The 288,358-nt window shown below is 38.0% G+C and overlaps 1 protein-coding gene across 1 annotated transcript; it reads right to left on the minus strand.

Moving 5' to 3' along the window:
• Nucleotides 1-10,031: 10,031 nt before the first annotated feature.
• UNC5D (unc-5 netrin receptor D) lies at nt 10,032-177,010 on the minus strand. Its single transcript, XM_075042190.1, has 17 exons — nt 176,914-177,010; nt 94,234-94,452; nt 87,306-87,449; nt 82,751-82,854; nt 57,113-57,293; nt 56,117-56,284; nt 54,662-54,826; nt 47,082-47,114; nt 40,763-40,948; nt 38,347-38,724; nt 35,727-35,811; nt 22,865-23,033; nt 20,903-21,130; nt 18,296-18,445; nt 14,541-14,705; nt 12,487-12,665; nt 10,032-10,236 (listed from the first exon to the last, which is right to left on the minus strand). The coding sequence occupies exons 1-17, from the start codon at nt 177,008-177,010 to the stop codon at nt 10,032-10,034; spliced, it is 2,856 nt and encodes a 951-aa protein (XP_074898291.1).
• Between the last annotated feature and the right edge of the window lie 111,348 nt (nt 177,011-288,358).

A 288,358-nucleotide genomic window follows, 5' to 3' on the forward strand; every position in this document is an offset into this window, starting at 1 on the left:
TGTATACCTGGAAGCAATGTGGATTAAAAATGGTGAAACCTTCATTCCAGTTGTTAGGGTTTTGATATTTGTGTACATCAGAAGACCCGTAGTGAGGAGGTTTTTATTGAAGTGTACTACTGATGCCAGTTTGGCTAGAAAGAGGTGGAACTGTAATATACTGTAAGTACTAGAAGAGGATGATAGGAGGGGCGCTGGGGCTTCTTACAAAGTGATAATTGGGTTCTCAAATAACCAAACTCGTGAAGGAAGGAAAGCAATTTACTTTGTCCACCAAGAACAAACGAGCCATATCTTATTATAGCAATTTTATAATCAGAGTAAAAAAGAAAATTCATTTTATTAATACAAAATGCCCTTGTATTTTTGGGTACTGCCTCCATTTCTGACATACCTGAGTGCAGCAGGGCATTAGATGTGGACTGGGGAGCTATGCATGCATGAGGGAATGTGGCATGTAAATAATGAGAATGCCACCCTGCTTCCGTGTTCAATGGAGGCCATCATTCTGTTTTGAAATAATCTGGCAGCAGCCTCTACTTGCAGTGTAATTTCTAAGTGGCTGTTCATTAAATCACAATGCAATGAACTTCTTACAATAACATACGTTATTTCTCTGCAAACATCATTAATCATGAATAATTTTACAATGAATGTCAAAGGCAGTTAATGTGATAGTCCTATTTATTATAAAGGGTGGCCATTACATTATATGGTGTATGATGTCTTGGATGATAACAACTTAAATGCATGTAATAAAATCTTTGAAGGATATCTTGATTTACAACAGCTTGTCCTAGCATCCCCTGGTATGTATGTATTAATAATACATTTTATAACATCTCACTTAAGGTAAGGTGAGTGCCATATCCAGATTCTCATTGTGTCAGGCTAGCATATTTGTAGTTGATGCTTAATTGTATGTGTTAATGTGATACAGTGGTAACTGGTGTGTAGATCAAATCCATCCAGAAAAGGGCTATGTACTATGTCTAGCAGAAAGCTGAAGGTTTTGACTCACCTTTTAGTCTTTGTTTATGTAAAGATACCATCTGGCTAGGATGGCTATGGTAAGGATTTTAAGGGCGTATGTATCACTATTCCTGAGACAGTGAAGTAAGGCTGACAGTAGCTAAATTATTAAAACCAAAAACCAAACCCAAAACACACAGGGTTGCATTGGCTTAATCCAAGGGCCCATCATCCCCAGTGTCATCTCCCCACACTGGTGATAGGCAAATGTCTGTGCATATGAAGACGACAAGCACAGATGACGCTTGTATTTACTTGCCACCTTCCTTGTCAGGTTGCAATGTATTGGTGATAGCTACTTAGTAATCAGAGGCTTTCTGACTGCAGGACCGAGTGCTCTATTTGCTGACAGGATATTTCTATTCTTAAGTAGGATCTAAGGTTGTGAGCTTATCTGTATGGGGAGGATTAATCAAGACAATGAGTTCTTACCTGGTGCATCTCAGTAAAGGGTATTACAAATCAAAAGATTACATTTACATGGTAAATGGAACAGGACTCAAAGCTTTGTTTCCAGTGATACAGGATTCAAGGTGCAACCACTTAATGAATGTAGCAATGGAACTATCTGCATTTTAGAAGGAATTGTCAGTGTCTATAGATACGCAGAGAGGTTTTGCATCTTCCATCTTGCAAAAAACAGAATAACATATGTTGCTTTTGGAGTGCAAAGGACAAAGATGTCCTAGTCCTGGAGTAGGGCTTGTACATCCATTCAGACAAAGAAATAAGGCATTTTAGTGAAATACCCGAAATCACATTTTAGGTAGAATGTAATTGGCGTTCTTTGGGTTGTAGTTCAGACTAGTATGAAAGCAGGATGATATTCTTGATATTGATTACAATGTTGTCAGTAAAGGGTAGACTTCAGTTCTGGTCCTATTCCCGTAGATTTTGCAGGTTTTCTGGAAAAAGGTGTCCAGTACACAGTTTTCCAGCATAAACTCCCATACAAGGATCACTATAAAACTAGTGAAGCATCCCAAAGCATTCATATCAGAACATCTTGTTTTATCACAGAAATTAATATGCCACTTGTACAGTAATCTGTCAGTAAAAGACTCTTTATTCATAAATAACTGATATGCAGTAATTTACGTCTGTACATTTATCTTCAAAAGGCTATAGCCATACAGTTTTTGCAAACCCTACATAAAACATCCAAACTGTCCATTATTACTTTTTCAGTACAATATAACACAGCTGTTTGGCATTACCAAATATATATATGTATATATATTTATATATGTACATGTGCTGAAAAAAGAAGCCAGTGCAGCCTTTTCCAAGGAGTCTTTCCCAAGTATTTTACTGTACAACATTCAGAATTTACATTGATAGAACAAGGCACAGAAAGTGTGGTATGAAGCCAAGGCCATGCTTTTTATTTAATGTTCTCTCTCTTCCTTACTCCTTCAGCTTCATACTAAAGAAAGCATTCAAATCTCTGCTCTTTTCTCAGTTCAGAACACACTGAAACTGTCGGGAGAAGCAGGGGGAGGGAAGAATGCTCAGTCAAATGAGCAAGAGCCAACATTTTCAGAACCTATTCATTGCGAAAATAAAGGAGCAGAAGAGAAAATAGGTATCTCTAGAGGAATACTTGTGGTTTTTTCTCTTTTTAAAAAATTATTATTTATTTTGTATTTGATTAGGTTGAAGTTCCCCCTCCCCTTTTCACCAAAAGGCTGGTCAAAACTTTTGAAAGTTGAAAATGCAATGGAAATTTTTCAGTTAGCTCTAGTCATGCATAACATTGTTTTAAGTCTCACCAGACTGACCAGCATCACATTTTACTTGATCCAAATTAACAAAAGGTATACACTTAACGTTTTTGTACCCATGTATAAATTGAGATCAGCAGAGTCACAGTGAGCATGAATTTGATTAAGAGGTGGGAGGAGGCAGCTACATCTGGGAAGTCACAAATTACATGATGTCAGTTTGCTGTTCCCACATATATACCATAAGTATGTATATGCCACATCCCCAATGAGGCAGATATATACGTGTGTGTGTACTGCCTACTGATGCATCAGGGAACTTTGTGAGGTTCAATAATGATATCTGGGTTTTAGATTGAAAGTGGAAAGAATGCAAAAGTCTACAGCTTCATATAAAAATATTCCTCCCTCCCCCTCCAACTTCAGTGCACAAATGGGGCAAAACTGAAGGAATTGCTTGAAAAGGTATCACCACCATAAGGTTAATATTCCAAATTTCAATATGGGAAATACCAGGTCTTACATTTTTTTCAACTGCAAAAACAAAGCTTCAGTCAGTTCTAAGTGAGGATTTGTTAGGAAACATTCTTGTTCTCTGTAGCAAATACACTTGCTGTTTGATTCATGTCTTCCCCCTTCTGCTGTATCAGAAAAAAACTTTAACCAGGTTTGGTGCAGTACACCCTTAACTTCATTTTGTGCTACACATTTCCTTTTGGGATTAGACAACAAGATTTATATACAGAGACCAGATAACACAGGGGTTTGACATTTTCTTAAATCTGCAGAAGTACATTCTCAACCAAGGTTATCACACCAGGGGCAGACAAACTAAGTAGCTGCTGACAAAACCACGGTTCTACAGTAGGTGAGTGTCTAATCTCATTAGATTACAGTACACTACATTACAGATCAGGGATGGGTCATCTAATCTCCCTATCCCTTAGCTAAATTTTCACAAGTGACTTCAGCTCTAGTTACCCTGTGACAGCAAGGCAAGGAGGCTACCCATTGAATCCTGGCTCACCTGGATTCCCTTGTAAAGCACAAACCAGTTATTCAATACAATTGAACAGCTTATTTAAAAGCAGCTTTTGCAATAGCTTGAAAATTACAATATACCCCTACCCACCCAAGCCCCAGACAAGAAACACTAGTAGAATCTGTACTATTCACCTCTAATACAAAAAATATAGTGGCAAATTCCTAGACATTTATTTTATTTTTGGACAGAACAGTGAACATGGATACTGACAGATTTTTCTTTTACTTGCGGCAATGAGTAGAACATCAGTTTTCTGCATTGCAGACGCTGTTACTATCAAATGATTCTCTAAGCATTCTTTAATCTTAGAGTGATTTATTTATTTTTGTCCATGTTGGAAAGGAGATTTTTTGCTACCACTTATGCTAGTATTGGCAATGAGAGAAAAGAGCTAGACTGTGAGTTACTAGAAAATGATTCCTGATCTTTTGCCAGCATACTGAGTTTTATTTGTTGCTACAGGTATTGTGTGTTATATACCTAGTATTTTTAGTTACTGTACTTGCTCAGGAATCCTTTAAGTTTTAAGTAATTTTAACTAGACAGTTTTAATTAGACAATGATTATATATCCAAGAAAGGATATATGTGCCATTTTACATGCTGCTGCGGAAAACCCGCCAGCCTCTTCTGAAGCAGGAATAGTGTCAAGGGAGTAGTTTTACTGAAGCATATACCACAAATGAACAACCCATAGAAAACATTCTTCAGCAGGTTTACCATGAAAAACGTTCTCGGGGAATACTGTTAACCATCTCTACTGCTGTGTAAAAAGTGGGAGAACTTCCCAAGTATAATTCAAATTAGTAAAAGACTAGAAAGACAAATCTTCAGATCATTCACAGTTGTTAAGGACTTAGAAATAATTTCCTGTTTTCTACTCAGTTAACTACAATCCAAGAAATAATGCAGCCCTTTGCTTAAATCTACATAGGCAGAAACAGACTGGGGGGGGTGGAATTCAAATCATGAACGGAGGTCCACAACAGTTCCTCACTTGTTTTAGCTGCACTGTATAAATAAGTTTTATTCTTTGTAGTGGGAAATATTATCTGGAATTGATCAGTTGCTGAATGTTTTAAAACTCTCATATAGCACTATCTCTCAAGTGGAAAAAAAAAAAGGAATGGACCTTTAATATGATGTTAATACCATGGAGTCCTACGACAAGATCCCTGTTTTAGTGATCTATGCTGAATAAGCTTCTCCCTTAACCTGCTGAAAGCAAGATGTGCACAGGCCCATGGAGGAGGAGACCAGCTGTTGCTAGAGATAAAAATAAAATACAGGGAACTATTTTTGTTATTAAGAGAATTGTGTTGATATCTTTTCATCTATTACAAAAAGCCCAATAAAATTTTTGTGGGAGTACATCTTGGTTTTATGGGACTTGCAGGGGTAAATTAAGTTTGAATTTAAATCTACAGAGCAGCGTTCCTTTCCTTGTGGCTTAAAGGATTTTAATGTAAACTAGTAAGACTGCAAAAGCAGTGTTGTAAAAACTGTAAATTAGCTTTATGATGCTGCAGTCTGGTGGAGCTGTGAAGTGCACCACTTTGGTGACAAAATTGTAAGTCATTTTTAAAATGCAACTATTAGTCTTATATGACTCACAGCTCAGAAATATCTGGGAAAAGTGCTCAGGAGGGTGAAAATATACTAGAGCAGATTCTTTGGTGATGTAAAATCAAAATGGCTATTTCACCATCTCAGACTCAGGGCAGCTAGATGGAATCTTAAGTGTGTAACATTACATTTCTCTTTTACTTTCTAGTTTGTGAAGAGCTTTTAAAAATTATTTTGCAAAAGTTATAATTTATAAAATAGAGGAATAAATTCTTAATTTCTGGCCTCTAATCCTGCTTCAGATGTTCCTTTACATCTGTGTTCTGGATCAAATCATATATATATAGATATATGTATACAGATTTCCAAAAAATTTTCTTAACATAGATGTTAAAAATGTGCTTATAGAATTTTAAGATTGCTGATAATGTTCAACATATCTATTTATATAGCATTTGCATACAAATTCTAAATTATCATTCTGAGAGAATACTGTATTGCAAAGCATACTTACAGCAGGCTTGCGGTGAGCTGGCAAAGTCAGCTGCTTTCTACTGCAGAAAATAGGAAGCAAACATTTAACATCTTTTACTTGTATTGTTTAGCTGTTTGTTAATGGTAACAAAACCCATGTGGCTGCCCCATTTATATGGTAGCAGAAGCATTTACCTAAAAACCATTTTAATTTCTCCATCTCTAAAACCGGGACTCTGCATAAAAAAGGGAGGAGAACTGGCATAAGCCTCTATAAGTAAAAGTGCTAAGTGCTATTAATATCATGCCATGATGCTAACAGAAAACAACAGAAAGAGAGCATCTGAAAACAGGCATGTGTGTATCAGACATACCAGGTAATCAACAGATGCAGTGGGGGGAAAGGGAATAGAAAAAAACCTTTCTTTTTTTTTTTAATAGAAAAAAAGCCTGTTTTTCCACTCAAAAGCCTAACGTAAGTTCTTATTGTCCAGTTACTGCCTACCAATATCTATCATTATTATAGAGAACAAATAATTTACTTTTTAGGATTTTTTTTTTTTATGATTTTGACATCTTCTCTGTCACCTCGGTCTTTTTTTTTTTTCAGCTATGCATTTTTTCCTCACAGGTTTTATTTGCTGGATGTTCAGGATGTACTAGCCTGAGTAATTTGCATAGTAAAGTCAGTTACTGTATTCTTGGGCATCCTGCGGTCTCTTGCAGGCGTTTCTTGTGGCTGTATGCTATAGCAAGATCTTAATCCTCTGTGATTGATACTGAATGTGGGAACAGCAAGAAACTGAGGAAATGGAGGAATTACATGATTTAGCCTGTGTTCCTGTTGAAAAGCAGGTTATTGGTCGCTCCATCTCCAAAAAGATACAGAACTAGAGGTGATACAGAGAATAACAGCAAGGATGTTCAAAGTAGTAGAGTAAACCAAGGTTTTTCAGCCTAGACAAGAGAGTGAGTGGAAATTAAATGTGAGAGAAGCCTGTAAAAGAATGCATAATATATGGATAAGGTGATTTGGCAACAGTTACTCAGTATTCCTTACTGCACAGAACTAGGGGAACCCAATGCAATTGTTAGGCAGCACGTGTTACACAAAAGGAAAGCTTGGAAAGGAAGGGCTGTGTAAAAAAAAAAAATGCAAAAGAAGATTGTGGCAGTTGTTTCTCCTGGATATTGTTCATGAAGGCCAAGTGTTTCAGTGGGTTCAAAAGGGATGAGTCAGTATGTTGAAGGACAGTATCGGTGATTCTTAGACACAGTGGTCCAAATGCAATCCCCCTGCTGAGGAAGTCCTTTAGTACAGGGCATGTTTCTTACACTGTTTCCCTAAACTTTCCATCCTGGTCACTATTAGAGATAGCACACAAGACTAAATGGATTTTCACCTGACACAGTATGGCAGTTCTTACAAGACTCAGGTGTGCAGCTGGATAAGCTCACATGAGAAATGTAGGCTAGTGGTTTGGTTACTGTTTCAAACCCCATTACAGTGTGAGAAAGGTAAATAAGTAGTATTGTGGCATTTCTAGTCCACTTAATACAAGAGCATCAAAACAATAATAGGTTACAAAAAGTCAGAGTTCTTGATTCAGATTCACTAAAGAAAGATGAGTAACAAAGAAGCTGCTTTAGCAAAAGTGAAGAAAAAACAGGAAACAAAACTTAAAGGGAAACAACAATACTCTATTGAGCACTGTAAAATTAAAATCTTACCTTGGGCCCAAAACTGAACGGTTTCTTTTCTGGCATTGTAAGAAACTTTGACATTTATTCCTTTTCAGTACGTTAACTAACTCAGACACTAGACTTCATTGGATTTTCCTGTACAACCCAGATCCCTTCACTCTGAAGGCCCTTTTAGATGTACTTTGGAGGAAGTCACTCTAGACAGCTTCTGGTTTCTCTCTCTCTCTCAGCTTTACCAAGCTTTCAGTAGGCAGAGTTGGGTGTTGCTGTACGTAGAGGTTTTTTTCAAAGCTACGCAAGTCTTGAAAGTAAACACTGTGCATTTCCTGAGAAAAAGCTTTAAGGTCTGAGGTCCATACAGCAGCTCTTTTGACCTCATATGCTGTGTGTAGCTCACATATATTTGGAATACAAGAAGAGAAAACACAGCTCTTCGGAGTCACATGAATATGTTACAGCACCTGCAGGGTAGTACTTAGGTCTCTGTTGTGGTAGCTAACCTAAGCTAGTTTGAAAATTAAAACTGCATCTGAGGAGAAGCTGAGAACAAATTAACTGCTGGAGAGTGACTGTAGCTGGTTTCCCAGACAACGACAGCTCACTAAAACTCCACTGCTTTTCTGTGGATGCCATTCCCTGTTTTTTTTTTCTTTAATTCATGCTATTTTGTCCAATGAAGAACAGGTTTCCGAGGAGGAGGACTGGAAGTCGCTAGAAATATAATTCAAATACAGATAGAACCATGTGCTGCTGAAAACAGTGGCAGCTTGCTGCCAAATCAGCTGGTATTTTTGTCTCAGTCTTAAATATGCTTGCAGCCATTATGATTTTCCATTGCAAACAGGAACTCTCATGGCAGGCTGCATGAAATACTAAAGTGCAGAAAATGTTTGGGGAAGTCTAAGACTATTCCAGCCCGCTGAGCTGGGAAAGCAATGAAATTTGCAATTTTAGATGAGTGAGAACAAGCAAAGTCTTACATCAAGAGTTGTTCATCATACTTTTCAGAACTGGAATCCTGGGTAAAGAAATAGTTTCAGATTATTATAGATTTGCACACTAAGTACCTACCCTGTGGCCTATCATGCTGCTCTCAGCCAAATACAGAGGTAAAAAACCCCCAGAATCCTTGTTTTCAATTTCTTGCATTTCCATAAAGCTCCTAAAGTCTTGTTTATGTTCCTGCTTTATACTGATTGTATTCCTATCACCAAAACTGATAGCCTAGGGCCAGAGCTAATGAGCACCTTGGCTAATTTTAAAGAATATATGAGTAAAAATAATGGTTAAATTTGGCTCAGTACCAGTTCCACTAGGACACACTCACAGTGACAGCTCTCTTTTTGGTTCAGTTGAAGTAATAAATTATTTTTGTACAAAATGGATAAAAAATGAGGAGAATTATCTAGTTAGATTCTGGTTTTGGTGGTAAATGCAATATGTTTGTAACTAAACCAAACGTAACACAGCCAGCTTTATATCCTGTGAAATTTCCAGATTGTACAATGAAATCAAGCCAATTTTTGGCAGTATCATGTAGGGTTTCTGGTTTCAGTCTGAAACTAAACCAAAATTAAGCTTTGCTGATTTGACTTCACGTTTACTTTTTAGTTTAGCCCCAGAACATGAAGCAATAAAAAAAATGTGTAAACTTGCTAAAATAGGGCTGGCAATTTCCTGCATTTTACTTGGTGGCTAAATCCACTCCCAAAGAAACATTTTTTGACTAAGTTTGCAGACCAAGAACTTTAGAAAATTTCTCTCTCACACCTGCACACTAATTTCCCAGAGAAGGGTTTTGTTCTGTTATTCTGTTAACAGAATAGGCAGGAAAGCTCTGCAGCAAATGTACATTCATTAAGTGATTGAATTTTTAAAAGAAATTGTTTGGAATGCACATGCTATCAATTAAATAGTTATGAGATCTTCTAATTCCTCAAACATCTGAACAGGATAAGGCCAGATTTTCTTTTTTTCTGTAGCAGATACAAAGTGACAACATGATATCAAATGACATTTTAAACCCACTCTTTAAGTGTGGTAAGTTAGAGATGCAGGACAAAAGGGAGTCAAGGCCCCAAGAAGACAAACCTTTAAACTAGGATTAACCTCTGGTGGCTCTAAATACTCAATATCATATTTGCTGATTTTCACTAGGCATTATATTAGCATTACGTCATAATATTTACCTTTTATGGTTCTGTGTCTCACTCTTTCCTGCCCCAGGAATGATAGACATGTAGTTTGGTTTCTGACATTAAAAGATGAATTTTAAATGAGAGAGGACAGGGAGAAGCTTGTGTTTTCCTTATTACTGAGATGATTTTTAGTAGGGCTTCTTCTGCTCCTCCAACTGAAAACTGCATTGTGGAAATGAGTGTCTGTTTCCATACACACTGTGCAGAAACCCTTATTTCCTCCCTGCCAAAGAGAATCTCTAGTGTAATAGTCAAAGCTGGCCGTCAGTTCTTGAATGGAAAAAAGTGACTAAAGTCCATTTTGTCTGCTGTAGTTGAAGTCAGGCTCCTCAATCTCAGTTTCTGTTACGTCTGAGATTTTGGAGTGTGTCCTTCCTATTTCTTCCAGGGCACAGGCTAGGGAGTCAAGATCGCCATCATGTTGATGTCGGGCTTCCCAGAGGTCCAGAATGACAGCAGATGGACTGCTTTGTGTAGCAAAATAGGAGAGATTCCTAAAAGGAGGGGAGAAAAAGGTAAAACAAAAAGAATGAAGAACAGCATATACTGTAGCTACCATGAATGTGAAAGTGCCCTCTGTTGTGCCTAGTGCTATAGATGCATTTAAAAAACAAAAAACCTTCAGCAAGACCTAGATGAGTGGAGGGAACCCTGAAGAGGGGACACAATGGTGCATTTATTCTTCAAATGTCACTTGCTCAGTTTAGCAGAAGGAGAATGAACAAGGGACTTGCATATTCTGAGGTACATAAATGCTGGCCAGCAGCACCATCCTGTATAATTTAGAAAACAAGTCAGTTCTGGAAAGCATCATTAGTAAACTTAGCAAGTATGTGTCAGGTAGAGGAATTATATAACTTAAATTGATGCTTGTGATTATGTGAAGATATGACATCTTTTAATTTGTAAATTTATATCTTATTTATATGTAGTGTTTAGGACTTTGCAGGGATGAGATTTGCAAATAATTTGGTAAAACAAAGCGAGTATCTTAAGCACATTACCCTATAACTCCTTCTATTTATGGGCTTTGGACATAATAATCTGAATAAATATATTAACTTCACATTCACAAGCATAAATGTTATTTATACATTTGTATTACATATAGGTAGATATATATAAATACAAGAAGAAGCAGAATAACCTGTAGCACAGAAAAGGAAATTTGGACTTGAATGCTATTGTTTGTTTTTTTTAACCAACTCCAACATAATTAAATATTTGCTACTGACCATTTTTGGACTGTTACTCATCAGTGAAAAACAGACAGATACCATTTTTTTTCCCTTAAGCTTTGCTGATTACCTTTCCTCAGGACATTCATCTCTATTGGTGATCAAAGGTTAACATACAGTGACCAGTTTGTGTATGTGTAGTACAATTCCAGCTTTGAAGAAGTTCTTTGTAGCAACAATATGAATAGTTTTAGTGCATTGCAAGAACAGATTACTGTCTAAACCGAGGAACTAAAGCCAGGCTGTTACTCTTGTCAGGTAATACCTTGACTGCTACTAGTAATAACTAGACATAACTACTAGTATGGCAGTGGCCTGTATTTTGAAATAGATGGGGGAAATATTATGATGACCGTAATGGATTATGCTGTACAACAGCAGATATGTGGAAATCTATGAAGTCAAGTATTTGTGCTCTGCCATCTGGTTTTATAACTATATTTTGGGTTGTTTAAACTGCTCAACAACTTCCTTTTTCTATCTATGAATTTGATTTTATAAAAATAATAGATATTGCAAAGACCCTACCAGGTGTCTCCAACACAGAATCAAAAGTTTAAGGGTTATCACAAATTTGGTCTTACACAAGTCAATGTAATCTCCTTAGTACACTGTCTCAGTTTCCTGAGAAGGAGAAATCTCCAGCTTCCTCTACGTGCAAGGAACAGAAACCAGGGGAGATTAAAGTGCCTGACAATAGGTAGTAAACACTGCTAAGTAAAGCAGAATTTTCTGACTCTCTCACAGCTGCAAGACTGTAAGTTACTTTTTTTCTTTGGTTCAGATGTGGTTTATTGAGATTACCATGCAAAGCAACAAGTCAATGAAAAGTTATTTTGCTTGATTTAAGTATCCCTCTACCCTCTTGGGAACATATTTATGGCATTCGTGACAATCGGAAAATATTTCTGTGAGTGAACTGCCTCCACCAATTTAATTTAGCCAAGTGGAAAAAGCAAAATAAGTAGTAAATCAGTTTTTACAGCTTCTTTCAGTTTTAATAATCATAATATTATTACTCCTAACAGTAGAGCATGACTTTCTTTTTTAAATATGTCTTTTCCTTGGGAAAAAAAAATCTGCAAAATGTTTAATTAATTTTGGAATAGAAAATGTGTAGACAGAAGCCAAGGCAACAGGCCATATGATTTTTTTGAGAGAACACGCAACCTCCGAAGTCCTTCTAGTCTCGTACTTTACCAAGACTCCACTCCTGTGGGTGTACAAAGAAAAGGTCCAGCCCAGAACAAAGAAACTGACCTTAGAAGCAAACATACATCAGATAGGACAGGGCACACTGATTTATTCAGAGGAGAATGCAGTTCCTGTTTTCAGCAACTAGTCATATATAAAAGAATGTATGAACTACAGCTTATCCTTGAGAGTTAAGTATGTAAATTACTATGCACACATCTTTAATACCAGCAGACAAAGAAAACCATAACAGCATCAAATTATTGCCATTGCATATGTAAATGTTCACCTTTCAAAATTGCCTTCCATTACCTGTTAATGCTGTTTTTTTGTGCTAACATCTGCCAGTCTTTGCCTTTGGCGTTGGGTGTGTCAAATGTTGCACAGATTCGTTGTCTAATGGAGTAGGGGATTTTGAATGCTTTTGGACCCATCTGTGCAGGGAAGTTGCTGTCATCATGTGCAAAGAAAGTGATGGTTTCTCTTTCATTCTATACAGAATATGAAAGCAAAGCAGTTAGTTAGGGCATCAGGCTTTCTGTCTACGGTGGGTCTGTAGGTGGCTCTCGTTAGCACAGTAACAGAGTAACACCAAGAGTCCTATGGTACACTCCTGTTGAGAAAAGGGGAAGTGAGACAGGATTTCTGCACAGAATCTTCAGAATGAGAACAGCTGTAAGTGCAGACAGTTCTGTACTCTTTTTGCTGCCTTGTTATGCAGGGATCTATCTACCTGCAGTGAGCCTGTCTATGTACACCTATTGGTGTATCAAGTCTGCTTTTGGAGAAAGTAAAAACCAAACCTGAGCCTACTGAGATTCCAGCTACAGTTTGTAGAACTGACAACAGAAAATTGAATAGCTAAAAGGTATTTGTGAAGGAACTTCTAGACCATCACAAGCAGTTATGTATAAAAACATTTTAAACAGTGTCATTTTCCTTCTACAAGTTTCCTCTCTTTTTTTTATTTTTGTGTTACAGATGAAGTCCAATAGAGCAGTGATTGGTAGATGGAATGCCACAAAAGCATATGGGTTTCTAAATTTTTAATTGCTTAAGCCTAAAATATGGACACATTAATGTCACATTTGTGATTTTTTTAAAAAAACACCTAAATTCTATAACTACCTCAGTTCTTCCATATTAAAAATGTCTTTGGAATCCAGGTCCTTTTGTAGATCTGGCCCATTCTTTTCCTATGAAATTATACCACTCTTGTGTAATAGAGTCACATTTCCATGCGTTATTCGTTTCAGTGCAATGCAGCATAAATATTAAATAACAATGATGCTATAGTCTCTTCATATAACATTTATGACACATCCCAAAAGTCATCCATGCAAAGTAATAGCGGTGCTGTAGATATATCTCATGGTCTGACTGTTTAAATTAAATACGCAGAACAATAGTAGAGTTTCATACCCTGCACATGTGAGATAAGCTACTGCTACTTTGTTAGTTCAAGGAATTGCAGTATTCAAGTATTCAGTTGTTATTTATATTTTTTTTTTTAACAGTCAAATTATCCTCACTCTTCAATCACTTTTTGAGATAGGCATGAGAAAACCTTCCATGCTAGCAAATCTATTTGAAGACAAAATTGTAACATGCTTTGGGGACTTGTGGACAGATAGGTCCCTTAAAAAAAAAAAAAAAAAAAAAAAAGAGAGGGAGGGGAAAAAAACCTGCAGCAGCAACACTCTATTGAGAGATATATAGAATGACAGAAGTTTTTTATGAAATAACAATAAAGAACCAATAAAATGCTTGGCCGTATTCTGAGGATGTTTTTATACAGAATGATGTTTGTGGTTTTCTTATTTTGTTGCTGCATTCTCTGCATAGTGCATTTAGCAATGATCATATATCTTTAATCCAGAGGTATTAATCTGAATTGATAACAAAGATGTTCAATAATCTAAAAAAAGCAGCTGAAGTTTTCATTGCTGTAGGACACATCACCAGCTTGCTTGACTAGATGTTTGATATCTTTCACCTGTGAGCAAAGCTACCATCCTTGCAAGACATTCTGTGTATACAAAAATGCTCTAGTAAGTGAGTAGTCAGTGGCCTAACAGCATACAGGCAATCCATCCATTTTCAACTCTCAGCGCTCTGCAAACTATCAAAACATTTTGCAAGAAAACTATTACCACCAACTCAAATATAAATTATTTTTAGTGTTTTAGAATCTCTGTGCTTTGATTTCTGCTGGAAATGGAATTGGTAAGGCTTTATATACTTGTTACAGTTTTGAACAGGGCATAAGAAACTAAACAGAGACAGAAAGGACAAAAATGGGGAGGGATCATCTCACATACTACACAGCAACTTAACAAAACAAAAAAAGAGAGAGAACACTTTACCTCTAGAATGGATGTCTGGATCTGTAGGATTTGCTCATGACCCTTGACTTGTCGGACGCAGATCTTGCAGGACAGCTGTGTAGTTGCAGGTGTGTAGCGCTCCAGTGAAAAGGCACAGTGCAGCGGCTTCTGGCTGCTGCACCACACACGAGAGAATGGGACTTCCTGTGAGAGAAACATTTCCCACAAGAACAGGGAAGCAGGCATGAAGAGAGAAATTGTGACAATCGCAAAATAGGAAAAAAGTCCATGATTTTTCTCTGCAATTGCGTTTTTACTAGCATCCCTGCAAACTCAAAGTAGGACAAAACTAATAAGTGACGATTCAATTGATAAATACTGAGATGTTACATTTACTGAAAGCTTAGATTTCATTCAGTGACACACATGATGAGAGACTCCCATCTAAAATGAAACTCGAGAAAGATGCACTCTTACTCCAATCTGTGTCTCCTTGCCATCACTTTGTACTACAGAATCCAAAAAAAGGAACTTCAAATCAAGAACTGTTCTTCCTCTGTAAGTTAATGCAGTATAGAGCATGACAGCGTATTTTCTATATTTATGTTCCATCCGAATTTAAAAACACCCACCTGCCTGGGTAGTCACGTGCAGCCCACTGCACATCATTGGTCAGTCTCAGTTTTACTTCTTAGTTTCATCCTGTTATATTCTGTGACTACTTTCAGTGACTCCTCTACTTCAGCCAGGGACAGTTTATGGGATGAATGCCCTCATCAAATGCTACATAGACAACTGCAGCAATTAATCATCAGAGATTTCTGGCATCTCTGGTTGCTTTGAGTTCCTAAAAACGTACGGAAATAGACAGGAGAAGTACATAGGGGGCAACTAACTTCTGTTTTATGATTACTTTGTAAATACCAAAGGTCTCTTGCTGGTCTCCTCTCTTAATGCTTTTGGAACACTTTTTTTTTTTTTTTTTTTTTTAAATTCTAAACTAACATCAGCTACAAACCCACTATGGTGTTCCACACTGTGGTCATGAAGGCCTGTAAATAGTAAAAACAATTAAACCAAACATGTTCTCTATTAATTTCAAGATATTGGAAAATACTGTAGAATTGGCAACCTGGAGAAGAATGTAAAAGGGAAAAAAAGACTGATATTAATATTTCATTCTATTATATCTTAGCATTCATCCATATGATTATGGGACAGCATTAAACAGCTTCAGTGAGCAATTATTCTAACACGAGAAAACTAGTTTAAAGATTTTTACATTAGTTTTTCTAGAGAAGGATTATGGATTTTCAGATTACTCTGTCCCTTTTTCACATACTACTTTTAAATTTTAGAATTTATTTGAAAGGCATGTGAAGCTGATCCTTCAAAGAAAATACAGTAGTTACTATATGCAAAATTTAATCTGGGCATGCATTCTGCTTGCATTTTTCAGAGCTTTATAAAGGGTTAATAAATGACAGACAAGGACATAAAATTTGCTGCCTGTAGGCAGCTATAATTCCTTCAGTATTTAATACTGATAGTTATAACTGAGTGACCTGTCAACTAGTCACTTGTCATAATTAGATGTTTAAATCAAGTAAACCATGAATTTAACTTAAACGATCAATTTATATATATGGAAGCTCACCTAAGAGCTTACAGCTCAGAAAACATGCATTTCTTCATTCTTGTCTTCCTATAAGCCCTTTTTACTCGACTTAGGTTGCAATCTTTTCTGTGCCCCTGAAGACATTAGCTATGCACTGGTAATCTGAGAACATACAGCTTCAAAGATCAGCCTCACCCTATACTTTAAAGTACAGTCAAGACTAAACTAGGGAGAATATTGTTGTACTCATAGCTGATAATGCAGTGTACTGCTTCTTAAGAGTGTCTCGGCCTATCTGTAACGATGCACTAAGTGATAATGATAAGCTCTGCATTTAGATCCTGAGGTGGTAGCAATAGCAAGGTACCAACAGCGATAAAGAAAACATTAGCAAAATACTAGAAGTGGAGCAACTGTAATTAGATTTTTCCAGAGTAATCATCTCTGCTTTCATTCAGAGTGGAAGAATCACTCAGCTGAAAAGAATTATATGAAACATAATACAGGGGGGCAAAGCATGGTGGAACGATGAGTGTTTAAAGTATTCCAGAAATGCTTTCAGTTTTATTCTCCCTTTGTAATTAAGTTCCTAGCAGACAGAGGGAATGTAAATCATCTCATAGCTACAGACAGACACTGGATCCTCTAAGAGACACAAGATGCTAGGAGGTCAGCTGCTTTTAACCCCCAAAGGTGCCTGTCTGGCTTCTTAACATGCTTGTCACAGCCTCTTCCTGCTCTAACACCCAACCAGTTTTTAAGGGTTCTCCCTAGTTACTTGTGAACATGGTGGGAAGGATGCCAAGCACTCAGCATCTGCTCCTGCAGGATGGCCAGGACAAACAAATGCACTTAGCAGAGTCTGGAGGAATTCTGACTACCACCTGCCATTAACTGCTTTTATGCCACAGTTTTACATGATGATTTATTCATCTGTTCAAGCCTTGAAGCAGGATCTTTACTTGTCTGAGAAATCATTAACATAAGTCTTGCCTCATTGCACTATCTGATAATGGTTTCATTTGGTGGACCAAATGACAATTATGCAATAGGCTCCTTCCAGTTGTTCTTGACAACCAGAGCAGCCAGCTTGTTTTTAAAGTGTGGTATGCAGGAGAGAAAACAAGTAAACACTGGAAGAAACTCCACATGAAGAAGTAGATTTTTTTATATATATAAAAAGGCTGGAACCAAATCAGAGCTATCAAGAGAGTTGGGACATTTCACAACACATTTCACTGAGAGGGAAATACAAAGCCAGTATAAGTTGTTCTGCAGTTTCTCTTAGGAACAATTATTACCTGTCCAAGTCATCCAAACTATACTCAATTATAAAATGTAAATATTTATTTGGCTTCAGTATCAGCACTGTGTCAGACCATTCTGTCAGCAGAGGTTGTTTTGCACATGCTTCTTTTTAACCCTGAGTGGCTGCTGAGAGAATGGGAATGTGCCTACTATGATCAAAATCTTCAGCAGGTCTGCCGTTCTATGCCTGCCTTAAAGCAAGCACAGCGCTTAAGCATTCTTCTGTGGGTTATGGCTCCCTCATCTGACTTTTTATTTTTTGTTTTTATCTTGCAGCAATAAATTTAATAGGTACTTTGGACTGTGCCACTTGCATTAGATTCAGCAAAGTGATGTCCTTGCTGTGCATGAAGATAAATACAGAGAAATTTGCATTGGCTATCATGTCTTGTTTTAACAGCACCCTGCAGTTCAGTTTTGACTGGGAACTCTGGACTATTACTTGCCAACAGAGAACAAAAATACCTGAGTTTAATATACCATAAGCAATATATTTATTCATAGAAGTTGTATGTAGCATTAAGAAAAGTGCTGAACTGCACACAAAGTATTTTGAGGCCTCTGAGTCACTCTCAGAACTTTGCATGCACCAGGGACTCACAATCAGCAAAGGAGGTAATACCCCAAAGAAATAACTTTGCAGAAATTATCAGGCAGAAATAATCCTCCCTGAATTCTTAACTACAAAGAAACATTGAGGCTAGACTAGCAAAATCATAAGGCAATGCATTTTTGTTGCATACTCGGAGATTAAAAACACACCTTTCAAAAATAAAAGGGACCATTGTCTTTTCTGGGTTATGCCTATACCAGTGAAAATTCTCACTTCCTCTGAATTCAAATGTAAACAGATAAAATTGATAAGTACCTGACATGCAGTAAATGGTTTAATTCTCCAAAGGAAAGGAGGGATATCAAGGACAGATATCTGAAGACTGAAGGTATTCCCTTTGAAATGCAAAAGCTTGGGTTCCTCCAGTAATTGTCCTCCTTGGAGTTTTTCATCTGAAACCACTTCCTGCAACGGCAGAGGAGGAAAGAATTTATCAGTATTAGGAACAAATACCAAATCTAATGAAAATCCATCTTTATGGAAGGTGAAAATACATCTTTATGTTTACGTACAGCATATCAGGGTACAGCGGTGGAGTATTTCTCTCATGGGCCAGATGACAGTATGACACTTGACATACATAGCTCAGTGAGATATTTACTTAACAGACTAAAAGGAAGATAGACAACATAACGCATGCTTGATGAATAGTCTACTCGGCTACAGATTAAATTGACAGCAGTTTTGGTGAGAAAGTACTCTTAGGGCTTTAAAGAGCACTGAAAGAAACACACCAAGGGTACGCTTCAGACAAAATGCTTCAGTTTCATTTCGCCTCTCTTGGACATTTTCAGAATTACTGGACAAGATCCTGAGCAATCTTGGAAGGGCTGACTTTTGAGCAGGAATTTGCACTACAGCCCTCTAGAGGTCTGTTCCAACCTAGATTTTTATATAATTCTGTGAATTTAAAACACAATAGTAAAAAAATGACCCCTGCCTGTACTTACTCAATATTTATTCTTATACTGTTACAGTAAATATACTACTAGTGAGGAGGGAGAGCTTGCAGAAGTCTTTAAAAATCAGCTAGCAAGCAGTCTTTCAAAATTACCTTTTTTTATCCACATAAATTATAAAAAAGTCTGTGTGCATCAAAGAGGTTTAGTGCTTGTCAGTAGTGAAGTTATTATTAGAAGAGCTACTGGAATCATTGTGACCTTCTGAAACTATAATGACTGCTAGAGCTTTCTGAAACTATAATAATGGATTTCTATTATAAACGAATTTACAAGCATTCAGTTTGTTTTAACTCCTAATGGCTGGGTTTATATGAAAGAAGGAATAAGAAGGGAGACTTTAGTTTTTGATTTTCAACTGCAAAGGGAATAGCTTATTTCATAACTATTTTCAAAATTCCCTCCCTGTGTTGGATTTTTTTTTTACATGTACCGTAGTTGTATAAACACTGCTCCACCTTTCATAATGCACATGGTCCTTAATTCCACAGGGGTCAGCAGGACTACAGCAAAACACAAAATGCAGGGGACTTGGTTCTCTTATATTTTGAGAGCCAAGTTTCCCAACACACTAGGAATTGCATAACGGGCAAAGTCATCCATTAGAATGGCAAGTAAGGTAAGTTTTCACACAGGAACAAAGTGAAAAATCAAGGAACTTTGTGTCTTATATAGGACTGCACCATAAAGGATTAACAGTGTCAAACAAAACTTGGGTAAGCCCAACTCCAATACTTTTTTCCAAAAAATCTGTACTTTCCATGTTCGCCACTTAATATTTACACTAGCATGAAGTTGATGCAGCATGCTTTTAAGGGAAGTATAATTTCATAAATATACAGTTGTCTCATTATGTACAAACACCCTGTTCTAATTTCTGTGAATGCAGAAAACTGGTAATTATTCTTCTAACAATTTTCGACAGACTCATCTAGGAAAATACTGGTAGCCCACGAATTGTGTGTTATAAAGGGTATAATTACAAAGCTATTGTAAGTCTTTAACAATCCTTTCAGTGGCTTTGCTTTTATTAGAGGCACATAGACATTAGTGCGTGTTTCATTAAGATTCATGTTTCTGTTCTGTACAATAGGAAAAGGAAGCAAAAATTCATCTGTCACAACTGTCTTCATTTCAGTTCCCAAAAGAAGACCATTTTGTTAAAGCTTCTGAGTTTACTAAGGCTGCAAAAGCCAGGGAATTTCATTGGTTTGTCTTCGAATACCATGTAGAAAAATCATGCTAATTTTAATAGCCTCTTGGGGATAGTTTTGTGTTGGTTCTTTTTTAAAAGGGGAAATGCACGATCATAATTTAATTTTTGTTTAAAATATGGTGAGGAAATCTCTTTCTTCTTGCTCAAATTGTAAACAGGAGAGGAAATCCTGAACTGACTAATGACAGTGCAAGGGTAACGAGCGTGATAAATACTATACATCAAATGATAATGACTTACATTTTCTACTTGTAGTGGAGTAGCACTCAGCTCCAGATGCAAGCAAGCTCTGCCTGTGCCATGTAGCAGCCAAGGCACTGAGCCCAACCTAACACTCTTTGCTTATCAGCTGTAGCTTTGTGCTGTGTTAACCATGGCTACGTGATTTTTGGTTAGTCTAGAATGTGGGCAGAGTGGGTTTCCATCTGCCTGGCAAAAAATGAAAAGACAGTTTGGCTGTCCTAAAGCTCTTGCAGTGTAAATCCACAAGTGAAAAACTCTGCAGAGAAATTAAGGGACTGACTTACTCCAAGTCATGCAGCAGCAGCATAAAAACCCCCACAGTATTCTCATTCATTTGAGTTCTGGACTGTTGCTGTTGCCTAGGGACTATCCCCAGGAATAAAGGAATTTTAGCACTCGATGGAAAAATAACTAAAAGCAAAATAACAAAGTGAAACCATTTACCTGAAATGCACAAGGTGTGTTATCCATACAATATACTCTCAGATTGTAATCCAGAGAATTGCAAGACAGGCAGCCAAAAACCGCTACTTTCAGCTGTCGAACGGCACAGTCAGAGATCGGTTCTCCAATAAGAGCATAAGTTCCAAAGCTGTTTAAGAGAATGTGACAGGCATAAGGATCCAACAGGCAGTAGCAAGAAGTAGTTTCCTCTTCCACAGACATCACTTCCTGCAAAATGAAACTTAGGTTAAAAAAAATTAAAATAATCAATAGCCCTTGACAATAGGAATCATGACATTATTTGTTTATTTTTATTCAACTAGAATGTAAAGTATTTCTGAGAGCCCGTCTGCAAACTCTTTACTCATGTTGACCTCAGGGAAAGAGAGAACGTAGACTACCTATATGAGTAAATACTCGCTATTTAGCCCTGAGTCAGCAATAGGATTTATAGCAATATATTGTGCAGAATTCAATGTGTACAGCATATAATAATCATGATGATGCGTAAGCAATTTTAGCATCTTTTTTCAAGTGCTCTTGACTCTCTAGCTAATTTTTTTTCCCAATGTCAAGTTAAGAAATTACCTTGAAGATTAAAGTCAATAAGCAAACCTTGAACAATAGTTGGTATTTGACTTCCTTTCAGAACATCCATTACAGTTAACATTTACCTTCATCAAAAAACTACCTATCCCACTCTTTTGCCTTTCACGCTTAGTTCTGCATTACAGCATCATTAGATGAGGTATCTGAGCAGTCTACAGTCTGGTGTTACAATCCTCATTAATTCCAGGGTGTTTTTAGCCAACACTGATAGAGCTGATTAAGTATTGAGTGCATCTAAGGTAGGAAAACTAAGCTGAACTTGAAATGGTTTAAACAAGAGCAACAAACAACATAGTAGTGGTTTAGAGGAGGAAAAGGATAGAGTGACTTATGGTATCCATGAATGTTTTAACTACTGGGTTTTTTTCTCCCCTCACAATGCAATGAACCAAGTAGTTCCATCAGCAGCAGTGCAATAAAATCTGATTGATTGACTATGGATTTGTGTCTAGTTACCGGATTCTGCAGTTCTAATTACATGTACAGTGAACACTTTATAGTTGGGAAATTCAGCACCTGTCTATCCTGGGTGGATTTCTGTAATGTTGAATAACAGTTTGGTTCATGCTTTAGCCGTCCCTTTATGAGTATTTTTAGTAGGCTGTCTCCCCAGATGATGCAGAAAGTTTAATAAGTTTGAGTGCTGCCTACCAAGCAGTTTCAGTCGAAGATGGCCAGTGGGCTTAAAAAATGCAGGTGGACAGACACAAATGCCCATGTCATGAATGCACAAAGCTTAATTTCCCCAGTAAATCAGGATTAGAAAATGCATGTTCAACTAAAAAAGGAAAATATTTCATTTAATGTACACTAATCCTTCAGAGGTTATGAGCACAGCGTGATCACTGAATGCCCATTAAAATGACATATATAAAGAGACAAGATTTTTAAATCAGGAGGATCCTTCTAGGTTAAAAAAAAAAAAAAAACAAAAAAACTTGAAGTTTATACTTTTAACCAGTTCCATAACTTTATGTCATGATAAATTCTTGCATGGATATAGTGATCTGTTCTCACATGAGTCTTTGTGGAAGCGATGATCTATCCAAAACAGCGTTTTAAAAAATGAATGGCTACTGTCTCTATTATTAAGTGATCTGAAAAAATGAATACTTTCTCATGTCACATGGGCTAGATCATAAAGTTGACCATTTATTGCGCATCTTGGTAAAATAGTTGAAAACAGTTTAGCTGCTTCTTAACAAAATGCAAATTCTTTTTTGTTATTGTTGTTTCTTTAAGATGCCTGTTTCTATCACTTACATAATCTTTGACCTGTGCCTGCATGAATAAAAGTAACATGTTTCCATTGTTAATACAACCTTTTAAGTGGGAGCAGATGTCTAAACTTACCTCCCATTTTCCTTGCTGTGTCCTTTTTTTCAAGTGAATATTCCAGTGCTCTGAATTTACTTCTGCGCAGTGTGGTATCGTCAAGGCAAATGGGGTGCTGACAGACAAGTCTGAGGGCCCACAAGTTACTTCTGGTCCTAGAAGAACATCTGTGCCTTCTGGCTGTAGGCTTTGGGGAGGAGGTGGGGGGGGAGACAATAATGTCTGTCAGGCTCTTTTTAATAAGGAGTGAGAATTTACTTTAACTGCAAATTTTAAAATATTTTAGTTAAAATCTAAGTACCTCACTCATCCGTTACAGAAAAGGATAAGCAAGCCAATTACTGTGCTAATTTTCATGTAGAAGCAGTAGGTGGAGATGAAACAAAACTGTTAGGCCACATCTACTCAAATCATTGGCTGGTCAGTTTAGGATTCTGGTCTTTAAAATACATTGCAATTTGTTTAAATCAAATACAACACTAAAATTACTCTATGCAAGTAAGCCTTGCTTTATGCACCAGCTGGTAGTATTACCATCTAATTCTGCCTTCAAAGACTGTCATCAACAATATTTTCACAGTACTGAAGATAAAACAAATTACGGTTTTAAAAACACAGTCTCATAAATTTTTCCAGATTGAGTGTGATCTCCCTGGTTTGAAAACACATTTATATTCTGCAGAATGAACAAGCTACGAAACTTAAAGCAGACATCAGGGACAGGACTTCTTTGCTTAAATTAAGAACTCTGCAAAGTAGATATGTGCATGTGGGCTCCATTACAGTCAATGGAGATCCCCATCAGCACAATTGAAGTCTAGGGATTCATCTAATCTGAATGTAATCACCTATGTTTGATTAGCTAACTGCTTGCTAAGTTATAAAAAGGAAGTATCTGACAAGAATTTAACCCTGTCCCACATAAATGTGTTTTCCCTACCTCTTACAATAAATACCTGTGCAGAGCCAGTGACAAAGTGGATGAGATTCACTTGGATATTAATACTAGCAATTGAAACATCTTGCCCTGTTGGTTTTGGTTTTGTTTTGTTTGTGGTTTGTTTTGTTTTGTTTTGTTTGGAGTGGGGTGGGTGGGTGTGGTTTTTGTTTGTTTGGGGATTTTTTTTGTTACACTGTAATCCATCTGGCTTGTATGATCCTGATGTCTGGCTTCTAAACTCCTGGGCATGTAGTTCACTCTTAAAATTAAAGCAAATGGTGTTTCCAAGATAAAAAATGAGGGGAAGAACCTCAACCAAAGATATAAATAAGATAAAATAATAAAACCAAGGTATAAGTAAAGGGAAAAACCCTGCTTAAAAATTAGGAGATACTTCCACTGCTACGTCACAAGCTAACAACAACAACATTGCCCTTTGGAAGTTTGCAATAGCAGCATAGCAACAGCCAAACCATCCTATACTGCCTGTGCTGAGCCCAGCGCTTCATGGCTATACTGTTAAATTCTAAGTTACCCAAGCTGACTTGGATAATACATTTCAGTGAATGTAGCTCTCATGTAGGCACACTTATGTGTAGCCCTGCACTTATATCAATCAGATTCCAATCCTGTAAATTGACTTTGCACATCTATCTATCTAACATCCCCTGGGGGTAGCATTCTCAGTATAGCTGTAGTAGTAGGTGCTCAGAAAATGCAGTTATAAAAACACCATTCTTGCTAAAGACTTGAAAAGTTCGAACAACTTCAGTGACATCCCTTACTAAAGACTACATGTACAAGTATTTGTGAGATGAAGACTAGAGTAAAAAAAAAAAAAGACACAACATGCTAACAAAAAAGGCCAACTCTGCTTTTTCTTTTTCAAGTGTCATAATAAAAAATGTTCCCTAAGTGTCAGTGCTTCTAAGTGTTTGTAGGATTCTTAGGCTAAAAAAAAAAAAATCAAAGCACAAACACAGCATCTACTATAGCTGCCATGTTCCTCTTAAACAGCAAGTGTGTAAGAGGGGGAGGGAAGAGTAGAGAGCACAAAGCATACACTGCTTGCAGGCCTTGCTGCAGCAAAGCATCTCAGCAATGGCGGCGGTCTTACTGCATTTAGAGATGTGAGATTTGTCGAACTGATATTAGAATGACTGCTCTAAGCAAACAATTCAAGCAAAAAACTACTTGCTTCTGCTTATGCCTATGAATAACAAAAAATTTCTCACATCTCCTGCACTGCTAGGAAAACACTATTTTTGCACAAAATACCATCACTTAACACCAACCACTGCTACTCTTTACAAATGGTAGTTGATTTCCTTGAAAATAAAACCTTCCAGCAGTTACCCCAAATCACCTCTCTTTCCAGCTAATTTAAGAAATCATCCAGTTACTTACAAACACAAAGAAAAATGTCTCAGAATTATTAGAACCCCGCAAGCCAACTTTTATACATATTTATTTTTCAGTAAGTTATTCAGTTCATATGATTCCTCTCTGCTGTACCTCAGCAAAGGCTGATGCCTATCTCTGTTTTGATGCAGCTGCAGGAAGGGGGTGACAAAAGTGTATTTCCAGAGAGCGAGTCAAACCTTAGTTATTTAACTTGGTTGGTGAATTTCTATCCTATCTCTCTCCCAACACATACATCCTTTGCCAAGTGGCTGCTGCACGCATAAAACACAGGGAGGGTGGGGAGCTGGTGGCAGTGGAATTTTGCTAAAGTTACCTCCAGTACAAAGCTTGACAATTCACCTTTAGTAATGGGAGCAAAACATAGGTTATTTTGTTTTCAGCACAACACCCTTAGGAGACATGAATCCAGAGTTTTAGTTATGCTACTGGTGATGATTCCTATCAGAAATAGCTCAAATTTTTCAAGCCTCAAGAATGAAACAAAACACAGATATACAAGACAGAAAAAGAAATAACACCAATAGTGGTAGGAGAGTCCTGGTAGCAGCCTGGCAAAGTTGATGTGAAAGACAACTGAGAGATGATGACTGTAGCCTACCAAGCGCCCTCCCTCCTACCTCATTAAAAAATAAAATCAAAAAAGCAACCAAACAAAAAGCAAGCTAGAGCCACTGGCAGATTTCCAGGGTCACTCTGTATAATTGCCAACTGCAGACATCATGGAGAGAGAAATAGCAGGGGTGTATGTGAATGACCAATGACAAACTAGTCTGAAAGGAACCATTTAATTGCTTTTAGAGAATCATTCCCCTCATAGAACATATTGGACAAACATGGGAGTTCTGGGAATTATTCAATGCCACATGAACTGAAATCAGTTAATTAGATGAACTCTCACACTTGTTGCCAGTAACAACAGTCTTCTGTGTAATGACTGACATGATATTAAGACTCTCATGCAGTTCTGAGCCATTTATTAGGCAAGGCAGGAAAGGGAAACATTACCAAATGCGAGTATTTAATATTCCCATTGTTGCGAGGTAAAACAAATCAGTAACCAGATTGGTCCCCTCAAATCCATCAAAATCAAATGTCTGTAAGTTTTCCAGTAAAAGAAAGACAAATAGTCACTATTGCTGAGCAAAAAATTAAAAAAAATGTTTTTTTCTAAAAATACTACACTGGCAAGGAAAGTTAGGAATTTCACCCCACAATATTCTGCCCTCTACAATGTACTAGTAAAGAGGTTTCTTGCACCGAGAGTTTCATTTTCAGTTTAGAAATTGCTGCTAGAGGGGCATTTGTACCTGAAGACAGAATGTTGAGAAAATTTTACGAGGAGGATCTAGTCCCTCAAGGAGAAGGTCCAGTGCCACTCAAAGCCCCGTTTGTGTCAGCTGCCAAAGCAGCTGGTTGTATGTCTGTCAGCCTAGCCTAAAGAAGCAGCAAATGGTGCTACAAGTGCTAGATGTTCTTATCACTTTTTGCTGTGCAGAGGCCCCCAGTTGCAAGTGTGGTGCTACCAAGGTGTGCATTCCATCCCAAAGCACTGCTCTGTTAAAATTCCATGTTGGAACACTGTGAAGGTTAACTAGAGAAGCAAGGAAGTGAAGAGGAAACAATGCTGAGTGTCCCTTTTTTCCTGGACACAATGAATTTCAGAGAATAATTTAATATTTGCCTTTCAATATTTACTCTCCTAGTGGCTTTTCATTAGCATCTGCAACAGAGAACCTAACGGCATAACAGGCTACTAAATGAACTGTGATACCTGGGAAGTGAAGACTGTCTGGTAATGAATGCATCTGTGCCTTGAGTCTGGATTTCTCATTGCAGTTCACTCCTTGGATGGCAAAAATACTTGCTTACAGACTGCTACAGACACTGAAATACTGTTTTTTCCCTCTGCTTTGCACCGACACTCATACAAATGAATGTGATGGAAAAGCAGCAAAATAAATTCATGGTTTAAAAAAATCAATTTTAAAAAAGGAACACCATGATATTTAAACTATATACCCATCAAGCCTGCAGTTTACAGTTGAAATGGATTCCATTGCTGTGGGTTGTTTTTGCGAGATGAAAAAATTTTGCCTTTGGAAAATAAAGGTACATTATTTGTCACATTCATATACCACATTGCATGTAAATGCATACATTCATAAAGCTTTGATTTTTCAAATTATATAATTACAAAATATGTTTAAGTCTGGGCAAGACTAGTTTGATTCTGTGTATGCAAATTCCATCATGTGAATACTATGTATAGGTGCTGGGCACTTGAAGTTAGGTGCGCATCAGAAATACATTCCATTTTTTATATTGTGCGTCCAACTGTGTTCAGTTACCATTGAACCTTCACATTAATGCTAAATTCCTACAGATCAAAAAGGCAAAGAAAACAGGGGAAGTAGTAACATGAGACCTGGTCTTCTCAGTCCTCTCAGTTTTCTCCTTCTATTTTTCCACTCTCTCATCTTCCCCACTCTTATTTTGACTGTATGGTTGGAATCTCTGAAAACCATATTTTACAGTATTTTCGTAGTCATTGCATCTCAGTTATGCTTTTTGCTAATATTTAGAATATAGAGGCATATTCACAATTTACAAATTTTAGTCAATTCAAAGTCGTAAGAAGTTTTTGTATGATACTAACCAAACACACTAATATACTTGAACAACTCCCAACTTCATGTTTGATGGAAGAATGCAGTGTGAGGGTTTCTTTATGTTCAGGGACCCATTCTTTACAGTTTATACTGGCTCACATAAAGAAAAATGATTTGTTTATACTGTAGGTGACTAAATGTTCATCTTAATTAAGAATCACTTTGGCTATTCTCATCTTTTCTTACATTGCAATCGGTATGGTATTGCAAACATGCTGTTAAAATGACAGCAGTGTCCAGAGTGGAGAGAAAGGAAAAGAAAAAGAAAGAGAAAAAAGATGGTGGTCAGGAAAAATACAAATATTTCAGGGCAGATTCTGCCATCTGTTATAGCTCAGTTAACCTTGTTATCAAGTATGGAATGCAGATCACATTCAACAAGGACACTGTATTATCTGAATAATTGCAGACTGACATATTTCTCTTTGATACAGTTTTCACACAGGATATTTTATAGAGCTTTACATGCATTAAAGGCACATGAGAACTGCAACGAATTTGCTTACTGCTTCAGAGTGAATCAGTAATGTAATTGGGACCAGAACCCAGGATCCCAAATACTTGCCCAGGCCTCATGTCCCCCGACCCTGTCAGTAAGTTCTATCATTAGATGACTGGATTATCAGCTCTTTCTGACTGCAATATCAAACCTTTCACTGCATTCAAGAACATCTGCTTTTTCATTAGCACATAACTACAACATGTAAAAGCCATACATAGAAGCAGATCCCACCTCCCCCAACTACTTAACTACATGACAAGGTTTCCCCCCTTTACTTGAAAAGCATCAGGTGAGTGGCAGTTTTGGGGAGGTAAGACAATGTGCTTAGTGTGCTGACTTAGCAGAAATTATCTCCTCATGGGGCTCAGCATATAATAATCATAATTTGCCACTTTTCAGCCTGCCTCTCTCCAACATCTCCTTTTCTTACTTTTTTTTTTTTTTTTAACCAGAGTATTATGCTCCCTCTATAAAAAGGAAAGCTCAAAGCTGAAGTGTCACGCTATGTAAAAGGTGTCGGTGCTTCTAGTGATTTTGTTCCAGCTGTTCTGATCTTATTTCTAGACCCCAGTAAGACCAGCTACTCTGCCACAGCTGGCAGTCACTTCTCTCCTTTGTAACAATCTAATTGGATTGCAGTATGTATTTTTTATTCATTTTTCACTTCTAAAACCTTTTTAAGCACGTCTGCTGGCAGCAGGTGGTTGTGGAGCACTAGCATTTTTAAGACAATAGCCACACCCTAGCCCTTGTGCTAGCTCTTCCATGATGAGCACATGGGGTTCAAGACTAGGCTGTTGTGAACGGACACACAATCTCTAGTAGAATCCTGAAGTATTTCAGTGCTATCTATCATCTGCACAGAGCTGCTGTCACATCTACTGAAATATTGTTTTGCTTTTCTTGAACGCACTTGACCTGCCTCCTTGGTGGGGACAATTGGGTATGGGGGGATGTTAACAGTGGCCTAGGGGTGAGGAGTCCTTCCATCTAAGTTACCTACAGGCTCTGGCTGATTCTTGGCTGGATAGAACTAGCCAGGAGATCTCCCAGTCAACAGTGCCAAGACGTACGCATCCCATTCCCGTTAACCAAGTGACAGTTTCTAACTGCACAGAACCACTTGCTATCTGTAGTTCCCTGAAGCCTGTAACTAACTTCAGTGGTGCATCTTGAGCTGTTCTGGTTCAAGGAACAAACCAGCAGATAGTGATCTCTGTTTCAGCGTAGCTCTGCTTAGTCTTTCTGGCTTAAGTATGAAGTCAGAATTACGCAAGGATGTGTCCTAGTTTCAGCTGGGATAGAGTTAACTGTCTTCCTAGTAGCTGGTACAGTGCTATGTTTTGAGTTCAGTATGCGAAGAATGTTGATCACACACTGATGTTTTCAGTTGTTGCTAAGTAGTGTTTAGACTAAAGTCAAGGATTTTTCAGCTTCTCATGCCCAGCCAGCGAGAAAGCTGGAGGGGCACAAGAAGTTGGCACAGGACACAGCCAGGGCACCTGACCCAAACGGACCAACGGTGTATTCTATACCATGGGACGTCCCATCTAGTTTAGGAACTGGGAGGGGGGGGGTGGGGAATCACCACTCAGGGACTAGCTGGGTGTCGGTCGGCAGGTGGTGAGCAATTGCACTGCGCAACATTTATACATTCCAATCCCTTTATTATTGCTGTTGTCATTTTATTAGTGTTATCATTATTAGTTTCTTCTTTTCTGTTCTATTAAACCATTCTTATCTCAACCCTTGGGTTTTGCTTCTCTTTCTCGATTTTCTCCCCCATCCCACTGGGTTGGGGGGGAGTGAGTGAGCGGCTGCGTGGTGCTTAGTTGCTGGCTGGGGTTAAACCACGACAGGAGGCAAGAGACATTTCACTCATTCTCGCTTGGGCCAGAATCAATAGCTTTGTTGTTTCTTTCACAGACATCAATAACCTGTACTTTCTGCCAGCATCAAAGCACATGTATGGTGTTTGAAGGTTGAGCTTAGTTATTTTTCTCTGTAAGTAGTCCTTTATTGGTTATTTAGGAAATTCTAGCATCCTGGAGGAAGCCCATATATGTGTCCCTAAGACTTTTTGGTTTGGTGTCTTTTTGGAGGGACTACCAGTTCCATCACTCATTTGTTCAGTTACATGAGACACTAAAGAATTTTCAGACCTGACTTTGATTTCTGGTTAGGATACAATGAGTTTTTCATTCCATAGAGGAATGTATCAATTTACAGCAAAACCAGCTGATAATCTCATCACAGTATCTGTAGTACACAGACAGGGATTATTTCCCCCCCCCCCCCCCCGTTACAAAGTGAACTCAACATAGCTGTATTAGATCCCATATCATCTCTGTTCCTCTGTGTCTTTTAAGGTATATCTCATACCAACTTCCCTGAATAGCTAAATGAAGATTAGAATAGAAGTGACAGCTAACCCACTAGTCCCAAATAATCTAAATCTGAACAGTATGATCCTTGTTCTTTCAGACACATTTAAGATGCATAAGGTACCTATTATGGTGAGTTCAAATCTCTGCAAGAACAACACAGGACTTGTATTAAATTAAATTCCACTGACTACCATATGATGTGGACAAGGTTTCATTCAGAAATTAATTATAACTTGAACCACTTCATTTTTAATGGTGGTACATCTTCAACTTATGAAGTAAAGAAAATCTATCCTCTTTCTCTAATCCACTATTTTACTCTTCCTCCACATCCAGTGCCTGTTCAGATGGACAATTGTCTACATTTTAGGGATATCTGCATGACAGACCATGTGCTTGTTGTGTAGCAGTTCTGCAGGGTGGTTTAGTACTTCTATCATCTTCCATACACACGTACAACTCGGGTACTAATTCTGAACTGCTGGCATTCCCTTCCACCCTCAGAACATGGAAGTCCATGGGCAATAAAAGAGAAGGTTCCTTGCATGTCAATGCAATCTGGAGCTGCTAGAAAAGTCTGGTTTATTCCACTCAGTTCAGATGGGTGAAAGATACATCAATCTTGCCTCAACTATAAGAAGAAATATACAGTATTTTGATGGAGAAAAAAAATTAATGTTTGCTTTTGTCTCACTTTACAGAATTTCACTCTAAAGAAGGAAAGAAAAAATCTCCCTGTGATAATCTTTGGTTTGGTTTGCTACCTCTGCTTCTGTCTACAAAAAAAGAAAAAGAGTAGGCAAAATTTGCTGCTTGTTTTTAATTAACCTATTTTAATTCATTTCTGCAGAACCCTTGCAGATAAAACAGCTGGGGTTTTTTTTCTTCCTTCCTTTTACGTATCTTAATCTTTCATGGAAAATGATCAAAAACGTATGGCAGCAGATGGGGATGGAATATGAAAGTTTTCACAAAGGAGTTCAGATATGAGAAAAAAATAGATTTCTCTTTAAGCTTTGAAAAATATTTCTAGGCTTTAAAATTTATAGACAGCTTTGTATCTTTTAGTTCTTAAAGGAAAATTCCAGCAATCCTTTGGCTATGAGTTATTGTAAATAAATATTTACTGTATATGCAGTTATTTTCTTCTTTCCACATCTCCTCAGATATATCCACCAATTTTTCAGTGCTTATAGCTGAATGTATATTTAAGGTGAGGGAGGTAAGAGAAATAACTGCTGTAAAGAACTATAACCAACTCTCTTGTCTCCAGTTGTACAAACCTGCCCTTGATTACTACTTCTAAAAACTGTCCCTCTCACAGGTACTCATAATGAGACTTAATCAGTGAATCACTCTTCACCTGGGACCAATGTCTCCTGAAATTATCCTTAAATTAATCAGTTAAAGTATACACTACAGATTATTCACTTAGCTCTGTTTGGAATGTAAATTATGAAAGGGCAGTTCAAGAAAGCTAAGAAGGTTATTTAAGAACAGAAATATTGTTTGGAGTGCCTCACTGCAACTTGTAAGACTGGATGTAAGGGTAGGACCAATAAATTCTGTCAATGCACTTACTGAACTAGTTTGCCAACCTCATGCAGAATTAGGAGCAGCAGAAAGACTCAACATCAAGAACAGAAGAAATGAATTCAAGAGAAGTTTAGATTAGAGCAAGGAAAAAAAGGTGAGAAAATTTAACTGAAAAGCCTCAGTGGAACAAAGCCACATTACAGAATTAACGAGCCTTGTTACTTTAAACTCACTGAGGATCTGGTATGTGCAGATTCTGTACCATTAACACTTTTCACTGGATGAAGACACAGTCTTGTACTTGCAGAGATGCACACAAGATGCAGTAGCTGACCTCTGGCAACAGCTCAAAAGGGGGGACTGTAGAATGCTTTTCAGTAGCTTATTTCAATTAAATATAATTTTATTATCCCTGTCACTTCTCATCTGACAGTCTCAAAAGATTTAGCAGTCATTTATCCTCCAGAGAAGGGCAGTAGAGAGATTGCCTTGTCCACTGCTGAAATGCAGTTGTTCAGAAGCGTGGAAGAGTAGCATGTGACAGTTTAAGGACACAGAATACCTTACTACTTCAGAAGTTGACATCAGGTACCTAGATGTTCCTCTAGGTTTAAATGGGGAAAGACTCCGGCTTTAATGATTTTTTTTCTTTAAAACCATCGTTGCATACATCTAGTGACAGCAAGAGGTGAGAAATTTTGTTTAGTCTTAGAGGCCTACCTGCAGCAATAGAGTTCTATCTAGCATAGAAAAGGGGAGGGATGCCAAGGTGAACAGTGCTATAAAAAAGACTAAATTGCTGTTTCTGCTGCTTGCCATGAGTATATTCCTGAGAGGTCTTATTCAGGCACTAGACTGACTCTACTTAGAGTCACAAAATAAAGAAAACCCATTGTAAACAGTAAGTGAAGAAGGTGAAGTATACTACGTTATACATTAGCGGTAATGAAAACAAAGCCTTAAGTGATACACATACCAGAGTCTAGTAGCACAAGTCAAAGGCTGAGCATGAGATTTTTTTAATGTTTTGCATTTGCTGACACTTAATCCTTAAAGGGTAGCATCAAGGTTCTCTAAATTGGGGGGTGGCAGGGGAAAGGAATGTACCTGAACAAAGTATATAAGCCAGAATGACTGTGGCAAGCTTTCCGGAGTAATACCTCACTGAGAAGATGAGAGACAGGGTATATTTACCCGTATTTTACCTACAAAAAGACACGAAATCCTGGAAAATACAGGCAGGAAATGGGGTAAAACAAACCATTAGAGGAGTTTCTTGTGTTGTTCAAACTCAAATGCTTGCATGGGGAAAGGAATTGGGACAAGTACTTACAACAATAGGTGGAGGTTTGATACTGAAAGTAGACAGCATGACTGGTCATTAATAACACTAAAACATGTAGTAATTTGAGAGGTATCTTAAGTACTGCTTGGTGTCTAGACAGTAACTTGAGATCAAATTCCTGTTTTTCTTTCCCGTTCTTCTACTACTGTAATTTCAGACAAGAAGTTTAAGACTTAACTTCAAACGCATTTTAGTTCTTCAGGGGCAACTTGAGGCATCCTGACCCAGTGTTGGCACTGTGGGCTGCTCCGGTATCTCACTATGGCAACTAGACTCATTATTTAGTTAATGAATGGTTGCACTTCTTACCCCAAGCACTTCTAGTGCTTTTCACCTCAGCTCTTAAGAGTAGTGCAAACCCTAGTATCTCTCAAGTCACTTAAATTCACAGGGAACTTGCCAAGGACCAAACATAACTGTTACCTAAAGTTTTCACTTTAGAATAAACTTACCTTAGAAACTAAATAACACAAGCTTTTACCTCATGAAAAAAACAAGAAAACCCCCAAACCAAAAAAAAACCAAAAAACCCACACAAACAAAAAAAATGGTCTTAGGGAATTAAAAAAACAACCAGAGGTCTAAAAATGAAGAATATGTTCTAACGGTCTCAACAGTTTAACACTACGGGTAGCATTTCATAAGCTTTACCTTCCCTCTGAATCCAGGTATTAGTGAGAATGCTACACTTAGACTTAACAAGCTCTCTTCAATTGCTGAATTACACACCAGTTTTCTAATTTTACTCTCTTGTAGGGTTTGATCAGTTTCTAGCTGAAAGCGAGTGAACCAAACAAGCAAACTGAACTAAACTTGGGTTCTGCTGATGTGTGGTCTGTCAGGCTCAAAGGAACAAGAGAGTGCAGAGCACTTTGATTCTTTATAATCCATGTTGTGTGAAAATTAAAGCCTCTAGGAAGTCTTTTTATGGGAACAGCTATCAAAATCTGCTAAAACCATCTCTTTCTCTGGCCATGTTTATTCATAGAAATAAAGGGGAAAATCCATTCTAAAGCAAGTGTCTTTGGGCCAAATTCCATTGTCTTTCTGATGCAGAGTGAAGGCAACTGAAGTGATTACAGCGGAATTAATGAAAACACCCACATGTGCAGCTGGCAACCGAATTCAGTGCTATGCATCTAACAGAACATTTTAAAAGTTTTAAAAGCATCTAGAAATGAGCTAGGTTTCTTTTGTACAACAGACATTTGCAACATACATGATGCACCAACGTTAAAAACAACAGTGACCTGCATTTGCCAAACCATAGTTCTTGTTTCCTTTTTTTCCTTCTTCTCTTTGAAATAAATATGACAGAGCTGAAACCTTGAGAACCTCAGAGAATTAACTTGTCTGTTTATGAAAGACCACCAGTATTTCAAACATCACCTTCCTGTCCCACCAGATGCAAAGTTGAAAAAAACCCTAAGGATCAAAGTGCAGTTAAATTTGTACTGTTCATCAGCTGGTGCCAGCAAATCTGTCTGGGCAACAGATTTTAATGATGATTTATAAAACAACATAATTTAAGAAATGTTCCTGAGCATTCACGTATTTGCATCATCTAGGCTACCAAACAACTGTCATGAAATAACAACAATTTGGTACCTACACACCATAGGGTCATTCAAACTGATGACCTGGATAGCAAATTTTAACCCGCTGTCTGCATATTATGAGAGTCTCTGGACCCAAAGGTTCTATAACAAGTAATTAATGAAAGCACCTGTGCTGTTAGTAGACTTGCATGACATAAGTCTGCAAATCAAAAATGATAAAATCATTGATTCAGAAATCAGCACTTATCATGCATCAATCTCCTTGAGGCATCCCATCCTTTAACAGCATTTGCAATAATTCCACGTGATTTCACAGAAGCATCGCAGAAAGATCACTGCTGCTGTCATTTATACAGATACAGCGTATGTCACAACAGTGTGGTCTCACCAGCAACAGGGAAGATGGAGTGACTCTTGCACATTCCATTCCTTTAGAAAGTGTTGACAAGAAATCATTAAATGAGACAGTTCCACAGGTTCTGGATGGGTGTGTGTAGGTTTTTAATGTACTTCTTACCTGGACTCCTTCTGAGTGATGGCAAGATAGATTTCCCACGAACTCTCTTCAGGAATAGCTCCATGTGGTATCAACAAACTGACTCCTACAAAAGAGCAAAGGCAGAACTTACCGATGGGAAAGGCACTGGATGTAAAGACCAATGCACAACTGGCCTCTGATTTACAAAATCTAGAAAAGCCATCCAGTAGAGCAGAAGAATGCTCCTCTGAAATAGTGGTTCTGACTACAACATTATCAGATGAAAAGAAAATACATTATTGATATGATTCATATAGTTACTAGTATTTAACTGTCTTAGAACCTGGAATTATATAGTCATATGCCTAAAAACTTCTTGCTCCAACACAACTCTTAAATAGTTGACTTCCCATTGTTTTGTGTCACTAAATGACACTGGATTTGTAGTCTAGATGCGACTGAAGGCTTCTCTCATCCTTGGGTACAGGCAGACTTCTTTTTGACTTCACCACTTACACAAAAGGGAATAATTTATGGAAACAAAAGGTACCATCAGCTGTTTCCTTAAAGGCTTCCAGCAAGAGTCGTTTGTATTCCCAGTCACTTTGATGGTCTTGTTACCCTGACAGGCTTTTATCTGATGCAGCAATAAAACAATCTCTTTTGAGTTCCCTATTTAATTGTTCTTCTCTTTTTTAAAAATAATAAATATAGTGAAAAGCACATGTGCCTTTGGTAACTTTTAAGTTGGCCTTTGGCAGTTTTTGGAAGGTGGTTAGGGCAAGCCAGTTATGAAAGATTTTAATCCTTCATTGACTCTTTCACTCTTATTTGCCAAAATGCCTTGTAGTGATACACTTCTTGCCATCTGCATAGCTCCACGTTTTACAACACGTGACCATGGTTTCAGCTTCTCTTGAAACCTCTTTGTCTCTTTCTAACTTCGAAATCAAATCTGATAATTCTAGGATCACAAGGAATCTCATAATGGAGACTACCTAATCAAATTAATCTGAATTTGCATGGCAATCACCATACATTTTTGTTCATATACATAATAACTAGTGAATCCAAGTGATACGATTTTCCTTTTACTCCACTAGTATAAATTAGAAGTTAACAAGGATGCTTTCCACCAGGTACCAGTGAAATTAGACTGTTGTATAGTATACTTAATACAGAAAGACTTTATTTTACTTTGCATATGTCACACGATGCAGAACCTCAGCTAAGTAGTGACATGATTGCACTATAATTTACAATTGCCTACCAAATTTGATCTTACATAAATAGGCAGAAAGGAAGCATATAAATTGCAAAAGGACCAAATTTGTATTTAAATGATCTAATTGATGGGACTATCATTATATAAAGTAGTTAAATATATAGTATAAGGGACTTCTTCATTTATGACTTAACTGACTTAGTGCCTCTGCCTTTGTAAAATTAATTCCTGAACATAAAAACAATCTGTGAAGAAATGAATACATTCCATGTGTTGTGTATGACTGTACACTAACTATTGTATCCCTGAATTATATACTGCTACCAATCTTCTCTAAATACAGACCACATTTTTTATGGTAACCTTTAAAGTTCCCATTTTATGAAACATGAAGGATAAAGCTCTAAATCATTCAGTTCAAATAGATACTAAGAGATAAGCCTGGACGCACTAGTCAAATGAACACACGGTTGAATTTAAAGTGGATAAAGATGGCCAGAGTTTGAAAGATATCCTCTTAGCTAGCAATGGTGGTATGTGGCGATTTCTGCTATATTTGCCATTTTGAAAGAGAAAGTATCCAACATAATTTTTATTCAGCATGATATGAACATAGTGATGTAGTGCAACATACTGCAGGACTATGATTTTAACATCCTTTATTTGAATCTAATTTGGTGCCATATATTTTCAGCTAATTTAACAAACAATTTCTTAAGTCTAAAATAACGTCTAACAAAACTCTGAAGTCACAAAACAAACTCTACTTCTTAAACAATGCAAATTGAGAATCTCTGCTGTGATGTTCAGTGCGTAGCCCATTCTTGAAATGTCAGCTGACTCTGAAGTGCCCCACTATGGAAATCTGTCAAGCTATTAAGCTAAAAGAAAGAGAAAATGAGAAAGACAGGAGTAAATGCTAATGAAAGCCGCACTAGAGTTTTCATTGAGAGTGGAAGCTATTCTCCAGAGACATCTGTTTGTTATATGCTGCAGACTTCAATAACATAATGAAGTCTGACAATGTTAACACAGTCAGATGTTGATGCATGTAGATTCTGCTTTGAATATGACCCCATTATATAAGATGCTGATCCAATATTGACCTCCTTCTTGGGGAGCCCTTCTTTTGGATCAGGATCCAAGTAAGCAACAGCTTTGATTAATAGGACTTTGATGCTGAAGACATCAAGAGAGGCAGTAATTTATAACAGTTCAAACAGGCATAATGCCTCTTTACTACTTATCCCAGGCTTTCTTCTGATCAGTCATCTCCTGTGTGGGCAACATGCTCTACTTCCCAAAATTTGCATTAAGGGAGCCCCTACTTTTTCTTTTCTTTCCTTTTTATTTAGTTATAGAACACTACATCAGGCAAAATAAGTTTAATCTGAATTTATTTTATATGCTCCTAATGAGAAAGGATCTACCCACCTGTGTTTGGAACCACTAAACGGCCACCTAGGTGTCCAAAAACGGCAGTTGTCTTCAGCTCACTTGTTGTTGAAATAGAAGACAGGTTCTGAATATACGTAGCCTTGTTTCTAGCCTGTATTGTACCAAAAGCTCTATTATTCCCATGAGGAAAAGTTCCAGAATGTGCCTTTCCATGATACTCAGCCCTCTCCGTCACCCCTAGAGACACCATGAATGAACTCTGAACTTTGACTTTGATGTCTGACAGCGGGTTGAACAGTGAAGACTCTGTCATTAGCTCCTTGTCCATGGGGTCCTGCAGGCAGATTGGTCCACTGTACGTTCTGCTCACTGTCAAGTCAGGCTGCATGGATGAGTTCAAAAGCAGGGAGTTACCTGGCAGAATGAAGCAGATCGGGGAGTTAGTTACTGTATTAAGGTGGTAAATCAGAAACCTCTTTCTGACCTTTCCACCATTTCCTTTTTGACTTGCTCTTCCTTCCCAATACTCTCAGAGCTCAAAATCACATAAGATAATGTTAAAAAACAGATTAAGTGATGCAGTAGATCTAAAAGGTACTTGATCGATATGTTTTCTGCACTTCAGGCAACTCCAGAGTGCATGAATTCAAGAAGGAACTTCCTTTTTGTTTTGGATTCATGTTTGTGTGTATGCCCTTTTTTTTCTTTTTTTCCTCACATTAAAACCCATTGGGTGAAAACACATCTTCCTGCAGACTTTTTCCATGGGCTGACACAAAATGATAGCTTCATGCCTGAGGGCAACTGGGTTGAAAAGAAAGTGGGACAAGAGTAATATAGGGAAAAATAACACACTTATTCATTTAGGACAATTTTAGCTCAGAAAAGTCTGAAAAAAAGAGAAGGAATAGATAGATTTAGGGCCTGAATCCTTTAGCTGGTTTGGGTTTTTTTTGTTTGGTTGTGTTTGGTTGGTTTGTTGGGTTTTAGTAAATAAAAGTTTTCCAAAGTAACTGATTTTGTGAAAATTATCTGTACTGCATCCTTGAAAATTTGATCACTTTAAAGGACTGCAGGTTGGGTTGCTAACTTTATAAATATGTTGTCTGTATGTCAGTATTGTGCTCTCTTTTCTCAGCAAACTGAACAGAGAACTGGCCTTTTTTTCCGCTGAATTGTTTAGTTTACAAATGCTGTTATTTAAAAAAACCCCATAGACAGAGAACGCAAAGCAACTTAAACTGAACTAATAGCATCCTGGCATAAGAGAAATTGGCACACTCAGATACTTTCAGAGCATCCAGAACTAATGTTTTTGAATCATTAAGTCAAACAAACAATTCCCCAGACTCAAAACAAGACTTTCATGGCAAACTGAACAACAAAGGAAAAAGTTACTATTTGAGACAGTCATTGAGAATTACATGACTCTAATTAAAGGCTCAGATTTTTAAACAAATGAGTAAACATCCTTGTCTACCAAGCCCTTTTTCCTATTTCTTGCAATTTAGGCCTGGTGAGGAATGTCTCCCAGACAATAAAGTAACTGTAAAAACAACGGCAACAAAAAAACAACAAACACCATGACCTCCCCCCCCCCCCAAAAACCCAAACAAAACAAACAAACAAAATCCCCCAAACAACACCCAACCAAAAAACTGCAGCATATCTGACTTTTCTGAAGAGAGAAGAGACATGGGGGTGCTTTCACACCCCACCAACACACCCACCCACCCACAATAAGGCAGGTCTTTATGATAGAATGTCAGTACAGAATTAAAGAAACATACTATTTTAAAGTAATCACCATTTGTATTCCTCCCCACCTTTCTGTCCAAAGGAAATAATATTCCAGAAAACATCTGAGTGCTGCTTTTAGTTAAAGTAAGTATTTCTTCCATACTTTATTGTATTGGTGGCTTTCTGAAGGTTTGGGGTTTTTTTTAATCAATACATGTTTACACATATTTATTTCCCACAGACCTCAGAATGTGGATTTTGCATGCTAACAGCAGCTCATAAAAATACTTGAAGTTGGGTTTCTCGGATTAACAGTAAAAACTAACCACTTTTATTGGAGTAAAGAAAATAGAAGATCTCTAGCTACAGACATGCTTTGTGGGTTTGTTTTGATTTGGTTAATTTGATTTGGTTTGTTTGGGCTTTTTCAGTGTAGAAGCTAGTGACAGTATTTGTAAAGCACTTAAGAGTGTGGTCAAGAAAGATGATGTATTTGTCCAAGTTGCCACGACAGATCAGTAGCAGAGACGGTAAAAGACAGTTCTAACCACCTGATCGTGTTCCTTTTACTGCAGCTAACCTTCTCTAGCTTTCAACACATCTGCTCAGCAATAAGCTAGAATGCCCTCCCACAGCCAGTCACTGAATATGAGCTTAGCATCTCTTTGCAGTAGGAGCTCTGGAGAGAAGAAAATGAAATCACAACACTAACCTTGTCTGACTGTTTTAAAATTAAATGTCTGGAAGCCGCCCGTCAGTGCAGATGAATCAATCACATCCACGCCGTACTCACTCTGACTCCGTCTGTAAAGGGTAACGGCAACCACCAGCACAGCTACAGCAATGACTGCTGCTCCCAGGCCGGAGTACAAGGCAATGTCACTGGCAGTCTCAATATCTGAAAGGAGAAAAAGTGGGTACCAAGTCAGCAACACTCATGAAAACGTTCTGACTGGCACTGGCTGGCCATGAGCAAAGGGGATTACATGAGGCCACAGCCACCTGGCCGGGGAAGTAAAGCTTGAGAAGTAAATGTGGAGCAGATCACAGCAGGATAGTGGAGCACAAAGGAACACTGAAAAGCAAGCATTTGAAAGCACGAGCAAATTTCCTGATGCATCACTCCATATAGGTGAGCTTACTTTGTTTTGGGACTTGCATCATGGTCTTCACAGTTTTTTTAAAATGGGGGAGTTGGACTCGTAACAGTCAGGAGCAGAGCACTTACCACTAAAGAGCCTTCTCCCTCATCAGCACACACTGCTAGCTTGGGCTCTTTGCTGAGGTATGCCATCGTTTCCCATTCCAGCCCAGTGGAGATCGTTAAGGTATGGTAATACAACCCTTAAAGGCAGGACGTGGAACAACTGCAGCTAGGGAGGGCTGCTTTACGTTTCAGCGTGAGTCTCATCTGCTGCTACCTTCCAGGGCCGTGTAAGTTTTAGGCTTGAACTCTGGAGCTAAGCCAGGAGGTTATGAATCCTCTGAAAAATCTTAGTGAAGATTTCCCCTTCCCTGCTCTTTATTTTCTGTGTGAGGTTTAGCATAAGAAGGACCAATCCATCCTCTCACGGCATAGAGAGGGGCTGAGGAGATCCCACATATCTTCTTGGTCTCCTGCAAGCATCTTCAGTCTTTAAAAACAGGTTGGAAACCAAACCTTCCCTGTGATCACACCCATGCATTAAGCTTACAACCAAGTTTTCTAACACTTCAGACTTTTATATAGTAGAGAAAAAAAATTCATTGCTTTGAAAGAATGAATCCAAATGAAACCTACGATATTATATAATTGAATTATCCAGTCCCACTATTCTAGATCTTCTGGGATTTGGGACCACGTACCATGAAATTAAATTACTTGACAAGTACACTTAGTGGGTCCTCAGTTCCTTAATGCCAAACTCCAGTTTAGAGGAAGAGATAATCATGTATTCACCCTATACATCATCTGTTATCCTACTATGTGGCGCTTCTGCTGTCAAGTGAGAAGCACTTGGTACAGAAAGTGCATTTATTTATAACAAACAACAGTGACAAAAAATAACTAGGAAATCCAGACTATTCAATAGCAGTAAATAAACTGCAATGTACAGAAATAGGGTAGGAAGTTAAATTCAGCATTTAATAAATAGCCAATTACTGAAATTACTTAATTACTATTTGGGAGGAGGCTTCTGTTGTGCATATGTTTTTCTGCAGAAAGTCAGATAACTTTATTTTAGCTGAATTTTTAAAATGAACATGAAACTTCAGACCATTGAGATGAAAGAAATGACTAGCTATGGGCAGCATCAGAAAAGCTAATTTTCCTGGCTCACCAGTTTCCTATGTAAACTAAATGTCTGACAACTAACAATATAAGCAGCTGAACTTCCTGGGAAGGCACACCAGCTGCCAAACGCAATAGCTGAGTACCGACTGTTCTCTAACATAAGTGAAATGCCATATGAATTGCAGCAGCAAGGAAACCAAGTACGTAAACACTGCTTTAAGTGGGCGGGAGCACGTGGGATATTTGCTGTGAGTAAGGCAATGTAACTGATTTTTTTAGTTGGGCAGTTGAATCAAAAGTAAAATAAACTTTGGCTCAAACGTCCTTAATAGAAAACACCCTTTCCATCCCCATTCTCAAGCTGTTCCCAGTCAACCCCAAATACAACATTCCAACATCCCATTCAACCCAAAATAAACATTTTGAAATATTTTACTAGAACTGCTATTTAGCCCAGAAAATACTTCTGAAAAAATTCTGTTGAATTTTCAAATAACCTCCTACTGAAAAAGGTTTCCATTTTTAACACATTTAGAACTTGCTGGGGGGGGGGGGGGGGGGGGGGGACGACACCACAAAGTTTCCATGCAAATATCAGCTTTCAGAAGAAATCCATCTTCTGTGGCATGTCACGACAAGTAATCACAAGTGAATAAACTTGTAAGTAAGTAGCTCTTATCCAACTTCTTGTAACATTAGAATTGCCACACAGTTCTACTAAATAAATTACTAGAGAAAAAGATTTCTTTCTGAAGCCTTTTTTTTCTCCGTTTTTTTCATGAGATGCCCCCTTGAAAATGTTGTAAAGATAATTTTAAGCATTTTAGGTTCAGAGTTAGTTAGGAATTCTAGAAAGTAAGCTGTTAGCTGACAGTGTAAATGTATCAGACTAACAATGGGAGATGCCCATGTTCTCTTATGCCAGATGGAAAAAGCAAACACAAAAAGACAGGGTCACAAAGGAAGACTGGGAGTACCTCAGATCTAACCAAGACAACCTGAATCCCAATCCAGTGCCTTAATCACATACTGGTTCACCTCCATTTTATTCTCTAGTATGAGGTGCAGAAAGAAAAGTATAGAAACGAATTAAATTTCTATTTCTTCCAATTTTTTATTCCCAAGGTATTTTGTTGTTACAGGGAATTAATTATGAAACTCTATTGTTGACTTAATATTTGTGGTTAATTAGTACAATGAATAAGCCAAGAGGAAGAATGCTATATATCTCCAGTGGTAGAAGAAACCTAATAGCAAGTGGGTTCTTTTCCTTTCTAGAGAACCATAGTGAGCTGGTAGTTATTTTACCGTAAAGTATCTTTAAGTCTTCTATTTTGATCATTACTTTAAAATGGAAAAGTGCTGAAAATTTGAGTTACCTCTTCTACCTTTTGGGGATAATAAATTACAAAGTCTGAAACATGCAGAAATAACCTATCAGTAAAAAATTACTGCCACCATAATGGCAGTATGTAGCAAATATAGGAGTTGATCTTTCACCATCAAAACCAGAATATAAAACACACTTCAAGATCTCACCTGTGAGTAACTACAATTTATTACTCTAAATCTGCTTAAATAGTTTAGCTGCTTCTTTTCAATCAATTCAGATGTCAGATAATTTAAGTTTCATACTTTTATAACTGCACAAGACTGTTGGACACGGGTCAAAGATGAGAGCAAGAATACAGAATTTTAAAAAAATGCAAACACTTTGACTCAAGCAAAATTTTTCTGGAGAGAATTTTTCTTTTTCAGTGAATACTTTTAAGTATCCCTAGAACTTGAATTTGATACTTTTATATAAATTATATGATTAGAACCTCTTACAGTTATTGTCTCTGAATTTCCTTATCTTTAATAAAATGGTCATTGTCCTGTTTCATAGAAGACCTGGAATTTATTCAGGTGTTCCCATAATTATGCCATTGCAAGGGAAAAAAACCATCCACAAACCAAAAGTAACCAACACATAGAGTTCAGAAGAAAAGGATATCCTTTTCAGAGTTTAGCAAATATTTAAATAGCTTTATCTTAAAAGAGTAAAACAAGAGTGACATGGTATTCCTTTGAATTGTTCCTGTGGAACACAACTGCTTAAGAAAGAGGACTTTCGTTTTTATTTATGATGTTAGTATTTTTTTAGAAAAAAATACTGTTTTTTTTACAGTAATTTTAATCTCTTCATCTTTCTATCTTTTCTTATGGATGATTCCTTTTAGGGGAGACTAGAAATTAAAAGAAAAGCATGGCAAATTTGGGGAACAGAGTAATTCTCTGCTTTTATTTTTTCCCAGAGGGTAAAAAAAAAAAAGTGAAAAACAAACTAAAAAAGAAAACATTTATAGTCAGCCAATTACTATTTAATGAACTGCATCCTCCCAGCCCAGAGGAGGTCGGGACTCTTGTAAAGCACTACAATTCTTATACATTTCAGTTACAGGATATGTGTTTGTGGTAATTGTAGCCTATATTTCACTCCACCTCCTGACACTGTTACACAACGTTTATTGAAAGCACATTTGATGGTAATGAAGTTTCTATTAACTATGATTAAGTTTCATAAAGCACCTGAAGATAATTTAAGATGTGCAGGAGCAGAAAATGAAACATTTGGTTTAGTACATTAGGAAACATAATTGATTAAATTATCTCATTTACAATAAGTGCTTTCCAGGAGCTATGCAGGGCATACATTTTCCCCCGTCTACCATTAGAGTTTGCTAGGAGATTTGAAAGATTTCTCCAGCTTCCCATCCTCCCCCAGTTTTCTGTCACTCTCACTTTTGGTACCCCTTAGCAATTTTAAGCCCATTTCTTCACATAGCCAGTCTTCGAGACCGAGGATCAAAAGTCAGAGAATCATGTAAGAGGTTATTTAGTAGAACAGGTTGTTTCTCAATTATCTTCATAATTGACTTTGATTTTGCATCAATGATGATTCATGCAGTCTTAAACTAAGTTCCTGTTTAGCTGAATAGCAACAAGCTGTAGTATATGTTTCTAACCCCACAGCTATAAAGAAACCCTTTAATTCTCCTAGGCATCTTATGTGCCAAAATCAATTCCATTAAAGTTACTTTTTTTAATAAATCAGAAAATAAAGTGATTTGACTGATATTCTTTCAAGATTCTCTAATTAAATGGGAACTGTGCATATAAACAAACAAAAACATATCAATTGCCTGAGCTAAGTTATGACACAGACGAATTGTACGTGACCAATTAGGAGATGATTCCAGTGAGACAAAGACAAGACAAAATTAAAAATGCTTAAGCAGCCAAGGCAACCACAGCACATATTTGAACTATCTAAACTTGATTTTATGTTTCCTTAGAAATACTTAGGGAAACATAAAGGAGAAATATTCTCACACAAACTTTCTACGCATTCATTTCTTTCTACGCAAGCATTTTCTACGTTTAATGGGTGAAGCTGGGTGGCTATCATGCACCCTACATAACTACATCATATTAAAAACTGAGAGCTTTTAAAAAGCCAAACACTTTTCACTCACCAAGAGCTGTAGCCATCTCGGACAATAACTGTGCTTCTCTATTATTTTTATTGCACCACATTTTTGTTGCAATTTAGTTATGTTCCTTTGTAAATAGTTACGAAGTTGTCTGTGGTTTAGATGGATTTGAACTTGACCAGTTGTTTTATCAGACAGAGGAATACTCTGGGATCAGATAACCAAATGGCCTTCATTCAAGCCATCAAGAAATTTTGCTGCAGAGTGTTTTGACATTGCAGTCTACAGCATGTGAGCTCAAAGGAAGTGCAGTCAGGTTAGGATTTCTAAATGTTTTCCTAATGATTTGGGGCCCAAGTTCCATAAAATTTCAAATAAACTGATCACCCTATGCCCCTATATCCTGAAAGAATACTCAGACTTAAAACCTACATATTTTGTAATACATAATAGAAGAATCTGTCTTCAAAGAAGATAAAAACAATTGCATGCATTACTTCTCAGTACAGGTGGATTCTTGTTTTAAGTCCTTCAAAGCAATTAAACAAAAAATGTGTTTATAAATCTATTTGTCAAAATTCAAAGACAATTTTTTGTTGAAAATTAAGCAAAAATCCTCAAAACTTTGTGTATGGTTTATGAAAGAAAAAAGCAATGTCTTCACTTTAGAAGAGACAAGCCTCACGGAAATCGTGATTTTGGTGAAGTTGTGGGTTGAGGTTTTTTTTCTTTTTTGTAACAAAATCTTTCAGTTAGTCAGTTCACTCCAAATGTGTTGCTCTATAACTAGAATTCCACTGAAAGCAATCTAAGACTAAAAAACAAAGAGTGCAGGATGGAATCCCCCAAAGCATATATAAATGATATCTATAGACTCTTTACAGTGTAAAGCAAATAAACACCCTTTACCAGTTGCTAAATGAAGGCTGAAGTGAGCTGAACAAGGTAAGACAGAGACACTAGCGGAACCAGATTTGAACCAAGAAAGTCAAATTCCTATATTAATTTCTTTTTTTTTCTAGTTACAAGTCCTAAGGAGATCAATTTCAAGATAAGCATGCCTGTAGAAAGCGCTCCCAGTCAGACACAAATTACTAAAGAATGGTGACTTTTCTACTTCTAGTCCAAAACCTATGATGACAAAGTTGCTAAGAAGATGCTTTCAGGAGATGTGAAAGCCTTTCATATAACCTTCAGTTTTATTTCGCTCCTAAACAAATAAAACAGAATGGCAGAGAAGATGAGAAAAATCATATTTACAAGAGAAAAAAATAACTTACTTTGGGATTTTATTTCATGAAGAGGTTTTTTATCTGAGAGAGAGAGAGAGAGAGAGAAAGTTGCACTTAATAAATTTACATGGAGCATATCTATTTCCTATATCGCTTCTGTCTAGCTCTATAAATGAAACATTTTCTGCTTGTTTGCTGACAATATGAATACTTTATGTTGTCCATATTTTTCCCTTCATCTTTCTTTTTTTTTTTCCCCCTAAATTTATTTCAGGATGTTTCTTTACAGTAATTTCTCACTTGGTTAATTCAAGTATTCGTTAGCTTTATTGGATGCATTTATTTAGAATATTATACATCTCATCAATAAGAAAGTTCAATATTTTGAAATGGATCACTTGGCAAAGAAAGTCAGTTAAGATTTAATTATTTCTTTGTATGTTTGACATATGGAAAGGTTATTGATGGACACTTAAAGTAATTTATAAAATATAAAGACATAAAATATGGTCACATTTATGTATCTAAATATACACCAGTAGTGACATCTATATGTGTATATAAAGAACATACAGAATCAATGTACTACCATGCATATGCAAATATATTGTAAAATAGGTTTTATACAGTAGTGCATCTCTCAAACATGAGACTTCTCTGTCTCCCTCGTAATAAGCATTTGAGTTATCCTTTATAACCTAGTATCTGAAAAAGTAATCTTTAGAAAATGGGAGACTCAGGCTTGTGCAGCATCCACACTGCATGAGTACAGACTCTATAGGTGACCACAGCAGCAAAGCAGCCAGCCGGGCATGCCAGTCCCAGTGCAGCAGTCTGGAGGGAACATGTCTGCGATTTCCAAGACCCTGCTTACAAATTCATGTTCTGTGTGGGGTGGCTGGGACTGTCCCAAGGCTGCCCTCTGCATGTTCAATAAATGTAGTCTTAAGGTAATTCTGCCACCCCTTAGTTTCTTGGGCAGTCTGCCTAATTTAAGCAACTATTCCAATACCTTTTGTTGAAAGGTTGCCTGAAGAAAACAAAACACAACACGTCATGTACTTATTTCTATACAATTCAACAGAAGCTAGCAGTTCAGCAGAAGTAGACTAATCTAATAGACAATAAAATGTGGGATAAAAATCCTTAAGCAGATAAGATTATATCCATTTTGTAGGTGCTTTGTGTTGTAAGGAAATTCCCTTTGACTGAGCTGTTCACTGATTTATCTTTTGGGTTTCTTTTTGTGTGAAGGATCTGGTACTGGCTACCTCTGAACGTCAGTTATCAGCACAGTCCCTGTTACTGCAATCCTATGATCTACACCGGGAAAGAACAGTCTTAACAGAACCACATCAAGGTACAAGATGTTCATCTTAGTGTTTTACTATGTGATAATGTAAGCAAATAGATTATTAGGCACCTTCTATTATTTTTAGTATTCGTGAAAATGATAGGTTTAATAATACTTAACCCAAAAGATTCTTGGATTTTGGTTTTGCCAAAAAGCAAGGTGTGGAGGTGTTTTTCTTCTTGAGGTTGTTTTTATTTTTGGTAGGAAGTAATGTACATAAACACCAAATGAATAGTGTCAGACTTGAGCTTTGCAATGGAAACAAACATTTGCATGCTGCTGACATAGTGCTAGCTACAGAAAACTGCAATACAATGGAAATGCGTTTGCCATATAAACTGGTGAGATTGCTAGATCCAGAGGCCTCTTGGCAATATTCAGTATCACGGCTGGTTGAAAAATGGAAAACAAAATTATTTGTGATTTATGGTGCATTAGTAAAAACATGTTCGTGGTTCATCTGCTTATGGCCTACTTGTTTGTTTCTTTTTGGGGAATGGGGAAAAGAAATCAATAGTTTTTGAAGTTATAAAAAATAGCTTTAAAGCAAATAGATAAAACAAAAAAACTCTACAAAACCGTCTCTTTTACTAAGGCAAAGCGAAAGCTTTCACCTCTGCCAGATAGGGAGGAATCCACTGTGGAAAAGTATACTACCAACAATACTGGTAGGGAATAAACAGTGAAAGAACAAATATGCAAGAAACTAGTAAGTTACTAGGACTATCTTGAGTGAAAGTGGCCTTTGCATTCAGATTGAGTCAGTCTCTGTCTCCCAACTTGGCAGGCCTGGCAATCTTTCATATATATCAAAACCAAAAATAATTCTACCTTTCTTCTGCATATAAATTTGCATCTATTCAATTGTTACAACTCCTAGAAGAAATTCCCTGAAAGAAAAGTACTTTCAGTTGCTCCTCAGTTAAGGACTGGACTATCTGGGTCCATCCAGAAAATCAAAAGCCAAAGTGAGAAAAAGGATGTTCCTGTGAATGGAAGGGTGTCATCTTTGTGTTATTCCTAACCTCTCTGGTCAGGGACTGAATAAAGAACCTGAGAGTAGGCCCTCATTTATCACCATTTCATTTACTGACTCCAAATTTGAAAATTCATGCTAAGGATTAGTATTTTGTCCACCAGTTGAGAATCAGGCCTACGCTTTCCTGGCATCTTAAGTTCTCATCCTTACTTTCATTTAAGTTCTTATTTGTTAACCAAAGAAATGTTTCATTTCTATTTTTGCTTCACAAAAGGAACAAAGTTAACAAGTTGTGCCTGATAAATAACCTCCAAGAGATTAGTTTTCTGTAGCACAGTACTGCATTTCCTTCACAATTCCCCATGGGACGAAAAGCAGAGCAGAAAAGGCACATATTGGAAGATGAACAGGGGAAAAAGATTTTTTAAAAATAGGGTAATTGCATCAATTCCTATTAGCTGAGAAAGCAATTACAGTCCTAAAAATAATTTGACACAAGTATATACATACAGCACGACCCATAAAGGAGTAATAGTATCACACTCCAAGATGAAAGAAACAAGAGACACTTAAAACTTCAGTCTATTTGAATGCATATGGAAATTCAACTTTGAGAACCAACACACACTCCTGGTACTACTCATCACAGCAAAAGGAGGAGACGAGCTTATTTAAAACACAAAGAACATGTAGGCCAGAGCTGATGTCAGCTCCACTCGTTACCTAACAGTAACAGCTTTTATATCACTAGGTTTTAGCTTCCTCTTTTAGTACTTAACTTACTCAGTTCCAGGGAAGTACTGTTGCATATGAAGGATAATACTGACAGCATGCTCAACTCCAAATTACACTGGAATGGATTTTTTTCCCCACAAAACACCTGGAGATCAGTTTCTGATCTCATACTAGGTGAAAAATTGCTGGTGTGTGCAACAGAGAGAAATCTTCCATTATATTTGTCTTTGGATTAATTTTAGACTATTGTTGTTAGTTCACAGTTTCCCTAACTCCCATCTCACCCTATAAAAGGAATAGAAATACTTTACCCAATGAGACTGCTGCATGGAAAATCCAGCAGCAGCAGATTTCCCTCTACCCCCCAGATATTCAGCATAAGCTGAGAATTTAATTTGTTAATTTTAAATAGTATTGCTTTGATGTCAACATATGCATCCCTAGTAGGCTTAGATTTTAAACGGCTTTTCATTTCAATCATAAAATTTGGGTATTATTACTTACGCCACTTATCCTTTGTAAAATGATTTTGATTTGATAGTTCCTTTTAACATCGAAGTTATATTTTACACTTTGTGTTCCACAGCTGACACTAAGTTGATTAAATCTGCACAAAATTTACTCATATTTTAAAAAATGCTTTTTGTATCTTTTTACCCATAGTGATCCATTTATTTTAAAGGCGGCAGGTTCTTTACACATAGTGTATTAAGAACTTTTAAGTCTATTAAGAGCATTTTAAGTCCCATATGTAGAAAAGTGATTTGCTTCTGAAGGAGAAAGCTTTTGCTATTCCAGACATTTGTTTTCAGTCATACACTGTTTACTTCACTTCTGTTTGCACATAGTTGTGCAAAATAGTTACATTTTCTTAAAATTGCATCTATAAAGTGATTCTAAATGTCATGGCAAAGAAAAATTACAATTCTTCTGAAAAGGTGATGATGAAATCCTGTGCTAGTTCAATTGATTTCAACTTGTTGGGGCATTTTTCTTTTTTACTGCAGTGTGATTAGTCAGGTAAGTTAGGGGTTCATTAATAATAATATTCTTTGCACCAGTGGCTATACAAACATAGAGCAGAGGAACAGTACCTGAGCCAAAGAACTTGATTTTATACAAAGCTTATGACAGACAATGAAAATCATCATCATCAGGTAATTATTGAGTTAGTTGCCATGCTGTAACTATTTCAATAGCCCATCTATCAAATAATTTGGTGGCAAGGGCTTTCTTTCAGTGCTTGCTATTGGAGTTCTTAATAGGGCACATTAACAGAGGAGCTTAAGTAAAGCAATAGCAGAGAAGCTATACTTTATCGTACTCTATTCTATGGATAAACAGAGAATTTATGTCTCCAGGGCTGTCAATATGACATCTTTTATAGGCATTAAATTTAATAAGATAAAAAATAAATACTCTGGCTACACTGTATGAGTATGTCTAATCAGTGACATGACTGTCATGGGATGTCTTTTTTCCTTTTTTTTTTTTTTTATTTTTTTATTTTGTTTTCTGAGAAGGAATGTGAATTGGCAACTGGCTCCTTACAGCCTTGATGTTTATTTGCAGACCTTTCAGAAGGCAGTCTGCTTTATTTTCCACAGCCAAAACTACTACTTTTGTATCTGGTGGAAAAAGCCAACCTCTCCCCCTGTCTCATACACCCTCTAAGATGAAGTGAACTGTTTGGACCAGCTGACATCCTATCCCCTTTTCTCTTTCTGTTGAAGGGACTTGCACACAACCTTCTTACTAAAGCTGCAGGCCATAAAGATTTAGATCCTGAATGCCTTATTCAGAGTTCAGCACTGGTGACCTGTACTGGGGGTAAAGGTTGCTCATTAAGAGAAATCAGTCACTAACAAAGCAAGTTTTCAATAAAGGCACAGAACACTGAATGAATGCACCAACACATAGAGAGTTCACCCTTGAGAATTTTACAAGGCAGTTTTAATATTTCTTACTATGAAAAAGTCTTGTCCTAGGGAACGCAGACAGATTTAAAAAAAAAAATAAAAAATCAACCATTGCACTGGTAACATGTCTGTGAACAGAACTCCAAACATCCAGTCCCTTTCCCTCCATATGTAGTAACACATTTCATTTGACCAGTATGTGAAACCTTCATTCATACAAAAAGATTCAGAGGGCTTTATCCTAGAATAGTTCCTGAAAATGCACTTCTGGAATTAGCAGTAAATATCAGAGGTAGTCCTCGAAAGACAGCTGGCAAGCACAGCACCAACCTTTCACACTTCTGTGACATCTGAGAAGGACTCGTGCTGATATTAAAGTGATAATTCACCACCATACAGAGCGCGACAGGGACATTCTAAAATCTGCCTGTAGACAGTGTCTGGATGAACTCCTCGGAGTGAGAGGCTAAGAAAGGAGAGATTAACAGCTAGAGAAGCCAGCAACAAAAGCCCATGTGATACAATACCTTCTTGTTGATACAGCGGTGCTCAGAGGCCTGGTCTGTGTCTGAAACCGACTGTGCTGCCTACAAGGACTCGAGGAGTTTCAGTCATTTCCCACATGGAACGAAGCCATCACCATCAAATAAAATGCATATCATGAATCTCAGTACTTTATACCCATAGCTCTTCCCCAGGCCACATGCTCCTTTCAGACTACCAAAATAAGCATAATACTGTGTTTGTTCCTCTACCTCTAAAGCATAAGTGCAGCATGGAAGATGACACACAGGACTGACACACAACTACACAATATGAAAGGATATTATTCTCAAGGTAGGACAGGTAATCTTTACCACCCTGTAGCGTCATTAAGGCTTTTCTTGGAAGCAGTGACCTGAATATGGCCACCGTTTATTAACTTTGATGAAGACCACAGAAGGAGCCAACTATATGGTAAGTCAACTCATGACTATCACAAATAGTGGTAAGTGTGCAGACCTCAGCTGCATCTTTTCATGCCCCTTTCAATGCATCCTTCTGACAGTCTTCCAATGGATATGCTAATCTGCACACATGAATGGATTCTGGATTTATCAAGCCATCTGGAGGGAAGGGCATTCATTTAGTGTGTAGGAGGGAGAAAGACCTCAGAAAGCATCATGTGATCACCACATTGGTCCTCAAAAGCTGAATGAATTGCAGTGCTCACATATTCTCACTAGTTATTCTCTTTTTTTTTTTTCCTTCCCCATGTTTTAAAAGTCTGAATTTAATTTACGTCCTTTTGAACACTGAAGCTTGTCTGCCTGACACCTTGGAGCTGGGGAGCTGTTCTGTAACCCTGGAAACTTTTAAGTAGAGACATATAGCAAGACTTTGGAGACCCTCTCTCCAAAACCAAACAAAATCTTATTTAATGTCTTGGCTGAGGTACACGTATTTCTGAAACCTGAGTAAATATACAGGATGCTATCTGCCATTAAGAAATTATTAAAATCTCGGGGCAAAAAAGGGAGTTCATTTTGTTTAGAAAATTATTTTCCTCATCTCACCAGAGGTACTTCATTGAAGAACTCACTGGGCACAGCAGCTGTTTCTCTCTGAAACTGCCAACCAGTATTAGGAAGGTGCACGTGGGGGAAGGCCATAGGCACTTACACTACTGTAAGCACGTAGGCGATGGTTAGGAGCACAAGGCTTAGATTTATAGCCATATTCCTTTTGTTGTGTGCATGACAGTGGAAGAAGAAAATGACTGCTAGGCATAACGTGAACACATATATGCAAAAGATCAAGAAGGAAGGGTAATGCAGTACCATAGAAAGAAAGAAAAAGGACTATTTAAATATAGAATTAAAGAAAAGGTAGACTTACTTCAGTTACATCTTTAAGCCCTAGCATTCCTGATTGCTCCCACCACTGCTATTTCATTGCTAGAACGTGATGAGGTGACTGTATCACTTCGTGGATAGGGAGCAGCATTCAGTGTAGGAATAAACTTGTGAATTTCTTCTTAGTTTTGAGACTATGCAGCTATCCCCGGGTGTTCTGCAACTCTACAGCTGCAGGGCTGATTTTCTTGGCTCCTAGTTGTTTGTTGATAGTAGCAACTACCAAATGCCAGTTGCTTTCCAGACATTTATATGAAGGGCAAATCCTTTCACAGGGAACTCACCATGAAGTAGATTTGCCTTTATTTAACTTCTGTGTTAAAGGCAACAAATGGAGTAAACTTCAGCCTTAAACAGCTCTGCTTTTGCACCAAAAGTATTCATGTTGGTGATTTGCCAGTTGACTTGCAAGAAAAGGTAGAAGGCTAAGTAGTACATTCTGTGAAATACGTTGTAGCAGGTGGTCATAATTACACATTGCAAAAAACCTTTATTTGGATTTTTTGAATCATCTGATAATTAATAGGTAAAGTATGTGCTACACAAATGCAATAGCTCAGAAACCACTGTGGATTTTAAACTTCACGTATGCAACCCTCTGAAAACAATCTATTTTTTCACAGTAATATTTCAGCCAGAAGAGTTCTGCTGATGTGGGTGTGTGGCAAATATGCTGCATTACCTGGATTACAGTATACATTTTAGGCCATATTCCTAAATCTAATTCAGTGCCAACTGTTACTCACCTTGAACGCAAAGCCCTTCAGTGCAATTCTCCGACTCTTGACTCAAGCCCTCGCAGTACTTTCCTCCATTTCTTGGAGGTGGTGCAATACATTCCCGAACTCTCAAATGCTCGCATTCCGGACTGCACACAGACCACTCACTCCACACCTCCCAGTTTCCATCCACTGAATGGGGAGGAAGAAAAAACAAGCATCATCACTGCAAACCAAACTGGTGTAGTTAAGAGGTACACTTGTTTCATATCTCTCCTCAGGTCACAGCAAGGAAAACAAAGTATAATTCTCAGGAGCAATAAATATAGTTTTATCAGATGTGAAGTTAAAATCCAGCAATAGAATGTACCACCTCAAGCGTGCAATATAGAAGCTTTTAAAATAGCACCAGTATATAATAACATTCTGCAAATACAGTCAATTAAAACTGCAGGAGGAAACATTTTCTTTGCCACCTGGCTATTAGCTTCTAATGTTTCAATACAAATTCCACCTTAAAACAGGCTGATGTAGAGAGGCCACACATTTTCCTACCAGAGGAATGATGGTGATGTTTACAAAAAGAGCATAGGTGGCCTTGTAGACTTCTGGCTAATGCCCTGAACAAGACAATGGATCAATATGTTGCTTTGCTGACTGATTTATAGCTGCGTCTGACCCTGTCCCAAACAAGAAGGGTTTCCACAGTTCCCTTTCTTTTTCATGCATAAATCAGATTGAAGAACAGTCAGATGAACACAGAGACATATATAAATAATATTGAGTTCTTTAAATCCCCGTTCAGGACATGTTGTATCTAAAAGCTAGAAGAGAGATTTGCCAGAACCCGGACAAGTTATGCTGTGACCACAGGCAAACATAGTCTCTTAAAACATACATGCATACAATCATACTAACTTTCTTTAGCTGTACATATGAAGCACCAATTCCAAAATCAGATAAGGGAGGTTTCAGGCGAACAAATGAGGAAATGTACAGTGTCCAGAGAGGTAACACCATGCTCTGTGTAGTATAAACTCAATTTCAAAAGGTTAATATACTTGCAAGCAAACTTTTGCAAGCTAAATAATACTTTTAAGTGAAGTTCTTAGCTTAAGGTTTCTGTGTTTCTAGTGTTACTAACATCACCTCCCCTTTCCCTATACTCGCACCCACTTACGTGATTTTTCACATTGAACCAGTTGCTGTTTTGTTACTGAGTATTTAGTTAGCTGCAGTGTAAGTTAAAGCACTGACAAACCTGGCAGATCAGGCCACAGGTGCTTGTGGCTACTGCTCAGACCCTACACAAAGCTGTGAGCTGTAGTCTAAACAAGGATGCAAGTATTTCCAATTTCCTTTTTGACCTCAGTGGGCTCTTCAAAGCACAGTTGTCCACCTGGCCTTTCAGACTTGAAAGAGCTCTCCCATAAATGTGACCGACTTCCAAAGTTATTCCTTAGTAGACTGTGCATATCTCACCAGGGCAAAGAGAAGTGCAGGTAATTTTCTGCACTGACATCCCTTCACAAAATGCACCTCCATTGAGTGGAGCAGGGTTGGTACAGGTCCGTGATCGCTTCTGCCAGCCCCGACCACACCGTGCATTGCAGTTTGACCACTCAGTCCATGATGACCAGCCTCCATTAACTGCAAAACACAAACATGCTTGAGGTTGTGGTAGGTGTGCTAAGAGACATCAACCAACACATCTGATCAGATCGTTTCATTCAAAGGCAGGTAAATCCCAAGCTGAAGTAGGAGCATTGCTGCCTATCAGTACACAACTACATAAAGGCCATGGTGTCAGAGAACACAAATGTTTGTTTTGGAAGAGTAATATGCTAACAAGTCCAATGACTGATATTCGAGTCTGAGAAGGAGATAAAAGCAGGCACCTCAATTCTCATGAAATATGGTTTGCTTAAATCATAAACAAGACTTCTTTATTTCAAAAAGGGTGATATAGGAATGCTCTCCCTCTACCAATAAAATGTCACATGCAGTAATAAACCTGGAGAGCAACAGAGGATGGTAATAAAGCACTGGTTCTGGTCTCTTGTCTTTTGCTGTGTAACATCTAGATTCACTAGTTAGTGCTCGGACACTGCAGTACCACAGATCCAGTTAAGGCAGCCCTTTATGTACCTCCCTAGGCATGTGCTTCAGGGTCTCCTGTTACAGGCAAGGCTTATTTATGTGGTTTAGCTTATAATTGCATCTTCTTAACATCTGGAGCAAGGACTGTTGTTATTGACATAACTTCTGGGAATCCATCACAAACAAAAAAACTCCTAATTCTAACCACTCTAAAAGCAGGCATGATCTCAGCCTTGAGTGACAGAACTGAAATTCATCATAACAGGAAGGAGGTTAGCCATTTGATTTAGAACCAGCCGTATGTTAAAAATATAAAGTACTCCAGCAATAAAAGCGCACACATCTAAGTTTTTCCATAATTATCACGTTTTCACTGACCGTACACCACAACTGTCGCAGACATGCTCCTTCTCTTGGCAACAATGTTGGCAGCCATGCAGGTATAGTTCCCAGAGTCAGAAAGACGTGCCTGTCGAATGATGAGGTTGTGGTCTGCTCTGGTGTCAATATTCTCATCCAGGTTGGAATCTATGGGCTCCTCGTTCTTTAGCCATTCCACCTGGAGAGGGATGGAGCAGAGAAGAACATGCAGTAGGAAAAGATGGAAGCAGGAAATCTGCAAAATTATATTTCAATGACTTAATGTCATTGTGATCTTCATAATAAATATTAAGATAAAAATGAAGCTAGGATGGGATTCCCAAAAAGCTAGACATTTACAAATTTAGAAAAGAAACTATTCCTATTCTGAAGACCCTAGAGCTTATTAACAAAAGGCACAGCAAATGAAATGCTAGGACATAATAAAATAATAAAAATGAAAAGGAAAAAAAAAAAGGGGGGGGGCAAAGCGCTCATTCCGAGTTGCAAGGGTGTGGATTATGAGGGAAACATTATTTTTGTTCTATTGGGAGAAAAGGAAGGAAAGATGAGGCAGAAGAGGATAGGGCAAAAAAAAGGAGAACAATAAATTACACTTTTCCTTGTGTGGTAGGTAGCTAGGAGGCTTTAATATTTAATCCAAGGAATCAAAAAGCGATGATAAAAAATACTGGATCATTGTAGTTGAATATATGTCATTTACCTCCTGGTTCTCTTCACCGTTAGTATTAAAAGCTTGAACCTGAAATCATTTTCTTAAATAATAGCATCTTAACATTTCCTCTGTATTTGTTCTTGAATCTACACTGCGTATTTTGTTTTTATTGTAACCATTTATTCAATTCTTGTCCTATTTAGGAGAGCCCTTTTGGCTTCCCTAAGAGAATGAAAAAATGGGGAAAAGTCTGTAAACCTGTAATGCCAAAGAAAGGCACCTGATGCCTTGGGCTAATGACCTCATTAATATGATAGGGAAATACTTCCTTTGACTCAAGGAGCAGAAGGAGAGACATGACCAATGGAGATTAGCAGTCCAAGTGAAAGTCAGCTAATGATTGCCTTTTTTTTTTTTTTTTTTTTTAAGGCAGTATGGGTTATTAACTTAGAAAGGCTGATTTTTATTCCAAGAAAATGGAAGAAAATGTCAACTGATAGACAATAAGAAGTATTTAAAAATACTACTCTTGATATACAGTGCTTTACATGTTCAAACAATTGGACAAAGATCAGTTAAGCTTCATAATAAATGGGGATGACACATAATAAGTATTATTAATTCCACTTTTCTTGAGAGAGAAACATAAAGATGAAATTGTTTGACATCACACACAGTGGAAGAGCTATGTCATCATAATAGATTCCCAGTTTACATAAACATTCTTAAACCAGAGGCCATTAGTATTTGTTGTCAAGGTACATAAGTACTGTGAAATGCTGTGTGTAATATATTTTAATACATCTTCTCTAGTTCACCAACCAACATATCTCTGAGTAGACCCAGCAATTATCTGAAAGGCATTTCTCTACTTGAAACATTAAAAAAGAAATAGTTAAGGCATGGTAAGCTGCTGTTACAGAAGTGAAAAATTAAAAATAGAAGCAGAATCAACAGATTCTATTAAAAGACTGAATAAATGTGCGTTATTTTAATAGCTTTTCTAGACCTGAAGGAGGTATGGCTGTACCCTGAAGTCAAATACCCTTCTCATCTCAGTTCAGATGAATAACCTCGTTTAGGAACTTGTGGAAGGACTTGTAACTTTGTGATAATGAGCTTATGGATTTGCTAGCTACAGGCATTCATTAGCACACTGTTCTGCGCAGATGGTCTGCAATTTGTAGATTTTCCAGTTTATAAACAAATCTGCAAAAGCTGACCATCAAAGCCAATTAGATTTCATGCCAGGCAGCAGGTTCCCCTTCCAGTAGCATCAGTCATTTTGGTTAGCTGGGGACAGAAGGTGTGCGACTGACGCATCCATAGATTCTCATGTCCCGGCACCACAGCAGACAGCTGGGAACTTATCTTGAAAAGAATCTAGGTCTGTGGCACTTACCCTACATGGTGACTATGGAATTAAGTGATTATTTTACTTATCTGTCAAAAGAGGCATTACCTGAGCATGAAGTACATTATACATTTCATACTGAAAGTAGTTAAAAGATTTTAGCTCTATATATTCTTTTCCTCAAACTGCAGTTAACCAAAAATGGTAACAAAGACAGAATGTCACCATCAAAGCTTACATTAAGCATTCAAGACATACCTGTCTATTTCTGCATTCTTATAAAGTCCTGTCATAATGCTGTTTTGTTTTCCTTTTCCTCTCAAGTCTTAACTTTTTTTTCTTTTTTTAAACAATTTCCTTCACAAAAGTTTAAAGAGTTTTGGGACCACATCACTTTGTATGCTACAGTGCATATCCAAATAAACATTTAGAGTGAAGTTTCAAGACAGTGAGTTGCTAAGGCGTGCCCCGTGACGTCAAAGGAGGCAGTGCCTGGCACAGGTACGCTTATTTAGGTAAACCCAGAGGAGACTCACTTTATGTGCGGTGTAATGACAAACATAGTAATGGTCAAAGAAATGACAAACATGTCTAGTATTACTAGAGTTCATTATTTCACAAGTATATTTATAAATTTTGCGTTTTGACTCTCATCGGGTCAGGGGCCTTTGCGGGGCAGAGTGGGTGCAGGGCACAGGATGGCTCAAGGTCCTCATTACTGTTACACTAGCACTTCAGGCTATTTTTCCTGTAGACAGCTTTTCCAGGAGGGAGTGCACACTGATCCATTGTTTACTGAGTCTAGGACTGCAAGCCTTCGTGAATGAAAAGCATTTAGAAGAATGATGATCACAGTGAAGGGAGAACATTTAACAGACGGAATATAAACATGAAAGTGTTGAGAGATGTGCGATCAAAAGATGATTTGTAAGTGAGGGCACACATTGCCTTTTTCTTCTTATCTGGAGGCTTGATGACACTGCAAATACTCGTCTCTAATTCCAGCCTCCCCTCCCTTGAAGAAAAACCAGACTTATTCAAACTCATTCACTGCCTTTGCCTCAGCAGACAGATGCTTTCAAAGATGGAGAACTAAGGGATTAATTTATAGGATAAACTGATAAATTTAAAGGACTCATGATGACAAAAGGTTGTTGTTACTTGCAGTGATGCAACCTTTGGAAAAATTCAGCACACGCACAAAACAACCAAGCAAAATAAAGGCAACAAAGAAACCTATAATGTCTCCATACTGAAATGAGGCACGGTGTTCTGAATTGCCAACCTGCAACGCCAGAAGAGTAGATTCAAAACTCATTAGCATTTAACTACCCTCACTTTATCATCAGTGGAGGTCGTACAGTTGCTTGTAACACAATGTAATACATTTCTTTTTAAGAATTAGTCTGTCTGAAGATCTTAAATGTTTCTCGAACTAGAATTAAAAACTGCCATAATATGCCTTAAGTTTACATACAGATATCTGGGTTTTTTCCTCTGAAATTAAATCTGTTCAGAATTAAAATACCCCCATCAATTTCTAACAAAGGCTAATCACATAATGATCTACAAAAGAAATGCAGGGGCAGATACAGATTAACTCAGCTACTACACATTGGGTGGCAGTAGATGAATTAGCATAATCTTAAATTTGTTCCAGTTACAGAAAGCAATTATCAAAGACCAACTTACAGCATTATCAAAGTAAAATCAGTTAAATACACCATATCCTAGGTAGATTACGACAGGAGTTTGCGAACTCTTTTTCTTTAAAAATAATGCTTATCCCAACTCATCCATATTTCTGTCTACTGTATACAACATTAAAACAGCCTGTCAGCTTCACATCACAGGAACACAACTGCTGTTTGAGTTGCTGCAGGTGATGGAGTCTCACTGTGCCTGGTATGTGCAAAATAAATAATGTATGCATGTCAGCCTTATTTGTATATGTAGCCATACGGATACTACGGACATACATCTTCCTGTTGCCATATAGCAAATTCAAACGCTCTGGAGACTCACAAATATCCATGAGAATATCGATGGAGGCAGAGCTGAGTTAGAGACTGCAGGAAAGCTCTGGCAAAGGTTGCTACAGTTCCCTTAAAACTCTGCCCATGTTATGGGTTATAGTTGTGGCTTCTATGGGAACAGTGTTATGCCCCTAAATCTCAGCTGCTTTTGAGCCCGATGGCAATATCACTGGGAGCATTTTATTTCACCTTCACAGGGACTGTGTTAAGCCTTTACACAGACATCACCTCTGTAATTCAAGGAGAAAAGCTGACTAACTCCAGATGAGGAAGTAACATTCTTCTGGCTAAACTTTATTCCTCCTTTGCCAAATTTGAGAGAGAGGCCATACAGCTGTTAGACCTCCTGTAAGACTAAAGAATATTCTTATTTGCAATAACAGAAATTACTTTTTTGTTTGGTTGGTTTTAATACCAAACTTACTATTTAAAGGTTGAAGATTAGAGTAGGTCAGATACCAGTTGATTTGATGCACTAAGAGTTTTTCATCCATTGCTCGGTCTAATTTAAACATCCTGAAAGCTGGCTGCCCGTGACTGAATTTTCTATTCTTTCTAGCGTTTCTTGTTTGAGACTATAAAGAGATTTAATACCCAACAGGAGCAATACAACTCAAGAGTTCTTGTGGGCACACATGATAATTTTGTAGGTCAGAAGACAAAAGACCTTGGTACTCCTGTTTTTAGATTATACTATCCTGCCCTTTAAATACATCTGACTTTCTCATGTGGTCAATAACCAGAGTACATATATATCAAAGATAATATAGTTAGAATGTCAGCTTATCTTGAAGAGAGAATCAATTGCTTTCTCAATGCAAGATAAACGCTTCAGGATTTTAAGATGGGAAAGGTCAACACCTGACTTACAGCAGCACAAATGTTTCTTATAGCATAGTCAATTTACAGATTTTAAATATTCTTTCTCTCTCAGATGGAGAAAGTAGTAAACACATCCTTAACCTTTCTTTAAGCCAATACCACTGCTCATTATGTTCTTAGAGAATATGCCAATATTTGTATCTTTTGGATAAAACTGTTTTGTCAATCCCAGATTCACTTAATATTTTAAATGTAAGTACAGCAGTGTTTAGAAAGTATGGTAGAGAATGCAATGAATAAATAGGTATATTGCTGCTCATGAGATTCCAGATAACTACACTGAATACAACTCTCTTCTCTGATATCTTATGCTTCCCTTGTAGCAAGGCAGAGGCTGTCTTTTTGTGAACCAGACAAAACTAAAAGTAGCACAGCAAGGAGCATGGCCAAACAGCAAGTTTACAAGTGACAATGATGGCAAATATTTCTCCGATATTTGGCCATACCTGACTAGACGTTAATTTAAAACCAGTGACCTGAGATTAAGTGCTTTGTAACCCCACATTTTGTCAGTGAGTGGCTCATACATTTCTCAAGCATTTCTTTGTTCTGATTTCTTTATTCTCAAATTTCTCCTCCATACATCTGCCTGCTGTAGCTGAAGGTGCCCATTGTCTTGTCATTACTAACATTACCTCTAACTTTGCAAGGGTCAGAGCCCTATATCTGATAATAAATATTATACAAAAAACATGTTTAGTGTGAAGCTGTTAAAAATACCTATATATGTTAAAGATAAATGTAAAGATTCCAGTGATAGAGAGGACAAAAAAGTGTGTTGGGGGGCAGAAAGGCAGGGGCGGGGGGAGACACATGTCTTGATGCTAGACCATTTAAAGAAATGTAACAAGAAATAATCTGGAATGTAGGTGCATTTTTATGTCTGTGTCCTTTGTCAGTAATACCTGTTTGATATATCCATCATCTGTTGTTTTAATTCAGCAATCCTCCCCCACAACTTTCAATAGAGAGGAATAAAGTTTGCACGTGAAATTTTGACCTGACAGAACCAACCTATCCAAACTGACAAAAAGTCATTAAAATAGGTCTCTTAGAGACACCTCTTTGGATCTTAATTCTTCTTACAGTGCTGTAGTGACAACTGCAGAACACTGAACATTACCTTGAAGTTGATTCCAATACTATTTTTGCTGTTGCCCATGAAGGTACTTAATTAATTCAGTATAAATAATACAGAAGGCATCTCTACTTGAGCTCTTAGCTCTCTAAGAACAAAAATAACACCGTTATATATACAAAAGAACTAGGTGATACCATATTTTCCCCCCTAGAACCTGACTTTGCATTAAAAAAAGAAAAGGGCCGAGAACCTCTAAAACTCTGAATATCTAATTTCTAGCTGAAAGCTTTTTTTTAACTGGAGAAGAAAACATGTTTGAAGCTGATTTATTTTCTACAAAAAAATTCCTTTCAATAGAAAATGTTTGCAATAGATTCTCCTCCACATCACGATTAACAGCAGGTATATCTGACACTTTCTCCACTGAGTCTAGAGCAAGCCTGGGGAGATTGTATCGCTAAGCTAACACTGGCTTTTATGAATATTCCCTCCTCCCCATACTAATCAGCTCAGGCCTCTGGCTTGAAAAAGTTCTACCTTATCATTGATTGAGGTCTCTCATTCCCCAATCTTTAAAAGCCTTATAAAAAATGGCTTTTTCAGTGACCTATAATGTTTAGTAAAAGAGAGCAAGATACATTCCTTTCAATTTCTCTCAGATCTAGCATGAAACTCCTGTTTCTAAAAATTCAAGTACGTCTAAGCTGGAGAAATCTTCCTTACAGTTACAGTTAGAATGGATGAGTATAGGCAGGGCAGGTGCTCCAATTACTGTGATGCATTAAGAAGGCAGCATATCTTTGTTACAGTTTTATTTTGCTTTCTACCCTAAGACTCAATCATATAAGTAGGAGAAGCCTCCATGAGCATAAATCAGTGTGGGAGGTTAATAAAAAACAAAGGCCAGTTTGCTGGATACAAACAGTTCATATCTACCTTTATGATCACATAGTTACTTTATCAACACAATCAAAAAACATTAATCTTCCTTGCTAGGAGCCTATCGCTAGCAAAACACAAGCAGCAGGTCAGCTGTACCTGCTGCATTTTTTTAAATTAATCCACTGAGGGAATACTGCTACCGAATCGTTTAATCACAACACTGTCACACTGTTCTGGTAAGCATATTTTTCCTTCATTAGATTGAATATATAATCTCATTACATGAATCTGACACACTGACTAACTCATAAATCAGTCTGGGCTTTTGTTGGTTGTACTGTGGAAAACAGCACATCTCTTTGAAGAGATGTGCTTGGTTGTTGCAAGAGGAATCGTCTGAAAACTCAAGTGCTGCATGCTGCTAGTGGACATTTTCTTTCTTATTATTTCACTCTATGTGGCATACAGGTAGTGCATTTGCTACATAAACCTCCAATAGTAAGGGAAGCCAAGGGAGATGATACTCACTCATGGCACTTTATAGCTCATACTCTGAGCTACGTCCAGTTTGCAATGAAGTGAGCATTTTTGTTTGTGTGCTTTAAAATCACAACAGAAAATTCATATTGCTGAAAAATCCAGAGGAGGGGAATAAAGGCTAGCATGGGATGGGGTGAGTCAAAGCAAAATTAAAATATGCTTTTGAATAAGTATAATGGGAAAGGTGACAGCCTGTATGTATATCTCAATTTATAATGCTAAAGGTGGGCAAGGAGTTGACTCAGACATGCTATTTTAAAACATTGTTATGAAGGTACATTGTTAAATTTGCCATTGCTAATGGTACATTGTCTGATTGTTAAAGATATAATCAGATCCCCAAATAAGTTTATCTTTATTCCAATTTTTAGAGAAATAAGTATCTGACATTAATTGCAATACTGTTTTTTACCTACATGCAAAAATTATGAATGAATCAGCATTAATAAACCCAAAGGTTATTATGTGGGCTTATATGGCAGTTTTCCAGTGGGGCAGTGCACACAAATGACTTGACTTCAATTATTTTATGGTAAGCAGAAATAAACGATCTAGTTGAAACTCAAATCCTAGTCCCTTGACTATAAGGCTCAGCAATATTGGTGAGCAGATCAGACTTATCCAGAGCTTTTCTTTTTCTAAATAACTCAGAATTTAAGGATATATAGTAAACCACAGATCTTGTTTTAAAAGTATGAAATGCACGCTATACATTTCTCAGTATTGTGAATAAGGATGGTTAGAAAGAACAGCTAAAGGCTTTAGGGATGGTGTTTATGGTGTCACACCAGTGAGGTTTTATTTGTTTTCCAATGCACAGACATTTGGAAAGTAATTATAAAAGTGCAGTTGACACTGAAAAAACATTTTTAGATAAGATTATTGGAAATTATGTTTACAGTGCTTTGCTAACATGGCATGCTGATAGGCAGTACCACATTTATACCAAATTCTTAGAGATAAGAAAATTATCACAGAAAGCTTACAGTAATTGAAAACAAAGTACAAATAAAGAGATCTCTTCTCTTGCATTTCTGACTGCTTCTGATCAATCATCAGTGCGCGGCATTACAAAAACCCAGTAGTATCTCTACCCATACTTCAGATTATTGCTCTCAAGAAAACTTAGAAGGGGGGAGTAAAACTCGTGGGTTGAGATAAAGACAGTTTAATAGGACAAAAAAGGAAGGGAAAATACTACTACTACTATTTACTACTACTACGAGAATATACAAACCAAGTGATGCACCACCTGCTGACCAATGCCCAGCCAATCCCCAATCTGTGGTGCCCCCCTGCCAACGCCCCCCAGTTTATATATTGGGCATGACATCATATGGTATGGAATATCCCTTTGGCTTGTTTGGGTCAGCTGTCCTGCCTGTGTCCCTTCCCAGTTTCTTATGCACGCCCAGCCTCCGCTGGCAGGGCAGTATGAAAAGCTGAAGAGTCCTTGACTTAGTATAAACACTGCTTAGCAGCAACTGAAACATCAGTGTGTTATCAACATTATTCCCATCCTAAATCCAAAACACAGCACTACACCAGCTACCAAGAAGAAAATTAACTTTATTCCAGCTGAAACCAGGACAATAGCACACTAGTAAGTGTGAATATGATCCTGCCTAGAACTATAGTGTCTATTATTTGCTTTCAGTAATCATACCTGAGATTAGTTGGATAGTTGTCATTAGTTTGGTTGGCTGTGTGGCCTCCTCATCTCGATTAACGCAGCAACTTCTGTACTCCTGTTCTGTACATTACAGCAAACAAGGCTATAATTTTACTTTTCAAGAGTTACGGTGAATCACAAATACATAATGTTGCTCTTTTTGTTAGTAGCCTTCAGATACAATTTCAAGAATGTAGCTGTGAGATATTACTAACAGAAACATCCTTTAGATCCATTAATGAATCATCTTTTTGTACACATTGGAAAAAGTATTTAAACTCAAACTCTATGTCTATATTTAGAGAAATACAGTTGTTAGTTACAAATGTGTAACATTTATGCCGTGTCACTAGGTGTATACCAAATGCAACTGAGCACCAGATTCACAACTTGCTGCCTTCTTTTGTAACACTGTTTGCAATTAAAAAAGGTGTTGATCTATGTCCAGAGAGATAAAACATTCCCTAAACCTTTAATGTTACAATATTTCAGTTTCACAATACTCTAATGGTTTTTATTCCAGATTATAAAAGGACCAGCACAAGTATATTGCATCAGCAGAATCTGAATGGAGAGCACCCTCACTATGTTAGACACAAAAGCCATGTTGTAAAAAGAAACACAACTAGAAAGTGCAGTAACAAATATGACTGGTACTTTGAAGTTGTTAAAGATCCTGAAATTGGTATCTACCAGCAGGTGTTTTCTCATATCAGGTTGGTTGGGTAGGTTGAATGCTTCAACCTATCAACAACCTTTTCACCTCTGAAACAGCATAATGTGCTATTTTCTTTTTTTGTTAAAGGATGTAAGTTTTCCCCTTCCTGTGAAGTTAAGAAATCTATCTGCAAGAGGGTAAATTTTCTTCCTAGAAGCTTACGTTTGTATCTCTAAGAGCTCCCAATAACTGCAGTAGGACAAAACATCATATAATCATTTGATTGCTTTCCTTTGGTCCCACTGTAATATATATCAAGGTTAGTCCAACTGCATTGTGACTACATACATATGCACACATATATACACGTCTCCATACAGAGAGAAAAGAAAATATGTGTTTGCATTAGGAGTACCTTCAGTGTGTGTGTTGGTGATGGGATTCAGGAGACAGATGTGTTTGGAAATACGCAATTAGACCAAGATTTGGATAGGAACAGGGAAATCATAAGAATCTTGGGAAAAAACGAACATAAGGGCATGTACACATTTCCCTTGCTTGTGGGAGAAGACAAGTGGTTGATCAGAAAGGATCAACATATTTGGGGATTCCTGATTTTGAGAGGGAGACAAGAGTTGGTAGAGGAGCTTCCTTAGATATAAAAAGGAAAATTAAGTTGCACAGAAATGACAAAAATAAAAAAGGAAGAGCAAGAACAGCTTCAAGGGTGATTAACAAAGTAAGAAAAAAAAAATACTATGAGCATATGGGTAGTAGGTCATCACAAGATACTTACTTTCTTGCAGAAGACATTTGAATCTGCACTAAAGTGTAGTTGATACGGAAACACTTTACCCCAAGGACATCTTCCATTTTCCCCTCTCGCCTCTCCTCGATTAAAGCACTAGTCACAATTGACAGTAAACCAGCTGCTCTTGCTGTGACTGTGAGGTGCAATTTAGCAAAATGGGCACTAATGTGAGAGGATCAAAAATCGTTAATGCAGTCTGGTTTAGTTCAGGCAAGCTATGCCCAAGAGATGTTTTTGTCCTGGTTAGCAGCAATGCTCTCCCAGAACCTGCACTCAGTCTAGAACTGACCCCAGCAGATTGTTCCTTCTCTCACTCAATCCTCCCTGCAGTTCTTAACACACCTTCCTCCTTCTGCTCCAACACAAACTGTACCATATGTCCCTGACATCTTGAATGACTTTGGCTAGAAAAAAACCAAAGCCAATTCTAAGAGAAGCTTTCTCTGTAGCTTTGAAGACATCATATCTCCTTCCTGCCTGTTTCTGAATGCATAAAATAGGGAAGGTTTGAGAAATGCTCTGCCATGCTTCTCTGTCCCAATGACCCTTGCATCTTTTCCTTTCACAGTAGCCCACTCCATGAGCAAAAGATACTGTGTTTCTGAATTCTAGTTGTCCATGTGATGTTGTCAGGTCTTTGTAAAAGTATGTAAATAAACCAACTATCAGAGGATAATACAGCCTTCTACCAAATAGATTTGATCCTTCTGCTCACAAACCTTTCCTTTCAGCATTCAAGTTCAGAAGTTTGAACCCCACTGAAAAAGGGAATAAAAGCAGCTGCACATGAAAGTATTGTGCAGAAGTGCTATATGCTCTTCACAGACTCAGAAATACAGCAGGTTTGTTGTATTATAAAGTTAGAAGTTTCATGAAAAGACTGTCAAACATGCTGAAGATCTAACCTCCAGGAATCAGGAACAGAAAAAACAAACAAGGCCTCTAGGCACTAAAACAGCACTAGTAAATAACCACAACAGTCATTCCTCCTGCTGACCAGAACAACAGGCCAGTATTGATAAAGCCGCCAACTATCTTGTTCGGTCAAAACATACACCACAGTAAAGTTTCCAAATCCTTGTAGGACTCTTTCACACAATTACCTTTATTATTTATAATTATAAACATAACAATAAAGTCTTATCCTTTCATGTTCAAGCATTCAAAATAAAGAACATTCTGAAAATAGTACCAGAAAAATACATGCCACTGCAATACAGTATGTCAAAAAAAGAAAAGTCCCAAAGCTTTATAAACAGTCTTTATAAAAAGGAATTATCTATTCAGGGGAAATACATAGTTATCTCACACCCCCCCCCCCCCATTTTAGCAATCTAATTCAGAAGTGTTTGCTCCAGCATTTCTGTTTCACAACCTCGGTACCTCCTGGGTGTACCGATTTACTTAGAATAAGTCAAATCTCAGAAGGAAAACAAACATTTTTTTCTACTGGAGGAAAACATAGTACACAGTTCACTTGCTTGCATGAAATTCAGCACGTATACTCATTTTGGAGAAAACATCCAAGGATTTTTTTCAAATAAAGGGTATATGTGCAGGGCCTAAGATGCTTCCAATAGCTGCAAAATGTACAAAATCAGCAAAAGAGGCACCTGGAGATATCACTAAGGAGACAAGAGGAGAGCTGACAAATGCCATTGTTTCAAATAATTGGTACAGTAAAAAAAAGGGGTATGGGTGAAAAATGAAGTGACAGATTTAACGCATTCCAACAGCACAGTGGCAGAATAATGAAGAGACAAGAATAATCTCAAACTGCATATTAGGATGACAGAAGGTAACAAACACAGTGTAAGTGTTCTTCCTCTCTCTAGTGGCTGGTCTAAATGGGAATGAAAAGGCTGTAGCAGCTTCTAGCTAAAGGAATCGCTCTCCACTCAACTTGGTAGAGTTCTGCATACTCATGGTAAAGTACCTGAGTTCAAACCATGCTAAATACCTCTGAGCTTGATTTCCAATATAAGTCATAGAATACGCTTACCTGGAACTTAATCATCTTTTCACTAAATGATAAACATATCAGAAGCAGGGTTTCCACAACACTGGTATATTGGGTATGTCTTCTGGCCAGTAGATGTACCAGTGATGAACGACTGGTCCAGTCAGATAGACTGTATCTTAGGCACAGGTGTGAAAACTAAATTTAGGTGACAGCTGTGTTACAGAATGAGAACAACCGTTGATCTAACACACAGAGAGTCCAAATACATAGGTTAGTTTTATGCAAATCTTATACAATCTATGACTCCCTGAGATTGCTCGCATATAATGTGGTGTATTTTGTGTATGAGGCTATGGAGATTGGCAGGTCTTTTGTGATGAGCTTGAACAATAGGCAGCAATACCGAATACATGAAAAATGCTCAGGGCATCCCTACAAGAAGCCATTTAGAAATTCGTCATGACTCAAATACTCAAAAGGCATTATTTTATATGCCCATGTTAACACTACAGTATAAGACACTCAAAGTGTTAAAACACATTACTATATGCAGAGGCTCAATAGCCAGCTACATGTGACTCATGCAGCACACCTGGCTGACCTTGCTTGCTCATTCAAGTACGTTTTAAAAGAGATATTTGTTTGCTAGTCAGCTGTCCACAGTAGAAACAAGGACAAACATAAGAAAAAAAAGCGTTGCATTACCAACCCGGGCTCTCCATAAAATTTCAGGGTTGCCAATGTCCAAAAAAGAGCATCCCAAATATACCCAGTTCAATGTTAAATAGCTTGGCAATAATTTTTTTCTTAAAAATGTGATTGTAATGAAGAAAAAAAACCCCAACAAACTCACCATTAACCTAAGTTGCACAACCAGATATCCCAATTTTTGTAACTGGTTGTGTTGCCCTGGAAAGCGTACAGCTAACTAAACCCACTAAAATGTCTGTAAGATATTTAAAAGATGACCAGTTCTATGCAAAACTATGTCCTTTTTATTCCCCACTTACACAGAGTAACTGTGAAACCTAAGGCTTTTTTCTTTTAGCATGTTGAGCAACAGCATTTAAATGGTTTTTACAAGTACTGATAATCACAAGCCTTTTTTGCCTTTGAAACCTGTTTTGTTTGAACGTCTACAGTGTATTACTCCAGGCTCTGTAATGTGTGTATTACAACTGCTGTTGTAATACCTAACCCGTGATCTAGGCTGAGTTAAAAAAAAAAAAAAAAAAAAAGTTCAGGGCATTGAAGATGAAGTACTTCAGGAAGACAGAAAGGTAACACTGAAGCAGATGTTCCTCTCAAAGAAGACAGGTGATGAAGGGCAAGGAATGAATACTAGATTTGACCAAAGATGAAACAGCATATAAAATAAACTAAATCTTGATTCTGGTTTTGTGTTGTCCATGCTTCTATAAAGCAGTCACAGTCTTAAACAAAAAGGCTTTAATTGAGCAGATGTTTCGTAGAAAAAAGAGGCCTTATATACTATTAGATTGTCGTGTTCTGAACACAGTCAGTCCAGACCAGCATGTCATGTATTATCCATAATAACTGCCCATTTCTCAATCTTTGGTAGATGTGAAAGTATGAAAAAATGGAAGTTATGAAGTTGCTCTTAAAAGCAGCTAAAAATCTGAACTGAACAGGGCACATTTGTGTGTATGCAACAGAAATAGCAGGATGTTAAAACGCAGAGCAAGTAAAACTGGAGAAGAAATTACTAGAATAATTGAGCAATTATGAGTAAGCTGCCACATGGTTTCAGTAAAACAGAATCAACATTTAAAGGTAGCTCTGTTTCTTTTGGTAGGGTATGTTGAGAACTGAGAAACAGAGATGAAAGGTAAGGTAATTTGCTACTTCTAAAATCTGTAAGGGCTCTTCAACAGAATTTTATGTTCTAAGTGGGTTCAAAGCTGCTTTGTCCACACACGCAGCCACTCAGTTTCATTAGCCCAGTAACTGCTGCTTTAATCTGTGGTAGTTTTCACTGTATGTACAGTGTTGGATAGCGTCTAATAAAAATACCTGAATTTCTTCGGATTCTTGGAGGAGCTACAGAAAAAAAGCAGTAGTGATGTACAAACCTGGAAGAAATACCTATTTTGCCCAGCTAAATGAATAATTGGTCCTCAGTCTGCAAGCGGTGCTGTAGTTAACAGAACCTTCACTCCCCAAAGACAGACGTAGACAATTAAGTCTATGAAAAATCATGATCTGTTCAATGATTCACGCAATGTGGCTTGACTCTGGAAATGTTTCTTGCATTCATATCTGTGTAGCAACTTCCAAAGCGATATCTGTACTTCATAATTCTTTACTACTTTATGCCAAAACTGATCTTACATACAATTCTATATGGAAAACTCTCATAAGTTAGATATTTGTGGAGTTCTTAATATCTCCAGAAGATTATGTGGGAGATATATATAAACTGTCATTAAAATGTTGCTTTCTAGAATAGGGGATTTTTTTTTTCCCTGAAATGCCAGTATTTTAAAGGTATAATTCATAAACAGCAACACCATAGAGTATACATACCAATTCAATTAGAATTTTAAGATCTTGTATTAGTCAGCTGGCTGTCACCCAAACGACCTGAAGGTTACATACGCCCTACCGTAAGTGTAGCACCTCAGAAGACCTTATTAATCATTTAAACACTTTTATATCTTAGAAGTCTGACCTGCTAACCATCATAACATAGCACAGACTATTTCAAGGTGAATGTATCTGTTTAGAGACATTAGCAATTAGCATTAAACATGGATTTGTAGTATGACCAATTTCTTTTCCAAAAACAATACTCGTCATTAACAGTTTGGAGTAACGCTTCAGTAGTAGGCTGAAGATCTGAAGTGTAAGACAACATTCCTTCCTGCAGAGCTGGGGGTGCTTTAGAGACCTTAGAGTGTTAATGGCATATGTGCTACCAACCAACTACACAGAAATAGTCAGGGGTTCTGAAATGTTGAAATCTACTTTTCATTACTAGTAGTAAGAGTTAAGAATTTGCATAATTCCATCACAAAGCAAAAGGAATTTATTTCACTGTTCCAAATGCAGTGTCATCTAATTTTGTCATGTCTAAGTTAACTATTAAATTTCTTACAGCTTCCCATAACTTCATGATTTTAAAAATGTGAATGTTGACTGCAGTGCTTGCTTAAAAGTAAAACCAGTCTATAGGAAGAGCTTACATGTAGATAAATAATAATAGAGACGTATTGCACATGCCCGAGCTTCGTCTTGAAAGTGAAATGTCTTCAGTGAAAAATGAAACACATTTATTGTATTTGTAACCAATATACCTTAAAAGTAAAGGAAATATTGATATTCCAGACACAAGACCAAAGATCTATAACTAACTGTATAAAATGCATGCTGTTTGCATTTAGTAATCATACTCTGTTTTCTATAACTAGAAACAAGATTCATTGAAGACTATAATTCACCAGTCTTTTTTGCCATAGTGTTTTACTACAATACCATTATCCTGCCATATTACATTTTACTGTATGTGTACAAGTCCCATAAATACACAAGCCTATGTAAAATAGGCAGCAATGACTCTCACTACTTTTGGAATACTTGCAGCTTTTGAATTTTATGTGGGTTTCACATTTTGTTGATGTGTTTGCAATGGAATATGTACTGCCCAGAAGAGAAATGATTTTACATTTCCATTAAAAGCTATAGCGGTAAATAAACCATTGGAACTCATGCAGATATTCACTGGAACATCTACAGCAGTCCATTAAAATGTCAAAATCTGTGTTAAACATTTGAAAAAGTAGCACTGGATACAGCACATTTAAAACTTAAATATATGCATATATTAAATGATAAAGATATTTTAGAGTATTCCACAAACCTCTGCAGAGCACTCAACACAAGTTTACACTCATCAGTAATAGTTTAGCACAACAGCTGCCCTTTTATTACAAAAAAAAAGCCAACAACCAAAATCAGACAGTAGATGTAGAAAGTGCTACAAGTTGCTACTAATGCTCAAATATGAGCTATTCAGAGATTTAGTTTCAGAGAGTATCTATTTATAATAAAAGGGATTTAGAATAAATTTTAAGGTCAACTTCTGCTCAGGTTTGCACCTCATGCATCACAATGGACTTCAATGCTGTTACCCATCAGGCATTTCCAGTTGGGAACTGGCTCCCCTGAGCTAATACTGCATTCAATACAAAACCGCAGGTCTCGCATTAAGCACTGCAGCATTGTTCTAGTAAAGATAAGCAGAGTCTAGTAAGCTAAAGATTTTTTAGTTTTGCTTTTATTTCTTTGAAAGCCTGACGTTTATAAACACTTATCTCTAATATCATGGTTTATATGGCACTTCAATACAAAGGGACTGACATTTCTAAGAAACAGTATAGATCTAAAGTAACTACCAACGATGATAGAATTTATTAAATTCACCACTGGCCAACTGTATGCATTTCAGTGGCAGTTTTAGAAGGTGCTTCATTTTACAGGACTATCAGTTTCACAACCTTCTTCAAATTCAAGATATACAAAGTTCATGTTAAACCCAGGTCTCCAGAAGGTGATAGAAACTCCTTTTGATGGTTAATTTCAGTACAGAATATGGAAGCTTGCTATCCAATTAAAGAAACATTTAAAAACCTGATTACCAAGTCCACTGAAGTAAACAGGAACAACCTGTGACAGCCTGAGAAATTTAAAGCCCTTTTGTCCCTGATGGAAGAAAAAGTCAGTAGTAATATGCCTCCAACATACCACAACATCTGTCTAAAAAGATTACTAGCTACAAAAGCAAGCATTTTTTTTTTTGCTCCTGTACCAAAAATAATTAATATTTTACTCTCTGAAGCACTAATAAGGTAGAACATACAGAACAGAGATTATCCTAAACTTAATTAAATGGATATTGACCGAGTATTTTCCAGGTTACAGTTCAAGACTGGTTTGACAACAGTCACGGAGGGCAACATCATGACTATCAAGAACCAAACAGTAAGAAGGAATTGCCATCAGTGAACTAGAGAGGATGTTATAATTTATTCTGTTTGCTGACTCTGTCGCAAACCACCAGGATCTATTAGTCACATTGATTCCAGATGCTACCCCTAAGCTGGTACAGAACTGCATTAAATGACAGAATCAAGTTGTCCACATTCTTCATTGTTTCACTTTAAAAGTAAGTGATTGTGTCACTGAGAGGCAGTGACTCCAGTGCTCAGTATGTTCTTAAAATTAATAGAAAGAAAAATATCCTTTGGCAAGAGCACAGGAAAACACTAAGGTATGATTAGGGTTACCAGCCTGCCAGCATTATGGATATGAAATCTTAGCACAGTTGCTTTATATAGTCAAGGTAATAGGTATGAACAGCACTATATCATGTTAATGGCAGGACTATAATACATAGAAAATAGCAGTACACCATGTATTTCTCAAGGATGAAGGCTTAATACCTATTTAGAAACTCGCAGCTTGCATCTCCATTGTTTTGCACTTTGTGTATCAATTTAAAGCTGAGATTTTTGAACAGGGGCTGGGTGACCTAGCCTGGCTGCCTGGCTTAGGGACCCGGATGTGTTTAAACATCTTTGTGAGCCTGCGTGCACAGGGTTACAGAATCACACATAATATGGTAGCATCTAAAACTCTTTATCATCAGACTATACACGGCATCAAGTGCAAAATACCACTTTAGTTTCCTAGCCCTGCAATCTGAACCATGCAAATGCTGTTTTACACCCATTTTACACATCCCCCCCCCAGGGGAAGCCAGCTTTATGCTGAAGGTGAACAAAAGAAAAAGGACCTCAAAGAGTATATGCTTTAGAGAAGAATTATTTAAACGCAGAAGGAGGAAGGAGAAAGTAATAAACAGAATGAAGGAGAGACTGAAAATGCTAACACTTGGCATATACACAAAGAGCAGCAAGCTTGTGTAATGCAGCAATAAGGAGGATCCATTCTTTATGTCTTCCCTCTCACCCCCAAAAAAGAAGAGTTTCAAGAAACTGAAGAGAACATAGACTAGAGAAAAACTATTTAAAGAGAGACTAAAAGGTCAGCTGAGAAGATAAGGAAAGAATATACCAGGAAAGTCACTTGAGAAAATGTATAGAAGCAACAAAAGGTCTTCTTATATATAGTACTCTATAAAATGGAGCACTGCCTAAAAACCATCAGAATTACACAAACAGAAAGCAAAATCAATCTATACCACTTGTTGACTGAACCACACACTGAAGCTCTGACTTCAGCATATTACTACTTACATGATCCCAAGATGGACTGCACAACTGCCTTTTGATACACCTTTTTCCAGGATTGGGATGAATGAAAAGAAAATGCCTGGGAATGTATGAAGCAGGGGTGGAGAAGTGAACAGAAAGACTACCAAATTCCATCAGGCACTACACAACATGTTCTCTCTTTTTTAAAACAGGCAAAGCTATGCCTCATTTGCTCCAGCCAGTCTTCAGTTCACATTTTCAAGGCTGAACTGTAGCCATTTATAAGCCACACACAGGACTTAAGAGCCTGGCTAAAGCTGAATGCCAAGTATATTTTATGTGAGGCTACAGGTTAAGGATATGCTCTAAAAGTCACCTAAAACCAGTGTAATACTTCCTTGGTGCGAGACAAAGGAGTGCACCATGAATAACTGCTGTGTCTTCCTAGGAATAATGCAAAGCAATAAACTAAACTTACACAACAACAATAAACAAGTGCAAAACACATATACAGAAAACACAGCACTGTGCACTGGGAAAAAATAATAAAACCCAAGTACAAGAAGCATTTTACCTCAATAACTGATGCACTTTTAATAGCAGCTGAGGCTAGTCATACATGGGGCTGGCTGCCCATTTGGAAAGAATCCGCAGATATATCTGATGTAATTTTAGAGATGAATTGATGGGCTATCTGAGCTCACGGAGCCAGGCACGTAGCCCTGCACTAGCCCAAGGTGCCACAGTGACTGAATAGGCATGTAGTACCTCAGCTAAGGTAAGCTGCTCTGCACCAGACCCTCTATTTGTTTAAGCTGCTGTAAAGGTGGTTTCTTTCTAGTAACAGAAATTTGTGTGTGAAGGAAGGCTCCCAGTAAGTCAGACTAGCAGATAATACAGCTCGAAGAAATGCATCGTGTATTATGTCACTGTCAAATAACATTGCTTTTAAAAATGTCTTTTTAATAGAGCGAAGCCATTCTTCCCTTTGCACATTTCTTCAGAATGTTCCCAAAAGAACAAACTGTACATAATGAGCAAGGTTAGTCTTGTGAAGAGATGCAGATAATCACCAGTAGCAAGGCTAAAGATGTTGCTCTGGCAAACTCAACATTCAACTCCACATTTTCTGAGAGGAAAACTCAGCCCTCCCTTTCCTCTCATTTTCATCATGCCAATGAAAATCAGAAATACTTCCTCTGGTACCCATGGAGTGAAACAGTCTGAGCAATACAAGCCCAAGGTACCCACCTAGCAGCCTAACAAAAATGACCAGCAGACGAGGATTCATCAGAGAGTTTAGCTGATTCCTATACTATACCACAATGGCCTCATTGCATGCACTCCAAGCTAAATGAGGCCTCTGTTGCGCACAATTAATAAACATATCTATGGGGAGAATCTGTTGTGGGATTGAAAGCCAGAACTGTCTCTTCCCTGGGCCAACTCTGCATCAATAGTGAAAGAAATGGCTCTGGTCCCATCAAGCCTGTGCCAGCAGAGACTCTGTTATATTTAAATCAACATTTGCTACAGCAGGGGATTATCAGATGCTCTACTTAAATGCTAGATTTTCTTTTTTATTTTGATGTTTAACTCAAAAGACTGAATTTATTTGGGTTGGGTGCTGATGCCTGCAAGCACAGCTGCTCACCAGCTCTGTTTTACTTGCCATGTGAATGCATGAGAAGAGAATTTAAAACCTTTTTCCAGTCTGCCTAGTGTTAGGATTTGGGTTTTCTTACTCTCTTACTGCTGTGGCAATGCAGCCAGAATGCCCCAAACCCTCAGCAACCTCCCAAAGCAGAGACGTGAAGAATTTTCTCATGTTCCCTTCTCCACAGAGGCAAACTCTGGAGATGGGAAACCTGCTAACAAAGGCTGCAGAGACAGAAATACAGGGTCGGCTACAGAGTGATTGAAGACAGCTGCCCTAGACCTGCATATAAACTGAAAGGCAGCACATTCTAGGAGCAGAGCTGTGGTACTCAAGAGATGGGATGTGGTCATTACCACATTTAGAGGTAGGTGCCTGTCCTGCCCATACAGAATTCAAAATGGTTCAGTAATTTGCTAAGGCTGTCTAAACCATTCAAAAGGGTAAAACAATAGGTAATAGCTCAGTTACTCAGTTTTCTTGACTGCCGTTGCCACATGAGGTTTTATTAGTAGTAAAATCAGGCACATTCCAAGTATTTCATGCACAAGAGATGGACTTAGGCTCCATGAAGAGTGTAAGCAAATTCTTGGAAAGAGAATGCAGATTTAGAGCGATGCTCCTTTATGTCTTTTGCTTAAGACCTAGCTGACACAAGCAACTGAAATTTGCTGCTAAATGAATCAAGACAGTACAGTGCATTTCAAAGCAGCATTAAAATCATTGCTTGCCTCAGCAGGATTTGGTGCTCCTGATTCATGCCTGTATAACATTAAAGCTGAATTAGAATACTGCCATTCTTTATTTGTAATCCTCCTTGATTGTTTGCTTTCACTAATGTGTTATTCAGCTTAAAGACTATTTACTAAAACTGAACTGTATGAGCATGCAGAGCATTAACAATGTCACATGAGCTTCCATTATTTGTAAATTAATTTATACAAGCCAAGTTTTAAGCAATATACAGTTTAGATACATTTAAACTATGGATCCAAACCTTTAATCCATTTTCTCTTAACTCCTTTTATACATATTGTGTGTGGAAATTAACACGTATAAGCAAACTTAATCTGGGTATTTTCATTGCTACTGGTGATGAGATATGGAAGCCTTACTCATTCTGGAGCAGATGGTAGAAACAGAAGTTTCTCCCAACAAAACTAAACTTGATCTAGAGGAATTCTCTCTAGAGAACCTCTCTGAGGTTTGGTCTTGATTGCTGTACGATCTCTGTGTCATCCCTGCTGTCCCACCCCCCCCAGATAAATAAATAAATAAAAGGATTAGTACTGAGAGGCACCACTGGCAAAAATGCTGACTGTGTTGACAGCTCAGGAATTCTCAGATGTGGACCCCTAATGCTGCTACTCGGTTAAACACTTTTTCCTGCACAAAAGCACAGTAAGGGGTTGCCACTGATGGCACATAATGGCATAAATATGCCTGGGAAATGCTGATATATTTAGTAACAAGTACATCTGCCTCCCAAGAGCTGCTGAGATCCACTCACTCAGTTTTAAACAAGGAAACATTAGCAGCAGCTAAAATCTCTTAGGTGAAAATATTTGAGGAGTGACTAGAAATGTAGAAAGGAATAGTGGGAAAGAAAGGCTCTCCCTCCTGGTAATTCTGAGGCAACTATGATATCAGCCATCACTAAAAAATATCCCTGCTTTCCACTTCGTATAGGACTAATGACAGGATTTTTCAGGTTAAGCTAGATCAAGAACATTTACTTTTAATGCTTCTAAGATTTAAGAAATCTTCAGCACCTCTAAGCTGCAGAAAAACAAGTCCAGAGATTAAGATTTATATTCTTGATAATGGGGCAGGCTCACATAAATAATTGAGCTGAATTTAAATTTCATTCCAGTTGTAAAGTGTCTGCCTCTTATTGAGCTGCATTGCATGATTAGAGGTTTGACTGTATCAGTCATTCATAGCCATTGTCAGAAATAAATCGCTAGATTAACTCATGACTATGGCAAGCACAGGAAATGTGTGCTCTTTGGAAAAATAATGTTCCTGAACTTCTGCACTTGATGGAATAATCAAAATCTTCCCAAGGGATTCAGGCAGATATTGGCATGGTAACATGAAAGGCCCTGGAGTCTCCTATCCATTTTGTTTTCAGTTTGTATTTCCAGGTCCATGCATAGTATGGATTTAACAAACAAACAGACAAACAACAACAATGCCACAATTAGCATCTATTTTGCATCTAATGAAACAGAAGACGAGCTTCTTTGTCCGTAGTTATTTCAAGCCTTATGTTTTCATCTAGGGCTTCATCCAAACACAAATGAAATAAATTCTTGGATCAGAACGATAGATTTGTTGCCAGCACTAGGTTTTGAAAACTTCTACACTTCTCAGTACTCACATAACAATTATTGAGCAAGACTTACTAGCTATCTCAGTTATTTTTCATCCACGTGTTTAACAGGGCAGGTCATCTTTAACTTGAAAATACCGAAAGAGTTTATAACCTCAAGCTTACTGCCATTAAGATCAGAGCCATTACTTATTTGAATCTGGTACCCAGTTTCTAAAGATACTGCATTATTTCCAGTAGACTGTTTACCTTGGTGACCACAGAATTAGCCTTGCATCCTGAGCCTTTATGTGAAATTTTATTGTCCAAAGCAAATATGACCTGTTAAGATTTACAGGCTTTATTAGCAGCAATAACAATTTTACAATCAACATCAGTAAATCAGGGTTTATTGAGAACTCTACAATTTTTATCTGCAGAAAGCAATTAAAATGTCAGTTTTTCATTAGAGATAATTCCTGACTTTTATGAAAGACAAATATCCTGTTTAATTGTTGAGTGTAAAGCAGTGTAGTTCAAATAATTCTAAAATTCTCAGTAAAATACAAGTAGTGTTGACTGAGAATCACCATTTTTTCCCAAATGCCTGAATTCCAAAGATAGCATTTTTTGCTGTTTAACTATACAGAAATTGGAAAACAGTCAACTGTATGCAGTCAGTTCAGCAAACCATACTTGTTGGGTAGAAGTGTATCTATTGTAATTTGTTTCTTTTGGTCTCAAAGAAAACACATAGATTTTATATAGTTTTTCACTTGAAAACTTTCTGCTCATCTTTAAATGCTGTCTTTTTAGAATTAGTAACAAAGCCAAACTGACATACATGGTAGCATACTCTTCAGACTATGAAAACAGTCAATGTAGAAAAACGTACTGTAATCTTCTAAGGAAGTTACTAGGATCCTTATCGCATTAAAGAACATGACTTCAGTGAACATACAGTGTATTGCAAGGCACAAGGATTACTTGAGCCTACAAAGTTTAGAGAGAGTATATTAGACAACTGAACAAGGGGGGGGGGGGGGGGGGAAGGTGGTGAAGGCACTGGACAAGGCAGAGTTTCTCCATGAAAACTGGGCTGCCAGCTCCCAAGGCTGACACACACTGCCAGGACTGCAGGTCAGATATATTTCCACAGCTAAGAAAGATGTTTTGCAGTCTAGTAGTGGCCACATCATGCTTCATTTCACTTTGTAACTGCTTGTTTCCAGCCTTTTTCCTGTAACTCTGCACTTGATTTTGGGCACTTTATTATTAAACATTCACTTGTTTTACTATAAAGTCTGTCTAGTTTTGTGGAACAAAGGGAACCAGGGTGAAAAGAATAAGCATAGTGGAAATTTTTTACCACAAAGATAGCAAATTTATCTGAGACAGGATACACTGGCAATCTCGACAGATATGCATTCAGAAAACTTGGTTTAGCAGTGCACATTGTCTGAGAGAAAAATGTCACTGAGGTTACCAACTGGTGGCTTTAGGGAACCTCTGCAGGCAGTGATTACCATCCCTTCTGCAGAGAGTACAGGCAATGAATCCCTCACAGACCAAGATGTTTAGGCAGTTATACCTTTGGAAGTTTGTTTTGTCTACAAAATAGGTATGTTTACCAGAATGCACATTTAAATAATTTTGGCGATTGTCTGTAATGCAGTATCCATTTTTCTAGTACCACTAAACATGAGTAAAAACAACACACAGCTGAGAAGAATGTAGTAGCAGAAATTTGAATGACACAGTAATGCATATTAGATGCCTAGATACAAATCCATCTACTCACCATTCTTATTTCTAACTCATTTTCCTTTTGGTCTTTAACACTTCTGCCTCATTTTCAGTGTCTTTTGCACCCCAGTTTGCTGCATTTCTCCTCTATTTTCAATGGCATCTGCTCAACATGCTTCTCTCCTTAACTGAGAGGATGCATGTTTCCTTGGAGTTTATTTTTCCTTGCTGCTTTTGTTCCTTCAATTAGAACATACCACAGCAATAGTGGAGATAAGGGCCAAAATAACTTCTGAGTGATACTATTTGTCTTATTCATCAAAGGATGCTAAAGAACACACTGCAGAATGTGCAATTAGAAATACAGCACAGTGTTACTGGGGCTGTTCCACAGCTGCAGCCGTATGGCTGAGCCTACACTGCAGCCTGAACGTGGTGACTGTAGCTCACCCAGGTACACAAGAGATATAAACTGCTGATCTCAGTCTTGCCATGGCAGCACTGGCTCAAGACTACCACCACCAGTCTGTTTTTTGATAGGTAAGAACAGTGTGATGCCATGCTAGCTTCCACCATCAGATTCTTTTTTTTTTTTTTAATGCCTCCCTAGCAGATTTTTAAACACAACCCACTTAGAACATCTTCCTCCAAGAATAGTCTGGCTATTATCGTTTTAAGGCATCCCCATTAGTTTCCTGTTAAGATTCAACTCTCTTGACAAACAGCATGTTTAAAGCTAAACAAAAAAACCCCAAATTATTATTTGCAGCAGATTTTCTCTCTCCAGCAACAATTTATCATAATATTTTTAGGTTTTTTTTTTTTCTTTGTTTTATTTTTCAATGAGAACAGTAATTTCTGAGAAAGTAAGTAACAATCTGTTTTCAGTTTGTAAGCATAAAACTTGAAAATTGTATCAAAGCTAGGATTTTTTCAGCAAATGTTCCTGAATTCTGGTAAAAAGCCATACTTTTTAAAAACTTACATAATCAAAAAAATACATGTTTAAAGCAGTCGGTGAGAGAACACTGTAACCAACGCTGGACCTTGAGAACCACATGGTAGCTAAGCCCTTTTTGCTTCTCTCCTCATTTCTCACCAGCCCAGGAGGCATCAGCCACCAGCAGTGACACTGCACAAAGCCTCACCTCAGCTGCAGGGACTCCCTCAGGTGGCCGACAGTGGAGAACGATCATCCCTTCGATAGGAACCTCCTTCCCTTGTGGGTCTTGCTCAAAGTTTTTCCGTAAATCTGCAGAGTTTAATGCAATAATTCATTATACCTCCAAAAGCCATTCCTCCCCAAACAATACTATGTAGGCTGCAGAAGTAAGCAACAACACCGCTTTGCCATATTCTTCTCTTAAGTGTGGGTATAAAGCAATGGACAACTGAGAGTTACCAATTCTTTCCTAGATGAGAGGCAAAGAGATCCTATCATCTTTAGTTTGTTTCCATCTCTCCACCTTTAAGGAACGATCTGTGTGTGACTACAGAGACAATCAATTTTAGAAGCCCCAAACTCCGTGGTTCCAGTTGTTGCCCTTCCACAACACAAGAATTAAATGCAAGAACAACAATGTGGTATTGTTAGGGTGCTGTTAGAACCAATTGAATGAATCCAAGACTAGGTGAGTAATTTTCCTAGTACATGCTACTTCAAATGAGTGCCAGGATATTTTATAAAATGTTCTAAGCTAGATGTGTTGTTTAGATCGCCTACATACTGCAAGCTGTAGGGAAAGAAGGAAAGGACTGAGAGTGATTCCGCACATTCCAAACTGGCTGATTACAAGATTGTTTCATTTCAGATGCCATGGCCCAGCTAGTAATTCAGGGAAAGGAACAGGGCATATTGTCTCAAGAGTCGCACTGATGTGGCCGCAGCGCTACTATGTACAAGTGTCTGGGTAAACCAGAACAGACACAAAGGAAGCCTGTATCCAGTGGCATTAACCTAACCCAGACATGCCCATGGATATGTAAAGTTTTGCTTGCTGTGAAAGGAAAACAAAACGGAAGGAATGTTACTTACTACATGTGCTTTGAGAGTTAGGATGTTTCCATTAGACATACTCATTTTCTTCAAACAGTGTCTCAGATTCCAGAGTGTGGATTTACTGAGTTAATTTTCTCATTGCTTACACTTCATGAAATACACCCCCTTAAACAGCAGAGGCTCTGACTCAGTTACACTTTAATATATTTTCTAAAATACTTTAAGACTTAATTTAGCAAGCCGATCACTAGAGAAAGATGCACGCAGTGCATGTATTCTCCTTTTTATGATTCTTTGTTAATGTTGATTTTTTTTCCCCACAGATAACCAATATGTTCTCCAGTACTCTATTTAAAAAGTCATTCATTAACAGTTAGGCTGCAGTTCTGCCTACAAATGCCTTTATTAGGATGAAAAAGGGAGTAAGAGCCATCTTTTCATTTTCTCTGCATTCCACACTATCACAAAGAAATACGTACCTGCTTTTTCAGAGAAATATAAAGTGCTGTAATGCTTTGGACTTGACTCACAAGACAGAATCTCTAGGCTTTAGGTGCAAAAAAAAAAAAAGTAAAAAGCAAAGGAAAAAAAAGTTGACAGTACCACACTATGCATCACAATGACAAGTGCTGTGAAAAAGTTATGGGTTCTGTATGCTATCACAAATTGGACCTACACACTGTCATCTCTAGTCCTCTACAGGGTATTCTCCAAGACAGAAATCCATGCCCCAAATTAAGTAGCTAGGTTGTTCACCACAGACAGGATGACACAGGTCCATGAAAGGGTGAGCCCTGGGAACTCATGGGGGTGGTTTATAGACATCTGTTGGCAGCTATTCATTTTTTCTGTCTGGAGTACTAACAAGTCCCATCATCTCTGCACTCAAGAATTGCTGTTCTTTTCATAAAAAAAACATGGCTTCAAGTAACAGTAGCACAGCAATTGGCCAGTACAGGAACACAGTTCTCAGGCGAAACATTCAGCTACGCTCAGTACATTACATAAAACAGAAACGAAGAGCACTCTCTGGCATGCCTGCTAGGTTAATATGATATCTGCAGTTATGGATGGTAGCTGGGGATGTGGTTTGCTAAAGAACTGGTACCACAGTGATGGGTTTAAAAGTCCCATCACACAGCTCCACCTGCTTCTGCTCATTCTGATTTTTACTCATATTGCCATATTATAGGGTTGGGAAATCACAGTGCGGAGAAAAGTCAATAAAAATTCAATTCAGAATAATAGTTCTTTGCAGCTTAGCAATACAGGGGAATTATTAGCTCATTCAGGGTTATGACAGTTAATGCAGTAAAATAAAAAATTGAATTTACACATATTTACACATTCAAACTAAAACAGCCAACAAAACCCCCTGTCATTTATAAAATCCAGGAGTAGTTACATTGTCCTATTATTTATTTCAAATGTTTATTTTAAGTTATCCTGTTAAAAAGAGCATAATTTTAGAAAGATTTATCAAGAATTTCTAGAACACTACCTGATAAAAGTTACCACTCAGAGTTTCTTGCTTGAACCTCAGAAACTCCTTCTTCCTGCCTCTCATCTCCTTCCGAGAAGCATTTCTCCCAACTCTTTGCAGGTTGTTGCCATCATTTCCTGGGGCTAGGTCTTTAAAGACCTGAACTGGTGATTTAAAGGAAAAGGGTTCACAACAGATTGGGGGAAAGTAATTTCCTGAACTCTCTGCAAGCAGCACTGCTGCAAAACGATGGTTTCAGGCTCTGATTCTGTTAGAAAAATGTAGCAGATCTAATTGCAAGGTAAAAATGGGGTGAGCCTTTGAGTATCTCCACAGTCTCACAGTAACAATTGTATTTAGGTTCTGTCTTTTTTTATGTCCCGTTTGCTATGATGGCATTTATTGACTCTTCCATTTTTTGCATCTTTCAAATAATGATCTGTTAATTGTGAGTTATAACACTACACCACACTATTTCAGGTACGAAGAGCAGAGATAAACTGAGTCTGAATACTTCCTATCTGGGGACAATGGTTGTCCTCTGCTCCCCACTGTATTAAAAATTGTGGAATGAGTCTTCTATTCTAAAAGAGATTAAGCCAAATAACTCCCCTTCCCCAATAACTCTTAATTAATCTACAGTGGTGTTATTTAAAACTTAACATTTGTCAGCCTACAAGACCAGAGTTATTCCCTTTGTTTAAAGTAGGAAGTAATGATGCTCCCTAAGCAGATAGTGACAGCAACTACCATAACTACATGGCCGCCTTCAAAATTACCACTGGTAGCGACTCTGTCACTGTTTGGCATGACTTAGAAAGACATACATTTTAACTGAATAATTCACAACTCTGCAGAGTGGAATTCCTTTCTAATCCCATTATGGCAAGCAGCAGGCATATAGAATCATTTATAAGTAGCTTAACAGCACAGTGTAACTATGCAGGGTCCAATTTCTTAATACGGGATGTCACACCATGTGATTCTATAGGTCATGCAGCTGGCTCCAAAGTCAAAGCATAAGGCCTTGCAGAAAGCATATGAAAGAGCAGATGTTAGCACCTGGGAACACACACCAGCCTCAAATCCATTCCCATCTCCCTCTAGTAACCTTTGGTCACAACGAGGGTGGCAGTGAGATGGAATAATCCTACCAGCCAGAAGTTGAAGAAGAGGATTGCTATTAGCCATCTTCCCACACAAGAAGGGCTGATCCTCTGTGTAATGTCCTCCAACACGGGAAGCACATGTTGAGAATAACTTTCTCATTATGACACATGCAATATATCGGCTGACTTTGAGAAGCTGTTGTCCGATTTTCCAGTCCAAGCATGATGTGCAAGAATAATACTTTTACCTTGTCACAAGAAGGAAATTTTTCCTAAGTCACTTTAACTTCTCTGAATGACAGATTCAATCATCTGATCTAGATTTCACATCAACTATGTAGTTAAAGTGGAAGACTACCTACCTTGCTCATGACAAATTTTATTATCTTCAGTAGTGTTTCTTATAAATGTCTATAGGAACAGCATTTAAAAGGATTTTTTTCTCAACAATGTATATTTAGTCCCATAGAGAAATGATGGAATTTCTGTAGCAGTCTTAGTTCTGTTTAAGATTTTTGCCCCTCATTTCCTTAAAAAAAGGAGGGAAGGTATTTTTTCCTCTACTGATTGGAATTATTCCATTTTTCCTACTTTTATCTCATTTTCCCCACAGCTTATCATACCTGACGACCAATGATAGGCTTCAATATTGAGAACCAAATTAAAAATACTATGCTACAAAAGCTTCTAATGCATTCTTGCAGTTTTTTTTGTACAAAGTGTAGAAGACAGACTTTGTTAAATGGTTTTCCATATTTTTTTAGACCCCTGTGATCAACATGGAGCAAAAGGGCACTTTCCAGGGGATTTTCAATTTGCATTAACCTTTTTTATTACATTGCATTGTTGTGACACTGTGCATATGCAGTCCAGAACCTCTGAAACAGACTTGCTGGGTGTAAATGCAAATCAATCAATCCACATTAAAATAAAAGAAAGCTCTGAAAAAAAACACCATGGCATGCTTTCTGTGATACTCCTACAGTATCTGATAGGGAAGGCTTGCAAAGACAGCAGTACCTTACCAGTATCCATTTATATTTAACCTTAAAAGAACAGTATTTTTCCATACCTTACAAAACCTAGAATAGCAGAACATTTACTCCACTCACAAGCTATGCGAACAGATGCCTTCCTACTCTTTGAGGTCCCTAGATGGCTCCATGCAACACATTGACACCAGTAATCTTCTGGCCCATGAAAATCTTCCACCTGCTGTCTCGTCACATTGATGAACACCTCTCGAACTTTCAATCCTAAAGGGGAAAGATACAGAAAATTAGCTGATACAGGCTTACTTGGGCATAAAGCTAAGGTTAGCCAAACCTTTTCTTTTAATTGAACAATTCCATTTTTAATCAAGGCAAAGCTTTAATTACTTTGACAATAATACATGGCTACTAATTAAATTCTAAAAGCTGAGTAGGTCATAATGCATTGAGTTACAAAAATTACCCACTCACTGTGGTCTTTGCAAGAACACCATTCTCAGAAACCTTGTCTCTTGTGCCTTTTTCACCCAGAATGTTTATCTGGAATTTTATAATATAATATACAACAAAATTATCTTCTGATCTAACGTCTCAGTGCCCTTGAAAGCCTTTCTGAAGTACCCTGGTAAGGCCCCCAATCAAGTCAAACAGCCAGAACTATGCATGGATGACAGGAACTAATCAAATGCCCCACTGAATTCCAGCCTGTTCCAGCCACTACTACCGCAGTTCCATCCAGCAGCCATTTCCTCATACAGGAGAGAAAAGCTGTTTCTTATACTTGCAGCACAGAGAAAGTTAAGCTCAAGCCATTACAGCCTGGGAGGAGGAGAAAAGAAAGAGAGGGGAATAAATTTCACAACTCACAAATGGAAATGGCCACCCTATCCTTCTGGGAAGCAAGTGAACCAGCTACAAAACTGAAGTCTTGCCTTTCTTCGCTTTCACAAACAGAAGTGTTTATAACATCAGACCGATACCTTGCTTATTTTACACTGTTTCCCAAAGTATAACCTTGCTAAATTCAACCTGCAGTGCAATGTTGTTGTCTACTGCAAATTCACCGGTTGTCTATCAAAACGAATGCATATCTCTTTCCTGAGGTAGGAATCAGTTACACCTAAACAGCTGAGAAAAAGATCTACGGGAATAATCAAGGCTAGCCAGGAGTAAAGATGGGAAAAGCCCTGTGCTTTTTTTTTTAGCCTGCTGCCATTTTCATAACCTCCTGGGCACAGGTGAAATTTAGCAGTATTGCCCTTCAGACCAGAAGCATTTGCTTCAGACAAAGCTTGAAGGTAAATACAAGACATCAAGAAGCCTTGTAAACCTGACACCTGATTTTATACACTTGGGATGTTTGCCATATCTGCAACTACCTTTGCATGACAACCTTGGGGAGAAGAAATATAATCCAAATCTGGGTTAAGAGGCATTAGGAATCATGTGAAAGAGCCAGTCAGAAAAACATTAATTTGAAAATAGAAAACATTCATGCCTACTACTTTCTTCTTTCTCCTCCTCTGCAGTCCCAAGATACTTACTTCCCCTTCACTGGAAATGAATGAAAACTCAATCTTAAAATATTTCATGCCTGTGAAGTTTATAAAGCAGCAAGAAATTTCTAAACCTGAACTCCATAAAAATTGGCTTCCACTTAATCTCAGGCATCATTAACAGCTGGGTATTTCACTTCTGAAAGGCACTAGGAAGTCAACATGTTCCTTTGGTAAACAGGAGAGATGAGGCCCACTGGGGATGCTCACTGAAGTGAGGAGGGGAAGGTCAGACAAGCTTTAAATACTATAAAGTGATACAAAATTTTTGCTACTTTTCCAGCAACAGGCAAAGGGGGGGTTTACTACTTTTCATTTATCCTGTTTGGCTTACTGTATTTCACAATGATACTTAAAGACATGGACAAACCTGCAATAGCTTCCTAAGTTGTCTCAATTATCGTTTTAGGCACTCAAATATTTATTCACTCTGTAATAAACAAACAGAGGTTTCCTGGTTGTTTTTATTTGCATTTTGTTTTTTTAAATATGTTCATGCAGTTTTCAACAGAACTGTTTACAAAACATCCCTTTATTTTCTGCCATGGTGAAAACAAGCCATTATGAAATAAACACAGCACACGGAACTCAGCAGTTCTGTCAGAAACTCCTCTCCTTGCTGACATACTGACTGTAGAATGCATGATGAAAATGCACCATCTCAATTTAAACATCCAAGCTGCTCTGCCAGCGATGAATCTTTGGATTCTCAGCCATACATGATTTTGTAGAGGGATCTTTATGGGTTAAAGATAAGAGCAGCTACACTAAGATTCATTAGAGAGCATCCGAGTCCTGGTGACCTGACACAGCAGATCTTCACCGGCTGAAGATTTGGCATCCCACCATGCTGTATGACACTGGCAGACATACACTTTCTTGTTACTTACCTATGGCAAATCAAGCTGTGTGCAGTCCCCGAGTGACCTCAATCAAAGCTACAAAGCATCAAAGCTCCAGAGCCTCCAAATCCAAGCTAATTTGCAACCATGTCCAACAAGGTTGCAACCCATCTACTTAAAGACTTTGACAAGGGTGTAAAATGATTAAGTCCTTGACAAATACTGACCTTTCTAAGATGGCCTGTCTCCAGTCAGGAATCACTCATCCAGCATTCAATTAGCTGACATGCACTTCTGTGCAGCCATGTACATCGTATCCGCCTGCGTGTCAATGCTGCCTGTAAACAGTGTTGCTCTGTAGGTTGCTGTGAAGGTACAGCCTCTTGCTGTACCTGAGTATCTCCAGCTATCCTCTCATCCCATGATCAGCTCATTCCCACCATGACCTCTAAGCAGTATCCTCCTGGGGAGAGAACGCTCCCTGTTACCAGCCATTAACTACAGCCCTGCTGACAGTGCTGCCGTTCACCCACCTGGTTCTGGTACGCCGTCTACTGAACTCTCTCAATTTCTGAGATACTCTAGGAATTTTTGGAAGCAGCAAATACAAATGAAGGTATGAGAACCACATATTGTACAGCTTACCGGTGCATCCATGCTAACAACAGAATCTTTACTGATACCAAACAAAAAAAATCATCACATGATGATGATTTTTTTGAGAAGCGGAAGCCATTTCTAGGCTCATTGGTACTGTAAAATTCTGAACAGTCGTCAGTGAATACAGGCATTTACAGCTTCAGATTTATTAAGGTAGCATATTCTCCAGCCCAGCTCTTCCTTTCATTGACACATTATTTAATTAACCTATATATAAGCCTATACTTTCTGAAGCAACATTTAATGTGGTTTGAATCAGGCAAACAAACAGCACATGATTTTGAGAAGCTGGTGGTTCAGCATTTTGAGAACGGGACAGGGAGGAATTCAGCTCCTCTTAAAGGTCTCCCAATTTGCCAATAGACAAAATAAATGCATCCAAAATAGCAGAATCACAGAATTGTTGAGGTTGGAAGGGACCTCTGGAGAACATCAAGTCTTTGGGGAAAGTTCTGTTTTGTTTATGGAGAAAGTACACCTATTTTCATTTGTTTTAGAAACAACTACAGAAAGCAAACCTATCAGGAACAGAGGCATATATTCTTCATTTATCATCACTATATTTCACCAACAAATATACTCACCTACCCTCTGCATCTCAAGAAATGTCAGGAAAATTGTTCATAGGAAATGACACAGAATGAAAAATCCATGCAAATAAAAAACAGGCACATAATAAACAAGAGCAACATTTTACCTGTGACTTGTATAACTCTAATAAGCACTGCAAGTCCAACCCTTTAAATTATTGTGCAAATTATAACCATCATCTTTTGTTATACAGTACAGCCTTACAGAATATAAAATTATGACTATGGTACTGATATGCTAATAAGCTTTCTGCACTGTTGGATGGTTTAGCTGCAGATAGACTAATGCTGGCAGCAGATGAATAATTGCTCTCCATGTACTAAACATAACAGAGCTGCACAGAACTTCAGCATTTGTCAGCTTTATTTGTTTAAATGAGAAAAACACTGACAGCAGTTATTGCTGTAATCCTGTTATTTATCAGACAAGAAAACTGTAGTTACTCTTAGCAGGTCTGATCCTCTGGTGAAACCAGAAGTTGAAATATTTATAAACTAATTCTGAGGTGCATGCTGCAATGTTCAGGCAAGAAAAATAAAGCAGAAGGAAATTAATCAAACTGTAATTATTATATTTTTATCACAGTAGCATCTACTAGCTCAGGCTCTCACTTTATGAGGCAGAATACATAGAGAGAGCAAAGTTCCTGTTCTGCCACATTTATGGAAAAAAACCAGAAAAGGCAGACCACGGATTACTATCTTTTCTGCAACTCAGGAAATAAGGCAGGAGAGGATGAAATAACGTGGTCTCTAACCGACCAATTGACTGTGGCAGCACAGAGATGGGAACCCGTATCCGTCGTACTTGCAGCATGTGTCAGCCTGCCTGCACTGATTTTCTGCACAAACAGCAGAAAATCCACAACCCGAGAGACTTCAGTGCAAACTCTTCAAGCCCACCAGGACCTCTTACATTCTCAGGCAGCCAGCACGTCACAGCCTGTAACTACAAAGCTTACAAAACTACAAAAATCCTTCCTCTCCTGCTGCTCCTCCTCTTCAAATTAACAGCAACTCCTGTGTTACTCCAAGATTTTTATTTCTGTCCTATAAAAACAAAATCTTGCAAAACTGGATTCCATATTTATCACAATGACAAAATATACCCATTGTCTACCAACAGCTGTCCTTCCTGTCCTTTTATATGTACACAATACAGTGCTGTAGGTAAAATCCATCAGACCAGTGTGCTTTCAAGTACCATTGCCAAGTAATTCTTGCATATGCCTGGCTAAGAGCTTACTGGCAGGAATGTATAGAGATGCTAGGATTCATTTCTTGTATTCAGCATTAAATTTCCTCTTGTTTGGGTTTCTTGTTGCTGTTTTCCACCACTGTTCTATACATCATCTCAGAATTTTAATCACATAACAAATAGTGGAAGGATGGAAAAGGACAGACCCTTTTTAATGTACTGTAACCTCCCTTTAGTGAGCACACCAGAATCACACCCTTTAAACCAGAGGCACCATTCTTGGCATAAATTCTAGTGCAGTTTTTCACAGATGGAGCCCACGCAGTACGCAGAACACTGTGCATGCTTGGTAATAGACGTGTTTATGCCCCAGATTTGACTCCAGAAACAAGGGCACTGCCAGTATGCAGATTAATTCTAAAAAAACCAACAACCCCAATAGTCTGCTGTTTACTGAAGACTAAGGAAGAGTTCCAAAATAATTTATGGACATGGATACATCATGGTGAGAGAACATCCATGCCTGTCCTTCAACATTACACTGTACATAGCCTTTAGTTACATTTTTGTGTCCTAAGTACCATTATGGTAGTTTTTGGAACACACGGACATGCTGCACTGTCTGGACCAGACTTACGCTTAGAGAACAATACTTTTAGGGTCAGTTCTGTCCCTGGGTTAAATTCAAACCTGCAACATTTATATTCCAGATCCCATTTGCTAAGCCTATGCCTCCATGTCTCAAACGTCAACGTTACTGGTGTTATTAAAACAAAAACAAACCAAAAACACCTAATGTTACTTTATCTTCTTTTATTCTGTTATTAATCCAAGACTTAGAAAACATAATTGCAGTATTCACAAGACAGATTTTCATTAACCATATGGAAGAAAAACATTTAGGGACGACATTTCTTCTATATTGATTCAGCAATGCCTTTAGAAGTAAAGGTTATGCCTATTAAATTATTTTTGAAAAGGTAACTGTAAAAATTAAAATTCATCCAGATTAACATTTACAAAAAGCCTTTAGTATGAAATTTCTTCAGAATGTGTCACTTAAAAAGAATGCCAAACACCACTTTAGGAGATGTAACTTCTTTTTAAATGGCATTTTTTCCTCTAAAAAGGAATTTCTTGCATTGATAGAGAGGATGTTATGCATACACTGCTATTTCCAAGACATGGAGTTGCCTAGCAATCTTGGAATTTAAAAAGAGAAGAAAAGCAATAACAACACAGAATTGTGAAATTACAAGACGATGTAGCATTAAATTGGTTTGCAATACTTATCAAGATGCTTCTAAATGAGAAAAGATATAGGGTGTGCTGGGAGCATGATAAAATCTGTTGATCATTTTCAACTTTCTCCCTTCTCATTCTCTTCTTTTAGATACACACTTTTACACAACGGATTTCTCCTACTTAGCTTTATTACCTACCAAATACCTACCACTGCTTGGAGGTGAAGGCAAATTTCAATCACCACATTGGTGGTTTTTCAGGGTTCATCCTGACGGGAATTTCATAAAAACATACGTTTCCCTGTTTCTAGTTCCCACTACAAATTACACCACTGAAATACAGAGAATTACTCTTCCCTGCAGAACTGTTATTTTCTTACAGAAAGCTCACTGTTTATGGTTAGTGTTTGATCAGGCCTTATGTCTCCACCTGGAGAAGTTGGTGGTGCGTATCCAGTTTGTTACCATCTCGTTTAACGCCTCCTACATGCATAGCCATTTTAATTCCCTTTGTTTTCCTCATTCATACTATGCCTCTTCTGCCAGGATCTGTATTCCCCTTCTCTGCCTGTCAGCTCTGTCCTTTTCTTACCCTCTTCCAGCCACTGCTTTCCGTTTTTCATTTTGGGAAACTGCTTCTCCCAACTCTGCAAAGCTGTGTCTACAGGGTACGTCACAAGCAGATACGAGCTGGCTTTACTGACACCCCAAGCCAACCAAAACACGTTGTCACCATAGCCCAGCAATAAGTTTATGCCAATACACCGGGCCCTCCTACCATGGCTTATTGGCTCTCCTCAGGGCAGAGCGGACTTCGTCCTGTGACTTTTGAGTTAAAGCCAGTTCCCACTCCTTTAGCTCAGTGCAAGCCTGCAACTACCTGCTAAGTCACACGACTCTTCTGTTTGCGTAGACTCTGCATTCAGATATATCTCCCAAAGGACACATTAGCCCTTACCTGTAGTCTCATCCATGCTTTCTTCAGACACGTGCTCATTTTGATGGACCCATTCACCATTGCACTTGAAGAAAATCTGCATAGCTGGCATAGCTTTACAGCGTAAGACAATTGGGTTGCTTTTTATAATGTAGGCATCATCTGGTTCCTCCATAAAATGAGGCAGTGTTCCAGGAGCAGATGGGATAGACTCTGGAAGCGCTTCACTGTTATCATTTCCTGAAAGGGAAGAAAAGGAAAATACACATTTTTCTTGTTGTTCACCCTTTGTATCATCTCATTTAATTGGTTGAATACCATTTGGGATTTTGTTAAAAACTAAGTTTACTAGAGAAACACCTGTAGAACTCAATAGCTGTCAGGATTGTGCTTTGTAAGGAATTTGACACACACACACACACACACACACACACACACAAATATCAGGTAATTTAAGTGTAAGAACTGTCGAGAAAATTGTCAGAAAAGAAGCATCAGAATCATCAGAAAACTGCATCATCACTATTGCCAATTTTATAGATGGGGAACTGAGGCACAGAAAGATTAAATGAGCCACCTAAGGTCATACAGAAAGTCTGTGGAAGAAGTAGAAACTAAACCTTATTCTCTTGAGAGTGACAGCCCAGTGCCTTAACTACCAGATCTTCCTTTCTTTCACTGAGTTTTATTTCCTTTAGAGAGTTGCTGTAGATTTAACAGGGATCAGAGTGTTAACCACAGAGAAATATATTTATACGAACAGCATTACTGTAGTACTCCAACACTTGAATAAGCAAACTGTGATTTCTTACCCACTTAGAGAAAATTTTCAATATGCTTTTACACTGTTCCCATTTACTACAGCCCCTTTAAGGTGATATAAAAGTGTAAAAGTGGTTTCTGTAGGGCCAGAAACTGCAAGATAGTGAGCTTTCTCAGCTTATATCACAGATGGTAGGATCCAAGGGCATTCGTTCAGCAATGTATAAGCTGACGTGTCTTATTTTATGAATTCCTGTGCTTAGACATAAACATAGAAGCACTGCAATAGAAGCTTTTCCTTTACTGCAACTCTTCTAATTGAGTCAAATCCTAGTTGCTGCTGTCAAAACCGGGAAATTCCCATTGATTTTTAGCAACACTGGGATTTATTTCAGTAGTTTGTCAGTTTTGTGAGAAAATTCTGAGAACAGCAACAAAAATAAGTCAGAAAGGATCAATTTATGAAGGAAGATTAGAAAGTACTGAATATGTACAGTGTAGCCAAACGGTAACATAGGAGGACATAGTCTATATGCAGATGAAGGGAACATAGCATCAGAGAAAGAGGAATAGCTGAGGGCAATATATATGTGATTTAACCGAAACCAGTGAAATTAAGTTAGATGAAAGGTAAGTTATGATGATATGAAGTAAGTCTAAAAACCTTCACAGGTCTAGTAGATTACAGAATAATGAGAACATACTTTGTCTTTATTTCTATTAAAAATAGGTATCTCTCAGTTAGCACTCAGTATATCTGTGTGTGCAAATACACACTATGTGCTGAGATCATTACGACTTTCAAATGAGTTCAATGGTTTAAACTACATTCACAGTGTACTTTATAAAATATTATTATAATTTTCAGCATTTTACTACTGAACATTAATGCCAATTTCCATCTTGTCAATCTTCAGTAATACTGCGTCCCTGCAGGCTTTATTAAATCCATGCTTTATAGGAAATAACAAAAATGTCATTATAAGATTTTGGAGAGGCTTGGAAATCCCACGCTCTCATCAATGCTTTGAGTATTTCACATGGCAGCAACACGCCTGCGTTGAGGAAGAATAGCAGACAATTTTATAAGGATCATTCAGCTAGAGAACTTAGAATGACCCACTGTTATTCCACTAAATTTGCTATTTAGGGCAAGACACAAAGGATGAAATCCCAGCCCCACTGAAATTAAAGGCACAATTCTCCTCGCAAGTGGCATCCAGATTTAATGATATGCCTTTATATTCTTGTTAAGCGTTACTAATGGGCACCTGAAAACAACAGATTCTACACGTCTTAGGGGATTGTGATGCTTTTGTCCAGCTCACCTCCCCAACAGATAAATTGAGTGAAGCACAAAATATTTTGTGCTGTCACCAGCAGAATGGTTTTGGGCTTTGGAAGTGGCTCCCTCCTCCTAAAGAAAACATTTAACATAAAGAGGTAAGTCAAGGTGCATCTTTTCACTTAAACATAACTGGCACTTCATTAAGTGTCCTTGAAAATCAAACAAAGATCACAGTACACAAAAGGAGGAACGATTTTCTATATCCTGTCTCCAACAGACAGATATTACTATATTTTTGCATGCTCTGCAAATGTAATTGCTTGAATTCCCTGTTGTACAACATTTTATCATCCAGATGAAATCAGCATCTGGCAAGAATTTACTTCACTGAGTACAAGTTCACACAACCATTAGCGGAGGTGAGCAAAGCAACTCATTACCCTGTCCTGTGTGAGGTTAGGCTGGAAGGCAACTCTATGCCTGTAAGAAAATTCACAAAGGATTTGCATTCCTTGTTTTTTGTTTATGGAGGTACTACTTTTCTCCATGTGGCTACCTAATCAGGTAGGGACTGCAATGACACCCATTTGAAGTGTTGTGATATCTAGAAGTTTTGCATCATAAATATCTAGCGTGATTTATGATACATAAGACTTACTTTACTGGTCCCTATATCATGCTTAAACAGAAGAATCACACAGCAGTATTTCCAATACATTAAAATAAATACCCTTCTGCATTTATATGTTGCACTCTGGCCCTAAGCAAGATGACATTTCCTGCCATACACGCTAAAAAAGTGATGATTAGACAAGTTGCAGTGTCTACAGCTCCCTGGGACTGGAACAGGTACGATCACACTCTGAACAAGCGCTACCATTTACTTAACCACAGCTACAACAGGGAATTTATCAGTGAATTGGGAATGCATACTCATGTCAATTTTTAACTGTTTACTGATGCCGAGTGAAGTTAGATTAACAAATGAGATATTTTTTTCTTTCACTTTCAAAGGCTGTGAGAGACTGAAAGAGTTAATATCTCAAACATTGTGGTGGGGCAAGTTCTGCTTAAAGAGAAACCCTGCACAGCAAGGAACCAAGGTGAAAAGCCCATCAGCTCAGACATCAGCAACAGGAGGGGGAGGGTGTGCTGGAGGGTGTGCAGTTCCCTGTTCTGATAAGCGGTTCTGATACAAAGATCAAACAATGGTAGCGTCTGCTGGGAAGGAGAAGTTACTCCACAAATGACCCCCAAGCCCAAAGGCTCACAAACTGTTCATTAACCTGAAAAGTTCAGGTGCCCGCCCGAAGGAGGGACAAGGATAATAAAAAGGAGACCAACTGAAGGCCCGGGCATGCAAGCCCGCTGGAACTGGACCCATCGGCTGACGACCCCTCGGCTGACTGGACCAATGCTGGACCCAGGACCAGTGAAATCTTTCTCTCTTCCTTTCTCTCTTTGTCTTCTCTCTCTCCTTTTCCTTTTCCACAATCCCTACACCTCATCCATTTCAAGATCTAAAATGTTGACCAAGTCTGGGACTAAGAGTGGATCCAGCCGCCCCAGGCCCTTCTCTGAGGAGGAGTCTGGAAAGCGAGGGGGTCTGCTCTGAACCTCATGACTCAACGGGAGGGATCTCCTTATTCCCTGAATTGATGTATATGGTTACACAGTTTACAGAAGTAGTCTTATGCCAATTCCTGTTGTGAGAAACCCTGCCGCCTACTACCACGCCTCCCCAGTTCCGTTTGCTTCTGTCATAAATAAAATCTTTAACTGATCGTTTGGTGACATTTCACCTTAATTTAGCCTGAGGGAATTTTGAATTAAATAGGACTCCCTGGTCTGTCCGGTCTGGGTCATGACAAAGGCCACCCTTTTCTTTACTCTTACTTTTTTTTTTTCATCCATCCTGCATCTTCTACTAGTAAGGACTCCTTTCTAGCCTTGGAGTCTTTCCAGTTTTTATCTCAAAGCTACATATTCTTACCAATCTGTATAAGTGAAGTTTGTCATGCTAAAGAAAGGATAGACTTATACAGAACTCCTCTCTGCGAGCGCTCTGAGTGCTTCACAAATCTTAAAACCACAGAATAAAAGTAGAAGACTTTGCTTTAGCAGAAATGTATTTGTTTCACACACTACCTCCTCAAACATCTATACAGCAAATAAATGCATTTAAAAACAATCAGCATTAAGTCTGATCTCTGAAATGCTCCTGTTTAAAGACCATAGTGCACTATTAGTAGAAAAAAAATCTAGCACTTGTACAAGCTGTCCACCATGAGATACTAATGCATTCATTGACAGTCATCTGAATCAGTGGTGTTCTGTGATTACCTTCAATTTCTTTGGTAACAATGTTGGTAAAATGTACTTTCTCTTCTGGTATTACCTGCCAGATCAACAGACTCCATATGTGCATGCAGGTGTGACAGAGCTGAAAAACTGAAACTTTCTTGTTCTAGGAGATACTACTCTGATTCCACTAGTTCGTATGTTGCAGTCAACCTAAAAGAACTTCCAGTACACTGAAGCTTTTTCAACCATACTGTAGTATCAGTAAAATTCATATCTGCTACATCCTTCTCCCTGTATTTTTGCAACTGTTAGAGGGCAACTTCTGACATACTGGTATCACTCTGTACTATCACTTTTCCAAGTTGATGGGCCAGTTCCTTAAGATCACAGGAACAACTGGTCTCATGATTTCAAATTGCATTGCCTAGCTCACTGTGCCTCTTGATCCTGTATGCATCAGAGGTCATGCAACAGACTTGTACAAGCTTCAGGGGAGGGTAAAATTATGTGAACAAAGAGGCTAAAGAAAGGAGTATTTGGCCCAAAATGTTATTTTGTGTTCAGGTCCTAAGCAATTTGTCTACAGCAATACATAGAAAAGCAAGATTAGATGAATTATTATGAGACATTTCAATTCTCTCTAAAAATAATCTAGAAGTACCTAGCTGAAACAGGAAGATGTACTGAGCCAGCCAAACCTGTATCACGCAACTCACCTCCCTCACTGATGACTTCAACTGAATGCAATTCATTGTTTCAGAAATATGCTTCTTGGAAGTACACTACAGAATCCAAACAGTCCAGAATATAAAATAAAGACACTATATTTACATCTCTGTAACTACATATATACACACACGATTAAATATGTAAATCACAGGAGCTGTCACAGACCTCAATCACATCAGTGCTAATTAGATAAGGTGTAGGAAGATAATGCCTAGATACTGCCCATTCTTAATCAGGTAGAACAGATCCTAAGGTCAAGTCCTAAAAAATGTTATTTAGAAGGCTAACACTGATCTTCTATAAATATATATGCATTTCAGGTTAAATAATATTTGAGCTGAGATAACTACAGTAGCTGCTGACCAAAGCAAAGCCTCTCCTAAAGTGCGCTGAATACTTGGAATTTTGTGCATCATCTTTTTTTGTACCCTAACTTGTATTCAAATTCATCTGAAAGCCTAGTGGAACTTTGTAAGGGTTTTGATTTCAAATTATTAAGGTTTTTCATTTATAACTGTCAGTTTTCAAGATTCAGGCCATTCATGGGTATAGAAAAATGGCTGTTTTAATGCAACAGTGAATGACAGAAGACCAAACTATCAAACACAATTCTTGTATTTTTCATTCCTGGAAAATTACCTTTCAGGAAGTGCTTTGTGTTTTATGTTCTGCACACTAGTCCAATAGGGACTTTAAATCTTTTTGTGACAATAATAGAAACAAAAAAGAAAGGAGAAAAAACCCAAACAAACTTAGGAACAAACACTAAATTCTTCTATGAAATAAATATACTGCTGTTAGTTGTCAGATCACACTAGAAAATCTTGATAGCAGCAGACATGAATCCTTCAGTATTTCAAAACAGATTAGGATATAATTTAGATTTTAAAGTGAGATTTTAAAACAATGAAAAATCATGAGTTCTAAACTTTCCCCCCCCCCCCCCCAAATTAGGAATTATTTAAAATAAGTAAGTAAGATTACTTTCCCTACTTAAAAAAAAACCCAACAACATTGAAGTGTCCCAAACAAGCCAAGTAACTTGCTGGGAATAAATAGGAATAATCCTTTTGTAACAATCATCCTCCTAAGACAAATACATCCTCTAATGCTACCCCCATCATGGTAGATTCCATTATTACCACCATCACTTTCAGAATATAAAACCTAGTATAAGTTGAAGTATTCTCTATTCCCTTTATCTCTCCATCTCCTCCCCCTCACCCCTGCAAAAAAGAAAACATAGTTGTCTAAGGGCTGGAAGCACAGATACAAAGACTTCTTGTAAGTTTCTGAACACAGTCGCTTTTAAATTTTGGCGGTACAAGAAAAAAAAAGCTCTAGACAAAGTAACAAACACGATTATTTTCCTACCTTAGTTTCCTCTCACTCTAATTAAGCATTCCTAAGATCAGAGGATCCCTGCTTTCCCTTTCTATCTGTGGGATTCTTTTGTTGTTGTTGTTCAGGTTTTTTTCTAATTTATGTAACTGCCCTGAAGACCATTTCCTTTATTAGCTGTGCCTGCTGGGAAACAAGAGCCATTCTGATGTAAGAGAACTCCCTCCAACTTCCTTGTCTTGCTCAGAAGTTCCTCCCCCGTTGCTTCCTTTTCCCAAGTCTCCTGAATTTATAAATCTTGGCATTAGCGTTTGGTTTCTTTATTAGGCTTTTGGATATTTTCTGCACTCTGAGCCTTACTCCCCTGTAGGCAATTCAGGAAAAAAATGCCTTTTCCCAGATGTAAACATCCCAACCACTCATTTTGGACAGGTCTATTCACTAGCTGAAAGACGATTAGTGATGACCAAATTTCTAGACAGTCACTTTCTTCCCTTTCCATGTATCTGATGCTGCTGATTCCTGTTGAGCTTTGAACCACCTGCAGTCATTATTTTCAACAAAACTAAATAATGCCAACTGTCTTCTACATGTCTGCTCATTTTTACAGGAAAGTCAGAAGATGAAAAAATTCATATTACAGAATACATAACTTCCTTATATATGGAATGGTTTTCATAACAAAATTTGAGTCATTATTCAGTCAGTAAAGCAACTTAGTGAGATTTGTCTACGTTCTTTCAATCAGATGACCCTGTCCTATATGCAACAATGTGGGGGTTTTTTGGAAGTCACTCAGATATTGATGGAAATATGAGATTTTGTTGCCCACATGAAATCCTTTAATGCCTTTGTTATTTCCTCTAGTACACGGATTTACTAAAGCCTATAGGGACATGGTATTTAGCAAAGATTGACAATACGGGAACAGTGAGAATGGTCAGTAATAAAACATGCATGCTAATGAGTTTCACTGCATAATTTTTCTTTAAACTCTGTATATTGAAGGGGAATCCAATTACTACTTATTCAGCACTCCTGGTAAATGATACAGAACTGCTTAATTAGTATGAGTGCCATAGAGCACCTACTGTACAGCCATTTTCATTAGCCTGCCAAATCTCTATCAATATATGATACAGATTTGTGGACAAGCAAAGTGGCACTAACTGATGTTCTGCCCCAGACTCTGCAATCTCAGAGTCACTATTTCCTGCTTTTTTTACTGCAGTATATTCCCAAAAGATATAATTTGTAAACTTAGAAAAATGCTTTAATTTTTTTTTTAATGTTTTTAACTGAATTCCTGGTTTCTTCTGGCTACTGTACAGCACAATGCCATATCCAGTTTTATTAATGAATATGTCTGCATGCACCTCCAGCACCTGTGGCAATGCACTGATTTCTATATATATTATCCATGTACTATGACCGCTGCTACGCTGATACTACATTTGTTGTATACATTACATGCGTCTTTCAATATAAGCCATTTTATCTGTGTAACCTGACACATAACTGCACACAAATGGAAAACTATCATGCAAACCATTGGTCCTCCTCTTCTTCAAAGACACGTAGTTTTCAGCAAATTCAAGACAAACTTTGTAAGTCTAGTAAAGGCAAAGAACTAAATATTTAATTCACTGGACTGGGGATTAGGAAAAATAATCTTTGATATTCTAAAATTCAGTTATGTTCTGCACTGCATGTGGTTATATATAATATGCTGGGGAAGAAGAAAAATGTTGTTCTACATCTATTTGGTGAGCACATGCAAATGATGCAAAACTATGACACCCAGTGAGGAAATCCTTGAAGACTGTTAACTACATATGGCAAAAGCTAGAAAACTTTCTTCCTCCTGCTCCTCAATATTTAAGATGATCACAGTCAATGCAGGAATGGTACACTCAAGAGTCATCTCTGGTTACCAGCATGCAATCCTTTTGAGGGACTTGCCCATGAGCTATATGGTAAAAATTCCCAAACTGTTCCAGTGACTCGGGCTTCAAAGTAATTTTTGTTACCAAAGTAACTACCAAGACTTTATCCTTGATGCCTTTAAATATTCGTACCAACACCTCAGCCACTGGTGACTCTCAACATAAATGTCAAAAATAGTCCTCATTTGTTTCTAGTCCCATTGAGAGAGGAATGAAGAATCGACACCATTACCAGCTAGCAGTTTCCACTGAACAAAACAAAAGAACAAGATATGGTAAGAATAATGCTACAGCAAAACAATGAGTAAGGAAAGCAGTACTGCTTATGTTCAGACACATTCAATATCCAGTGTTACTTTCCAGCAGGTTCCACGTGACAATGATTTGCTTAAATGATGAATATTTAATGCAGTAAGCAAATATATTAAAAGCGGCTTGGGGAGAATGTTTTCAGAAACAAAATGTGCTTATACACCTGTAAGTACACTATGCATTCACAGCTAAGAACTACAACGTGGGTAAACCTTTTTTCATTACAAATTTTCCCACAATGCCTGTAAAATTTCCATATAAGTTTTAATGGATTAATAAAATCTGGATTTAATTCAATCAATAATTGATTTGGGGGAATCTTTGGCATTATATTTTCCTGTTGGTATGATCTGATTAAGTGTAGCTGTGTTTGCTTACATTTGTGTTACTATGAATTAAGCCTACTTTATTTTGCTACACAAACCATGTTATAAAAAACTGGACAATATTAGAAGGAAACTTCACTGCACGTGAAAGGTATGGAATTAAGAACCCTTTTTAATGTGACTTCTGTGCCTAACCAAAGGTTGTAAGACAGCTGAAACACCTTCAGGCATATGAAACAGGTAATTGGAACTGAAGCATACACATATATCGTAAACATACATATTTAGGGTCATTTTTCTTTCTCCCCCGAGATGTTTGTTCACTTCTCATTTCAGTAGGGCCTGAAGTTGTAATTAGGTTGCCAAGACAATACCCCATGAGTAGAAGATAATAATAAAATATCAAAGTGGAAAAACACAAAGATGTCACTGATGTTTGAACTGAAATGACTTTATGATATGAAAACAAAACAAAAAAATGTCAGTGCAAGTCTGTAAAGACAATGATACAACAGTAATGCAAAAACGTCACTGCTAACACAAGTCTACATTTACAACAGTTTCCTGTATAGGAAACAGCACAATGCTAATGAAAATCAATGCGATTTCTGTAAAAGCATCTGTCACCTATCTACTCCTCTCTAATTTGCACGTTGGCACAGGGTGTGCCTGGGCAGGTGCGTATTGCATCTGAAAGGAAATCTTCCAGAGGAAGACCCAAGAATTCAGCCAAATTTCTCATCCTAACATTTCAGTATAAGACAATGCACTGAAGGAAACTTCCCAGTGCAATGTGACAACTGCCTACCAGGGCTTCACCAAAGAGTAATGCTTAATGAACCAAAGACAAAAATAATTACCAGTTATACCTGAGATACACAGAAACCAAGAGTGTTCTGGGTTTACTGTGACACCAAGGCAGAGACAACTGGAGAACTGTCAAGCAGCTGAACTTGCTTTTGAATAAAAAAAAAAAATCCCTTTAGAACTAGCAGGCATCAAAATAATGTGTATTTGCACTGGTTCTCTCTGGTTTTGTGTATTCTAACTGCAGTTTTCAGGGTCGTGAAACACAAATAAGCTAACCTAAAAATCAAAGAAATTCAAACCCAGAATCATCTTCCATGACCAACCTTGCTTTATTGAAAAAAACCCTGTCTAATATCACAGTGAAGATTCTAAGCTGATAAAATCATACGACGGCTAAATTATTTCTACTCAATTTCCAGAATGGACTGAACCTCATAGCAAAACTCATGGCTTAAGTGTTAAGTACCTACCAAAAAAGCTTGTGAGGAAAAACTCTCTTTTTGATGATGTTTTTATACCCAGGAGTAAGGAAGTCCAAGAACACGAAAAGACTCTGAACAGTTTCAGAGCATTCTGCAAAGCAGAGAGAATTTTAAATGCCTTTGCAACCCAGTAATATGGCTTTTTGTTTTACTGGATATTCACATCTACCCTACAAGGAGGGAGCACTTCTCCTGCTTTTAACTTACATGTCTGAGGTAGTTGCCACTTCTGCTTTTAAGTTACTCTCTTAAAAACTGACATCTCATAGGATGCCGTCTTGTGGAGAAGTTGAAGTAAAAGCTGCAAAGAATGGACCCCTTCTAACTCCTCTTGCTCTGCTGATGAAATCTGCTACACTGTTAGGGTCTGAGACCTACCAGTACTTGGAAAACTTGACTGTGAAAGTGAAAACCCACATGCCTCAGTAACTACGTCAGGCACTTAAAAGGATAGGTGTTCCTTTGAACAAAAGGGAGCACTGGTGGGAAATCAAGGATTGCTCAAAAACATACTATACGACCATGATCATTTCTGTATTTCACATCTTAGCAGAGAGGGTCTCCTAAATTTTCAGCACATGTTGAAAGTCACAAGTGCTGTATATACATCTCAGCAAGCCAACTTTTGATATCAGTATATTAGTTTCATCAGCCCCTCTTGCTTCCTATGGATATAAAGTATAAACTTCCAGCAGCTGTACCATAATCCTTCTCATCAAATATTTGGGCGACAGGTGGAAAATTGTTCTGCCAGCTGAGGAAGACAAAATCCATTCCTCCTGGCAATTTTCTGCAGTGAAAACCCCCAAAAATGAATGTGCAATAAGTTGTGGAAATAAATCTAAAATTTTATCACACAAAAGCAGTGTGCTCAGAATCTTTAGCTGCAAACTAACCCTGCTTATCTGAATTTTAAAGAATCTCATTTCTTCTTCTGTGTGCATAGGACTAGATATTAAGCTGGATGCTTCTACTTGAAACTATTAGTTATACACCTGGTTTTTTTCCATTTTGCTTTGCTTTGAAATGCACTGTGGCTTCTTTGATCATTACTTATTTTTGCATGCATCAAGGAAGTCTGACAACAAATCTGGGAAGCACATATTATCAATTTCATTTTACAGAAGGGTAAGCAGTCAGTCTGAAAATGGACTATGTGAATAAGAGCAAGCCATGAAACTAGGAACCAAATGCCACAGAGCTGTGTTCCAGTACTTAGTAAAACCATGCTAAGCTGCATACACTATTCCTCTGTTATTTAGACGGCTTTGGATGACATTGTCTCCAGCTTATTAGCAGGAAAGGAGAGTGAAAGTCTATATATAATCATGGAAATAAGTTGTCTTAATAGGATTAAAAATCAAGACAACTGTGAAGTATAATATACATACTTTTAAGTGCCTGTTTGTCTATTCACTTTAACAGTCCTTTCCTATGTAACTAACTTTATGTCTACAAAGCTGTAAAAGGTTAAATGCTTTTTCAACAGCAATAAAACAGACACGTAAGAGAAAGGCATAGTGTACAAAAGACTACCCACAGACCTGCCAGTGGTGACCAGGACTGTCTGGAGAATGACAGAATGACCTGCCATAGTTGTAAGCAACTGAGTAAGCCTACTCTAATAATTCGCTGCTCCTTGGCCAAAAAACCCATGATAGCTAACCACGTGCACACTATTTGTCCATTAAAAGACAAGTCAACATCTTAGTCTGAACCACCTGTTCTTCTCACTGACAAGGGCACACATGGGTTCCCTTAACTGTAACTGAGCAGAAAAGCTGTACATCCCTAAAACATTCTGATTTCTTGTATTTCTCTGAACAAACCCTTTTTTCCCCCCACTTTTCACTGAACAGCAGCAACATTATCATCCAAATGTCTCTTCACGTGCAATCCATTTGAAAAAGGCCCTATGATGTCAACAAAATTTTGCTGTGACAGTATTCTTTAAGAATATAAAAGTACTTTCCTTCAGTAAGTAGGACTTCTTCCACCAGAAGGATTTTTATGGTAATACGAGTGAGGTCATTTTCTCAATTCTCATTTATTCCATCTTCCTTCCCTTTTAATAGCTTATGAGCTTTAGCTAAGGGCTGTGTACTTCCCTTAAGGTTCATAGTCCTCATTTAATCTCTGTGCAGGTGGCAGAAAGCACAATTTAGTTATATATATTTATTTATATAAAACTGAATAAAGTTTAAAAGCATCACACCTTTATCCACAAATTCTAGCCTTAATTATTCTCTGATTCTTTGTCAAACAACCCAAGTAAAAAGTACTTCTGCAGCTCTACGCAGGGCTACACATTCAGATGTTTAAGTGACTAAGACAGAACTGATAGCAGTTCTAGAATTGATCACATCACCTACACAGATCAAGAATGAAAGCAGTCACCTTTCACCATCTCCACCTACTCTTAACTCCAGCCAGAAACAGCTCACTTCATACTGCCAAGTGCCAGTGGGATTAGCGAGCAGTCTCAGCAGAGCAACCAAGGAAAGAATGGTATGTGGAGACCAGCTCCCATTCATACAGCTCGAGTGGGTTCTCTTTATAAAAAGAAGAAAATTGGAAAAGAAAAAAAAAAACTTTTTAGTAGCACCACCTTCCCTCTGAAATTTAATATTTGGCTGACATTGTTGCACTCTCTCTTCAGCGATTTCACAAGAAACTTACAGTTCAATGAAATTCATAGAAGTAACTTTCCATAAACCACGTTATTAATGGGTTGCAGGAAGGTAGGGCATTTATTTTCACCAATGAGGATTAATATGTTCATAAAACATTAGTGGTCTTTTCTATGCCAGCAGAGATGAATGTGTTATCCTATTGTAATCCCTTATGTATTCTAAATCTATTTATATCCAAGTTATACATATTTATAAAAATGATATATTGCATTTATTAAATATTAAGTGGATTACAAACTTGAAGAATCTTTCATACATTCATACATTTATTTAACATCTAGATTTTTTTCTTTAAGCAGTATGGAAGCAATATAAATCTTTAAAGGAAAAAAGATTCTCCAGCATTCTAAATAGATGAATCTGTAACAAAAAGCCTCCCAGCATGCAATGTCCAAAGAGTATCAAACTAGAAGAAAAAAATTACTTTAAAAATGCTATGAGAAAATATATGGTAGTACCAGACTTGTACCTGTAGAGAATCAAATGGATGAGGACAATGATTGTATATTTAGCTAACTAACAGGACTGAAAATACCAAGGCCTAAATAGATTATTGAATGACCTCAAAACAACCCTAAAATTCTCAGTACATATCAAATACCTACTATCACATGCCGACTACACAGGGTTTGTCTTAAATGGCAATAGCATTAGTTATGCAAACTTTAACAGTTTCCTGGAAATACATCGTATTTATCCAGTGGCTGTAGGGAGAGAGGGGGGAAGCTTTACTATCTCACTGTGCAGCCACATATTTCCAGATGGTGTAATAAGACCACCAGATGCATCACCTTTGGGGTTGATCACCTTTGGGATCAACAAATTGCCTTCAAGATTCAAGCTTTGCTGTTGCCTAGGATACTTGGCCTGTTTAAGGTGACAAGAAATGAACTCTGAATAAATTAACCAGTATCATTTTGCTAACCGATGTTCCATGTGCCTCAAAGGGCTGTCAGCTATAATGGTTGCCATTAAAAAGTCAAATATTTACTTACAGTTTCTACACTATGGAACAGGTCTTGCAGACAGCTGGAGAAAGTCACTACTACAATTTAGCACAGAAGCACAAGATAAAGCAGGAGATATAAAAGTGAGGGAAGGCTTCTGTGGAGTGCTCTGCTTGGATTTTCTGTGTATTTAGATGATATCTTACATTTACATTGAAAGCTAGACACATAATTCTTTAGTAGACTGGTCTTCAGCACACAAAGGCAAATAAACTGTCTTGCTAAAGTCTAAATTTAAGGGGGTTTTTAACCAAAGGACATTTTTAGAACTTTTAAATTACATTTTCAGTTTACATATAAAAAAGTAGCTTCGAACTTCAAGTGCCTATGACCCAGGCAGGGAATGAATTAGAAGCACACTAGAGAAAGGCTAAAATGCTCATTTTGATCCTCAACAATGAAGAAAAAATAGTAGCTTTTTTCTATCTGTGAGAATATTAGGAAAAAAGCCCCAATTATTTTACTAATGATACTAAGAGTGCAGCAAATAAAATATGTAACTGCTTGGATTCCTTTCAAGGATAACAAATAATTCACCAACAAAAAGTGAATTATGCTAGGATAAAGTTAATGTGCTTATTAACGTAAAAGTCAAAGGGAGATGATCATAATGTAACTAACTTGTTTTTCAATATCACCAACTCATTTTTATTAGGACCCTGCAATTTGCAGAATATACATGAGCCCAATACACTAAGAGCTTTAATTTGCTGCCCTCCTTCCATGTTCCCACCCCCCAAAGACTGAAATCAGCTTCGAAATTGTAAGGATGGGATTCTTCAGCTACTAGTACTGCTCAAAAGATACTCCATGTCGATTGCTCTCCCTTGATTGGCAAGACTGTAATTCTCATTTGGATCAGCTGCACTGTGATATACCAAAGCGAGTAACTTCCATGGGAAAAACTAACCTGAAGTAAACTAAAAACTCCAATTTGTCCACAAACAATGAGTGTAAACTAGGATTTCTCCCAAGTACAATTATCTACTTAATGTATCTGCTTATCAAACCCTGGGCCAAAATACAGTACCTGCTGATGCAAGTACTTCTAGCTCGGCAACAAAGCAATAATAAACATAATGAATTCATACCCAGTTCATAGTTGCACCTGTGCTACAATGCTTATTCTTAGCTACAGCAGCATTTTATTTACTGAATGAGCCACAGAGCTGTTTCCTCCAACTTAAATCACAAATCAATCGTCATTATTAAGGCTAAAGGCTTTGATGTGCCCAACTACCAATTCAACTGCTGGAGGAGATGCTTACTGCAGACCTATTCTCATTCTGCTTCAAACTGGACTACAGACAAGTTTTTGTTTTGTTTGCAAGCAAGTAATAAGACTGCTGTACAACTGCTGATAATGTATTAAAAAATGAGGGGGCAAAAATAACATACACATATACCAAACCGCTCTTCTCTTAAAGCTACTGCAGCATCAAAGGTGTTCTGCAGATAAATGTCAGTTTAATTTCTTTTGTAAATGTTGGAGGGGGAAAAAAACCCCACCTTTCTTCCTCCACCACCAGATGATCATGCATACAATTCTTGACAACATATGTTGCATAACAAAGCACATCAACGTTTTTCTTGACTGACAGCATAGGAAAAATAGGCAGTGCTTATTTAATGCTATGCTTGTAATCTCAGCAGAAACTCTCCCCAGCCTGTCCATTTAAACTCCTCAAATCCCTGCATGCCAGCAAGAAAGGTATTGATGACCTGATATTCTCAAACACTGAGGAGAATGACTACATTGGAGTAAAGAACAGAAAGTAGCATACAACATCTTTGAAACAGAAAAACAGAAAGATCAGGAGATCCTTATTTGTACAAAGACTAATGTTTGCATGAATAAAGTAGGATTTGTCTTCAGCTACAAGACATCTCAAGACAAAGTTTCTAAATATGCAAACGTTAACAGTAAGTCTTATTATTTCTAAATTCAGATAAAATAATGTTCCTTTACAAAAAAAAAATCTACGGAGATCCTACTTGAGATTTTCAAAGTATTCTAGAATTGGATGTTTTCATATTAGCAGTTTCATATTAATAAATACTATCATTTATCTCCTATTCCTTTGAGAAAGAGCATAGAAACCTCAGGGTTTGTGCTGAATCAAAGTAAAAAAGCCACTTTCTTCCCTTATACTTAATATTTAGATAAAACCTGTACTAATACAATGAGAAAAACCTTGGAAAAAAAAGGTGAATTGGTTCAATGTAAGTTGCTATGAAGCCAGTTCAAACCTACTTAGTCAAAAGGCTCATTCTAGTACTTGCTTGCGCTAACATTAGTTAAGCTGCACCACTGTGGAGGCAATGCCTCGTTTGGCATTAAAACCTCACAAGATCTTGGTTTGATCCCAAGTAACACAAGCCAGCCATCCAACCCCCACATGGATTTTGATATATACAGGAGTTGTGACAACTAGGGATAAGGCAACAAAGATCTCAAGTGGTATGCAGAGTGATGTAAGCATATTGACCTTACTCTGTTCAGAAATAGCTCTTATGCTTACATGCACTACTTCTAATATCAGCTAAAAAATTGTTCCCATCTGAAAAGTTGGCGTTTTTAATCTATTTTCTTCTTTTGCCTTGCACAGTAACCTTGCTGTGAATCAAACTTAAATATCAATGTCATAAGGAAATTATAGCATGGAAAAAAAATGAGTATGGTGTTTAAATTGCTAGTATCTGAACAGACAATAGCACAATTCCAAACACAAAAGGAACTTCCTCTCCCACACATTCCCTTTTTTAGCCATAGCCAGTTACCAAATACAGGAGTAATGTAGAACAAAACATGAATCCCAGGGCTTCTTTGGGTTTATTTAAAGGTATTTTATAAAGGTATAAGGTAAATTAAAATCAGGACCTGACCTGAGACAAAACAGATATAGTGACTTTTCTGCCAAGTAAATTATATAACAAGGAATAGAAATAAGAGGAGATCGTATTTCCTTCCTAGCACATACAAACAGCTCTCTGCAGCTCCTCCTTAGCTAACATAGCCTCTTATAGTCCACTGTGTCCAATGTACACTAATAATTATACTTGCATGCAGTTATTCCATCTTTTGTTAAAATTCCTGTGGTAGTCACTAAATAAGCCAATCTGTTACCCTTAATAATTCATCCCAAGCAAGTAAAACAGCATTTCTCTTCAGAAGTCATAAAAAATTCCCTAAAACATATTAATAAGCATAGTCTTCAGTGCACAAAGTGTTCACTAGCAAACATTCACTATTTTTCCAGTCATATTGCCATTAAATAACAAGTATGTTCCTAGTACTGACAAATACAACTTCTGGAAGAAATGGATTAAAAAGAGAAGAGGAGGACTCCCTAAATTAACTCATCTGCTACTAAAAATTTTATGTTTCACCTAATAAAGTAATGTTAATTCCTGCTATGTTCACAGAAGACAGTATTATGCCTATGATGAGGTCTGGGTTCAGTTAATCTTAATTACTGAGACAATGATATGGAAATGCTCATTTGAAAAAAAAAACATAAGCTAAGAGAGAAATACAGTGTTGTTTCTTCTAGCCTAAAGTGAGAAAAGAAGTTCTTGAAAGGAAGGGCTCTTGCCCTTTATTTTAATGCTGATAGTTTTTGAGACCACTGCAGTAATGCATATATCAAAACACAATTTAGGTACACTAAGTAGCCAAAAGTAAGACATCACAGTGTAATTCTCATCAACCGAGTCTTAAATCCCTAATGATCTAATTAAAATTGGACTAAAGAATGCTGCAGTTATTTCTGCTTCTTCAGGTACCTCAAAATTTGTAAGAAAATAGGTAACATTACATGTTAATATACATCACTAACTATAATATACAGTGCACAATTTAGATATGAGTTTAGATGAGAATACTAGATTTCCAAATTCCTGTAAAATACAGAATAGCAAATCATATAGCTGTATTTGCAAGCATTTCCATTCCTTGTTGCACTTTGAACAAATTGAATAGAGAGATTAATTAAATTTAATGGTGGATCTTGATATTCTGAAATTTTCTTTTATTGTGATTGGGGAAAAAAAACTTTATCTGCAGCTAAATAATACAGTTTTGAAAACAAACATTTATAATGATTTTTCTTAAAAAAAAAAAAAAAAAAAAAGTATTTCAAATACTATCCAGTTTATGAAGTATCCAGTATCCTTCATAATGGGCAAGATCCAATTAGTAGATGTTTTCTACATATGTAGAGAGACTTGAATCATAAAGATTATTTAGATCTTTCTGTAAATTCCAATCAAAGCAACAAGTGACATTTATATTTTCAAATATTTTAACATGTGTGTTTGCAGCAACTAAATGTAATGTAACAAAGGGGGGGAAAAAGCCAGTACTATAGGCACTATAGCAATCTTTGTGCTTCCACGTACTGGCTATTAACTTTATGTCTAAATACTTTTCCAAGGTATCCCCCTCCTTCAAATATTTTATGAAATAGACACATGACCAGCTGCACCAGCTAAAGGAAACAGACACAAAGAGAGAAGTAGGACAAGGACATAGTAAAAAACACACCTTGTACGGTTTATTGGTATAATGGCACTGCAGACTGGTCAGTTCGTCATTAACCCACCTGCCACATGTACTGGTCATCAGGCACCCACAGCATTGTTACCCTTGGCTGCCATTTATGCAACCTGATCCATCTGCATAAGCACTATAATTCAAATTCTGAAACAGCAGTTGAGATGGAAACCCCAAAGGACAGTCCAGAAACAAAACCACACTTACATATTCCTGTGCTCCCTCTCAAATTCAAGAAATGAATTCACCAAGTCAGATGTAAGAGGGGAGGAAAGATTAGGCAACACAAGTGTCCTGGTTTCAGCTGGGATAGAGTTAACTGTCTTCCTAGTAGCTGGTACAGTGCTATGTTTTGAGTTCAGTATGTGAAGAATGTTGATCACACACTGATGTTTTCAGTTGTTGCTCAGTAGTGTTTAGACTATAGTCAAGGATTTTTCAGCTTCTCATGCCCAGCCAGGGCACCTGACCCAAACTGGCCAACAGTGTATTCCATACCATGTGACGTCCCATCTAGTTTAGGAACTGGGAAGGGGGGGGCAGGGATTTGCCGCTCGGGGACTGGCTGGGTGTCGGTCGGTGGGTGGTGAGCAATTGCCCTGCGCATCATTTGTACATTTCAATCCTTTTATTACTACTGCTGTCATTTTATTAGTGTTATCATTATCATTATTAGTTTCTTCTTTTCTGTTCTATTAAACCGTTCTTATCTCAACCCAGGAGTTTTACTTCTTTTCCTGATTTTCTCCCCCATCCCACTGGATGGGGGGGGAGTGAGTGAGCGGCTGCGTGGTGCTTAGTTGCTGGCTGGGGTTAAACCACGACACAAGGAAAAACAAACAACAGGAAAATTGCTCTAGGAGGAACGCTGGACACAGTTATCATTAATGTTTCAAATTAGCACAAGTTATCTCGATCCAGTTGTACTCGTGATACATGCTGCAAGTGAAAAATATACACTATATTCTCAAAACCAGACTGGCTTGTCATATCCACATCTGCTGAAATGATACATTTTCAACAACATCTGGCAGTTTCTTCTTAAGCCCCAAAGGACTAAACCCAATTAACCTGTGGTCTTTACTCTTACTACTTCCTATTGACTATGCCAACTTAATCTGGAGTTGAAAGCTGGGATACATTACATACCTTCCTCTGGCTCCTAAGTATCATGGAACCTCTTCTCTCAAGACAGACAGCCTTTAAATTCACATGCTTCCTAACAAGTGGTAACCAGTTAATAGGTTGAAAACTGGAGGCATTAAATGCCAGGAAAATAGCTGTGTTTACTCACCTTAATATCACTATTTTCAAAGGATAATCTTAAATCAATCTGGGTTTTACTATTCTGCTGAAAATATCCTGTAGCTTTACTGGCTGGTTTGATTAAGCCAATACATCCGCAATGTTATAGCCTACAGTAAGCAGATGTGCTCTGCAGATTCATGACTTACTGCAAAGAATATTTTCAGCTTTAATACCTTAGTGAATTTCAAGGTACAACTGGGGCTATTTTCCTACCCAATACAGCTTAAAATTTGCATTAGTTATTAGTAAAATATCTAACCTCCATAGAACATGTATTATCTATACACATATATAATTAAATAAGAAAAAGCTTATGAAACATAACTTCCATACAGGCTTCCAGAATCATAAGCCTTACATATAACAACAGTGGACATTAAAAGAAAAAACAAACAAACAAAAGAACCACGACCCCCCCCCCCCCCCGAAAAGATATTACAGAGAGAAAAGATGAAAAAGATGCATTTATGAGAATACAATGTGTTAGCATTGCCCTCCTTTTTAGAATTAATTGCTATCCTAACCTCCATGCAATTAAAATTGAAATAGTAAAATATTCTAGCACACTGTAATATTATATACATAGAGCTGTGAGGCATTTCAATTTATTTATGTTACTATCGTTCTCATAAGCTGTTCTCTGCACTAGAACATGATAAGATTTCTGTAGTGCCCTCCAGTTAATTGTTTGAACAAATAAATATTTTGCAATTCTTTCATTATTCTTCTTACAATCAGATAGCTTTTCCTAAACCCTAGAAGAATTTAAGCAAAGATATCCTACCTGAAACGAGAGAGTAAAATCTTTTCAGTTTCCTTGAGTGTGCCAATCTTAAAGATCCTTTAAATAGAAAACCTAAAAAGTCACTCCTCAACAGGCATCATGATCATGGAACACCGGCTAGAAATACCTGATAGATCCCCAGCCCAAGAAAGTCCCATTACTCAAAGTCCTGTTATGCAACTCTAACGCAAACACCTCCTCTCCTCAACTCACACAAACCACACTGTGGACTGTGTGGCTACTCAACTCAAAGCAATAGTCTCCGAGAAACATACCTGGTTTGGAATGGAAAGCAAACTTCCCTACAACAAGCTGTTCCTGGTCCTCAGTGGGATACACTTACAATGAATGTTTCCTCCTCTGGGCCTTAACAGAAACTGGAATAATTTCACCTTTTTGACTGGCTAAAGCAAAATCAAAATCTGATAAGCTCTTACAGAAACTATCCACTATCAGCAGCAAAAAACAAATCTAAGACATTCCAGATCACAACTTTGGCAGATAGCTAGTTTAGCATCTACCAAAACCAAATTTCTGTAATAACTTGGCACAGAATAATTTCTCATTCAGTTGCTTACCAATTTCTCAAATAATTCCCCCCCCCCCCCTTACATTTCCCTTTACAGTGAATCAGAATCTAGGGGTGGCAACATTCAAGTGTGATAACTAACTCACCTCAGTTTTTTTGTAACTTTTGTTACCTGGCAGCTACTGTCCTAGTCATGAACTTAAACTGCCTGTTTATTCAGCTACTGGTGGGGGGAGAAACAAAAGAACTCCAAAACAAAGGAGAAAAGCAACAACAAAAAAAAGAATTTGAAAATACTCTCTCTCAAGAACCTCCTACACTCAACGCCCCTACAGCTGACAGTTTTGTGCCGCACAAAGATTAATAATTTTCAAAACTTGACATTTTCCATCTGAATCGCATGCTACTTTGTGAAAAATCTTTTCTATATCCTGCTCCATGCTGCTTTTCAAAGAGAAGGGCATTTTAGGCTTTGACTGCTTTTGTAATGTTAAAGACCCAAAAAGATTTACAGCTGTTGGCTCTGCAGCAAGTTGTTCGTGCTGCAAGCATGCACTTTTGGGTGAGACTGGCAAACTATAGTTGAATAGATTATCCACTTATGTGTATCAGTTACATTCTCTTGTACTGAAATCTTTATACTGGCATAGACACACCTTGAAGTAATAAAACTCACCCACCCTTTCCCCCTTCCTCCCCTCAAACAGTGTATTCATGGGTGTTACAGCTTACCCTTGCATGAATTTTACTGTTTTCAGCTTTATCTACCCATGCGGTTTGAAGCAATTTCACTAAATGCTGTACTTTCTGATCTTTTACAGTGCAGAATGCTTTACAAAGAAGCCTACAGCTGACTACTCTTTAAGGCAAGCTCTTGAATCTAGACCATTTATTGATGTTAAAAATTCCTGCATTTTGGGTAAGGAAGCATGAGCCCCCTTAGTTTCAGCATTTCAGAAGGTGCCATGCCAGCATCCTGAGAGCATACCTCATTTATTCTCTAAGTAAGATAGGAAGAAACTTTGGGGTGGGATTTTGGGTTGATTTTTAAAGGAATATTTTTGCTTTTTCTTTTTTTGGATTCTATGAAATTAGACCTTCATCTGCTATTTCTCAGTTAACAACCCATATTTCTTTTCTGCACGGGAAAAGAAACACTATGACCCAAACAGTATTTCTGACAGATGAAAGGCTCTAGGGAAAGAAGCCACCGAGCGATGATTTTCCTTAAGTTTTGGTAAGGACTGTATTTCTTGCAGAGGACAATGCAGTCCCTTCAGATTCCAATTCACAGTCCTATTTTTTTAAACTATACTTCTTGTCCAACCATACAAGACAATTCATAACTTATCCTAAAATTGCTAGTAATTTTTGTGTTGAATGAGCCAAACAAGTAAATCAACAAAGCACCCACTGTCCAGGGTTTTTCATGCCATTATGAGTTGGACTGTTTCAATTTTGAAGCGGAGGCTACTTTATGGCTTGAGAGGCAGTGTCGTTATATGTAATGCAACCTACAAACTGAAGTACTAGACTAAATCAAGAATGGGTTAGAAATACAGACTCTGGTACTGAATGCTGTATATTTTCATAATGCCCACGATAGGCATGTATATCTATAGCTAGAAACCATACCGGGTAACAAACTTTTTTTCCCCCAGCGGGGAGGGAAAGAGGGATAATGGCCACCTTTGTGCGCTCACAACCCAAGAGCCGCTCTCAAAACAAAAAGCAGTAATAACATCCCAGAACACTTCCATTTTTCCCCAGCGTGTCAAAAATTATGGAGTATGACATTAAAATCCATCTCCATCGAACTCCACAAACATGATATTTAAGTTCAATTTCTCAATGTTAAGAGGCATGGTGCTTTATTAGCTATAATAAATGTCAACTTTCAGTTAGCAATTTGATGGATAAGATACCAATTACATTGACAGCTGTTCCCACTGAAGCCCACTACATTTGGGGTTTTGTCATGCCTCACCTGCCAAGCCTTTCACTGGCAGATACAGCGACGTCCTGCCAAGAGACACAATGAAAAACAGGAAGTTGATCCAGCAATATTCCCCTAATTCATTTATTTACCATTTAAAGCAGTAGCACATATTTATACCCTGCAAAGTCTATATTTCTATTTGAGTACTATTTATCTGATGACCTCTAATGGTCAGTTTGCAAAAGGAGAAAAGATGCTACACTTCTAAGAGCAACATCAGCACAATAATCTTAAAGTGAGGCTGGGTTAGTTTCTTCATCATATGAAGACACTAAGTGTCTAGAACCTTCTTTTCCTGATACTGTGTGAGCAGCTAAAAATAAATTCAAACTGATGACAGTGAAACAGCATTAACTTTCCAATTTAGCACAGAACAGCACTCATATTGCTTTTAAAAAGTCAATGAGATTTGAGCACATGCTTGACTTACAACTTATGCTTAACTCATTTGCCAAGTCTAGTTAGTCTGAAGAATTGCATTCTATCAGTGATTGATGCATCTGACCTCCCTAAAGCTGGTATCAATTTATGACAAAAATATTTAACTCTTAAATAGGATTTTATTTAGATACATGAATGAGAGTTCAATATCATCCCTCTATATGCCTCCCCTTAAAACACTTAGGACCAGCAGCATGGAAAATTGCACTGATGAAACAGACTCCCTGCAACTTGTCTGTGCTGTAATACTCTTAGTTCTTATTGCTTCCCAGCTTGATCCCATTGATCTATGTCATAGGAAACAAAGTGAAACATAATACAATGTATATACAAATACAATATATAATACATAATATATTCAAAAAGACAAGTACCTATTACAAAAGCATGGCAAATCTATTCTGATGCTTAAAAACCTCAGCAAGTTTGTCATACACATAGAATTAGCTCTGCTAAATCAACAGGTACTCACATATTTCACATTTGGAACTGAGAACAGAAAAAAATTATACTGATAACAACCTTTTTATTAATAATGTACAAAGCCCTTCCTCAAAATCTTAGATAGCCTGTCAGAGACAAAGGCATTTGCAGTCTTTTTATGAAGCAAAGTGTAGATGTTTTTATCTTCCCTTCTAAATGCCAACTAAAAAGACTAAAAAGTCTTGCAAAAGCTACTGTTGCCTTACCTTTAATAAGTAAAGGCTGTTGAATAAAAATATATTGCCACAGATACATGACTCACTCAACTAAGTCATAAGAAATGACATTGACAACTAATCCCCAACATACTGTTTACATCCATCTATTCATTTACGTAGTCTCCAATAATGTGGTATCTGACTACCTTCCAAAAGAATGACTGCAGTGAAATTTCCCTCTTACCACTTCGTTAGGAGGAGGCAAGCCTAAGGTTTTGGGGGTCTTTTTTAAGAAGAAAAAAAGGAGTAAAATAACCATAAACCCCTCTATTCAGATAGTGGCAAGTTCTTAAAAAAATAGTCATGCAACTACAGGAAAAAGAAATTAACTGAATGCTAGTTAGGGAAAAAAAAAAAGGTAATAATAATCCCACAGGGACCCTGATTGCATTTTTTTTTTTTTTGTCCTTAACATCACAGAAAGTTTTCCAAGACACAAAGTGTTTAATTTCCTAACGTCTGCGGACTTGATTTCTATTTGATTTGATCTTCCTTGTAAGCTTCAGTAACATTTGCTTCTTTCTGTATTTCCCAATGTTGGAAAGCTCCATAAATACATATGTATAAATAAATATTTTTTTAATTATTTCAGAAAAAGAAAAAAATCTACCCAACAGTGGCCTCATGTATGAGGCAAAGAGATGGGCTTCAGTTTCCAGCTCTTGCCAAAGAGAAAGTGAATGTGGGTTTGAGCAAGTACTTTGTTTCTGAGCTTCATTTTTCTGGTCTGTAAAATGACACTTCTCTTCCTTCATTCTCTGTGCTTTTTACATTGCAATCTCTTCACAGTAAAGCTCTCTTGTCAGTACAATGACTCGTATTGCTTAACATAGCATACTGTAATTTAATTAAGTTTGGAAACTACAGCATACTGAATAAGAAAGCCATTATAGCAGCAAGAAAGGTAATGAGCACCATAGAGAGAACAGAACAAATAATAGGTAGAAGCGCAAAAAGCACATATTTTGAAAAATAAGGATTTGAGTGGGGATTTTTATTGTGGTGGTGTTTTGGTTTTGGGGTTTTTTTAAAGTTGAGGATCTGCAGCCAGCTTTCTAATTAATACTTCCATTGGTGCCGCTTGTGAACTATGAACATAGACATAATGGCTGGATCACGTAGTTGCCAACATTCTCATATTACTTCCTCCAATAGTTTCTCAAGTATCTAATATCCTGAGACATAAATAATGAGAATTCAAATAGAGTATTTTGGGCCTTTTCACCAAACCAGTAAGTAACAAAAAGAACTTGCATTTCAATGAGGCTTGAGAACTTCTGCAGAACTCATGCATACAATACAATTGCAGAGTATGAACTGTATTTTCTAATGGAAGTTCACAACACCACAAGCAATGTAAGATATGCACACATTCAGCCCAGGAGCTGCAGCAGGGAGTTGCACTTCACTGTACACACTATGTAAATCATGAACTGAAAGAGAAATTGAAGGGAAGTGAATTGAAATGAATTTCACACAAACCCCAGCACATCATTACAGCATTTTTGGAAAAGTCACAAAATTAAGGGGTTTGCGCAGAAAAGAAAAAAGTGTAGCTTTTGTACATGTTTGACCAACTAGATGAAAATTTGTACCACATCAAACTAAACTGTTCCTTTTCGCCAGTATCAACATTAGGATGAAAGGAACAGCATTTCTTAGAATCTGCCAGCCTACAATTACCTTCACATACTTAAGAACATACATACATGCACACATACACATTGAACCTGACACCTTGTTTCTAGTAAACAATCACAAACTGGTATTGGACTGCCTCAAGCTCTATCAGCTACATTCAGAACATTTTTCCTTATCTTTTAGAAAAATCACCGAGAAGAATGTAGAATTATTCAAGAACTATGTTCAAATGCTCTATAAACAATATTCTTTTCATATCTGCAAGGTGATAAAAATCACTTGTTACTTCATTGCTGTTTGAGTCATCTTCTCCCTAAGAAAAGCAGTATTATTAACCTACTATGTTTATCGCCAGCTCTGTGATTGAAAGCCCTTTTGTTCCAAGACTTGAGGATTTATTTGTCAAGTCTGACAGCTCTGATGTAGCCTTACAGTGAACATCAGTGTCTGAAAGGGAGTTTATAAAATCATGAACTGTAGGAAATAGCCAAAATCATGGCAAAGTATGACATTTGAGATGAGATGGAGACAAACTAGATAGCTACATAAAAAATCAGCATTTCCATAAAAAAAGACTCACTAAAAAGATATGAAAGCATTATGGAACACTGAAATGCTAGATCTCACGTGTTTAACATATACTTCATAGATTTTCTAGAAAATATACATATCTAAATTCCATCTAGACATCTTCCATTCTAGATCTTGAAAAATCAAGAGGTACAACTGAGACACAGACATTTAGTGTAAAAGATAAAATACAGGCTTTGCTCTTGCCTGTGTAGCAAAATCAGTGGTGTTACATTAGGCTGAATTTAAACATACGAGTTTGGAAAATAAGCCCTTGATATGATTAACCTTATCACATTTTCACAGTGCTGTATTATGACATATTTTAAGTAATTTTCTTAATCAGAAAACTCCATAGTATATTGTGAGAAATCTAACCTATGGGCACAGCCAAGCCTGTAGCCATTCAACTAAACCAGGTTCTAATCAGAAGCAAATAAAACAACTTCAATAGATTGACACCACACACAAGTCAATGCATATATCCAAAGGAGCATTTCATACTGGGTACTCAACAAATAATATTTAGGTAAAATTTGGTAACATATTTGTGTACATAACCGTGTATCACATAAACACAGAAATTATGGGCCAGATCCTTCTCCATTATGAAGTTGCATAGCTTCATTTAAGTCAGGAACTGAATATACAAATCTTTTTATTATCCACAGACAGGCTTATAGATTTATATACGTCTATAATTGGCTTTAACACCGGACTTAACATTAAATCTGAAATCTGTCAGACTCTCCATTATGAGACATACACAAGCTTGAGTGTAATACAGCAGTGAGAGAAGCTGCCAGGACACGACATATCTAGCTGGACTTGGATACTCTCCAATTACACCAAAAGCTGTTTTGTCAATGCAAGAAGAATAAATCAGAGAAGATGTATTTCACCTTTTCGAAAGCCAAGCAATCAAGTCATCCATCATCTTCCATCAGTGAGAACTTTAGTAAATAGAAGCAGAAGAGGAGTCGATAAAATATGCTTAAATACCACCCAGGCCTTTACTTGCTGTGCTTTTAATTTGGTAAATAAACGCCTTCCGTTGGGCACGCACCCTGGAGTCTTTGCCGTGACGTAGATTAAGTGCTCTGTTAGCATTGCATTGCCGAATGGATCTCAGAGGTATAGCTAACTATAATGGCCTTGAAACATTCAGCCTAAATCTCCCTGCTGCTTAATTTCAACCATTAAAAGGTGCATGTGGGGGTAAGAAAACTCTGGAGTTAAAAATATAACCCTTTTTATGGTTTTATTTAATCTCTTAACTACACAAACAAGAAATGTGTGTCTTACAGGCAAGAAGCAAAAGTGTAATAACATCCAAGAAATCTGGTAGAATATATTGTTAATTAAATTGAGTTTAGCCCCAAAAGGCACATTCTGACTCTTTTTTGAGGCTTAATTAAGAATAATATCAAGGGAAAAAAAAATCACCATAAAACCACCATGTATGAATTAAGCAGTATGGGCAAGAAAAGGGTCTTTCTCTGATGCAAGAGTTCTTACGTGACTGTGAGGATTTTTCATTCTGGTCATCTTTTTAATGATCTGTTTTTCAAGTAATGCATACTAGATGGTGAATATTTAATAAGTTTTTATTATATTGATATAAAATCTAGTACTCTGTCCATAAAAGAAAGTAAAAGAGGAAAAAGGATGCACAAGGATTTGATTTTCAGAAGTGCTCAGCATCTATGGTCATAGCTTAATTTCAGAAGAACTCAGTACCACCGTTGAAAAAAAACAGTCAAGCAACAATTCATTGTGTCAGGTGTATGCAATATCTGGAACAAATCAGCCAAAAGCCTGGTAATGAACAACTAGATTCCAACTATTTAGACCAGTAAATGAAATCGTAGTTGCTGTGAATGTGGTTGCTGTGATCATGAAACCTATTCAGACTTTGGTTGACTGAACGGTAAAAGTGTTTGCATGTATTACTTTTTTGATTTTTTTTCAGACTGTATTTTCCAGCCAGGCAAATGCGGGATTTTTGACAAGATAAAGGACTGATGTTATTAGCCATCTCTGAGGGACTGGTGACCAGAACAATAGTGCACTCCCTCCATTTCCAAGACAATAAATGTTAGTGGTGAGCTCCCTTTAGATCACACTAGAAGCCATCAAGTGACAGTAGAGTAAGAGGAAACCGAGAAGACAAAGAATTAAAACAGAAAATGGTAAAGCGAAAATTCACTTTAACCTCTACCTACCAAAACAAAGCAGCAACTACAGCCTCTCAAGTAAAATTATTTCTCTGAATAAAGAAAGAATGATGGAGACAGGATGATAAAGGAGGAAGAATTTATTTCTATTTAAACCCAAAGTCAGTAAGTGTAAGTAAAGGGGAGATGCTGACAAGTGAAAGCATCTCTTAATAGACACATGTGATTGTTTCTAATGTAATGTCGCACTTCAGAAGAAATATAGGTCATCAAGTAAAGAAGTCAGCACGTGGTGACAAGATGTACATACCCAATGAGGGATTTTCACAGTGAATTCACAGATTTTGATGGGCACCCAGTGGGCTTTTAACACCATTTTATTCTGAGATGGAGCTTAGCAAAGCTGCCAGACATACGCTATTTGTAGAATCTTGTTTCCTGCCGTTTAAATGACCTTTACTATTTTTTACTAATGTTTGCCTCTAATCCATGTCTGGCATAATACTGAATTATTAATCACAATGCCTGAAGTCTGTGCAAAGGCTATTTGAATGCCAGAATGCACCACAACGTATGCTCAAGAAGGGAGGCTAAGGAGAGGTTAGATCCCCTGAAGGCCACAGGCACAGGGCTCCTACTGCTGCAAGAACAGTAAAACAATCTGTATAGAGGAGGATAGAATGTACTATTTTACTTTGTCTCTGGACATGAAGGAGGCCGTTATCTATGGGACTTCTTCAATTAAGAATTTTACAGAGGCGCAGAGTAACCTTTTAGATTTGGTCGCAAAGACTGGGCGCAAGAGTAGATTAAGCCCCTATTTTCTCTTGGTATTAAACAGCATAACTACAACCTAGGGTAGAAACAGTTTTACTTGCAAAATTACATTCTGATTGTCACAGAGTGGAGGTGGTAATTCATTGTGGGGTTTAGTATTAGCCGATAGGATTGTACGCCCTAGGACAGCATATAAGCATTTATACATCAGCAAAGGCCATTTAGCACAGCACAAGACAGAATACGAAAGAAATAGGCCAAAGGAGGAAACAGCAACACTATCAAGACAGGGATTTATCGAAGGGATTTCTACAGTTGATTAGCATCACCCACCACATTGTAAGTGTTCCTCCCATCCTCCTTCCTATGACACTGCAGCTGCTTCTGGCCCTGCCAAGCAGTGAGATGAAAGATTTCTTTCTGGAATTACATAACCAAAATGCAGAAGTGTCTTTGAAAACACACAACTGCTTAGTTTCTTTATATTGCTGGCAGATTTCATACATAAATTAGCTGATGTTATGGATGCTTCAAGGATAACTTCTTTTTATTCCCCACATGCTTTCCTATTATGCTTAGTAATGCACTACACAAAACACATGCATTGTCAAGCACCATAGGGAAAAGTAATAAAAGTATCAGTAGGGAAGTAGCAAAATAAGAAAAAAATGTTCAGCAATCTTTAATGAGGTCCTTCTGGTCTCTAGCTGAAACTTCTAAGAGCAAGGCAGGGAAATTCCATATAATTCTTTTTTAAATTGAAAATCCTCAAATACAAACTTGATCAAATCTCAGTTTTTTAAGGTAACAATATACTGTTTCTTTTGCAAGTGATTTTGATGTCAGAGAGTAATCTAAGTAACAAATCCCATCTTTCTCATTTTTATTACATTTCAATTTGAAGTTCTGAATTTTAAATTAGTCTTATGTTTGGAATAGAGACAGTCGTAGTCTTGTTTGCTCTTTCTTCCTGGTTCAAGAACACAAATTTTCACCTGAGTACAACAACTTTCTAACTGGCAGTGACATCTTCTAGGGAATGAGAAATGTATATTTCAAAGACAAAAAGAATAAAAAGTAGGACCATTATCCCAGTCTCCTAGCTGAGTAAACTTCTGTATCTTGATAACCTTGCCCACAAAACTACTGAGCAGGCACTTACTCTGTTTTTCACTGGGGGCCAGTGACTATAAAGTGCACATTAGTTTGGGGAATTTCTGTCTGAAAATGCTAGTTTGTTGAAGCTGCAACTGTTGGGTCAGGAATTTGCTCTTCCTTCCCCTTGCCTGTTGGACCTGTTCCAGTTGAACCTGTTCCATGTTAAGTGGTTAATAAAATATAAACTGAACGAGAGAATGGGGAGGCTATTCCAGGTGAGGCAAGTAGGAGATAAATTCAACTTCTCCACACTGCAAGACAATATCCCAACTCCTGAACTTCTCGCTATGTTGTGGTGACCGTGTGGCTTTTTGTGCTATTGGTTTGTAATACAATCTCTGGCAGAGCCCTCTAGACACTGCTGTGATCCTGTCAAATGCCAGGCAGTTCAGACCAAGCAAAAGAGAATAATTATCAAGTATTTCTTGCACTTAAAGCAGGATTTGTTGCTTCCTATTCTACAACAAGGCAAATACCCTTCACAAAACACAGACTTGATTCAGCAATATGGACTCAGCATCTGCACACGCATTTGGATGACAGATTTTCTCCCCATACAAACTAGAAGTTCTTTCCTTCTCCCAACACCTCCTCTCCTGATGTTCCTTTGAACCATCCCTCCTCTCCTGCTGTTCCACAAAACCTTCCTCTTTACCTTCTGTTTGTTCTTCCATCACCTAAAACTCTTGTTATTCCCCTTTTCCTTGTCCCCTGGAAAGCAGTCACACCCACAGTACTTTTTATCTCTTTTTAAAAGCAATATAATTTTTTATCTCTTGCTCTGGAGGGATATAAATAGGAAAAGCTAAACATGGGTGCTCCTAGGAGAATTCAGATGGTCTGGCCCACTTTGTTTCCTAAAAGTCATATTTTATGGGAACTATATTATCACTGTGAAATATCACCTCCTGGTGATGACACAGCAGGTAATAAACCCCCTCCTATTGCCAGGATACCAGTTGGGAGCTATTAAGGAACAGGGGACATAGAAAAGATGGGAATGCAAGAGAGAAGAAGCACACAAGAATTGCTTCCTTTTAATATTCATTAGTACAAGACTGAGGCACATAAAGGCATTTTTCAAAGTTCATAAATACTTCTGACAACCTGTGATGCATCTGGAATTAAATAATCCACAGTTCTGTGAAACCACTGCCAGTAACAGGTACTGTCTGTGATCGCAACTTTGCCCCTTCGAGCACTGAGATCGGTAAGCAAACTGCAAGTACAGAGCAGTGCCATATGAAAATGATGAGACTGCTTTTCAATGGACTGATACAGCCACTGAGCATGAGCAATAGAACAGAAATAACAGAAGGAAAAAAAAAAAAGTAATGTAATAAAGAGGAGGAGCTGACAGCAGGATAGCTTGCTAGAGCCTCCTTCTTGCATGCTACTCTTTCAAGTGCCAGGCACCACTAAACCTACCAAGTCCCTGTTCAAAGCTGCTTTTCTAAGGATGCATTGAAACAGCTATCAGAAATCTCCTGGCATTACTCTCCCCAGTATCAAGAGCCCCCAAGAGCAAAGAGTCAGAACTTTATCATACCAGGATTAGGAGAAAAGGCCAACACAATGCTCAGCTTCGGTATCTACATCTGAATCTATACCCTAGAGTAATATTTCTCCTACAGTCCACATGCTTGATTAAAATTTTGAAACCTGACATTTAATGCTAGATGAAAAACTGAATTCTCTTTCCTGATTAAAAGAGTTTCTTAAAAGGAAACAACTAATTTGAAATTATATTTTATTCTCTTGCACATGAAACTGTTACAGGTTTTCAAGTGGCTTCTGATAGCTCCTGCTTATATATCAAGAGAATTTCTCACCATTTTATACTGGTTTCCCTTCCAAGACAAGAATAGTTATTCTGCTTGCAGCACACAAAAATTTGTTCTAATTGGTTTTGCCATCTTTTTTCCTTATTACATTCCTTTTCTAAAGATCAATGTTGTAAATATTTTTCTACACCTCTTACTAACTCTTCTTTGATTTCATGGGCCATTTCATGTCCCTGTTACCTGGTTTAGAAGCAATGTCTTCCCATATATGCCAAAGGACTTATTCATAAAGTAACCAGGTTTTCCCACCTGTGGAATGGCAACAACTGTCAGGACAGAATGGACAGGACGAAGTGGAACAAGACCCTTCTGCTGTAATCTACCATCATGGGCCTGCTGAAGCCCTGACTTCAGACACTGGGTTACGAAGTATCTTTTTTAGAGCTGGCACACTTTCACTTCCACTTATTCCACTGTGGGATAATAAAGTTTAGTAGAAGCAGAGAACAGACAGTTTAAGTCTTCTAAGCAGGATTCATAGTTCATCTATCAATGCTTTCAATGCTCTATGGCAACTGCAAAATACAACCTGTTTAGAAATTATATTCTATTTAGCTTAAGCACATTACCAGCTATATCGGACTATGGATTTATTTTTATCTCAGCATGCTTTTCCTTATTTTATGTTGCCCTATTATTAACGACTGGGTAAAAATGTTACGTCTTCATTTTAAAGACATCACACTATTAACTGGAGAAAAACCAAGGTCACCAGCTAAGCTCAAGAGTTAGAACGCCAAGTTCATTCTTGAGAGCTCTCAGCTGCATGCACAAATCACCTTCTGTTCAGTACCAGCTTTATGTTGACCTTACATCTGAAGAACACTGAAATGCAACAAACCAACTCCATGTATTATCAATAACACTCCCTAATGTATTACAGTTACTGTGAACTTACTTAAATTGCACTTTGTTTATAGTTGAGGAAAAAGTAGCATCTTCCTACGTGTTTAAAAAGAGCCCTGTACTTTGTACCTTGAAGTCTCTCTATCACTCAGCATTTTATCCAGCCTTAAAAATCACCAAAGCCTTTGCAGTTTCTTAGAAAGCATTGATCTCCTACTATGAAAAGTTTATCCAGACAAAGATTTTGCTCATTTCCCAGCATTTATCATCAGCCTGGTATTCATGGGAATAAAGTATCTGCAGACAGAAAATTCTTGGATATTTCACATTTTACAATTAGTGTAAATAGTAGACTTTTGAATAAAACATACTCTGGACACTTCAAGATTTCATTCACTTTTCCTAATCCAGGACATGGCAATCAATTATATAATTTATTCCACAAGTACAACCCAACCCCACTCTGCCCTTGTATCTGTGCTGCAAAAATGGGTCCTATGAATTGTAAAGGGTACAGAACAATTGAAAATTAGCTCATAATACTTCACATACTTGAAGTATTTGGAAAATACTGAATTAGACATGTCATGTGTGTGTGCCCCATTTAGTATATTCAACTTCCAACACAGAAAATAAAGTTTAGCCTAGCACTGAAAGTTGCTAAAATGATAGTTACATGAAACAAAAATCCTACTTACTCGCAAAGGAAGATATGATTCAGCCACGTTTATCTGTATCAGCTTAAAAAATTGAATGGTGTTCTTCTAGTTCCAGAAAATACTCCTATTAGTAGGTATTGCACCTTGAGTGCGGACAGCACTTTCTGTTCAGTACAGTAGCTCCCAGTTGCTCCACCTTTGCCTGTGGAGACCCTCTGTAGCAGTATGCTACAATTATAGCCTTTTCATCCCATTTAACTATCAAGTCTGCCTCCAGACAAAGCAGTGCTCACATCTGTATTTTTTTCGTAATGAGGTCATCTGACTATTAGGTTCCAGACAGACCTATAAAGGCTACTGAATAACAATTAACAGGATAACGACTGTGAGTTACCAGTTTATACCACCAAAGAAAATAATCATATTTTGGGAAAGCCAAATGACTCCCTGAATGATTTTGACTAATGACACTGTAATTTATTGTAACCTCCAAGTTTACCATTTTATTCCGTTCATGAGTTTCCAAATTACACCAGAATTGTGTTGTTTGCACTTTTAATCTTGTAAAAACTCTCTGGCAGCCATACACATTCCATGGGGGAGGATTCCTAATTTATGTAAAGTATAACAGAAAATGATCTATATGACAGTTTGGTATAAAATGCTAAATGCAAGTCATTACTCACTGAAGATAATTTGAGAGTATTGTGTCAGGGGAGACATTAGATTACAGAGGATAAAAAGTAGGAATAGGTATTCACATATTTATTCATATTTGCATAATCAACTGAAGGAGATAGGGGATGTTCTCTTGGGCCCAACTAGCATACAATGAACTGAACAACAGTTCAGAAACTTTCTATTATTTTTCACGCTATCAACACTTTTTTTTTTTTTTTTTGGTCTTGCAAAGAGAGATGTAGTTCTTATCCCAGAAATAAGTGCACCCCTAGATTCTGTTGTTGCTTGCAACTAGCAAAAGACATAGTATAAACCAGCTGCTGACTAAGAAGATGCAAGTAGTACAAGGTCATTTTGGCAGCCTGCATGATTAAACAGTTTCTTTCTTTATTTACCGCTTCAATTCTGGAATTGCAGGATTTACCTCTTATTCTCTGCCATGGGGAAAGGGTGCCCCACATCTCCCTCCTTTCAAGCAATGGAAGAAAGGGTAGCAATACAATAAAACTAAACAACGCTTATTTATACGTGGCTATCCATTAAATTCATGGCTGCTTCTGTGCTATGACACACAACCCAGGGACTTTTGCTAAAGTGCTTAGTGAGCATATCTGAATAGTATGCCTCTAGGAGCTGGATGCTTCATCGTCTTCCTCTTTGAGTAGGAGCTATTTATTTCATACTTCAGAATGTGATACTCAAAATTACAATCGTCCCACTGAAAATTATTCCCTTTTTTTTTTTCTCCCCCCAGACTAACATACCAGCTAAAATGCATTACAAACCAATTACGTTCACCAGCTGCATAGCTGGATTTACACTAGTGAACATCAGCATTTAACCTAGACAGTAGTTAATGAGATATCTGGAAATGACATCCACACATCAGCAGCTGTGGAGCAATTTTTCCAGAATTAATGACCTGTCAGAACTTCATGCACACACAGAAGGCTATTCTCTCCAGTTCCGTTTACCAGCCAAAAAGAACTACGTGGCTCCCCGTCCCTCCACTCTTTCCTAATTCTCGTTATGCTTATTTCAGCTTCCATGGCCTGAAGGTTTTAACTTCCTGTGGAGTTTGTGCATTCAGAACTCTTGTTTTAATGATTCTATCTCCTGTTGTGCCCTCTGTTGCAGCATACTGTTTATACAACTCTTTTTCAAATGCCTTCTAGAAAAGGAGGGCTGGTAGAGCTGATGGTGTTTTATCTTTCTTGGTTCCTTCTGTTTCTGATTATCCCAGATACACACTAACACTATCTCAGACAAATAAGCAGCACAGTACTTCCAGTGTTCTAATAAGCAAGTTTAGTTGAAGTTGCAATGCTCTTACTGTGGCACATTACTGTTCCCCACATTGCCATTTTTCTCCTTAAATGTAGGATTTCATTGGTCAATATATAATTGGGCTAGGGAGGGATCTAAGGGAGTCACGTGTACTTCCCTCTATTTTTAGGACAGCAGGATCCCTTTGCAATGCATTAAGAAAGATTTAGAAGGCAGAACTAAATCCTCTGCAATTGTAATCGTGTTTTGCTACATACATGTATTCTCAGATATGTATTTCTTGCTGTTTGATAGGACAGTGTATCTGTCTGGCACAAATGGATCCTCATTCCATTAACATGCTTCTTCCTGGGCAAATCAATCATTTAATAATACACTGAAATTTGTCATCATAATGCCAACTGTAGATTTCATATAAAATCATGCAGTTCATCTTGCGGATCTAATGGCCAGACTGCAACTGCAGAAAAAGAACCAACCTCCTAAGGGTGAAAAATATGGCTTTATTATCCTCCCATGGCTATTTAAATAAGGGATTCTAAGTCCACTTTGAATCCACTTAAAAGGAAATAAGCATTTCATTTATAATGTGTAAACTAGTATTCCAACATGAAATGCTTAGGCAAGAATGTAATTGATTTTCCAAAGAAAGAGGATTTTGTTGGAAAAAAAACCCCAAACCCTATTCACTACGAAATGTTTCAGAGAAACACCAACAATCGTAGGCTTCTTTTCCAAACCTATTTGGTTACACGTTACACTTCAAGAGGAAGTTCAGGGGCAACTTTTCCTTAACTTTTCACTCTACTGATTGAATCACTTTCGATATAATTTCTAATATATAATCAAAATTTTTGGTCCAGTTGTTGCTAAGAAATGAACGAGGCAACCCCCCAACTGAACGATTTTCTTATGCAATTTTAACATGAACCTTCTTTAACATAACATCTCTCAATATTTTTATTTGTAATTTAAGCAAAATACACCAAAGCCATATACACTTTAAAGTGCCAGATCTCGAACATTGGCAAAGAGAGTATGTGTGTATATGTAGAATGTTGGCAAAATGTGCATCTCACATTTTTAAAAAGTTGCACGCCATGCATACAATCTGACCAACATCTTTGTTTCAGCACTTGTCACACACATGCTAGTATAAAAAGTCAGCAGAGAGATTTACAAGCTTGTATTGATGTACCCTTTGATAATCCAAGTTTGAAGCCTTATGACAACATTTGCATATAAATAGATTCTCTTCTGTAGAATACAGGGCTGTATGCTTTCCCCAAGACAAACCTCTCTGAACACTCTGGAGCCATACTGCTGCTCTCTGTCACATAAGAAGTGCTATAGCTACACTTGCGATTTCTTGCTAGCATGCATATGTTTAACCATAAACCATTATCCACTGTAGTAAATGTCACTTGCAATACTGACTTTATTATTATTTTTATTTTTAAAACCCATACGTCTGTAGGATGATGTACTGACAAGTGGATTTTTTTTATAGTTAGGTCACATTTCACACTATTTCATAGACAACTTAGGACAAGTTATGATTTAGACTTCAGCATGGTGAACTGTCTTGAATTACCCTTTCACTTTTTAAAATAAGGAGGTTGCAGAGGGTTAAAAGCTACAAAGTTTTCAGCATCTAAAAAGCCTACAAACATGCAGGCTAACAGTGTTTCTTGGGTAGGTGGTTAAGCATACTGAGGAAGCGCAGATGGTGTCTGGTGAATAGTGCAAATTCAGATATCTGTGAGCCAAAATAGACACAACCTGAATTTCATTTATGTTTTCACTGATTCCATTGGGGGTTTCTGTCTATGAAAAACACTGGGACAGAAATTCTTCAATTTTTATTGGTCCAGCCCACCATATAGGAATAGATGTGACAATACTGCTGCATAGCTTCTGATCTCAGGAAGACTTGGTATGCAACCTCATTAATCTTGAGGAGATTTTCAATATGCAAAGCTATGCAGGACAAGACAAGGCTGGTCATGGACAGTTTACAATAATGCATTCTCCAGTATTTCTTCCAATGCTGTCCGAAAAAAAATCTAGAAACATTTTGTACAGCATTTTAATAGGTTAAAAAAAGTGGTTACTTTTAAACTTTTTTTTTTTTAAATTTTGAAGACTAATTTATGATTTTGCACATATTCGTTCCAAAATTTGAGGGGGGCACGCCTTGGTAAAAACTTACATAATTTATAAGAATAAAGATTAGTGACAAATGTTCTTTTGCCAACATTAATTGAACATATTTTAATTTAAAAAGGAACAATCCAGACTGAATGACAATTTATCTGCATTTACTTATGTGCAGACAGGGACGGCACAGTTTGAAGTATTTATGAGTTAACAGGAAAGGACAGCCAGGGTATCCCACTTCTAAAGTGAAGCTCACTAACAGCATAACTAAGAGCTACAGAAAAATATTCATGAGCTGCAAGTCTTCTGCTACATAAAGACAGTGTACAGGGATACAGTTTTAAGTAGGTTAATTGGTAATTAAGTGTTTTCATAATGCTACTTATGTTTCAACTTAGGCCTTCATGAAATCGTTTTAATAAAACATCTAATTAAGATTATTTATTTGTTAGTACATACCATAATCCTTTTAAATGCCCTGTAAAAACACCTTCAAAAGCATGTGTACCAAGATATAACACGTGACTGAAGAATCATTACTTGGAGCTTTTTGGAGTTTCACTGTCTGAGATAGCCTAATCTTTTCAAAGGTGTAATGTGCTTCTCTTGTTTATGTCCATGAATCACTTTATATACTGCTTTACAACAAGCAGAATAAATTCAAAGACAGAGATCCTGGATTTCACTCAGAACTAACCCTTTGCTTCTGCATTTTCTTAGTAGGCATATAATTCTCTGTATAACTGTTAGATAAGTAGAAGAAAGCAAAAAAACCGTCCTTACTCTGAGCCAGTTGCTGAAATTAGTCAATTAGATATATAAAAAAACCCACATAAAACTTCATGTAAAGCAGAACGTCACCTATGAATAACCACAGCATTAGTCTATGAGACATCACAAAACTTCTTTAAATCAAATTTGCTTCAGATTTATTTTGACCTTCTATGAATTTATATAAGTACTCAATGATTCACAGCAGTGCAAAGAAACACAGTGAGTTTGAGGGATTGTGGGTAGAATCTGCTTTTAGCTCCTGATTTTAAGACCTGTTTGCTAACTTTTCCCATATTGTCACTATACATAGGTGGGAAAAGAATATGGGAGAGCCATTAAACACTTCATATTTTCCCAATCTATCACAATTACAGTAACACCTGTGCTAAATAATAGTATACTAGCAGCAGGCTGTTAAAACATACCCACAGACACACACACACAATGCATTACTATTACTAGTTTAATGTCTCAATATTTCTCAAGCATTAAATGTAGCATGGGAGGCAATGTACTGAGATGAACAATCATTGGCACATTGAGAGACTACTTGAAAAAAATTCTTGAATGAATGGCACTTCCTAAAAAAAAAAAAAAAAAAAAAGAGAGAGAGAAACAAACAAACAAAAAATAATCCAAGCATAAGCTACCTGCAGTGTACACCCGTGTTACCTTTCTGGAACTACAGCATGTGGCTTGAATCACTCAGTCTGAATAGAAATTATTTTCAGACATCTTACATCTACACAGCTTCCCTGTCATTCTTTTCCAAACTCAGATTTATGCACTGCTTTTTCCATCCCTTACCAGTCTTTCGTGTTAAAAAATAAAATTAAAAAAGAAAAAAGAACTGCTACTTCAAATATCATAAAGCTCCTTAAAGAAATCTATGCCTACTTGAACTGTTCTAAGGTAAGCATTCCTACAATGTTTGATTTAGTTTTACTTGGAATAGCCAGTGTCCACACACCAGAAGCAGACAACCTCAGCTGGGATGACATTCAGAGCTCATGACAAGTCCAGCCACCAGATGGGAGATTAAAGTAATTGTTTAAATCCAGTTTTGAGTGTCTGCCTTTTAGATGCAGTATCAGCTCCTTAAGGTTTTGGGATTTCACCATGATGAAATCTGCACATCAAATAGTTAAAGGAAAAGCAATAGCTCTGTTGTTTTGTAAATGAAAAATACGGACAGATCTGAACTAATTTGTCCAACATCAGTACTGTAAGAGTATTGTTTGGTAGGACTTTTTTGGAATCAAATTTGCACTTCCACTCTTACCTCTGTCAGTTTACAACTCTAGGAACGCTTTACCCAAGTTTTTCCCCTGTTTCATTCAAGTGCAGCACATGAGGTATATACATGAAGGTCCCACTACTTTAAGTCCTTCGTACACACAGAAATTTTTCACTGGTCTTTGGTCTCAGTGAACTCACAAGACAGTAGTGCAATCATTCTCAAATAGTAATGCAGACATTATAAGTTAGGTTAGATAAGACACACAACCCAAAAAAGACAGTATTGCTAAACCTGTTATGGATACATGGAACACAGTAAGAAGGGGAATATTGACAATTGTCCCAAATGCAGCTTGGTAGCAATGGCTGGTTGAGACTGCTGGCCTAGGACTGGGATTAAAATGTTTCATTTTTATTTTAATTCTATTTCTAGCTTCTTTACTGTCATAGGCAAATACTTTCCTAACTATGCCTCAGCTTTCTTCTACTTCTTACCTCTTCCATACTTTGGCAAGCTGACGAGCAAGTCTGTTTTCAAGCTTGCAAGGGATTAAACACCATTTCAGGTTTCAGAGAAATTTTAAAATGTTTTATGCTTTCAAACTGGAAAACAAGTGAAACAAACTTGTTTTCCCTTTTTGTAAACAAGCTGCCTAGAAAAGTCAGCTTAGGAGAAGTTTTCCTAGTTAAAGAGTTAAACCTTAGTTTCCTGCACTAATATATTTAGCATTCCTTGGAAACGCAATAGTGGAGAATTCATGTTACATCATGCCTGTTTGCACCCAGAGCCACTTGATTACTTTAATGCATTCAGAGTAGAGATTTAATTGCATCTTTCACAAAACTTATTAGGATTTATTTTAATATTATTATTGTTGCAGGAAATTGAGTAGCAATTGAGCTTTTTTTCAGGCATAGGAAAGATTTAATATTTGAGAAGTTTTCTAAATTCTTTAACATCCATGTTAAAATTAATTCAGGAGGACATGTTGGCAAGACAATTTACTTGCGAGGAAAAATTTCTAACTCTAATGAATTGTGTTTGACAATATTTCTGACTCTCAACATTGGACATTTTCAAGACCTTTATTACATTTTCCGGACTGGTAGAGGCATAATTTCTATGAAACAACCAATGGAATATCAAACTTAATTCATAGCCAAGGAACAAAAGTATGTCAAGCTACTTCGTGTGCTCTGGTGGTTTGGATTTTTTGTTGCTGTTTTTGGTTTGGTTTTTTTTTGTTTTGTTTTGTTTTTTTTCACATGGGCTATATCCATTTGCCTGTTATTTACTGGCAGCCAAAATAAAAAGGATTATAAAAATGTTTTTGGTTTTTTTTCCTTATATGTAACACTCCTAACAGCAACAAATATGCATCAAAATTTCAGTGAAATTACTTTTCTTCACATTCTAATGACTGTCTAATTTTACCACTCAGTATTCATATGCAATTTCTAGAAAACTGTATTGAAAAGTCATCATATATTTTAAAAGAATATGACAGAAGAGTTAAATGTTGTATGAAAGATTCATTGTAAATTAAAAATTAAGTAGTATTCAACAGCTCCAAAGAGTTCAAGCCCATCTGTTACCACATATTACCTTTTTTTTCTTTATCTTAATGTAACCATATGTCATGACATAGTAACCAACATTTAAGCATTCTCTTCAAATCTTTGTTTAGGATTAAAGCATACATAGTTAACATTGAACATTTAGCACAGTAAAACACATTTTGCTTTTTGTTAAAAGGTCTATGACAGAAGCCTCAGGATGATTTCATGACAAGAATATAACTCAGAAGGGGTTCATAACTACTGTACAGAGGACATGTGGAAAGAGAAATTCAACCTTCAGTTCACCAGAAGCTTATAGTTAGGCATTGCAGGGAAGGAACACTAGTCACTAGAAAGACTCTTCCAGGCTTCCATAGCTCTAAAGCTTAAAACTTTTAAAGGCATGTCTGAAACACAACTTTATAAAATCCGCATATCAGGATTATGCAAAATCTGCAAAGATTAAAAAGGGATACTCAGAGCCAAAACAGAAATAGAAAAAAGCTCATGAACTACCTGTTCTCAGCAAGACACTTCTCCAGTCAAGATCTTTCCTATAGAAAAATATTTTCTATGAGTGCTCAATTAGTGTTTCATGAAGTAAGTTAGAACTATTGCCAAAGCTTACATTAGACTACTTCAAAGAAAAAGAAAAGGCTTACTTTGAGCTATCAGACCAAAAAACCATAGCGTCCATCCTCCAATTATTAGTATTTGTTAAATTCTGCACCACTGCTTCTTCACTGTCACTGTTGCTTTTTCTAAACACTTCCAATTAATGTAACTGCTCTATCTTGGACTACAATTACATCTTCATTTTATTATGTAGGCTTAGATTTTTGTGTCTTCAAAGGATGGGACAAGCACTACCCGTTAGCTTTCAAGAGGTAAGGGAAGTTAGAGATACAAAACAAAAAAACCCACCACATGCAAAGGAAGACCACCTGGGTATATTTTTTATAAGCATCATGTTTAGATTTCTGATATGATTTTAGAGAAGATAAAGTCCGTTCTGCTACCACGTGACTATTACACTTACCAATGTTTCACAAATGTCAATAGAAAAATTAAAAATATTATTGCATTTCACAAGAACTCAGATTCTTTTACTATCTCATTACAAAATAAGTAAAGGCACTGTCACTGCAGTGTAGGGCAGACAATCTTAAGGTCTTACATTAGTTTCATATAGTTATCTTCCTTGCTATGTGATAAAGAAAGAATGCATGATTGCTGATGTTCACTGTTATGACACAAGTTGAGAAAATAATTTCCATTCATCTTAAGTGATTAAAGTTCATTTTGCTTCTGTCTGCCGCACACCATAGAATAATGTGTCTGAAGTTTCAATAACATCCTTTAATAAACCTGTGCTCAGTTCACTTTGTTTTAATGGCGCTGTAAAATTTCACATATACCCACACAGTGTTTTCCCAAGTAACTGAAATTTAATAGATAAAAATTCCCTTTGGATGAATGTGGAATAGTATATACTTAACAGGCTGCCGCTGTTAGAAATGCAGATATACAGACCGGGCAATCTTCTTGCCTAGCAATGACTAGAAACGAACAGACACTGTACTAAGCAAGACAAATTGTACAATATGGGTACAGTCAGCATTCCGAAGGAATGCAGACAGCAACACATCCACCTGGGCAGTAATTCTAGCTAAGTACAAAATCATATACTATGTCTTCCACAGCATGGATTTAAGAAATAATATTAAAAAAAAAAAAAAAAAAAGAAAAAAACAAAAAAAAGAAAACCAAAAACCAGGGGGTTGACAAACTTCCTGTTTTGCTGATTTACTGATTTAAACCGCCCACAAAAGCTCTTAAATAAGAAAAAGATGAGCTTGATGAGGTACAAACTGATCCACTATTTTTCTCCTTAAGAATGCATTTGAATCCTACTAGTGTTAAAGCTTGATGATGAAGGATTGATAAGGACAGAAAGGAACATCTCGCTCCCTCCTTAATCTCTCCATAAAGATTTGTATTGTCATATCACAGTAAGGCTGGATGATCTCAAAATGGTCAAGTCACCACTCAGCAGCTTCACCAGAATAACAACTGATTATGTTACATACTCTGAAAACTACGGAAACTGGGAAACACCACTTTCATTTGTGTGGCCTGGGAGTGACTTTGTAATTTACTATGCCCAGCACTACCATGGGCCAATGATCTCTCTTGTCCTATTTTAAGTCATTATTTACCTAAAAATATGACATTATCCAGCCTTAATGATACCAAAAATATTACAGGAATAAAAGCCCCTAATCTGCACCTCCCCCCGCCCTCACCCCGCAAGACCCCAAACCAACCCCCTTTCCTTGCCCCCCCCGCCCCCAAAAAAAAAAGAAACCACTGAAAACCCCACAACCCATCAGTCCAAAGAAACCCCTCAAAAAAACCTTTCTCCCTTTTCATTCAGCTCGGCAATACCTGGTAACATTTTTAACTTTTAAGTTTACGTGCAATTGAAAAGCTGAACACTCTACATTTTACTTTTAAGTATGAATGAAAACCAACACAAGGTCATCTCCACAGAGGTCTGCATCCATTCTTGTTAGCTTAAACAACAGCAATTCCACACCTGCATACTCACGACTTCTAACTTAAAATACTAAATTAAGATTTAATACTTCTTGCCAGTGAAGATGCATATAGTGGACTAAAGAGAAAATAGATGCAGTCCTGCCTCCTCTGCAAGGTCAGGTCATACAGAAAAACTCCTCTTACAAGGAAGTAATTTTTACAGCAACTCCTTGACTGCCCTTCAGAGAAAAGGAGGATTATTTGGAGGAATATGTTTATGTGTTCGTACACCAATCCATTTTAAGGGTGATAGTAAACACAGAGGCTTTAGTTAGGTTCTGTTTGTGCTCATCAGAAGTCTTCACAAATAATAAATGTAAAATTTAAAAATAACCTGCCAAATATGGGAAAGAAGAAAGCAGATAGGGGTAAAGATGAGTTGAAGACAAGTCTTTCACTTCTAAGTGTTAATGCAACACATGTATTAGACACTTGCATTCAGCTTGTCTTAGATAAATGAGATGTATACTTTACATTTTCCAAGTTTTTGTGTTTCTGCTCACAAGAACATTGAAATAAGACTTCACAGGGCAGACCCAACAATATAAAAAAACCCCTTACTGTTTTGTGAGATGTCGAAACAAGGTTTAAAATGGATTTACTGTACTGTTCATGCCAACAGAGCAGACAGCTGAGGACTTGAGCAAACAATGTAGTCTCTTTCCAATGGAAAGAAGCGAGTTTTCTTAAAAAAGGAAGATTTCAGTTGAACATGAGCAAAAACATTCTTGACAGTGAGATCTGAGAATGTGGAAGTTTCTCTAGGGAAAAGTGGTGGAAACATCACCTGAGACATGTATAACTAGTCTAGATACATTAGAAAGTGTTCTGTAGGGAACGATTCTGCACTGACAGCCAGCATAATTAAGGTGAATTACAGGTGGGGCCTAAAACTGCTACTTTCCTGCTAAAAATTATGTGTATGTACACACAATTGCATGTCTTGAGGAAGGATCATCTAAAGGCAGACAGGAAATTATATAAGCTTTATGAAATTCACATCATTCATATTCATTAATATAATAAGAACACTGAACCTGCTTCTCAGAAAAACCATCCAGTTAGGAAAGGTCAGCAATGAAAGTGAATATGCAGGTGGAACTGTGACATCATTACTATATTAAGAGCAGAGACACAATAGAAAAAGTTTTGTGTGCATTGTCACATCTGTATCGTTTCCCAGCACAAAAAAGATCAGCACTATATTTTTTTTAAACATTTTACTAATAAAGTCTAAAATATATTCAAAGCATCAAATGACACCTCCACAAAATGTGATTTTTCAGCCTCTAACACAGTTTAAAACTAAATTTTGCATTTTAGCATTCTATTCCTGCATAAAAGATAGCAAAAAAAAAATCCTGATAATTTTAAAGATAAAATATTCAACTGAAGATAATGCTATTGCATCAGTGCTAGATAACTATTCACAGAAGCTAAAGATTCAATGTTGTAAACCCTTTTATGAGACTTTAGTACTTAGAAATGAAATTGTAAATGGGGAAGTGTAGATTGCTTTGATTTAGAAAATTGTTGCCATTAAACAGTTTACAAAGAGCTTAGTGTTTCAGCATCATTATCCCCAATGTGTCAAAGTAAGCGGTTTCACAATATTTAAAGCACTCCCAACTTCCTCATAAATATCATTTATATTCCAAGGCTGCTATTCAGTGTATCAAGAAATATAATTTACATTCCTCTGTAGTTACATAGCATGATTACCTGAACAGATACACACATACCTGACATAAATAATGAGAAAACAAAAGTCCATGGCTGTTTAAAAGGTTTAATAACTAAAACAGTATTGAATGTTGTACTGCAGTTTGTTTATGTTTCATAAGCACAGAAAAATACCTCAATGTACATGAACTGAAAAAATGCTCAAGTCCTTTGGTCACTGTGTTTACAACTAACTTCTAGTTGTGCACACATGAGGACTACATTCACCCCAAGGGATGGTCAATACCATGTGTTATCTATTTTCTACCTTTCTAGAATTTCGGCTAAGATTTGCTGCATAAGAACTAATCTGACACTTCCTTTACTTAATTCTATTATAGCTGAGCACTCTTTGCTATCCAACCTAATATCAAAATATGCTTTTCGTTTCTGTGCATCAAACCACTGCAACTTCATTTGCTTGGATATACGCACACTTCTTGGAATTGTAGATTTGGATTTTATCCTTCAACTTTCCCATCAACCATTTCCAATTTTATGTTTTATTCTTTGGACAGCTGACATTCAGATGACAATGTTGGGTAATCAATAGACATGCTGACAGATCATCAAAATGGCAGGTTACAGCACAGGATATACAAGGAATACAAGGTTAAACTCTTGAGAACTGAAATAGGAGAGAGGGGCAAGAGTATCACGTCAACAACCAACCAGTGACAGCTGCATCTGCACACATTAGCCCACTGACAAGGAGGAAGCTGAAATCCCTGTTGCAAGACATCAGTGTCTGTCTGTAGTAGATCTGTAGTAAAAACTGTCACTTTACACTAGTGACCTGATGACCCCTGCAGGGGGGCAGAGACTTCAGTTGTATTCCAATTACAGAAAAAAAAGCTCTATTTGGAGCACACAGGTTACTAGACTCTTAAGTCAATGAACCAGACTTCACAAATCCCTGTGTGCACAGAACTACCCATTTCAATTTGTTCTCTGCCTCTAGACTGGACAACTGGCATAGAGGCAGACACAGACAGAAAAGCACTGCTAGCCATAAATCGAGAGACACCTCCAAGTAGACACTCATCTTCTCAATATAAGCAAATGAATACTACAAGAAGCAAACCAGATGCTTTAAGTAAACTGTTATTGCTAAGGAAATGGCTGCTTGCTGAGAAAATCTTGACACAGGTAAGACAAATTCTTCCAGAGTGTATTAAGGAATCTAAATGCATCAAAGATAGATGATCTGCTATCTAAGTTGTTTTACAGGCCATTTCTCATGAGCTATATTGCTGACCTGATAATTCCCTTTCAAACGGTGACCAAGGGAAAGGAAAAGCACCATTGCAGACAGCATAGAACAGGAAAGATGAAAGGAAATGCAGAGAGGCATAATGATACAAATACAAATGTAGAAGATATTTTCCAGAAAACTTCCAGAAAAAAAAATAACTAGAGGAGATTGCTTCACTGAGAAAGTACAAAACCAGCTGTTATCTTACCCACCAGCATGTTAAAGAAACTAATTATATGAGATTAGCAAAATTTGTAGCTCAAGTTGCTGCACTTGGGTGGTACTATAAGACAAAATAACAACACAGCATTTGTATCACAAGGTGAGACAAACGAGGCTTGTCTTACTTGGAAAGAAAATGTTGCATTGCTTATTAAAGCTATTCCATTGTGCTTGCTTTAACATGACTGAAAAGCCTCAGTCAGATGCAGGCTGACATGTATGAAGCTTTGTTAAAAGGCTGTGCTGTTGGGTTTCTCCTGATCCTAATAAGATTTGGGAAGCATCACATGAAGCTACCACCTCCCAGGTAAGTATTTTACTGCCAGCTATGGCCTAAGAGATGCCTTCTGAGCAACAGCAGCACTGAATAATTGAGAATATAAATAAAACCTATTTGTTGATCCACTGCGCAGTGATGATTTTCTGTCATTCTCTTGTTTGATGTCATTCCGGAAGACTACTCCATATCCAGTTGTTCCTACAGTCTTACTTGCACAACTCGCTACATCTAAACTATTCTGAAAAGGTTTGTACATATGGTAAAATACACAAAACTCAGATTAAGGTGCCAACCATAGCTTAGTCTGTAGTGCATTCTTTAGCTATGGGCCTAACTACTACAGGAATAACAGAGTAACTACTTTGTCTTATAAGAACTTTTTAAAGTACATATACCTGGAAATTAATTTTTTTCTTTTTTTGTCTTTTTTTTTTTTTAATAGAAACTCCATTTATTTCTAGTATACCTGCTTATAAGTTCGGCTAAGAGGAACAGAAGAGTATGTTCTGCTTTAACAATGGAAAAGCAGCATGGATCTAAGGAAGAAAAACAAGGAATTAAACTGATTTTTGCCAAGAACAATGAGCAAACCTGCAAAACTCACAGGACAGTTTAACATGGTAAAAGCAAGCTATAGTTCATTCTGGCTTTGAATTTTAAAAGGCATCATTGCTTTAGAAACAATTTACCATCTTTCCACTAGCTCTGTTTCTGGCTTTCCCTTCCCTGTTTTATCACTATAAGAATACAGAAAAAAAAGCCCAATCATTTACCCGTTTCAGATATTACTTAAAATCTCTGCAAAATTGGGGGCGGGGGGAACCAAACCAAAAAAAACCCCAAACCACAACAGGTTTGCAGTCTTTAAGGAACTTTTGAGCTCCTTTGTTTTTGTTTAAAAAATGTTAAATTATACCAGCATATGATATATGTAAACATCAAAAAACACAATTATCTTCCAAATAAGGTGCAATTTATTTATTTTAAGTTAAAACTTTGGAGTCAAATGGTTCCTAACATCCCATAAATAGTTATTAAATCACAGCACAATACAGAAGTCAATTTCTCCATGTTGTTTTGGGGAATAAATGCAATTATTTTGCTTTAAAATTTATGCCCATGTATTTTCATCTAAGTCTAAGGAGACAAGTGAGCCTCAGCTAGTGTGTCACACAAAGAACAATGCATGCCTGATGAGGGGTAAGCATTAGAATTCTGTGCTGAAAATTATTCTGAAAATGGCTACCTCTGCTTTAGTGAAGAAGCACTGCTCCATCTTCTTAATATAGGTTCTTTCCCTCTCATCACCCTTAAAAGGCAAAGTTTCCCTCTTCAATTCTCCAGGTGTTCACCTGTGCATTTTACAATTGTCACATTTTATGAAACAACATTTTAAAGCAGTACAGCCTCCTTGTGCAAATGCACTCAAACACAACAAGAAGTACTTATATCAATAGTTCACTCCCTCAATTATGTACAATAGCAGACTGTATAGCATCAAAAACATCTAAATCTAAAGCAAAACCTGTGTCATAAATATACAAATACTGTGTCTGAATGGAAGAGAAAGAAGGTAAGACAGAAACATAGATACTGCTTTATTTTCCAGCATTCATGAATTCTTTCCCCACACTCTCCTTACTGAGATGAAAAATCACATGGCTAACCGTGTGAGCACCCAGCTCCCTCTTCCTTTCCATTTCTTTGCTACTATTCTGCTTGATTTTGCCAGAAGCAAAACCAACCTGGTGAGTAGCTACAGAAAAACAAAGATATTTATCCCATTTTATTTCTTTGCAAGAAGACATCCAAAAGAAATCCAGCAATTTTATATGTTTGAGGGGAGAGACACATCTTTCTGCACAGATGTGCATCTTTTGTCATTTGGCAGAGCTGCGGCAATTCAAGTCCTATGATTCTGCAGAGAAACTCAATTGCTATGACATCCCAAGGCAGTTTCAATTTACAATTAAATTGTTACAATACAGAGGTTTGTTTCACTGCAGCACTGATGCAAATTGCTGTGCACTGCTTAGTTTAGGGGGTGAGGCTTCTACACAGTTCTTCCTGTTCTTGCCCATCTGCTTAGCCTGTTTTTCCACCTTATCACACCTGCCATTCTCAGCCCCACGGGGCTTAGACAGGAATTCTTCTCCTATTTCTATACAGCAACAGCTTAGGAGTAGCTTGTTTTGGACCCAGTGCTATAAAGGCAAAAAACCAGTATGGCAGCTTTATGAAATCAATTAAGATTCTTAAACTTACCCATTAACAGCACAGAAACCCTCATCTCTGCTCAATGGTAGCACAGTGTTTTACTTCTAAGCATTCACAGCACACCACATCTTTCTAGACTCTGAATGTTTCTTTGTACAACAATAACATGGTCGACTAGATGGAAAGCATGGGGCTTGAATTCCAGAGAACTCACTATGTTCCCACAATGGTACTGGCTTATTTTGTAATCTTAAACAAATTATGCCCTTCCTCTGTGCTTCAGGTTCCCCACTTTAAAGGAGGTCAAATTCTCCTGATAAAAATCTGCTGCATAAAACCAACACATTACATAAGCAACACTGCACATGTAAGTAATGAACTTGTTACCAATCACTGTTACTACAGTGTAAGACTTCCACCATGGAGCCCTTATCCAACAGCAGCAGCTGTGGTATCTCAGCTTTCCAGCTGAGAATGCAACATTGTCTGAAAACCAAGTCCTTTAAGCAAATACTTCAGAAGGTCAACACATACAGATTCTAGTCAAACTCTGAAAACGTTACATTATTTTATAGAGGCTGGACTGAAAAGAAAATAATCAGCATTGGCATTGACTTTTCAAAAGCAGACTAAACTTTACCCAGGCCTCTTAGGATAACCTTATACCCCATCTATTTATGCTCAATTCCTCTTGAAAAGCAACACATCAGCAACACACCAGTTATGGAAGCAAAGTGAAAAACACAGCAGTTTCTTCTTACAGAAGGATCTGGACAGGCTGGATCAATGGGACAAGGCCAATTGTATGAGGTTCAACAAGGCCAAGTGCCGAGTTGTGCACTTTGGTCACAACAAGCCCATGCAGTGCTACAGGCTTGGGGAAGAGTGGCTGGAAAGCTGCCCAGCAGAAAAAGACCTGCGGGTGCTGGTCAACAGCTGGCTGAATGTTAGCCAGCAGTGTGCCCAGGTGGCCAAGAAGGCCAACGGCATCCCAGCCTGTATCAGAAATAGCGTGGCCAGGAGGAGCAGGGAAGTGACTGTTCCCTTGTACTCGGCACTGGTGAGGCCACACCTTGAATATCGTGTTCAGTTTTGGGCTCCTCACTACAAGAAAAACATTGAGGTGCTGGAGCGTGTCCAGAGAAGGGCAATGAAGCTGGTGAGGGCCCTGGAGCACAAGTCTCATGAGGAGCAGCTGAAGGAACTGGGGTTGTTTAGCCTGGAGAAAAGGAGGCTCAGGGGAGACCTTATCACTCTCTACAAGTACCTGAAAGGAGGTTGTAGTGAAGTGGGTGTTGGTCCCTTTTCCCAAGTAACAAGTGATAGAACGAGAGGAAATGACCTCAAGTTGTGGCAGGGGAGGTTTAGATTGGATATTAGGAAACATTTCTTTACTGAAAGGGTTGTCAGGCATTGGAACAGGCTGCCCAGGGAACTGGTGGTGTCACCATCCCTGGAGGTGTTCAAAAAATGCGTAGACAAGGCACTTCAGGACATGGTTTAGTGGGCATGGTGGTGTTGGGTTGATGGTTGGACTCAATGATCTTGGAGGTCTTTTCCAACCTAAACAATTCTATGATTCTTTAATATAGAAGCAGATTAAGTAAAACAAACACATAGAAGGCTCAGAAGAGTTGTCGTAATTATAATAAAGCATTGTTTTAAGAATCTGAATTTGGGTATGTCTATAGCTATATATGAGTAACATATACGGCCAATTTGGAATACATGCAACAGTTCATTAGATTTGCCTTCAGTGGCAAGAAGTTATGTATCTATCCAAGAACATTATTTTGCTGTTTCATGTACATTTAAACAAAACCCCACCAACCACCAAACCAAAACAGACAAATAAACAAAAACCCAACCTGCTGAAGACAGAGCACTTCAGTCCTACTCTCTGGTAAACTAGGTGAGTTCAGCCATACTGGAGGACAGAGCAGTACGGTGCTCACCAGTACTGCTACCCTGTGCTAAGAAGTACAAGTGACTCATAACCTCTCATTCTTTACACCAGAAAAAAACATCCAGCATTTGATATCCCACTTCAAAAAGTAAAAGGAAAGGAAGTTAACACCTGTGTATCACTGGACAAACCCAGGTATTTATATTCTGTGAAAGATCTGGAAATTTAAAAAAAACAAAACCCCAAAACCAACGTTATACAGGTGTTAGATTTTCACAGTTGACCTGCAAATCAACATTCTGTGATTCTAAGAAAATCTTGGCTTCCAATTAGCTATCTTATTTAAGATGGGTCAGATTAAGTGATTTCACAAACTCTCATCTGTTCTTAACAGAAGCTGCTGGATGCTAAATAGGTCTTGAAAAAATCTGATTGATAGCACTTATCTTACTCAAAACCACTCACAGTAATGCATTCATTGATTCTACTACTTCTCACCTTCACCTTTCTCAAAATCCAGGTGGAATAAGGAAAAAAATCCAGCTTCTGAGTAAGTATCAGAAGACTTAAATGAAGTAAAAGAACAAGTACACAGAAGAAGCCAGAAGAGGACCTAGATGTCCTAAACCCTACTTTTTAATAGTTAGTGTATTACCCAGCGTAGGCCACACCCTTTGGTGGTGTAAGCCCACATAATTTCATCAATTTTAGTAAACCAATGAGACCTTACAGATGCTAAGAATCTAATTCACTAATTATTTGATCTTGCACACCTTATTGAAGGTCATGTTTCAATAAGCAAACAGGGAGCTGTCATTCACCATATGGTAAATATGCAAAAAACTAGAAAAGCACAGTTGAAAGAACAGAGCATAATCAATTACATAAAATTACAATAAGAAGTATCCTCATGTGACTCCATTCTTTTACAAAAGACCATATTGCAAAGACAGCATTTCTATCAAAAAAAACCCATTAGAATCATCCCAGTATGTTTTCCGTGATTCCCTATTTATTCATCCCACCTATACTATATCGTCAGAGCTCATACTGTGCCTGTGGAATATACAAAGGAGATGCTTCATCTAAATCCACACTAGATTAGAAATGCAAACCATCAATGAGATGCATTTTTATCAGCAAATTCTTTCACACAGACTCTGTAATTTTTTCCTATTTGATCCTTTAATATTAAAGATGCTTTGTGCTTCAAAGATGTTAAGTCAAGGACTTTGTTTCTAGGCTTCTAACAAACCTTTACTGCCAGAGTGCTATATCATAGTACGTTTCATACCAGAATGAAATCTCAATGCTTCAAGAGGGTTTGTTTTGTGGGTTTTTTTTAAATATCACCATCAGTTAATAGAGCTCTAAAATCTAAACTTGGATTAACATTGATTGACTTTTGAAATGTTATTGATGAAACCACTGTTTCATGCAACTTACTCTCACAAACATTTAAATTAAAAGCTTTTAATGGTAATTTAAATTGTTATAAATAAATAACAATTAAAGAGATCAACAAGTATTCTAATTGTTTTTAATGTGTACATGCCAAACATCTTCTCAGAATAAAAAGAAGAAAACAAAGACAGATACAGAGGTAAATTTTAAAGAATAGATGTTACCAGGTCAGGTTTTCGCGAGTGTGATACTGTCCAGATGCAACATCATCATTTCATCTTGAATTGAGTGATTGGTTCATACTACAGATAAAATGAAAGGCATGTACAAGCACTCAATATATAAATACTCAGCCCTTCTTTTCATCTTCTTTAAGGACAATAATTATTTTTATATTCAGAGTTCTGTTTTTCCTCCTCTTTCCAGATCACAATATAACACTATTTTGAATAGGAATATTGAGAGAGAGAGAAATAACAACAAAAAAGAGACTTCAAGAAAACAGCAGATGCAGAAAACAGGCACTTTCAAGGGACAGAACAACAAACACCAGGCTACATTCTGTTCCCCCCAGGGTAAATGCTTTACTGTATGACAGTGTGCTGCACTGACACAATAATTTTTAAACACACTTACCACTTCTTCCCCATTTTGTATAATACAGTGAAAAAACCTAGAAAGCCCAAGCATCAGCACATTAAACAGGCCTGTCATGGTTCATATCAAGTTCAAATTCATAGGCTTTTATATTAGAGCCCCCAGCACTATCACTACACAGTAATCAAAAAGCTAAAATGATCTGCTCTTCTATGTATATTTCAAATCTTCAAAATACAGGTTAGAAATCTAGACATATAATTTATTTGTGCCTTTCTCTACACAACACGCAGAGCTTGAAAACAATTTCAGATTAGATCTTAATGGAATTATACCACTTTAGTTACTGTTGAAGCAATAAATGCAGTAATCCTGGGCAGCATCTCTTCAGCCAGTAGCTGCTGTGCAAATGACTGGACTGTCACTTGCATACAGCCTGCTTTAAAAGCCATAAGGCTCCTTCTGAACAATTTCAGTAGATCTCAAAAGTTTTGTGCTACCTTTAGATGGTTTCAATTACTGTATATCCACCATGGGTTGCAATTGCATTTTCTTTTCTCATTATAACTCCTAAATCAGTGATAATGTAATGTATTCTCTCGCTCTGAAAAAGGATCAGGTTTTGGTATGAGGGGTTTTTACCTGAACTAACATTCATTGCATCTATACTTAAAAACAGCTCTGGAGCTCTTATGCTCTTACCCAGGAAAGCACAGCAGTTCTTGAAACAGGATTCATGATAGCCATTTGTGTAAGTGTGGCCTAGAATCAGAACTTAAATGCCTTTTTTCTAAATAGAACAGATATAACAATATAGAATAGGTAAGGTAAGATTCTATTTCCTCTGATCATAAATAATTGCTAGCACAGAAGTTTTAACCTGCCATCCTAACAATCACCTGGACACCATCATTGGATAGGGAAAGCCCTATTTACAGATGGTTTACGCATACACCATGCTACCAATAATGGAAGACTTTACAGTACATTTGTACATAAATCAAAATTCTAGCCAAGGTTCTATTCATAACTCTCAAATACAAAGCCTACCCTTAGCTACTACAATGTAAAACAGACAAACATTCTATAAAAAGAAGATTGCCATAAATTGCCAAATTTCCAGCTTTCTAAATGTTTTGCTGCCATAGCTCTCCTGAGAAGCTAACTGTATGGATTCTTCAGGACAGCTTCCAAGTGCTTAAGCTTAAGTAAAAAAGAGTAAAAAACCATGTTACATGCATTTGCAAGAGCTTGCAAATACGCAGTCATCATCATCATCTATAAAACATTTTAACTGAACACTAATTTAAACAAAACCTTTGGCAACAAGCAGCTTTACACTCAACTCACTGAAATAGTGCTTTTAAAGCCAGATTTATCACCGAGTAATGGCACATGCCAGGAAGATTTACCCATTTTAGATTAATCAAGTCACAGAACAGGAAAGCTTCTTGCTTAAGGTCATTGTTAAAATCCATAAAAACAGATCCAAACCTCCTGCATTTCTGACCAATGCTCTAACCAAATGACAATTGCTCCTTCTACATCTATAAGCCAAAACCTACACTGTAAAGTAGCCTTTTTGCAAAGATTATTTTTGAGGATTATCTGAAAATGCCACTTTGCATGCCATTAAAAAGAGGAGAAAAAAAAGCCCTAGGAGGAAAAAAAAATCCAGCTTTTTGAGCAAAGTGGAAAATGAAGCATTTCTATGGTTGCTATCATGTTTGTGTCTCAAAGCACTTTAAAGTAGCAGTGTTTCAGTATCAGTGGTAGGTCCAGATATACACAGCTAGCTAAAATAGTAGAGAATCGCCATTTAGACAAAGCTGGCTGGCAGTTCTGAATATCTTCCTCTCAAAGTAAGATCACATATTGTGAAGAACAGCTCCTTAATTTTAACCTGATGTGTTCCACCTAAGACTTCTATGAACACTAACCCCTTCTTCAGTTGAACTACCAATTCCACACCCTTCCTCTCTAAGGTAGAGCAGCACTCCTAACACTACTTTCATTAGGCTGTCTTTCAATCTCTCTCCAGAGAATAGCTGTCCACACACTCAAAGGGTGCAAGGTGTGGAGCTCCTGAAAGTGCTGCATAACATCAGTTCACACCAGCTGAGTAGCACTATTTCACTTCTTAACATCTTTATTACGTCTGAGTTTTTAAGGCAGCAGTCAGGAATGTCTCTTCCCTCGTCAGGATGAAAAGCACTCTGTTTTATCTGGATACTAATACCAAAGGAACGAGAATCTATCTGGAAAGAGAAAACTTCCTACCTTACCTAAAACAAGCACTTCAGCTTGACTCTAGGACGAAGGAGGAAAAGAAAGAAGGAAAAAAAAAAAAAGCAGGAAAAAAACTTGTGCTGCTAAGATTAGCTACTCCTTTTCACTTGACTAGATTATGGGAAAAAGACTGTCAAAGCCCAGACAGGGATTTAGGTATTTCTTAACCTGCCATTTAGAACTCTTTTGTCTCACATCAGCATTCCTGCTTTCAAAGAGAGCAATACATAGGAACTGTATTTTTGAGAGACAGCATTGAATGGCACAGCTGTCAACAGAGTTATGTTTTCACAAATTTGTAACTGGCTTACACACTTTCATACAGCATCCCAGACATAGCTATACCATATATTTTAGCACCTGGGGATGCTAGTAGATTTGGAAGGACAAATTCTGAAAGACAAAACGTAGGCACAGGATTGCCAGAGTTGAAAGAGTGCCGCCTTCTGGATTTATTGCTTCCAGCAGTGCATGCTAACCTCTCATACTTGGCGTTTTCCCCCTCCTGCCATAGTTTGCTTCAGGGCTCAGCCTTAGCAGGGGGAACGGAACAGCAAGACTTCAATAGCCCCAACCAAAGGAACAGGAAAATAGCACAGAAGGTGTGTCATTTTCTTGTACAGACTTTGCAAGACTTCATAAAAGGGGTGTAAGCTGTAAGGACACTTGCATCAAAGTTGAGTAGTAAAGACAACGCTTAAAAAAACAAGATGAAAGGTAAATTTTCAAGACAAGAAAAAAGGAAAGGAGGAAACATTTACTGAGTGACATACATGGGTAGGTAGAGGGCAGCAGAGAGGTACGAGCAACCCTGAGTTCTGGCTACTTGCCAAAATATAAACCTTTGGAAAGTTTCTTCATCATTAGTTTACATAGATATACTACTACTACATTCAAAATATTGTAGTTGTCATGAAACACTGAAATCTTCTTCAAGCAGACAGATGGCTAGAAGTGAAGCTGTCAAGCAAAAAGTACCAAAGTACCAAGCTTAATAGACAAAAGGCTCACCAAAAAAAAAAAAAAAAAAAAGGGGGGGGGGGGAGATAATATTCCAAGTGGGTTTTCTCTCCTCTGAAGAACACAAGCTAACCTTTCCAACTATTCAAAGTGCACATTACCTCTAGCACTCATTTTCCTGCCCTATAACCCAGTAACAGAACATTCTTGCCTGAAGCTTGCAAAGCAGAAAGAAGTTACTGTGGAGGTTTGAGTTCACTGACAATAAATGTTTAGGACATTCTAAAATGTTTCAGTTTGTCTATAAGAAATGACAATGTGTTAGCAGTGCACATTTCCTATCTGTAATGGCAAAATCTGTTTCCAAAAAAGGTTTCGACAGTCCTTTTTTAACAACAGTGACTGGCTTGATCCCAGTAAACAACCTGCTTCTCATTACCATGGACACTTAAAAGAGCAATTCCAGCATCAGTTCATGACATAAAGTTAGATGCACCCACGGAGCAAACTGGTACTGGACTGTCACAATGTCTGTTTTTAACATGCCATCGTGATTCATATGTATATTGAGAAACTAATCAATATTTCCAACTTCAGAGCATTTGGCAGATTTTTGTTCCTTCTGAGTCCTTTTTAAAGGATTCTAAATCCAATTCCACCCAATGATTCTGAGCTCTGTAGCTTATTCAGAGGTTTTGTAGATGCTTTATGAAATCTAAAATGTTCCCTAGTCATCAGAAAGCATGCACTAGTACACAAGGCGTTGAAGTTTTTTCGTCAAGCAAGGAATATACTATGAGCAGATATTTAAATGACTGCATAGCCTATAGTAGTAGTTTCTGACATTTTCAAGTGACAGCAAGTGCTACAGGCAGTCAAAGCACAATTACGTATTTGACAATTATGTCACCATGGTTAAGCAGCTTGGATATTTTTGCAAGCCTTTGAGAGGAGGTTGCAGAGCACAGGTCATAGTTTATGAAATTCATTGACAGCAGTAATCCAACTAAAAAACCCTTAATTCATATGCAATTAAATCATTCTTTAAATGGAAAAAAGCAGAATGCTCTTTAAGCAAATGTTTCTGTAATTCACTGCTGAGGCCAAGCGCACTCATCTTTCCACTTTTCCTGGTCTACAGATGACCTGTAACCATTCTCCAGTTGCAGAATCTTGTTCTTGTACCTTGAAGGTCCATTGCTGGACCTTTCTACTTGCCAGTGAGGAGGCAGCTGTCACATTACTGTACCTGACTGGACACAACAGTGATTTCAAGAGGTCAGACAGCAGCACCATTAATATTCTCAATGATTTCATTAAAACTATGTGAAAAATCTTCACTGAGTTGGTCAGACTCTCTTTGTACTGAGAAACAGCAACAGAGCCACCAAAAATCTCAGAATTCTGGGGTTTTTTCCTGCCAAGTCATCCCATTCTACAGCTACTGAAAGATACACTGCCAGTCACAGGCAGATACTGTGAAATACCTAGCAAGATACCACCCTAAAGCAGTATAGAAAGAGTACAGAAGAACAACTGAGTTCTCAAGTGGTAAAGCCACAGACCAGAGTCATCCTACCCAAAAGTTTCCTTCATTAACAGTGCCGTAGCCAGGAATGCTTCTCCCAAACTGCCTGAAATTTGAACAGCTATCAGAATTAAGACAGGAGTTCACATCTTAGTGGGCACATACGTGGCCTCAAACATTCCCTCAGGACAAAACTCATCTATTTTCCATCTTGCAGTCTTGCAAGCTTGGCCTTGAGCACAGAGAGAATGAACCCCTTGGAGTATGTTTGGTGTATTCACATCACTACCAAGTATGCTCACACAGGCTGTCAGGAGACAATCTAACAAATGGAAGAGGAACAGAATGTAAAATATACATTCAGCGGCTCAGTAAGCTATACACTCTGCTCAGAATGGTATAGACATATCCAATGACTCATTCTAAAATGATTTTGCTAAAAGTGACAAAGGTCCAGATCAATACAGCTTGTACGATGGCTTCCAACAAGGTCAGCTGTTCCTAAGGAACTAAACTAAAGCTGGTAATTCCCATGAGCAATACTTTTGATGACTACAAATCCAAGTTACACTTACTCAGCTGACCTAGCAACATAAGAAGAGATGCCCAATTCCCTGAACTTCTATAATCCTATTTAAGCATGTGTTGGATACTGCAAACATACAGTCTTCTCTTCTCCTGCAGTCAAGACAGAAAATTCTAATTTTATGGAGTTCAGAAGAACTCTGGGAAGAAGCAGATTAATCGGGAACATGGTTTGGAATGTTCTAAATAAAAATTCCTAGAGCTCTTCCTCCACGTCACCAATATTTTTATCTTTAACAGTAAATCAATACTGGCTGTTAATTCAAAGCATAGCATTTATGTATTCTTATACGTTTATATAGAAAATGAAGGGCAATGTTTACCCAAAAGCTATTCTGTTTTTTACAAAAAGCATGAAATTAGATTTGTGGGACTAATTAAGCATAAGATGACTTTTTTTTGGTCCCTTTATACTGTATTCTAGCCTTCAGTATGTTACTGTCAGCATTGAGACATAACTGAGAAATTCAAAGCCATCTTGCAATCAACTACTTATGGAAGTAATATGGAATAGATTTTATTCTAAGTGTATGTAAAAGAATGCAAGATCAATCATCTTCAGGTAAAGTAGCACTATTGTGCCAATTATATAAAGTATAATTAACCACAGAGGATCGCTGTCTTTGCAGCATTTTGTAAATAAAGTTTTACTTTTCATCTGTCAAGCCTCTTGTGGTTAACTAAACTTTTATCACAAAGCTCCTTGCAAGTACATTTAGATTACCTGATCTGTGGTAGTCTGCATCACATGTACACCAGAGTCCACAAAAGGAAGAAAAATAGAGAGATGCAAATCTCTGCAAGCTCAGCAGTTTGTTTGTAAATCAAGTATAAAATTAAGAGTCTACTGCACTATTTATTGTGTTAATCCGCCAACCCTCAAGCATCTGGTTTTAGATAATATTTTGCTAAAATATTAAAACAGACACTAACAGACAGAGTAACGCTAATCAGCCTTTAAAAAAACCCAACAAGACACAGATATGGCACTATTCATGCATCAGTTATGTAATATGACATCCACACTCAGCTTTGAGAGCATTTGTTCTCATAAAAAAAAACAGTTTGGCCAAATACTTTGTTTCCTACATATATCCTAAAATGATACAATTGCCAAGGACATTAGTGACAGCAAGGAACATTAAAGTAATAATTTCTTTTGCTAAGCCTGGTGATCAGAGCCACTAAAAACATAGTGTTTTGTTAGGACTTAAAAAGCCAGCCAGTACTAGTTTAAATCCCTCAGAGGTTCCAGCTCTCCAATTTATTCCACTTAGGGAAGTATTTGCCCCCCTTTAGATTTGTCTTTCCATTCTCCATTCCTGTCAAATCAAAAGCCTGGTTCTATTTACTATTTATTGAGAAAATTACAGCTTACCAATAGAATTCCAGCATTACTAACAAAAAGTCACCTACCAAATTTTCACAGGAACATGGTATTTTTATACTTCCTACTCCAGCTTTAAAAAGCTCCAGAAATCTTTATTTTGAGCAATTATAGAACATAAAAACAAATCTTCCATGCATGATTTACTCTGTTAGTTTGCAGCAACAATGCAAATTAAAATGTACCAAAAAAGGTAAGGCAAGGAATACAGGAAAGTGGTCTATTGAGGTATACATTTTGAATATTACCTTTTTTATTAAAAAAAGAAAAAAAAAAAAAAAGCAAGCTCATTACTTCAAGTCCTGTTTATAGTGGTAAGGGCTGCTCCCATGAATTCAGAACTTTAAGATAAAAAATAACGATGCCAGAATCTTTGCTCTGATACTGTACAAAGCCCATGCCTATCCCCAGTGAGCCAGATGTTACAAAACCAACCAAACAAAAGAAACAAACCCCCAAAAACCAACCAGACAAAGGCAGGCAATATCCAAGCAAGGAAAGAGGGTAAAAACAACTCATACATCGGTGCAAGGGGCTGTTTTCCAAAACAGACATTCCCCTAGCAAGGCAGGGATTTTAATATATACATTCTATCCTTGACTCCCTGTGTTCTGTGCCACCTTCAGACTATGATCTGTAACCTATGAACGTGTCTTTTTAACCTTCATTCAGCCCTTCTTAACACTTAGCGCCACATGCACGCGAGCGTTGGGGTGCACTGTGCATGGATGTCCCATCATTTCCGATCTGTCCTTTTTCTCAGCGGTGCTCATGGTGGTCCTACCTCACTCACCCGGACACAGTCAATTTACCAGGGTGTTAAAGTTTTTCCACTCCCCAGTCTCACGAGGACCTGAGGGGCACGCTTTGCATTTCTGGAGACTGGGGGAGGGGAAGAAATATAGTACTGGAGCTTCTTAGAAACTCTGCCTTCACTTAACTGAATGTATTTCTACAGCTTCCAGAGTAGCCTGCTGCAAATGATTCTAATAACTTTCTTTTGTTCATGACAGAGTACGTTGCATCAGCAGGCTTCTAGGCCCAGCACTGCAAGACTAATTGATTTTCACCATACATATAATAGAAAAGCTTATAACATTCTTAGTCATAACTTTAGCAGGATTAAAAAAAAAGTAAATAGGCCTGAGAAGTCACATGCTGCAGATGTAATTTAGGAGAGACTATTTTTATACTTTAATTTTAATGCAATTTAACATATTAAACTAAAAATGGTTCCTTTGAGATGCACCACAACATTCCAACTTTAACAGCTTCTCAAGTCTGAACGATAATGCATTGAAGCTTAGCTGCGTGCCAATATTTTATTATTTAAAAAGTCATTCTCATTTAGGTTTTGATCCATTTTATGTTCCTTGACACAGATTAAGTTATTACAAAATTAATGAAAATTGTCTGCATGACAGCAGATTTTTTCTTTGGGCCTGCAAATACAATTATCCACCCACACTAGAGAAGGAAAAATGAAGAGAGGGTCTCTATTACTGACAGATACTGCCCTACATTTTTAACACAGGGAAAAGAACCTGCTGTCAAACATGCAAATCATTTCCAAGTAAGCACCTTCCCAAGGGACCATGTTTACAACAGATAAAGTAGTAATTGGGAATGGAGCAACTTTTGTTTTTATATTAGCAGGAAACAAGGCAGCATCAAAGCAAATCTCTGGTGAGGCTACAGCATGCAAAGTCAAGTCTGTGGCAATTTTCCCTGCCAATCAAAGGATTTCCTCTGGATTTCACAAGCTTTGTAAACCAGACCTCCTCATGAGTAGATCAGTACTCTTCCCTTGAGAAAGGCAAACTAATATCCTTTGGTTTTAGTGTGAGAAAGACAAAGAGAACTACGACAAGGACGGACATCACATATCATTAATAAACTATGAAAGAGTATTCTGTATTACAAAAAGAAGAGAAGTCATTTAGCTGACCATTTGGCTTTCTTCTATACTTTAGCAATTGGAAACATGCAGCTTCACCTCTCAGAAAACTTTATCAACACTGGCAACTAACAAGGCAATCAAAAGACCTGACTTTGGATCCTGTAAAGGCATGTAATTCACATAAAAATGTCAGTACACCACACTTTCCTGTTACCAGTACACAATCCTTGATATCAGAAACATTTGACAAATGCATTCACTAAGCTATCTTAAACTTACAGGAAAAACAAAACAAAACAAAAACTGTAGTCTAAGTCTTATGCATTTGGGTCACAAACAAGATTTCAAGCAATTCCCTTCCCTAAAGCATTATCAGACTTCACATCACCTTTCTGAATAGAGAGGGGTTCTCACAGAGCTGAAGTTGTAAGGGTGATCCACAACAGCTGACCTGCAAGAACAACAGAAATTCTCCTGCCTATTCATTAAACAGAGAAAGATAAGAGTTAAACGGACAGGTTTGTACAACGTTTTGGCATCTGGGAATGATAGTCTACGGGCAATTGGAGGATCACAAGGACAGCTTGCAGAGAGAACGTCCCATAGCACTTTCAGTACCAGAATAGTTAAGCATTAAGACTTCTGAAGTGAGTTGGTTTTGAAAGTAACATATTTAAGGAACATTGCACTATTCTACAGGTTCTTTTTTTTTTTAAGTTTCTTTTGGTTTTTAGCAAGTGATATCCACTTACAGATGCAGAATTTTTTGCTGATTTAAGGCTATTTAATAAAATTCTGACATAAAACCATTATAAAAATATACAATCTGGACAGCTAATACACAGCTTAAAACTTTTCACGTATTGTCCTTTCTGGAATGTCAGGCCTAAAGCTTGTACAGTCATCTGAAAATGAAACTAGTTCAGAGAAAAACCTACAAAACAAATCAATCAATGCTCGTCATGGCACTGGAAAACATATGGGCACCTGCTCCCTTGCCAGTACCTTCTAATCATATACATATTCCTGAAGTCCACAAGACAGCCAACTGATCATCATATGTGTCATTCACAGCCTACTCCAAGTCAGATCTAAAGCCGTTGTCCAAGAGATGGAATGATTTCAATAACGTTTTGGTGAGTTATATGTTTTCTATTTTTCCCCATCTCACAAACATTGAAATCCTTCCCCAAAAGCTTAAGCTGAAAACCTAAATTAAGAGCTTGAAATGAGGAAACCAGAGGATCGTTGTGCACAGTCACAGGAATTATGCTGATCAGAAAAACATTGATTAGAAATTGAACCCATGCTTCCAGATATTACATTACTGCCTTAACCAAAATATCCATACCCCTCACTTGCTAGCCTTCAGGACCATTTTCTTTCCATCTTACTCTCTTCAGCTTCTGGCCTATAACGCTCCCATTTACTGCATTGGATATATCACAGCTCACAGCAGACAAGATGGGTTCAGCCTTTAATCTAGCTACTTTCTAGGCAGAACGCCTACATGAACTCCAATGTCATTTAAAATTGCTCAGATGTCTCCAACGTTGGTGGAAGTCCATTTGTGACAGTAACACCATTAAACAGTTGTCAAGACAAATTTGAGAGAAGACAGCAGTTTAAGGTTGCAAAAAGTGTTTTTCAGCCTTTTATGAAAAACCAGGGAATCCATAAGACAAAGATACTCTTTTGAAGTTTCTGTTAAAAATGCAGACATTGAGACATGACATTCATATTTCTGATAAGCAAAAATTTATTAGTTCACAGCGTTACTAAGAATTTCTCAAACTTTGTAAAAACCAGCACTGTTCTGTATTTTTTATCTCTCAGCGCCAGACTGATACAACAAAATGTCTGATAGGGATAGTCATAGGTGAAAGGCATCTATTTAGGTCATCTATTCTGCTTGCCTCCAACTGCAGAATTATTTCTGGTAAAATATTATTTATATTAGACTCTCTGGGGCTAAGATAAGACAAAAGAGGACAAAAGACGTATTGGATATGTTTACCTTGACAGTTAGCAACTGCAAGGCGTCTCTCCAGACCAGACACAAAAGTTACACATGCAAAGACCCTGAAAGCGTGGCCCAAGTGGTTCTGTGGCTGAAGAACACCTTTTCAGACTCACAGTGCTCTCTGAAGGCGAATATGGCTCTAGACAGAATCACATAGGATATCGAAAAAAAGACACCATGTGACTGGGAGGCAGGAGGGACAGAGCTCATGGCAGGTTTACAGCTTTCTTAGACTTACAAAACCAGCTCTATAAATACAGACACCGAACATATCTTCTTGGTCATGGCCTGATGGCTGGTAGTTTCAGCACACTGTGAGTTTTAACTATTGCTAAGTTTTTGTAAACCTTTTCATAAAGGACAGTTCTAAGGAATTATTTTTAGGAAGATAAAAGTAGTAACTTGGTAGATATTTATAGATAACTCCTTTCAGAACAGGGCATAAAATAAAAATTATTCTCACCTGCCTACTCAGCATCAGCCCGAATTCTATCTAGAACAGTACCCTGGAACTCACAGTACCAACAAACAGCAGACTACACATTCATAACATGAAACAGATGAGGATACTTATATTTTCTGTATATGGTTTATAAACATACACACATATACATAATACTTTATCAAAAATATTTCGGAAGACTCATCCACAGAGCTGGAGCAGAAAACAAAGTCTGACCAAGATACTGATACTGCATCAAAGGAATAAGAAATTACCACATAGCCTCCTTAAAATATCTTTGGAAATTATTCTCTCCAAATCTCTCTTATAAAGGTGAAAACTAGGAAAACTGTTTCTGGAAGAAACATCATACATAAACAACCAAATTAAAGGTAATCATGACAGATGAACTTGCTTTGGAATTAGTACAAGAAGATTTAGTATGTGCATCAAAACCAAACTCATGCTATAAACCTAGATGAAATAATTAAAAATATGTATGCAAAAATGCAAAATGAGGTGCAGTAAGTCAAAGAAAATATTTTATCTGCTTCAGTCTTGCTGAGTTAATGATAGAAAACAGAGGATACAAAGCTCATTGATAACTCAGCAACCCAGTAAAACAAGGAAATTACATTCAGACTCTTTCCTGCTCCAAACTTAAAACAGTATGAAGTATTTGAATAACAACTAACTAATATAATTCTGTAATAATTATAGAGCAGTTGATAAGCAGATTGGCATATACAGAAATATGTTTGCCAAAAATCTAATATACACTCTCTGCAATTTTGTGATAATGGTCAATACTGAGAACACCGAGGCAGCCAATCATCTTGGTTTTTAAGTGGTTGTTTTTCTTTTTCTTTGAAAGAAGACTACCATTCTAGAGAAACAGGTAGTAATATGACAAAATCTAGGTGCACAGGCAAAAGACCTTGAGGTTTGAATTAGTATTAACAAAGGCAAGAAATGCAACTTATCCAACATAATTTACAAATGTTCTGACATTTGAATAGCAAGGAACCTTGCTTTTTTGCTGTTCTAATCATGTAAAAAAAATCAAAATACTATTTCACAGGGTAACTTAACCCCACAAATTAAAATGAGGAAAAACTATAATAACAAGCAGTTATTATGTAATTTTACTTCAGAGAAGAGGTATTTGCAAAATAATCATGTCTCAAAGAACTCTCAGAATAATAATCTGCAGAAAGCCTGTTCATGAAATGTGTATAAGAGAGGTTTTGCAGCACTCAAGAAATCTCACTGAGAGAAGCTGGGAGCATAACCTGACCTCTCTTGAAAGATTTTAGTAAGCCAAGGCAACACTGGGATTTCATGGAGTAGAAGACAGAGAGGATATTCTACAATATCGGGCAAAATTATAATCTAGGTCACATGTAAAACCATAAATAGCACCCTTTGTCTGCAGAATATAAAATATTTAAAACCATTGTTGCAGGCCCTGTTGATGCATGTTATGGAGTGGTTTATGTCTTGATTACATACAGCTGAGTATATGAATTCCATCTTTTATTTCCTTGTCAGCCAGATTTCTTCTGCAGCTAATTGGAAGCCAGAGAACTCTGCCTAGGGGAAAGCCAGCAGCTATTGCAGCCTGCCTCCACTAGAATTTGTCTTTTGGAAGTGTAACAAGGTAATTTTTAAAAGATGCAAATAAATGGAGGGGGGAAAGAGGAGGAGAGTCCAACAAGCAATGAGACAGTCCAGGTTATTAACTAGCATAAGATGTGAGGAAGGAGGTGGTACTATTCAAAATCCACACCCTTGCTCATTAGTCATTGCTGTGACACACAACTAAAGCACAATACTGGCAACTGTTCTTTATCTGGAGAAGCGTTATGCAGGCTAGGAGCAATTTACAGGCTAAAAGAAATTGATTCTTTTTTACTCTCTTGTGTATTACAAGTACAGGTCTACAAGAACACAGTGGTGTTTTTTCCTTTTTCCCCCTTTTAGAACAGATAAGCAATGTACAGTGTTTCCTTCCACTATAAATAAGTGACTATTGCTTTTACTTGACACTTGCTTTCCATTTTCCCATCAATGTCTAACCCAGGGAACTGACTCCTGAGCCTCCCCGCTGAATGCCATGTAGAGTACACTGCCACAAATGTTTTGTACATCTCCTTCTGTCATATATATAATGACAGTATAATCCTTCCATAAAATAAATGCAAACAAAAAAAGCTAGAATACAAGTGAATACTTGTCAAAATATGCACACACCCCCTTCGTCTCTGCTGTGCTCGAAATTAAGGCTAAATCAAATAGTTTACAGGCATCTACTGCAAGAATAATGGTAGAAGAAAGAAACCAACTAAGAGAACAGTTTCAGCACGTGCACTTTCAGTGTTTCATTAATTCAGTAGCTTCCTAGCTTATTCCAGTGTGGAAGAAGATGCATCTGTTTATAAACATAAGGATTTGCTGCTTAGTATTCTATGAAAATTTAGGATTGACCTAACAAGTGTACAGCTTGCCCAAACTACTGCAGCATCAGATTCATTCTCTGTATCCCTACAATACTAATAAATAAGGGAGAACAACAAAGGAGGAGCCAAGGCACAAATAATTCATTTCACTTTCTTAAAGTTCAGTCTAGACCATCCCTATCTATAAGAGAAAGCCAAACCACAAAGGGCAGTCAAGAGCTCTAGACAACCCACTGAAGGTAGTCTACAGTCTTACTTGTTGGCTGAGCCTATCAACCAGAAAAACCATGTCGGACCAGATCTAGATGTGCTGAGTTTTAGGTTACAAGAAGGTAATCTGCTAAAAGCAAGCTAAATGGGATTTCAGTTTAAATGCTGATTTCGTTATGCGACGAAGCAGACTGTGTATTCTCACATTAGCATCTCAGTTATCACTTCAAGCATGGAAAGTAGACACAGACTTAGGGATAGCAAATATTGATTATAAACTCAGAGTTTCTTACTGTAGCAGACACAATAAATTCAACTTACATGCTCACAACAAACAGCCTATGAGAAGGACTACTACAAGTAGGACAATTAAAACTTACGGATTTATTGACTCATCTTACACAAAGGGAAGGGTGTCAAAGATGTTTTTAAAAATGTAATTTGATGATTTCTGTAGACACTACACAGAACAATGAAATGATAAAGCATGTTGGCGATTTCCACTGCACCCCAGCTCTTCAAATGTCTATGTATTACTTTGTTGAATTCTGCTTAGCTAGCCAGTTAGGTTTTATACTCCAGTGGCTAGAACACAATACTGAAGGTTTTCTTAATTTTAACTTACTGTATAAACTAGGGGAAGTCCTTTCTATACCACTGCTTATGTTCACCCAATTATGAAATGAATATTTGGTAGAGCCTGAATTTACCTGACAGGTATTGGCCATGTTTAAGTAATGAAGTTTTCATTTCCGTCCACCAAGAAGCTTGTCTATCATTTGAAAACAAACAAACAAACAAACATGAAGATCAAGAAAAGTAAGACTGTATTGTAAGTAACCATACCACAAATTAAATTATTTTCATTCTCACTTGTCTCAGACGTCACTTATGAAAACCAAACCTTTTTGGATGTATCTTAGACATCACATACAGCAAATAGAGAATTCCTGAAATATCCACGTATCCTCCTCTGACAAGCTGAAGGCAGGAAACATGTAGGCAACTCATACAGCTACCTAACCCCATAGTCTTTTAACTGAATCTGGTAGATCTCTAGTGTTCTAATCAGTCCCACAAAAACCATGCACAAATATGTGAGGATGTGTGCCTGCAGGAGCACTAACAGGGCTACCTAACTTTCTGAATTAAAGTCTTAGAGATCCTTGACATGATAAAAAGACACTCTCAATAGTCACCTTGTCATAGTCTTCTTTTTATTAAAAGAATTTACTTCATGTTGTTACTGAGAAATTTGTAGTGCCAAATCAGTGGAACAGATTACCACAACTGTAATAGCCACAAGAGATTTGCTGATCTCCAGCAGAAATAGTTTAATGACAACCTAGAGGTCAAAATCTGTTTTCATAAATACAGGGTATCATCTCAATACTCTGTATAGGAGTCTATTCACAGAACAGTCTAAATCTTCATTAACACTTGCCAGTGGCAAGTCTGTTTTACTGAAAAGCCACTCAATAGCCAATATAATACTTTTGCCAAAATAAATAAGGCTAAAATCCTTTGATCAACCTTATTTGCTCTACGCTTTTGAGCAAGTTCTTCCAGACAACGCACTAAAGCAAAACAAATACCCTTGTTTCAAATGTATTAAAAATTATCAAGATACATTGTCTGTGGACAGCTACATAGCAATAAATATTGCAAAGTAATCTACACAAAAAGGGTTGCAAAGGTGACTGTTTGTAATCTGCTTAACAAAGTCATAATGCTACTACCAAGCCAGAAATCACAGACATATTAGAAATAGCAGCATCAGAATGCTCAGCTGCCCTAATCAAAATCCAGCTTGCTCACTAGTATGTTGTACTTCCTTCGCAAAACCAACACACATGTAACACCACAAGTATTCTGTAACAGTATTTCAAGGCCAGCTGGTAAATAGCTCAAATACTGTATATAAATTATCCGCTTTTTTCTGAACTAAAGGAGACGGAACAGGGACAAGGAATTGCAATAGAACCTTCTTCACTAACATACAAGACAGTATGTTGTAACATGCCTTTCAAGGCACACATCACTATCAAGAGTAAAAATATTAGCTGAGTTTTATTGCTACAATATCTGCCGTATCAGATGCTTGAGCAGAATTTTGTGAATTGTATTTATTAAACCACTGAGACAGCATATTAAATAGCCATGAAGAGGGTTTTTCCTACTGTTGTCCACAATGCTAGGAGATTTAAAATAAACAGGAGTGCAAGAACAGCAGCTTGGGCTTAAAACAAGTTCTGTGCTTGTTCCTATGAAGGGAGGTTGTTTTATTTAAATATATTTTATTTCCTCATCCTCATTCCCTATCTAACTGCTGCCTCTTTTCAAACTCAGATCCAACTTAATCCCACAGAGGCAAGGGAAAAGAATATCGTCAGCCTAAACCAAGAGAAAAATCACTAGAAGATAAACAAAAAAGCAGCTAACAAATTGTGAAACAATGTTTCCACCTGGAGGTTTTTAGATGTCAACTAAATTTTGTGGAAAATATTGGAAATTTGAAAGTCACAGATGCTGCCAGGAACTCCATGAAGTAAGCATAGTGTGTGAACATGAAACATGTTGCAATAGTTAATAAAATATTTCACAAAGCTTGGTTAAAGAAGAAAAAAAATCTTGATAGTATATGCTGAAGTGTTTTGAAAGATAGCATGTTTTCAATTCATTCACCACAAAAAAAAAAAAAAAAAAAAAATCACACTCACTAGCTCAATTTAAAGTTTTTTCAAGAATGCATTCGAGCATTACTAAGCTAAAATAATGATATAAAAATGGAAACAAACTGCCCTCAGCTGTAGGAGCTCCCATTATAACAAACTATTGTTTACAATTTATAAAAAAAAAAGTTATTCATTCCACATGCACTTGACTCCCCTTTATTAAGTGACCTTTTTCTCTTGTACCATCTTATTACAGATACCTATTTTAAGAGGTAAGAGGTTGCTTGTAAATGGCAACATACTAGTATAGTAACATGCTTGTGTGGCAAAAGAGTTTTTTCTATCCTTCTTCCCCCTCCAACATAACTGCAGAAAAGAATAATCAACTGTGGAAAGATCTGAATAGTTCAATGGACATAAAAGAGGTACTGGCAATAAATTAGAGTATTGCAGCCCTCTATGGGTTTCAGACATTGCTTCACAGCTGATACCATACATGAATTTTAAGCAGCCTGCTGGGTCAGGCTAGCTCTTGAGAAGCACTACAAACCATTACCATGCATCATCAGCAGCTAGATTTTAATAGTGAGCCTTCACCACAGAGAAATACAGCTTGTTTACAGGACACTGTAGTCTAAATCAGAACAAGTATCACTAAGTTACTCTAGCAATAGTGGAGCTTTTTGTTCTCCCAAATTTTCACGTCTTTTCAGGTAGAATGATCAGCCCCATCTAAAGTCATCAGAAGCCAACTTAGAACATATGGTCCCCATTTTTATTTTTTTTAATCAAAGCTTGATCCTACATGTCTCATTTGGGGCTGAGTCAGTCATTGCTTCCCATTCTGTTTTCCTTGTGCTTGACATGGCAAAAAGACCCACAGGGCAGCAAACTGCAGTCCTATGTGTACAAGCCAATGTTTTGGCTGGACACATGACATGTCATTCTGTGACTGGCCAGCTTAAAAAAAACAACACAACAACAACAAAAAGCAAGAACATGCAGTTTATTTCCAGATGTATTGCGCGCTGAAAATATGAAGCAGTCTCCCCCCTCCATAACAACTCTTGGATTAATGAACTTGCTTCCTATCTATCCAGTATGAAAAACAGCTTGATTCCCCATAAAACATTTTATACCTTTGATAAAGCATTTTAAATATAGAACTTCCAAAGGGTTTAGAAAAAAAAAATAAAATCCCAAACTCCTTTGTGTGAGCTGTTAGCATTTTGTGGATTTCTATTGTGTATACTTGCAAAGAAAGCAAGGGTTAAAAATATGAACCAGAACCAGGCAGAGTCCTGTTTTCCAGTAGCAGCTTTTTCTACTTTCTCATGCAAAGCTGCTTTAGAGGTTAAGTGTGACAGGCTAGGATGACAGAATATTTCAGGTTGCGTGATAGTGCAGCAGGTACAGTACAGCTGAATAAAACTGGACCGCGGAGTGGTTGTTATTTGTTTCCATCCTGACAGGTGTATCTTTTGTCCCTACAGGACTGAGGAGACTATAACTGACATTCCGAAAGCACAAAACCCACTCAAGAATAGTTCTGCCAGGTTCTTAGTGGCTATAATTTCATTCACGAGGGCTGTAGGCTGGCTAACCACCACCATAGCGGGCAGCAGCAGGACTCTGAATTTAGCTCCAAAACATTTAGTCTTATTTTATCTTTTACATGAGGGAAATCTCTAAGAGAAACAGCACGTAGGCTACACAATGCATTTTCAAGACAAGTAATAATATCTGGTCAGCAGAAAGAAGGTCCTTCACCTTCCGCCTTCACTACCCCTTCATTCAACCAGAAGATGCTGGAGAACATTTACAGAGAGTATTTCAGTAACAACACTTTCAAAAAATACAGAGGTAGAACAGTCAGTTTTCTGTATCCCCCCACCCCTTTCACTAACATTGCTCCTGCCCTTTGAAAAAATATGAAATCTCTTGAGTGCTTTCATATCTTCAAGGGGTAAAAGTGCTAAAGAGCACGGCTGCATTTCAAACACAAACGCACAAATCAGTTCATGACTACCAAAGCTGTTCTGCTGGAAATTGTAAAACCAGCTAGAAATGTCACTTAGTTACAGACACAACCTTACATCAAAGCAATAGGTGATGAGAGCTAAAAATACTGTGGTCACCATTTACAATGTTTTACTAGTCTCCCCCTCCCCTCAGTGGTATTCCATCACCGCTGGACTTGTGAAGGGGTCCTGCTCTCACGTTTGCCACCTTTTCTGCATTTAATGTATTCATCCAAAAAAACCCCTGATGATTAGAAACAGCAAACTAGAGAAAAGCACTAAATATTGGAAACTGAAAGTCCTTAAATTATTCACAGAATTCAAACAGTTTTTGAAGTACACTGTGGCGTTTCGATAGCCATGTAATTCAGTCTGACATCATAAGCTACAGCACCGCAATGCTAATTTGGGAGATGATTACAGCTGTAAGAGGCTGATGCAGTCTTCATTTACATGTATCTCTGGTCTGTCTCCTCAAAGGACTAAAGATCTGCTAAATTCCAAATTCAATGGGAGCATCAGTTCACCCAGATGTGGCCAAGATAATTTCACTAATCAAACAGCAACAATGCCTCACTACGACTCATTGGTGGTTAGCATCACTACAAACTTTTTAATTTTCACATACAACTTAGTGAAATATCATGTATGCTGCAATATCTTGTGATAGCCTTTTGGTGAAAAATTCAGCATGTAATATGAGAGTGGGAATTAATTTGCTGGGACTGATAGCTATCACCATGTCTTCTCCCTTCTACAGTATTTCTAATTGTAATACTACAGTATTTCTAATTGTTAAACCTCAAGACCTTTGTGAGGCCATTATTACAGTTATGCAAGTCAAAAGCTACAGCCCAGGCTCTGTCTAAAATCAGGAAGTTTCTCCACCTACTAGGTACTCTTCTCCCTCTTCCACAGAGTTTGTTTGGGGAGGTGGAGGGAAGATACAAGTGTTCCCGTTCTATTTCTTTAAGGCATCAAATGAAGTCATTCATACCTGTTTATCTCAAAGAAACTTAACACATCACAGCCCGCTTGAAGACCTAGATAAAAGTTATGATGGCTCAGAAGACAAGAATCCCAATCTTCAGGGCTTTTTCCTTATACTAGGGTACATCAATGGGAATTTTGCTACTCATTTTACAGAGTAGGAGGATACCCATCATAAGGGTAATCCTGATTTTTATTCTTGCTATTCCAACCTCTCACTAATTCCTCAGAAAGAACGCAAGGAGAGGTTGGCACATAATTTGTTAAATTACAGCTCTCAAATCTGAACTGTTAAGTCATGTTTAGTACAACTCAAAACAGAAAACAGTACACAATCTTTATGAAGAATTAAAGATGCAAGACTGAGAGCTTCTATTCAAGTGATCGAAGAAAGTTACAAAGCTCAACGTAAGCCAGGTACCACATATTACTAACTCCCAGATTCAATCAAAATAGAGCAGGAATATTTAAATTGTAGTCTAAATTAGATCTGTAACAATCTTCATAGAAATAGGCAAGTCAAGTAGCAAAGTTATCTTTGGAAAAAATCTATTAGCCGTAATGGAATGATAATCCTCTTAGATTCATTGATGCTGACAGATTAAATACTTTAAATTCATCTTTTATTTTGTTAGCTCATTTGACACAAAATAAGTCCTACACTTTTAATATTACAGTGAGAGTAGAAGGAGTTTTGCTATTACTGTGGGAAATTTGGTATTAATGGAGTGCTTCTGGGTATTGAGTAGAACTATAAACTATGTTACCAAATGACAACTGGAAAGGACTAACTTGTTTCCACTTCTGAGATAATACCACTATTTATTAGAAACTAAATTGATATTACTGAATTTGTTTTCTATTTAGGAAAAGCCTAAAAAAATGGATTGATAACAGGAAAGACTGCATGAATGAACACATTTTCCCTATAAATAAGGTGTTAAATAATATAGGGTTACATATACTGCCAACCTTTTGCTCCTAGTGTCAGGCTGGCACATCTCCAACAAAGCAGCCCAAAAGCTCCAAGCGATCCTTCCTCCTTTCTCCTTCAAGAAACCACCATGCTTCAGCAACAGCAAAACATTTTACAGCAATGTTTTTCAGACCCAGATGCAACTACCAGATAGACTCACCAAACTTAAATACAGATCCTTTGTGCTCTACCTGAAACTCCTAGCTACAAGATTACTTACTTTTCTAGTTAACAGGGACTTTTCCAGCTTTTTATTCACAAAACCTTTCAGAAAGGGTAGTTTCATACTTCTGCCAATCAAAAATAAATGTTGAGACCTAGAAACTTTTCATTATGCAAAATTATTTACGGCATAGCCCTTTGCAGTCAGTTTTGAGATGTTTGCATTCACTCAGAAATAAATAATATATACCATGCCTAATATCATACATTATTTCTAGGTTATCATGGGTCCCAAAACCCTCAACCTAGCAAAAATCAGAATGGACACAGCAGGCAGAAAAATAAGACAAATCTCCAGCATCTCACTTCATGTTACTCCATCTTAGCTTAAGGTACACCAAGTTACTTAATCTTGGATCTACAGATTTGACCTATTGATTCTATCAGGATTCTATAGTTTATAATGGTAAATAAGAGGGTTTTTTTACACTGCTATATTTATCACTGGAATACCTGTCAGCTACTTTCACTCTTTTTATAAAAGGGAAATTACTGATCATTTGCCTATGAACCATATTAGGAGGCTCAAAGTCTTAAGAATGCACAATTACCCGGGGCAGGGGGATCTAATTCCAGAATTATAAAGCTATTTTAACAAATCTGTATTTTTTCAAAATTACTTAGCTCTGAGAACTACATGATGTGAATAACAACATTCAAAACTCTATCTGGAAGCCTTCGGTTAGGACATAGTGCAGTAGAGGAATGACATGCATTAAATATATGCACCACCTAGTGTCTTCCAGTGCATCCACTACATTCATTATTGATCTGCAGTACATAGCTTTGACAGGCAAAGCGTTTTTAACTGCTACCCAACGTTACTTTTTTATTCCAAACAGTCCATGTTCTTTCCAGCCAAGTTAAAAGATACAAAACAAAAAGTTCCAACTGAAAACTAGCATTATCTATGTCAGCAGCAGTAAATACCTTACAATATGTCATCATCAGCAAATACCTCCTGAATTGGAAGTTGAAATTAATATTTCAAAGGGTAATGGCTTACTACAGATCTTTAACGGTTTTAAATCTGGCCTAGAACACAGCTAACCTGAAGCATCTGTCACCATAAAAGTCATAGACACATCTGTTGAACTGCAAATCAGATATGGTTTTATATGAAAGGCTGAATTCAATTAATAGAGCAAATTTGTTTTTCTGTAATGCAATTTATTATTAGGAATGGTGTAAGGAGAGAAGCAATTTTGTGAATAACTGTTCACAATTTATAAGAAATCTCCATGTTTGCTCTTTTTCTATTCATTGTCTGGCAAGATTCAAGCAATTCAATTTCACATACAGAAACACTCACAGAAGAAAAGTTTTAGATTCACAAAAGCACCTTCTACTGAAAAAAAAAATTAAGCATATCCAAGCAGAAGATGAGTAATGTAACAGTTCTTTTAACCATTTACAGATGAGTAACCTGCAATGGTATTTCAGTTTTCTGTGCAGTGAGTCAAGGAGCACTAAAACACACACAGAACAAAATCCAAAATATTTTGGTTTATCCTCCTACAAATAAAACTCTCATCAACCAGGAGCAGATTTTTTTTCAAAAAGCTTTTGACATTCAACACAAATTAGACATAAAAGCATGTTAAATGTTATTTTAATTCTCCATTCAGTATAAAGGCAAAAAGCAGGTCTCTTGGAAAAAGTCAGAAGCAACTTTTTAAAAAGTTTTCCTATTGTTGCTCCTATTGCTTCTTTAAAACAAGCATGGATATGAAGAAACAAAAAAGAGCTCAGCTACACCATTTCCATTCATTTTGATTACATTCTGTATGTTTAGACACATTAAATAAGCTTTATCTACAGATCAATTACGCTCTTTTATTACAGCGTTTCAAGTGTTGAAGCATCCACTGGACCTTCAGAGCATAGAAGCCATTTACAATTACACCCAAACCCTTACTGTACAGGTACCGTACATAGGGCAAGAAAAGTTAACTATCACCACAAAGTCATTTTCTGCAAGGTTACAGGTCAGCTGTGGAGCTGGGACTAAACTGCAGGTACAACCAAGTCCCAACCAAGCCTTCAACATCTGTGTTCCCTAGTCACAACTGTTATAGAACCGGGAATGACTGGAATTATGCAGTTCAGACAGTACACAAAACTGGTCTGTAGCATTCACAGACAGACTGGATGCTAGAGCTTCATGTCATCTCTACCTGGCAAAGTTGCCTGGCATGCCTGTTAAAGGAAGAGACTCTACTAAAAATTTTTTTCTGTGAAACAGCAGACTCATAGAGCATATTTGGCATCTAAACTGAGCCACCTCATAGGCCAGCTTCCCCTCAGATGGCAACCTAGTCAGAGTCAGCATCAGTTGGATGCAGAGTGGATAATTAGCACTGGGACTTCCCATTTTGCATTGCTTTTCCATCGGAACTGTCCAGACCCAGGCTGCTGCTTCTTTCAATTGCTTGCAATAGGTTTGTGGCTTCTAAGGTCATTGGCTTCTTGCATTTTTCTCTTTCCATGACACATTAAGCAGAGGTTTCCAATGAGATGTTCACAGTAGGAATCTCAAACATGTATGGTAACATTTTATTTTATTTTTTTTTTTAGCAAAGTATAGAAAGACTAGGATTGCTGTATGCTGAACTTATGTTTACGATGCATGCATGCAATCTCGCATACATATTCTTGTCTGAGAAACCATGTTAATTTGCCATTGTTCTACCTCAATACAGACACAGTATTGCACAAAGAATACCTTGTATAAGCAAATTAATTAGATACCGCCTATTCATCCTCTTCAATAATCCAAAAGCAAGCTAATTGCTGAATGAATTCAAACTATGCTAAGCTTCCTAAAGGAAGTATTTTTAACCTAAATGGAACTAAATGAAATCAGTGCATCAGGGCTTCACTAAGGTCTGTAACTTTTTAAAATTCAAAAGAGAAACAGGCAAAAAACAGACAAAAATACCTACAGCAGTAGTCAGCAGAATACTCATTACGGAACATCACGTTTAAGTGTAATTGCCCTCTGACATCCCCTGCATGGAAGTTCCTATAAAGTATTTGGCACTAAACAGTAGTGGGCAAGTAACTGGACTCCACTGACCAAGAGCCTGCAAATAAGTCTTTATTAGCAACATTTTTGAATGGTGTTAAAAAAGGACACACAAGGGTGGGTGGGGAGGGGAAGATGGATGAAAATGACATTGATCACAATTATGCAGGTAAATTACAAGGTTCAGATTACTTAGGCTTGTACACAGCGTTAGCATCTTCTAATACCTACTTGCAAGATGCTTCAAAATGTGGTTTATTGATCTCTAATGAGATACGATGGAGCATAAAAAAATTCACACTTACAAATACTCATGCTCTAAGCTAAGGCCACATGATACAACATAGTTATTGAAGTTCTTTAAAAGTATAAATAGAAAATGAAACATTTTTCTATTTTATACAAATGAATCTGACCATCTGCTTCACTGCAACAGCAGCAGCATCTAAAAACAACTGAAACAGCAGCCTCTGGTGTTAAAATTCTGCTCTTTTTCTCAGACTCCACCTTTCACCAGAAAGCAGGACTAAAAATACAGAAAAGATACATCAAGTGGCCCTGAGGAATCCTTTGCACCATAAGTAATTTTCCATCTTAGCATATATCATACTGTTTGCGTTTACCTTCTGTAATTCACTGTGAAAATATCATCAGATAAGCTTCTATTCTGCCCTGGTGAAAATTCATCTTGATACAAAGTCCTCTTACTGTATGAAGATGGAAAAATTTTCATAGCATGGAAAGCTCATTTCACCCCTGTACGTATCAAGCTTTATTCTCTACATCTGAAGAGACAGAAATTGCACATCTCTTGAGCACATATATGAACAAGCACATGTGTATGAAGGATAAGCCAAGAAAAACCATCCCTGCAAGACACTCCCTTAAAGGGCAGAATTATCCTGTCTTACCAAAAATGAAATATTTTCAGAGATGCATGCATTAGAAAGAAAGCAGACAATGGAGGCTGCGCACACCTCACTTCCAGGACAGGATCATATGCTCTTCAGGTCTTTGTTTGAGTAATACAAGGAAAACTTACTGCCATTCTGATCTGTAGCATTCCAGAAATTCATAGTATGCTCTCTGTGCAAAGCAGTAATATACTCAAGTATTATCAGAGTGCAAATTAAAACAATCCTCATAAGGATTAGTGTTCTATAACAGACAAAACTAGAGCATATTCATGTCCAAAGTCAGTCTTACACTCAATAGGAATGTTCAGACTTTCCCAGTCTTTCTCTGAATTATCTCACAAACTAAGTTACAACAAAATACGAAGACAGTAATAAATGCAGAAAAAATTCAGGACTAAATAGAAGCCTTAACAAAACTAGACAATGACTTAAAGATACACACATAGATACTCCAAGTTCCAAAATGTGACAACTTCTGCATCGTGCACCCAGTTTTGAAATACTGCTCTTTAAAGCCCCCAAATTTCCTGTGGTTTTAGAGAAATTAATTATCTTTTGAAACCTTAGTTTCTCAACCTGTGAAAACAAAGCAACGCTTTACCACATGCAAACTGAGCCTATATCGTTCTGAAGATCTGAGAAAGACGATAAACCATTTAGTAAACAAACTCACAAGTAAAGGAAGTTTATTTTCTGAGCAGTTACAAAGTTAAATAATATAAACACTGACAGAGAAGCTCACATAAGACACTACACACTACAGGGTGAGTGGAAGGATGGTTCAAAGCAGAGCACGTGGTTTGTTATTTTAATGAATGCTTTGTCCTAACAACAAAAAGACAACGTTATCTGAATGGAGTGATTTGATCTAAGTCATACAAGAGATTCATATGGCACCCATGTCTTGCCTTAATTTTTGCTTACTCCTATATCGCTTGTTAAGAATATTTCAAGTGTACACCTAGGTGAGATATTAATAACACGCATACTTCAAGATCAAATAAATCAATATGCTGACATGGTGCGTATTCAGTTGGGGCTCGCATGTAAAAAATATTTCAGATAGTAAACTGTTGACTATACTTACAAATAATCAAATAGCTTTACTCCCAGCAGGTTATGAGGAACAGAGAAAGAGAACTTGAGACAGCCTAATAAAGCAACAGAAATAATATACTTCCTTTTGGATATAGAAATCAAGACACCTAAAAAACCTCCCTACTCTGTTAACACAGTGTAAACTCTGAAGCAGAGCTGGCCACAGCAAATCAACAACATTCCTCAAAGAAAGCATCAGTGATAGCTCTTACACACCTCTAAGCTGGTAACAATGAAGTACTTTGCAAATAGGGACAGAATTCTCAGATACACGAATGAAATTCTAGCCCACTTACAATGAAATAAATGGAGGCTCATTTAATTTGCACAAAGACGTTATTAAATGCAAGACAAAAGGTACAATCAGGACACAAAAAAACTTGCATACCAGTCCTGTCTTCACCACTAGATTTATTTCAGTATCAATAGAATTTGCTGTTTTTACATAAAAAGCATTTACCTAAAGCATTATTTCTCCAAGAGCTCTGCTGTCCAGAAGCTGGTTTGTCTTCTTAGTTCCTAGATGCAGAATAATACTTCAAATATGCAGCTCTCTGGACTGCATGTTGTCAGTGCTTTTTATGTTAAAAAAAAAGCCAACAACAAAAAAACCCCACCAAAATTTTCAGACTAAAAGGAGGTATCTACTTCAACAGCTTCCTGTCCACAGACCCACCCATATTCCATTAGGTGGCTTAGCGGAACATTTTATCATAGTAAAATCAGTAGCAATATGCAGTGGCTACCAAGCTGTACAGTAAGTGCCATACTACTGGAAAAATCCCTAAACAATGCCAATTTAGAACAAAACGTACTCAGATCTATGAACACCATGTAACACAGAGCTTTATAGGCTTTAATATCAAACCACAGAAGAATACTAATGTTCATGTTTTATAGACATCTTTATTCAGATACATGCAACCCAAAATTAGTTTCAATGCATCAGTGAGATAATAAATATTAGCAACTCTCTTCTCATTTTCAAATTACCATAGTGTCTATGCAATTTTTCCTGTAAAATAAAAGCCCAAAGCTGTATACATATATTCATTCCAATAGATTTAAAATGCAGTGTGAAGGGTATCTACAATCATTTCATTTTTCTTTAATCCCCGTTCAGAATAAAATCCTGGAATACAATTTGTTTTGGAGGCAGCTTTTAGACAACTTCATAAACTGAGATCTTATAGCTCAATGGGTTGTTAACTGAGGTTAACTGCTTAAGCCAAAGCTACAAGTAAACACTATGCAACATCACAACTGAGAGACAACAGACACCAAACTGATTAAAAAAATATACTGTTCTTCCTCAGAATAACATCAAAAACCACTTCTGCTCCAGTCTAGAACTTGAAATGTCCTGCGTGGCAATTTTTAATTAAACAGTTGAAATTTGTTCCTTAACAGCAACAGAAGAGTCATCCTGCTACACATGACTTGCGGTGGGAAATTTCAGATGCTTATAGGGCCTGATCCTGACCATACTTCACAGGGAGCAAGAACTGCCATAGAGTCCTACCAGACGTGTCAAACAAAAGGCAGTTAGCACCTCACATCACTGCTTTAAATACACGTGCATTCTTTTGCAGTCACAGATGTTTCTTGATGAAAATATTAAAAAAAATTAATGTTAGACTTCGTTCTATTCTCATAATTTATTTCACCGTTCTGTAAAGTGTTTTGGTTTTTTTTCAAAGAACCACTAAAAGGCCGTATTTTGTCCATCACACAAAAGCCTCTCAGATTTCCCCTCTGCTAGACCAGTCATCGGACTTGAATGAGAGAACATAGCACATCAGGTGGCCAGTAAGGTTCCCAGGAACTGTGGCAAGGTGTCATAATCCGCTAGCTACCTGCGGATGGCTTCCTATACAGAGACCAAAACCAATAAAGTATATACAAAAGAAAAAGAAAGAGAGACACAACAGGCATGCAAAGAGAGACCTCCACAGAGGAGCTAGTGTTGAAACAGTGAGAGAAATCTTTTAGGATCTACAAAGTCCCATTACCCTGTCCTGTAAAAGTAAGCCATTTGTACTGAACATATGGTTACAGACTCTAAATACAGAAACTATGCCTTATCGACCACAGGCACCTTCCTCCAAAAAGGATAACATAACGCTAGATTGCCCCCTACTTCCCAGGCACTTTGAATACTTTGGGAAGTCCAGATATACCAGCCAAGGTGTCAGGGATGCCAGAGGGTGAAGAGTTGGTGACATCCTCTGGCTATTTGCCCTAAAGATATTATCTTGCTTAAGTGATTTACCAGAAAAAAAGTTAAATAAAAAAAAAGACTCCAAGCATCTCAAAACATCCACCTCACGTACATAAAAAATACACGCGCTCGTGCGTATGCACATCCAACCTCAGGCACTCGCACTGTTTGACAGGTAATTAGATTCTCACTGCCAGAAGAGGTCATTGAATCTCCCAAAGCCCACCATTTTGGGGCAATCCGACTAGTCGCTAGGACCACCGTGAATATTTCATAAAGACGCTGCCCAAAGGATCCACGCACACGCTGGATACCCAAGGATGCTTGTGCACCTCACAGCCCGGAGCTCTCCCCGCCTATTAAACCAGCAGCCCTGTGGTAAACGACCCCCCGCTCCAACAATCTGAACTACCGGTACAACCACAGTTACCACCGCAGTAGCTCCCCGCTTCTCCCTACCCCAGACCGACTCCCGGACACGCTGTCCTGCAGCAAAGCTCCTGTCGCCTCCCGCGGTGGGGTCGGGGGGTTTGGTGGGGGTTTTTTTGGGGCGGGTGTGCGTGTGCGCCCGCTCTCCCCGCCGTTAGGGTACTCCCCACAGACCCAAGGCGGGCGCGAGGGGCTCCCAACGGTCCCCTCGGCGCGAGCCCCTCTCGCCCGCCAGGGAGGCGCGGGGAGCTGCGCGTGGCAGCACCGCCCGCGCGCGGAGCAACCGGTGGGACGCGACCCCCCCCCCCCACACCCACACCCCCGCCCGGAGCGCGGTGCTCCCGCCGCAAACTTGCCGGCAGCTTGCGGGGGAAGCCGGGCAGGCTGCGGAGGTGTGTGTGGGGGGGAAGCCTCGACTCTTCGGCGAAGCCCCGGGCGCCCGCTTACCTCGCAGAGCGGCCGTCCAGCTGCAGAGCCCCAGCAGCAACAGCAGCCGCCGCTTCAGGCGCGGGGGGCAGCCGCTCCTCGCAGCCACTCCGCCCATGCTGACCCCGCAACTCCCGCGCCTCTCCCCGCCGGCCGGTGGAAGGAGAAGGGATGCAAATCTCCGTTCGGTCCCTCCGGAGGCGAGCTCACGCAGGAGAATTCGCCTTTTCGCGTTTTTATTTCTTTTTTTTTTGGTTCCCCCTCCCCTCTCCCACCCCCCTTCTCTCTCTTCAGGTGCGGGGAGCTTCCACCCGCCCCTCCCCGCCCCGTGCCCGGTGAGGAGAGGGCGAGGAGCGGGGCCGGGGCTCTCCGCTCCGCCGTTCCGTTCGTTCCGCTCCGCGCTCCGACCCGCCGCCGACTAGCCAGCCGCGGCGCGCGCCCGCATCCCTAATGAGCCGCCCCTCCCCCGCAGCCAATTAGGCGAGCGCTGGGCGGGCCCTGCCACCGGCGCGCGGGGCGGGGGTGCGGGTGTGTGTGGGTGCGCCCAGGTGCGCCCCCCCCCCCCCCTTCCACCGCCCCCCGCACGCAGACTCCTCCACTGAGGCCGGGGTGGGGGGGGGACGGACAGCCCCGCGGTGGGCGAGCAACCAACCGCAAATGGCAACAACAAAAAAGAGATGAGCCGGGGCCGGGGCTACCGGCGGTGGCTGGAGCAAAGTTTGGAGCAGAAAACGTTGCTCGTCAAGACCGTGTGACTCGATTGGGGTTTGATGGGGGGAGTGCAAGTCTCTTCCCGCACCTCAGCTGCATTCAGGGCAGTTCTGGGGTTTCGGGAGGTTTTTCTACCTTCTCAGCCTGATTCACACATTTGGGCACAAAACCAACCCTAAAACACACCCTACTACTGGTAACAAGAACAGGAGGAAAATACTACCCCAGCCATCCCCCACACCCAAAGCAAACACATTTTATGCCATCTTTATTAATATTGCATGGCTCTGTGATCAAAAATTCTTTTTCTTGCCAGGAGTGTCACTGTTTCACTCTCCCTTCCCCCTCTCTAATTGCATATAAATATTTTTATTACATACCTGATAGGGAAGCAAATTGTAAGGCCAAAAAATCTCTGGTTTGCTCAAGTGAAATTGCTGCTGTACCACTCTGGATAGATTAGATAGATAAGAAATTGGAAAACAAAGGTACCGCTTGGAGAAGAGATAAGTTGCTAGAGGAGTAACTTCCAGTCATAAAGAGCAGCAGCTCTTCCACAGGCTCTGTCCTTGTCAGTGGCCAATGCACAAGATTTCAGGGACTGGTGTGGGGTTTTTTACCATCAGCAGGTAGAGGGGGAGAGGAAAGGAAAAAAAAAAAGCCACAGTGAAATCTGGTGCGTCAGTGCTTCTAGTAGGATACAAAAACCACAGTAATGGAGAGGAAAAAGGTACAAAACGAGATTTGATACTAATTAAGTGTCTCACCATGAGATTCCTGCAATACTACACGATAAGAACAAACAGATCACATTTGTATCATTATGACTGTAAGAGAATTATCATTGTGGAAGTCAAACATGGTGTGTTCCTAGCCAAGATATTACATGTTGCATCAGTATGCAAAGTACCCCTGAAATACTGCATTTGTTCTCCATTTCCCTTTCTTTTGGAAATAAACTCCATTTTCATCAAGTGCCAAGACCATAAAAGTCAGAATACAATGGTTTATTCCCATACATGCTTTACACTTGAGCAATTGCACTGAGTTCACTCTACCCCAAGCTTCACGAAATCTAAAGCATGCACACATCTCAAGTTTAAGGGGACTCAGGTACTACTTACAAAGTGTTTTGAAATCTCTGACTGATAAATTCTGGGGAAAATGCAGCAGGATTAGTTACATATACTTAAGAGCAAGCTTGTCAATTGGTCCTCCTGCAGGCTAGCTTTGTGGTGTTTTCAGGAGGAAACAAATAATTAAAGCAAAAGGAATTTGTAAACAGAATTTTAAGAGAAAAAAAATCGATATCCGAGAACATCACATCTGAAGATCTCTTATTCCCTTTCAATCATGTGTTTGTGCTAGACTTCAGCTCACAATGAAAAGCAGAGCTGCAAAGGCAGAGAGCAAATATATGAAAAATACATTTTCGTCAACAGCCTTTTAGGTCATTCTCCACATTTAATGGGTTCCAAGGAAAAAAAAAACAAAACAAAAAAACCCCAACCAAACAAAAATGCCCCAACATGGAGGACCAGAACTAGGAAGCTACACAGAAAAGTTTTGACGTGTCAGAGTATCTAGCATACTCCCTTTAAAGTCTTAGCATGTCAGCACCATAGCCATATTTTCTAGTACACACATACAGCCACTTTTGCTTCAAGCCCAACTAATTATCTATCTATTTTTGCCTATGCCAATGAGTCCATGTTTGGTGCTTTAGATAGAAGTATCAAGTTCTCAGTTTATAATGCAATTATGGTGGGGAGGAAGAGAGCAAAAGCAGAAAAAAAGGGCAACAGCTGGTAACTTCAATCAGTGCACTTGGAAACATAAATAAAGCAGAATATTCCACAAAGATACAATCTCAGGGTGGGGGAAGTATGCAGCAGTTTCTGAGCTAGTGAAAGGCAGCTAAAGATGAAATGAAACATTCCTTAAGCACTGATGCACGCTGATAACGTACAGCACCTTACAGAAACAAAGCTCTATATATGCTACGGCACTATTTCTATGAACGGAGGCTATTTACACAGCATTTTAACAAGAGGAAAGTCACAGGGAAAGCAAGATTCTACGTTTGATATCAGGGTGTGAGCAAGAAAGAAAGAGAAGACAGGAATCCAAAGAGGATTAGTGGCATTAATGGAGGAACATGGAGAAAAATTAATGGAGAAGCTGCAAATGCTGCAAGGAAGACATTTCTTCTTCCACAGCACTTCAAGGGTTAAACTTTACAATGAGCAATATTCATTTTCTGAGAGAGTCCATATTCCACATCTGGGATTCTAGATTTCCTAGAATCTGAAAGTCTAAGGTTTGATGCAGCTGCTGCTGAAAAAGAGACGCTAAACAGAAATCAAAAAGGGGAAACGAAGAAAACCAAAGCAACTTTCTTGAATACCTTGACCACAGCAAGCACATACCCAGGCAGTAGGAAAGTGCCTACAGGAGGGACAGACAGACTCTGTAAGCCAAAGTCTTGACTCTAGTGTTCAGCCCTGCCATCACCTCACTCAACAGATACTTCTGAGCACGTTCTTTCCCCCGTCTCTACATTTCAGGTTACATCTTGTACTGTGCCATTGAGCTGGTTGCTAAAGATATTTCTACAGTCTTCAACCACATTATCTTATTAAACACACAGCACTTTACAACTGTGAAGTAATTTTTTCTAGCTAGAATATGTCAATACCCTAATAATTTTCAATAAGCCATACAGCTACAGCCTGAAGGGGGAAAGAAAAATAAAAAATAAATCACCTTCTCCACCCTGGAAGCTCAGCAGAATGTTCCAGCTGAGTTTGCAAAGGTGCTTTCAGTCTCAATCTCTTCTCAAGTGCAACATAAAAATTTGCAGCCAGGTGATTACATTTTGTTTCTTATTTGATGTATGACCTTGGAGTAACCCACCTGTGATTTGCAATAAATCAGAATTCACATCACCTGTATGTCAGACAATAGGCTGGGGGAGGGTCATGCCTGACATGCTCTCAGGAGCAGGTGAAAGACAGCTGCTTCATTTTGCAGCTCTCACAAATAAAAACATACCTGAGACAGCACTGGAATCTGATAGAATGTACCATCGCTACACTTAACATATATAATGAGAAAAGGAGAATAAATGCATCTAAACCATTGATGTATATCACAGAGAACATTAGACACATACCAGTTGGCTCTAATGCAAGTATTCACATCTGTACAATAGGTAAATAATTCAGGCGCAAGCAAGAACATCCAACTGTAACAACAAATAAGTAGTGAAATTACGTGAAGCACTTTGAACAGGCTCCGTTGTCATGACACAGAAGCCAATAAAAAAAAAAAGCCTCCTACTTGCTTTTAGCATATTTCCAACATTTATCCTTCCCCTTCTCTCTCTTTCTCTCACAAGAGTACCCTAAACAAAACGGAAAAAATGACCCAGCCCACCTGGAAGAGTTGTAATTGTGAGAAAGTTGTGATACTACCTGCCTCGATTCAGCAATACCTACCAGCCCACAATCTGATTACACACAGAAATAACGTAGGGACAAGCCTTTGACCTCAAAGTGCATTCCATTGAATTGGGTGTTTCATTTTATGGCACCAAACTAAAGAAATGGCCCCTGTCTATCATAATGCAAGAAAAAGAGGAAGCCTGGGCACAAATGATTAACTACAACTCTTCTCCATGTAGCAGAGGTAAAAGGGGATTAAATTCCCCCTGTGGTAGCTCTCAACACTTCCCATGTGCTGAGATGGCATTCTTTGGGTCTGAAGACCCGTGTGTGCGTGTATGTGTCAAGAGAAAGAAAAGCATTATGTTTTTTCTCTCCGCTGCGTACCTAACACAGAATACAAGCAACGCATTCATTCTGTAGATGCTAGTATAAATGAATTGCTGAAGCACATGAAGGACAGGAGAGCTACTGTAATATGTGTTCCGGGTCCAAGGCTGCAGACGAAGTACGAGTGGTATTAGTGTGTTTCAGGAACCCTATCTTCCACAGTGTGATTCAAGACACTACTTGCTCACAGCAGTTACGGATTGATTTCGCGTTTTCAAGACAAATTGACAGTGGGATCTGTATTTGGATTGCCCACACGTAAGAGGAGGGCTTGCTGTACCATGCAGGTGTGCTCTAGATCATTACTGAAGACTAACTCCAGCCTGACATATTTTCAGTTGTGGAGATGTTCATCGCAGTCCTATATATGCATATTTTATAAAGCTACCCCAGAGGACATGAGAGCAGGGCTCAAAACAAATTAGCCAAATTCATGGGCAATAAGCACATTAGTGAATATTAAAACCAATATATTATCTAAGCAACCTACCTCCAGTTCAGGAAGAGCCTATACATCAGTGGCTGAAAGATGAGAGCATGAAAAGTATGCTGTACTTTGTTTGCCTAAGCATCTCCTACTCCTCTCAGAGACAGGTTACAGGGCAGATGAACCATTAAGAGTCTGACCAGCAAAGCCATTCTTATGCACCAAACATTCAGAGATAACGGATGAGTGTAGCATTCCACAAGACATCATGAATATGCAGAAACATAGCTGAAATTCAGGCTGTTCTTTTTCCTTTGCCCTCAAGTTTATGATAGTCTATAGGTGCTTCTCTGCTATTATTCCACAAGGCACTCTTTGAACAAAATATAGAGATAGATGCCTTAGTGAGAGGCTTTGGATCACCTGACATTTAAAGAACACAGTCCCTCGTCCCTCCCCCTTTAAAGAATATGCTCTGCCAGGCCAACAATAAAAAACAATGGCCAGATATTAGTTCTGCCCAACTATTTCTCCATCTCTGCAACAAGCTCTGCCTCAAAAGTTCTTCCTAAACATGGAATGCCTGTTTTGCAACACCCGTTTTCACTGTGCACTGACAGCCTCATGACGGCTGGGATATTCTGTGGGCGGAGAGAGCAACTTCAAGATGAGGGTCTTGCATTTACACAACTTACAATGTAGAAATTTAAAAAACAAATCATGTCAAAGAAAAGTTTTATCATTTTCTTCTCTTATGGAGAGGAGTGAGGGATGTTGCACAAGATCAGGGTTTCAAGGTTGCATTTCCTTTAGAACTGGGTCTGTATCTTTATATGACTTTGTAAAATCTTACAGAATAATAACACCTACTACCCCAAGTACAACAAAAATGTTTAGCAGCAAGATACAATACTGGGTCCAGCCACACTGTACTTAGAAACAATCCCTAACAGACTGATCTGCCATAGCATCTGCTATACCAGTATTAAAACATAACATATATGTATGGTGGCAATTAATCAGCCAGCATACATGCCTTCCATGAATAGTTTCATTTTCAGTTGTGTTTTACAGTCTCTTTAGATGTATTCTAGGAATTGAGAGTATATAAGCTAAAAACTGATCATCTACATATTTTGAGTCCCAGCTTTGTAATTTTTGTGCACCATGGCTCATGCTGGATTTGCAGTTCTGCATTAGGACATCTAGTGGCTGCATAATTTAGTGTGTATATATACACATATCTGAATATGTTATTTAGATTTCCTAGCAGAAAGCTCATATCTACTTTTCTAAAGCTTAGTAAGACTTGAGAGCATCTCAGGATTTCTGCATTTGTCTGTTCTGCAATATAACCCCAACTCATTGCTGGACAGAGTACTTTGAAGGGCGAGCACAATGAGAATGACAGGTATATATATGCCAATTTCTACTTTATCTTTCATCAGGATATCACAGTAGCATGTTTACCTCTGATTCATAATGTAGTCTTACTCTTTGCAATGTACATCTCTTCTTAGCTTTAGTTTAGAAAGATTTTTCCTTACTCTACATTTTAGTAACATGAAATGAAAGAGTGTTGCTCTCAAGTTTTGTGTTATTTTGTTTCCAAATGAATAAAATAAATTATATGAACCCTTTTATTCCAAAGGATAAACTTCAGCCTCCTCAGAGATAGAAAAAAAAAAACCACCTTAAAAAAGCCCATGATGTTTCTTTAAACAATTCCATCCCACTTGCTTTAAAATGAAGTCACCATTTGAGCTGTCATAAACCATCATTTCTGATGAGTTAAAATCTATATTATTTTTAAATTGATTAATCTAAGATGAAATGCAATACCACTATTTGCATTTTCCTGTGTTTACTCTTTCCAAAAATCGACAGATACCACAGAGCAAAGTTAACCTGATAAAAAGCAAAATGCTGAAGTGGTTGGCTGTGCATCAAAATAGGAAAATGTGGATTAACATGCCAAGGGGGTGATGAACATCTGAACTTCACTAATCGATTTTAAGAATCATAAGACCCAGGCATTTAGGAAATGTCATAATCTTAATACCCAATTCACTCCTTGATTTGTAATTTGGAGAAATCAGCTGCACTTGAAATTTTACCTGCAGCATTTCCTTCAATTGGGCAAAGAAGAATTTCTACTTTGGCATTAATTATTATTTTATTTCCATGCCCTTTTAGATTTCTCTACATAAATTTATACTCTGATCCCACCTACATGCATTTGTCGCACATCTAGGCATTTCTGTTGTGGCTGCAGCTGGATTACAGGCAAAGGGCAGCTATACAACATGCTCTAACCTCTGCTTAAAGAGCTCGGACTGCAAATAAAAAGCACATGTCACTGGTACTACCCATCCTTTAAAATCACCCACTAATAATCTATTCCAGATTTAGCATCCTGGCTCAGATCTTCCTGTCTAAACTTCTACTTGGAATGGGAGGTGCATGACAAGAAAGAGAGGATTGAAGGGTGAGATGCGCGTGGATTAGAAAGTGTGCTTTGAGAGCAAAGAAAAATCAAAAGCAGCAGGATGTTAGACAAGCAATTCAGTAGCTTAGCTATTTGTAATCTGTGGTTAAGAAAAGAAGAAAAAAGGTTACGCATTCAAGCCATAAGAGACTATCTGAGAGATTCTTCAAAACATTGCAGACATTGCTGTACAGTTCAGAGCTGGCAGGGATGCTGCTGTCTGTGAGCAAGAGTATAGTTAGAGGGCAAGGGACAAGAAACACTGGGCAAGTCTGTTTCTGTTCTGCCAGCATGGAAAAAAAAGTGAGTGATGTGTCTAGCTATTTCAGTCTCAGTCAGAGGCAGTGTTGTTCTCAAAAGGCTATTACTGAGTAAGTTCAGAACCTTCTCATCAAGTGAGAAGTTATTGCCACCTTTTTTCATCCAAACTTACACAGCACTGAAAAGCAGAATTCACTAAGACCTTCCTCTGGCAATTAACCAGTGAAGGCTGAGAGATATTCAGTGACTGGGCATGATTACAATCCAGTCATGAAATGTAGATGGATAGAATAACAGGTCACAAAATGATAGAAACACATAAAAGGAATTTTATAATTGCAGAGCTGAACCTCCCTCTCACTCCTCCCCCTCCCAAAAGAAAAAAACCAACCCAAAACCAAAATCCCCCCAAAAACCCCAAACCCAACCTGAAATGGAACCAGCAAAGGAAGATCATCAGCTAACTAGCAAGATAAGAGGTTAATGTTCCAGACTAGGGTTAATTGGACAATCTGAATTTTAGCCTGGATGTTGCTACATGTTTCCTATGAAGCCAGAGGTACTTGGGGAAAGATGCTGAAGCAGGCACCAGTCATTTAAATTGCAAACATGTTTGGCTTGATTAGGGACACTTCACCCTGCTTTGATTTGCTGAATGTATTGGACTAATCACACACAGTTCCTGTCTCCCCTTTTTGCTAACCAGTGCACTGAAGCCTCAACAGTGAGTCATGACAAATGGGAGATTATTTTTACCCTAATTAAGTACAATTTTGTCAGGACTGGAAATACACAGGTGTCATATTAAGTTACCTAATTGTGCCTCTGAAATGGCCACACAATAACGACTTTTCAGTAACAAGAGGAAAAGGGGGAAGTGAACTCTTTGCTTTATTATTTTCATTTTAATCTCCGGTGCAAAAGCAGAGGGCATCCACCCAGTAACTACAGTTCTGAATTATTCATAATTAGTCACACATCATGAAATGCAACTGTTTGATGATCTCAGGTGTGAAAGACAACAAGTAGTTGAGTAGTTCCTTAACTATTAAAACATTATTTCAGCTACAAGGCAGAGAAAATAGAAGCCCGCTTCGGTGCAAGTGATACCATTTTCTGAAAAGCGTCAGTTAACACGAATCAATCAAGTACCAAACAGCCAGCTAAGCTGTTCTCCCCATTTCATGCGATTAGAAGGCAAAGAACCCAATTATTGACAGCTCCCACCATTCTCATGAAGCATGCTAGCTAACCTCTTGCCACTCCCTGAATACCGCTCTGTTAGATGACTGCACTTGTTTCAGCTGCTAAGTACACGTCCCTGAGGCTATGTTTCCCAGGCTGCAGAAGGGCAGACAAGCCTGCCTGCGCACCACTCTGGGGACTGCAGCAGGAATGTATAAAACCTGATAAATCATTCCCAGATGGAGGTCACTGTAGCAAAGAAATGATTGCCCTGTAGCATGTCCTGCCACGGAGCCAGTCGGGATCTACTATGATACATAGGTCTCTTGCCAGGAAGATTTTGCCCTCTTCCAACTCAACAGTCACACACATAGAGACGGAGAAGCAAGGTGGATGAATGTAACGTAGCACACGTCTAGAAGGGTGGCAGATCCACTGGCCATCCATTCACTTCTACAATTGCTTGAGGATTTTGAAGGGAAAAAAAAGACTCAAGAATCTCAAAGGCGTTAATTAAAAAAAGAACTAAGTATCTCTCAGGCAACTGTAATTTGAAAAAGCACATCAAAGGATCTGTATAACCACCGTGAGATGAACAAATGTTGTGTGGCAGGGGTGAGGTACTGTTGCAATGCTGACAAGAGACTTGAAGGAACTTACTACAGCTGAACAAGTGATGCAATTGTGCGGAGATGGCAGCTATACAACCATTGCAACCAGTTCCTGAATTAAGAGGAAAATCCTGTGAGAAAAGCTGCTCAGATATTAGCTTTTCCCATTTTGTAAGAAGGCATACCCTCTGATAATAGACACATACTTGTCAATCACTTATTTCTATGCTTCAGCTTGAGTGCATTCTCATATATTCATATTTTTTATCCAGTTTTTAAATGCACAGCAAAATAAGAAACTCTGTAATGAAAGAAAATTACTTTCAATCCTTTAGACTACAGGTGAAGTTTGACACCCAGCAGGTAGCTGTGAACGTAAGTACTTTTTGGCCCTTCTGCCCCAGCTTCTCAATCCCAGTCTCGCTGCAGACCAAGGGCCATACCAGTACAAGTATTGGAAAAGCCATGTTAAGCAGAAGAAGGCAAAACAGATACCACTGTGGAAATATACCACTTAAGAGGGGTATTCTTCAATTTCATGATGTGGCTCACCACATTACACAAATGCACAGTGCCAAGAGTGGCATGTGGGTGGGAATGACAGGTCTGGGCCATAAAATCCTGCTTAGTGATGTTGCCTCTTGAATATAACTGCAGCGTTCAAGCCTGCCACCCACAGTCCTCTTCAAACCCACCTATAAAAGTCACTGCTCTCATCTTGCTGGCTGATCTAGCTTCCTATCTCTTCCACAAAGAGAAAGTGTTATCTCCACATCGATAGTGTAGAAATGATAGGGAAAAAAAAACTTTACTGCAGTGCCTTGCAGACAAATAATGTGCTAATGCCATCTATTGTAATGAAGAATAAGTTGATTTACTACAATGGAACATGCAGTTAAAAAGCAAAATTTATACAATTGTGGTTTTCTAACTTTTTTCAGTATACAAAGCCCTAAAAAACATTTCCTTGAGGCTGTGGACCCCTAAACAGCAAGTTTAAACTCATCAATAAGTTAATTCTTCACGGTTACTTTTAATGACACTACCACCCTCCAAAGAAACAGTCCATGGGCTCAGAGGTGCCCAAATTACTGCATAGCAGTAGCTCAGCTTGCATGTTTAGGAAGGGGCAAACATGGTCCTTCAGCATTGCAATTACAGCATATTCCTAGATCAGCATATGATGGTGTCACTGAAAAGTCCTCCAACAGAGCAGATTTTGTGACATAAGCTCTCATTTTAAAGCTGTAGTTCAGCTTCCTTTTTATAAAATTTCCCATAGAATATAAATGAGAGTTCACCGGTAGATAGTGCCAAACATTCTGATGTTTTGATAGAGAGTTTTATATCCGGCGTAGAAGATTCACTATATTTTGTTAAACCTGTAAGTTTTCCAGCATAATTCCCAACATGATAGATTCAGATAGCCCCACATGTTTTTGTTCCTATTAAAGTTTTACAGCATTTTATTCCTATTACTAGTACCCAATAATAAGAGTACACTGCCCTGTCAGGCACGTAACATTAATGCACTGGCAGGAGTCATACTAAATTCTGCAGCATTTTTTTGAGCTTTGTAATTCTGGGCTAATAAGACTGTCCAGACTCATACTCTGTTTGCTTTCTCAGAGACAGAACTGTTGCAAGGTAGGGGGGAAAAAAAAGAAAATGAAAAAAAATACATGGTTAATGTTGTTCATGTAATGGGATGACTCTCTCTGCCACAAAAAATAATAATAATAAAAAAAAAATTTATGATACTAGACCCTTTTAAGCTAGGCATAAATATCTTTTTCTCCCCACCCTGCAACAACTTCAGCATACCATTTGATCAGGAAATCTCTCAGAAATTAAGCTAACATACTTGAGCAGTTTACAAAAAAAAGTCTGCATATACACAGGAAAAAGAAAATGACATCTATTGGTTTAATAGGCTGTGGTGATAGCGTTCACATTTTCAACTTAACCCAATGTTCTTTGTCTCCTGTGTACAATGCTATCAATACTGTTAAGAATAACAGCACTCTGATGCTAAAGCTAGCAAACTCGTCACATGACTTCACAGTCTAATTTGTCTTGGGTCCACTTTACTAGATTTTTGCAATTTAGCTAAAGTGAAGATGAATCCCACTGTATACCCCCTATCAGCCTGCAGTGTTTAGAGGCTGCTTACTGGAACAGACTATTTCTATTGTTTCCAGCAGGTGTGGACAAGTGGAAAATGCTATTTTATACTTGCACTGGATAATAACTACCACAACGTTTAGCATACGTTTTGCAGTATTGGAGAACAAACCTATAGGTATGGACAAAGAAAAGAGCCTGTCTGTTCAGCATTTCAATGATCCCCTTACCATCAAGAAAAACACTGCTGCTTTTTCAGATGAATTAGCCTATTCCACCTGCCAAGAACAGGCCATACAAATGCTTCTCTGAGGTTTGACATACACATTACAGTGAAAATTGATAAAAGGAGTTGGCTGCACAGAATTTAGTAAACCTTCCTGCAAGTGGCACCAAGCTCTAGGTGGTTTTTTACCACCTCCAAAAGATTCCTCAAGTTAGTAATAGCACAGTGACATCTAGCAGATTGAAACACAAATGGGGGCCCAGGTGTGATAAGAGCAGTCCTTATACACACTATAGGTACGAACCCTCTCAAGTGACAGTAAAGGCCATCAGCATGTGCCTCCACGGCATGCAGACCTAATGGTTCACAGGTAAGAGACTAGGCTACATCAGAATGTCATCAACAAGAACACTAAATGATATAAAACACTGCATCACCCAAGTCAGACCCTCAGCTGAAATAACCTGTATCAACAGGATCTTTCCTGGCCAGTTTCCAGTTGAGGTGGAGTCAAAAGATAACGAAGCACTGTTAAGAGACAGCCAAGATAGTTTCAAATATGGTGCAGCACCCAGCTGGGACTAAACTACATCACTGCGCTATACAGGTACCCCCTCAAACCCATCCATATTATCTGCCACTGAATGATAGTGTCTCTCTGCAAGACAAGATTTATGGAAGACAGCCAAGCAATTCTAGTTCTATGCAGCAGAGGGAAGCAGCAAGCACTGTAACATTGACTAGCCACTCGACTGTCATGCACTAAAGACTTAATTATGTTCTCAAACAAAATACAATGAACTCTGTCATAAGTAATCACACAAGAGACCATGAAGCCAGTAGCTTAGCGGATGTGGCCTTCTATGAAAGATGAAGTAGAATTTTCTCTGGCTTTAGGGAAAACTTACTGAGCTCTGAAAAGAAAGAAGTGGAATGCAGGGGTTTTTTGCTTTACTTAATCAAGACCTAACTTCATGTGTTGGTGTTTTGCCAGGAAAACTTACTAAAAATAGAAAAATTTCCTCTAATCTTGAGGGTATCTTAAGGATTTACAGTTACATCTGCTTTAGTAAATGAAAATACACCCCCATATTCAAGTGTTGGCAGATAGACAAAGGAGGAAATATTTTGCCTGCAATGTATTTGTAGTATTTAAAGCATGCACATTTCATGGTTTGTTGGGGCGCAATTTATCTCTTCACAGGAACTAAGCATTGCATAAAACTCACCTTTGGCGTGATTTGGACTCTTTTCTCCCATAGCTCAGGAATTTGTCATTGCAAAAAAAGTTAGAAGAATTGAATGCATTTAATCACACACAATTCTTCTTCCACTTTTATAGCAGGCAACAGAGCCTACAGAAGTGTTTCTTACAATTGGATTACAACTCCCAAACAGGTAACAAAGACAATTATGACACTGAAAATTGTATTTCAGCCTAGACAAAAGAAAATTTAACTCTCTTGCTCTCACCCCGCTTCTTGAAAAATGCTTCAAGGTCAAAAAATCCCTCAAAATTCACAGATAAATTGTCCAAGGTCATCACTGGTGTATTTTTTTTTACTCTTCATTATAATAAATAAAAGGAAGAAAGAACACTAGGACACTAGTTCAGGCTGCAGGAAACCACTAACCTGGATGAAGACTTCAGGACAGGTCAATTCACTCCTCCAAGTTACATCTTCCCTCTTATTTTTGAGGCTCTGTTATGTATTCAAAGCACAGTGCATTTGGGTCAGGCATCACCTCTCACTTCACATAACTCCTACAAAGCGAGGCTCCAACTTTTGCTTGGAGAATCTAAGTGTGACTGTAATATAAGTCCAGAGAATGGGATAATTGGATCATAACAGTTCACATACAACTTTTCATTGCAAAAGACATAACAAAACAAAAACCAGAGCACATACTGAAGTACATAATTTTGAAAAGTAGAGCGCTTACCATGGATTTTTCCTTCAGCCTCCAGCCAGGGCACTTCATGCTTTGAGTCTTCTTTATGCCTCCACGCACAAGTAGCTGAAGTAGACAATTCCTTGATCATGCTATAAAGAAGATTTGTGAGGAAGGGAAGCAGAAGACGACAGACCAGGTAACAATAATTATGAAGTTATTAGAAGCACATATCATATGATAAAAACTTAACAGTAAATTGCTTTGAAATACAGATTTTTACTTTCCTCAACACTTAAGATAAAATAATATTAAATAACTGCTGTCTCAAGTTAGAACTAAAGGTTAAAGGATAGTAATTACTGATTATTTAAAGGGTAGTTGTAATGAACTAAGATAAAAAGACATGTCACATTTCTAAGCCAGATACTATATTTTTAGCTGGGAATGTGACTCTAGCCAACTATTACCAGGAGACTGCACTTCGATTAGAAGCAAAGCTGTGACTTGCAATAAAGTTCTTACAGCAACAGAAAGTGTACAGTGCTTCAGTTCATAGCACTATTTGTGCTCTCCAGATCAGAACACAGATGTTTTTTAATAGGAAGTTTGTATTTCACATGCAGTTAAACACACATACACATATATTTTAATAAATCCAGGAGTTTTGCAGAGTAAGACATAAAACCAATTCTTCCAGTGTTGTGTAAGTGAAATCTGCACTGCAAGTGACATGACCTTCATGCGAAAAAATTTTAAAACCAATCAAATTATTGTGTATTACATTATATCACCAAAGCAGAACATAACATCAGGCTTTTAGAACATGATATTCAGCAAGGGAATAAACCCTATATATTCAGGAAAAGAACTACATTGAGTGATTTTCTTTAACCTCTGAGTTCAAAGTCAATAATGACAGGATATAAAGCACCTTCATTTAGCTTTTGAAAGCTACAAAATACATACAGAAAAATAAAACAAAGGAAGAAAAAGCACTAAGATTAATAAGAAAAATTCCTTCTCTTAGGACGTTTCTATCTGGCAATTCAATGATTCAAAAATATTAACTTCAGCCTTGCTGAGTAAAAGTAATTATTTTCCCTTAAGTCAGCTGATTTCTAGTGCCTTTTCATCCATTGCCATCTCTTGTTATTTAGGACATCATATAACTAGCCTTGACTGTGTTATGGTGTTAAGAGAATGAAATTCCAATTTACAAGATGCTTAGTACTCGAAAACCTTCAGTATGTCAACTTGCTTAAAGGTAGATGCCTGCTTTGATGTGTTGCTGTGTCACAGTTGCACCTTCAAAGACTGAAAACTTCCAGAAGTTAGAGATGACTGCACCTACTCAGCAACTTTGAAAATTAGGTTTAACATCAAGTCCTGCATAAGCACACTGTCTCCTGGAACTTCTGGGGTCCCTTACTCATTAGAAAGCTTGGTTTACAATGAACCAACATTTTCTAGAGAGGAATTGTTATTGAAAAATTTCCTCTTCTTTCACCAGCTATCAACATTATCGCTATCTCAGTGAGTTCTGTAACCACCAGTACAACACGGTCTCCTATTGATCTTTGATGGTGAGGGAGAACAGGCTGTTGTCAATATGAAACTGAATTGGGGAGTAGGAACAAGGACTGTGGAGTTCCTGAGATGGCAGATGGGAAAAGGAGGTGAGGCTCTGCATATTGCAGATTTTTTGATAGCCAGTCTTTACAGATAAGGCAGGACTCACTATCCCTTGCCTGATTTCTCTAGCAGCAAGCATTAAGTAGCACAAAGATAAGGAACCTTTGCCTGGCTAGGGGTTACTATTGATTTGTAAATTCTGATATGTGAACTTTAAAGAAGTTGGAGCTTTTACTCTGTATCGGGCATAGAAGAGCGTGTTCAGAGAGCTGCCAAAAGCTTCTCATCTACCTAAGCACTCAGTACCAGCACAAATCTGATGTCAGGCATTGAAAAACTAGCTTCAAGTTATAATTTTCCTTCTGCAGTATGCACTGTATAGTGCATAGAATATATCCCTCACCCCCCCCCGCCCCAGCTGTTTTTTCAGAGCCAGGGAAATTCAGTCTTTCATAATTTCTGAATTTCAAAGTTGATGAACTGTGAGTAGAGGATACTGCTTGTGTTTTCCAAACCAGCCCGCTACCTTAGAAATGCTGCTTAGAACACTTATTTCTTTAGTGATAGCATGCATAGGCTTGAACTAAATCACCTATTACACAGCCCAAACACAGAAGGAATTGCACTCCCACTAAGAAACATCCATAGACTTGCAGGGAACTCCAATTATCTTGTATTCCACATCACAAGATCTGAGGTTCCCATCACTAATGACTGAAAAGAAAGGTGTAAACCCTGCCATTTCAGTTTTAGCCCATTTGGGGATCCATCAGCAGAGTCTATAGTTACTGTATGCCTTCACGGATAGCTTACCTTAGAACTTTCAAGTGCAGTAACTCCAGCCAAGATATGATTAATATGTCAGCAAAATAGTTCTCTACCTTCTCTCACATACCAGATGAAAGACATTTATTACCCTGTCCCTTTCCAGTCTGACATTACAGAGATGCCAGACTAGGGAATCTAACCTCAGCTGTCCCATATTGTCATTTTAATTAAAGCCATATCCTGTAAATGCTATATGCTGCCGAATCCCTGATAAAATCCTATTATCAGAAAGGAGCAAATTTGTGATGCTATCTGGGCTAGCCCATGATTATCTGCCAGAACAAAAGGAATGTTATTAAACAAACTCTGTTAGATCACTGTGGGAGGATAGAATGAAAACCACGCTCCAGTGAAATCCCTTATCTCTCTAGGGTCACACCTGCAGCATGTAGTCACTGCTCTGTGCCGAAAGCTAGAGCAGAGAAAGAGGAGTTGCTGGGTCCTGTTTCACAGCGGGAAGTTTTGTTCCTTTCCTGCAATTTATTAGTAGGATAAATACCAACTTTAGTATCAATTAACTCCTGGGAGATGATAGGTTCTGAAGTACATTTTTCAAAAGTCTCATTAAAAAACAAAGCAACTGTATTTGGTTTTCTAAATACAGCTGTTACTTTTTACTTTTTAGGACACAAGGAAGAAAGGGTTACAATGCCTCTCTTACCTTTAAGGTTTAATGATCTCCTGTGGAACAAAGCAGTGAGAGGGAGTTGCCACACTGCAGTTTCCTTCCCTTGACTCCTTTCTTTCCCTTCTCCGACTCAGCCGCATAACATGTCAGCCTCCTTGAGGTGGATCCTGGTCTTTGTGCAGCCAGGGCAAACAGTTGGCAATTCCAGACGAGGCAGAGAGCTGTGCCACAGCCCTGGATTCTCCCAGGTTTCTTGGTTTTACAGGCACCAAACCAACCTTTTATTTTTCAGATAACTAAGTCCACGCACGAGCCATATTTCTGTTCCTCCAAGCAAGCACAGAGCTAATGCAACACAGCAAGCTGGTGTGCCTGTCCCATTCCAAAAAGCCACACTTAGCTTCCCTGACTTCACAGCTACTAACAGATAAGTTGCAAATCAGAAAAAAACCCCAAAGCACAGCCTGAGTATCTTTCTGATTTTTAATTACTCTGTCTGTTACTACATGAGTAGCAAGAACAGCCCTACCACACTATTCAGCTAATTAACTATCCTCCTCTGCTGGGAAACCAAACCAGGGTTGATGCTGCTTTGGGAGTGCTGTTATCTAGGGTCTGTACAGATGACCCCAAACAGCTGAAGCGCTCTGGCTTCATTATTTACCATTCATCAGCCAAGCTGCACTAACTCCCATCTCCATGCTCTCCCCCCACAAAGAGAATGCAATATTTTAACACCATCAGGTGGCTTAATGCACACAGCTCTCTCTACTTAACTGCTTCAATGGGTGGAAAGCACCTGTGGACCCTTAACACGGCTCAGGTGGAGAACAGTAATTCCCTGCGTTTGTCAAGTTACTGCATATCCTATCTCTGCTTATCCTAAGATAAAGAAAAAAACCCTCAACCCTTTTCTGGAAATGCAGGCCCTCCTACTAAACTTATGGGAACTATATGGACTAGTAATAGCAGTTCAATTAGTAATAAAAGGCTACTAAGAGGAATTAATTCAGACCCCAAATAGGATTCAAACTGAAGTTGTAAGAGAGAATACAGTTTCCTCGTCAAATTTTAGATTCGAGGCATCAGTAGCTTCTCTAAAATGCATTGTTTTATCTCAAAAAAATTCATGAAAGAAAAGTCATGAAAGGGAGTTGGCAGTTGATAAAAAAGATACAATAAACTAAAGAACAGTAGCGGGTATATTATATCAATTCATCAGAAGTTAATGAACTGGTCTTTAAAATATAGTTTTATCTTCCTCATCCATATGTATTTTGATAGCATAACAAATACAGATACAACTTTAAAGGCGTGCCAGTCCTATTTGATGTGTTTTCCTATTTCATTCTGATTGCAGCAAAAGCCTCAAGCCGAGGGAGCCCTTCCCGGAGTGACTTCCCATGGATTTGCGTTGTAGCAGCTCCACCTATCGATGGAGAGAAGGGAGATGTCCAAAGCAAGTCTTCACTCTCGGGACCAAGTGTACTGTGCGCCGGAAAGCAAGATCTTGAGTGTCTCACAGAACTGAGGTCCTGTGGTTTTGTTTAGACTAGATCGTAGTGTAACACTAGAGCCTGGCTTGGACATCACCTGGGCATGAGTGGGAACGGGCAATCCTTGCTGCTTTGCCTACCGGGTCTGTGCTGGACCTCCTGCTCACGCCCTGATGTTTTCTTGATGTTTTTTGAACTTTGTGGAAATAGGAAACAGCTTCAAACTACCAAACCCTGGAATTATTGCTGCTATCTTGCAGCGAGCCTTGCCAATCCTTACAGCTGGGGCAGCGAGAGGTCCTTTCCGAACCCATATAATTTGGATTGTGAGAAGTATTCCAAAGAAGTTTTCATGAGTGCCTGACGCAGAGACATCCGTGTTTGCCTCCTGGTGGTTCAATGATGAATTGGGAAAGGCTGCCTTTGAATTTAATCCAGGAATATTTGTACACAGTAGTTCTCGGTAGCATTTACTCTCTATACCATATCTGAGAAGCAAAGATCTATTACAATGACCCAATTCTGGTTGCAGAGCTGTGGTCATTACTAAAATCAGCTTGTGAGGGGCTGTAGAAGCCTTGCAGATCTATTTTACTTAAATTGTTTGCCATTCTTCCTAAAACTGATTTTGATCTAAATAGATTTTTTCTTCACAGACTCTTGGCTCTGGTATCTTTCCATTCACTGATATATGATGCTATTTGACCAATTTAACCTTTATTTCTGTGTGATCTAAACAGTGCATGCTTTCCCATCTCTGTCTTCCAGTCATGAATATTATCCTTCCACATGTGTATTTTTCCTACAGTAATTGGCTTCAAGTCCCATATGCACAACTCTAGTTTATTCATTTTGGCATCCTAGTTCCTGTCCCTAGAATATCAGCATTTTGTTCTTAATGATCAGGTAGGGAAGCTAGAAAAATAAAAAGTCTTAAGATTAACTTGCAACACTTGTACCTTTGCAGACATTCTTCATTTCCAAATCGTCTCAAAATACATGTAATACGATTTGTAAGATAGGGCAGCTGAGTTCATAGACAGCCAGAAACTTAATAAGTGCCTGGAAAGAATCTCTTTGGTAGCGTGCTGGTTGACTGCGGCCAGTATCAGCTGCATCAGAGAAAGGTGTGAATGTTCCAGATTCCATTTCAACATTACACACTAATTGTTGGTTCCAGTGATCTCTTACAGCAGTATTTTGTTTCTTTTGCCCTTGCCCCTAAATTTATATTGTAGAGAAAATATTAACAAGCCAAGGAAAGTATGTTTTCTAATTTTCTCTTAGGCTGCGCCTAAACAATATTTAATTTTATTTAATACAAATATCAAAACTGAATTTCCAATAGAGAAACCCTTCTATGTTTCAACCAGCTTTAAACACACACTTTTTGCCAAAATCTTCAACAAAAGCTTAATAATCTACCCAAGCATCAAACATTTCTGCATAGTAAACTTCAACTGCTATGGAAAGGTGAGAATTCTGCTTGTGCTCAGCTCTAAAAACACAAGTCACCTTTAATTTAGAAGAAGGTTTAAAAAAATACACAGTTTCCTCAAACAAAAGAAAGGGAAAACACAGACAGATAGAATGCAACTGCATACAGTATAATTAGCCAGGATATTCAGAGTAGTATCTCCTCTTCCAAAAAGTACCAGGGGACTTCAGGAACTTTCACCATCTGCTTTTGCTGTTGCAGTTGGCATGTGCGCACCTGGTTTAGAAAGCTAAGTAAGATAAGGACTTACATGTATATCAGCAATAACACCTATAGAGAACTGTGTTTTAGAAAATAGAAATAAAGAGTTAACAGAGAAAAAAAAGGCAAGATGGTGTTTCCTCCCTCTAACTCTTTAACTAACTGACTCCAGGATAGATTTGCATGCAGGCAGTTACTCATTTCAGCCAGGATCTCATCCTGTTGAGAGAACTGATACTCTCATTGGATGGCTCATCCATGAAGCTGACATTTCCTAAGCATGGAACATTGAGTCACTAGCACAAGACAGCAGTAAAACAAGAAGCTCAGCAACAACGACAATCTGCCAGCTCTACTGCCAGCTCTGCTATGAAAATATCAAGACTTTATCCCTTCCCCCTCCCACTGAAGCTAGTAAAGCTGTTCTTAGCTCATAACGTGGATTTCCCCAGGTGAAATGCAGATGGACAGAGTACTGTACAAACCATAGGAAGCCTGGGAGATAATTACCCACTGCAAGGACCAGAAGCAGCGCAGATAATTCAAAACTACTTACCAATTCCACTATAAAAAATAAATAAATAAAGCATAAGCTGCTCCAATTCATTACTGTTTATTCATCCTTTGAGTGCACTACACACAGCTGTTAAATGGCCAATAAATTCTTCCCATTGCAGTGAGCAGTCCTCAAATTCAGAAGGACTGCCTTGGCAACTTTTTTGGCAACACCTAATGTCAAGCCGTTTTTGCAGAGAGGAACAGAGGAACTGCTGCTTTGGACTAACCTCATGATACAATTAATCCCATTTCCTTTTTCCAGGAAAGGTGTGTACCAGACGTTTTACAGCATCCTGGGGAGCTACTATGGAGTAACTAGAAAACAAGGAAAACTTGCTATTGCCTTGACAGTTGTTTATGCCAAGAAATGTGAAGGCCCATAGGCCTTTTAACATGGTTTTATGTGACTATAAGTGCTCTTATTTAAATATAATGCCTTTAATATTACATATCAGGATCATTTTAATAAGCATATCCAACATGTCATTGCGAGACTAGTTATTGGCAGAAAGCATACTTGAATGTAATTTTAAGGGTATATTTGCTGCTTCTCATGAAGATTTTTTAGAACCATCAGTAGTTCATTCAGGCATACACAAAGCAACAACAGGAACCTGTACAGAATCTGTCTTAAGGATAAGAAAAGCAATTAACCACCCCCATTGCATCATCAGCTAAGGTAATGTGTTTACTGTAAACAGAAGTATGGCTAAACTTAATGAGAAGTACCTTTGATTTCTTATTTCTTCATTTCTTAGACCAGGAACGGAGATCCTCACACAACACAGCTTTCTTCAAGGGTCCAAACTGACCCCAACTGCTACAGAGCAGTAGAGAAAAAAGTCGAAGGACAAACTGTTTTTTGAAGTAGGTACAAACTTTCTTGCTGTTTGTGCAGTGCACAGTTATAAACAGGTATTCTGATACACAATATTACCATCACTTTATTAATAGTTTTGATGGTGAGGGCTAGAAAGGGGTAAAAGGTGTTCCTCTGGTCCCGCCTCTATCACACACTCAAGGTATGAACTCTTGTGAGCCCCTTGATCTCCGTCACTGTGCCTTTACCTATAAAATGAAGGATCATAAGACTATGCTCATCATCCTTTCTCTTATCTATTTTAACTATTTACTAAACACTTTACCTGTAAGTGCACATAACTCATAGCATGGAGGGACCCTACTGAAGATTTTTGGAATTATTTTAATACAAAGAACTGATGACAAACTAAAATTGTTGGCAAAACTGGAATATAGAAAGAGTTAGTAAGAAAGGCACATCCACGAATATAACTTTATTGTACACTCTGTGAAAAAATCCCTCTGATAAACATGTTTGAAGAAAGAAAAGAGGTCATGAGAAAGCAAAGAATTTAGCATTTTCTTCAGATTTTAAAAAAGACTGTCTACCAAAAGAGAGCATAATAAACATTCCATAAACCAAGGGCTCTGGAACAGACAATGTTCTTTTTAAAAGAGGCTTGCTTTCCATTTGATTTCCCCTTTTGAGGACAGTAATAAATAAGTGAGGGCGAGAAATGTATTCCAAAACCAAAATGAAACAGAAGAGTCCGAAACTAAATTTACAAGCCATAACATTTCAAAAAGTTAACGAATACCCTGCCCCCCCCTCATTTCCTGAGGGGAACACATGGCCACAATTACCGCATAAAAGAATGTTTATGTTCTACGTGATTGCAGCAAGTCTTGTTCTTGAAATGGAAAAACTAAGGATATGCTTTGCTGCTGATTCCCCATAACTTCCTGTGAGTTCAAGGGACTGAACACACACGCTGGCAGCAGCGTGTATCTACTTTGTTTATGCACAAGAATCTGACAGCGGACTTACCTACAAGCACTCTAATTTTTCTACTGAAAACACAAACTCAGACCACAGCTGCTCCAGCACTGGAAACCCTAATCCAGATAACCTGCTGACTCCTTTATCTCTGTCTATATCACCCTATCAGTTTGTTCAGACCCACGTCAACAGTATTAGAAATGCTAGCGGCCTTCTTCAGCAGGGCTGTCAGTGTTGCTAGCGCTGACATTGTTGAATGTGGGTATATGACAGTAGCGCATTTTTAGAACATTTTCACGTCTTGGCTGGCTGAAAAGCCAGCTATCAAAACCCCAAGGAAAATGAATTAATTTTTTTTCAAAATAAAATGCGATTGTAGTAAAAACAAGATATTTTCATTTGTGCATGCATACACACACTCAAAAGTTTAAACCAATTTTTTTTAAAGTGGCATCAATATTACAATTCTATTGACCCTCCCTGTGAAAAACAAATTCTTACCAATTTTGGCACTTAAAGTCCAGTCATCATCTAGCTGCATGCTTCAGAAAACTCTTTTCCACTTTATCTTTTAATCACCTTTTGTGGTCATTACAGATCCTATGCTGAAGGATGCCAAGCTGAAGAACCAATGTCCTTATGTGAATTGAGCTGACACCAATATGAGATGCAGCAAGATGGATAGTGCTATCAAATTTCAGTATTACCTGTCCTCTACTTATCTAGTATTAGACATCATTAGATGTCAACTTAAACATTGCAGAATGAGAGGCAAAATCTCCCACCATTTTTTATAAAGCTCAGATGCAATTTAGTGTCAAAAAATAACCTTTTAAATTTAGCTTTTGAATTCTTTTAAATATAAAATTACCCGAACTATCACTGAGGAAGCTATTCAGGAAGCTAAGAACCTAATGTGAGAGAGGCAGAGCACTGTCATGATTAAAAGATGGCTATGGTACAGAAGACAAGGAGTAGAAATAAAAGGTCAATTTTCATTGTGACCAAAGATTAGAAGTTAGACACCATCAAGTGCACATTTTGTTTAATATATTTGTAAATGGACTTTTTGGCAGTGACTCAGAAGAAATGCTGCATATTAGTCATTGGAGGCTTCTAATCTGGTTCTTATCATACAGTACTTTTTGATTACCTAGATATGGATGTGGGCTGGCTTTTAATTGCCTTTTATGCTTTTTTTCCTTTGATCTGATTTAAGATTTTAATGAACATTAGAAGCCCACCACAACACAAAGTCTTGAACTTACCAAAATGACTGCCACAGCCACTTACAAAATATCTGCATAAACAAAGTCTAATTATGTCTAGAAAGGCAAGCCCATAAAAGGGAGAAGAAAAGCAGAGAGACCGATTAACAATGCTAAACAATATCGATAGCCAAGATTTAGAAAACATGGCTGAGAAAAAACTGGATAGTTGCACTTGATATTATTACCACCATGATCAAGAGTCTAGAAGCAGGAACAGATGTTCTGAAAAAGTATCAATTTTATCCACTAATTTAAATGAAACCCTCTCTGGAGGGAAATTCACCAACTCACTTAGGCTCTCTGAACCAGTTGCCTATTTAGTGAAGGAGATGACATCCAATTTTCATGAAATCAATCTCATGACTGCTAAGGCATCTCTTAATACGAATAGCTGAAAAGGGTGTGACAGCTTTAAAGACAAAACAGAGACCCTTATCCTCATCCATAGAATTAATAATATGAAAACCCTGGACTGATTTCTGTCAGAGACTACATTAATTCTGTCTGTTACCTCATCTCAAAATAGCCTAGCATTCTGGCACTCTCAAAACATAGGAGATAAAGCATGCCCTGCTCATTCACACTCCCAGCAAGCACCATGTGTTTCATTTAGGACTCTTAAATGAAACAGTAAGCCCTTCACTAAACGCAGTTATTCTGGTAAGTTAAGAGAGCACAAATACTAAGCAGGGTTAAACACAGCCATGTTGTGAGCACAGTACTGATGTCAGCACAAGTCAGAGGAGGCTCCACTGATTTCTGTGGAACTAAATGCTCCTTTCTTATCTCAGTGCAAAACTAACAAACAAAAATACCAACAAATTCAGACAATGGAAAACTGTCATCAAAGTTAGGATAACACAAGTCAGGAGTAACTCCCATGATACTCATCAATTCAACTTTCCAAAGCTTTGCATTTCAGGTAGATTAGTAGCGATTTTCTTTCCAATTGACAGTCATAGATGCAAGGGATGGGGTGAACAGGATCTCAGTTATTTCGGTATAAAACTTGAGATTTATTCAGGTCACATCTTGATTTCATTACAGCTCATATTTTTCCTGGATAATTATCACTGTATTTGCTGTAAGAACCAATACAGACAGATTATCTTTTTAGGCACAAATGCAAATTCCTAAACCCCAGTGATCATTCTAGCCTAAGTGGTACGAGTCGTCCACGAATTCATGTGTTGCTAGTATTGTATATGGAAGGCACATGAATTATTTTTTACCATTCTCTTAAGCCATACTTTTCTACTGACTCTCAAAGGAAAAAAAGTAGCAGATAGCCATTTCTAACTGTGAGTCTCCAGAAATGCAAACTGAATCGTGAGATTTCACTTTAAGTATTCAGTAACATAGTGAGTAGGCTGTCTTTAATTGCTCAGGATCTCATTTTAAGAAAGCACAATCATGAGATTATAATCATGGAAGTCAGAATGGATGCTAATTCTTCACCTACTAACAAACCACATATTTTGTTGTATGAGAAGGAGATGAATTGCCAAAAACCAAGTATTACCAAGGTCTGAAAATCACAATTCCCTAATAAACTAAAACGTCAGAATTCAAGAATCCATTTAGCTTGAGTTGAAGGATAAGACAAAGTGAAAGAGTTGAATGTCATTAAGGAGAGGGACAGGAAATAACTAGCCTAGAGATCAGCTATCAGGTATTTCAGGTTTTAGTATCTGCATATATATTAAATGTATAATGTAACACATACATACCAAAATCTTAAATCTTGATGCATCAGCACTCAGTGCTTTGCTCATCTAATATTGCCTTTTGCACAAGAGCGTTTTGTGCAAGAAAGGTTTTAATTTTCCACTGAATGCAGATGTGATGCTACATGAAGTGGTAATGAAAGAGAGGCATAAAATCAAAGGAGCAAGACCAGTTCACTCTGTACATGTCCTAATGCTCTCCCCTTTCATTCCCTTTCTCCCCAAAAGATTTGTTTTCTATCTGTTCCATTCCACTGAAGTGAAAACAAAAGAATTAAAAATAACCCTATGCACTAGCACATTACCTTGTAGAAATAATTCAGTTAAACTTTGATAATAACAGCTTGTTGACATGGTTAGCCACTCAGAGGATCAAGAACTATGCTTTGGAGTGAAGATGTGCATTTTGGGTCATTTTTGCTACAGCAAGGAACAGTTTTTTCCCTTTTACACATGAATGCACATAACCCTTTGGGGAATGTTAAACCCTGTCAAAACAAAGGCATGTAGATTTTTAAGAAACAGTTGTGTGAGCAAGTAGGACAAAATTTATAAAGAGTAAGCATGAGGTAAGGAAATTCAGTTTGTGTTATAAAATGGAGTCATAAAGCAGACATGGATTTTGCAATACTGTTAATGTGTGTATATATATATATACACATACAAATGCATATTTACTTGTTTCCTATTCATAACATATATATGGGTGCACTCATAGGAACTGAAGTCATAATTCTCACTATGATTACTGTAATGCTGTTGCAGAAAGACAGCAGCAGAAGATAATCCTTACTACACCATCCAAATTCCTCAAGCCCAGATCTCCTTAGAAGCTGGATCATACCCCAGTTATACATTCATTCTTTTTCCTTCCTCTTCTTACAATACTTACTGCTTTATCTGTTTCCTTTGGCCTCTTTCCACCTTTTTAATCTGTGTTTGTGAGAAGTGAGCAAGCTTTTCAAGGCTTTAAAAAGTTAGGCTTCACACTTTTTAAAGCATTTCTGTTCCGTGCCTCTGATCAAAAACGTTTTTCAAAGGGCCAGCCCAGCTTAGCAGTATGCATTACTGACTTTCTAGGTGTGTATCTAAAGCACCCTGATCTAGAGAAACAAGCACCAAACTGGGTAGCAAGAAGGTCCTGTTAATAATCCAGTGCTATTACTCGGGTAGCAGACTACAGCATCCTGCCTAGGGCCCAATTTTACTCTTGAATGCACAGATAGTGAAAGGGAACTGCAAGTTGGAAAGTTTGGGGTTGGGAGGAAGGTAGGAACATGAAGGCTTTTTCACTCTCCTACTTGCCTTGCATCTATTCCTGCTGCCCCCTACTTTTGCAGCATGGATATGCCACAACAGATTTATCCGTCCTGCACCCCTGTTCATGGTATTTTAACCCTTCCACAGTGCTACTTTAGAATAATCTAAAGTGTTGCGCAGGTCCCCTGGACAGAATCGCTCCAGTGCAGGAAGGATGCTGCAGGCATGGGAAAACGCTTTACAAATGATATCATAAATCCAACATGGGAGCCCAGGGTTGATAGTTGGGAAGGCTCAAAATGGAATACTTCAGGGCTTATTCACCTCTGGGCTTGGGCAATGGCTAAGGAAAAGAAATCAGAATTTCACTTTGGAATTCAGCTATGTCATTTTTCCAAGTCCACTCTTAGGTCCCTAAATTCATGGTTACACAGAAGTGAATCATATAGCCAGCACATTGACAATTACTAAAGGTAATATCAACCAGGAACATTAAAAGAGAAAGGGTTTTTTTCCTAACTACTGTTCTCAAAAGAACAAATTACTTTCCTATTCCATTCCTCTGACCAAAAAAACTCCCTAAGGGTGTAAATACGCTGAAGAAAACAAAAAACTAGAAAAAAAGTCCAAGCGCTGTCCTCCACATCTAGCTTTGCTGACCCTTCAACTGATGTCTGCACTTTCCATTCCACTTATTTTATCTCTGATTTCTTGCATGTGCTGACTCCCACCCTGTTCAATAAAACAGGCATGAATAAATACCCCCCATGTGAAACAACACAGCATAATCAAGGAAGTTAAAGTGCTTTTGTTTGACATCTTCAACTTAAATAAAGTAAAATAAAACCAGAGAGACTTCACACAAACTATTCAAGCATCTTTCATTAGTAAACTGCAACTGACTTCTGGCAAAACTTGCTCTTACAGCAGTGTGCGCTACTCAAGGTGATCTACTTAATGAAGTGCTGCTGACCAATTTGTTTGTCAGAGTCAGTTGACTATAAAAGTACTATGTTACTTTCCACTGCCTTTTATTTTGGTACATTTGCTTCCCATTTATAAATAATATAGTGAAAACAAATCTTTTGCCTGGTTACTCTAAGAACACCAAAGCTCTGGAACCACAGTAAAACACACTTTCACAGCCAGGTTGCTATTTGAGGTGTCTTACGTTAAAAAGTGCATGCTAGAGACATTCGTCCCCATCTAATTTGAGGCGCACCTATGGCACAGACCAGCACCGAGGGCTCTTCCTAGAGAGCTCAGGCATTAAGAGCACTGTTTCCATATGAACTACGACGGGCTCCCATGTTCAGAGTCTCTTCCAGAGACCAACATAATACTCATCACAGAAGGGATAGCCTCATTTCCAGTGGTTGGAAAGATCTGATCTCCTGATGACTCTGCATTCATATAAATAACAACTATGCGCTCAACCCTAGTGACATTCCCCTCTGCTCAAACCTGAGATATGTTGGCAGGGTTAATAAGGAATTTTGGATGGAGAGGGAAGACAGGGGATTTGTAGTATTGCTAGTTGCTCTGGGTCCACAGCAGAGATAAATACAGCCTATGCTTTTTAGAGCTGCCTATTTGGAATCATTAACTATGCCTGACTTCCTGCAGACACATTCTCCAAAGCTAAATGAGATAGATGATACTTATTTCCCTATCATGATGGAGTGTCAATATAGTAAAGTTCCATGAGGCAGCTTTTGATAGCAGACAAGCTTATTCATAAATTTTTCACTAGCTATCATCAAAATTAAAAACAGTGTGGAATAATTTCAGAGAGGCATGAGAACTTGGGATTTTTTTCCTGGATGGCATAAAGCAAAAGTGCCACAGGAGATGCTTCTGACATCAGCAGGCATTTTACTTGCCATGAGTGTCTGTGGCATATTAAAAATATTATATGAGAAAGCTAATGCTTAACAGCCTGCAAAAGACATTTTTCCCAGAATTTTATAACTCTGGATTGTAAATTAAAACCATCATAGGAGGTAACATGCAATAAACCCATGAAGACATTTATATATCATATGGAGTCAGTGATGGGCCAAGGACTTGTTTCTCATATATCATGAACATCTACCAACAGGTAAGTTCTTCACAGAAAGCAGGAAAATTGTCTTTTTGGGACGTTCTGAATGTTTCAACTTGTTACCCATTAGCTCTGTCAAACGAATAATTTACTGACAAATAGATGTTGTGATGGGGATGTGGTCAGAGGATGCTCCAGCTCCATTACAGTCCCACCACCAAGAATACCTTCCTGTTGAAACAAGGTGCAGAGGTGGATTGGTGTATATCTAGGTTCCAGCTGGGTAAGAGTCAGGCCAACACACGGAACAGCACTCCCAGGTCATGCAATCTATAACATGGACTATGGTCAGAGACCAGCAAGCAACTACTGAAAGTTGACAGTGAACAACAATGCAACGGGTCCTGGATAAAAACAATCAAGGCTAATCACCTTCCTGGCTTCTTTCAGATTTAATTTAACAGAACAGAAAGTCTTGAAATTTCATAGAGAAAAACACTTGAAAAGATCAAGTGCTGAAAACCTCTTAGTTAACACAACCATTTACTAAGAAAAACCCCCAAATATTCAGAATACATAACCCAACAAAGAATCTATGTCAGGTTGGTCATTCTGCCTATTACAGAATGGAGAAATCTTATAGTTAAACTCCTGTTGCCTTGTATAGCTTTGCCTCTATAACTTTTAAACCCCTGAAAGAACATAAAGTTAAAATTTTAACGGCATTTCAGCAGAACCTCTTCGAAATTTGTATTAGAACTCAGTTTAGCCTCCAGTAAAGCCTTTAGGAAAAAAAAATTCTGATGCTTAAAAATGTAATAATCATACAGGAATCTTCCAAAGTTAGCATCAAATAGAACATATTTTATTAATGATACAATTCACAAAATTACTAGTCCTGCCACTCTGCCCACAAGAGATACTTCCTCTGTTGTATTGCATTGCATATACATTAGCTACTGGTGTTTGTTCTGTATGATTCAACCTCCTGATTGCTTTGAATGCTTAATGAACTAGGGTCTTTTCACTAATGATGAAAGAGACATTGGCCATAATAAGGACATTCTAGTCAGGAATCTCCACTGTTGAGTCAGTAAGAGACCATTCTTCATGAGGTGAGCTTATTCTAGACTAACATAGATCCAAAGGCTAAAACAGATAGAGCACTGGCAAGATACTTGATTTCAGCTGAACCTGTTGATGCACAGAGAAACAGACACCACCTGCTACTGAACTGCAATGCCTGTTTGGGCCCAGTCTTGTAAACTTTTTAATAAAAATATTTTATAAAGGCCAACTGACTGATATATGAAGTGGTTTTTTTAATGGTTTAGGGAAACGTGTAAAGCAATAAGTAACTACATTGTAATGTACCTTCACTAATCAACCTACTCTTTTAGCATGGATTCTTCTTACAAGTAACAACAATAAAGAGCCCTGTAAGAACAATTCACATAGATGATGAAATATTAAGCCCCTTTATAAATAAGTTTCATAGAAAATTGCATATTGCAGAATATGGCTGATACTCTTTACTTTCTGAACAGCTCTTGGGTTACGAAACAGTGATGTCTGCCTTTTGCCTGGTTTCTGACAGGAGAACACAGCCTTCCCAAGCTGGATTGTTTTCCTAGTTAAACATATCTTGGGTCCTACTCCACTTCAGTAGAACTGACTTACTCTATATTGGATGCTGTCCATGCCGAGATTTATCATTTAATTATAACTAGGAACACTGAGTAAATCCCAGTTGCTTGGGGAAATTACTTAACAGAAATGTTGGATTCTCAATAAAACACTGGGAACTTACTGCTTAGACATCATCTCAAAGGCTCCCCCCTCCTTCCTTAGCTTTCTGTTTTCCCAGCAGAAGACAGGCAACTAATTACGAGGAGCATAATACATTCCAGAGGAAGTCTGAGAAGCACGCTAAGATCACACAAAGGGCAAAGGCATTAGAAAGCTTTCCAACATCTTCAGATTATCAGAAAGAGAGATTATTTTCTACAGTTTGCCAGCTATTCCTTCTTTACCTATATCACCTATTGCTTGTGTAATTTGTTTTGACCATAGCTAGGCAGGCCTCTGCCACATCAGACCACTTGAAATAGCAGCCTGAAACATTTAGAATAGATTTACCATTCTTCATGTCTTCTGCACCACTGAAAAATAATTGTGTCACCGTCCTGAAGAGGTAACATTTAACACATTCATCGTTGTAAGGCATGACACAGGATGTCACAACATAAAATGCAAAACACTTCAGATATACTCCACTCACTTTCAAGCATTCTCTCTTTTACCTGTGGGGAAGGACTGAGAAGCTAATCGATTATAGTTTCTACCCCGAAAACCCAATATCAAAGGAAGGCAATTATGACTTCTTCATTTAGAACTCTTGTCAAATTTTGGATAGGAACAACTAACCACGCCTTGTTCCCCAGGGTTTCTAAGGGTAGAATTGAGCCATAGGCAACTTCTGCCTATGAAGTTCTGAAGAACAGAATAACAAAGACCAAGTTTTAAAAAGCAAGAAAGCAATCAACTGCCCAACAGGATGAAATATTCTAAGTTTTCCCCAAGCTTCACCACAAGTCAGACAGACACAGTGTTATCATGGGAGTGACTCTGAGCAGTTTCTGACTGTTGCATATCCTGGTTATCATATGCGTAACAGCCTGCAAACATTCTCAGTGCATGATTAGGGCAAACAAACAAAAAAAATTAGAAAAGAAAAAGACAGATTTAAACATTTACACATTGAATGTCAAATTTGAAAGAATAAGGAAGCCTTTTCTTTCCCCCCTGAATAATTAGAAAGCAGCAATTACATGCAATTGCAGTTTGTAGTATCTCTTCCACTGTCTGTTTTTCCAGGCATCACTTTGTATGGGTTCACAGACAATGCTACAAAAAAAATTTAAGAAGCTATAAAGTATGAGAATAATTTATCAGAGAAAATATGCCAAAAACACAATTAAGAGAATTTGTTGTTACTTTAAAGCATGACTGCAACCAGGTCGATAGAAGAAATTGCAGTGAAATATTCATTCCTAGTTTCCGCATCTCACAGCTGCAGAGTCAAAGGGCCTGCTACAGTTTTGACAAGCATCATCTGACGGACCAGAATCATAGACTCTTCCAATAATTTACTTTGGGAGGGACCTCTGGAGGTCACCTTCTCCAATCCCCTGCTCAAAGCAGGACCAAAACATGAGGCTTATGGTCCTAAGTGGTGATCATATGAAAATTCGGCTGATTGCATGGTTTGACCTCAAGATACAATAGTTTGGAGGAGTTTTATGTCTCTAACTCTTGTAGCTTCCAATATCAAAGAACAAATCAGAGTTCATTGTTAAAAAGTTTGAATAACTCTTCTGAGAACTGCAGTCACTGAATGTGTATAAGAAACAGAGAAAATTCTCCATTTCTCTCTCCAGCAAATGGACAAGAACATAGAGTTAAGAAAAGGAATGGAAGATAGGGATACAGGGTAGAAGAAAATAATTTCAAATCATCCAAAGTAAGCTAGTACTTCAGGCTGCTAGAGCAAAGAGGCATCAAGACACAGAAGAGTCAGTCTCAAATTGGAAAGACCAAGCAGACTTGATGCATTCATATTCCACATGTGCTCTCTGCATGCTTCTCACTTCATCAGTAACATTTCTATGAAAGGCAAGGCCACATGTTGGTAAATCTGAGAGTATCTTCTATTAGGGCTGCATAAACACTTCAAAGCAACTGGGGTGCTTGATGACTAAGTAGGTTTGGCTGAAGAAATCCTGTTTCTTGTAACTTTATTGTGATAACATAATTTAGCTCAAGAAAGATCTCTATTGAAAGCCTTACAGTAAATAGGAGGCAATTCACAAATACAATTCATTTACAATCGAACACATGCCTCAGTGGGCAATGTTCTTGCTTGCCTGGAATCCAGCTTATTGGAAGTACTCCCTTGTGGAGTGATACCTTTACTTGCTTTGCTAAGCCTAATATAATGCATTTACTCTTATGGAAAAGAGATAAAAATCAGCAGGTAGCATAAACAGTCCAGTCTAACAGCCAGGGATTTAGCTTACTGCTTTAGTTGACCAAGAAGTGACTTTCAGACAAGACAACACATGAAGTAGGTGAACTTGCATTCCATCTCTTGCTGTGTCTTACTGCAAAGTAAATCAGAAATTCAAGTCATATTCAGGAAAAACTTCATTGACTCCAATTACAAATCTGCAATGTTAAACCCTGCTTTCACAAGCTGCCTTGCATGTGGCAGACCCTAATCCTTCATTCAGAGAAGCTCTGCAAGGTCAAAGGCATAGATGAGATTACAAGGTCAGGGCTCTTGGTGAGCTTAGTCTGAAAGACAGTCAATTTGAAGCAGATGGTTCTGTGTAAAGACCAAGCAAGATAAAGGGCACTGTTGGAATAGAAATGCTTATTATTATTCAAGTAAACAGATGGGTAGGTCTTTGCCAGATCAGGACCACTTGTAAAACATTTTGGAATTTTATAGTTGTAAAGCCTGAATTTTGCATGATAGAATGAAACACCAAATACCTTCTAGAGTATAGAGCTAAAAGGAAATGTTCTTCTTCACACATGTTATTAAATAACAAAGATAGTAGTAATTAAGATAAAAATAATACTTTTTGTACTGGAAGGAAGAGTGTTTTGCAAAAAAAATGACAAGTCCATTTCCATCTTGGTCCTTGAATTTGATGGCCCATGCAGTTTGCCATCCAGCACAACTTCTACATGCAAACTGCCATGATGCTCATCCAGGCACTTGTCAGAAATGAGTTTGACAAGTTCCTTTTCTTTCTAGAATGCTATTCTGATTTTCAAACTTAATTCATTGCTCATGGTGTCTACTAGAGAAGATTTAACACACACAAGTGTCGAATTGTGCTGCTATTTAAATAGAAGGAAGAAACCTAAATGTGGCATGTAAAGCATTGACTATTTATTAGCTGACGTGATCCACCATTAATACAACGTCACTTTAATTAAGTTATTTTTTTCTCTTCCTTTAAAGGGGAGGAAAAGTGATCCAGATTTGGATGAATTGAAGCAATTCCATTCTGTGAGAATAACTGAACTCAAGTCTAAATGCAGTTGTGGAATTTTAAGTGAGAAATAGAGATCTCACATAAATTTCCCTCAATACAGCCAGAGCCCATCTTAGATAACTAAGACATGGGCCTTATTATTTTCTTTTAAAAGACACAGAAAGCAGTGTTACACATTTTAGCTGGAATTAAGTTTAAACCTAAATGTAATGTAAAAATGTTTCAGACTGACAGATCTTAGATGTTGGCTCACATATTCTGAGGCCCTTTTTTTTGAAGATTTGCTACCATACATTTTAAAAGCTGGTAAATTCAACTGTTTGTAGGTGACCTCAGGAGTCTTGCACTTTCAAGCAGTTTCCCATCACATACTGATTATTAAACAGTATTACATATTATCATTCAACAAAGTTTCCATCCAACTAAACCATAAACCCCACCCATTGATCCCCTTTAATAATTAAACCACTAGTATGTGTACCTACAGGCCTAGAGCAAAAATAATGAAAAACAATAAAGGGACTTAATTAGGCATGATTGTGCCTGTAGCTCAATAAAAATGCACAAGCAAGGAGCAAATATCATTATGGGCTTTTCTCTTCACAATTTCCTTTCTGTAAAAAATACTGGCAACGTAGGCCCTGTGGGGGCTTATTAGGGTAAGTGGTTAAAGTTACAAGTTACATTTATTTAGAGGACTCCTGTACCTGATTATAGGGAACTGGATTGTTCCTAAAGACATTCATGTGGGTGGGCAGTTACAACTCTGAATTTCAAAGGAAAATATAAGAGATGGGGTACAAAAGGGCTGACAGAATAAATTATTGACTTGTGTTTAGAGAAATAACTATGCTTAACTCTATCACTTTTTCATCTGTAAAAGGTTTTGACCTGTTTTATGACTGTATCCCTTTCTATCCAAGCTATTTACATGGTCTCATTACCATAGTAATCCGCATACCTAGAGTCTTTAATGTATTTATATTCACATACTGAGAGAGAGAAGCACTAGTATCACTCAAACTCCTCACCCAGAGATTGAATTATTTCTTTCAGATAAAAGAGGGAAACTACAGCACAGTAGTATGTTGAAACCACGGGTTCAAAGTGCCAGGTTCCAATCCCTTTGTGGGGCTGGAAAGGAGAAATGAGAGAGGAAGAGGTCAAGAAGAGCTACACTGAAGTGTTCTCAGTGTGTTCACCAACACTTGACATTGGTGGTAAAGCTGGGAAAAGAAAAAAAAAAGACTCAGATTATTTGACTTTGCTTGCTGTCTACGGCCACTGGACTGCACTACCTCACATACAGTAGGATTTAATCCAGTCAGCAAACACCAACTCTGCAGCCTACCTGTTCATCAGCTGTTTCATGCCATCTTCAGAAAGCAAACTGTGAGTGGAAAACATTTTGTCCTGGTCCATACAGTTAAGATTTTCCAGCCCTATCCCTTTTCCTTTACAAGAAATACTTTGAGAAATGCAGAAGGCTTAAAAATGAATCTCTGGCTGGTTGACTAGCTTAGATATGAATGATTAAGGGGACAGATATCACAGAGTTAATTTTTTCCAACTCCCTTAAAGGTTAGTGTCTATAGTCTCTCATCCCTAGATACATTTAGTATATTTCATTTCTATATTTATAAAATACTCATCCATTTGAGAGTGTTTGCTGCTAGAGAGAATGTAAATTGAATGTAAACTGGATTTATACAGCCCCTTTCACATTCAAGGTACTTTTATCCACTTTCTATTAATGGATTTGGTGCTATCAGCATGAGGCATATACATGCAAACAAGCAAAGCACATAGTCACAGACAGCTTTGCATGAAGTCCTGAGCTTTAGGTAACTCCTTTAATTGGAGGCAAAATATAGGAAAGGCCACAGTGCTGTAATCTCTACAAGGACTATTATGTTGTTAAGTTCTTGCTGTGTTATCAACGGCAAAGGGCTTCTTCCAGTTCTTTATGTTTGAGTGCACTCCCCAGAAGAAGCATCGTCTTCTATTGTTGATGGAACTGGGAAATTAAGAGCTGGCTTCATGTCCTGAATCTGTTGCAGATTCATGGTGTGAACTTGGGCATTTCACTTAATCTCCATTCCTCATTCAGAATCTTCCTATTTCATTTCAAAAGAATCCCTTTTTTCCAGGACTCTTGAAAACAGTTAATCAGTTGCATTTTTAGAGCATCATCCAGTTTTCCTCTTATCTCATGTCTGTATCCAACTGTTGTCAGCTGGCTTATACTTACTGTAAGCTCTTTTGAGGTTAAAACCACGTTTTGGTTCTGAGTTTGCAGTCAGTTTGCTGAATAAAGAATCTCTTAGGCAGTATCGCAAATTATAACACCATTGCCAAGATTTAACAAGCATCTGAAGACAACAAATCTTGGCTCCAGACCTGAGCTAAAGTAATTCATTATTAACAATATACAGTGGTGCGGCTCGACACAAAAAATATTCTTATGTTCTAGTTAGCTGTTCCTCTACATTCCCTTTTCTTTCACACATTTCACACCTTGAGAACCACTGCACTACTAGTTTAAGCCAGAGGAGCAATGAAAAGATGAGATAGCCTTGCTGATAAGTAGGGGTAAACCTGAGTATAACATCAACCCCTATGTCTACACCCATGCTTTCAACAAAGGACAAAGCTTTTTACCCATTATTTTCATTTCTGAGATACAAAATAAAGTATCTTTTGCTGTTCAGCTAATCCTTACACTGTCTTGGAGAAGAGATATATTTTTGTCACTTCCTCATGCTGATAAGACTTGTATCAAAGTTGTGGGGGAATGAATTGCAATTTTTCAATTTAAGAGACTGCTCGTATCAGTCAGAGTCTTAGTTAAACAAACCCCTTGTGAAACAAGAGGTAATGTGCAACGTATTTGTGTATTAAATAGAAGGTTTGTTTCCTGTGCTATATGCAGCAAATAAATCTATTAAAATTTCTTCCAGTGTTCGTTGATAATAACTTACTAAATAGTACAATTAATGTGATATCCAGCCAATTAGGCTGAAACAAATATTTGCTTTGGTCTGCACTTAAAGTTGATGATAAGTTGACAAAGATGTCTCAAGCGCTATTTCTAGAACATTTACTTGATCTCTACACCATAAGACTTTGCTGTCAGTATCTGTCAGGTTTGAGTCCTGCCTACATTAATAGAGATACATAGAATCACTATGTAGTGTAGTAGTCACAGTATCCACACAGTTTTAAAATGGAATTCACACTGCTATCCATTTACAGGATTATAGTTGTCTTAAATCTGTTTTTATACCAGTATAGTATATCTTTCTATAAGTTTGTCTAGCCTGTTGCAAATTAGTTTAAAAAAAGCACAAATTACTTCTAATTGAGTATAGCTGAAGAGCTTGGTGTTAACTGTTTGCCAAAAAAGATTCAGACAGAATCTGTTTTCCCTTACCAAGGTAAACAAGGTGTTTACTCTGCTATTGAGAACAGGATTCCAGGGTTCTGTTCCCAGCTCTACTTATTTCATGTATTACAGTGGAATGTTTCAATTTTTTTTTTTTTGTAAACAAAAAGAAAATAAAAATTGCATTAGACTTAAAGGGAGTAAAGTTTAAACAGCACAAAGTTAACAGACAATTCTGTGTCACTACTACATGCTACTACAATACCCCTGTTTCTTCACTGTCATCAGCAGTCAGGAAGAGAAGTCAACTGTATGATATGACATCAAGTGGCTTACCTGCATGCTTTGTATTGGCTGGGGACAGGGAAATTATTACAGCTTCTTTGTGAAGCATCCAGCATTGTCTGCTGTCAGAGACCAGGCACAGGAGCACACAAATCATTGTTCTGTTTCATTCTATTTCCCTTTATAGCACTTGGTTTCTCAGTAATAGTCTGGCTCTTCCATTTGAGTCTGAAATGAGAGCCTTCAAACCAGTGAAGTATGTCAGGAAATTGTCAAAGGGGATGGACAGAAACAGAGTGTAGGTGCCTTCTTAAGCTACAGCCAGGGCAAGAAGATGTGCAAATTCAGGTATCATTCCTTTTGAATGCTATGTGGACAATTTTATTTTAATCCACTGGTGAAAGGGTCCACGCACATGTTAGTGGTCAGAGGTTTATGTGACCCTGAGGAGAGCAAAAGATTGGAGCACTGCAGCTAGTAGTCTGCAACGTACACATGCTGAATGAAAATCCATAAAATGTACCTCTGGTCTCTCCTTAAATCAATAATCAAAGCCAGCTATTGATGGCTTTGGACCCTGAATTCATAGGATAGAAGTCTATTTCCAGGATTTACCTTCTCTGAATTTAGTGTTTTAAGAAAAAGAAGGGTTAAAAGCAAAAGAATTAAGCATTGTTCTCTGTCAGATAACAATCTCCCTGGGTGAAACTGGTAATGCAGTGATAATTTTCAAGGCTACCAGCAGTTTTCATTATCCAGTTATTCTGAATACTCTCACATAGTTAGCTGGAGTTGTGACATTTCAGTCCCCGTCACTCTCTAGTTATAACCTGGCTGGTCCTCAGCTCACAGGTTTGTCACATAACCTTGTGCACTCATCTGGATAAAAGGACTTTGATCCTTATGGAGCAGAATTCACAGGCATCCAATTTCACACTTGTGATACAAATACAGAAGAACAGCAACAGCCAAACTCCTATCTTCCCTTGGAAAATGTGATTAAGTGTTTCCACCGGGTGTTTTTAGAGGAAGGAAGAGCAAAGAAAAAAAGTTGCAATGATATTAATACTTCAGTTGATGAGTTTGTAAACCTGCTGAATGAATCTTAGGCAAGAGACACAAAGCTTTCACTGAATACTTACAGAAGACTAGCTAGAAAAACACCTGTTAAATAATAAAATTTAGCTCTATGCAGAGGACTAGCATAAACACTTAAACACCACTTAACACCCAGTTCAGTCTCCAGAATAAAGCCAGAAAACGTGCATTGGCCTGTTGCATGCCTTGTACAGAAAACTGACACTTCATCTGTGGTTTCCAGCAAGTCCCCCAAACACCAGCAGACAAACCACCCTACAAAAATCACACCACCTGGCAGGTCTCCCCTCCGTCGTGTAATATATGAGGGTGATACTCAGGACTCCAGGACCACGTCTGTGGTTGTTTTAAACACTTATAAAGTGAGGCCATATTAAACTACACTGGTTTATCTGCATCCATACGTCAAGGCCTGGAGGAAGTTAACAGACTGCCCCAGCACACTCTTATGATGGAGAACAAGACCTACAATAGCTGTAATTTTTGAATTTTATATTAATATGGACAAATTAAAAAAAAATTATTTAAAGGAATTTTTGAGAAAAACATAGCATATCTGTTATGAGGAAATCATACTAGATTTTCTCTGAATTCTAGTCCTGTTTAGCCACAACAACAACAGTATCTTGTGAAGTGCAGTAGCATAAGGTTTTATTATCATTCCATACTGCTGCTTTTTTTCAGAAAGTAAAGCTGTATTTTCAAGTATGGGTGCATCTGAACAAACACTCAAAACCACTAATGGGAGTGATCTGATACTCAGAGTTCATCCTGTCACTGGGAGCTGAAGGAGGAAACTTTAGGGTTGTTTCTCTAAACATGACACTCATTAAATTAAGTAGTAGTGGAGGGAATTATGAAAAGAGAAGTATTAGAGGCAATTTTTTCACTACCCTGTTGGCTTCCAGATACAGGAATTTCAGCAGGTATAACCTCAGTTTCTAGTGAAATGGAACTGCTTTATCCATATTATCTTATTGCATTAAGTCTCCTGCAGATATACATTGTGACCTTTAACAGTCTGATAATCCATGCCAGTGAATGACACATCATCCATCAGTTTCCTGGTAAATGCTGATCTAGCAAATGGGAACAGGCAGATGCTGCCTCTGGCCTGAAACTTTCTCACTTCACAAAAAGAAAAAAAGAAACCCCACAGCAACACCTAGGCAACGTTGGTGAAACAGCTTAACATGCTGGGAAACACTGTTGCTATCAAGTTGTTCAACGTATCTCCAACATTGGTGGCTGGGACAATGAGTTCACAGAATAAACGAATGCTGTCCCAAATTGATTTGAAGGTCAAAAAGTCTTCTGGGCTGGGACTGCATGGATGTTCAAACCTAGCTGCAAATAAAACCATGTACTTAGCCTGCAAAAGAGACCCTGCATGACCCTTTTGCATCCTTTAGTTCCACCGTGCACAGCTCATGTTTTAGCAAGTTCTGGTATCAGGGTCACTTCCAGCTTTTATCTCTTCACATTCACATGCACATTTGCTTTTTAAGTACAAATCTGACCACCTATATTCTTATTAATGCCTAACCTGTAATTCACTCCCTTGTTACCTCTTAAGTTCAGTGGCAATTCTTTTGTGAATGCTTTTTAGTTGTTCCGGTACCAAGCTGTTCAGAACTGAATGTAGTACCTCAGGTCTCATGAATGCAGTGACTCCCATATTAATAAACAACTGAAGGGGCTTAGTTGTTATTTTTTTAAGTTATTTTGGTGCAGCTAGATTTATTTATTTGAATGACTGCTGTATTCTTGAAGGGCTGGATTTTTTTTTGAGACTTCCACTTTATGTTCATTACAAATTAAATCTTTCACAGTTACCACAGTGTTATTTTTATTTATGTTTTCTTCTCTTTTCCTGGCTATTTAGAATAAGCTGCTTTCCACAATCCCAAGAGAAAATCCTTCAAAGCTAATGACCTTGTTAAAGGTTCACTCATCAGAGTAAAATGTCAAACAAGGTACTTTAAGGTAGTAGAACTGGATGGCAAATGTATCTTTACATTATTATTTAGAAAAAAACTCCAAACAACCCACACCTAGAGGTAGGTCTGTCGATTCCATGCATTTAAATGTCATTCTTGTCCATTTCTTGGCATTTTATGTCAGGTTGAATATATCAGGGACTCTACCAACGTAAGTTAACGGAGCTGCTTCTGGAACTAAATAGTTTTTCCCTGGAATAATGTGAAAATGCAGACATTTTTCCTGAAAAATCCTCAGGATTAAGGTTTTAGTTTATTTTTATATAACCAGCCATGTCTCAGGGGATACATCTCAGCTAGCTAGTGTAATTGTTAGTTTTCCCACCTAATGACCCAATGAGAACTAGACATACAAACATCTATTCTAACACCCACATATGCTTGACAAGTAGCTTTCTGGTGTGCAAGCACTCACCCATATCTGTCTCCAGGCATACATGCATATATTCATGCAATGCTGTCTTTAAAATGGGGTGAAAAACTGGTTTATGGACCTCTCAGGATTTCAACTCTTTGTAAGAGTTGAATTTTAATCCTAATAAGATATTATATACATATCTGTTTATGTTTTAAGTACAGTGCAGAACACCCAAGAAAGGGCTTTGAGGACACATAAGAAACAGAAGCTTGAGGGCACCTTTGCTTGGAGGAGATAGGAAAAATCTCGCTCTTTTTGTTTGGCCTGGCAAAACTACAAAATCAGTTGTTGTTGCCATGATACCATACATTTCTTTCTGTGGTGATGGCACTCAAATGATTTAGATTTTGTAAATTTTACACCGGTTTTCAGGTTGACTCACGAGAGTTGCTTCAGACCACCGGAGTCTTAATACAACTTACATTCTACCTTGCAGCCTACATCCACACCAGAGCTCTACTCTTGTACAGCTTTCTAACAGCAGTGACATAGAGAAATCTTCTCCCATCATCTCCCTTTCCAGACTTACCACCAGCTACAGGCTACAGAAAAAGGAAGTCAGGAACCTCAAAGCCCAGTGTAAGACAGCACATCTAAACCCAGGTGGAATTGTGACCAGGCAGTGTTAAGACTAAGAAGTTTTCAGTGGAGGTCATCAGTGGGCATGGTTTAGGAGAAAGAAAAAAGGAAGGCTGGAAAAGCAGGGCTTTGCAAATCCTCTTTTCTATGTTGACACTATTGGACTGATAAGAGTACAGCTATTCATGCAATTAAGATGGCAAGCAACTATGGATCCAAACACCTTTACATTTTGCAGATCTTCAGATTTAGAACTTTGTCACTTGAACCATCTCCAGAGCTGAACGTAATTGAAGTTAGGTAGTAATTAAATTCCTCAGCATTGCATGCAAGTGTAATGTGTTAATAAAAAAGTAATTGCACCTTCATTGTTTCTGCAGGTTTGGCTTAATTACATGGCAGTTATATTTCTCTACTTATTCACTCTCAGCGAGGGCTCTCCTTACCATCTGCTGATATTTAATTAATATATGCTAAATGTCCTACTATATTATTAAATCTCATTTAGAAGTGTCCTTAGTATCTCAGTATAGGACTGCCTATATTGCGGGAGAATGAGCAGGGACCTTGCCTTGTATTTAAATAATTTAGATAAAAGAAGGCTCATTAATGAAAGAGAGGTGTTATCTTTCCCTCTAGAAATGAGAAAAAGGGGAGGACAATTATTCCAGAAATGTAATGAAAACCTGGAGATTTCCCAGAGGTAAAATTTATCTAAAAATCCTCATAGACCATCAGATCTGACAGTCCTTCTGGCTGATGCAAGGCAACCCCACTAATTGTAATATTTGTGTTGCTCTATATCACAGGAGAAAACAACAGATTAACTTTTGGATTTGTGAATAAAATAGAGTCTTCTTACTCTCAAACAACAAAAGATTTGCACTGGGACACAATGTGAGGTAAGTCAGCCAGGGTAAAGCTTGTATTTCTGAAGATCACTTCCCTGACAGCTTTATTTTTTCTCCTTTGCAAAATATCACCAAGGAGATTTTACATATATTATTGCATAACTCAGCATGTCAGTTAAAATATCACTCCATATGAAAAATGGGTAAAAAATAGCGAGGTATAAACGTGACAGCATCAGGATAAAATCTTATGCCTCAGAAAAAAAAACAACGGCCAAGATTTCAAAATTGTCCATGGGCGAGAGGCAGAAAAGGAACTGAGCATCTAGTCATATCTGAAGAGAAATAGGAATCTGAAGTCAATTAATTTCACTGCTTTCACTATTCCTCACAAACTCATATGCTTCTGAGGCAGAGGTCCAGCTGTCTCCAGCAGAACCAGGATTTCACGTATCAAAAACCTCTGCAATAATGTCTCAGTTTTTTATCATCCAAGCAAGCAGGTTATTATTTGTCATTACCAGCTAAGATCATGACACAGTTCTATTGTACACACTGTTTCTTTGCCCGACAAACTGTTTAAGCAGAACAGCGGTGGAAGGAAAATGAATAGAGGATGTGGGGACCAGGCAATCATTTCCTTCCTTCCAGGCAATACTTCCTCAGAAAGTACTAAGAACAAACTTTTGCAAAACTAGAATTTAAATCAGAAATGGTATCAAAGTCAAAACTAACTCCAATAACCTACCTACTTCACAGTTTAGCTTTGGAACAGTGTTTAACAGAAGATACTAAAATCTGGAAGAGTTATGAATGCAAATACATTAACTTACAATATTATCTGTATTCAAAAATTCCTTTAAAAATACTGACTCTGACCTTTTTTAATAACTGCAGGTTTGTCTCATATCATTTTGACAAACCTGTTGTGTAGTGTATTTCATGCTGAATAGAAAAAAAAGGCAAGTACTCCTAACCACTAAATATTGCCTTGTACATGAAAACAATTAAGAGGGTTTGAAGTTGCCTCTACTTGTATCTTACAGGCCTGATGCAAAAGTCATTGAGATGAATAGAAAAATTTCCACTGACTTCAGAAGCCTTTAGTTCTTTCTGTATAAATAAATATAAATCCCAATGCTTCATTTCCCCTTGAACGATTACACTTTTAATAAGTCATGCATTTGAAAAGGAAGGACATAGAATTTTAATAAGTAACTTTTCTTAGTGCACCTTATGAAGGATGTAATTAGATAAACCTAATAATAGCTAAACTACAAAGTAGTGACAAACTAAATGTCCATTCAGACCACAATAGTTCCATACTTACAGACTATAGAAAGTTAGTGGACTTCAAATGATCACAATAGAAGTGAATTCCATTTTGTCTGCATTGTAGCCAAACAGCAGTGGCTCTAACAGCTCAACCATGCTAATGCTTCTTAACCTTATGTAGATATTTATAGTCTTACCTCGGAAGAATTCTCTCTAAACAGGTTTTGAAGCAGCTTTCACACTCCTGAGGCAAATTACAAATGAAATCCATCAAGAATTGGCAAGCAGCTTCCTACAACTCTGAACAACTAATTATGTTACAATACCTTTCAGATGGCTTACACAAAATAATCTCTCTGATATTCAACGAGACAAGCCTTGGTAGAATTTCCCTGATGAGTTTCACTTGATATGCTTTGGGAGTCTCCTACATTGCACATTAATGCCGGAAACAGTTGTTGTTTTTTGTACTGCTTAATTCATTACTTTGTTTTACTTACGCACCTCCTACTCTCTAATAGTACAGAAATGTTTTATTTCCGAATTTAAACCCTGGATATTGGTGGCTGCCATAGTCAGTAAGCCGGCATTAATGCTAGCAGGAGAGTGATTTAGTGTACAGAAATATTGGCATATTTAATTAAAACTTAACGCCTGCTGATATGACAAAGTTCTCTTAAGAAACAGGAGACAAATAATTGAGAAATAGTAGGATGGTATTGTATATGAATCACTGAAGAGGGTTTCAGACTTCAATTCTAGTCTTGGTGTTGCTATACAGTAAACAGCCCAGAACCACACAGTTAAAAGAGAAGGAGTTTAAAAGTACCTAAATGACGTAAGAGCCTTATTCCAATGCTAACAGTGACTCAGACATTTCGGAGACTATGCTTTCTTGCTATTACTGACTTAGCCCACCAAATGCAGAACAAGTTATCAGAGTTCTGTAGCCTTTAATAGTTATAGCATCTGATCCAAGACAACTTGGATCGCATGTCAATGACACCTGAAGTTTAAGGATGTGCAAAAATGAAAAGATAATTTGCTTTTATCGGCACTGTGCAGTGCGTATATGACCACAGATCCAAAGTTTTCTAATATATCTCAACTGTGATCAGGGCAAATACCACAAACAGGTTTTGGTGACTGCAGAAGCCATAAGGCAGATGAATCATACAAGCAAATATGATTTTACTGGTATTATCTACAGTAACAAAACCTGAGGGAAGAAAAAGTGGAACATAAAGACAATTATACCTAACAAGGTCTTTCAGATATGTCTATGGGGATTCAAGGCATATTTAACTCTGGTTGCATGATTTGTTTATTGCTATTTTTGACAAGTATCTTCATTTATCAAAAATCTACTTAAAAGCTGTCGGGGGTGATCTACTACTACTATCAAGGCCATTAAATTTATTAACTGTCTTTAATGAATAAAAATAAGAACACAGAGCTAAAACGATAAAAGGTGAAAACAGCCTACCAGAAACCTGGCATTTTCCATTCCTTCAGAAAATAGCTAACAATGCATTTCAGTCAAGATCTGTACAACACCACACAGTCATCCGTATAAACAAACTTAAAACAGAAATTTCCCTAATGTATCTTACAGTCTTCTGCAACACCTATGAATCATTGTCTCAGAAGTGTTACTCTGCTGCTACCTCTTAAGCAGCTTTCCATGTTTTTGTTTACATAGACTACTCTGATATTCCTCTCAATTCTTCCTGTCTTCCTATGTTTTTTGCCGAATGGCTTCATTCAGCAAACTCATCCCTACAGCTTTTCTAGGCTATCCCTATTAGAACCTCCATGCATTTTGTCAGTCTACAGATACGAAGGGGTTTTGACTTTTTCCTTTTATAAAGCTGGTCCAGCTATCCAACCTGTTTTTTGCCCATGAGAACTAAATTTACTTCAAGGTGCCAAAATATCCCGGATCTTTAGATGGCTGCAACAATCCTCTTGTTCCAAGTTGCCTAGAAAAGTATCGACAGAACGATTTCAAGAGACTATTAGTCTTTTTATTAAGTCATTTTCATCCCGGAGCTTTGCCATTTTTCAGCAGTCCCTTTCAGAAGGGTAAGAGTAATACATTTACTTTGCTTTTGATGACCTTTGATTGTGCTATACTCAATAAAACAATTGGGGTATTTCCATTCACTGTTTTGCCTTGGTAACACCCTGTCACATAGACCTAATGCTTTTAGAAATGGCTTCTGTTTCCTCCTTTACACCTACTCCTTCATCTCCTCCTTTAAAGGTTCACAACAATGCCGTATTGTTCCACAGTTCATCTAAAAAGTGATTCCCTAGCAATGCAGTTTCAAAACTGGCCCATTGTACATCATGAAGAAAGAATGTATTTCATAAATAGCCTGTCGTAGTAATGTTAAATAAAAGACACAGAACAGTTCCCAAAAGAAAAAGACACCATTTATGACATTTCACAGACAATCTTACCCATTTTCATAAGGATCACTGGCTTTGAGAGAACATTAAAAATAATAATCTTGATTTAATTATCTAATATGAATGAAGAGATGAGGATTAGCAACTGATTAAAATGCTTGCAGAAAATAGTTATGATAAAGTGAAGTAGTCCTTCAAGAAACTTAAGGCTGCATCAGATAAATTTTGCTATGGAGATTGCACCCAAGCATTCATCAAGGCTTCTTGTACCATTTTGTAAAAAGCCCAGATTTATTTAGGAATCTAACAGGATCTGACCTGCACTCACACAAAATTATAGTCTAGAGGACAAAATAAGATCTATTCTCAAGTAGTTCCTTCCTCCAATATTTAATAAGAGAGTGTAGACATTTAAGAGCTTTTGTAGTTGCAACTGCGATGCAGAATTTTCCATAAGATATTTTATTAATTAATCTTATTTACTGACTCACTGAGCAACTGCCCTCTAGCTTGCCCTATTCCAGCTTTAAGAGCAGCTTCACAAAGTTATTAGAAATTACACATTTTCTGTTGCCCTTTCCCTGTGTTTTCTTCATTACTCTGAGCAGGCAGAGAGGCACTCTGTAGGGTGCTCCATGATGGGAATATTTCCCTGCAGCACCGACACTTTCCTAATTGGGATATTATTTCAGGAAAGTAAGCTATGAAATGCTATATACTGAATGCAAGAAAGGCAGCCTCATTGCTGTTTGAACTGTTGCTACAAACTGACCAGCAGATTTCACTGTCTGGCACCTCTTCAGAATTCTGTGGCATTTTTCTGGCTCCCAGAGCCATCTCTGGTCACAGAGATGTTTATTTTGCAAACACTTAGGGTGGCTTAAGGCACTGCTTGTTCTTAACTTCATACCTGAAGTGACAGAACAAAATGCATAAGCCCTCTTCACCTACTTCAGGGTCATACAAATTAACATCAAATGCTGATGAAAGTGGTTTTATCCAATTTGGACTATTTTGTGCACTAGCAGTTTAGTGCATGCTGCTATGGAAGGGAGTCAGAAAGCCCCAGTTGACAGCCAGCAATAAGCCGCTGGGCACTTTAATACCTTTGACTGGTCCAGGTAGCTCTGGAAAAAACCATGTCCACCCAACTCAGAAAACAACTGCTACAAAATCCCTTACTTAGATATAATGAAATTTATTTTGAAGGCCCAAATTGGACTGAATCCCATGATGCCGCATACCAAATACAATGTGAATACCTAATACAGTACGCTATCTGGCTTCAAGGAGTTTGCAATCTAAGCAGACATGACAGACAACTGATGAGGGACAAAAATTATATGTTCATATACATATAAGGAATAAATCCTTAACAAACATAATTGACTTGCCCAGTGTCACAATGACCTAAGAAGTCAGGCTGGACATTTAGCTTGCATTTTCCAATTGCTAACCTACTGGATAGAAAGTATGAACATCAGGTATAAAATAATCTATTCTAACTTGATAAGGGGTTTTAGGGAACGATTTGAGGACAAAGGATATTTACGTGTACTTTGCACTGGTGAAGGTAAAAACAGAAGATACAAGGCAATGAACAGTCAGATTCTTACTTTTAGTATCATGTTGCTGCTGTAACTTGCAGAGAGAGAGGCAAATGAGAAAAACAAAACAACTTTAATGGTAAAAGTCCTATATAATTTCGTAGGATTGAAGTTGACATGACAATGGAAACTAGTCACAGAAAAAATTACTTTCTTCTAACACTAAAGAAACTATATTACGATAAGGAAACCAGTATTTCTCCATGAAACAACTCTTACATTTCACTGTAGTATTTTAGCCTTCAAACCTCCCCAGCCTGAACTAAGCATTTTTTTATTGTCTGAACGAACTGATTTTGTTTAGAGAAAGGAGGAAATTCAATAGTATTTCTGCCATCTTTTCATGCTTTTTCCCATCATTACAGTTCTTCTCTTCAGTCATTTCTCCTGCCTCACTTCCTACTGCAATCATGTTTTCATAAAAGTTCATAATGAGGTTTTCACTTGAAGAAACCTGGGACTTATGTAGATTTCATCCTTCTGAAGACTCTTGTGAAACATATTATAAATGCAGGTAGAAAATTTTATTCCTAATAAATAACTCTCTAGTCCTTCCTATTTCCTTATAGAATATTTGTTCTCAGTTAAATTTTATACAACTCTTCCACAGGAGAAGAGTTTAGTTTTAATTTGGCATCTACAACACCAGCCTCACTGCATAAGATGCCAGTTCAAATCCATCGTCTTTTATTAAGCCTAGCCAAAGCCCTAAAGAGCTTGTAAGTGCACCAATGGGTCCCTCGAGAAATGGGACGATGTTATTTGAATATAATTCAGAGAGTCAGACAATCAGCCTCTCTGTCACTAGGCAAACAGTTTAGCTGTGAGTGATGCTTATGAACAGCAATAATTTAATTGCATGCTGAAATCCATGCTTTCAATGTTCCAGTCCTCCTGATTTGAACTACTATGAAGCAGGGCTGCAGCCAATGTGAGGACCATGCTTGGGTTTCTTTGTATCGCTGAATGTCAGAATAACTCAGAACAAAGGAGATGCTGCAGGCAGTGTTCAGGGTAGAAAGTTCAGTCTAAACAGAGAATTAGTTTCTATACGAATGTCTTGCAGCTCTTGCAGTAAGCAGTCAACCTAATGCAGGGTTGTCCTAGCAATGTTCCCTTCACATTCAGCATCAGAATTGACCAAAGCAAACCCTGAAGATTCCCACAACAGTGGAATCCTAACTTTTTTCTTTAAACAATTAGCCTTCCCACTTGAGGACAAATGGGAGTGTAGCAAGGCTTTTTGAACTACCTCACCTCAACGCTTGAAGCTGCAAGAAGCTATAAGAACACAAAGGATGATTTTTGTTTTCTTTTTAAAATAAAAAATAACTTTCAAAGAAATTTCATGACGGGCTTATCAGCAAAAAAGAACGTTTTGCCTCTATAGGGTATTTGAAAATTATTGCAATATCTAAAAAGTAGTGTCTAAACTCCATTTAAAATTCTTGTAGTCTAGAAGACAATTTCCAAAGCAAAGAGAATTACAATTTGGTACTGTATTTCAGAGCTGTCTCAGTACTTCAGGGAAAAAAAGTACTTCTCAACATGAATGTTCAGTGTTTCTAGCTAAACAGCTATTTCTAATGGAGTCACAGAAAGCTTTTGGGCAGATTATTAAATCACAACTAAAACAATGATATTGCCCTGATACACGTACTTTTAACATTGGCAAAGTGAAAACATCAATGTCTTTCAATGAAAACAATTTCAGTAAAAAGTGTAAACTGTAACCATTCACAGGGAATTCCCACATCAGGAAGAAGTGTTCTGGAGAGGAATGCACAGCACTGTACAATTATTCAAATGCATTTTCAAAACATCTAATTGTCTGCTGTCCATAGATAGGAACACAGATACCTACCATAGAGATACTTACCTAATCAACAAGTTACTTCAAATTTCCAGGCTTTTAAGGCTTTTACAAGACTTCCACTTTACCACAAACTACTTGTGGAATTGAGAGTTTCAACCTAAGCAGTTACTTCTGCCATTTTATTTGTAGGAAAATCCGAAATTAAATGTATTGATTGCAGAGATGAGTTATGCTAAATATTTAATGGCAAAACACATTACACGGGGGAGGGGGGGGTTTGTTTGTTTGTTTGTTTTTGTGGGTTTTTTTTTTAGTATCTTCAGGTTACTTTGAGGTTTTTTGTGGTTTTTTTTCTTGGTTTGGTTAAAAAGTCCAATCACAGAGCATCTTAAGCCCCAAACTGAAAGGTGACAAGCCATTTAAAAAACCAAAATCTGACCACCACCTCCTCTGTTTTTAAAAACAGTAAATAAATTGTTTATCTTGTCAAAACCAGAAAGGACAAAGAACAATGATGTGAAGAAACATCACTAACTCTGGTTCTACAGGGATGCATACTGCAAGCAAAACACCGGGAAAGGATCTACATACTTATGACAGGAATGCAGTCACACAAAGAAATATAAAGTGTTCTAACAAACAGACTTAGCTTCAGAAGAATGGTGGGAGTTGAGATTAGTTTGCACTGATGGTTACAGTCACAGTAACACAAAAGATATCGACTAATCTGCATAAAATGGATTAAATTCTGCCTGCCTGCTCCTTGTTTGAGAAAAGATCTACTAGACAGACAGCAATAGCAGACCTTCTGTTTCAGCAAGTCTTTTTTCCCCACCCTCAAAAAAAAATTCTGGTCACATGTACTTGATTCATTCTGCTTGGTATTAAACACTCAAAAGTGCCCAAGCTGACACCACGATGACCTGGATGATCTACATAGTCAACGGAGAGTGAGAGCAGCCCTCAGCTCTTAGCCAACAGAGTAAAACAGGAACTTCTAGAGGACGATTCGGATGTTAAATAGTCTGAGTTATTCCCTCCATTGTCTACAGTTTAAAACTACATCCCTAACTAAAGCAGTTCAGTAGATGTCAGAAGAGGAATGAATCATGAGTAATTGTGCCTTTCTTATTTTTTTCTATTAGCAACTTTCCTTGCTGTGGGAAGGTACCACATTGATTATATGAGTCCCACAGGCAGGAATTTGGTAGGACAGCCCAAGCAATCTGAAACAAAGAATAAGAACCAAGGGAAAAGCAGTTCAGGAGTTCTGCAGGTTAGGGGCTGGCAGGAGAATAATCTACCTAAAGAGTCCTTTGAGTTTTGGGGACACAGCAAGGTGTGTTGCCATTCTGACAGAAATCATGCCAAAGTAATGGAATCTGTCTAGATAAATGTGGCATGTCTTGATAAAAGAAATCAGAAAGCAAAGACTGACGTTTCTGATTAAACGTGAAGAAATGATGAAAGTTTGTTGTTGAACCGTCAGAGCAACAGCTGCAACTACACAAGCTACACAAATGATGAAAAGTTTTGGGTGCATATTAGCATGAAATGGTTTGAATGTGCATTTGTAAGTAGGCAGGAATGGATGACACAGTATTGGGAGGGGAGCAATAATATTTTCAGAATGCAAGGTCCTTACCACAGGAAAGGAAGAAAATGAAGGAGTTCAAAACACAAAAGTATCACATAGTCTAGAAGTCTACTTACAGCCGATTTCTCCAAGCAAGGTTTTAAACCTGGTATGATGATGTTTTTCACTAGCAGACAACTACATTGATGAGATCAAAGATCAGTTCTATAAAAGCCTACAAACACTGACTGATACCATGCTCAGACATGCCATATGTTATACAATGGTGGTTGCTGTTTCCAATATTAGTATTTATAACACTCAGAAGAGGAAGGAATGCATATCAAAATCCAAATGATGAAAAGAATATTAGAACTGCTTCTGGGATCACAGCTTATAAATGATGGTACAGCATTCCAGGAGAAGCCACACATAAAACAATCTGGGATTCCCCAGATGGAGCCATCAGAAGCCAGAGTGACCACACTTATTTCAGAACATTTAGACAAACCCTTCCAAATGTCAGAACATAGAAAAGAGCTTATATTGGAAGTGATCATCTGTGTGGTGACACTAAGTGTCAAACTCCAGAAACACAAAACTGCTCAGAGCATTACGGATAGTGACATTATGATACCTACAGTCACCATTTCAAACTGAATTTGAAGAACAGATATCAGGCACTTTAAGGCTTCCAACTGTAAGCTACACCACAGTAGTCAACATTAATGTGACATGGTCTTTCAGGTTTGACACCATAATAAATGTCACAATAATACATGTACAAGGTAAGGAAATCAAGGTTCAAGATAACTGAGAATATCTGGAATTATATGAAAGAAACAAAATAGGTCAAAACAAGGAACTCCTCAAAACAGGGGAAGTAGCACAAGAAAATGGAAGAGGAAGTACTTCATCAGAAGAGGTGCTGTAAGAGATAAGAATAAACACTCTGAACTCAATGCCACTTTCAGTGGTAAGCTGAAATGTGCAAAAGGTGCTGGCAAATATAAGCACTTTGACAGAAAGAGTACATAAATGGGCAGAAAAACTTTAAGGCTTGTTAAATATACTCCACTTGGTTGCCTGTGTTATAACACCTTTAGTTAGGCACTGCACTACCTCATGTTGGAACAAAGAAATGGAAGATGTAATTAGTGGGTTAAAAGTTGAGAAAGCTACCAGCAAAGAAAGCCGTTGTGAAATGCTAAACAATGCAATGAAAGGACTGTTGATATTTCGGAATTTTTCAAGGTGCATGAGAAGAAAAAGGCTACAGGAAAGTGGGAAAGTGAAATCACCACTATAGCACAGAATATATACTTAACTCAGTAAATTCAGATCTTAGCATAAGCATTGGTGTTAAAAAAATAGAAAAAAAAAAAGAAACCTCACTGGGAGTGTCTGTGTTGCAGAGCTATGCCAGTAAAGCAAGTTTACTTCAACTCAAGAACAGTTTTGGGAGACGAGGAGAAGGAAAAATGGGCATACTTAGTTCTATGTAGTTTTAAGACGACAAGAATGCACAAGTAGTAAATAACATTACAAGACTTAGCCATCAAAAATCTACAGATTATAGTATCACTTCAAATACTGCTTGCAGCTTAACACTGGGATATGCAGAAGGTGGAAACCAAAAAAAAATATGAGCAGACAACTGTTTCTGAAAAACGAGTTCAATGAATACTATGTAATAAATGGAATGCATTTATCATAAGTAAAAAGTTTGAGAAAGAAAAATTTGATTAAATCCTTATTGCATTATCTAAAGAAGCTGTGAACAATCTCAAAAACTTAACTAGCACCTCAGCCTTGGAAGGAACATCATCATGGAAAGACAGATTGTTCACATAATCCTTTCATTGAATGCTCTATCTCCTCACATGCATTTTGAAAAACACGTTTTCTGCATACCTTTTATCACATCTGCACGTCCAGGTGAAGAGGCTGCACAGTTGGGATTACTGAGTCCAGTTTGGAGACTGAAAGTGCCCTTATCTGACGACCACTGAAAACAACTGAACCATTTTCCAGCCTGCATATCCCCAACTTTAATTAATTTTAATGCAATTTGGAAAATGCTTTTAACATTAAACTTATTGAACTTCTGCTTAATATCTTCACTCAATTGCATTAGAAGGTAGCAGTGTACTCATCTGTGCAGAATCCCAAGATCAAGGTCCCAGTTTATATGATACCTCTAGCCCTTGCTATCCATGTAGAACCAACAGCATTCACAAAGCTGGCATGGCACTTATCCTTTTTTATGTTGCAAATTAAATAGACATGCTTCACTGCTGTAGCTCAGCAAACTGGAGTGAAAATTCACCCTTGAATGTACAAATCAATTTTGGTTTATATTTTGCTCCTGGATGCTAGGCTATGACACTAACAAACACACTGTTGCTTGACAAGTATCTTTTACAAAAGGGGAAGGGTAAAATATGGTGGAGGGGAGAGAGGCAATTCCTCTGTGTTTTCATTTACAAGCTGTTTACTAAAACATCTAACATCTCCAGTATGCTCTGGTGATTGGCATTATCTGCAATATGCGCATAGCAGCTGGGCAGAGATCATGCCTTCCCTTTACCCCCTCCTCATTTCTACTTTCTTGTAGATGGCAAGCAAACATCTTCCCCTTCAAAGAGTATTAAAAATCAGTAATGTAAGGGAGCAGAAAGACTAGCAGGCTGGCCATTCATTCCCTATGAATCATCCTGCAATTTCTTAGTTTGACAATTGTGCCTCATATATTTTAATATCAGTTTTGAAAGAAGAAAGCAAGTCAATTCATTCCTTAACAGCTCCCTGTAATTTCAGCTCGCTCTTTACTTATGTATGAAACTGACTTGGGTGAAAAAGGTTAGAGGCAGATGAATTTCAAGTTTCAGAGCTCAGGAAAGGCCAATAAAATGTGCAATAATCTTAATGTTTGGGTTTCACTGAGGTGCAAACACTTTTTATATTAACTGATAAAACACCACTAATGTTGCAACAGACACTTTGAGTTTTAAGGAGATTTCCTGAACTCCTTTGCAAACTTCGAGTTACCCAGCATTCTTTTCTTCTGGCAAGTGGACTGTCAATGTGTACCCCTTAGGTTATCACATATTTATATTCCTACAGCACTCAAAATATTCAACTGATGTTTAACATTATTTTTCTACTTGTATAAAAACACAGTACATTCTGTATGCTGAAAGACACATATTTTGCATCACAAAGAAAGAAAAAGTGGTGGGAATAAGCTGGAAGTTCTTTGGGCTAAATCCCTCTCTCTGTTTTACATTTTTTAATGCTTGCAGGTACTCAAATATAGGGATTTTCATCTTCAAAGTGACACCTGATTCTTTAAAACAAACACCATTAAAGAAATAAAAACTTCCTTACAAGGTCAAAATCAAACAGGTCAGCCATCTAAGCAATCTCTTCTCCCCTGTCTAAGCTACAAAACCTTCAATAAGCTCTTGGAAAGTACCAGCACTGAAAGGTACAGCTGCAGAGGCTATATCTGTCAAGCACAGAACACCTCTTGCTCCTCCAGCCATAAGAGAACAAATGAATTACAAGAAATGATAAGAAGAGTGAAAAAGTTTCTGCAGGTTTTCTTGTTTCAGACCAGTTCCTGACCATAATAGATTCTGCTTCTTATGAAGTGGCTCTTTTCCAGAAAAAAAACTGATTACACCAGAGAATGAAAGAGTGGTCCTTGGCTGGACTAAGCATGCTGGCGTTTCTGTAATGTCTATGATTATTTAATATTCTTACACTAAGCACTCAAATGCATAACTCCCCTGAAAGGCCCAGTGTAAAAAGCCTGCTCCAAACAAGTCTAATGTCCTGTCATAACACTGAGTTCAGTACATAGTACAGTAAAATTTGGTATTAAAGATTGAGGATTAATTACTCTGAGGTTTTTCCATGAGATAGTTGGGGATGTATTTTGGACTAGATCTTCTGCTGATGTAAGTCAGCATAACTCAGCTAAACTCAATACAATTACATCTGTTTACTCTTGGAGAACACCTGAGGCTCTCTCTCACAGGCAGTGAGTTAGCAATATTTGCATTTGCCCAGTTAATGGTCTAGTTTCTCCTGATTATAATTTGTGAAATTTATTTAAGTCATAATGAATTTGGCACAATATTTTGTTATTTTTCTCTCTTAAAGTTCAAACAACAGCTCTCAGCCATTGTGTGGCCAAGCACAAAATTGTTGTGCGGAGTAAAGGAAGGGGTTTTGCTGATTTCACTGCTCTCCAAAGCAGACTAATGTCATTTGGATTAAATGATCCAGAAGCTTTGTTTCTCCTACTTGCCTGCACTTATGCCGTCATCCTGTGTTTTTCATGTTCCCGCACCATTCCGAGTGCCCCAGTCTTAATGTACCAGCAAAAGTAATATTTGTCATCTGCAAGGTCTTTCCTTGGTTTGATTTTTTAATGCAAATGCACAGACAAAAGTATCTAATACAGGGTTAAGATGTACCCCTCCTTTCCTCTCCTTCCCACCCATCACCTCCCACAGTTACTTTACATGCTACATTCAGCAGCAACGGGTCTGAAGAACAGCACTGCCAATCCTAGCACCATGAGGCTTTTCAATGGATCATAAAGAATGCTATAATAACAAGAAAAACAGCTTCCAGGATGAGAGGGGGAGAGTTATGGAGGTGGTAGAGATACAGAGATCCTCTCTCCTGTAAACACCAGCCACACTGCCCTGCCCATAAAGCAGGACATAACAAGAATATCAAATGTACCTGAAAGAATGGACAGTCTTTTTTGATTCCCTATTTATACAATCAATTCAGAGATTAGAAAACAGATAGGAGGTTTTTTTCACACTGCAGGATTTCTGCTAACAGATCAGAAGAGGAAAATTAGCAATATTAAATGCTACCTCTTAACTAGGCTGAGCTCATTCATTGCCAAGCTACTAGCAATTCAGTTCAATGCCTGCAAGAGAGCTATCAATCACAAAAACACTTGCTTTTGTATCTGTGCTAAAATCCATATACTTCCACTCTATTTTCTGTTTTATTATATTTGAAGCCATAGTTCCATAGATCATCTGGATGTCTTTAGTGCAGCCATCATCATTTCACGAGATGAAATTACATATATAAAATCTCTACTCAGACTGCATGTCTACTAAGGTTATCTTACACACAGATTTACCTGGTAGGACAAAACTAAGGAGTCCCACCAGGCTGAAACTCTTCCCCTTTCTCTCTCTCCTTTTTATCCTCATTAGCACCAGCTGACACTATAAGCTTGTGATCACATCATGTGGTCCAATGGTGTCATCGCACATAATCACATTACCCCTTCCCAGTTTAAACCTGAGGTGTAGCCATTCACAGATGACTGCTGTTGTTTGGTTCTGTCTGGCAATAGCTGATGGAGGTACGTGGAGTCCTCAGTTCCCAGACAGAATATGCATCCCAGGTTTTCTTCAATGAGGAATGTATTTCCAATCCTTATGACTTCACAGAAGTATCTGAAAGCACTGGCTGAGCACAACCAAACAGTCTACAATCTAGAAAGCAAGTAAGAACTTAGCACTTGAAACAAACATATATAATGTTTATAACCCATGACTTTAAAATATCAGAGCTTTGTTAATACTGCAGCCCTCATTAACTCAAATTTAGGGCTACAACTGAAACACAATTTAGTGCAGATCAGCCAATTTAATAAATAACAACTGATAACTGTTACAATCACTCCCTCTCCTGTGTCTTTTAAGCTGAATTTGCATTGGAAAATTCTGTATCACAGGTTTTTTTCATTCTTCCCAGGATATACTCATGGGGAGGAGGAGCTCAGAAGGATTATGTGGTGTCTGAAGAGATTGCTAATACCTGTGTTTTAGGGAACTGGAACCTTCAAACAATACATCAATTTGGAACTGTCCACAGACAGCCACAACTTTAATTCATCATTTACTTTCTCAGGAAGAAAGAGTTTTCAAGAAAGACAATTATGGATGAGCACATGTAGTTGGTAATTGGGGTTAAAGATCGTGCAGGTAATTTGTTACCTACAAGTCTCTCTCCAGATCTGATTATAATTGGAGGTATGTGAAATATTCTTGTCTCCTGAATTTATTGGATCTTTATATTGGATTCAGAGGAGAAGGTTTAATATAGGACGTACCTATAGACATGAAAGCATAGTTGGGTTCTACCTAAAACAACCCCGCATTTTGAAAACTGTACCTTGTCAAACTCGGAGTCACAACAAACCACAGAACACAACCACTCTGAAACAACCTCAGAATAAGTTTGCACCCCCTCTGATATAAAAGTTTCAAAAATCAACAGCATTTCTGTAACCCCTATCTTCTTAATTACTGAACAATGGAAGTTCACAGTAATTATTCGCATTTATGGGGAAAGCAAGCTGACGTGGAGATATTACCTGAGATTGTACACTACTTTGGGACAGAAACAGAACTTGTGATTCTAAGTATGGGAATTTCACCAACAAGGCATAGTGCCCCTCTTAAACTCGATCTATTGAGCAAGGCTACACTGAGTTTTCCCTTTAATTTTATAATCCTTCTTGCGCTACGTTTTGCATGGAAGTGCATTTTATGGATTTAATGCATTTTGGCAGAGCTCATTTCTCACAATGATGACAACACTGAGCATCAGGAATGAGCACCACTGATAAAACACTCTTTCTGCCCTAGCATATTGTTGGGATGCTGCATCTGGCCTGTGTGAATGGCATTCATTATAGCTGGTACACCAAGATAATGATATGCTACAGCCAATTATGTCATTCACTTGCTCTCTTGCCAATTAGCTCTGCCTGCCTGTCTAGCTGGTTCCAGTAAGGGCTGTTGCCAAGACTGAGAAAAGAAAAATTCTTTAGCCTTTGAGAATATGCATAATGCAGTTTTAGTCAGTTTTCAGCCACCTTCAGGAATCTCAGGGCATAGACAGACGATCACAATCAACAAGACCAAACTTTTTTGGAAAGCACCAGCTGAAGTGCATTTTATTTAAAGTAAGTTGGTGTTTTTCAAAATAATTCGGTGCTATACTGCAAAGTGACAAATTCTTATTTACATAGAGACTCATTTATTTTCTCATGGCTATATTCTAAAATGGACATATATTTCTTTTGCAGTCAAAGCATGTTCTAGATACATCGTTAACAACAAATCCTTGGTACTATGATCATTCATATCTCCTATGAAGGCAGTTACGAGCCAAGGCTCTGTCCCAGTGTTGCTTAAACCATCTGTAGTGTAAACAGAACTTCAGAAAATCTTATTTATATCTACAACTGTGTCACCACAGGGACACACAATATACATTTCTTCCGTAATAAACTGACAGACTGAGTTTGGACATACATCATTCAATCACTATAAAGCAACAGGTATCTTATTACATAACTACACCATAATGCACTACTCAAAAACATATATACACTTGTACACACACAGATGTGTATCTGTGAAAGAAAGAAGAGCAACAGATATAATTAGTGTACTCCATAACCTAATGACCATTAATTGCTTTTATAGCTGTGTAAGATAAACTAATACTACAAGAAGGCATAATCAGATGTCAAGCTTTGCAAGTACATGACTAACTGTGGGTGTTGAAAGGGAATCTCGCTCACTACTCCCCCCGTTACAACAGTACACAACTTGGGGGGAGAGGGGGGAATAGATTCTGTAGCTATAGCTTTACATGGAAGGTACATATATGTTCAAAATTAATCAAGCATTCTTGTACTCAAGACAGATTACAACAATTCTGTAAATGCATCTTCCTGATCTGAAATCTTTGCATCTCAGTTATGCCCATCTGTAAAATGGGAACTACAATACATTTATTCCTTCTATTCTTTCTTCTCTCCTCTTCTTCTAATTCCTTCTCTAAGCTCCCACTAGAGAATTGATTGCTCTTGCAGACTCTTCAGCATAAGAACTTTTTCTGAATATATACTCGAATGTATTAAAAGAACGGAGCTGTAAGGCTCACAGGAATACAAATAATAAAATTATGGTACAGAAAGTAGAGACTTCTTGGTTTGAATCATTCTTACAGACTAGATAAAACAGTAACATGACAATTCAGATATTCCTCTTATGACAGCAAAAACCTGGTTGTAGACATACTCTAAAGGCTTAGCGGTGGTCAAACAATAATTTTCAGATCAATAAGCCTAATGCAATATTTATGCAGGCTCCATACTTTAATTATGCCAAGACTGTAAGTTTAATTTAATATTATTCCTGCTGCGGGTGTTCAGAGGTGGGCAGTTAAAAGAATGCATGTCCCTTTCAATCAGACCTTGTAGAAACAGGACTCAATTTACTGCTGCACAGCATAGTGACTGGGACATAAAAGGAGTATGACTTTAGATTATTCGAAAGGCTCAGTAAAATTTCCAAAGAGTGGCTAGGAATATCTACATTTCAGTAGCATTTTTCCAAATCTAACTTTGCTTCTAACATACCTGCTTTTTTGCCTCTTATTTTCTTCCTGCAGAAAATATTAAGTTATATAGGCTTGTTTTTATTTTTCTCTACATGTCACGTATGTCTGTCACAGATGGACTGAAAACATTTTACCAGATTTAACCTTAGTTTGATAGACCAGAGAAGAGTATGATGGACAGGTTATATGAGAGGCCATGTTCTTTGTGACCATTTTGGGGGGGGGGAAGAGGGAGAGAAGTGCTGTCTACAGAAATGTGAATAGGCATCATGGATAGAGAAAGAGACAACATGGAGAGATAGAAAAATAAACCCGATACTTACAATGAGAACAGTGTGAAAAATAGAAACTACAATATGCAAAATTCCAAATTAGTCCTTCACAACCTTAACCTCAGCATGTCTGTGCATGTATTTACTGAATTCCCATTGTCATCAAAAGCCTTACTCCCCAGAAGCAAAACCCAGTTAGGCATCCCTTCACAGTACTGTCTCATCTGCTACAGTACAAAAGTAGCAATAACAATGTACGTACAGGGAAAAAAAAAAGATCAGTAATTGTGGTGGATGGAAAATTACAGACAGATTAGCAAGATCACAGCAAGAGCAATCATTTCTGTCACAAATAGGGAGAATTTTTTCAGGCAAAAGGATAACAGGAGTTACTAGCTCTGACACTGTTATCTTCAGCAGGATACTGTCACCTGTCTTGAGGCACCAAAAGAGTCTACCAGCATTTGAAAGTTATGTGCAATACATCTTTTTAAACTAATCAAAACTTCACCGCTCTAGCAATACGTTAAAGCATTTAAAGCCTGCCCAGAGTCAATAGTAATTACAGAAATTTATCATGGTTGCCAATCACGCGGTTCCAACCCAGGGTGCTTGTTATTGCTAAACTACAGTTTGTCAGCCTTGATTTATTTCTATAGGACACCAGCCCCTTGACAGCTAGAAGTGGGACTGCTTACAAGATTGGACAATAGGCGTTCCATGTGCTAGGAACTGTTTCAGTCAGGTGGCTTGGTCTGGCTTTCTAAACTGGCACTGGGACCATTTTCAGATTCTGATTTTTTGCTACACAGGGGAGGATGCTAACGGGTCCTCTTAACAATATACAGTGCACAGAATAACCTTCAATGCATCTTCACTGCATAGCAGATGTTAAGTGAATGCCTCAGGTTACAGGAATTTCATTAAACGTGAGAATCACACCTCTCTCTTATCAATATGAGCTCTGCCAATAAAAAGACAAGTCTTCCTAGGGGAAAATTCAGCCCCTGCTTGGCCAGGACTTTATTCTTCTCTTGACTCTCCCCTCAAGCCTTCAGACCAAATGCAGCAAGAATGATACAAATAAAGCGATACAAATCTCTGCGCATCCGTAAGGAAGGAAGGACGGAAATGAGGGATAAGGATGTGGGCAAAGGCACTTAAAATAAATTAGAGCACTTCCCTAGAATCTTTCCTTTCATATTTCACAAGGCAATGCCCTTGAGCTTAGGTTTCTCTTAGCACCTCCATTTTCACATGGGGATCAGTAACCTTATCTACCAATTTATAAACCACATGCCCAATTCTGACCCTGTGCCAGCTTTACATCTCTATATGCTGACATGTGGTGTGAATGTCCTGTGCTCAACACTGACAGAAAAAACACAGGGACATAAGTACTGAAAAAAAACAGAACAAAGGGAGCTGAAGGGTACTGGGTATTTTGAAACTCTGGCTAACATTAAAGTGAAAAATAAGATGACCCAGGCAATTCAAAATGAGTAACTGCCTCTTTCAGATTCTATGTCAATAGTTAGAAAGCAAGACAAATGTTTCAGTACTGATCTTCTGTATAAATATTTTCATCAAAATAGCATAAACATAAAAACATTTTTCAGCAGACAATCATTTAGCTGCTTGGCATATTTCATTGGGATATTTTTGATGTAAAGGCAAGTTTTTAACCAAGCAACATTTTGTGAAAATTTTTCAATTTTTTTCCAGAATTTTAAGTATTTAGATGAAGAAGTGGAAATGAAACTATGAAATTGTTCAGCCTTTGAACAAGTGGGAAAGAAAGTTCCCTATACTGCTGAAAATACACTTTCATGACTTTAAGATTCATAGACTCTTAAACTCTAAAGTTGAAGGGCAGCAGCATAATCATCTGGACAGATGTGTGGAATAACAAAGGTCATAAAATCTTCATTTATTTTTGTTTCTAGCTCAAAACTGCAGTACGAGTTAAACTTTTTCTTAGAAAGATACAAAGTCTTCATTTAAAACCTAAAAATTATGGATAATTGACCTTGGCCCTATATAAAACTTTACCTCTCGGGTTTGAACTTCCATTCTTATTTATTTTTCTTTTATTTTAATAAATTTAAGGCACATTTTAAGTAGTTGCTGATCACTTACCCTCCATTGTAATTAGATGCAATTAGGAATTACCCTCCTTTGTAATGAGATGTAATTATGGTTTCTGTGATAGTATAACACCCAAGGCAATCTTCCTCTCACCCCCTGTGTTTACAAGGGAAGTTTTTTCTGACTATTCCAGCTAAGGGCTGTGGACGTTCTAGGGTCCTGCTGCAATTAGCTGTAAATGGCTGTGAATGAGACACACTGAGGAACACGCATAATGACTAACCTTCCAAAGGCTCATAAAATATTCAGCAACTCAGTATTGCTTCAGGTAGTTATATTAATCGAAGTATGCATCTGTGTGTGTGCATGCGCATACAAGTACACAAATAGGAATGATGTAGAAAACAACGAAGTTAAAAGCATATTTTTAACAAATTATGCAACTACTTCTTTCTAAACTTCAAAATGTGTTTGAGGAGAGCGTGATGTAGGGTATAGATTTCCACGGACATTTTTAATTTCAGAATTTGCTGCACCCTACGTGTGTTTTGCAATTAATGCAGGTAAAGAAAGATTGGGTCTGAGACAGCCTTTAAAGAACACAGGCGTTTCCATGTGGCACTTACTTGCTTTAGAATACCCTCTTCAAGTATGTACTAGCAATTTTACACCAAAGGAGAGCAGTCAATTCCTACAAAATGTGTACAGAATGATACAAATGGCAGTAATCATACGTTTTATACAAGAACCAGAACACAGGAAAAAAAAAGCTCATCTAGTCCTATCTTGTGTTGTCTTATTCTGTCCTTGTTTTTGTGGTATCTGAATACTTTTTGTGTATTCAGAAGATGCATTAATAAATGTGGTAACACAGTTGTTAGGACCTATCACGTAAGGGTCATTCTTTGTTTCATTCTCTGCTATGTCTTAGGAAAAGAGACTAGCATGAAAGAAGTTGAAAAAAGAGTTATGGGAAAGGTATAAAGGAAGCAATAAACATGGAGGGTCTGCAGGACTCAAGCTGTAAGCAGGGGTGCTACACAAAGCCTTGCTGAAATAGAGGTAATAATTTGAGAGTATGATACCTAGTATATCAGAGTTTACAAGCTTATTATATGTGATTTATTTTAATCAATATATGATAGAGATTGAACATGAAGAGGAGAAGGATTTTTATTTAATTGTGAATATTATTGCATGAATTCAGGATACTGATTCAGTCCAAAGTTCTTTTTTGAGTGAAATCCCTCCCAAGAGGCATTTCTTCTGTTCTTGTTTGGTCGCTGCTTCTGCTGTAGAACAGACTGGCATGATTAATCCAAACAAGAGGGATTAATTGGACAACCTTCTGTGTCCTGCAAGCAGCTCAGGGAATTGGCAAACTATTATCTGCTCAGATCCTCTATTTCATCACATGAATCACCCTGCCTTGAGCATCACTCTATATAAAGCAAAAATGGAGACATTGCAACATGTCTCTCCTTTTTATTTATTGTAAGCACTTCTCAAAATATGTATCCACTTTATTATTTTTCTCCTTCCAGTCCAATTAGTCCATGTTCTCACAGCTGATTTTTCTTTGTAATTCACTTATTTTTAATTGGTGTGGAGTTCTGAGCTGGACCAGTTTTGCAGAAATGAAACATCTGAAGAGCAGTTGAACTGTCTCTTTACGCCTCTATAATTTCTCTCACTTGAGCAAAAAAAATAGTGCTTACTGTCACAGATCAGTGGATGTGGAATGCCTTGACATTGCTGGGCCACAAACAAATGCCATTTCTTATCGATGCAGTTAAGCCAAGGGGTTAAATTCTGATTTACATTATCTAAATTTGGAAAAATGCCAGTTCCAACATCCTGACTATGAAGTTACCAAATTGTGCATGTGTGGGCGCATATTTGTGTACAGTCACAGAAGGACAACAGCTTTCTAATATTAAAACTGTTTATTTTTCGCTTGTTGCTTATGAGGCCTTGGTATGGATTCCGTGGTCAAACTCTATTAATGACCACTGCTAGAAAGACCTCGTATAGTATTTCAGCTTTTTACTCTGATATAACCAGTATGTGAAGTTTACTTTCATTCCTTCGGTTCTGCTGTTGCTAAAAACTACTGTCTTGAGTTTTTGAGGTCTAGTCCAAAAAGGTTTACTCTAATGTCCAATGGAATTAGCTGGAATCATTCTGCTTACTTCAGTGAGCATTACATCAGGCAGTTAATCACATTCCTCCCAGTCACCAGAAATCCCGTTTACCCTTCTGGATTCCTTTTCCTCGGTAGGTGAAGATACAGTCAATAGCATTATCTGCAAAGTGCATATTGTGTACATTAATCCAACTGCCAATGTTGCAAGAGGGTCAACTCCTTCGGAGAGAGCAAAGAATAAAGTAGTACACCATGGGCACAATTCTTTGGATTGCCAGCTCTATACGATAGATCACAGGGGATTTTCTGTAACTAGCTTGAAAAAGATACTGAACAGGAGGCAGAGTCCATTACTGACAGAAGAAAAGGCCTGTCAGAAAACCCCAGGCAGCAAGGATGTAGCTAAGATCAGTACAAGAGAAAGTTTCTGCAATCCATCAAGAGAACTGTGTGCAGGTGACCCACGAATCACCTCACACCATTGTACTTTGCAGCAGGCAGTCCTTGTTGGAATTGCCCCTCTGGGCGATGAAAGCACTCTATGTGACACCTGCGAATTTGCCCTTTACTGCTGCAAACCCAAGCTGTTAAATATCACGCTCTTTTGGCTGTGATTTACTCTATTTATGGCCCTCCTTCCACCCAACCTTTCCTTATCACAAGGGATCAATTCTGGACATACAACAAAAGGCAACAATGGTTTTAATAAAAAACAGAAGGACAGGAAAGATTGATTTTGCCAATGAAGACAGGCTGTAGCGATGGAGAAAAAGCAAGCAAGCAGACAAGAAAGAATAATATCAATAAAAAAAGCACATTGGTCGCTATATCAACCCATAGGCACATTTGTAGTAGATGAAACCAACTGTGTTTTCTTAATATCCCTAGTTTCTTCTGTATTCAACAACTCTTCTAATTTAAAGGTGGGTACCTAAAAATGTTCCTGAGGTGGTTCTATTTGACAAGAAACGACTTCAAGGAAGAAGTATAGTCCTGCAAGACCTATAAGTCTTGATGCAGAAAAGCTAATTTCTCTTGTGACCTTGTGGAAGTCTTATTAAACTTCTCTGTTACTCTGCTTTAGATAAAATTCCAGACTTGGCAAAGCGCTATCAAAATCAGGTCCACTCAGAACTCTGATTTTTTTGTTTGTTTGGTTTTTTAGACCACACATTAACAGAAAGCATTCAAGTCAGCATGTAAACAGTAAAAAAAAAAAAAAAAAAAAAAAAGAAAAGTACTTTGCGTTAGAATTCATAAGATATCCAATACTTTTCTTTGGCTTTTCATATGCAACGTCATTTTCTTGTAAACAGAAATATGTTTTGTAGTTTCAGGTATTTAATGTCTTCTCTGGACAATATGTAAGCAGAAAAGGAATTTTGTTCTGATGAAAACATTCTCCATGAAGTATTTTGCAACATTGGTCAGAGAGATGTATTATGTGTAATGAGAAATGCTAAATATGGGAAACAGCTGTTTATAACATGACTTTAAGGTGATCAGACAAACTTCATGTTGACTTTCATTTCAAAAAGCGGGAACATCACATATCTTAAGTTACGATAAATATACTGATAAGAATTACCTGCAAAAATGCAGTCTTATTTCAGTTGCTACTTGCTCAGAAGGTCTGCAATAGCATGCAAATGGAAATCAAGATTGTTTTTGTTTTGTCACGTCTATCAGGTAGCTCATCAGGGTCACACTGTACTATCTCCAGTGCCAGTATTCAGCCTCCTTGCCATTTGTAATCATCTGCAAAACGAAAACATGTTCTCAAGCCAAATAAATCTTTAATAGCTGGAGTCAGAAAAGTCGTCTCAATGTTCACATAACTATGTCTGGCACTCTCAGAAACCGGTGCTCAAAAACTGTAGAGAAGGGTGTAAGCCAGTCTTGGAATTTGCCACTGTTCATGTGAAACAAATGCGTTGCTCTGCAACAGCAACACACTTTTCAAAATAGCCCATGGCAAAATTTTCAAGAAAAATTAAACCAACTACCATACAAAGATGCCTTTGGCAGGAGGCTTTTGATTTCATGTGTTTGAAAGAGCACTATACTCTATGGAAGAGAAAGATGTAATACTTGCCAACAGAAAGTATCCCTGTTCCTTCCTCACAAATTCCATACATATGCACAGATTCATCAAAGGATGCATCCTAATAAAACAATTTCATCAGCTCTAAGGAGGCTGCGTTTGAATAAATAAAAATAGGTTTATTTGAATTTTCTTTACGCAGAAGCAGAAGGGTCTAAGGGTTTCAGCAAGAAAATCTTAAATGTTTTTTATGCTGCATATATTCTTGCAGACTTGAATTTCTTCTGGAAAAGAGGGTGGAGTACTGATTTCTCAGGCAGTATAGATGACATGCATTTTTGTTTCAGAGAGGAAGTAAAGCTATGACCCTTAAAATGGTACATTAAAATGGTGTTTGCTCTCTTTAATGAAGATAGATTTCACCCAATTGGAGTGCGGGTTCTTAAGAGCAAGGATATAGGATGTATGTTTGTGCATAAAACACCAATATTACCATTATCAAGGTTCTGTAAAAATATTAATTAGCATCATTTAAAGGGCAAAAATAACCCTAGCATGAACTAGAAAGTAAAAAATTTAAAGAAGCCACACTGATTTACACCAGGATTTGGCTTTTATTTTTCTATACAAAGCCAATAGTTTATCCTGAATGAAATGCCAATTTGGAAAATAATGTGTTTTTTCAGTTTCATGACAAAATTGCAACCTTTCAGTTATTGACTGACAACTTTTATTAAAAAATGAACTTAATGTAAGGCACAATAGTTTATTTATCAGAGTGGTAATAGTACTGCAAATAGTGACACAATGCTTTTCCTGTCCGTCCTTACGGTGAGGGTCAAGTCCTCCTCTTACTTGTACCACTAAAGTCTACGTTAGTTCCAGTGGGTTTCAAAAGAATACTCCAGACTCATATCACTGAGTTTAAAAGGGAGTGTGACCTCTTCTCACTTGAGCACACATCAGTCTGATTTAGAAATTAATTTTCTATGAAATACAATACATTGTAACATCCCATGTTGTACAATATAGAACACCGGGATGGGAAAGCGGTTTTAACAAGTGAAATTTAGAATTAATGTTATAATTGGGGAATAAAAATGAAGTGTGATTCAGTCACTACGGAATCATTATTTTGGTAGATACTGTATAACTATCTACATCTCTCTATTACCCAGTTACAAAGTACAAACTCTGAAGGACTCAAAGCCTTTTTAGAAAACCAATTTGTGTAAAGCAAGGTAGAAAAGCTTAAAAAACCCCTTGCTATTCAAAGCATGAATGCCCCCTCAACCTAGTATTTCTATTGAATTTATAGACTGTTCTTATGAATACATGTCGGTCACTCTGGCACGCTGCTAGGTTAAGGGTTCCCCCATCTATTGATCTCAGCACAATAAGGAGTAATCAGAGCCACTGAAATTTGATTTTTATGTGATGGAAATGTGCTGAATCATAGCTTATTGTTACACCCGTGTGTTTCAGAAACATTTAGAAAACAGAGATGGGGGGAGGGCTAAATCAAATCACATTCAATGTATGTAGGATAAACGTCTTTAGAAGACATTGAAGGGTCATCAGAAAAACCCTCTATGGAGAAAGGTGCCCTAAAATAAAAATCAAAACCAGTGGGAGTAGCAGAAAGACAGACAAAATTATGGAAGTAAAAGCCTAATTTTTAATTCAAGTTTCTAAGAAGTCTCATAGAGTTATAAACTTATATGCGAAGGATATTATCTCAAGAAGACATAATTACCTGTTTTAGAGTTGCAGTTGTTTATACCGATAAATTTGGTTCACTTTAAGTCCCATTCTAGAAAGGGTTTGTGAGCTCAGCTCTCATTGCTACAAAAAAGAGCTGAAGATGTTTGGCAATTTACAAATTCAGGCCAGAGAGACAGAATAATTGATGGTAATGCTTGATACAAAGAACTTACTAGTGTAAGATTGGGATAGCAACTTAGGGAGTGAATGCCACTGCATAACGAGGAAGACAAATTTCAACCCAAATGAGCACAATGAAGCTATTAAAACATTTCATATCTCTTCTTACTGTGATAAATGCTACATATATGCCAGTAAATCATGCACATACTAGATTAGCTACAATTCAAACAACAGAGAGTTTTCATTGATACTGCGACTACATAAAATCTATCCAAAGCCATCTGCACAAAGGTTTCAGGAGCTGAATATACATCACTGAAACAGCAGAGGACAGGTGACATCACCACAGAGAAGTGGTGATGAATTTGTAAGGCACACTATGTATTTCATGACACAGAGAAATTAGCTGGTGGCTAACCAGCTGTACTATGGGGGTGTGTTTATGAATACACATACAGACATGTATGCATATGAGAGATATGCACCTACTTAGTTGAGGGATATGTGATGGTTTGTATATGTACATAGAGCTAGTTACAGGTATAAATCAAGTATAACTCAATTGAAGAAAACCAGATCACCGTGAAAAAAAAGAGATAACAGGCAGAATCTCACCAACATTGAATGAGTCTTGGTTTTACGTGACAACTAAGTTTCTCTTTTCCTTTAAGAATTTAAAAGTTCACGTAGTTTTTAAAACAACTTCTCTATTTTTAAAATGTAAAAGCACAAATATTATCTGATTCTTCATTACTTACTCATTGCTTCGGTTTCTTTCCCCGAGCTGGGTTAGGGTGTATAAATACTTCATAAGAACCTTATTTATATAGTCTCAAATAAAGTGAAGCTTCAAACCCAAAAATATTAACTCTGGGATCTTCTGGTACAATAATTGGTTGCCTGTAAGTATAAAAGTTAGTTGAAAAGTATATAAATATATCATAAAATACAATTTAAGTTAAAATGAAAATTTAGATTTTAAAAGTTGAAGGCAAGAATACTAAAATAAGCAATAAACTCAGTCGCATCTAATAACAAAAATAATGTTGGCTTTCCTTCGTGCCAGAAAGACTGACAAATGTGATCAGCTATAGCAGGATTTGAAAAACATTCTGGGTGACAGAGAAGAATATTATTATTGTTAATGTTGTTGTTGTGATTATGTATTAGTGGAGGTATCACAATGACACTGTGTAAATTAAGTTCTATTAATTAGCTGCTATAATTCATCCTCGAGATGGCATCATTTCAGAAATTGCTAACAAGAAAACTAATTAATGTCAACTTAGCTTAGATGATAGCTTCTGTGGTCTAAATATCCCCCCAACAGGGGCTAGATTTGGATCCTCCAAGTCATTTCACAAAGGTCACATATTCACTTAGATCTTAATATTCAGGGGGTAAAGGAAAACACATCAAGGTCAGGTTGTCATACGCAGCTCCACCACTGTTACTTACCTCGGACTAAAAAATAGGCTTTGACCTGGAGCACAATTAAAAGCGCCACACATTTTGCACTCTGGTGAGTGCCGCTCTTTGTCAGGCTGCTCCTGGGATCAAACCGTTCAACAAAAGTGTGAAAGTCAGTCAGGGAAGCCACCAAAGCGAGCGGGTGGGCTGAATCGCTGGGAAGGGAAGAGAAAGGAAGGCAATTCAGAGGACTGCCATTTGGCCGGGAACACAGAACCACAGTCTTCCCGTAGCAACCCCTTTGAATTTGGACGATTAGCGTAATAACTCATTTCTCTAAGTCCATTATTAACTCTGAGGAAGACAAATAAAGCACGCTATCAGCACACCGCCTTGACTTCGGCCGCATTTCTTGTGAGTAATAAAACGGCAGAGTGGGCGAGATAAACACAACAGACATCCTGAGCTCGCCGTCAGGAATTCAAACCTGCAGCTCGTACTGGCGGCGTACCCAGATGCTCCCTTGTATCCCTAATCCAAACTGCACTCCAGGCAGGTCAGCGACACTGGTTCCTGTTGAAAGGAGTAGCCAAAGCCTGCAAGCCAGCTGGAGCATGTCCTTTAATTAACTCTGTGTACCTTTTCTATAGAAAAGTACTCCTTACTATTTCTTGAGAGTACTTAATATACATTTTGTGAGATTACAACCCCAACACAAAACCAGTCTATTTCATTTCCTGGAGTGAAATAACGAGCACAGCTCTATTTAGCTGCAAAAATAGCTTGAAATTAAAAGAGAAGGTGGGTGTTGACATTTTGTCTCTTACAAAATGATTATGAAATTAAGCCTTTTATTTGATAACACACAGACAACGCCTTGGAAGGTGAATGTGAATATGACTTGGAGTAAAGACAGACTCCATAGATTTGACTATGAAACTACTAAATGTAACATAGAATAGACTGCTGTGGAGATCAGCCCTTTCCTGCTCACTGCAGGGAGGGAGCAGCTGGAGGGGAAATCCATGCAACAGCCCAAGGGATGAATGCAGCCTGGAGAATCACTTCTAAGCCAGCCTTAAACTACTACATTCTGTTAGCAAGAATGATGTAAGCTTAGAATAAATTATTGCATTCCTCCCTCTTTTTTCTCCCAAACCCCAAACCAATGCCACATTGCACTCCTGGGGCCTGGCTGGTGAGCTTTGAACCTGCCGCTGCTCTCTGAGGCCCATTTTTCCCAGTCAGCAGAGCCTGAGTGGCACCGAAAATCATAGAGGCCTGGAGCACCCAACCAGCTGGGGGGGGGGGGGCGGGAATAAAAGAGGGATTTCTGCCCTAGGGAGCTCCTTGGGGACTCGCTTGCCTGGGAGAGGTAAACACACCTCGGGACAGGGACCCTGGGCATGGCTGGACAGCTGATAGATGGAGGTGGCCATGGCAGAAGCTTCTGGAACCCAGGGTGTGAAGACACCTCAGGCGAGGCCAGCCCCTGAAGGCAGGAAGGGCTCTATCACCATTGGCCGCCGCAAGGCAGGGTTCAGCCCCATTGGCTGGGGCAGGGTGGGGAGGCGGGCTCAAGTCTCAGCTCACCTCCTGGGGTGCTGAGGGGGCTCATGGCCGCCTCCGCCTTCCATTTCCAGCCCTCGACTTCAACACTTTACCAGCAATAACTTCGTGCCTAACGCATATTACAGTCTGCTTCACCATCCTCATGTTTAATGCACTGTTCCCTTTGAAAACCCACCGTTAACTTTTAAAAACAGGCTGATGTTTTATAACGACCGCTGTATTTTCCACGAGACGTTATGATGCTGCCCAGCACCAAAGATGCCATGGCATACAGCGGCCGCTCCCTCCTCTGCTTTGTTTTCATGAGATTAGATAATTGATTGTGCTCTTCCTGGGAGAGAGTCAGAGCCCATCAAGACAATTGCTCGAGCTTCAAAGGGCTTTGTAGAAAGAAATGCCATGTATTGATTTGTTCAGCAAAACAGGGCTTTCAGCATCGAGAGCTGCAGTTTTCCTGAACAATTTTCAAAGGGACAAGAGAACAGACCAACTTTGAAGGCATTTGTGGAAAGGCTGCTATGCCAGTAGTCCAAAGTTTCAGTCAGTTTTGCAAAATTTCCTTTTGAGTTTATTCTTTTGAAGAAGGAAGAAGCACTCCTCTCCTCCTTTTGGAAATAGCAGTTATTAAATAGTTTATAAATTTATTAATAAACTCCCAATGAAAATAAAACCAGCAAATGTTTGTTATTTTGTTGCCTTCTAGAAAACAAAAGCGGAGAAAATTACTTATTCTTGCCTTTTTATCTGGGGAGTATATAGGACTAGACTCTGGTAAATGTGTTAGCATTTACTTAAGCCTTAATTTTGCAAGCGCTTCTGTTCATGCAGCTGTACCAATGGAAAAGCAACAGAATTTTCTCAAATAGACATGAGTGTGAAAGAAAGTCATTGCATTAGATACCTTCTCCTTTTTTAGGTATTAAAATTCATACCTATTCAGAGGCCAGAACACACCTCCTCTTGCACCTTTATTACTAAAATGATGTGATCTTCATTCTTTGGACCAACCCCTTTGCAAAGCACTGAACTTCACTTCAGGTTGCTAGGCAGGGTTAAATACATTCTTATATTTTATTTTCAGTCTTGTGTGTATTTTCTTTCTTGAGAGCATACAAGCTGATCTTTAGCATACTGTGTGCATCAGGAGAGAACATAGGTGTTCCGTACTCATTGGAAACAACTGGAAACACTTCATTCAATTGTCTCTAGTATAACTGTTTTCCTTTAAAAATTAAGTTGGCTAGAATAACGCAGTAAGTAGATGTAAATTATTTAATTCCTATTTTAATCTCTGTTTTCTTAAATTCGTAGTCTTCTCTTCCCCCCTCAACACCTCCTTAAAAAGAAAAAGCACACAACAAGAACAACAAAAAACCAAGTAGGTATCAGGACTGTTAATAATTGATGAAGCATTTGTAAACCCTTAGCAAATGAACAGTCAAGTGACGCATGAATAAAACATTTGAAAAAAAAAGTCTCTGACAGCTAACAGCATTCTGAAGCGGAGCATAAAATGTACAGGTATTATTTTAAAGCAGCATGTGTGCAATGTGAAAAATAAGCTTGGGGAAAGCACTGGACCTCTGCTTTGTTTGCGTGTGTTGCGTACGGAAGGTTGTGTGGAAGGGGACTTCACTAGTTACTCAGTTGAACATCCTTTCCACAGGTTTCAGCACAGTTGATATCTCATCCCTTCAGTAACAGCCCCCTGGTATGAAGTTTCTGCTCTGTTCCTTAATAGTTGATGCATAATTACTGCATTGCTGTTATACTGATACAAAGGCTCTTTTATTGACATTATTTACTACTCATGATTTACTGAAGTAATATTACAATGCTAGTACTATTTCATTATTATTTCACCATAAGACTTTTGCATTGCCATACACACACAAATCTCTATGTCTGCTTCTTCCTACCATGCCACAGTAAGCGTAAAAGACACAATGAAAATAATGCATGCATGAAATACAGAATGCAACGACTAATAAAAAGGTCTGGAATTTACATGACCTGGATTTCATTTAAGTGTTATCCTGGAAAATACCGACCTTGCTCCTGTGTAGAGAGAGGACCTTCCTCGTTCCTTCCATCAAAAAAAATTGGGACGTGTCACTGCATCAGATTCTAAACAAAAAGATAAGAGGATGCATCAGCTCTCAAACAATGGCATTAAGATTTCATCATATTGTCAATGAGAGAAGATTTAATTAATTTGTTTTACCTGTTTCAGCTCATACTAGACAAACATAAGAGCGATACTAGTGAAGAATATTAAATGTGGAGTTTTAAAAAGAAATTACTGCAACCATGCTAGTTGCAATGCACAGGAGTCAATCAAAAATCCAACTTCTAAACTCCTCTATTTCTGAGTTCAGAGAAACAATGGATGTTGAAATGCGTGTTTAAGGCAGAAAACCGGTGGCTTTATAATGGGAAGATGCACCACACAGGAATTATGATGCTACATTACTATACATAAAGGCATCTTATGATTGACTTTTTTAAAATGGATAATAATGATATTTAGATCTATCCCACAGAGCATGAAAAACAGTGTTCCAAGGTCCACACACACATTTCTGTTGAGAATCTCTGCAGCCTTGCAGCACATGATTATCACTGCTGTTTCCTCTAAAAGGTCATCAGAAGCTCACAAGGTGGTCCTTCCATTACACACCAGTGATACTCCTTCCTTTTTGCATTTCCATTTGCAAGTTATAGATTTCCTATACATTTCAATTAAAGTCGTCCCCCGTCCCCCCCCAATTAAATACGTTGCTGAGGTAACAAAGGTTTAAGAGAGTGACAGCAGAAATAATTTGATAACCAGTGTCTTTCAGTGGGGGCATTAGATTTGATTTTTATAGGGCAGGCTTTGCAAAGGAAAGGGAGATGTGGGGAGGGAAAAGGGGAAGAACTGACTGAGCTGTCATGCAGTTTTGAACACAAGTCAGAAACCATGTTTAGCTGTCAAAGGTACTGTTAGGGAAAGTTACCACAGAGGAATAAAAGGATGGAAGAAAAAAAGAACCTCCCTTGCTCAGGAACGTTTGTACATTTTAAATGGCAGTTTGAAGTGTTATGCAGAAAATGTTTGACTGAATCTTGCATTATTATTTTACTTCAGTTCTAATACAATAAGGCTGGTGAGGAGAATGTCCTCATGATCCTGTCATTAGAGTCACTGGATCACAAACTTAAAGACTTGTCATTCTAATAAAGTACAGCTAGAGAGAGAGGATAATAAATATATAACACTCAGTTCTGCTTTTTAAAGCACTTCAATACATTTTTCATGTAGATTTTATTGTTTAATATCAAGTTGGGGTAAGGGTTTTGCACCATTAAATAAGCAGATCCTGACAATTTTTTTTATCTGGGTAGACTGAAGCCACATTCCTGGTTCTGATAAATGAACTGATTTAAGTAGACAGTTAATAGCAGGTCCATGTTAATATGAAGTAACTGAAGTTCGACAAACTAATTGTAAGGAAAATTTTTTCCCCACTTTATTGTAGTTACAGGTCTTGCCAACCTTTGTTACATTGCATAGCCTCTCACAAAACATAAACACAATGAGAGGCAGTGTTAATATGTAGCATTATGCTATTTTTCTAGCTGTATGATGGCAGCACAAGGAGATGATTTTCTATCATAAATCCTAGATGCTATTGTAATACCAATGAATGCTGTAATAATCCCAAGGAACTTCTTTACAAAAGGATCATATTATGGGTTAAGTTAATACATTACAGTAGCATAATTTCCTAAAGAAACTTTTGAAACTTCACGGTCAGTTTTTGAAACTGGTTAGAAATTTCGGGATTTTACCCAGTGTACATAGCATTGAGCCTTTCAACACACAGTTGATATGGGACTGCTTACAGGACTTTTGCAGCAAGGTGAATTTCCCTAGGTGTGTACTTTATCACCCAAAGCACTCTGTATACTCCCTTCTCTTGATTTCATTTTTTTCATTCCCCCTTCACAGGTACTGAATGCTACTGGGTTTTGGATTAGCATTTTACTTCAGATAAGGAGGGTGCTTTTGCCTGATCATCCCTATTTCCTATGCTTTGGTTGACATGTGGAATGGTCTGAGAGTGTCTAAACTAGATTGGTTACAAAAGCCTTCCTCTTGCATCTGGAAAGACTGGAGATAAGATGCGGTTTATAGATTTAGAAAGGCTAGAGTAGACCATTATGATCCAGACAGCCCGACTTCTACAAAATAGGCCAGTGAATGTCGTGAGACAGTTTCCCTGTAAACCAGATAACTTTCTGATGAACTGCCTCTGAGAGACACATATCCTTTCTATTTAAAGAATGCAGGTACCAATTAACCACATCATCTCTACATAAATTATTCAGGTCATTCATTATACTCACTGTTAAAAAAAAAAAAAAAAAAGACCATTGATCCCACAGATTATTTCTGCAGGATTGGAAGGAAGGGCAGTTCCATTATCCCTGTATCTTGGCCCTATATGCAAAGTTTGTTGCAACTTCCAGTTGGGTACATCCAGTGTGGTCCCACTGATGTCCCTGAAGTTCACTGAATTTACCCTCCATGTAACTGAGCAAACTACAGCCCCAAACCTGATTTTGTCTCCAGCACCACTGAAAATGTGATTCCCTCTCCAGACAGTTTCTCAATGAACATTTACTAAATACAATATTTTACAATTAGCAGCTGTCCTGTTACATATTCAGAAAAGATAGTAAGCAGGTGTAAATCTCTAGTTTCATCTCCATCAATATTTCTGTCCCTGTCTGTCTCTTTAATTGCTATTGACTGCAGAAGGTATTTTTTCATTGAGGCATGAGGTAAAGTGATATTGATTACAGTAAATGAACTTTTCTGTAGTCTGAGTCAATTGGGAAGGTGCAGAGAAGAAACTGCAAGAATGTTTACCTTGCACATGAGTAAAATTCCTCTTTGGAAACTCTCTGCTTGACTAAAGGACTGTGTGGAGTAAACCCACATTTCTACTGTTTAATGCAAAAAAGTCAAGCTGCTGTGACTTTGGACAGAATGAAAATCAGCTTCACTTGCTGGATGTATTGAAATAGAAGAGAAGGAAATTAGAACAAAAACAGATTTAACTTTTAATCCCTCACATAAGGAGCTTTTGCCATGTAATTTTTTTATCACAACTGCATATTTCATTCTGGGAAAATAATGGTAAGAAAACAAAGAAATCCCTATCAGCAACATACTTGATTTTATACATCTCTTGGGACCTAGTGCCACATTCAACTTTCTTTGTGATTGAAGAAGTGCAAGGACGTAGGCACCTGCCACAACTCATCGGTGCGTTTGAAATTTTCAGGACGCAGAGAATGTTGCTCCCCATTTCAATGCACTTAAGATGTATGGCCACATCACTCCCCTCACAGCTGCACATAAGCCTTATTAATTGAAGCTTTTTCTAAACTAAAAAACAGCACTCCTTGGATCAAAAGTATTATGAAATAGTAATTTATTTAACAGCACCATCTAAGCATTCTAGGTGATGGCTTTATTCTGCTATGTACTGTACAAACTAATAATAAAAGCTTGCAGCCAAACAGGCAGCAGAAAGAAAAGCTTCTTCTCCCTCTTTCCCTTTAGCTAAAGTAAATGGGAAAAATGACTTAATTCAGCACGCATGAAATTATGTCTTTGTCCTGATTGCACACCTACATCTGTGTGTGTAGCTGTCAATCTGTATCTAGAATTGGCCATGCCCTCAAAGGTTCTGTGGCTATGCCAGAGATTTCTGGGGACATACGATCCTTCTTATGTTCCAAGACTTAATTCAGGAAAGGCATTGAAATTCACTCTTTACACATTCAATTAAGTCTTATCTTTCTAGAATCGTGCCAATACACTCAATAAACACTCCTCACAGTTTTACCTTCATCCCTACGAAGCTGTTTGCTAAAATGGTGACTTAATTCATGGTTTTCAGTGCCCTCTCTTTTATTTTTCTCAGAGAATGTTTTTAATAGCACCTGTTTGCTTGCTGATTAATCATTGCATTTCACTGCAGAATCCATAGTATAGATGTAGGAATGGAAAAAACCACATCTTTATTACAAAACCTACTTGCTATACTAATTTACTGTAGAACAATAATTCAGGCAATGAGATTACTCCATATAATTAATCAAATCCTTACATTCCTATTACATTGTTACACAGCACGTGCTGACATATGTCAAGACAGTAACAACTGACGCACTGTGTATTTCATTTATATTCTAAGTTCAGGCACTATGTCTTTGTGTATCTTCCACAGTGCCTTAATAGATAACTATATAACAATAATCAACACAAATAACTATCAGTCAAGACTTGAATAATGCTTTTCAGGTAAACTAACTACTAATCCGAACAGCTACCCTCAAGTCTTTCCAGAGTTCTCCTTCAAAACTATAATGCATGAAGTTCTGGAATAAGGACTTGAATTGCTTCTCAGTTTTCTAAGGAATACTTAACTAGCGTATAAATCTAATATTAGGAGAACACACCTATTTGTTATCATTCTTTCCAGTTCAATTTTAACTTTTACAGGCATGAGATCAGCAGTAGAACCACAGACTCTAAGAAGCCGTCTAGTTCTACCTACCTGGTAATATAAATAAGGAAAGCTAAGATCATATGTGCATTGTAATTCTTATAAAGTGCATGTGATTAGTACACTTCTAAAAAGTAATTAGTAATTCTTAAGGCTTTCCAGCTTCCCTTCCCATCTGCCATGCCATTGACATTGGATTGGAACACTTTTTTTTTCATGGAAGTGCAAGTCTTCAAACCTCTTAGCTGCTCATTTCCTCAAATTTGTGGGGAGCAAAACCAGGGAGAAAAAAGGGGCAATCCCCCTTATTTTACAAGTGACAATAGCTGGTGGGGATCAGTCTCCTGAGTGTCACATTTAAATTACTGAGAATCAAATCACTTCCTTTCCTTAATAGATTACAGTCCACCTTTATCTGGCTCCTGTATTTACATTCAAGAACATATTCTCCCTCCAGAGGCTCTGTGGAGACTTTCTTTTTTTTATGGAAACATCAATAGTTTCCACCTCTCTCTGGACTCATTTAGTCTGTTTACAAAACACTATCAGATGTTGGTATCTCATCTGTGATTCATTTCCTGACATTTAATTATTGTTCCATAAATCACTTACCCAAAGAAAAGTGTAAAGAGATTTTTAAAATATTGGCTATGTTATAATTATTTTCCACTTAATATTATGAAACTCCTTGGTGCTGTTAAAGAAAACCTGAACAGAAAACACTACAAATATGTCTCTTAAATATTTGCTGCAGCTAAAGGAATGGAGGATTTATAAGGAGGCTTAGAAGTGTATTTGTGCGGAATGTACTAATCATATAATTATATTTTATAATGTCTTTCATCCAAGTGGATCTTACTGCACTGTGAAGACGATGCCTTGAATTCACCAGTCTCTTTGCTCCTTGTGTATTTTTTATACTACTGCAGAATGAATGGCATGTGAGTGACAAATAAGACACTTCCAGATAAATATAAGCCCTTAAAAAAAATGGGCAAAGCCTGTTTCCTTTATTGCTTTCCTAAATTGGAAAAAGCAGAACTCTATTTTGGTCTTCACTGCATGCTTATTTTGCATGGAGAAAATAGAGTGAATCATCAGTTTGGGCATAAGCAATGGACTCATAATTCCAAGCTGTAATACAGGTGGAGAACAGTACACTTTCCTTACTGATGATATAAAATTATTCTGGAGGAAGGGAGTAGAATGACATCCTGATTTGGAAACAGGGAAAATTAAAGGATCTCTGATAAGCAGCAACTGTTACTGTCGGTACTATTAACTCACGTGAAAACTGTGATCGATTTTCAATGAGGAAAAATTAAGTTAGTTTGAGTGAAACTCATTTTTTCCTAAAGGCTCGGAAATTCACACTGGGTATAAATAATAATAAAACTTAATATTTAGCACTTGCAGATTAATATAAAAGTGTATTGTTATTCTTCTCAGTTTTCTATACTCACATCTAAGTGCTTCTGGTTTTCTTGTAAAGACACAGATTAGAAAAATTATGCAAGGATGAAAGTTTCATGTTGATTCAGCAGGAGTTATTTTTGCGCCTGAGAAACTGGGTAATATGGAAGGATAAGGAAATCACTACCCAATTTTTATTTTTGATCTTGATGGGCTAGAGGACATCCAAAATTGAAAAGTTTACCTGCCTATCTACAGCCTCAGGATGTCACCTTACTGAAAAAACAGAAGAACCATCAGAGTAAGGGACATGGCTACTCAAAGGTACCATACATGAGTTGCCTGTTTGGAAATCAAAGCCCAGGATAAAGTATTAGATATTTTCTTCCGTTCTGTCCTTTCTGCATTCATCAAGGGCTGCAGACAGAGTATAAAGAACTAGCCTTTAGGGCATAATTATACAAAGAAAATCAAACATTAGGAAAAGTAGTTTGCAGGATGTTGTGGTTTTTTTTTTTTATTTGACTATCATTAAGTGAAGTGAGAGTGAAAGATGTAAATAACTTGACTAATTTATAATCACTATGAAAATTCAGTGCTGGAAGGAAAATTCCTTTGAGAGTGTGTTTCAGTATGATGGCAAATTATGTTTTGAGTCCAATATTAGGGCTTTCAATTATTCCTAGAAGGGCAGAGAGACAAGATAGCTTGTAAACATGCAAACCACATCATCACATGGGATTAAGTCTGTCCTCACCTAGCATAAATTGAATAGTCCAGCTAGAGGCAAACTTCAATCACTCCTCAAAGTTTTTCCTTCAAAATATTTCACTTATAATGATATTTGCTCTTCTGTGATACGTTTCATCGAAGATCTTAAAGTGCTTTGCAGGCATTAATTAATTAAGCCTCAAACTGCAGCTGGGAATCAGGAAAGCCTTTATAATCATTTCATGGAGCAGTTAAATGGTTTGTACAAAGTCACACAAAATCATTCCAACCATGGCTCCATGGTCATTAACACTGAATGTATGCTCTGTCAGATGAACCCAGTGGTATTATTTTTATTTGGATCAGTTCTGACTGATATTCAAAACACCAGCGTACATAATACAGAGTTTATGCCAGCTATATACTTTTTAGTACAGCTTTATGCCATTTGCAAGATGACTGACTGTACTTGATCCAGCATAAAGTATTTTGGGAACACAGGGAATTACCTTCTCTCATGAAGCAGAAGGTTCATAACCAATATACACTGCAAATAAAGGGTCTCGTCTCATTTTCCTCTACTGAGCTTTACAAAGCGAGGACTCAGAAAACAGCAATGTAATGACTGGGCTGGATCCAGAGCCCCTAAAGTCCATGGAAACATTGATTTTAAAAGATGTGGCTGGCAGCATGTCCATCCTGGCACCGGCTGGCATTGTCTCTGTTGGACATGAGGGAAGCTTCTAGCAACTTCTCACAGAAGCCACCCCTGTAACCCCCCTGCTACCAAAACCTTGCCGTGCAAACCCAAGACAGTGGTGCACAGACATTCTAGATTCACACATGGGGCCCACACAGAACTTGTTATAAGAAAAGGTGTCCTGGTTTCAGCTGGGATAGAGTTAACTGTCTTCCTAGTAGCTGGTACAGTGCTATGTTTTGAGTTCAGTATGTGAAGAATGTTGATAACACTGATGTTTTCAGTTGTTGCTCAGTAGTGTTTAGACTATAGTCAAGGATTTTTCAGCTTCTCATGCCCAGCCAGGGCACCTGACCCAAACTGGCCAACGGTGTATTCCATACCATGTGACGTCCCATCTAGTTTAGGAACGGGGAAGGGGGGGGGCAGGGATTCGCCGCTCGGGGACTGGCTGGGTGTCGGTCGGCGGGTGGTGAGCAATTGCCCTGCGCATCATTTGTACATTCCAATCCTTTTATTACTACTGCTGTCATTTTATTAGTGTTATCATTATCATTATTAGTTTCTTTTTTTCTGTTCTATTAAACCGTTCTTATCTCAACCCAGGAGTTTTACTTCTTTTCCCGATTTTCTCCCCCATCCCACTGGATGGGGGGGAGTGAGTAAGCGGCTGCGTGGTGCTTAGTTGCTGGCTGGGGTTAAACCACGACAAAAGGTGACTGGACCTTTCATCCCTATTCTTTTATCACATGACATATGGATTACATAGAGGAAAAGTACAGAGCAGTTATGCATCTTGCTTCAAATTTTAAACCTGAAATTGAATTTTTTTCAAGTCTCATGCTATTTCTAGAAAAGCGTAACTTGAAAACAGGAGTGACAGTATCATTCTGACATGGTATAAATCTAAAGCAAATCATTTGGCTTCATCGCCTTCACAAGTGATAGTTAAACAGAGGTGCCTAACCTGATATAACCTGAACTAAGTTTAAGCACCAGTGAGAGTGCTCAAACTGCAAGTGACAGTACAAACTGTATTAATTCAAATTAGCAAGTTTGTGTCAGGATAGGTATTCAGTTATTTGAATGAATATATAGGCAAGCTGTAAAAACAAGCCAGGTTGGATTGGTTACTAAAAATACATTAAAGTTCTACAGAATGAATTGACCTCTCCCTTCTCCTTTCCCAGGTTTTATATGGACATACCTATTAATGTGGATACCACCTTTTGCTAAAAACCTGATCTACAATAAAACATATAGGCAAATTAAGCTAGAACATGAGTTTAGCAAGCCTTATACTACCAGAATTTTCAATATCCTAGCACAGATCAGATTTGTCTCCTGCAAGTCAGTAAGTCTTTTATATAAACTTTGCAATGTGACTCTAAATATACTAACAATTTCCAAGTGATCTGCTGGAATTAGTGCAACATGTTGTACATGCAAATCCGGCTTTCAAAGGTTTACTTTTTGCTTTAATCACCAGCACTAAAAGGACCTAGTGTTTCCCTTTCATCTGGCAGCAAATTAATTATAAAAGCTATATGGTAATATTGTCTTACTGTAGATCAATGGTTTTATTACCTTTGATTCTAATATTACACACTTGATGACAAAACCTAGATATATATATATCCAAAAATTTCAGAGTGGTAAATTCAGGTAAAGATTTAAATAGAAATGTTTTATGTTTTAATCTGTTGACTCAGTTTAAAGTGCAAAAATATAATTGACTTTGGTTCAAAGAATCCTAAATATACATTTGTGGTTTTTTCCCTCGCTTTTAGCACAAAAGGAGGGTAAAAGCTTCTGTGGTCTAAATATCCCCCCAACAGGGGCTAGATTTGGATCCTCCAAGTCATTTCACAAAGGTCACATATTCACTTAGATCTTAATATTCAAGGGGGTAAAGGAAAACACATCAAGGTCAGGTTGTCATACGCAGCTCCACCACTGTTACTTACCTCGGACTAAAAAATAGGCTTTGACCTGGAGCACAATTAAAAGCGCCACACATTTTGCACTCTGGTGAGTGCCGCTCTTTGTCAGGCTGCTCCTGGGATCAAACCGTTCAACAAAAGTGTGAAAGTCAGTCAGGGAAGCCACCAAAGCGAGCGGGTGGGCTGAATCGCTGGGAAGGGAAGAGAAAGGAAGGCAATTCAGAGGACTGCCATTTGGCCGGGAACACAGAACCACAGTCTTCCCGTAGCAACCCCTTTGAATTTGGACGATTAGCGTAATAACTCATTTCTCTAAGTCCATTATTAACTCTGAGGAAGACAAATAAAGCACGCTATCAGCACACCGCCTTGACTTCGGCCGCATTTCTTGTGAGTAATAAAACGGCAGAGTGGGCGAGATAAACACAACAGACATCCTGAGCTCGCCGTCAGGAATTCAAACCTGCAGCTCGTACTGGCGGCGTACCCAGATGCTCCCTTGTATCCCTAATCCAAACCGCACTCCAGGCAGGTCAGTGACACTGGTTCCTGTTGAAAGGAGTAGCCAAAGCCTGCAAGCCAGCTGGAGCATGTCCTTTAATTAACTCTGTGTACCTTTTCTGTAGAAAAGTACTCCTTACTATTTGTTTGGGTTATTTTCTGAGATATGTTTAAGTGCCATAACCTTTAGAATGGGGCTCCTTTTTGCTTTTGTGCTTTTCTGATTCAGGTCCTTTATCACCATATTTTGGTGGCTACCTTCCTCTCTCTTCCCTCTGCTCATTTATTTCTACCTATGTTCTCTTTCTCCTCACTTTTCTGCTAGTTTCATCTGCTCTTTTAATGCAGCAATGACCCAGCACGGGGAGAGCTATGTTTCCTCTTCCTTGTTTCCACTGGTTCAAGCACCAGGTAGGCTCTACTGTGATTTGTCACATTCTCCCGATAAGACAAACCCAACCACATCTGAAAGGTATGTTTCTGAACATAGAGCAGAACTCGGAAACATCTGTCTCTTCATACCTTTGGCAAGCATATTACTTCCTTGTGACTCAACTCTGTGGTGATAAAATGGAGTGATCTTACTTCTATTCTACCTCAAGTGAATTATTTATCACAAGCAATAGTAATGGGGCCATTCTAGTATGTGTACATACACACATATATATATACACATACACACCTAGTGTGAGTCCTCCTATCCAATGATTCTTCTTTTTTCACACCTTGACTTGAATTCTGCTGTATCCCACTGTTCACACATTATCTCTGAATACATACTCATTTCAAAGAGCATCTGTTGTTCTTTGAGCTTAATTCTTTTTTCGGGGGTGGGGGTGGTATCAGACTAGAAGAGGAATAATGAAATCTTTTATTGTTACCTTCTCGTAATGCAACTTTAATGAGCTTTTTTTGCACAACAGTAATAACAAAGCTGGGCTGTGGACTGTGCAGCTCCTGATCTCACTGTGGGAGCTTTTTCCTTTGATGTGACTGTTAGAAATACCTTGAGTTAGCAGTGACAGTTTTAATGTTAAAGCACTGTAGGGCTCTATGTATGTTTGTACATACCTGATGAAAGTTAGTAATCTTGCAGCGATAAAGGCAAACCACTATATTTAGGGCACTCTTAATTACTCATGTGTATGCTGGATATGGCCTTGTAAACTAAGCCCCCCTCCCCTTCTTCTTTTAATTATTATTTTGTTCCTATCAAGATAGAGATTAAATTGAATGCTCCAGATCAAGGCAGAGAAAATGACTAGTTTAGTGTACCTTGAGCCATGGCTTTAGTAAAACATGATATGGGAGTGTTTTGTCTGCTGCAGTGAGGGAAATCAACTGAGGAAGTAAATTGTTTCACTTTGCTTTTGGAAGCATATGTCCATTTCATGGCTTTTGGATCACTCTCCTAATCATCATTTCTTAAATAGCAAACAGAAAGGATGATAATATTATGAACAATAATAAAAATTACCTCCTCTCCTTTCCGATTGTTTATGCTACCTGCTGCTCTGAATGTCTCCTGAGTGAGCCTGGATTTCTATAGTATGCTGCCACCTTTTCACTCCATGCAGATTTTCACCCAATAACTGTGTTAGGCACTGTAAAAACATGAGGTGAAAAAATGGTCCTTAAGCTGAAGAGCTGGCAGACTAAATATAGGATAAAAGACCCTAGCTGGATACAGCACATAATTGAGGGTAACAAAAGATCAGAATCAGAGAGCTGTGTTTATAAGCAATAGTCTTAACATACAGGTAATCTAAATTGCAATGAAACTATTCTGATGGTATTACAAGAGAGAGAATTCTTATGTGGGATGCGAAGGTGAGAATGTGATCTGAAAGTATATTGGCTTTGCAGACTTTCAGAGAGAGCTCTTTTCATACAGAAGTGTTATGGGAGGAAAAAAAAGATAAGGTATTCCTAAGAGAATGTGGCCACATTATGGCATGAATTTAAAAAATAAAGATAATAAATGATATGCATTTTACATATTTGCTAATGGCCCAACAAATCATACATGTTCATTTGATTCCAGTCTCATTTCTAGTTTTCACTCTTAACAATATTGATGTGAGACTTACTTTGCTAGGTCCTCCCATATCCTCTTTCTTTTCACCTCGCTTGAAAAAAATATTTTGTTTTCTTTGATTTTCTCTGCTAATGAATTTGCAATATCTAAGATTTGTTAGGATTGTATGTGACCTCTGATAATTCATCCAGTCCATTAATCTCAATCATGGCTGAACTGGTTTTACTCTCCCAGCAGTATTCTGGTACAAAGCCCTTTCTAAAAGCTAATCGAGAACTTGGGGTAGGAGATCACAGTTCTTTAAATCTCTGTATGGTCTCCCACTTCTCTCCCTTCACTCCTAACTTGGATCAGTTCAAGGCAAATACAACTACTTCAGCTACTAAAGGAGGATTATTTACTACTCAATCATCATAAAAGTGTGCCTGGATGCCATGGTGATACATATAATAGAAATGAGAAAATATTGTTATTATATTCCCTCAGCTATTAAGCATGCTATTCTTTTTCAACATCTGCACCCCAGAATAAATAAAGTTTTGGATATCCTAAGTATTGTATGCTTTTGCTATTACACATGAAGTACAAGTCTTGACAATCTGTTTTCTGGATCATAATTTTACCATGTATTTAAAACTTAAGAAGTACCAGAAATGCTTTAGAAATCCACTCAAAAGAATTCTTGAGAGTCTGAATTACGTATACACAGCATGTGTCTGTTTGGACTGACATTTGCCAGAAAATAGAAGATAAAGACAAGCTGAAAGCCTTTCCTTTTTTTAACCAACCTGAATACATAGCTTTTTTTCTTTTGCAAGAGATAACTGCACTAAACAGAGGAAGGCAGGAACACTTTTCTTTAACTTTGGTTTAGATGAAAGTGTAGTCACCAGCTGTTGTTGGAGAACTGTAAATCACCCATGGACTCAGCTGGTTTAGTTCAAAGGCTCAGATAATTTACTTAAATAATTACCTTCCCTGGGACATGCGAGTTCAGATTTTGTTATAAGCAGTGTTTTAATGTACCTTGTAAAGACTCCGATTCTGTTATAATAGTCTACCCTGTGAATCTCTATTTTATAGGCTACTGTATAAATGGTACACAACATGGATATTTTGGCTGCCATTCCCCAGGGGTCTGTTATGCCAAGCTTCTTTTTCCACTTGTTATCCCAGCTATAGGTCTATTCCATACCGCTAATAGTTTTAGAATAGATGGAAATGTCTACTAATGGCCACACCCCTGATTTTGAGAAGAAAGGGGAAAGGACAAGCAGGCAATGTGTCATGACTTCAGTAAATACACTATTGAGAAGGGCAAACGTGGTTCTTTCCCATCCCGCTGCTCTTCCGAGTTCATTCCTGACCTGACCTGTCACCCACTCTTACACAGAAAACAGCAATGCAGCACATATCCTTTGCCCCTGTGAACTCTCATTGCTCCCTTACTTTCTGACTTAACTTAAAAATCCTTTCTCTGAAATAAATGTGTACCTTTCTCACCACTGCTTCCAGCCCAGAAAAACTTGTACACGGGTATATGAATGACACGAAACGTCAGTGAGCTACTGCTCTGGCAGGAGAATACATTTAGTAGAAATACGCTGCCTGACATTCATCCAATTTCTGCTTTCTGTCACTGCATTGTTGTCCATCTAGCTTACTGAATGTTAATTATTAATAAATGTTATTATAGACATGAAACCTTGAATTTCATTTCAAGATGGTACTCGAATAGGACTCTTAGCAATAAGACTATGTGAATAGAAGGTGGTAATTTCTTGACTAAGTAATGGCACCTATTCCTGGGTTTTGTTACACTACAAAACCAAAGTCACATAAGTGATTTGTAGCCTGAAGCTCTAGACATGAGTCTTCTCTCACTTGCTTTAGTGTATCCCAGATTTCAGACAAGCACTTTGGATTTGCCATTTATTACTGATATGGAAACTGCTTTGTCTTTATCCATAGATGAGGCAAAAACATGACAGCCACGCTGCAAACTTCCCTTGCATCCTATTACAGTTTGGGATCACAGAAAAGCATGTCATGCACAGAAAGCAAAGCCACCACTGTTACATAAAACTCTTCAGGAGGAGATGCTTTATCTGAAATTGAATCCATGATGCCGGATTATTGGTAGATACTATACAGCTTTTGCACAAAAATATATCCATGTCTGTTAACTGCAAATAAGCATGTGTACTTTAGACACACGGAACAAGTAGATAGCTGGAAAGACGGACAAAATCAAGCAAAGGTCAGCCATATGATTGATTTAGAAAATAAAATTAAAAAAAATTAAAAAATACATAGGGAATTAGAAAAAAGGCCATATGCTATTTAAATAAAATGTAAAAGGACAAAGCTAGGATACAAAAGGTCAAAATATTAGTTTCTCTACATTTTACAAGAGTTTACACAGATGACAATTTGGACTTATAAGCACAGTTATGTGAGAAGTACATTTACTTGTATATAATTTATAAATGACTACTGCAAAACATGTTTGTATCCAAGCCTTCTGAGCCATGTGGCAAAAATTAATTTTAAGGTTTCTTCCCCCCATGGGTATAAGGAAACGCCTGCACTCTGTTGGCAAAATTCCTTAGCATTAAATGAGACAGATGTTAGTGGTACATCAAAAGTATATGATATATAATGTCAGGGTTGTTTAAAATCTGCATGAGGATGCTGAGTTAAAATCTCTGAAATACGAGGAGAGGCTCATGTTAACTAAGTAGGCTCTCATTCAGACCCTTTGAAAATGTTTGCTTTAGTAGGATCTAGTCTCCACTGACATCCTCAGAACAGAGGGGCTTACTTGATGCACAGTCCATTTGCTGCCCTTCTGTACACGCATGGCTTCAGGACTGGAACCGGCTAATCCGTGAATTTACTAAAACTTTAGAGTCTCATCAAATTCTATCCCACTCACTTCTTACAGACAGAATCTGAAATACTGGAGAGATGCTATTATCAGGTGAGATTTCATCTGACTGTTTGGAGAAAGGTGTGCATTGGGTTTTGTTATTTCTGTGGAACATGCAGGTTGCTATATTAATCCTAATGAAAATATTCAGAGGAAATCACCTCTGTCTTTCTCTTCTGGGAGATTCTGTATTTGTTTTTCCATCCCTTTATTCATGTGTGTACTGAAGGCATGAATGAGACACAAATACTATGTTTGACAATACTTGTCCAACCACATCATGTCATTTCCAAATAAAATCTACCTCAGCTGAAGCAAGGCACACAAATCCTACAGCTTGCTCTTTCATTCTAATAAGATTCTTTGCTCCTTGTGCTGGAAATCTCACTGACTTACTGGTGGTGTCTTGCACATTTTTCAGACGCAGGCAGGAAAGTCTGAAAGAACACAGCTGAGGAGGAACTGGGTACTACATGTATCTCCCTTTTGACCAGAGGATTTCTGTATAAGCCCATTGAGGGATTTGCTGTAACATACTTTATTTCTTGGCAAGATCATTTATATAGAAAAATATTCTGAAAGATGCAGTAAACAGCTCAGAATGTGCTAGCCTTAGGTAACCTGAGCAATACCTGTGCATCGGATAAGCCAAAGGAAATCAAATGAGATCAAGGACACATAGAGACAAAAGAACTATGCTGTTTAAAAAAATCACAATTAGAAGCAATCCACTTTAACTGGTAAATTTGAAGAACTTTTCACTCTCTTGGCTTCCTGTATTCTTTTCTTTCCCAACATTAACTGAAACCTGGTATGTTCTGTGGATGATGGATAAAACTTTTTAAATACCCACATAGGAACCTAAAATCCCCAGAGAGTCAGCGAGAGTTACACCCTGCTGTCATCTGAACTATTTTGTTATACCCTAAACAGAATATACAGAGCTGATGTAACTGGCTCCCATTCTTCTTTATTTCTTTCATTATTTCAGCTTGTGGATAGTTTTAATAGTTTCTTTTCATCAGCTTTACCTGATGTTTTAATGGCTAAGGTACTATTTTGTTTTTTTTTAACCTCAGGCTTTTCCTATTTCTGTCAATGATTTCCATTAACAGTCTTCTAAGTGAGTTTTGCTGGCATCCCAGCCCACTGCTGTTGTGTTGAGAATTATGCTTTTTGACTTTTCAGAAATTATCTATTTTTGCCTTTTTAAAAATGCTTCACTTTATCCTAATCATCTTTATAAAAATGGCTTATTTAATCTTCAGAATGACATTCATTGGCCCTTGATCAGAAAGTACCTGGGTTCCCTATATTGTGATGGCAACAGGTAATCTGATATCAAGACAGACACCAACCTCACATCTGTGCACAGAGTTAAAAACAAAACAAAACAAACCACAAAAAAAAACCCCAACCCAAGCTACCTAAAAGATGGTACACTGCCGGAGGCACAGAAAAGCTGCACTTCTCTCTCAGTCCTTGTCCTAAGGTGAATGTGCCTGAACTGAGGACAGTGCACAGAATATTGAGTTGCCATAACCAGCCACAAAGTCTCGGTTTTGTTTCTCAGTGAGGAAAGGGTGAAGTCTTCAGAGCAGTGACCTTAAACTAAAACTGCACCCTGGTCTAAGATTGTCAATCCTAGAGATTGTATTTTGAATCTCCAGAGGTTTCCTGCAAAGGCATTGCCCCCCCATGTTTTTCATAAAAATTTATTCCTGTTATCATGAAATTGCATGAAATGTTCTATTTTCATTCTGAAAGGAAACAGCGTGTCATGTCCTTGCTGTGGCAAAGATCATGAAAACCTGGCCCAACTGTAACACTCCAAGCTCAGAGGGGGAAGACCACACAAAATGAAAAAGTTGTTGTTATATTCACATGGCATTTTTGTGACCTGACTCAGCATTTTTACTTGTTTGTGGTTAGCAAACCAAGATAAGCTGTGAATGCTACAGCACAGATTTCAGATTGACTCAAAGGAAAAAAGAGGGCCTGCCCTTACAACGTACCAGCAAATCATCAACCTTCATCAACCAGATCTTTCATTCAAACCCTTCCTGGCTAAGTCTACTAAAAAAACCCAACCCAACCAACCTAAAACTACCAGGTTTTCCAATATTCCCTCTTGCAGACACTGGTAAATGAAACCAGAACCAGTCATAGCTCAAGATGAGAGAGGTAGTGTGATTTTTAAACTTTTTTTTAGGGTGGGGTGGTTTTTTTGCATAGCCTCTCTAAATTAGTTCCACATCCTGTTTTCCTTCTGGATTCTGCTGCCCTGAAAACCTCAATGATAAGCAATATACTGTTGCTAAACCCTCTCAAGGAGAGAGAGGGATACAATTTTCTTGTCTTCTTATGTTGTACTATAAGAACAATAATATTCATTCCTTTGTAGCATAATTAAAATAAACTGCTGTGCTGTGGCATTTAGTCAATTGCAGCAGTCGTTTATTGCCTCATATGCAACAAGTCCTCAGAGATTACAACTTAAAGCACATATGAATTTTTGCTTTCATACTCTTACTCAGAAGGAAAATATAAAGGTGCAGCAGCAACTGATCCATAACCTCCTGCACTCACATAGATAAATTACATACACCGGACATGCATTACAAATGCTAGTTTCAGTGCAATGAAAGGAGTAGCCTAATTAATTCAGTGGAGTTACACATGCTTAAAATTCATAGAAAGAAAGATAATGTTTTTGATCTTAAAGTACCAAGGCAAATCAAATTTGCTGGGAACGTGTGCTTTCTGCGTGCTAAACTCTGGGGTGCAGCTTTTCATTTGCATAACAGCAACGTAACTGTGCTTCCAGGCAATGACTGTGGCATAACAGAGATGAGCGAGGAAAAAAACAAACCGTATGTGACAACATTTGTCCTATTGATAAATATATTATTACAAAGCACTCATACTTGGTCCGAATTATAATTCGGATACACTGATGCTAATACGGTAACGAGGCCTTCCCTAAGAATAGGCAGTGGGATTTAGGTACTAATTCTGGCTTTAATATCAACTTCTCACCTGGCCATGGGTCATAATCTAAAAACATTCATGTACTTAAAAATGTTGAGATCTTGTGGATTTTTTCAAGGTTACCTGAGAAGGTTAGGGTCTGTATTACCGCGATGAGTTTGAGAAATCCATTTATCTACCTGCCTATTAAGCACATAAAGCATTTTTAAAAATCTGACCTCCTTTATAAGGAGTCCTGCCATGCAGACTGAAGGAAACCTAATTCCTTACCTTAGCCCCTATAGGGATTTTGTGACAATAATCATGATTATGCAAGAACTGCTCAAACCCTACAGTCATAGATGTGCCATTAGTACTGGATGGAGTCCAAACATCGAACAGCTATTAGCAGTTAAAATTTGTAGATGATAACTCAGAACAATGTATATAATTATATTATCTGATTAAGATGCAAAATAAAACCAACCGCATAGTATTAAATATATCAGGTGTAGAGAATTTGTGAGCCACAAGCTCAGTACATGAGAACCCATCTGAATTCTGCAGGGAATGGACATATATAGCCAGCATGGTACATAACGCAGTCAGCCTTCAAACTCCACCCCTGATTTTTGTGTGGCTGAGGAACATGAGTCAAGGCAAATTCACTAAAGGCACCTTTTCCCCTACAAGATCCCACACTGTCCCTTTACTGATGTACAGTAACCACAGTTTTTATAGCAATTCTCTCTTGACAGGACACAGGATGCCCCCTGCATGTAGGTATGAAAATCTGGTCAGTACCAAAGAAAAAAAAAAAAGACAATAAATCCATAAATTTATAGTGTAATTTTGCCCTAGTTACAACAGTGTACAACTATGACAAGCAAGGCTGCTTTCCACAAACAAATTTATCACCACAGGTTGCTCTTCTATTGCCTTCAATAAGAAATGCCAAAATAAGTATGATTTAAAAATGCTATCAGCTGACTGGAATACTCAATAGATTCGGTGCATTGCAATAAAATTGGTCTCCAAGTGTTGTATTAAAAATAAATAAATAAAAAGGAATGAATATGGACCTAAATCTGCCACTTAATGCTCCACAGTTATGCCTCAATATTTACTGTAAACCAGTAGAAGATTGTCTTTGGATCCTAATCTGCATATTCATAAGGTTGTCATACAGCTTGAAAGTGGGTTTTTTTTCTGCTTTGTTATAACACTTTAAATATTAGGAATTTTTTAGTGCACAGTTTATGTAAATCCCACTCTGAACAATATGGCTTTCACTGATGCTGAGTTTATAACTCTGTTGCAGTCTGGCCTGCTGATTTAGGGGAAGACAGTGCCTTGGGTAAAATCACTCTGTTGGAAAATTCAACAGCGAGTACACAGATGGAGCTATGTAGGGTGGATGTAAACAAGGTAGCAGAGACAGAAGAACTGGGTCCATGCAGAAGTTCCAGACTCCTTGACATAGTACCTGTTTCCCAAAGTAATTTCAACATGCTCATGTTTCTTTGAGCCTTCTCCACCCCATTTACAGTTTGTGGTGTTAGTATCTTGCATGATTCCTGTGAAAGATTTGCATCTAGTCTCTGAAACTCAGACTGTGGACTAGACAATGCTTCTTGGAGGAAGAGCAAAGCTAAATGAAGTAGGTGAACACAAGTTAATTGAGTAACACCATACTTTGGCTTCCATGTCCAGGGAAACGTCAAACAGAGATAACAACCGTATTACATTACCAGCAACACCAGTCTTCCATCAGAATGTCCTTAAACATGCACCACTTATCCTTTTTTTTGTTTATTTCTGCGAAGGTTTGAGTTATTTATGGAGATTTAGCAATGTGATGTAGAATGCATCTGGGGGTAAGGATTGTGAAACAACAAACCTTCACTCACCAACACGCCGGGTGACTTCAAGCATAGCATTCCCCCATGCCTCTCTCTCTGCTCCTGATCTCTGTCACAACGGTTTATTTGAACGGAAAGCTCACTGAAGCACGTGCTGTTTTTTACCATTTGTCTGTACAGTGCATAGTATAATCCTCATAATTCATCATATCAAAGACAATGATTTCCTCTTACTAAAAGGAAAACCTGAGTTCTTGAAGAATGTGACAGCTAGAGAGTACAAAGCAGGGGGGGGGACGACGAGGTTAACGCAGCAATCCCCTGCCTGGGCTGCTTGCAGGATTTGATTTGCGATGTTCAGTACTAATGTCATGGGCTCCTGCCTCCCGAGTTATTCGATGTTGCAGCAGTAAATTCTTATTCTATTTATTTCATGACTAATACATCCATGCTTACTGTAACGTCCCAGTGTTACACCTTAATCAATCACCTTTTTTCTTACAAACCCCATATACAGTAGTGAAGTAATGCTCCGGTTTACATGAAGAGAAATTTGTGTTGGCCCATACTTCCTAACTGGCAGTGTCCTTGTCCCAAAAAGGGCAGACGGGACATATGTGAGGAAGAGAGTGGCAGAGACTCCGTACAATATTACATTTTTCCGAGAAATAGGACAGAAGACAGCTGTGCAAGTTTAGTATCTGTAAACAGCCCGGGCAAATGCGATCTTAATGCAACTGCCGTATTATCGCGCGACGAGACTGATGCTGCAATCCAGCTGTCTCTGCTTCCTTATTTGTGGGAACAGAGGCATAACCAGACATCTGTATCATATACACATCTCCATTTTCTGGATCATATTCAAGAGCATACAACAGACAATAGCTTTCCTCCAGTGCAGCGAGAAACAAGATGGCTTCAAAAGACCTGCTTTGCCTCCAAGGCGGCATATGGAATATTAATTAATAATAGATTAATAGACCTTTCCCCACTTAAAAATTTAATCTGTTTGTTAGCTGAGATGTTTGTGCCAGGGAAGTGCTACAAAACAATGGTTGCATTAAAAGAGCCGTGTCATCTCTTTGGAGACGTCCTTCACAGGCCCTTGAGGAAATCACATCAGAAGGAGCCTGGAGACAGAAGAAGAATCACAAAGGCTGGTTTTTGTTTTTAAAAGCAGTGGCCATTTACAAACTTCAGAGAAGCAGAGTACAGAGAAGAAGGCTGGATATTATAAAACAGGAAAAGCTGTTAGCCTTCAACTTAACTGCAAGTGAAGTACAAGGAAAATAATTTCTCTGAGGAGTGTAGATTCATGGCAGGCCCACATGCATAATGGTTTAAAGTTCTCCTACCATCACCTAAGTGATCCAGAGTAAGCAGTGGCTAACGAAGTCAGCATTGGAGCCAACACCAGAGCATGTCTCAGTACTCCAAGTTCTTGCATTGAAACTTTGATACTGAGGGAGAGCAAATGAAGTTAAATAATGTGAACCGGATTTTTCAAGTCTTATTGAATGGTATTTTTTCCTCCACTGGGATTTCTAAACCTCTGTTTTTGTCAATTGATGCACTATTAGGTGTGCATTTCCCTTACCCTCTTTCTCTCCCCTGGGATCTCACCTCCTTATTATGAGGCTGGATAAGCAGCTTTAATTCAGTGTCAGCCTCATCTACTGAATTAAACTGGCCCCAGAAAAATCCTATTACTGTTTTGAGGGAAGGTGAATAAATGTGTATCTTGACTGATCATGTATTAATCCTGGTATCCACTTAGGGCCTGAAAGGAAATGTCTGTTCAGTTGCCTAGCAATATCATTGAATATAAGTCTTAGCATTTTTAAAAAAAGGGTCAATTGCTAAATAAGCCCCCAGAACCTCATTTTCATGCTTTTTTCCCCCAAGCTTTGTATTTTCTAAATATGAAACAAATAACTACCAGATATGAGCCTATGAAATAGGACAATGGTGAGAGCTCATATTTTATATGCTGAGTGTCTCACTCATCAGATGCAGAGCTCACACCAACTAGGACAGATTTCACATAAAAGAAAAATAAGAAAAGAAAGAGGAAAGGTTGCCAAGGTGTAGTAAAGAATAGCATATTATTTCATAAAATGTCAGACACTGGTGTTCACTGGTTCACATCCATTTTCTATAGCAGACCTGTGCCTATCTGCAACCAGCTGAGGAGTTGGCCCAGTAATCTGGACACCAGACCCAGTTCCTGGCTTTGTGCTAAATTATCATGGTGACATTGCACAAATTGCTTAAAGGCAACTGAGTCTTTTCCACAAAAACATTCTCCTTCCTGAAAAATTGCAGGTAAAGAGATAACAATTACAAGTGGTTTTCTAATTTGTATTTACAACTGTTTGTTCAGAGAACTTCCCCCAGGAGAGGATTTGACTTTGGCCTAGAGAGCACATCTGGCAAGAGAACACTGACTGAAAGGTGCCTTGTGGGCAGTCGCTAGGAAGAAGCAATAATTCCATTTTCTGTCGCGAATCGAGTGTGTGCTGCTAAATGTCAAGTGTTTTCGTTAACAGCTGGAGAGATGAAGCCACAGAAATTCTTGTTTATAACCCTGCAGCCTCTTATCCTGTATTGGGATGTAATTTGGTTCAGCCATGTGGCTCAGCATATTAATCACATTTTTAGATTGGTTTAGGCCATTTTACAATACCTTTTTGTGTGGCAAATAAAGGAGACAAAACTCTTGAGATCTATTATTTAAGGTTTTTCCACTTGATATGTGTCATTCTTCCCTGAGAGCTTCTGAGGGATTCTCCCAAAACATGATAAATATCAGAATGCATATGAAAGACATTCAATCTCCTCGCCCCATGACTTTTGGAAAAACAAACAGCCCTCTAAGCAGAGACTTCTGTAGCAAGTAATGCCATGAAATCCTTCAGGATACAGGCTATCACCAACCTAAATGCTATCAAACATATTAATCTTTTTTGATCATGGGTTGTAGTAGAAAAAGGACTGACAGGCTGATGTAACATTACTTTTCAGATACAGTCTCTTTCACATCACAATCATTTTTCCCTTCATTAGTACCTGGATGTAGTCTGAAAGAATCAGAGAAAAAAAATTAAAGGAAAAGTGAATAATAAGATGTTATTAGATGGTGTGTTTCTGTACCCGCATTTGGGTTCAGGCTTCTAGCTCATTAGAGACTAGCTGGATTTTTAACATGATGAGATCTGTTTCATCTGGATATCCCTGTCACTGGAGAACATTATCTTTCTTCTAATTACCATCTTGCTCAGTGTGTCATCAGTGCCACCTCTGACTCTTCACTTTCAGAGCATTCCTGATCCACCTAGTAGTGTCTGCTCTCTTCTGGAACAAATGCTTATTGTACTCTAGAAAATCTGGTGCCCAGAAATTTGAAGAACTGCCAAAATTTCCCAGTCATGGAATCATGAAAACTGCAGAGAGCTTTAGTACCATCTGAAAACATCTTTAAATTTGGAAAACCTTGAATGTTTATTTTCCTTACTAAAAAATAAATACTTATATAGAGGTTTTGAATCATGGGGCAGGAGTACACATGTGGAATAAGGAAGCCTCTTCTCTCTCAGTGGCACACCTACTCTTGGCTAATACAGCTGAAAAAGATTCAAATGGGAAATAAGGTGCCACTTTAAGGACAACTTAATACTGAAAGAGTTGGTACATCTGTCATCACTAGATACCTCACAACTGAGATGAGATACCTTCTTAAATCATAAGTTGAACCCAGAAATAACTAGGTGAAATTCTCTACTTCACATTATACAGAACAGCTAATAAGGCATTCATAACAAGCTATCTTAAAAAACATGAATTTAAGAAGTACACCTTCAAAATCTATGAATGCTTTCAGTCTCTCACACTTCCAAAAGGTGCTGTACTGCAGTTTACCTTGCTTTTATGCCAGCAGAGTTCCAAGAAAAAAAACCTCAGCAACCACTTATTCTCTGAAGATTTCAGATTAGTCAAAGAAATGTTATAGATTTTCATAAAGGTTTGCCAGTTTTACAGAAGCAAATACCTTACCAACCCTGCCAATATTTCTGAAAGTTGAAGTAATTGCAATACTTTGTGGATCTCGATTTCTAATCTGCTTTTTATTGCAGTAAAGATCACATCTGATTATGTCTTTGTATGTGCTACATGCTGGTGTTTTAAACACATTTTTTCTTCATAACCAGCATTTTTCTAAGTAACTATTGAATTAGAGTTGCATCTTACCCAAAATGGAGCCATCTATTATGCCAGGTGCTGTACCTATACCTAGTAAGAGAGAGAGTCTCCTCCTCAAAGAATTTACAGTTAAAATTAAGCAGATTCACTGTTACTGAATAAATAAGAATGTATGTTTACTGACACTAAGAAATACACAAAGAGCAAACTGGGAGCTGCAGGGACCTGGAGGAAGCTGGAAAATGAAATCCTAGGCTTTAAGCACAAACCCAGCATCTTTTTATGTCTTTTGCATGAAATAATATAAACCTCTGATTCCTTTAAATAGATCTCTGAACACCTTTGATAGCAGTAACAACTTTGAGTAAAGTACAGTGCTAATTCTAAATGTACACACTTTTTATCAAGTATCAGTGATCCCAGATAGTGCAGAATAACGCTACTATATCCTATGTTTTATTAGGATTAAATGTTTCATGTTTGCTTTCGATTTTGCATATATATGCACAAAAAGCAGCTTAACACCAGACATTTAAGAATGGATTGTGCACAGATTCTGGATCCTAGCCTACAAATTGCTGATTGATCTGTGCTGGAAATGCTTTGTTACATAAACCAAAATGAGGACCAAAATGTTAAATCCTGACACTTAGATTACTTTTCCTTTTTTTATGCCTTAAGACAATCATGCAAAACGCCTGCCTGTAGGGGAAGGGAAGAGGGGGAAAAATACAAATTTATTTTATCCAGAGACTTCAATCACTGACATCTTTCTTTTTCCCTTTTATTTTTCCATGATCAGATATTCATGAGAAAGAAACAATGACCAAGGTTTCAATATTTCTGTAAAGAGCAAAAGCATTGTATAATCCCTCAGCTCTACAGCAGAGTCAATAAACAGACCTTAATCTCAGTGCAAATTCAGTAATGTTCTCATGCCCTCTTTTGGGGGGAGGGAGTTATTTTCTATGTAGCTTTCAAACGGCAAGTGACAAGTCTCAGTATTGAAATATTGCAATTTACTAATGTGAACTCTCATTGGAGAAGATGAGCTAAGCCTCAATTTTTCTTCCACCCACACTTTCTTTCCCTTAGATACACTCAGTGTGCAATTTCCAAGTGATTGTAGTGAAAGACTGTCATCTTTATTCCCAGCGGAGGAATTTCTTCTCCATCTTACAGTTGTCATTAGTTAGCACTGCTTGCATTGCAATGATACTAAAGACAGACGTTAAGGTAGGTAGCATCATTTGTATTACACTAGCACATACGAACTTTGACTAAGATTGAGCAAATACTCCAGACTTGAAATAGCACTGGTAGTAGGTGCTGTGCACATCTGTAGCTCAACAAAAAAGGTTTACAAAACAAACAGCAGGAGAAAGAAGTATTATCATCTCTGTTTTATAGATGTAGAATTGATGCACGTAACTCATCCCTTTTGCAGCCCTTCAAAGCTCATGTAATTTTTCCCTGCAGCTAGATTTCTCCCATGGCTTGGTACACTTAGAGTAAAATCCATCCATGTTCATATTGCTTTCACAAAGTACTGCAGGCCTGAGAAAGATGTGAGTGATGTAAAGTAGCAGAATGCCGGCTGGCTGCACAGGAGTAAAATTTACCTTTGAAGGACGTACTCCCCAACTACAGACCCAAAAGAATTTGTGGGTGGAATTTTCTGAACGACCTCCTAGACATTAGCATTCTTGGCAGTGCTTCTAAAATTTAAAAAAGAAGATAAACTAAATTCTCCAGCTCTTGGAAATCAGCTAATGTACGTGGTGCATCACAAGTGTCTCACTAATGTCTTATGATTTCCCTAAATATAATATGAAAGGTGCATACGTAGTGAGAATCCATAGTGCAATTTGCATCTATTAAGCCCTATTAGCAGATTTTTGCAAAGAAAAGTTTCAGTTACCCAAACGCAACTCTCAATTAAAAAAAGTGACTAATAACTTGACAGAAGACTGGAACCCTATTTCATTGCAAGCGCTACAAACCAGCTCCATTAAGGGCTGTAGCTTAACCATCAAGCAACTGGATTCTAGTAATGGGAGCTCCCTTGGATGGGGTATACAAAGGCACATATCTCAAGGCAGCACAGCCTTTAGAGAGGTGGCAGAGAGTGGAGAGGATTATGGGCTTGTATTAATGTATGCACATTATGTATGCAATGTATGTATAACATATACATCCAGGTATACAGAGGGGAAGAGAGAGATGATTGCCTTTATACTGTAGGAGGAGAGACAAACTAAATCCCAAGGCTCTTGAACATGTATGTCTGCTCAGATAAAGAACCACTAGATTCAGTGGACGTACTGTATATCATAGAAGGACGACCAATTGTTTTCCACTTTCAGTGTCTTGATCATATAACTAAGGAGGGTAATGGTATCTTGACCTCAGTAAACTCTATGGAAAGGCACCCACAGTCTTAAATAAGCATTTCATTAATGCCAAGCTCTGCAAAGTTGCATTTGTTCACACCTTAGAAAGTGCTCTGAGATCCTTGCATGAATGTTGCTAAAGGGAATATATCCTGTGCATGCATATTGAAGAATCATAGAATGGTTTGGGTTGGAAGGGACCTTAAAGACGATCTAGTTCCAACCCCCCTGCCATGGGCAGGGACACCTTCCATCAGCCCAGGTTGCTCAAAGCCCCATCCAACCTGACCTTGAACACTTCCAGGGATGAGGCAGCCACAACCTCCCTGGGCAACCTGTTCCAGGGCCTCACCGCCCTCACTGTGAAGCACTTCTTCCTTCTTCTAATCTAAATCTACACTCTTTCAATTTAAAGCCATTACCCCTTGTCCTATCACTACATGCCCTTGTAAAAAGTCCCCCTGCAGCTTTCTTGTAGGCCTCCTTTAGGTACTAGAAGGCTGGCTCTAAGGTCTCCCTGGAGCCTTCTCTTCTCCAGACTGAACAACTCCAACTCCCTCAGCCCGTCTTCATAGAAGAGGTGCTCCAGCCCTCTGATCCTCTTTGTGGCCCTCCTCTGGACTTGCTCCAACAAGTCCACGTCCTTCTTATGCTGGGGGCCCCAGAGCTGGACGCAGTACTGCAGGCGGGGTCTCATGAGAACGGACTAGAGGGGGAGAATCACCTCCCTTGAACTGCTGGTCATGATTCTTTCCGTGCAGCCCAGGATAGGGCTGGCTTTCTGGGATAACCTCTTTCTCACCCCACCCCACCTTCTTCTCCCCACAGATATCCACAGATCTATATGGTTTGGTGGGCATGGCTGATGGTTGGACTCAATCTTGAAGTTCTTCTCCAACCTAAATGATTCTATGATTCTATATTTAGATTTAATTGAAAATAAGTCCAGAAGAAAAAAAGTACCAGTAAGGTTGTCCTAGCAGGAAGCCCAATTAGCTAAAAAGAAAATCTCAAATGCTGAAGCAGTGCTGGCAATAGCCCTCCTACAAATGCTGTAATCAACCTGCAGCATTAGTAGGATTTTACGCAATCTTTTTCCTTCCAATATGTTATTGTCTTTATCGTACAAACCTTAAAGAAAAAAATTCTAAAATATTATGAGGGATTTGGGTTTTTTATTCTCCTTTGATTGCTATTGCTTGGAGTTACCTGGGCAGGAAACATCTGCTTTTCTCCCCATTAAAAAGCAAAGATTACCAGGTTTTAGTTAAACCTGGCATTCTACAGTTATTTACTGGGACTTGAGGAGGAAAAAAAAAAAAGTAGTTGGAACCTAATTACATAGCAGATGCCGAGAGTGGTATTTATTCACCAAAACCACACAGGTCATTCATTAAAATCTCAGTTTTAATTAGCAAACACCTGTTTTGTGTTTGATTTTACACTGATACGTACTGTCTGCAATTTGCTTTCTTCAGTACAAGCAATTAGATAGCCCTGACAGTAACAGTTAATCTAATTAGAACAGGGGTGCCTTGGGAGTCCAGCCCTGACTTCAAGAAATTACACACACATGATCACAGCTCCAACCCATCATGGCTGTGGTGGTTGTTAGGGTGTTTTTCCCCCCCTTCCGAATGACACAAAGATGTTGCTGTTTCTTCTAGCATTTTCTGATTTAAAGAAAAATTTCTTTGTAGAAAATGAAGAATCTGAGCTACAGAAAGCCACATGATGTTATTGCTGCTTTCAAACATGACCTCTAGTCCAGAAATCACATTAAGAGTGATGCGTTGCAACAGGCTCATTCAATACAGACCGTTCACTCTCTTCTTGTCGCCCTGAATCATTCTTCATTGGCTTCCCACAACCCTTTCAAGTCCTTAAAGGAGAATTGAAAAGCAACTCTTCTCTTTTCTCTACGGTCCTCGCTAGCTAAGACGTAAGTCTGAAAGGTTTGCAGGAATTATTTCAAAAGGTCTCCTCTGCACAAGAGTGAAAAGTAACTGCTGTCACCCTGCACTGCCTTCTGTGGAATGATCCCAAATTAGCCTTAGGTCTGTGGAATGATCTCAAATTAGCCTTAGGTCAGAAATCGGATCCTTCCAATTAACATTCACTTTGGAATTGGCATTACTGTATTTTCTGTTTACTGACATATATAAATGTAAAAGAATTTGAGGTTGTAGTTATTGGAGGCAGTTATACCTGACTGATGTATTAAATTGGATACAAAGGCCATGCCTTTGGGAGTTTCTAGGAATCCAAAGTTTTTCACTTTAACTTGCTTGCAGTCCAATCATAAAGAAGGTAACCAAGATACAGGATAGGTCATATTTTAATATGAGGGAAGAACATAGAATACCTGCTGGATCCTAACCAGCATCTTGGTTTTAGGCTTTGCAAAATGAAGGACTTGAAAACTACATTTAACAAAACACTGAGCAATGAAAATGCATTTTTATTACAATGCTCAGATGAACTATGTTTTTGTGGATGCACATTAGACATTATAATGAATTCTTGTTTAAAATGGATGTATTTGAAACTTGTGTTCTACATCACAATCACATGTTGCACAATTTCCTCAAAGCGCTTGATTTTTACAAAAATTTTGGCACCCATATAATCACTATGCTACAATTTTTTCAGAGCCCCTTAATCAATACTGGCCTCATCCTTTAAATAAGGATGAAATAATTCTCTAATTCAAAGAATGATGTGGCAAATAAACCAATTACGATAATGAAAGTATTGTTGTAATAAGGGTCGAGAAAGGCAAGCGATACAAGTGATACCTGTGATTATAAAATTATTATAATTTAGGACATAGTTTCTTCTGAACACATTCCATGCCCTACATTTGTGCCACTGCTTTCTTTTTTTCTTTTCTTCTTTTTTGTTAAGCACAGTAAGCTGGCCTCCCCATCTATCGTAGAAATCCACTGCAAAAGGAGAAAAAAATCCCAACTCCCTGGGGTAGGTGAAGAGATTTTGAAATAAAGGAATAAGCTAATTAAATTTAACTGTGTCATCCTGGGTAGGCTGAATACTATAATTAATTAATCCAGCCCTCTGCTTGTCCTGGAGGGGAATGGTGTTCCTAAATGCACAGGGTGAAATCTGTTTAAGAAGATACGGGGCCGATTCCGTCCTCTCTGATGAAGGGAGACCTAAGTCTCTCAGCAGGAGAGTGTGTAGGAACACTGAGAACTCATTAATATCTGAAAGCAGGGCATGTTGCCGAAAAGCTAGGGAGAGGGGGGGTGGGAGGGCTACTCTGAAAAACATGCAAATATGTCAGTGCAGAGAGTGCAACTTGTGAGTTTGGAAAGCATATTTCTGCACAGTGTGAAAGCACAAACCTGGGAAACAATGAAAAAGTTACATTTCAGAGCAATTTCCTGCTTTATCACAGTCAAGCATATCTGGCCTATTAAATTGTTGTAAAGTTACATCATGGAAAATAGCACAGAATCTGATGATGGATGTGCTGTGTAAATCACATCACTGGAAAAAAACTTAAGGGACTTGTGTGGATTTCTTTCCGCCTAATTTTTAATATCATTTTGACAGAGCAGAGACCATGCTGGCCTTTCTTTTGGCTTGTTGGTTCCATTCTGTGACCCAGACACATCTTGGGATAACACTCCACTTTTGGGGCTTTGGTACTCTGGACACAATTTACATCACACCTGAAGATACTCTGTTATTATACCATGATCTCTCTGTTACCCTCACAGCCTCAGGAAGCAATGCTGCACAAGGGTGCTTTAAAGCCAGCTTGCCCAATTCCTTACATTTTACTTAGCCTAAATTAGCATAGCTGGGAATCTGGGCCAAGGCCTTTATTTTAAACCTTGGATTCTTTTGTCTAAGAGAATGTTGCTTTCCCTCCGCTGATCGGTTTATTCCTACATGCTTTTAGATTATCTTTAAAATACATATGAGACGCAAACAACATGATTCTGATGATACGAATGTGCCTGTGATTATCCCAGGGCCCTTCTGCTCACAGGAGAGCTGCAACTTGCTGCTAGCAGGGCTAATGCATATCGATACCTCATCCCTTTCTCTGGGATGGGTGGAAATCTCCCCTGAACGTGGAGGTGTAGAGATGCATGCGGTACACCGTGGCAGACAGGATATGTCCGATTGAGTGGTGCCACACAACGCGAAGCAACCTGAGGCAACGTGACACCTGCCACCTCGCATCACGGTCTCAGGGATGCTGGTTCCCATTTAGGGAAGGTTTGCTTAGGAATGGGTGCCTGGGGGTATCTTAAACAGGACGCCAGGTTTTAAGATTCTGTTCATAGTAAATTACTTGGCTTATAGAACCAGCCTTTTAGTTTTTATAACTCCTCAATCTGATATTTTAACTTGCCATATCAATATAAACAAATTTTAGAATTGTGACTAATAGTTCTAGCTGCATTTTAGACTCAATTCCTGCTGTTACACAAATCTTACATTGTAATAATGCACACTGAAGTAATGATGTCTAACTGTGTGTGCCCTGACACCCTCAGAGGAATGATGGCATAAATCCACAGAAGCCACCATAGCTACAGTGCTTACACCAGCTGAGGAGGAGCTGTTATTTCAGATGGAAATCACAGGATGAGGAATGAAGTTCGTATGAGCTTAAGGAACAGCCTTCCAGCTGCAGCAAAACCAGCCTTGTATCTTAAAATCTTTTGCATCGGCCAAAGAGCCAACTTCTAATGAATGGGGACAGGATCTAACAAAGTTACTTACCACAAGATCCTGCGTTGGTACACACTACCCAAGACTGCAAAGTTTCACTACTCAAGGGATTCACTTTTTGGTCAGAAAGAAGAAATAGCTCTAGGTTACATGGAGTAATTGGAACTGAACAACCCAAAAGCATCTCTCCAGAGAATCACAAAAGACTTTGGCTGCTTTCAGTAAATCCTTTCCAGAGCCAGTTCAGAAATTTTGAGATAGTCAAAACAAACACACGAACAAAATACAGACCCTTTCCTAGCTTTTTATCCTGACATTCTCTTACCCCTTACGAACAAGATAAAATAAAATAAAAAAACTGCACAAAGACAATCTTCACAGGTAAGTATTATTTAAGCAATACTCTCCTTTAGGTTGGTACTCAGTAGTCCTGTCAGTTCAAAGCATGCTTTGGGTCACAACAATTCCTCCCCCCAAGAATAACATAGAGTCTTAAGAAGACATGAACTACTAAAAGACAGGTCTTCTTTTAATCAGCTTTAATATCAGAGTAGCAGCAGCAACCTTTATGCTTAGGCCACAAATGACAGGTTTATTATCCTTTCTTTTGAAACTGATAAATTGGTCCAGGCTTTGGGATGGCTTTGTAGCTACCACCAAAAGAAAGAGAAAAGGGAGAGAATAAAAAAGGAAAGAATAAAGAACATGGCTATCTTGTGAGATATTTAAAACTGTGTAGAAAATTCAGATGGACAGACTAGTCGTGTTGCTGTCATCTTGGTTCTACCAAACTTTGGAAAATTTCGAAAGCTAATTTATTTATTTTTTTAACTCTTTCCACGTCTGTCTGCTACTTTGGTAGATTTGTCCAGCAGTTTATCTCCCTTTGTAAGGGAACAAATAACAAGGTATTTAGTTCATGTAAATCAGTGATGTTTTATTTAATTATGTAGATTTATATTAGATATGTATCTAAATATATAGTCATAATTTGGTATCAAGATAAGAAACTTTAGACACTCAGGTTGCCCACATAGTCATTAGGCCAGTTTTTGTTTTGAGTATTAAATGGGTGGATCTTCTTAACGATTTAATGAGCAAAGAAGTCCCGGCTGGTGAAACCAGAAAAAAAAAATTCAAAACATGATTGAAAAAGCAGTAGTTGCTAGCAATGAACAGGAAAGGGAAAATTTAGATGATCACAATAGGAAAAGTTACTGTTCGTATCAAAATTGCACAATCCAAAGTCCACTGTAATAAATCCAGGGATTCCTACTCATTGTCAAAGATGTGCCTAAAACCTCACAAAACAAACTGTCCAACATGCAAAGCTTTTGACTAATAGTGCAACTCTTCAGGCCAAATTCTTATTTGTGGTTGATTTGTACCAACTGGGAAGAGTTTCAGGAGTTGATGCTGATGTCTGCCAAGCTAACAGCAGCTTTGAGTCATCTCTGTTATGAGTCCAAGAAGCAATGCTGCTTTCAGACAGACAGTAAATTAAAAGGGCTAGTGGTGAAAAGACATTTAAAAGCAGTGACAAATAGCATATCTGAATTAACTTTAAGCCTCACATTAGTCCCACTAAAGATAGCAGGATTATTCAAATGCTGATTTTCTCAACTGATGAACTGTTTAATTGGAGTGAAACCTATTAGATAAACATCTACATGGACATCCCTGAAAAAATACAAAGGAAAACAATTTAGTGAGGGAAGCAGTTTCTTTTCAGCAGACTTCATGGTGGATGTTTATGAATTATCCCTCCTTTTGCATAAATGATGGGGGAACATGGTTAATCAAAGTAATAACAATAAGTTGGCACTTTTGTGGTGCCATGGAGGAACACTTATTGCACGCTGTATATGCTTGTAGAGAGCAATGCACCATTCTGAGGCCACAGCATAGTTTCCTTATGACCCCTTAGTGGTCCATTTTCAAGGGAAGAGCCTAACCTTGCCCTGCAGAGACCAGGTGGGGTGGGTTGCGATAACAGAGTAATGCCACTGAGTGGCAGAAAGCTGCATTTATGTAGGTAACACAAAACCGTTGCTTTTTTCCCAGAATTAATCTTAACCTTATTATATTGATTTGAATGGATAACTGCCCTTGTGGTGAAACTCAGCAGAGGGGAAGACTGGAGAGAAGCAAGCAGCAGCTTCTGACAAAGAACAAATGTTTGCCTAGTGGGGCACCATAATCATCTGGTCATCTTTAATATCACGAATGAGAAATCAAAAACTACAGCACCGTTTAATCAACATGTTTGAGCACAAGCAGGGAACATTTCTACACAAACCTGATAGAACCAAACAAAGTTTATAGACATAACCCTAATTAATTTAGTGTATTTGGATTCCTGTCCTCCAGTCTCTGCTGTGTAAACTGCAGCAGCTGCAGCTGTATTGCAATGAGGATCAAGTCATGCCAAACATTATGTGTATTTCAGTTTGCAAATATTTGAGGCTTCTGCGTGGGAAGGTTGACATAGCATTGCAATCAATTAAACAAACAAGCTACAAGGGTACTATTGACTGGAAGCATAATGCTCCAACAAATCTGGCCATTGAAGTGAATGTGTATAAAAATACAAATTCTTTTTAATCCTTTCGCCATCAAGGAATCCATCATCATGCTCCACTTCAGCATATAAAATCTAAGGTCTTGATTTATTCATGGCAAAATCCAACATGCATAGCAAATGGTAAAGAAATTAAAGGACATGCTGATTTAGAAATTACTCAAGCAGCTCTGGGAGTTGGTGGGGCCAGCTGGAGATAAGCTGTGGTAAGGACATGCCAAAATTTCCTTGTGTTCCAGAACGAATATCCATATGACTAAATGCCAGATATGTTTCACTCAAAATACCCAAATAGCATTCAGGTTGTGCTGGCCCTATATGTTGGACTGAATGGCATCTCTGCGCATTAATGAAAAAACAGGGATTATCACTTATTTTTTAATGAAATGTATTATTAGCACATGCTGCTTACAGAACACCGAGGTTATCCAGCCACGGCCGTGGTGACTTATTTTGCATCTAAGATACATGTGTATTTACCCACAGCAATTTCCAGTGTGGTTATAACGACCTGCCCAGTGACACCCAAGCAGCGAACAAGGGAGAGACAAGCAACAAAAATGCAGCAGTTTGCTCTTCAACAGGACTAAACCGAGGAATAAGAACAGTACTGCGAGTCAGAAGAAAACCTCAAGGTTATATTTTGAGTGGGGATTCTGCTTAAATTGGAACTGCCTGAAAACTGGCCAAGACCTGAGTTTGCTACCAGCACATACAGGCAGAGGCTGGCAGGGAAGCTGACCTTGGCAGACCCGACTCTTCTCATGACATGTCTTTCCCAGCTTTGACATTTGTCAGGCTAGGGTAGGAATCTCATGATGTTGACAAGTCCTTGCAAGCAGGAGCAGTAAGAGTCCCCTGATGTGTATTTAAAATACAACGGATCAACTTTTCTTTCCTCCTCTTACCGGCCCTGTCACAGGCAGAATGTGCGAGGGCAGACTCCAGACCGAGCTGTCAGTGCACCACTGTCCGTTTGGATTAAACTCTGGGCACTGAGGAGAGAAGCTGCTGTTACACCTCATATTCCTCAGCTGCCTGGCAGAGCTGACGGATGGGTACCTTGGTTGAAAACAGGCGCGCACTTCATCGCTTTGCTTGTGGATTTGCCAACAGCCACAGGCCCACAATATATTTGAGGCCTGTAAACACTCTCTGCTGACACTTGAATATGCTGCTTGCTTGAAATGCTCGCAGGGACAGTTCCCAGCTCTTTTTGGAGCTCGCTGCAGCAGGAGAGAGAGGAGGGGAGAGAGGCAGGGAGGAAACAAACTGACATAAACACTTTAGAAAGTGCTGGTGAAACAGTGCTGCAAGAGCTGCCTCGCTGACTGCCCAAGGACATCTGCAGATTCTGTGGGCTGAGGTGTTTGTTTACTGGGAACGAAAAGGACATGTGAAAATCAGGACTGTCCTGAGACTGTGGGAACGAGCGTGGTGGCAGAGTCACTGATAACGGCAAGGGTGGCCACTGATGTATGCTTAGCTATAGGGCTGGCTGCCGCAGAAAGCACAAAACACTGGCAGTTCTAGGGGTTAAGAGCCAAATGTTTACATTAGAGAAGGCAGCTGGAGCTTCTCCACTGGCAGCAGAAAGACCAGCTGACCCACGCCTGAGAGATGCAATATTTCTTTAATCCACTTTCATGGCTTAGGGTTTGTGGCTACTACACAGGGGAACGGTCCAACAGATGTAAGGGGCTGAAAATGGCAAAGACACAAGAGAATCAGCCCAGTGTTGCTTTGACGATTTGCTGGCCAGCAGGCTGGATTTCCTCTCTGTGATGCTATTTGACTGGGGCAGTTGCAGTCTGACTTCTCTAACTGCTGCAGTAACTGAAGGAATCTCCTTCCAGCACCTTCTGAAATGGGATATTTCTATGGACAGTTTTGTTTTAACCTTCTGCCTCGCCAACACTACTTTTATTCCACCAGAAAACCGACAAATCCTCAAAGAAGAATTTAAATTATACTGATTCTTAGACCAGCCTCTCCCATTTTGATAAAAATCCACTCAAATCAAGGAAGCAAGGCCAAGAAGTCCAGCAGCCCCTGAATGATCACATAGAAACCTAATACACTGCAGCAGCATTGCAGGGTAACGCTCAGCACACAGCAGAGAATCAAACTTAGGTGGCTAAGATGGAAGAATGTGAGTGCTACTGAAACGCTGCTAATACATTATCCTGCCTTACTTTGTTACAATTACCAGTGCTCAGTGGTTAAAATATCCCCAAAAATGAATTCTGGAGAAGGGATTTTTCCAGTGCAAGAGACTGAAAAAAACAAAGCTAACAGCTCTTCCACTTTCCTGGAACTGTTACAATTTGGTATCAGCGCCACCGCTGCAGCGTAACTGCAGTGGGAATGGTGCAGCTGTGCAGCTGGCAGAGATGCTACACTCCACGCTGGCCGCGTACGCTGCCTCTCCAGCTTACAGGGTAAAACATGGGACTCTTCCACACTCGTACACAGGGCTATTCCTTTGAAACCAGATCAATAACTTGCTCAACCCATCTTTTCATATGTATATATCACATCTGACACACTGTGGCCTCACTGCCACTTCTACAAAATTAATAACACTGGTAATTCAGTGGCTCCTAAGGAACACAAAAAAATATTATCAAATCCAATTACGGGAAATAATGTTTTAGGACAAGGAGTTTGAGCCTCATTACCCACACAATCTATCTCTTGTTTTAACCTTTGCTTTTTTAATTCTTGAAGTTTGTAACATCCCTTTAAGCTAACACAAGTGAAAATTGGTAATAATATAAAAAACTTAAGTACCTTTTCTGATAAGCAGTCCATACGAACGATACTCTACAGATATACAATATCACCAGTAAAATGTTCTTATCATTTGTGATTTCTTGGATAATTCAAAAGGTTTTCTTTAAGCATTCTTTTAAAGTTTTATCATATCAAATGTCTGTATCTATGTGATAATTTTATGCAGTGAAATTCGGTCCTGTCCCAAGATACATGGATTGAAACCAATGACTCATTTCAAACAACCTAGCAGGCCAACTTCAGTGCCAACTACCTGGGCAAAATCTACCTGATGCCTGAGCAGGACAGTAAGATGTTCTCTGTTCTTATCAATATCTGCTCTAGGCAGAGCTTTCAAGGCAAGCTTTCCATATGTTTTTTCATGCACTTGGTTTTGAAAAATTCCAACCCAGGGATAAAATTTTCCAGATTGATGGCACGAAACTGGGTCTTAATAGCAGATTCTAGCACCTCACTGGAAAAGAGGCTATTTACTATGGTTAAAAAATCCCACTGAAGATAACAAGAATTCAGGTATTTAAAAATTGCTTTTATGTTTTATTGTGCATAGGAACTTGATAAACTAATTTTCAAAGCTTTTGCTCAGCATCAAGGTGATGCAAGAACAATTACCAAGTCAAGCCAGAATGCTACCTATAATATGCACCAGCAGCTGAGGCAGAAGGTAGGAAATATTCATCACTTTCCATCTTTTTTTTGTCATTCCTTTCTGTTCTGTGTATCTGCATTTATGTGATTTGTGCAGCAAAGTATGTTTATATTTGTATTTACATGAATCTTATTAGAGAAATACCTGCCAGTTTGACATTGCATTTACCATAATAGCAATCTCAGACTTTCTTATTCAGACTTCTTTTTTTTTTTTCCATTTTCTTTTCATCCTAGCTGAGGATGTGTCCTACTTTCTTGTTTAGAAAATGATATGCTTGCATTATGCATTCTAAATATAGATTTATTTTTTTTAAAGCAGGTTGACGTGGTCGTCAAAAGAAATGTATTCAGAGTTAGTTTCCTGCCCCAAGGGAGCTGTGCTTAAAGAATTTGATTTCAGGGTACGACTAAAACATGATGCAGCTTATGTGTACAATGACGACTTACTGTATGTTAAATTTTGCAGCTGGGGGGTGAAGCTAAGAGACATATTTTTTATTATTACTAAGGACTGGCAAGGCCTTTTTGGAAGAAAGAGGAGTAGAGAGCATTTACTGAATCTACCTACAGAGGAGGACACTTTCAAAAACTCACATGGAATTCGAGCACGCAGCATGTACCAAGTGGCCTTTTAAAATCTCTCTTCCAAGACATCCATATTCATCACAATGGCATCTTTAGATCAGTCATACAGAAACAGGGACAGAAGGGACTTGAAAAAAAAATCATTTAGTCCAACCCTGTGCCTGAAGGCAGGATCAACACTACCTATGTAACTGCTGAGAGAACATTGTCCTGTTCCTAAAAATGCGTAATGACAGAAATTACACAACCTCTGCAGTCCATCTACTCCAGTGCTTTATCAGTCAACTATAGGAAGTGGTTTCTAATGCCCAACCTTCTTGCTGCAGTTTTAACACAGTTTCTTGTTATTTCCACCACCAATACAGTGGAGAGGAAAATGATGCTACTGGGCTTGGGTCCAGGGTATTTTGTGAGCACAGCCTGAAGGTGAATCTGAATATTCTGAGTTACAGTCCTCCCTTTAAAATTAAATTATCTTTTTCTTGGAAAAAAGAGGATGTGGTACACAAATACAGAAGAAAATAGAGTATTCAGGAAGCTTAATAAAACATAAACCATCCCTTTTCAAGGAGAAATACTCTACTACTTGCCACCACAGGAAGGAAGTAATAGCTGTATAGGTACTTGTTGCCTCTGACATCTTTGGACAGGTATTTTTCAGTTCAATCATGGCACCCCTAAAGATTGGCAAACATCACATAGAGAATTAAAGATACAAATTTGAAGCCTGGTAGAGAGTAGCGACATGTCTAAAGCCACAGGGTGAATCAGGAGAGTTAGGAACAGAAAATGCATGTCTTACCCTGAAGTTCTGTGTCTAATACCTAAAGGGAATTAAATAATAATGTAATGGAAAATTCCTATCTCATTTAAGAAGCCTGACTACTTTTCATTCAAAGTCTTTTGTGGTTGTTTCTGTTTAAAATTCTACAGTCAAATTTATCTG

The sequence above is a fragment of the Buteo buteo genome, chromosome 12 (assembly GCF_964188355.1).
Source record: "Buteo buteo chromosome 12, bButBut1.hap1.1, whole genome shotgun sequence".
NCBI lineage: Eukaryota > Metazoa > Chordata > Aves > Accipitriformes > Accipitridae > Buteo > Buteo buteo.

Coding starts and splice junctions, on each gene's coding strand:
- UNC5D (XM_075042190.1), bottom strand. CDS start 177,010: ATGGGCGGAGTGGCTGCGAGGAGCGGCTGCCCCCCGCGCCTGAAGCGG. Junction 94,453..176,913: donor CTGGACGGCCGCTCTGCGAG/GTAAGCGGGCGC, acceptor CTTCCCTTTCAG/GAAATGATAACAGTGAAGCG. Junction 57,294..82,750: donor AGGGAGTCCCTGCAGCTGAG/GTGAGGCTTTGT, acceptor ATCCCTCTCCAG/GTGGAATGGCTAAAGAACGA.